Source organism: Orcinus orca, chromosome 2 (assembly GCF_937001465.1).
Source record: "Orcinus orca chromosome 2, mOrcOrc1.1, whole genome shotgun sequence".
In the NCBI taxonomy this organism is placed as follows: Eukaryota; Metazoa; Chordata; class Mammalia; order Artiodactyla; family Delphinidae; genus Orcinus; species Orcinus orca.
This window is the reverse complement of record NC_064560.1, coordinates 90,780,201-91,068,558: the sequence shown is the minus strand read 5'-3', so window position 1 is coordinate 91,068,558 and position 288,358 is coordinate 90,780,201. Positions and strand designations below refer to the sequence as shown.

The following is a 288,358-nucleotide window of genomic DNA, read 5'->3' as shown; positions in this document are numbered from 1 at the left end:
GAATAATATTCCATTGTATGTATATACCACATTTTGTTTATCCATTTATCAGTTGAGGGACATTTGAATTGTTTTCACATTTTGTCTATTGTGAATAATACTGCTATGATCAGTTTTGTACAAGTTTTTGTTTGAACACCTGTTTTCAATTCTCTTGGGCATATACCCAGGAAAGGAATATCTGGGTCATATGTTTAAGTTACTAAGGAACGGCCAAAGGGTTTTCTGTAGTGCGTGTGCCATTTTGCATTCGTACCAGCAATGTGTGAGTGTTCTGATTTTCTTACATCCTTGCCAATACTTGTTATAGCTGTTCTGGTGGGTGTGAAATGGTGTCTTATTGTGGTTTTGATTTGCATTTCCCTAGTGACTAATGATTCTGAGCATCTTTTCATATTCTTAGTGGCCATTGAATATTTTCTTTGGAGAAATATCTATTCAAGCCCTTTGCTCATTTTGCAATCCAGTTGTCTTTTGTTGATGAGTTGTAGGAGTTTTTAATATATTCTGATAAGGGAATAAGTCTCTTGTCAGGTATATGATTTGCAAATATTTTGTCTCATTCTGTGGGTTGTCATTGCACTATCTTCATAGTGTTTTTTTTTTTTGTTTTTTTTTTTTTTGCGGTACTCGGGCCTCTCACTGTTGTGGCCTCTCCCGCCGCGGGGCAACAGGCTCCGGACGCGCAGGCTCAGCGGCCATAGCTCATGGGCGCAGCCACTCCGCGGCATGTGGGATCCTCCCGGACCGGGGCACGAACCCGCGTCCCCTGCAGCAGCAGGCGGACTCTCAACCACTGCGCCACCAGGGAAGCCCCATAGTGTTTTTTGATGCACAGTAGTTTTCAATGTTGATAAAGTCCAATTCATCCATTTTTTTTCTTTTATTCCTTGTGTTTTGGGCCAAAAATTGCCAAATCTGAGGTCCTGGAGATTTCCCCCTATGTGTTCTCCTAAGAGTTTTATGGTTTTAGATCTTACATTTAAGTCTTTGGTTCATTTTGAGTTAATTTTTAAATATGGGGTGAGGTAGGATTCAAACTTCATTTTTTGCATGGAAGTATTCAGTTTCCCCACCACAATTTGTTGAAGAGACTCTTTCCCCATTGAATGGTCATCACACCCTTCGAAAATCAATTGACTATAGATGTACAGGTTTATTCCTGGACTCTCAATTCTATTCCATTGATCTGTATTTCTATTCATACACCAGTTCCACACTGTTTTGATTAGTGTAGCTTCACAGTGAACTTTGAAATCAGGAAGAATGAGTCACCCAACTTAATTCTTTTTCTAGATTGTTTTGGCTATTTGAAGTCCCTTGTAATTCCATATGAATTTTAGGATCATCTTGTCCATTTGTGCAAAAAGGCCTTTCAGATTTTGACAGAGATGGCATTGAATCTGTAGATCGCTTTGCACAGTACTACCATTTTAACAATATTGTCTTTGAATCCATGAACCCAGAATGTTTTTCCATTTATTTAGATCTTCCTTATTTTCTTTCAGCAATATTTTCAATGTAAGTCTTTCATCTCCTTGGTTAAATTTATTCCTAAGTCTTTTATTATTTTTGAAAAACTAATGGACTTTTGGGGGACATTTAGTTTTACAGAAAAAATGAGCAGGAAGTTAGGAGAGTTCTGATAGACCCTCATATTTTATTCTTTTTGATTCTATTATAAATGGAATTGTTTTCTTCATTTCCTTTTCTGGTTGTTAATTGTTAGTGTATGGTTGGTTTTTCATATTGGTCTTGTACCCTGCAACTTTGCTGAATTTGTTTATTAGCTCTAGTTGCTATTGATATGTGACCCTTGCTCTAGTTCACACACCTTCTTTCATCCCCATTTAATTGTTGAAGAAGCCAAGTAGCTGGGACTCGCCCATGGTTCTACTGCCTCTTATGGCCCGACGTCCACCACCCAGCTTAGCACTCCAGCTCACCCCCCGAATTGAACCCGGAATTTTTCAGTGTAATATGCAGACACAAATTCCAGCAAGTTCCCTCTACAAAGCCCCCTGTCCATCCCTTCCAACTCCCCAGTCTCTGCCTCCTGTTTGCCTCCATTTAACTACTATCACGAGCCTATCTGGATTCCCACCCTGACCCTGGCCCTCAGCTCTGGCCACTTGGTAGCGGAGATAACTCTCAAAACATGAAACCCCAGGACACTTTACCCCCAACTTCCTACCTGCAGCAGAGAACCGCTGGTGGCATCCTCCGCCTCTGTCCACCCGCTCTCCGCCCCCCAGACCCCCCTACCCCCAGCCGATGGCAACCCTGGTCTCCAGTGAGAGAGCCCTGGCCTTAGGCCTCCCAGAGGTCTGCACTCACTGCAGTGGCAAGGTCAGACCCTTTGCTTGCAGCACGCCTTCCAGGAAAACAGGCAAATTCGCATGCAAGCCAGAATTATTTTAGGACTTAGGGGCCCCCGCTTGGAATCTGGATTTCATGTTCACAAAAAGACAGCCCTAAAGGTAGGATTTGCATCTCTCCCCGCAGAGAAGCTGTGGACAGACAGGGGTGGGAATGCGGCCTGGAGTTTGAGTGGGTGGGGAGGGAGGGGGAAGGAGGGACCACAGGCCCAGTGTCCCGCCTGGTTGCCTAGGTGACGGGGAAGGGTAGGGGAATGAAGGAGAAGTGGCTGAGTGGGCTGAGTTGATCTGAGCGTCTCAGATCTTAGCACCACCTAGTAGCACCCATCTCCACTTCTTCTCCCAATAGCTTAGCCCCTACAGGGAAGCGGAGTCTACCCTGTTCTTTCACCCTGGTACCCAGTGTTCTACAACTGGTAGAGAAATAGAATGTCAGCCCTGGAAAAAAGGTTTGCGGAGTCTCCTGGCTCAATAGTTTTCAAGCAGTTTTGTAGCAACAGATCCTTTTTTCAAAGGAAATCTTACCCAGAACCACAATGTGCAAACCAAACACAGAGGGTGCTGCTCACTCCGTCCACCGTCCCCAGGACTCTAGAGTTGCAACACCCAGAATGTGAAAATCTCTGGTCCGGGCCCAAACCCTCACAGTACAGATGGGAAAACTGAGGTCCCCAGATGGTCACTGACTTGATCAAGGATACCCAGTAAATGAGTTCGTGGCAGAACTAGGATGGGACATGGCCTCCCCAGGACCATGACAGAGCCAGCAGAAAAAAGCAGAACCCTTGAGGTAACAGGGAGAAAAAAAGGGCACAAGTTGTCTTGAAGCCTGGAATTTCCAGATCTGCCAGGACAACACAAGTCCCTCATTTTACAGAGGAAGAAACTGAGGTCCAGCAAGGGGGCAATGGCTTGTTAGTGGAATAATCCTAAGAGGGAGTAATATTCCCTTAGAAAGAAGAAAAATTTGAACATTTGGCTCTCTGGCTAGCTCAAGCAGTCTTTGATGAAATTCCACGGTGCCAGATGGTGCAGGGGGAGGAGTACTGGCCTGGGAGTTTCAACCCCCTCTGTTACAGACAAGCCCGGTGACCTTGGGAGATTTATTTTAAAGAGCCAAAAGGATCATCCCCTGGTTTATAAGAGGTCCAGAAGAGTAATAGGATTAAATGATGCTTCAGAGTGTTTTATATTGTCTCTAAATGTCAGGGCCTCCTTTAGGGGGAAGGGGAGTAAACACACTACTCTTTAAAGATGAATCTGACAGTGGGTTTTTAAAAGCCTCTTTATTTTTATTTTACATTTTTCATGACTAATTATAAACTGACACATGGTATTCCAGAAAATGTGTAATGTACAGGGAAAAAAAAAAAAAAAGCAGAAAACAAAATCACCCATAAACACATTGCCCAGTACAGCCATTGTTCAACATTGTTGTACATTTCCTTTCAGTCTTTTTTCTATACTTTTTTCCTTGTACAGAGTATATTATATTGTAATTTAAAAACTTTTATTTAATGATTAACAAAGCAATTCCTTTTACCTGGTACATCATGTCTGACTATTAAGAAAAAATTACAAGTCATACAAAAAGGCAAAAAACGAAAAAACAACAACAACAAAAAATTGAAGAGACAAAGCAAGCATCAGAACCAGACATGGCAGGGATTTTGGAATGATCAGACTGGGAATTTAAAATAAGTCTGATTAATATGCTAAGGGCTCTAATGGATAAAAGTAGACAGCATGTAAGGACAGATGGGCAATGTAAGCAGAGAGATAGAAATCCTAAGAACGAACGAAAAAGAAGGGCAAGAGATTAAAAAAAACCACTGTAACAGAAAGGAAGAATGCCTTTGATGGGTTCATTAGTAGAGTGGACACAGCTGAGGAAAGAATTTTTGAGCCTGAGGATGTCTCAATAGAATCCTCAAAATGCAAAAAACAAAGAGAACAAAGGTTGAAAAAAATATAACAGAATATCTGAGGTCTGTGGGGCAACTACGTAAGGTATAACATATGTGTAATGGGAATACCTCAAGAAAGAGAGAAGGAGCAGAAGAAATATTTATAATAATAATGACAGAATTTTCTCAATTTAATGTCAGATTCAGGAAACTCAGAGAACACCAAGCAAGATAAATATTTAAAAAACAATGTCTTAGCATATTATTTTTAAATTACGGAAAATTAAAGATAAAGAAAAAAATGAAAGAAACCAGAGGAAAAATACACCTTATCTATAGAGGAAAGAAAAGATAAGAATTACATCCAACTTCTCCTCAGAAACCAAGCAAGAAGGAAGAGAGTAAAGCAAAATATTTAAAGTATTGAGAGGAAAAAATCCAGCCACGTAGAATTCTGTACACTGCAAAATTATCCTTCAAAAGTGAAGGAGAGGGCTTCCCTGGTGGCGCAGTGGTTGAGAGTCCGCCTGCCGATGCAGGGGACACGGGTTCGTGCCCCGGTCCGGGAAGATCCCACATGCCGCGGAGCAGCTGGGCCCGTGAACCATGACCGCTGAGCCTGCGTGTCCGGAGCCTGTGCTCCTCAACGGGAGAGGCCACAACAGTGAGAGGCCCGTGTAAAAAAAGTGAAGGAGAACTAAAAATTTTTTCTCAGATAAACAAAAATTGAGGGAATTTGTTGCCAGTAGACCTGCCTTGCAAGAAGTTTTAAAAGAAGTTCTTTAGAGAGAAGGAAAATAATATACAGTTGTCCCTTGATATCTGCAGGGGACTGGTTCCAGGACCTCCCATGGATACCAAACTCCAAGGACATTCAAGACCCTTATGTAAAATGGAGCAGTATTTGCATATAACTTATGCACATCCTTCCATATACTTTAAATCAGGGGTCTCCAACCCCTCCGCAGCCTGTTAGGAACTGGGCTGCACAGCAGGAGGTGAGCAGCAGGCAAGCGAGCGAAGCTTCTTCTGCGGCTCCCCATTGCTCTCGTTACCGCCTGAACCATTCCCTGCTTCCGTGGAAAAAGTGTCTGCCACGAAACTGGTCCCTGGTGCCGAAAAGTTTGGGGACCACTGCTTTAAATCATCTCTAGATTACATATAATACCTAATACAGTGTAAATGCTATGTAGATAGCTGTAAATACAATATACATGCTATGTAAACAGTTGCCAGGGTATGGCAAGTTCAAGTATTGCTTTTTGAAACTTTCTAGATTTTTTCCAAATAAATTCAGTCCAAGGTTAATTGACTCCACGGATGTGGAGCTCAAGGATATGGAGGGGCAACTATAGGTCAAAAACTCAGAACTACGTTAAAAAAAAAAAAAAAGAGCATTGAAGAAGGAATAAGTGAAGGTAAAATAAAACTTATTTTTCTTATTCTTAATTGATTTAACAGATAATAGTTTGCTCAAAATAATAATAGCAACAATGTGTTCAATTATTTTGCTTATGTGTGTGTAAATATATATATATATGTATATATATATGCTTATAATAAGTGAAATGATAACAGCAATGATACAAGAGACAGGATGAAGGAATTAGGATGTTTTGTTACTATAAGGTACTCACACTACCTGTGAAGTGGTATAGGATTATTTGAAAGTGGATTTAGATTAGTTGCAAATGTATATTGCAACTTTAGGGAAACCTCTAAAAGAAATATAACTGGTTTGTTAAGAAAGGAGAGAAAATGAAATCATGTAAAATACTTAATTAAAACCACGGGGCTTCCCTGGTGGCGCAGTGGTTGAGAGTCCGCCTGCTGATGCAGGGGACATGGGTTCGTGCCCCGGTCCGGGAAGATCCCACATGCCGTGGAGCGGCTGGGCCCGTGAGCCATGGCCGCTGAGCCTGCGTGTCTGGAGCCTGTGCTCCGCAACAGGAGAGGCCACATAGTGAGAGGCCTGCATACCGCAAAAAAAAATAATAAAAGACAGATATTGTCCAGGTAGATGAAGAAATATGATTCAACTATGTGTTGTTTACAAGAAACCCACTTTAAATATAAAGGGCACATATCGATTAAAAGTAAATGGAGAAAAATATGCTATGCTGACATTAACCAAAAGAAAGCAGGAATAGCTATATTAATTTCAGACAGAGCTAACTTCAAAATAAGAGCATTATCAGAGATAAAGAACGGCAATACATAATAATAAAGGAGTCAGTTCTCCACAAAGACATAACAATTCTTGACATGTATGTGCCTAACAACAAAGTGTCAAACTACGTGAGGCAAAAACTGACAGAACTGCAAGGAGAAATCGATAAATCCACTATCACAGTTAGAGATTTCAACACTTCTCTGTCAGAAATGGATTCATCAGGCAGAAAATCAGTGAGGACATAGCTGAACTCAGCAGCACCACCCATCAACTGGGTATGATTGACATCTATAGACTACTTCATCCAACAACAGCAGAATAAGCATTTTTCTCAGGCTCCCATGGAATATTCATCTAGAAAATAAGATGAGTAGGTTTCCTTCTTTTTCTCTTCTCTGAAAGAGTTAATATAAGAAAGGAATTATTGGTCCCCTTAATGTTTGGTAAAACTCTCCTATAGAACCACATGGACCAGTATCTTTTTAGTGGATAGATCTTTGACCATAATTTCAATTTCTTTTGTGGTTGATAATTTAATTTTTCCTGTTTCCATTTCATCTGGGTTTCATTTTTTTGCGTAATGTTGGTTTATTTATTTATTTAGGCTGCTTTGGGTCTTTGTTGCTGTGTGCGGGCTTTCTCTAGTAGTGGCGAGTGGGGGCTACTCTTCATTGTGATGCACGGGCTTCTCATTGTGGTGGTTTCTCTTGTTGTGGAGTACGGGCTCTAGGTGTACGGGCTTCAGTAGTTGTGGCACACGGGCTCAGTAGTTGTAGCTTGCGGGTTCTATAGCGCAGGCTCAGTAGTTGTGGCTCACGGGCTTAGTTGCTCTGCAGCATGTGGGATCTTCGCGGACCAGGGCTTGAACCTGTGTCCCCTGCATTGGCAGGCAGATTCTTAACCACTGCGCCACCAGGGAAGTCCCCATAATGTTGTTTAGTAGTCTTTTATTACTTTAAAATCTCTTCTGAGTCAGTAGTTGGTAGTTTGACCATTTTGTCAGTCTATATAATGTTAATTTGCCCTCCCTTTGTTTCAATTGATCAAGTTTTTTAAGACTTTTCAAAGAATCACTATTTATTTATTGACTTTTTTCCTATTTTATTACTTTCTACTGCAGTCTTTGCTATTTTTCTTTATTCTAAATTCTTTCTTTATGTTTCATAGGGTTTTTTTTCGATTTATTTTTTTATTTGAAGCTCTACTGGGTTGAATGGTGTCTCCCAAAATTGATGTCCATCCAGAACCTGTAAATGTGACCTTGTTTGGAAATAGGGTCTTAGCACATGTACCCAAGTTAAGATGAGGTCTTACTGGGTTAGGATGAGCCCTAAATCCAATATGACTGGTGTCCCTGTAAGAAAAGAGAAATCTTTCTCTGGAACCAAAGACAGACACACAGGGAGAACACCATGTGATGACAGAGGGAGAGAGTTGAGGGATGTGTCTAAAGCCAAAGAGTGCCAAGGATTGCGTGCGATCAACAAAAGCTAGCAAGAAACAAGGAAGTATCTTCCCCTTGAGCCTTCAGAGGGAGCATAGCCCTGCCAATACATTTATTTCAGTCATGTAGCTTCTAGAACTATGAAACAATAAACTGTTGTTTTAAGCCACTTAGTTTGTGATGATTTGTTATGGCATCTCTAATATGAAAGCTAAGTTCATCCATCATTCATCTTTCTTGTTTTATAAGTGCCAGTAAGTCTATATATTTCCCTGAAAACTACTTTGCATTCCAAAGTAGTACTTCATTCAATCCTAATTCTCTTATGATTTTTCTTCATCCCATTAATTATTTAGAACTGTGTTTTTAAGTTTCCAGATGTATACAAGTTTCTAGTCATCTTTATACTGTTGTTGACGTCTAATTTTATTTCTGTGTTGGCAATAAATGTTTTATATTACATCAATTAACAAATTTTGGGGACTTACTGTGCAGCGTAATAGTCAATTTTTGTAAATGTTCCATTTGTCTTTGAAAAGAATGTACATATATTCTCTGTTGGGTTCAGAGTTCTATACGTATCCATTAGGTTCATAGGCTTTTCTGTTTTTTTTTTAATCAGTTTTTGTTTTATTTATTTATTTATTGGCTGCATCAGGTCTTAGCTGCTGCACTTGGGATCTTTCATTGCGGCGTGCGGCCTTCTCTCTAGTGGTGGCACCCGGGTTCCAGAGTGCATGGGCTCTGTAGTTGTGGTGCGCCAGCTGAGTTGCCCCAAGGCATGTGGGATCTTAGTCCCCCAACCGGGGATCAAACCGGCGTCCCCTGCATTGTAAGATGGATTCTTAACCACTGGACCACTGGGGGAGTCCTTCATAGGTTGTTAATTACTCTGTTAAAGACTGGCTAACTGACAAACAAACCTGTTTCCACCTTCTTCCTGGGCATACACAAGGCTGTATTTCATGGCCTCTCTAGCAATTAGATGTGGCCATATGATTGAGTTTTGGCCAATGGAACATGAATAAAATTTGTAATGTGTCAGTTCCAGGACTGGCTCACATGTGAGTCTCCATTCTCTCTTTTACCATGACTGTCTGCTAGGATACAACACTTAGGTGACCGTGGAAGTCACGTTTTGAAGCTAGCAAAGTATCTGTCAGCTTGAATCCCTGACTGACTCTGGAGCAGAGACCCTTCCTCTGTAGCGCATGACCTAAGATTGGATTTTACATGAAAGAGAAATAAACTTCTATTGTTTAAGGTTTAAGGTCCTGATGTTTAAGGTTTGTTTTTTTTGTTGTTGTTATAGATGCTAATGTGACCTAAACTGATAAACATTTTTGGCTCTCAGATACTACATACCTTTATAATTTTTGTCTTACATAGTAGTCAAATCTGAGGGACGTGTGTTAGTCTCTCAATATAAATATCAATTTATAAATTTCTCTTAGTAATTCTATAAAATCTTACTGTATATTTCATAGTATGCTGTTAGGTACACACAACTCATAAGGGTTATAACTTCTTAGCAAATGATTCCTTTTGTCACTATGAAAAATATTTTTGCTAATTATTTTCCAGGTGGTTTTTTTTTCAACTTTCCTCTGTAATTTTTAAAAGCATATTTTCTATCTGAACAATATATAACTATATTCTTGAAAAATCCCCAAAATGAAAACACTGTCTTTTAATGGGTCAGTTTAATTAACCACAATTTTTGGTAATTATTGATATTCTTGCACTTATTTTTTTAATAAAAAAATAATTTTTAAAAACCTTTTTATTTTGGAATACTTTTATAATTACAGAAAAGTGGCAATAATACAGAAGTTTCTAAATACTGCACACCCAGTTTCATTTCCTGTAATGTTATCCTCTTACATTATTGTGGTACACTTGTCAAAACTAAAAAACCCCATATTAGTAGGTTACTCTTAACTAAAGCCCGGACTTTTTTCAATTTCACCAGTTTTTCCACCAATGTCCATTTTCTGTTCCAGGACTGAATCCAGGACACCACATTTCTTGCACTTATTCTTGACCATCTTATTTGTGTTACCATTTCTATGCTTTCTTCAACTTCCTCCCCCTCTCCCACTCTCCTAGATTTTTTGGAATCATTAAATTTTATTAATTCCATTTTTTCACCTACTGATTTGAAACTTGCATATTCTATTTGAGACTTCTAGTGGTTAACATTCATTTTTTTACTGTGGTAAAATGTACCTGAAATGAAGTTTACTATTTTAACCATTTTTAAATGTACAGTTCTAGGACATTAAGTACATTCACATTGTTGTACAACCATCTTCCCCATCCGGAACTCTGTACCCATTAGACACTAACTCCCCATTCACCCCTCCCCCAACCCCTGCTACCCACCATTCTCCTTTCTGTCTCTATGAATTTGACTACTCTAGGTATCACATACAAATGGAATCATATACTATTTATCCTTTTGTGGCTGGTTGATTTCACTTAGCATAATGCCTTCAAAGTTCATCCATGTTGTAACATTTTTCAGAATGTCCTTCCTACTTTTAGTCTGAATAATATTACATTCTGACACTAATTTTTTTAATAACAGCTTTATTGAGATATAATGCACGTACCATAAAATTTACCCTTGTCAAGTGTACAACTGAGTGTTTTGGGTATAGTTATAGAGTTGTCCAACCATCATCACTGTCTGATTTCAGAACATTTCCATCATCCCCGAAAAAACACCCCAAACCATTAGCCGCCACTCCCCATTCTCCCCTACCATTAGCCCCTAGCAGCCATTAATCTACTTTCTCTCTCTATGGTTTCACCTCTTCTGGACATATCATATAAATGGAATCATACAATATTTGGCCTTTTGTGTGTGATTTCTTTCACTTACCATAATGTTTTCAAGGTTTATTCATGTTGTATCGTGTGTTAGTATTTCATTTCTTTTTATGGTTGAATGATATTCCACTGTGTGAGCATACCACATTTTGTTTATCCATTCATCAATTGATGAATATTTGAGTTGTTTCCACTCTTTTGCTCTTATGAATAATGCTTCTCTGAACATTTGTTTACAGGTTTTTGTGTGGACATATGTTCTTAATTCTCTTGGGCATATACCAGGAGTAGAATTGGTGGATTATATAGTCAGTCTATATTTAACATTTTGAGGAACTGCCAAGCTGTTTGCCAAAGTGGCTGTACCATTTTAGAATCCCACCAGCAATGTATGAGGGTTCCAATTTCTCCACATCCTCACCAATACTTACTATTATCTATCTTTTTTATTATAGTTATCCTACTGGGTGTGAAGTGGTATCTCGTAATTTTGATTTGCATTTCCCTATTGACTAATGATGTTGAGTACATTTTCCTATGCTTATTAACATTCATTTTTAAAAAAATTTATTGAAGTATATTTGATTTACAATGTTGTATTAATTTCTGCTGTGCAGCAAAGTGACTTAGTTATACATATATATATTCTTTTTCAAATTCTTTTCCATTATGGTTATCACAGGATAATGAATACAGTTCCCTGTGCTGTACAGTAGTACCTTGTTGTTTGTTCATCCTATATATAACAGTTTGCATCTGCTAATCCCAAACTTCCAATCCTTCCCTCCCCCATCCCCCCTCCCCCTTGGCAACCACAAATCTGTTCTCCATGTCTGTGAGTCTGTTTCTGTTTCATAGATATGTTCATTTGTGTTGTATTTTAGATTCCACATACAAGTGATATCACATGGTGTTTGTCTTTCTGACTTACTTTGCTTAGTTTGATAATCTTTAGGTCCATCCATGTTGCTGCAAATGGCATTATTTCATTCTTTTTTTTTATTGAAATATAGTTGATTTAGTTTTGTGTTAATTACTGCCGTACAGCAAAGCAACTTCGTTATACATATATATACATTCTTTTTCATATTCTTTTCCATTATGGTTTATCACAGGATATTGAATATAGTTTGCTGTGCTATACAGTACGATCTTGTTGCTTATCCATTCTATATATGCCAGTTTACATCTGCTAATCCCAGACTCCCAATCCATCCCTCTCCCACCTCCCTCCCCCTTGGCAACCACTCGTTTATTCTCTATGTCCATGATTCTGTTTCTGTTTCATAGATAAGTTCATTTCTGTCATATTTTAGATTCCACATCATAAGTGATATCATATGATATTTGTCTCTCTCTTTCTGACTTACTTCACTTAGTATGATAATCTCTAGTTGCATCCATGTTGCTGCAAATAGCATTATTTTGTTCTTTTTTATGGCTGAGTAGTATTCCATTGTATATATGTACCACATCTTCTTTATCCATTCATCTGTTTGTGGACATTTAGGTTGTTCCCATGTCTTGGCTATTGTGAATAGTGCTGCTGTGACCATAGGGGTGCATGTATCTTTTTGAATTATAGTTTTGTCTGGATATATGCCCAGGAGTGGGATTGCTGAATCATATGGCAACTCTATTTTTAGTTTTCTGAGGAACCTTTATACTATTTTCCACAGTGGGTGCACTAATTTACATTTCCACCAACAGTGTAAGAGGGTTCCCTTTTTTCCACACCCTCTCCAGCATTTGTTATTTGTAGACTTTTTATTGATGGCCTTTCTGACCAGTATGAGGTGGTACCTCATTGTAGTTTTGGTTTGCATTTCTCTAATAATTGGCGATACTGAGCATCTTTTCATGTGCCTATTGGCCATCTGTATGTCTTCCTTGGAGAAATGTCCGTTTAGGTCTTCTGCCCATTTTTTGACTGGGTTGCTTGTTTCTTTGTTACTGAGTTGTATGAGCTGTTTGTATATTTTGGAAATTAAACCCTTGTCGGTTGCATCATCTGCAAATATTTTCTCCCGGTCTGTAGGTTGTCTTTTTGTTTTGTTTATGGCTTCCTTTGCTGCACAATGGCTTATAAGTTTGATTCGGTCCCATTTGTTTATTTTTGCTTTTATTTCTAGTGCCTTGGGAGATTGACCTAAGAAAACATTTGTATGATTTATGTCAGAGAGTGTTTTGCCTATGTTCTCTTCTAGTTTTATCATGTCTTGTCTTATACTTAAGTCTTTAAGCCATTTTGAATTTGTTTTTGTGTATGGTGTGAGGGTGTGTTCTAACTTCATTGATTTACATGCAGCTGTCCAACTTTCCTAATACCACTTGCTGAATATACCACTTGTATATTCTTGCCTCCTTTGTTGAAGATTAATTGTCCATAGGTGTATGGGTTTTTTTCTGGGCTCTCTATTCTCTTGCATTGATCCATATGCCTTTTTGTGTCAGTACCATGCTGTTTTGATTTAGCTTTGTAGTATTGTCCGAAGTCTGGGATGGTTTTGCCTCCTGCTTTGTTCTTTTTTCTCAGGATTACTTTGGCAATTCTGGGTCTTTTATAGTTCCATATAAATTTTAGGATTATTTGTTCTAGTTCTGTGAAAAATACCATTGGTAATTTGATAGGGATTGCCTTAAATCTGTAGATTGGGGGCTTCCCTGGTGGTGCAGTGGTTAAGAATCCACCTGCCAATGCAGGGGACACGGGTTCAAGCCCTGGTCCAGGAAAATCCCACATGCCACAGAACAACTAAGTCCATGCACCACAACTACTGAGCCTGTGCTCTAGAGCCTGCAAACCACAACTACCAAGCCCATGTGCCACAACTACTGAAGCCCACATGCCTAGAGCCTATGCACCGCAAGGAAGAGTAGGCCCCACCCGCTGCAACTAGAGAAAGCCCAAGCACAGCAACAAAGACCCAACACAGCCAAAAATAAAATAAATAAAATAAATTTATAAAAAATAATCTGTAGATTGCTTTGGGTAGTATGGCCATTTTAACAATATTAATTCTTCCAATCCAAGAGCATGTGATATCTTTCCATTTCTTTGAATCGCCTTCAGTTTCCTTTATTAATGTTTTGTAGTTCTCAGCATATAACTCCTCCACCTCCCTTGGTTAGGTTTATTCCTAAGTATTTAATTTATTTTTTGATGCGATTTTAAAAGTGATTGTTTACATTCCCTTTCTGATATTTCTTTGTTAGTATAAAGAAATGCAACCAACTTCTGTATTAGCATTCACTTTTAATGCACATATGCAAATATATTTTTTAAAGAATTCATTAGAATCTATGTCCTCACCCGGACAAGGCCAAAATTCTATTAAGAAACTTTTTTATTTTCCTTCACTTTTTGTGCGATATTTCTATATATGTTGACTTTGCTGATACCTAAAATTTTAGTTCCAGGTGGTTATTTTATAACTTTTCCAGGAAGTTCTTATTATGATTTCTTAAACTCTTTGTTTTCCTCTGGTCTTTGCATGACAGTTTCCTCTTGGATTTTTTTTCTTTAACTGGAGCACAGCATCTAATTGGTCTTTTGGTTTGTTTCGGTTTTTGTTTTGGCTGCATTGGGTCTTTTTTAATAAGTTTATTTATTTTTGGCTGCGTTGGTCTTCACTGTGGGGAGCAGGGGCTATTCTTCCTTGCGGTGTGTGGGCTTCTCATTGCAGTGGCTTGTCTTGTCGTGGAGCACAGGCTCTAAGCGTACAGGCTTCGGTAGCTGTGGCTCATGGGCTCTAGAGCACAGGCTCAGTAGTGACACACGGGCTTAATTGCTCCACGGCATATGGGATCTTCCCAGACCAGGGCTCGAACCCGTGTCCTCTGCATTGGCAGGTGGATTCTTAACCATTGCGCCACCAGGGAAGCCCTGCATTGGGTCTTAATTGCAGCACATGGGAGCTTTGTTGAGGCATGCAGGATCTTTCAAGCCTGGGGTGCGCAGGCTTCTCCTTAGTTGTGGCATGAGGGTTTTTCTTTCTCTAGTTGTGGTGCTCGGGCTTCAGAGTGCGTGGGCTCTGTAGTTTGCAGCACTCAGGCTTCGTTGCCCCGCAGCGTGTGGGATCTTATTTCCCCAACCGGGGATCGAACCCGTGTCCCTGCCTTGGAAAGTGGATTCTTTACCAGTGCACCACCGGGGAAGTCCCTCTAATTGGTTTTTGTTTTATTTTATTTCCTTTTCAGAAGGGTTGTGGAGAGAAGAGCTGAGTAAACTTTCTGCGTACTTTATGTCCGAAAATGTCTCTCTTTTATCCTCACATTTAAATAGTAATTTGGCTATTAAATAATAAATTCAAATGTCTCTACGGCTAGCATTTTGAAGATATTGAACTGATGTTGCCAAAAAGAAACCTGACTTCATTCTTCTGCAGTTGGTAAATCTGATTTTTTAAATGAGCGTTTAATTTAGAATTTCTACTTTAGCCTTCGTGTTCTGAGATTTCACTATGATGAATCCAAATGTGGGTTAAAAATTTTTAGTGGTACATGGTGGACCCATTCAATCTGAAGACTTACTTTTTAAAAAATTCTGGTAATCTCTGGCCATTATTTCTTTAAATAGTGCGTCCTTTCTATTGTCTTTGCCCTATGTCTCTGAAACTCTTATTAGATAAATATTAACACTTCTGAATCTATCCCCTGTATCCTTAAGTTTTCTTTTCACCACCCATCTCTTTTATTTGTGCTGCGTTCCAGAAGAATTCCTAGATCTCATCGTCCAGTTCCCCTGTTCACTCTTTAAATGTGCTCATTCTGATATTAGCCCATCTATTTTTTAATTTCAAGAATTATATTTTTATTACAAAATCTCTAATTGTTTCTTTTTTACAACCAGTTCTTTCTTTTTCTTAAATGAAGTACTCTTCCTTATCTCTCTTAGGATTTATCATTACATTTATTTTAAAGTCTAGTTCTGGTTACCCTATTAACTCCCTTTTCTCAGATGTGCATTTATCTGTTAGATTTATGATCTCTTTTTTATAATATTGCACACCTCAAGCAATTGGCGCTTCTTGACTGTGTATGCATTTTTGCAGTTGCAGTGTCTGGTTAGGCTGACAGCTGTCTCTGGTTGAGCAGTTTGCTTATAGAGAAGGGCAAAACAGCTGCTGGGACTTGTACTCCACACTACTTTGATGGGCAGGACCTGCTGCTGGGTGGAAGCTCGGCAGCTGGTCTTCTGGGCTTGGATGTTTGTCATTCCTTCCAGACTTTGACAGCCACTCAGTACGTGGCCCTTTCTCATTAATCCAAGTACTTACCCCCAGAGCTCTTACACGCAAGGTACGTGGAGAAATACAAGGTCGATTGGCCTGGCTACTCTGCTACAGTTCTCCAAAATCCCCCCATCAGTTTCCCCATAGGCACTATTTTTTTTTTTTTTTTCACTTTTCTCCCATCACCTCCGGACATGGAACACCTGGTGTTCTTCCCTCCTTTGGGGTGGCTCACTCGAGCTATCGCTGCTGCTGATTTTCTCTTTAATCCAATCCTGCCTGCTTTCAGCCTCGTGGAGATCCTTCACACTGTTGGACCATAAAGAAAGCCTGTACTTGTTTTTGAATTATATCTTGTCCTCCCCTTATCTTTTCTAAGGCTGGGCGTGGGCTCAGTCTGCCATATATGTATATGTAATTCTGTATTTTTCCACTTAATATTTTGTTAAAAACATATTTTCAGATATGTGAGTATAAATGTGTGTGTGTGTGTGTGTGTGTGTGTGTGTGTATTTCCTAGCTGTGTCTGCTGACAGGGCCCAGAGGCAGTGATACTTTAGTAGTAGAGAGTACACTTATTGTCCAAATCTTGGTTTCTGAATACTATTATCCACTAAAAAGTAACCAAGTCTTCTTTGGAGAAATGACAGATTCTAGGACTGAGGCACGGACAGTACAAGGTAAGCCTGGAACTTACCAGTACTATCTAGTTGCATCAGATATTATGGAAGTGCCAGAAAAAATGATGGGGTTCTATCAAAAGGATGTTGGAGTCAGTCAAAGGGGTTTCCACTGCCCAAATCTGGGGCAACTTGAGCATCAAAATAAATAATGATATAATAAATTATAACCCATAAAATAAATAAGAATCCATGCTGATAAAAAATGAATAAATATATAAATGGGGGAGAAGGGAAAATTCTTCCTTAGGGCAGAGTTACAACTAGTAAAAAAAGGACTGATGGGATCAGGAAATTGCCATTTGGCAACCACCATAGTAAGAAATGTTTCAAACAAGTATCAACAGATGCTAAAACTAGTGGGTTAAAATTTAACAGGAAACAGGATATTTACATAGTCTCAGAGTATCTCCCCATGAGATGCTTATTAATTATAAAGGGAAGAGTAGTAAATTTACAGTGGAGAAACCTGACAGTCACCACCTTAACTGAGTGATTACATCACCAGTTATGTGACAAGGAGACACCATATGCCTCTTGAATTTTTTTTCTTTTTTAAAATTTATTTTATTGAAATATAGTTGATTTACAATGCTGTGTTCATTTCTACTGGAAGCAAAGTGATTCCATTATACATCTGTGTACATTCTTTTTCAAATTCTTTTCCATTATGGTTTATCACAAGATATTGAATATAGTTCCCTGTACTACACAGTAGGACCTTGTTGTTTATGCATCCTATATATAATAGTTTGTATCTGCTAACCCCAAACTCCCAATCCTTCTCTCTCCCACCGCCCCCCCATCCCCTTTGTCAACTACAAGTCTTGAACCATGTTAATTTTCACATACTCAGAAAAAATTAAATGAAAAACAATATGAAAAAACTGTAAAATGAAATTGTAGGAGAGGAAGACATTTCTTGGTTCTTTGGCTGGCCAAATAATTTTTTTTCCAGTTTATTCTTTTTTCTTTTTGAATTTTATTTTATTTTTTATACAGCAGGTTCTTATTAGTTATCTGTTTTATACATATTAGTGTATATATGTCAATCCCCATCTTCCAAATGACACCATATGCCTCTTGATTTGATAAGGACACACCATCACCTCTGTCATGTTTCTGACAAAAATTCATAACCAGAATCTAATCATGAGGAAACATCAGATAAGCACAAATTGAGGGACATTCTACAAAATAACTGACCTGTGCTATTCAAAGTTACCAAAATCATGAAAGACAAAAAGGAGTGAGACATTGTTCCAGATTAAAGGAGACTAAAGACAACTAAATGCAACGTGTGATCCAATTTTGTATCCTGAACCAGAAGAAACATTTTTTCCCCCTTTTGCCATAAAGAACATTGCTGGGATGTTGGTGAAATGTTTGTCTGTGGATTAAGTGATGGGATCGTATCATTATTAATTTCCTGACTTTCTTTGCTTCTTGTTATGTAAAAAAGTCTTTATTTTTAGAAAAAACACACAGTATTTATTGATAAACAAACCAACACACAGACACACACACACATGCACATTATGTAAAAAAGTATTTTTAGAAAAAACACACTGAGTATTTATTGATAAACAAATCAACACACACACATGCACGCACGCACAGGCACATATTTTTATGCCATTAAAAAGTCTTCCATAAACATGCATTGGAGGACCTGCATAATACTCCTCTGGCTGGGTACACTGTAATTTATTAATCGTAAGCTTCATGTTGGATATCCTATTATTTCTCATTTTTCCCAATGATAAATAATACTGATGTGAACACCGTTATATTTAATACTCTGTCCACATTTCAGATTCCTTCCTTAGGATAACTCTATAGAAATGTCCATTACTGTCCAGGAGAATGAACATTTTAAGGTTCTTAATACATACTTGATTCATATGAATAGGAATAACCCACTCATGTTCATGCATGTTCTCATTCATTTAAACATTTTACTAATTTGAGGGGAAAGAGGGGAATTATATTTTGTGTTGTTTTAATTTGGCATTTCCTTAATCATTGGAGAGGATTTTTTTTCCCCTAAGAAGAATAGATTTTGTGTTTGTTCCTGAGGGGATTTGTGACAGTCATACATTCTTCCTGGGGGTGAGAATAGCAAAGCGGCTTATAACTTCTAAGAAGTAATAAATAGTGATTACCATACTAGAGCATGCAGTTAGATCATTTGTGACACAAACACATTACCACACAAGATTGAACTGACAACTTATTTAGACTCCTAGAATGAAGAAACACAATATCTCCAGGGAAGGGTAAAGGGTAGGTGACGAAAGGAAGTAATCTCCTTGCCTGTTTGTTTACTTACTCCCCTCTTTCCCTCTTCACATCTCCCCCGCTCCTCCCTTCTAAATATATGCATACATATATAATCTGTAGTGTGTATATATAATATAGATAGGTATACACACACATATAATGTATGCATTATAGTATAATGTTACATATTATCGTTATTAATATAATATAATCCATGATAATGTAACGTATGCATGACTTTGCCGGGCATCAAGAGGATTCAGAGGGGTGAGGCCAGCTGTCTTTCCTCTGGGGGCATACACTCGAGTGAAGGCCACAAGATACATGCCTCAAGATTCCACGTCAAGGGGGCCAAGCCTGGCCCCCACATCCCTTACAAGCCTCTCCATTGCCTACCAACCTGATCTCTGCATTTTCTCTAAAACCCTCTTGCTTTTCTTTCTCGGCACTTTGCTATGCCTGGAGTCCCCTTGACTTACTGCCCCTCAACTAACCTAATCATCCTTCAAAGGCTCACTCAGATGCCACTTCTTCCAAAACGCCTTCTCTGACTTCCCAGTCTTAGATGCAATGGTGCCTGGGCTCTCTCTGCACTCTCTACCTCTTGCATAGCACTCGGCACTTTAGACTTGGCGCTGCGGCTGTTATTGCACTTGTCATATATCCTCAATTAGGCTGTAGGCTCCTAAAGGGCAGGACCTGGTCTGATGCATCCCTGAATCCCTGTGTCACCTATCACAGGTCCTGGCATAGAGAAGGCACTCCGTGAACATCGGGATAAGTGAATGAATGAGCACATCCATACAATATCCTTCAATATCACAGTTTCCCCACATCATCTAAAATGTGCACAATGTGTGTACAAGAATCTACAGAGTGTTATCACCTCTGAGTGACTGCACACAGGTTGGTCTGTGGGCAAGTTTCCAAAGGGAAAGCAGGAACTGGGCATGTGAGTGTGGAAAGGGTACTGGACTGGGAATCGGGAAGCCTGGGTTTCTACCCCAGCCCTGCTGCTACCCAATTGTGTGACCTTGGAAGTTCATTTCTTCCTTCCTTGGCCTTGATATCCCCATCTGTAGAATGGGAGCTGGGAGTGATCTCCAAGGATCTTTCCTTCTTACACATTTACCCTTTGGACACAAAGTATGTCCATTGCCCTGGAAGCTCCTGAAAGCCCTCAGTACTCAGAGACTAACCCAGAAAAGAGAAAGTACCTGGAAGCTATTGGGAGAATATGAGCTCTCTATTTTCTTTCTTTCTTTTTTTTTTTTTTGGTACGCGGGCCTCTCACTGTTGTGGCCTCTCCTGTTGCAGAGCATAGGCTCCGGACGCGCAGGCTCAGCGGCCATGGCTCACGGGCCCAGCCACTCCACGGCATGTGGGATCCTCCCGGACCGGGGCACGAACCCGTGTTCCCTGCATCGGCAGGCGGACTCTCAACCACTGCGCCACCAGGGAGGCCCCATGATTACTTTTTAAGACAGGCCACATGTATATAAGTGTATGTAAGTGAAATAATTTATGAAACCTAAGAAAGAAAAGGTATCACATGGAAAATATCTCTAGAAACTCCACAGCCTTTAAGAAAATAGAGAGCTCAGGGCTTCCCTGGTGGCGCAGTGGTTGAGAGTCCGCCTGCCGATGCAGGGGACGCGGGTTCGTGCCCCGGTCCGGGAAGATCCCACATGCCGCGGAGCGGCTGGGCCCGTGAGCCATGCCCGCTGAGCCTGCGCGTCCGGAGCCTGTGCTCCGCAACAGGAGAGGCCACAACAGTGAGAGGCCCGCGTACCGCAAAAAAAAAAAAAAAAAAAGTAATCATGAATATGAAGGGCAAGCCTAGGCACAGCCCAGAAGATTAGCTGTCAGAATACAAAGATGAGTCCATTTTCTATGGAAATGTATATATTCCCATAGAAAACGGTTGCAAAGTTTACACACCAAACTGATAATAATGGTTTCCTCTGGGGGAGGCAGGAAGGGTACCGGAGTCAGGGGCTCCAAAAAGACTTTAGCCTTATCAGCAGTGTTCAATTTTTTACAAGGAGAATGTATCCATGTATTATTTACATAATTAAAAATTAAATAATAATAATAAATTAAATGTTCAGGTGGTATTTAGTGCTGCACTGCCATAAATTTGGGTCTTGACACCTATATATCTCTTTATTTTTATTTCCCCATCTGTGTGTCTGTCTACCTATCCATCTTCTGTCTCAGTATGAGGAAGGGAAATCATTAAACTTCTAGCAACAAGGGACTGGTTAAAGTTGCTTCAATTCATAAGAATATTCTGCAAGCATTAAAACTCCTGTTTCCTAAGAGTATATACTTTCATGGAAAAGAACCAGTCTAAGTGAGGAAAAAAAAAAGAACCATCAGGGGCTTCCCTTTTGGCGCAGTGGTTGAGAGTCCACCTGCCGATGCAGGGGACACGGGTTCGTGCCCCAGTCCAGGAAGATCCCACATGCTGCGGAGTGGCTGGGCCCGTGAGCCGTGGCCACTGAGCCTACGTGTCCGGAGCCTGTGCTCCGAAAAAAAAAAGAACCAACAGTCAAAGCTTTACAACAAAGGATAGACTTAAAGTAAGAGCAGTATCATGGAGAATGCAGTCCAGGAGGAGGAAATGGCAGAGACATTCACAAAAGGGGTCCCATGTTTTCTGGGATTGGGCATCAGACTTGCTTCTGAGCTTCCTGGCAGCCAGGGAGAAAAAAGGAAAATACAGTTCCTTCCATAATTATTCAAAAGAAGGATGCATATCGTTTAGGCAGAGGAAGAAGACTTGCTATGAAATTCTAAACATAATTTAATCTAAGTATTGTTATTATTGTCCCATGAGGAAACTGAGGCTCAGAATGATTTAGTAACTTGTCTAATATCCCATAACCAGTAAGTGGTATCGCAGGACATTAAACTGGTGGTCTTCCGTTCGTTACCTTGTGTAATCTTTGCAAAGGCAGTAAGAAACAGGTCTTATTGTTCCTGTTTTAGAGATAAGGAAATGGTGGCTCACAAAGGCTGATGTGAAGGAAAAGGCAAAACTAGAATTCAGACCCATGTCTTAGGACTCCAGCTCCAGGAGGCCACCAAGGGCCTCTGAAGCACCTCATCTCCCATCATCATGTTGTCCCCTCCCCTCCAAGGAGTGCCCAAATATCCCACTGCTTGCCCTTCTGCCGACGTAGTTCTTTTCACCTAATCCCCCATTACTGGCATCCCTTCCATCATTGCACTTCTTGGAAAAGTCTACTTATTCTTTAATATCTATAACAAGCCTCACCTTCTTTGTTCTCCCTGGTATTTGGGATCATGACTTCATTTGAACACTTACCAGGACATACTATAATTGTATAGTAACAAATCTATTGTCCTCTCCAGATTTTGAGTTTCATGAGAATCTGGATTTTATCTTAATCATCTTTATGCCCAAAGCCTAACACTGTGCCCAGCACATGGTAGCTGCTCAGAAATGTTGGCTGAATGGATGTGTAATATCTATGAGTCTGCCCTTGTTCTGGGTGGCAGAGGGCATACAATGATGTATGACAATGTGCCTATCCCAGAATGATTTTTTTTTAATTGAAGTGTAGTTGATTTACATGTTGTGTTAGTTTCAGGTGTACAGCAAAGTGATTCGGTTATATGTGTGTGTGTGTGTTTGTGTGTATATATATATATGTATATATATATTCTTTTTCAGATTCTTTTCCCTTATATGTATTATAAAATATTGAGTTTCGTTCCTCATGCTACACGGTAGGTCCTTGTTGGTTACCTTTTTTTTTGGTCACACCATGTGGCTCAAGGGATCTTAGTTCCCCAACCTGGGATTGAGCCTATGCCCCCTGTGGTGGAAGCGTGGAGTCTTAACCGCTGGCAGCCACGGAAGTCCCGGTTACCTATTTTATATACAGTAGTGTGGATATGTTAATACCAAACTCCTAATTTATCCCCCCCTCTTTCCTCTTAGGTAACCATAAGTTTGTTTTCTATGCCCAGAGTGATTTATAATTTCATTGAAAATACAAGAAACAACACACGTGGAGCAAGCAGAGAACAAAATATATGCAGTCAGATGGCAAATTGTGTGGTTCAAATTCCAAGTGTTGATGTGGAACAGGGGGGTGAGATTTTATGGCCAGGAGTGTCAGAGGAAGATTTAGGGACTTGAAGCAGATGTGGGTGTGGGTTAAAGCCCTCCCCTTAGTGGGCTCCACAGTACTTTTTATGCAACAGTGTAGGTTGATCAAATAAGCTGAAGAAAGACTGAGTATAATGAATACATTGATGGGCAGAATGAATCTCCACGGATCATGGAGTCTTAGACTTTCCTAAACTAGTAAGAAGGATAATAAAAATTGTTCTGCCAAACAAAAGAGGAAAGGGAGGCCCAGAGAAATTAACTTCTGTTCATTTCAACCAATGTTCTTTTTGTAAAATTAACTTCTTAGAAGCTCAGTGTATTTTTAAATGTTTAAAGTATCTTAATGCATGATTAGAACTTTAATAATTAATAATCTTAATATCTTATGATTGAGAGTTAAAATTTGATAAGCTATTTAATTTCTAAATCTGATACCTCTATTTTCTCATAAAGTGAAATGTGATGGGATTACTTTCAGGACAGTCACACCCTCCTTGGTGTGTCATTGAGAAGGTCACTGATGGTCATAATTATCTCCTCCTTAATGTGCCATTGTCCAGCTGAGACATTTCTTGAAACACTTTATTCTTGTCCAGGGTTTCTAAACCTGTCAATGTCAATTGCTTTCGCTCTTACACTAACACATGTTGTCACATGAAAACATAAAGCCCTTTTTGTGATGATATGGGAAACTATTATGGGAGCCTACCAGGACTTTGAGAATAAGGATACCCTCTGTAATGATCAGGGTCAGAGTAAGAAGTAGGATTCAACCCCCAGGTGGTTCAAATGAAGATACTTGATAGAGGGAGATACAGCGATACGAGCAGAATTCAGGGAACCAACAAGGGATGTTGGGGCACTCAGAGAGCAGCATCTGAGAGAGGGAGGGAAGCTGTTACCACTCTTAGGTCTGAAGGGATAAGAAGAGTAAATAAGGGACTTCCCATCAGGAGCTATAGCCTTGGAGGGAAGCAGCCAAAAACAGGCCATCACAGCAGGGAGATAGAGGGAAAGAAAAACATCTGACCCATATCTCTTTCTGTCCCCAATCCCCTGCCAACCACAAGTGAACTGGCAAAGGAGGCCAAGGGTGCATCCACAGAGGCAGACTTTGGGGCACGGAATAGAGCAGAGAATAGCTCTGGGTAGGGTGTGTGTGTGTTGCCAGGGAGCAGGGGATGGCTAGCCAGTACACTCTCAGAGAGCCAAACTAGGAAAACCTACAGATCATGGATGCCATCAGCTACTCTAAAGCAACCTCGGTAGGTGACTGAAAGGTTTGAATGCACCCAAGACTCATTCCTGGGAAGCAGACCTGGAATGTGATTTCAGTTAAGGCACTTGATTCAAAATTAATTGTATTGTATCCAATCTGGGAGTTGTAAGAACGCTCAATAGTAGTATGGACAGCTGGGTGAGGACTCAAAATACAGAATTTGGCCACGTGTCTCCACGCTGTCAGGGGAGAAGGTGGGCTCACTTGTCAGCCCCCGTGAGCCTGCCTCCAGAGAGAGTTGGATGCATCAGACTGTCATAGCCTAGTGACACCTGCCATGAAAGCACCTGCTCCCTCCCAAGGTTCTGAATCAAACTCCCCAAAGAGCCTGTGTTTAGCATTTGACTTCTGTATGTGCTGATCAGCCCACAAAGGGTTCTGATTCTCTTGACAGTTATAGCTCATGCTAAGTTAATAAATTGGCCCCTGGTGTATCTGATGAACTTGGGAATTCTGAATCAGGGCCCACTCTGCAGCTCCCCAACCACCTTTACTTTCATTTCCAGAACCCAGTCACATCCAGATTCTATACCCAAGTGTCTAAAGCTCTGGGGCAGAGGACCAGACTCTGGAGTGAGGGCCTGCGCCAGGGCTTTGCCTCTCTGGACAACCAGCCAGCCTCACCAGAACACATCTGTACTTCATTTCTCCAGCTGTGGTGGGCTGCGGACAACCCACACTCTACTTGCCTTTTCAATTCTTGTTCTTACTACACTTTAAACCCCAAAGCTGGCCAGGGGCTGTAAGGCCGAGCATCCCAACCCCTCCCCACCTTTGTTTTCCAGAGAAGAAGGAAATCCCAAAAAGAGGGAATGACTTTTCCAGGGTATTAGCACATATTTGTGTCTCACTTCAAATTCTTTTTCGTAGTAGGAAGGAGCGTGATGAATGGATAGATGCATGCATGGTTGGATGCCTGGATGCTTGAGTGAACGGATGGTGCACGGATCCTGGATGGATGGATGCATGGATGGATGGATGGTGCTGTGGCCAGGAGAACCCCTTAACACACACTCTTGTGGTTGGGCAGAGGCTCTGGGCCACCACTGAGGCCATGATGGGTATTTCCAAGCATACGGACAATGTCCCATCTCAGGAATTTTATCTCCTTTTCTGCCTCAAATCTTTCGTTAAATTGAAGTATAGTTGATTTACAGTGTTGTGTTAATTACTGCTGTACAGCAAAGTGATTCAGTTATACATACATTCTTTTTCATATTCTTTTCCATTAGGGTTTATCACAGGATATTGAATATAGTTCCCTGCGCTATACAGTAGGACCTTGTTATCTATCCATTCTATATGTAATAGTTTGCATCTGCTAACCCCAAACTCCCACTCCATCCCTCCGCCACTCCTCCTCCCCACAGGTCTGTTCTCTATGTCTGTGAGTCTGTTTCTGTTTTGTAGAGAAGTTCATTTGTGTCATATTTTAGGTTCCACATGTAAGTGATATCATATGGTATTTGTCTTTCTCTTTCTGACTAATTTCACTTAGTGTGATAATCTCTAGGTCTATCCATGGTGCTGCAGATGGCATTATTTCGTTCTTTTTATGGTTGAGTAGTATTCCATTGTATATATGTACCACATCTTCTTTATCCATTCATCTATTGATGGACATTAAGGTTGTTTGCATGTTCTGGCTATTGTGAATAGTGCTGCTATGAACATAGGGGTGCATGTAGTTTTTTGAATTATAGTTTTGTCTGGATATATGCCCAGGAGTGGGATTGCTGGATCATATGGCAACTCTAGTTTTTTTGAGGAGCCTCCACACTGTTCCCCATAGTGGCTGCACCAAGTTACATTCCCCCCAACAGTGTAGGAGGGTTCCCTTTTCTCCACACCTCCTCCAGGAGTTGCTATTTGTAGACGTTTTAATGATGGCCATTCTGACCGGTGTGAGGTGGTACCTCATTGTAGTTTTGATTCGCATTTCTCTAATAATTAGCAATGCTGAGCATCTTTTCATGTTCTGCCTCAAATCTTTTCTCAAACCTGCAGAAGCTCACTCAGCCTAAGTGCAGGGCAGCCTCAAAGTGCAGAGGAGTCAACATCCCCAGGGGTAACCCTCTGCCATGGAGGATGAAAATCAGTGCTCGAATGCCCCAGCCTCCCATCCTTCAAAGGAACAATTCTAAGATGCTTTCTAGATAATTCTTCAGAGTTTTGCCAGCAGGATTGAGGCCCACCTGCCCACAGCAGTAACCAACTCACACCCTTTACTGACTTTTCACCCTTTCCTGTCTCACTCCCCCCATTCACTCAGTCCTGCTTCCTGGGATCATCTCCCCAAACCTACCTGCACTCAAGTCCTTGTCTCAGGCTCTGATTTTAGGAGAACACAAATGAAGACCCTGCTCAAACTGGTCTATTCCTCTTCCCCTAGAAGGAAGATGCTGATACCTATTGAGGCATGTAAGCATGTCCTCTTTCCCAGTGAGAAATCCAAGGCTCAGAGGGGTTAAGGAGCCTTCCCAAATTCACAGGACAGTAAGTGACGTTGCTGTGCTGGGTGGGTACCAACTCAGAGGACACTTCTTAATCATGGACCTACAGAATCTCATAGCTGGAAAGACTCTTAGAATCATCTAGTGCAGTGTTCTCAACCTATTATTACCTTCACCAAGAGTGTTTTTAGACCTTTTTTTTTTTACCCTAATCGCTGCTCCCATGAAATTTTAATATCACAGATGTATTGTATATCCATTTATGCACTGTGTGTGTGTGTACTTGGCTAGATAGTCTTTCAGATATTGTTGACATTTTTTCTTTTCAGCACTTGACATAATTATTGATGGATTGAATAACTTAGAAGAATGAAATAGTAAAAGACAACTTTTTATTTAATTCTCAAAGCCCAAGTCACACACAAAATCACTGAGAAATAAACATAAACAACACCCAGGAGGCGGCGAATGGCAGCCAATAGGACACACGAGCCACCTCTTGTGATAGGACTTCGTGATGGAGCGAGGGATGAAGAGAAAGTCCTTCAATCCATCCCCCGTAGTTTTGCAGTACTGATCTTGCGATCTTGCATGCATTTTGTGTATCCTCTGCGAACTTTATGATAATGACAAAGAAAACCTGATGAGAGAAATAAGTTAAACACTAAGAATAAGATTTTGCCAGATAGGGTTGAGCTTTGGAGGGCCACAAGCCACTGTAATATCTAAGACTGTTTTGCCTCCAGAACCAATGTTCACCCCCTTGAGTGTGATGAGAATGCGTGAGTTAGTCCAACACCATCATTTTACTGATTAGAAGGACACCAAGAGCTGGAGGAACGGTCACAAGAGGGGATCAGGTAGAGCTGGAATGATAACCAGCTCTTCAGATTCCGAGCTCAGAGCCCATTTTATGTCACCCAAGAACCCGGCTCACCAGTCCACGTGAATTGGGCCCAGGCTCAGCCAGTCTTGGTGCTCTTTGACCCTCAGTTTTTGTTGGGAGGAAAAAAAGGCTTCATTTTGCTGTGGAATGTGCCATGACTATTAAGCTGTGTTACAGTTGCTCCCCAACTCAATTTCTGCTGGGGCATATGAAAGCAGAGAGCTAATTATATGATAGTAATTACCTGGAAATTATATGTTTATTGGTTTTCCACTAGCAGATACTACTATTTTTGAACTTTTCATTGTTCTGCTCAGTGACAGGAGTCACACTGTCTCTACTCCAGACATGCCCTCCGATCTCATGATTAGCAGACTTTTAAAATCGAGCCACTGCCAGCAGTACGGAGAGCCTCCTGGGTAGGAAAAGGAGCATGTTGACTCAGTCCATGCAGAGGGCACCCAGAAGTCTCCATCACCCACATTCACGTGCGCCTCACTTCTTGACAGGAGCCTTTAATTATAAGGTGCTCAGCACCCTCTGGTCTAAATGAAGCACATTCCTGTCTTTGCCCTTGGATACTGGGAATAGTATCCAATAGGAAGGGGTCTCATCTGCCACCGGATATATTTATCTACCCTTCAGTTATGTGCCTTGGTTAATTGTCACTTCTCTACCAGCTCCTCTTACGACAGAGATCCTGAGCCTTGCCTGTAATTATAGTGAGAAAATATTTCTATGAGCTTTTAAAAGGAAGCCTAAACTGGGTCAAAACGTTGAAGGTGGGATGGTCAGGGAGCAAGGGTCAAAGTCAGCTTTTCTCTGATGAGTTGGTTTCCAGAGGCTTTGAGTGCTTTCTGCCACTTTAGGTCCCTTGCCTGAAATTCTACCATCAGCAACTCATTCAATTGTGGTTATTATTACCATTTAGATTTATAGACAACATCTGTGGAGGATTTTACAGTTGACAAAGTGCCTTTCACATGAAGCGCCTCACTTATCTGCTCAAGTGCTGAGAGCAGTTGGGTGACTTGGCTGTACTCACTCAGCCATTAAAATGTATCTCCTTGCCCGTCTGGAAGGGTCAGAGGGCAAGCTGCGTCCAGTCCTATCGACGCTTCAGTGTGGGTAAGGAGCCAGCGTACAGCAGCAGTCGCTCTGTATGTGTCTTCTATTCACAGTAGGACCTCAGCACCTCGCACAACGCCCAACACATGGTAGGACAGAGGAAAGGTTTACTGAGCGAGTGACTGCATGCCTCTAACACAGGGATTTATGAGATTATTGTTAATTTACAGGTCCTCTCCCTGTTCAATTCATTCTCACCTCCATGCCTTTGCCCATGATGCCTGCTTGGAGCCCCCTCCTGTTTCTCTAAATGTGGCCATCAGCTTTGCATAAATTCTACTAAGTCAGAGACCCTCTCAGGACAACTGACCCACAGGGATCCCTTCCTTTTCTGTACTCTTCCAGCCCTCCTCACCTAAATCATCATTCTACTCACTTAACCTTGACATCAGGTTGGAAATCAGTTAATCAACTGCCCAACCACTTCATTTAACAGATGAAGAAACCGGTCTGCAGAGGTAAGCAGTCTTGCCCAAGCCCCAGATAGCCCAGTGAGTCAATGGCAGGGTTAACACCAGAGTCCTGGTCTTTCGATTAGCCATCCAGTGTAATCAAAGCATAGGAAATAAGTTTCATCATAATTTCCAGCTTTGCTCAGGCTGTGGTGGCTGCCTGGAGTGAGGGACAGAGAAGGCTTGTGAGGGAGTAGTCCACTTGGTGGGAAAGAGTGCTGAGATTGTTTAATCACATCGGCCAGGCCGTGGGAATGAGTGTGTGGGATGGAGAGTGGCTCACATTGCAATATTTGGGACCTCCTGTTACCCTGACCTGAATCTTCTACTGCTACTGACACTCTTGGCTGCCCCTTCGCTCTCCCAGGTCTTAGTGAATGGATTCACTAAGCTCTTTTTGCTCACACTGAAAAGAACACTACAGTCTGAAGGGCAGTCCCAGAGCCAGGTCAGGACCTCTCTCCTGCTCAGTTTGTGATAGGAATATGGTGTTGCCTACTCTTCCCCACCATCTTGCCCCAACCCCAGAGATGATTTCAAAACTTTGGCCATGTGTTTGAATAATTACAGGAGCAACATTTAAGGGACAAGCAGCTCAGTAATGGAATTTTAAAAAATTTTTTATTGGAGTATAGTTGATTTATAATGTTCTGTTAGTTTCAGGTGTACAGTAAAATGAATCAGTCATACATATACATATATCCATTCTTTTTTAGGTTCTTTCCCCATATGGGCCATTACAGAGTACTGAGTAGAGTTCCCTGTGCTATACAGCAGGTCCTTATTAGTTACCTATTTTATATATAGTAGTGTGTATATGTCAATCTCAATCTCCCAGTTTCTCCCTCCCTCCCTTCCCCCCCACTGGTAACCATAAGTCGTTTTCTACATCTCTAACTCTATTTCTGTTTTGTAGATAAGTTCATTTGTACCCTTTTTTTTAGATTCCACATATAAGTGATATCATATGACATTTGTCTTTCTCTGTCTGACTTACTTCACTCAGTATGACAATCTCTAAGTCCATCCATGTTGCTGCAAATGGTATTATTTCATTCTCTTTTTATGGCTGAGTAATATTCCACTGTATATATGTACCACATCTTCTTTATCCATTCCTCTGTTGATGGACACTTAGGTTGCTTCCATGTCCTGGCTATTGTAAACAGGGCTGCAATGAACATTGGGGTGCATATATATTTTCAAATTATGGTTTTCTCTAGATATATGCCCAGGAGTGGGATTGCTGGATCATATGGTAGCTCTATTTTTAGTTTTTTAAAGAATCTCCATACTGTTCTCCATAGTGGCTGTACCAATTTATATTCCCATCAACAGTGTAGAAGTGCTCCCTCTTCTTCACACCCTCTCCAGCATTTATTGTTTGTAGATTTTTTGATGATGGCCATTCTGACCGGTGTGAGGTGGTACCTCATTGTAGTTTTGATTTGCATTTCTCTAATAATTAGTGATGTTGAGCACTTTTCATGTGCTTTTTGGCCATTCAGTAATGAAATTTTAAAATGCCAATGGAGCCAAGGAAGCTTGTTTGAAAGGAGGAAGGGGGTTTAAGGAAAAGATCAAGCACGATGCAGTAATAATGTGCAGTACCAGCTCCACTGAGAGACAAGCAGGTTTGCAAATTAGGGAACAATTATGAAAATGTTTCTCTTCTTCCTTGTGAGTTTGGAAGAGTAGTGGCAAACACAGATGCCTATAGGGGCAACACAGATAATATAAATGAGTGAATCAGCCTAGGTGTAGGACACTAGGGAACAGTGGGGACTGTGGCTAATTGAGAAGGCATGCCCTACTTAAAGGAGTTCAAATTCTCAAACATTTTTGAAAACACAGCACTCACCAAATAAAAGATGTTTGCAGTCTTTATTTAGCTTTAGGGCTTTAGACTAAAACTGTCCATTAGAGATGAGTGTATATCTGATCTAAAGTTACCAACTGGTTAATCAGAAAAATAAAGAAGCCTACCTGATTCTCACAGGGTAGTGGTAGTGGGGACTGGGGCAGCGGGTGGGTTCCAGAGGAATCTGGAAAAACCCTCCCCAACCTCTGACTATCTTGTGGAAGAGAGTGCCACTACCCTGTGTGGTCTGTCCTGCCGCACTCTAGCTATCATTCCAGACTGAATAACTCATACCTAAGGAACTGTACTTCTGGGGTAGGGAGTCCTGTAAAGTGAGATCAAGTCCTCGGATTTAAAGGTGGGGTTTCCTAAAAAGTGGGAACAGATTTTTGAGGCAGAGTGGAGAAATTTGCAAGTCAGATCTGCAAGGCAGAAGTAAAAAAGAAGAAGCTTTCTCAGAGAAACATGAGGCTACGGCACAGGGTTAGGGACTGGCAAGGCCCCAGATGGGGCTGAGCTGTGCAATGTGGCAGCCCTGGAGGCCTGTGGTACCCACAGACATACCTGGGATGACTTCTTGGTCCTCAACTTCTTGGTTTCACTTCTTGGCACTCTTAATCTACGGGGGAAGAAATCATATTTAGCATGCATGTTTAAATTTTTTTCCATTGCTACATTGAGATTGTCCCTAGTTACCCTACCCTTGTAGTTTAGCCTCATATGATGATGCCGGTGAAGAATAAAGGGAGGGGGCAGGAGAGTGAGAGTGGCCTGCCCCTCCCATTTGGAGCAAGCAGCTTCCTCTCAAGGGGACCATGAAAAGGTCCCAGGAGGCCCCAGTGAGGAGAGAGGAGTACATGGTGATAGAGGGTCCCTGCTATTCAAATCCCCTCTTTTCTAATACACCATGGAGGACTGTAACCCCCAAAAGGGAAGCCGCTGAAATTTGGAGTAGCCTGCCTGACCTAACCCTCAGAAGGAGCCGGTGTTATAAATGCTCCAGCTCCTTCACAGGAGGGTTGGGTGACTCAGCGCAGTGGAAACTGTAAAATGCTTGGGAAAATAGAGTCGTATAAATGCAAAATATTATGATGAACCCTCCCTTCTCACACTTTTCACTGTCATGAGATGTTTGTCTTTAAGGCCCAGTCAGAATGATTTGTCTTATTAAACTCAACCAAACTGATAAGCAAACATTCAGAGGAACTCCAGGCCCTTGGAAATAGTAGCCGTTGCATCAGCATCTCTTCCCTGGGAGGAGAGAGAATGTGGGCCAGTGGGAAGAGCATGGACTGGGGCTTCTGGCAAGTCTGGGTTTGAATCTCAACTTCACAAAAGGTGGAACTTACCCTCTCTGAGCCTCAGTTTCCTCCCCTATAGGAGGGGGTGATGACACCTCCCTCACCAAGCTGCCACGAAGCTGGTTGAAATGGTCCCTCCAAGTCCCTGAAAATTTGAGCAGCATAAAGTGGTGTTACGGGTACATTTTTACACAGATGGGAAGGAAAGAAAGTCTGTTGGATGCTCAGATGACGTTTATACTTTCTGTACAGAAAGTGCCCCAAGGAACAGACCAGGGACAGATGAGCTGTGTCTCTAGTAAGATAGCATTCTTTCATTATAGAAGATGTATGATTTGCCACAAGGGACCTGTGAAAACTACCTCTTGGGCCAGTGAAAACAGACTCTGCAGCCCTTGGGAGCCTGAGAGGCCAAAGGTCAAGGCCCAGGGAAATGGCTGCGTCTCAGGACTTGGGGCAGTGGGACTGCTTACCCTCCTGAGGGCCCCTGGGCATGATTCTTATGTCTGCACACCTCTGGGCATTCTCTCAAGCAAAGCTTTCCTGTGACCGGGACATCTGCAGCCCTACTCAGCACACAGGCAGTGACAGAGCAGCAAACAGCTTGTGTCTGTTTCCCAGTGGCTTGTTCTCTGGGACACAGAAAAAGACATGGCTACCACCAGCATTCAGACCCATCTAGTAAGGCAATGAGAGCTCCTGGGTTCAGAACCACCTCTTCTTAATTGGAAAGAAAGTCTTCCTCTTTGGCTAGAGGATAAAGTCTAAGCCCTGAAGCCTCGCCTGAGGCTCCCCAACATGGCTCAAGCCCACTGGCTCAGGCTCATTGGCACCCACGGCCCCTCGAGCTCAGAGCCCAGCCCCTTACATGCTTTCTGCCTTTACGCACACACTCCCTCATGCCCCATTTCCACCAGCTCCATACCTGCCTCTTTATCAAAGTGTCTGAGAAAACTTCTCCTTTTCCCCCACAGAAGGGCAAGATACTCGCTTCATCGCATCCTAAACCATCAAACTTGGCTGGTCCACCTGCATATCACCCCCCCGCCCCGCCTCGGCAAGCACGTAAAAGCCATCAAAACAGAGGCAGGCCTATCACACAGCTCCGTCCTGGGGGCCCCTGGTGGGCCATCTGAACCCATTGGTTGCTGGATCATGGGGAGGTCCCAGGGAAGGGACAGGGATATAGGAGCAGCAGGGGGTACTCAGGCAATTGTGGTCAATCTGGCCCCCCTATTTTCCCAGATCTGGGGCTCTATGCTCCAACACTGAGTTATCTCTGAGCCCTTTGCCTTGTCCATGCCAGGACTTTCATTCCAACTTGGGACTTTGGCTTTCTGCACGGACGCCGGACTTGGGTCAAACTTCTGGTTTTGGTGGCTCAGCAATCTGTGATGGGGAATTCCCTGCCCCAGCCCCAGATTCTCAGTTCCTCACCCCTATTTCCATCCTCAAGGGAGGAGTCACGCTGCTCCTTCCTCTGTGCTTCCCACTTTTTTTGATCCGTAACTTATTTCATTTTGTAACTATTTGTTCATGACTGAGCCCCTCCCTGGACTGTGAGGGATTTGAAGGCAGAAATATGCTAGGGCAGATGTCAAAACATATTTTTTTTTCCTTCAGAGTTTTTTTTTTAATGAGGTATGGTTGATTCACAATATTATATGTTTCAGGTGTACAACATAGTGACTCACAAATTTTAAAGGTTATACTCCATTTATAGTGATTATAAAATATTGGCTATATTCCCTGTGCTATACAATATATCCTTGTAGCTTATTTATTTTATACATAGTAGTTTGTACCTCTTAATCCCCTACCCCTCTTTTGCCCCTCCCCCTTCTCTCTCCCCACTGGTAGCCACTAGTTTGTTCTCTGTGAGTCTGTTTCTTTTTTGTTATATTCACTACTTTGTCTTATTTTTTAGATTCCACATGTAAGTGATATCATACAGTATTTGTCTTTCTTTGACTTATTTCACTAAGCAAAATACTCTCCAACTTAATCCATGTTCTTCCATATGGCATAATTTCACTCATTTTTCTGGCTGGGTAGTATTCCATTATACATATATATATGTACACCACAGCTTTTTTATCCATTCATCTGTTCATGGGCACTTAGGTTGCTTCCATATGTCAGCTATTGTAAATAATGCTGCTCTGAACATTGGGGTACATGCATCTTTTGAAACATATCTTTCAAATGAACACATGAATAAATTATGGCCAGTCTCTTATAATACTACAAATGATATCTGAGCACAATGAACTACATAGAAAATATTTTTTTCTCATCCCTGACTTCCATTTCAAGCCTCCTAAGAGGAAGGAAAAAGAATCTGCCTCTCTGGCCCCACTTGGAGTCAAAGGAATATTTTAGTTCTTTTACTTATAGTTTTCTAATGCCATTACTGTCTTTGGGGCTTTTCCACCTTACTACCTACTGTTTGAATTTGGATTAAGTCTGTTGCTTGGTTATGCATTTTGAACTTCATCTTAAATTGGTCATGGCTCATTGCTGTTGCTTCACATTTCATCCATTGTGTTTCCTCTTTTATTACTTCTATAGGTTGTGAGTTAGGATAATAAAGTCAAGATAAAATCACCCCAAGCCATTTGTAGCTCTGGGAAGCTGGCGCAGGGCTGTCAGAAGCTGGCTGGAGCCGTCAAGAGGAGGAAATGTTCTTCCATGTTGCCAGCCATACCAGGACTCCTAACAGCTTCTTGCCAAAATTTTAGGAAAATGATGATATACTCCCTGGAGCTATCCTGTATGTTTCTATAGGTGGGGAATCTTTCAACAAGTATTCTGACTATAAATACCTCTCGTGTTTTTTCATTGGATTAAGTCTGTAATTTGAGCTCCATATTGTAAAATACTGCCATAGAAATATTAATCACTGCTCAGAGTTGAGGTATCATTGTCATCACCACCAGCCACTCACACTAATTTAGTGTATGGAATCCTTTTCAGGATATGCTCATGAAAGAATAATTGGAGCCTTTGTTTTTAACGACAAAAATGTTCTTTTGAGGGGGATGAGAGGCAGGGAGAATGGAAAGAGCTTATGAAAAACTGGTAGGTAATCACTATTCTTTTAAATATTTCTATCTCTTCTGTATCTCTTTGATGCCAATTCAGATAAGAACTCAATTCAGATAATTCAATGTATTTGTACATGTGTGTTATTTTCTTGTTTGGTAGAGGAGTTTGCCTATTGGGCCTAGACAAACTGAATCTCAAATTCTTGTTTAATTAAGTGTTGAGAAGATGTAGCCATAAGCATGTCTTTCTCCAGACAGTCAATTGATAATCAATCAACCATGCCTCCTGAGCACTGACTACGTGCCCAGACCTGTGTTTGGAAGAATACAGAGAGGAATAGGGCACTGTTTCTCTCTTCTCTAAATGAGTTTATAGTCTGGTCAGATAGTCCTGGGTTCAAATCCTAGGCCTGTAACTTAGTAGCAAAGTGGAACTTTAGCAAGTGATGTTGTAATTCTGAGCTTTTGTTTCTGTCAAAATGGGGATAATGATAACACCTATCTCACAGGGCTGCTGCAGCAGTTGAAGGAAAGAGTGGGAATCTTGTGCAGGGTGCATCTACAAATGTTGGCTTTCTTCCCCTTCCCTTAGTCTTTGGCCCGGAGAAGCTCCCGTGGAAAGGGTCCTAGGGCCCTATGTGAAGGTCCTATTCTCAAGGCCAAGAGCCATGACCTCTGTGGTCACATGAAAGCAGGACCGTGGTGGCTAGCTTGAAGCAAAGGCTGTCAACTGGCTGCCTGAGGGCCGAAGCCAAGCTTAGGCATTTCTAATTTGTCCTATGTGATGTGAAAAAAAAAAAAAAAAGAAATTGAATCCTTGGCAAATGTTTAAATATCAGAAGATATCCATAAAATCCGGAATTGGGGGATTCTCTTGAAAATCAGAAGGTTCTGGCCTTTGACACGGAGATGGAACTGACCAGAAGCCACCTTCTTTGAATGGGTCAAGTATTCTCCTGGTTGCTTTTGGCTTCCCACAGGGAGATGAGCTATGGCGAAAGGCCGCCGTTTAATTCAGATCCAGTCAGGATTCAAAGCTTAAGTGAAAGAACCAAGCCAAGAGCGATCAGCTAGGGCAGCAGAAGCCCTAAGAAGATGCCCCAGAAGCGCAAAGGCTTAGTTCATTCATTCACTCATTCACTCATTCATTCATTCAACACTTTGGTGTACAAGTTGGCTACAAAAGAAAGAACATTTATTGAGAAGCTACTATGTGTCAGGCCCTAACATGCACTGGACAGCCCCCCACAACAAAAAATCATCCAGTCCAATATATCAACAGTGTCAAGGTTGAGAAGCCCTGAATTATAGGCATTAATATGGATGAATCTCACAAAGACAATGTTGAGTGCAGAAAGCATGTTGCAGAAGAATATATACAGAATAAAAAAAAAAAAAAAAGAATATATACAGAATAATACTATTTTTTTGAAAAGTTCAAAGGCGAGAAAACAAACATAATACATTGCATAGGAATTCACACATATATAGTAAAATTATACTGAACACAAGAGAAATAACAACAACAACAACAAAATCAGGTTCCCTGGTGGGGAAACCGGGTGATGGGCTTGGGAAGGCATATACAAGAAGATGCAGTGCTATCGGGATTTATAATTCTTAAAGTGGGAGATGGGTTCATGATTATTAGTTTTATGCTTCATAACTTAACGTATACATTACATATATTCTTTTATAAGTATCAAATACTTCAAAAATAATATATTTAAAAGTATATTTTAGTTTATTTTTGAAAGAATATACACTGTTCTGTTTACAGTGGTATGTCTGGGGACCAAGTTGATGGGGGACTTTCTCTTTCATTTCTAAATTGGTTTTATCTTTCATGATGTATAAGCAAATGTTTGTATTGGGAAGAAAACAATAAGGAAACAAACAAGGAACAACTATACTAGAGTCTCTTCACTCACAAGTGCCATGTTTCAAAACTTCAGATATACCTAAATATGACCACCATAATTCATCAAATCTAAAATACCTCAGTTATAAGATACACCCATCATTTTATGTATCACTAAGAATGAACAAAAAAATGCTGCCAAATAAACCGTGACACAATACTTTCTTATCACTTAGACTTTTCATTTTATTTTATTTTACTGAAGTATAGTTGATTTACAATGTTAATTTCTACTGTACAGCAAGGTGATTCAGTTATATACATGTATACATTCTTTTTCATATTCTTTTCCATTAGGGTTTATCACAGGATATTGACTATAGTTCCCTGTGCTATATAGCAGGACCTTGTTGTTTATCCATTCTATATATAATAGTTGGCATCTACTAATCCCAAACTCCCAATCCATCCCTCCCCCTGCTCCTTGGCAACCACAAATCTGTTTTCTGTGTCTGTGAGTCTGTTTCCGTTCCGTAGATAAGTTCATATGTGTCATATTTTATATGTTGTTTGTCTTTAATTTTTCCATAAAGTACGAACAGTTGCATATTTTTAGGGCTGCTTGTTTAATACATATTGAAACGTTTCTTTAACAAGTACTATAAAAGTATTTATCGGCACTTGGTGGGAACATATTTGTAGTTTAAAAGTAATTGCACATTTTAAAATTTGCAAGTCATGGCCCTGTTTGCTAATATTTAAGAAGCATGGTATACTTTTGACTTCCATTTGTACATGGTTATTATAAGTATTCATGTATCAGAAATGGACCATTATAAACCAGTCTTTTAACATTTCTGATAGCTAAATTCTATCAGTGGCTTTCAATTAGATATCCTAAAATAAGAAATTCTTTATTTTAGCCTAGAAACTAAACCTTTGTTTTTTCTAACTCAGTAATTTAAATTATGATAAATTGGCCTGTTGAAATTTACCCTTAGAACTCTGACCTACCTTAAAAAGCAGAGTTCTGAGAGGTTCCATATGTGTCATATTTTAGATTCCACATATAAGTGATATCATATGGTATTTGTCTTTCTCTGTCTGACTTACTTCACTTAGTGTGATAATCTTTAGGCCCATCCATGTTGCTGCAAATGGCATAATTTCATTCTTTTTATGGCTGAGTAATAGTCCATTGTATATATGTACCACTTTTTCTTTATCCATTCATCTGCTGATGGACATTTAGGTTGTTTCTGTGTCTTGGCTACTGTGAATAGTGCTGCTATGAATATAGGGGTGCATGAGTCTTTCTGAATTATAGTTTTGTCTGGAAATATACCCAGGGGTGGGATTATTGGATCATATGGCAACTCTATTTTTAGGCTTTTGAGGAACCTCCATACTGTTCTCCATAGTGGCTGCACCAACTTACATTCCCCCCCAACGGTGTAGGAGGGTTCCCTTTTCTTCACATCCTCTCCAGCATTTGTTATTTGTAGACTTTTTGATGATGGCCATTCTGACTGGTGTGAGATGGTACCTGACTGCAGTTTTGATTTGCCTTCCTCTAATAATTAACGATGCTGAGCATCTTTTCATGTGCCTATTGGCCATCTGTATTAGACTTCTCATTTTATACTTATTGAAAGAGCTCTCTCAGACTCATTTAGACATTTGCTTTTATTACATAGCATTCATGTACAAAAAGGAAAGTATAGACAAATAAATAGGTTAGGTATTCCTGAAATATCTTCACATTCCAAGGCCAACTCTCCTAGGTCACTTTTCAGCTGAGAGTAATCGAAGTCTGTTTTCCACACAATATTGTCCTCTCTGCCACCAAGAGCATTAGTGATGCAATGTATCCTCAAGGAGTACTCTGTAATTGTTTCTGACAAACCCCTGCCTTCCATTCTGTTAGTTGATCTTACCAGAAGATGTCAACAGAGGTTTTCAAACAAGCAGGCCTCACGGTCCTTCCCGAAATGTTTTCTAAGTGGTTTGTTGACAGAGACATTGGCAGTCTGCAGCAGTCTACTCAGGTCACAAGAAACAATAACCAAGTTCACATATGCATGGGTGGTGCCAACTGTGCCATGACCCCTAACTGGCCAAAAGCAATTATAAGATGCCATTGATTGCTATAGATGTCTCAATTTCAGGGATTTTATAATGTGAAAATGATGTACATATCAGAATTGATGAATTACAGAACAAATGTCACCTCCCCCCAAATGCATTTGTGCCCCAAAGTAGAAAATAATAAAGTAAAAAAGAGGTAGAGGGTAGAGAACTGCAGGCAGGTCACAGGCCTTCAGGGTCTCGTAAAAACAGGGTTGTAGGGTCTTCCCCAGTGGTCCAGTGGTTAAGACTCAGCATTTGCACTGCAGGGGCGGGGAACTAAGATCTCCCTGCGCGACCAGAAAACATAAAACAGGGGTGTAACAAGAACTAGTGTTGGAAATATCGTATATTAACGCATATATGTAGAATCTAGAAAAATGGTACAGATGAACTGGTTTGCAAGGCAGAAATAGAGACACAGATGCAGAGAACAAACGTATGGACACCAAGGGGGGAAAGGGTGTGTGTGTGATGAATTGGGAGATTGGGATTGACATATATACAATAATATGTATAAAATAGATAACTAGTAAGAAGCTGCTGTATAAAAAATAAATAAAACTAAATTAAAAAAAAAAAAACTAGTGTTGGGAGCAGTCCTCCCCAGGTACAGGCAATAAAGGGGTGGGGTCTCCCTAGAGGACTTAAAAACAGAGATAACCAAAACTTCAGTTATGAAATCTGCCAACCCTAGGGGTCTTCTATAGTCCCTTCCAGGGACTCTGTCTTCAAATTTCCCTGTAGTTCCCCAAATCCCTCCTCTAGGCCATAATCCTTTGAGTTATGACTTTTTTTTTTTTTTTTTTTTTTGGCTGCGTTGGGTCTTCATTGCTGCGTGCGGGCTTTCTTCTAGTTGTGGTGAGCGGGGGCTACTCTTGGTTGTGGTGTGCGGGCTTCTCATTGCGGTGGCTTCTCTTGTTGCAGAGCACAGGCTCTAGGCCTGCAGGCTTCAGTAGTTGTGGCACGCGGGCTCAGTAGTTGTGGCACATGGGCTTAGTTGCTCTGCAGCATGTGGGATCTTCCCGGACCAGGGCTCGAACCTGTGTCCCCTGCATTGGCAGGCGGATTCTTAACCGCTGCACCACCAGGGAAGCCTGAGTTATGACTTATTGTTTTCTCAATTTCTTTTCTATAGTCCAGCTGTTACAGAGTGTGGTACGTGGACCCTTGTTGATCCCAAGACCATTCCAGGGGGTCTGTCAAGACTATTTTCATAATAATACGAAGATGTTAATTGGCTTTTTTCCCAAGGTTAACATTTGCACTGATGGTGCAAAAGCAATGATGTGATGGTACAAAAGCAGTGATGGGCACAATTGCTGGCACCCTAGCATGAAGTAAGGCAGTGGCAGCAAAGTGTACTGGTAGACATTGCAATTTTCACCACGCTGCACTCTCAGTTTGAAAAGAAAAGCTGGATTCACTTAAGAGTGTCCCTAAGGAAGCAGTAAAAGTATGACTTTTATTAAATCTTGACCCTTTAGTACCTGTCTTTTTAATACTATCCTGTATGATGAAATGGAAAGTACAAGTAAAGCACTTCTACTAACTACTGAAGAACAATGGTTGTCTCAAGGAGAAGTGCAATTGTTCTGAGATGCAGACTGAATTCCCTGTTTTTTTCCTGAAACACCATTTTTACTTGAAAGAAGACTGGCAAAAACTGACAAGGGTGGTTATTGAAACTTGAATATTTGGTAGACATTCTCTTAAATATAAACAAAGTATGCCAGTCACCTTAAGGAAAGTAACTGATAGCATTTGTTGCCAATGATAAAATTCAGGTTTTTAACCGAAAACTAGAAGTTTGGAAAACCTGTATTTGCCATTGAGAACTTGACAGCTTACCAACACTGAAAGACTTTTCTGATGAGATTAGTGGCGATATTAACAAACGTGATTTTTTTTGTATTTATACAATGAGCTATGTCAACATTTGGAAGTTCTGTATAACTCAGTGAGCCAATACTTTCTAAATGACCAAAACATAATGTTACAAAATCACACACGAGTAAAATGATCCATTCAAAGTACATGGATTTTAATATAACAGAGTGGGAAAGGTTCGTGATGTGGTTTCATAATCCACATTGAAACTGACCTTTAAGAAACTTATTTGATTTAATAAAGTTAAACTTAATAAGTTTTAGAGTGGTAGCAAAGAGGAATATTCACAATTATCTGAAAAGGCTTTTAAAATACTCCTCCCTTCTCCATCTACATATCTGTGTGAGGCTAGGTTTTCTACTTGTACTTCAACCAAAACAACATGTCACAGATTGAATGCAAAAGCAGATATGAGAATCCAGCTGTCTTCTGTTAGCCAAACATCAAAGGAATTTGCAATGCCACTCTTCTCACCATTTTTTGTGTGGAAAATATAGTTATTTTTCATAAACGATATTATTTATGTCAACATGTAACGCGAGTTTGTTATTGTTATTTTCAAAAGAATAAAACAATATTTTAAAATGTCCTCATTTTTAATTTTTAATACTGTAGATAGTGACAGATACAGCCCACATAAACAAAAGTTCTTAGGATCCTTGATAATTTTTAAGAGGGTAAAGTAATCCTAAGACCAAACGATTTGAGAACAGTTGCCCTAGTCTAAGACATCTATTTCCTTTATCTCCTGTCCCATTTTGGTCTCTGGAAGAGTTGCATTTTTTGAGTGCCTACTATGGGCAAACACTCATAAGTAGGATGACAGAGTTATGAAATTCACAGGACTCGACATCTCATCCTATAACTCCTGGTCTCTGCTTTCAGCAAATGTCTACGTAGATTTTCTCCAAGTTATTTTCTTCCTCCTCCTTTCTTCGTATTCACTCATTCATTTAGTAAACATTATAGAACACCCTTTAATAATAAACAAAATTAACTAATTGTTATCAAACTCTTACTTGACCCAGACACTATACTTCATACAGTTATCTCATTTAGTCCCTTAACAACCTTGTGAGGCAGGTATTTTACAGGTATTTCCCATTTTACAGGTAAAAAACTAAAGATTAAATGAATGAAGTGAATTGATCAAGGGTGTGCAGGAAGTAAATGACGGAGTCAAGATGTGACCCCAGGCCTAGTGAGCTGCAGACCTGGTGGGTTTAGCCTCTATCTTACACTGACCTAAAATCGTGCTTGGGAGGGATATGAATACATTGATAAGATTTAGTCTCTGTTGTCTAGGAGCTTATAGACTAGTAGCGAAGATTAAACACTTTTGCAAACATTTGGTATTTAAAAATTTATTTCTATCCTGTCATGTTCAAGGAAAAAAAAATTTTTAAAAGACCTTTGGTGGTTTATATTCATTTACTGCCTGATTCTCCCAAGTGTGTGGAAACATTAATAATCCCGCGCTGAGGACTGACCATGTACTTAGCAGAGCATTGGAGAAAGAGGAAAAAAAAAAAGCAAAACTGACTTCCACTCCAAGAGCTCACTGATTAGTGTGTATTATGGGAAGGTTGGGGGATTGGTGGAAAGACTCACAAATAGCTACAATACTGGGGAGAATCAGACAAGTTCAGTAAAAAAGGTACACCATCTGAGGTGGTGACAGAGATTACTGGATGGAGAGAATACGTCTGATTGGGGCACCTAGGCAAAGCTTCTGAGAAGAGGTGGCATCTGAAGGGTAGGATGAATTGAGGCAGGAGGAGATGATAGGAAATGGGAAACCTAGGTGGGCAGAAGGATCCGTGCAATTGTCAAAGCTTGGCTCCTCTGGAAGCAGACACGGAGACAGAGTGCATTAGAGTCAACAACCATGGAAAGAAGTGAGAGGAAGCAGGAAGGACACAGGAGGAAGTGGAATTGCAATGCAAGCTTGGCAAAGCCTCAGCCAACTGGGTGGGGAATTCTGCCAGGAGCAGTGCCTGGCAGTGTTGTCCCAGGTCAGGTTAATGGCCAGGACTATAGACCCCCCACCTCACTTGGTCTCACTGTAGGGCAGCTATAGGCTGCCCTGGGGCGTGACCACAGGTGAGGTGACCCTGCAGCTGAGGTCAAGTTGCTGAGTGAAAGTGACCTGATCAGAGCTCTCCTTTGGGAAAGATAGACCTGTGGTGGCTTGCCAGGCAGATTCAAAGCCAAAGGTGTAAATTCATCCTTGGGTTGTTTGTCCAGCTCCTCTTCTCTGGTATGGCCCCACCCCTTCCTCATGGCAACGGTGCTCAATCATGGACAGTCTTTGTCGCAGTTGGATGGTGTCCCCAGAATACAACTGAGTGATTCCAGGGCAGAGGCCTGACCCAGGGGACTAATCAGAGTCCCTTGCGGGAATTTGGTATTGAGCCTGGGAGATTCTCATCCCTGTCCAGTGTGGTCTCTTGGAAGCTGATGTAAAACTTCGGTGTGTGGATCAATGGCCATGATTTCCACCATGAGGTCTGAGGAACAGGAGAAAGATGCGTAGACTAAAATTACCAAGAAGTGCACAGGAAGAGGCAGCAAACGAGCCTTGGTGACTTTTCTTGTCCCTAACTCTAGCTTTTTTTTTTTTTTGAGGTTCCGTAGGTCATCCCTGTAATCTTTTCTTTTATATATATAGATTTATTTATTTTATTTATTTATTTTTGGCTGTGTTGGGTCTTTGTTGCTGTGCGTGGGCTTTCTCTAGTTGTGGCGAGTGGGGGCTACTCTTCGTTGCAGTGAGTGGGCTTCTCGTTGCAGTGGCTTCTCTTGTTGCGGAGCATGGGCTCTAGGCGTGGGCTTCAGTAGTTGTGGCACGTGGGTTCAGTAGTTGTGGCTCGCGGGCTCTAGAGCGCAGGCTCAGTAGTTGTGGCGCATGGGCTTAGTTGCTCCGCAGCATGTGGGATCTTCCTGGACCAGGGCTCAAACCCATGTCCCCTGCATTGGCAGGTGGATTCTTAACCACTGTGCCACCAGGGAAGCCCCATCCCTGTAATCTTTTAATGAATCTTCCGTTCCAGTCTTTTTTCTTTTCTTTTCAAAAAAATCAGTCCATTTCCATGTCACATAAAGTCCTAACAGGGAAACCAGGTAGGAACAATTAGACTAAGAATCCAGGAGAATCTTAACAAGGGGGCCAGTGATGGGAATGGAAGGAGGATTGATTAAAGAAACATTTAGTTTGGCAGCAAATGGAAGGTGGAGGGGGACAAAAAAGAGAGAAAAGAGGAGTTTTGGTGTTTTGGTGCCTTTGTGTCGGGGAGGATTGCAGTCCCAGAATAGGGACGTCAAGAAGGAGAGCTGGCCTAAAGTGGGGCAGGGTGTGGGGATGCCAGTGTGGCTTGTGCTGGCAGGTGCTCTATGAGTGCCTCACTTCACTCTGGTCTTCCTCCTGTCTGAACACAACACTTTTAAATAACCTTCCTACCGACCCTCTACTCACTCCCCCACTTTTTATAATTCCATTCTTGTATATCTAATCATCCCGCCCTAGATAAAATCCTATAGCCCTTGCCACCTGAGTCTTCAATTCCATTTATTCATTTAATTATTTATGCCTATAACATTCAACAATAATTTGTAGAATAACCACTGTGTGCTAGATACTGGATACAAAGATGATGAAAGAAGCATCCCTGGATCACAGTCTAACAGGACAAATAAACCAGCTACGGTAGAGTGATGCATGAAGACAGAAACGTATACAAATCATTAATGTACAGATTCATGAATTTTTCACAGAGCGAACACATCCATGTAGCCAAAAGCTCAAATCAAGAAACAGAACCAGATCAGCGTCCCAGAAGGCCCTTTTGGTCACCATCACTTTGCAAGGACTCAAGTGCATTTGCAAAAGTCCTCTCTAGCAGCAGCTCAAAAGCTGGGTCCGTCATGGAAGCAACCTAAGTGTCCGTTGACAGATGAATGGATAAAGAAGATGTGGCACATACATACAATGGAATATTTACTCAGCCATAAAAAGAAACGAAATTGAGTTCTTTGTAGCGAGGTGGCTGGACCTAGAGTCTATCATACAGAGTGAAGTAGGTCAGAAAGAGAAAAACAAATACCGTATGCTAACACATATATATGGAATTTAAAAAAAAAAAAAAAGGTCATGAAGAACCTAGGGGCAAGACGGGAATAAAGACGCAGAACTACTAGAGAATGGACTTGAAGATATGGGGAGGGGGAAGGGTAAGCTGGGACAAAGTGAGAGAGTGGCATGGACATATATACACTTCCAAACGTAAGGTAGATAGCTAGTGGGAAGCAGCCGCACGGCACAGGGAGATCAGCTTGGTGCTTTGTGACCACCTAGAGGGGTGGGATAGGGAGGGTGGGAGGGAGGGAGACGCAAGAGGGAAGAGATATGGGAACATATGTATATGTATAACTGATTCACTTTGTTATAAAGCAGAAACTAACACACCATTGTAAAGCAATTATACTCCAATAAAGATGTTAAACAAACAACAAAACAAAACAAAAGAAAACAAAAAGCTGGGTCCGAGGGATTGAAACTGAAGACGGAGAAATTTGTTAGAGGGCGAAAGCAATGGTACATACAAGAGATGGTGAGACCTGACTTAGGGTGGTGATGGTGGAAAGGAGAGAAAAGGTTTGATTTAAAGAGTTGTGACTATAATGGAATTGACAATATCCTCTCTGCAGGAATTCACAATATGCATTTACTCCTGAGGCAATTGTGATCTGACCCTAAGAATTTCCAATTACTTTCCTTATAATTTGAAAGTACCCAGGACCTGCTTAAGAATAAGCAAATGCCTCCACCCTCGGAGTTACATCTCAATGCATTGTGGCTTATAAAGGAAGGGAGTGCTTTGGTCCACTTCCTGGATTATTTAAAAACAACAACAAAGGGCTTCCCTGGTGGCGCAGTGGTTAAGAACCCGCCTGCCAATGCAGGGGACACGGGTTTGAGCCCTGTGTCCGGGAAGATCCCACATGCCGCGGAGCAACTAAGCCCGTGCACCACAACTACTCAGCCTGCGCTCTAGAGCCCGTGAGCCACAACTACTGAGCCCACATGCCACAACTACTGAAGCCCACGTGTCTAGAGCCCGTGCTCTGCAACAAGAGGAGCCACCGCAATGAGAAGACTGCGCACCTCAACAAAGAGTAGCCCCTGCTCGCCACAACTAAAGAAAGCCCGCACGCAGCAACAAAGACCCAACCCAGCCAAAAATAAATAAATAAAATAAATATAATTAATTAATTAAACAACAACAACAAAAACCAAACCAGACCTTGTCAAAAGAAACTAAAGATACTTCCTTAATATCTTCAGCCTGGAAGAGATTTTTGCAGGTTGGAACTGCTCACGGAGGCACACTGGCAGAACTATGTGGCACAGACTCAAGCCTGTTAATTTTACAAACACGCACACAAAAATGTGGCACAGACTCAAGCCTGTTAATTTTACAAACACGCACACAAAAATAGGTGAAATTTATTTTTTAAAGCAATTAAAAAACACCCCAGATAATTGCTGTACATGTTTCTGCAATCCTGACACAGTAATAACTTGCCTATAAACACCTTCCTTGAAGAATTGGTTAATAGGATGCATAATACATGGCAAAGGAAATCGTTTATCATACAAAGGCTTTAAAAATGGTCCATTGACTCTTCTTGTGAGGCCGTGATGATTCTAGAAGATTGGAGAGAGTGAAGTGACAACTTTCTTAAGATGTAGGGTGGAGTAGGTTTATATGAGATAGAATTGTTCCCTGACCATGGTTGTCTCATCAGCAAAATGAAGGTATTGAGCAAGACCTGTGGGTTTTCGATTTTGACCTGTGGAGGTGGGTCCCTGGGTCCCTCTCCCTCTCCCTCTCCCTCTCCCTCTCCCTCTCCCTCTCCCTCTCCGTCTCCGTCTCCGTCTCCGTCTCCGTCTCTCTCTCCACCAACATCTCCTTTGCTTTTTAACTAGAGCTTCTCTGTTCTCACCTATTTAAATATCGTTTCCATGTAAGATTTTGTTTGAAGAGGGATTGCAGAACTAAAATAGAGTTCAAAAACCACTGGATTAGATGAACTCCAAGCTTCCTTATAGCTCTAAAATTCTAGGAATTTAGAATGCATCTAACATATGCCTGACTTGTGAAAGGCGCTGAAGGAAAACACAGTTCCTGTCCATAAGATATTCACTAGCACAAGGCCTGCCTGTGAGTACTTGAGAGGTGAAGCAACACGTGTAGTGTTAGTGATAGTAACGTGATGGGGCCTAAGATGGAGGTATGTATCAAGTGTTTGTGAGATGCTTTTGGAAGATTTTTAGATTAGATGACATAGAAGTGAGTGTTAAGTTAAGAATAGGAGCTCATCAGGTATAGAAAGGGGGAGGGGGGAGGTATTAGAGGCAGAGACCAGCGTAAGCAAAGTTATGGAGGCCACAAGAGGGTGCATGTTTGGCGAACTACAGGTAACTCATTACGACGTTCCCTGTGTACCCAGGGAGAGTGGCTAGAAGTGGCCAAGAAGGTGCTGAGGGACCAGTTGAATAGAGTAGAGGCACTCCTCCCAGACTCCCAGCTCTTTTTGGGCTGATGCTAGATTCTGCAAGAATGTGACCAACAATAGGTTGGTTAATCATTGACAAACCACTCCTTCCTTCTATTATTTTGCAACTCCACAGGGTTAAGTAAAAGAGATATGTGTTGATAAGACAATGGGTGAGTCCACAACAAAAGCCTAGAAAAGGGAGAGTCATAACTACCTGCACTGGTGGTGTTGGTCCCACACTCTTTTTTTTTTCTTTAATAAATTTACTTATTTATTTATTTTTGGCTGTGTTGGGTCTTCGTTGCTGTGCGCTTCGGCTGTGTGCGCTTCGTTGCTTCGTTGCTTTCTCTAGTTGCAGTGAGGGGGGGCTACTCTGCATTGTGGTGCGCAGGCTTCTCATTGCGGTGGCTTCTATTGTTGGGAAGCACGGGCTCTAGGCACGCAGGCTTCAGTTGTGGCACACGGGCTCAGTAGTTGTGGTTCGCAGGCTCAGTAGTTGTGGCGCACAGGCTTAGTTGCTCCGCAGCATGTGGGATCTTCCTGGACCAGGGCTCAAACTTGTGTCCCCTGCTTTGGCAGGCAGATTCTTAACCACTACGTCACCAGGAAAGTCCAGCCCCACACTCTTTCTGGGCCCAGGTATGTGACCTGCTCAGACCAGGCCAGGGCCAGGATTCTCCTCTATGCCAAGTGGATTGCTTCATCCTGCCAGGCCAGGTACCCTTCAGCAAACAGGACTTTGTGTTGAACTCTGAAATTAGTTCCTCTGGGAGAAGGAAGTCTTCCAGGGTTGAGGAGGCAATCAGTTTCCCCAAGACAGGCAAGGGACAGAGTGTTCTGGAATAGGGGGTTCATGGGTGGTGAACTCCCAAGCAACCACTGGCACACAGTGCCCCAGATGGAGGGTGGCCCAGGGAAGCCAGACCCTAGACACTGGGGCCTGGAAGTCTGGGTGAAAGATCTTTGTGACCTGCTTGACTCCAAGGGGATGGAATTGGCTCATAAGTTGTGTAAATAGCATGTCAGCAGTGAGTGACCAAGATGGACCTAGAAGGGCCACACTTCCTGGCTTGTTGGGGCCTCCTGGGATTCTTGTATAATTCTAGGAAAGAAGATAGTCAATAATAAGCCACTCTTCTGGAAAGTGGTTGCTCAAAGTCAATTTAATTTGATTGAGAAAGATAATGAGATGCGATGTTTCTTGCATCCAAATATTGTGGTGCAACTGCTTGCCACTATAATGGCTTTTCAGTGCGTGTTAAGACACGACCAGACCTGTATTTGGGAAAGATCACTCTGGTAAGTGCGAGAGGAGGTTCTAGAGGAGGACGGATTGACTGTGGGGGATGGGTCAACAAGCAATTATGGAAGTCCAGGTGAGGGAGTGATGGAGCAAGGAGAGTAGAAAAGGAGATTTGCAGGGGAATTGAAAGGCATTTTGGAGGCAGAATTGACTGGTCTTTGGCAGCCCATTTAAAATAATAAATGCTAAGAGGGAGTCGGTAAGGTTGACACTAAAGCAGTGGTTTGCAACTTGGTTGAACATCAGAATCACCTGGCAATCTTTTAAGCCTCCCTGCCCCCAATGCCCAAGCCACACCTCAGACCAATTAAGTCTGAATTGCTGCCTGTGGGACTCAGGTGCAGGTATTTTTGAATGTAGCCAAGGCTGGGAGCCACTGCACTCAGAGTTCCACCTTGGTAAACAGAGTAAATTGGGATGGTATTAAATGAGATAGGAAACAAATAGTTCTTTGTGGTTAGGGTGTAAAATAGGTGAAGACGGGGGAGGAAGAGCAAGTTCAGGCCGAAAATAATGAGTTTGGTTTGGGATGTACTAACTGCAATTAATGACCTGATGTCCCAGAGGAGATGGTTGGGAGCTTGAGCTTGGGGTTGGGGGATGAGGGCTTGGAAAGGGTGGGGCATCACTTCTTTTGAAAGAAGAAGTAAAAATTTAGAAGCTTCCAAAGGGAATGAGAAAGTTCTGACTTAGAAAGAACAACAACAACAAAAGAATGTATGTGTCATGTCGAGCACTAACAGTAAAGGGTTAGGTGAGATTACTCTGTATTAGCTATTATATTAACCCAGTATTAAACCTGTATGTGAACTTGACCAACAAACATTCATCTTAATCTGTGGTATGCTAGAGCCAGCTTGTACAAGTTTGCAAAAGCAGATGGTCAAATTGACAGGAATTTCAGTTATTAAACAGCCATTATTAAAATTAAATTGCATAAACGGGAATATATTAAATACATTCTATTTAAAACAAAAGTGATAAATACTTATTCAATACTCATCACTTCCTAATTATTTTACTACATGTTACTGTTAGCAATGCTCTTGAGGTAATTTACATCCTTTGTATATGCATTGTAGAAATACTATATAATAGTATGCTGCTCTAACTCTGTGTGTGCTGACTTCACATAGTTTGAAACTGACCATGAATGGAGCATTTACACCTTGGAAATTGGCAAATGCTACAAATTAGGGCTTACCCCTCCCACCTCCCCACAAACAAAGCCCGTTGTTAAGCATTTACCAGCAAATCACTGATCTCAATTCATTCCACAAGAATTTCTTGACAGTGTCCTAGCACCATTGTATTGTGTGTGCTCAAATTCCTATTGCAGTTTATATTTACCACAAAATTGCCTGTGTATTAGTTTTGAATCTTCTGACCAATAGATTAAGCCAAATTGGTAGTAGAATAAATGTAATCGGTAATTACAAATCGGTAATAGAAACCAAATTGTGCCAACTTAAGCAGAAAGGGATCTATTATGAGGTACAGAAGAGTCTCACGGAATCCCAATAAGTAGCCAAGTTTCAGAAAAGAACGTGGAATGTTGTCAGAAGTTTCTGTCTCATTTTTCATCCTCTCCTTCTTTCCTTTTTTCTGACTGCATTTTGGCTTTCTTTGTTCTACAGGCCATGTGGCAGAAGTCGCCACTCCCAGATCCTGAGTTTGTAAGTCTTGTCGATAAACCAGTCCCACTGAAAATGGAATCTCTTTGTCTTGGTTCTAGATTCCCAGGGAAGGCGATTCTTGGCTCCGCTTGCTCCGGATACCCAGCCCCGGACCCATAACAGTTTCTTCTTCTATAAGACAAAGCTGAGGGAAATATGGAAGCTGGACAGGGAAAAAACTCTGTAACTCTACGTCCGTTTTTCTCCTTAGGAGTAAATGCATCATTTGTACTCTGAGTTCACTGGGTATTGCAAAAGACAGCTCTCTGGAGACTAGCCATCCAAAACTTTATAGAAGACCTCATTGTTCTCACTCCAACCTAAGATAAAACCAGGATATCACATACCTGTGTCATCTCTGCAGAGAGATAAACAGCTCCAGAGGGCATCAGGCAAACAAAATATGTTAGACTAAGTGGCATTTTGTGATTTTAATGGCCCAGCTGCTTGCCATGGGGTTATGGGAGACATTTTAATCTGGTTCTGTTTGCGGTAAGACTGAATTTTCCCCCATCATTCATTGTGAAATGTCTGTGGCTATCAGTCTAGTCAATATTTAGGGCAGTTGTTGGTTTAGGGCTTGGCTAACTTCTTAGTTCATTAACTTCTCATTGACCAGCTCAGGTACAGAAGACAGGAGCACAAATCTGTGGACCTGAGCAGAAGCCAAGGTTAAGATGGGAATGGTGTACTCTTTATTATCTTCCAGTATTAGACTGTAAAAAATTGAAGTCCGGACTGTCTAGAATCTGGACTTTAGATTACCCCAACGATCTCATAGCTCCTGGCATCAGGCCTTAATATACTAGACTTTGATATTTTTTTAAGAGGAAAAGACTTGTTCCCAATTCTTTTAATTTATGAAACATAGAACACACCTCAGCTTGTGGTGAGCAGTAAGAATTTATGCACTGAATTTTGCCCCCACACTGGTCAAGGAAGGATATATTATGTTGAACAGTTACTCAGCAAATGTTTTTTTTGTCTTTCTTTTTTTTGTCTTAGGTTCAAGAACTTTTTTAATTGTTGATTTACAATGTTGTGTTAATTTCTGCTGTACAGCAAAGTGATTCAGTTATACATATGCATACATTTTTAAAAATATTCTTTTCCATTATGGTTTATCTCAGGATAGTGAATATAGTTCCCTGTGTTATACGGTAGGACCTTGCTGTTTATTCATTCTATATATAATAGTTTGCATCTGCTAACCGCAAACTCCCAGTCCATTGCCCCACCCCCATCCCGCCTGCCCTTGGCAACCACAAGTCTGTTCTCTATGTCTGTGAGTCTGTTTCTGTTTTGTAGATAGGTTCATTTGTGTCATGTTTTAGATTCCTGTATGGTCAGGCCACCCAAGGTGGCTGTTCTCTTGCTCTCTGTACATCCCCTAGCTGACCAGTGCCTGCTTCAACTATATCTTACACACATGACTGACCTTCCTACATACTTGCCCCAGGGCCCAGCTAGTGATTGTTCTTATCAAAGGGGCACTGAGGGACATGCTCCTCTACTGGTTTCCCTGGTAACTAATGAGCTCACCTGACGTCAATTCCCCTATAACTGATCATCTCCCCTCCCCCTCAGGAGCAAAGACCACCACAATGTCCTGCCCGCCGTCCACCGCACACAGTGGGGTATCACTCCAGGACCTTGCTTCAGCTGTGTAAGCGCCCCCATCCATTAAACCACTGGTGTCTCTGTTGCTGATTCTGGACTCTTTCTTCAGTCTTGAGGCCGGGCAAGCACAGGCCTTGTAGGCCTGTGGGGTGCCCCCAAACAATTCCACATGTAAGTGATATCATATGGTATTTGTCTTTCTCTTTCTGACTTACTTCACTTAGTATGATAATCTCTAGTTCCATTCAGTTGCTGCAAATGGCATTATTTTGGTCTTTTTTATGGCTGAATAGTATTCCATTGTATATATGTACCACATCTTCTTTATCCATTCATCTGTTGATAGACATTTAGGTTGTTTCCATGTCTTGGCTATTGTGAATAGGGTTGCTATGAACATAGGGGTGCATGAGTCTTTTTGAATTATAGTTTTGTCTGGGCATATGCCCAGGAGTGAGACTGCTGGATCATATGGTAATTCTATTTTCAGTTTTTTGAAGAACCCCTATACTGTTTTCCATAGTGGTTGCACCAACTTACATTCCTACCAACAGTGTAGGAGGGCTCCCTTTTCTCCACATCCTCTCCAGAATTTGTTATTTTTAGGCTTTTTAATGATGGCCATTCTGACCAGTGTGAAGTGGTACCTCATTGTAGTTTTGATTTGCATTTCTCTAATTATTAGTGATGTTGAGCATCTTTTCATGTACCTATTGGCCATCTGTATGTCTTCTTTGGAGAAATGTCTACAGTATTTAGGTCTTCTGCCCATTTTTCAATTGGGTCGTTTGGTTTTTTGTTGTTTAGTTGTATGAGCTATTTGTATATTTTGGAAATTAAGCTCTTGTTGGTCACATGGTTTGCAGATATTTTCTACCCATTCCTTAGGTTGTCTTTTCGTTTTGTTTATGGTTTCCTTTGCCGTGCACAAGGCAAACTTGTAAGCTTGCCTTGGGAGACTGACCTAACAAACATTGGTACAGTTTATGTCAGAGAATGTTTTCAGCAAATGTTTCTTAAACTTTCTTAGGTAAGCCAAAGAATTATCAAGCCCTTCAAGGAGCAACTTATGTTCTGCTTATGGGTGGCTGGTGACTAGCTATGTTATATTTAAACTGTATTTGGATTACCAATTTTTAGGAAATTCAATTATAGTAAGACATACTTGGCACTGAAACTACTGGGAGCCATAAGTGAATCTGTGTTTGATGACTCAGAGGGTATATTTGTACCTTCCTTCATTTAACGGATTTTGAAATACTGAGTGTCTATTATGTGAGGCCCTCTTCTAGACCTTAGAAATACAATGATAAACAAGACACAGCCCCCACTCTCCAGGAGCTTGCTAGTTTAGTTGGAGAGGGGAGGCTGAGGGGAAGAGGAGTGTGCTGATGGGCTGGTGAGTGAGGGAATTTCAGTGCTAAAGGGGCAATGCATGCAGGTAGGGCTGCCCAGAGAAGGGGCTTGTCACACATGGTTCATGGAGGGCCTTCAGAAGCAGTGACATTTTACAGTGAGACCAGATCAATAGGAGTTTGCAGAGGGAGAGGAGGGCAGGGCAGGGCAAGATGTTCCAGGAAAAGGGAGCAGGCTCTGCAGAGGTTGAGATCCTAGAGAGCTTGGTCTCCAGGAACTGAACTGCCCTAGAAGGTCCAGCAGGCCTCAGGGCGTCACTATTACTATGAAAGTGCTAGTTGTTATTGTTCTTCCTGATATTTTTCCTAAACCCAGACATTTGTTATAGTACATTTCATCTCCATTATCTTATCTCATGCTCACCAGCAGCCCGGTGATGTAGGTGTTGTAGCTGCATTTCACGAGGAGCCTGAGGCCGGACACCGTCATATGGCTCAGTGAGTCTTAGAGAGTCTGAGGCTATGCCAGCCTGAGCTCCTTCACCTCCCACAGCTGCCTCAGGAGAGGGGTCACCTGAAATTGTGTCTGATACGCCTTCATGCCTCTGGGACAGAAGGGTATCCGTCACTCTTCAGGAAGCTGATGGAGGTGTTAAGGCACTGAATTTGTGCAATTCTATAAGAGTAATTGGGGGGGTAAAGCCGAGAGACCTGGCCTTAAATACCAGCTGTGCCATGCGTTAGCCGTTGTATAAACGTGGGCAAGTTACTTAACTGATTCACTGGCCATCCCGCTGAGACTCGGAACTGAGTTCTTCCCTGCTTTACCGACAGGGGCGATGCTGTACAGCTCCAGAGTCTCCCCCAGTGCTGAGGTGGGGGTGTGTGGCAATGTGCTCCCATCAGACATGTGGTACCACTGAGACAACCAACAGTCCTGCCCACATGGTCCCTTTAGGCCCAGCCATTCTCTGTTATCTTTGTGCCACGCTGGGGATTTGGGCATCTATTGTGAGTCTGCTTATAGTCACCCCGCCTAGATGCAGCCAGTAGCCATTCCTCCCTGGGGACTTGCTCCCTCCCAGGAATCGGAACCAGGCTCCCTGTGGAGCCGGGACCTCCCCCACCAAGGAACTCTGTTTTTGCCCCTAGACGCTATCTGTACCTGCAAATATCGTTCTTCCTTTCTTCCCTTTGCAAACCCTCTAATTTTCCCTCAAGCTCCTTGGGTTTTGGGAAAACAAAAGTGAAAAAGCTTTGCCTGCTTCTGCCTTCTGCTCTGCATCGGATCTTTCCCAAGATTTCAGAGTTCAGAGCTGACCCTCTGCTTGAATGGGAGGAATAGAGAGGAGCAAATATGGGGGGGTGGGAACTGACAACATATTAAAATTTCAAGATATAAAATCTAGTTATACAGTCAAGAGATGACTGAGGTCCCTAAACTATAGAAGTAGGGTGGAGATAGAAGGGGATAAAGTCAAGAGATGTGTAGAAGAATCATTCATTTTTGCCAACCAATTCAATGTGGGAGGCACGGAATGAGCAGGTCAGTCAGACAAAGTGATCAGTAGTTGTCATTTTAGGTTGACCTTGAGTTACCTGCAAGTAAATTAGTTGATTCATCATCTATTGACTGCGTTCACTCAACTGAACAAAGTAGAATAAATATGTACATTTTAGATAAATTAGGCTGGATGATGGGTACATGAAGTATTATATGATTTCTTATGTGTATGTTTAAACTTTTGCATACTAACATTTAAAAAAATAAGTAAATCCATTTAAAGCAACTTTTTACGATCCATCATCTTTTATATTATGACAAGAAATAGTTGAACTAATATTTCAGACTCACTGTGAACACTTTATGCTACTAGTTAGATGTTCTCCATAACCCTTAGTTCTGACCTAATGAAGTTTTAAAACTTAAGAAGGTTTCTTGCTAAAGGATGAGACATGCAGACAAAGAGAGCAAGAAATGAGGGGGAAAAAACTAAAATTGTAAGAAGCCATGTCTGTATTTTCTTAGAGGTGAAACTAAAGCCAAAAAGGAAAAGGAGGTTATAGAACCTGAGTGTACTTGGCTGTACCCTCAACATCACGGGATAATGGGGAGAGAACAGGAGCCAGAGCCTGAGGGCATGGAGCTAGGAAAAATGACCCTGCCATCAAACTAGCCCCCGGCGGGGGGCAGCAATCCAAGACAGTGTCCAAAGGGACATGCAGTACTCACAGTCAGACGGGAGGAAGCACTTTTGTTCTGGGTCATCAGTTGATTCAGAAGTAGACGGCAGCCAGAAGTTGGGGGTTTAGAGAATACTGGCCAGTTCCTCAAAGGGAGAGGCTGATGAATGTGGGCAGAGTGTCCTGGCCACGTGATCCCAGAGTCAAGGCAGGAAGTGGAAAAACAAAAAGGACAGGAGGCACATGTCCAGCTGAGTGTGGTCCTAAGGCTCTTTCTGGTTAGAAGGAAAGGAGACAGACAACTCAGGTTACTTCAACTGATTTTAACAATGCATTGGGAAAGTGATTTGAGCTTTCTCAACTTTTCTTCTCTCCTTTTAACTGTAGCTCCTGACTTCTGAATGGTTTGTGCGAGGACATGGTGTCTGCTACCTCATGCCTTTTGCTCAGTGTCTTCTCTGAACGTGTCTAGGCTTCTGTTCCACTGTCTGCTTCCCCTTCTGTCTTAGAATTCCCTAGGAAAAGACTCTGAGGTGGCTATCTGTCTGCGGGAAGTTTATTGCAAAGAACTCTCAAGATCAATACCTATGAGGAGTAAGAGATAAGGGAGAAGTTGGACTTCGATGCAGTCAGTACAAAGGCCTCAGCCAACCCCATGGGGAATTCTGGAGTTGGAATGGCCTTTCAAAGGTGCTTCAGATTGAGACAATGGGGTCAGACCTTTGTACTCTCACAAGGCATTAGTTGCTGGCTGCTCCTGGGGAAGGAGTATTATTTGGCTGAGGGCAAGTCTAGGAGAGGGGTGGGTTGTGAATAGCCAAGAATGCCTGCAGTGGGGAAGAATGAGTGCCTCAATCCTAAAGCGGGGATGTGGTGGCACATCACAGCATCCCCTACATCTTCTGTTTGACTGTGCCCTAAAGAGTAGTTCTGGTGGGTCCACCAGTCACTCTGCTGTGGAGAAGGTGCCTGTTTGTCAGAGTCTCATGCCTGACACCCTCCAGACTTCCTGTATTTCCAGTCTATAAAAATGGCCACCATTGACCTGGGCCTTATCCTCTATCTAATCAGATGGGGGCATAGGTTGCAGAGCTACCTGACTCAGAGCAAGACGGTTTTCTCAAAAGGGTCTGTAAGAATGGTGTCACTGGGGCTTCCCTGGTGGCACAGTGGTTAAGGATCCTCCTGCCAATGCAGGGGACACGGGTTTGAGCCCTGGTCCAGGAAGATCCTACATGCCACGGAGTGACTAAGCCCATGTGCAACTACTGAGCCTGCACTCTAGAGCCTGCGGGCCACAACTACTGAAGCCTGTGCACCTAGAGCCCGTGCTCTGCAACGAGAGAAGCCACCGCACTAAAAAGCCCGCGGACCTCAATGAAGAGTAGCTCCCGCTCACCGCAACTAGAGAAAGTCTGCGCGCAGTAACGAAGACCCAATGCAGCCAAAAAATAAAAATAATAAATTAAATAAATTAATTAAATTAAAAAAGAAATCATTGGGCTTCCCTGGTGGCGCGGTGGTTGCAAGTCCGCCTGCCGATGCCGGGGACGCGGGTTCGTGCCCCGGTCCGGGGGGATCCCGCATGCCGCGGAGCGGCTGGGCCCGTGAGCCATGGCCGCTGGGCCTGTGCGTCCAGAACCTGTGCTCCGCAGTGGGAGAGGCCGCAGCGGTGAAAGGCCCGTGTACAGCAAAAAAAATAAATAAATAAAAGAAATCATTGTTAATTTTTTAAAAATAGCATCACGTGCTACCAGTGAGATAGGCGTTGGAGAAATATATAACTGGTGCCCAGAGGCCCCAACAAGGGTACAGACGCTCGCTTAATCCCAAACCCACCTGCCTGAAGGACCTGTGTTGGCTAATGCTCTCTCTATGGTGGTCAATACTGGCCTGGTACCTGTGTGGAGTTGAGGCTGCACAGGGCGGGCTTGATGGTCTCTAGCTGAGAGGGCCTAAGGAAGTGTCCTAACTCCTCAACTTCCTAATTTTGAGCAAGTCATTGGTCCAATTTTAGTTAGTTGGCAAATATTTAGTTAGCACCTATGTGCCAGGAATTATGCCTAGCATTTGCGAATCCCTCTCTGGACCTCATGTTCTTCTTTGTAAGATAAGGGTGTTGGAATAGATGATCTAAATGGATTAAAATGGCCATATTCTCAGAAATAAAAATCCAACATACACTGTCTGTTAAATGCCACAAGGTTTGATATTAAGTGTGCCCCCAGAAAATCCAAGATGTATGACTTCATTGTACACCTGGACTCCATCTCCCCCACCCCCTACCTTTATTTCCCCCCAGACACTCCACATAAAATGACTTGACCCTCAGAACGAAGGGTGGAAGCTCTGTAAGTTACATAGTCTCCTATCTTGCTTATCTTTAAAATCATTTAAGTGTTTACCCTTATTTTTTGAATTCTTTAGAATTTAAATGATCTGAGTTTAAATAGTCCTGAACGCATTCCTCAAACACTCTTATTTAAACAAAGCCAAGCCATGGTGATTACACAGCCAGTTTTTTTCCAAACCCAGGAGACGTTATAACAGTTTTATCTTAGGTACAAGCATCCAGACCTCCTAAGTGTTTTGCCTTTAAATAGTCTTTCTGAGGTTGGTATCAGAACTAGAGTTCTTTACAGCACCGTCCGCAGTAGTTCAGGCAGATCTGGTAAGATGGGGCCACTAGTATCCCTTCAATCACATGCAGACTTTCCCCCTGGTGACAGGGCCACAGAGCTGAATGTCGGGAGCTGGACAGGACAAGGAGTAGAGGCCCAGTATTTGGTTTGATACGGATGGGCACAGGGGTGAGTGAAAAGTCACCAGAGTAGTGAGGGCTTAGTAAGGATAAGACACTTTTCCAAGCGCTGTAAGATATAAAAGGAAGGGAAGGAAATTAAAATCTACGAGTTTGTTTTATGTTAGGCACTTGTATACATACTACTAATCAATCAAAAATAATAAAAACGGGGGCTTCCCTGGTGGCGCAGTGGTTGAGAGTCTGCCTGCCGATGCAGGGGACGCGGGTTCGTGCCCCAGTCCAGGAAGATCCCCCATGCCGCGGAGCGGCCGGGCCCATGAGCCATGGCCGCTGAGCCTGCACATCCGGAGCCTGTGCTCCGCAACGGGAGAGGCCACAGCAGTGAGAGGCCCGCGCACCGCAAAAAAAAATAAAGTAAAAAAAAAATAATAATAATAATAAAAACGGGCTTCCCTGGTTGGTAACTTTTTCCGTACAGGGCCCGATAGTAAATATCTTAGCTTTTGCTGGCGGTATAGTCTCTGTCACAACTACTCAGAAAGCTGCCGTCTACCATGGAGGTACACTGTGTGAACAAACCAGTGTAGCTGTGGTCCAAGAAAACTCGATTTATGTACACTGTTGGAATTTTGTATAATTTTCATGTGTCGCAAAATATTATTCCCCTTTTGATTTTTTTCCCCAACCATTTGAAAATGTGAAAACCATTTTGAGCTTATGGGCTGTATTTGGCCTGTAAGTCATAGTTTGCTGATGCCCACTGGCAGGGAATGACAGAATGTAATGGAGCTTCAGCTGGAGCACCCTGGCTGTTGTGTTGAGCAGGGACTGGAGGGAGAAGCATGGAGACATGAGGAGGCCAATGCCGTCAACTGGGGGAAAGGTGATGCTGATCCTTGGACCAGTGAGGTCACCACGATTACATTCTTCTTTACCCTCCACCAAACCTCTGAAATAGGTATTACAGTGATTCTTCGTATGTAGAGGAGGAGATTCAGGCTCAGAGGTAGAGTGACTTGCCTAAGGATACAAAGCACACAAGTGGTAGAGCTTGGATAAGAAGCCCAGTTCAACTCCAAAGCCCTGATTCTTAGCAGTTACACCTCTACGGTCATGTCACGTGGACCTTATTATCCCAAATTGCAGATGAGAACACTGAGACTCAAAGAACTCAAGACACTTGCCGGAGATTAAGTAGGGCTTAATGACCCCAAAGCTATCACTCATATTATGAACTGAGAGTAATTCTCAAACTACAGTGGGATTCCTGCCCACAGGTGCTTCTATTCTAGGTGGGACGATTCTTATGTGAATGCCTCTGAGGTGTCACTAAAGTGCCTAGGGCATGCAGAGGAGGTGCAGTGACAGTCACCTGGAGTGGGAGGAGGAGGGGACGGATGGAAAGATTACTGTTTGCCATAGGCTTTGAAGAATAGCTGGCTCGTTCTTAGGCAGTTCTTGCTGGGATCAGGACCGCCTGTTGGTTCTTAGAGCTACTTTGTTTTACCTTGTTGTGTGGGATGCGGAAAGCAGTAACTTAGGAATTATAATATTACTCTGTAGCTAAAGAGTTACAGGTGAAAAAGCAGTAGGGTCCTTAAGTTGTATCTCAAAGATATATATAAATCAATCTCTCTCTCTCCCTCTCTCTCTCTCTATGTATGTGTGTGTGTGTGTGTGTGTGTGTGTGTGTGTGTGTGTGTATGACACATCTAACTTTTCTCTTAAAAGATACAAGGAAATAAACATTTTAAATAAAAATTAATCAAAACCCCATACTCTGAGATAACCACTGTTTAATGTGTTAGAGTATACCTGTCCATAGTTTTTCCATGTATAAATACAACTTTTGAAAATTGGATTGTAGGGTATCTATTGTTTTATAATGGGATAGTCCCATTATATGGTAAATGTCCCATTAAATGTTCATATATTTTTAACATTTTCCTGCATGATTAAATGTGGAAATTTCATTATCATGGATTATTAATGTGGGTCCAGTGTAATCACAAGGGTCCTTTAAAGGAATAGAGGGAAGCAAGAGAGTCAGAGAGAGATTTGAAGGTCCTGTGCTGCTGTCTTTGAAGGTGGAGGAGGGGGGCCGCGAGCCAAAAAATGCGGGCAGCTTCTAGAAGCTGGAAAATGCAAGGATAGAGATCCTTTTCTAGCCCCTCTGGAAGGAACGAAGGCTTGCTAACACCTTGATTTTAGCCCAATGAAACCCATTTTGGACTTCTGATTTCCAGAACTGTAAGATAATAAATGTATGTTGTTTGTTTATAAATTTATTTATTCATGTTTTGGCTGCGTTGGGTCTTCATTGCTGTGCACGGGTTTTCTCTAGTTGCAGTGAGTGAGGGCTACTCTTAGTTGTGGTGCGCAGGCTTCTCATTGTTGTGGCTTCTCTTGTTGCGGGGCACGGGCTCTAGGCGCTCAGGCTTCAGTAGTTGTGGCATGTGGGCTCAGTAGTTGTGGCTCGCAGGCTCTAGAGCTCAGGTTCAGCAGCTGCGGTGCACGGGCTTAGTTGCTTTGCAGCACGTGGGATCTTCCCGGACCAGGGCTCGAACCCGTGTACCCTGCGTTGGCAGACGGATTCTTATCCACTGCACCACCAGGGAAGCCCATGTGTGTTGTTTTAAGTCACTAGGTTTGTGATAACCTATTAGAGCAGCAATAGCAAACTAGTACAATTAACTTAACAGGTGCTAGAGGACTGAGGAGGCAAAAGGGGGCATTGAGATAACAGAGAAGCCGCAGGAAGTGACTCCCCACTCCTAGGGCTGGCGAACAAAGGGAATTGGCCAAGGTTGTTTGAACCCAGAAACTTGGAGAAGGGGCCTTGTGGAGATGGGACCCAGACCTCTGAGGAGCGGGCACTGGAGTGCCAGTGCTCTAAAGGGTCATCAAGAAGCTCATTCTGGGGATGTGGAAAATCCTGTTGCTGCCAGGGTGAAAAATTACTGGGGCTACTCTGACAGGAACAGGAAGCCCTCAGGAGGCAAATAGGAAGTCCCTCCAGCACCCCATATTAACAGAATGTGACAGACAGCAGCTGGCAAACCAGAAATGCGGTTTGTGGAGTCTTAGCCCTAGCATCACAAAGCAGAATGAAAGGTTTCTGGACCTGAAACAATGGTCTAACAACAAGCACACAGTGTTAACGATATTGTCTGTATGTTACACGCTTTTCTCTGTGCTCATACAAAGATATATTCACATGTATTATAGACTTTCCCCCCTTTATATTTGGAAAAAATTGTGGTCAGAGTATACACGTTACTTGGAAACTTGCTTGTTTCATTAAACTATATATTATGCACATGTTTCCATGTAAGCATACTAGAGCAATCTCATTTTTAAAAAGCTGTTCAGAAATATCTCATGGAAATGCCAGCATTTATCCAATCATTCCCAATCTCAATGATTGGTTCAGAGTTTGGCATGTGACTCAATCTAGTCTGGGACCCACTGGAGCTGAGGGTGTGGTCAAACCTACCCAATCACATGCCTGAGAATGTAAGATGAGCAGTTTCTCCAAAGGAAAATCTATGTGCTTTTGGCAGAAGGAAAAACAATGCTGGAGAAGGAAACAACAAATGTCCACCTCAGCTTCCCGTATCCTTTGCCTGTTGTTTCTGTTGGGTGGTTTTATTATCAATTGATTGATGGTCTTTGAAGATAGCTAATGTTAAGCTTTTATATATGTATTGCAAGTGTCTTTTCTAGCATATGATTTCTTTGTAGTGTCTTCTACCATACAAAAGTTAAAATTAGTATATAGTCCTATGTAGCTTTTTTTTTTTTTTTAAGTTTATGGCTGTGGATTTCCTTTTTTGCTTAATGTTTTCCTCCTACAGAGATAAACACACTGGTCACTATATTGGTCAGGATAGATTAGGGGTGCAGTGATAAGAAGCAAAAAAATGCTCTAAAATCTCAGTGGAGTAACAGTAAAAGTATTTCTGCTTACATTACATGTTGGGTAGGCAGAAAGATGTATGAGTTGTAGTCACTCAGGAACCCATGCTAAAGGAGGTTGTGTCTCAAGACGTGCTTCTACAGACACCAACACAGAGGGAAGAAGAGGAAGAGGACATGATGAGTCAGCACTGGCTCTTAAAGCTTCTGTCCTGGGAATTCCCTGGCGGTCCAGTTGTTGGGAGTCCGTTCTTCCACTGCAGGGGGCACGGGTTCCATCCCTGGTTGGGGGACTAAGATCCTGTATGCTGCGCGGTGTGGCCAAACAAAACCCCAGAAAACAAGAAAAGTTTCTGCCCCAAAACAACATCCATGATTTCCTTTCACATTTTATTGACCAAATTCAATGGCATGGTCAGGATTAATTTCAGATGGAGAGGGGAAGTACAATCCTACCATGTGCTTAGGAGAAGGAAACCAAAATGTTTGTGAAAAGCCATGAGGACTACTATAATCCACATTTCAGCCACCAAATGCCTTTCCCACAATCCACATATTCTCACGCACCCTTTTTGAAGGGAGTCAACCCTAAAGTCCCATTCTGATTGGACCTTTATTCCCACATATTAATCCATTCGGAGGTTTTAAATGTGGATATGAGGGAATAGCCTTGATTAGATTCTTGCTGTAAAACTGGGTTTTCATTGTTTGATCTCTTATTTTATTTGTTATGAGAAGCAGTCTGTCTTCCAACTCTGCAAATCTCTGAATTTCTGGACTCTTTCTTTTGCCTTTCATTCCTGCTTGCAAACCACGCAACCTCTCTCTCTCTCTCTCTCTCCTCTCTCTCTCTGTAATAACTTGTCAAATACAGCCAAATCATACTGTTAACATTATGGTTTTTTAATTGCTTCTTCTAGAGCTACAGCTTCACTAGGTACGTGACCTACCTTCCAAGTAACTTCAGGCAACAGCTTTACCAGATATTTCACCATCGGTTAACGTGACTCGTCATCCTTGTCACTGCCAATGACACATTTTAGGTTTTTGTTCTGGCAACATCTCATATTTAGGGATCAGGTCAGGATAAAGTAGGTTATGCTGTAGTAACAAACTCCCAAATCTCAATCACTAAAAACAATAAAAGTTTATTTCTTGCCTATACTACATGTTCATTGTGGGTCAGCAGGGCCATCTGTTCATTGAAGTCACCCAGGAGCCTTAGCTGATGGAAGGTCCACTTCAGCATATGCTTCTACAATCATCACAGCAGGGAGGGGGGATATGGCACAGATCCACGGCTCTGCCTAGAAGTGACACATCTTCCTTCTCCTAACACTTGGATATTTGTGGCTCTCACAAACGGCTATCACAGGTATTTTTGTTTTGTGGGTTTATTGCAGTGAAATAGGCTATAGGTGACAGTAACAACCTCTCATTATCCGCATCACTGGGTCTAGTTTTTTAACTCCAAGTAGGACTTCTGTTACTCTATTTTTATGGTTCTGAGGATGGGCCACCATGTTCTGAGCCCACCTTCAAAAAAATTTAATTTTGCTTTAAAGCTGAATAAAAATACTGAATCCTTAAGACTGACTTCCTTCCACTAAACCACACTCACTCAAAATAAGTTATAATTAGGATATCTCCTTATATTCTATCCTTCTTCCTTACCTGATACTTCATTCTGTAATTCTATTAAAGACTGAAAACCCTGGTTATTAGTGTGTTTTGCAAGAGGGTCAATTCAGAGAAATTTAAAAATTTGTTTTTATTCAAAACAAAAGTCTTGTTTTGTTTCTGTTCAAAATTTTAAAATGGCTTAGTTTAGTTCCCTAAGATGATGGATATTCATAAAGTTATGATGATCTACTTTGTGGAATGGAAGAATGTTAGTGAGAGAGAAAAGAGAACAGTTGTTTAGCAACTAAAAGGTTAATATAAATATCTGGGCATATTGGAGAAGTAGCAACATGAGGCAGCTTTCTAATCTTTCATCCTGAAATTAAATCCTAGGTCTGTCTTGAAGCTAGGTTCCCGAAATGCAGGCTTCTTAATCATTGGATGAAAATGTCTTGACAGAAAATATGTTGAGTTAAACATTACAGAGGGGATGGCTGCTGAAAACCCTTTGTCTGTGAAGAAACAGACAAGACAGCAGAGAAGTAAGCAAAGGAGGCATTCATCCATCCATTCATTCATTCATTCATTCATTCAGCTAGCATTCATTGAGCTCCTGTTACATGTCAGGTCCTGTTCTAAGTATAGGGGGTACAGTGGAAAACAAGACAGATATGAACCCTGACTTCCTGAAGCTTACTCTTAGGTAAGGGTCAGCACCAAGTAGACAAAGAGATAAAGTAATTGTACACTGTGATAACTATAATGAAAAAAAGTGAACGAGAGAAAGATGCATCAGACAGGATACTTGATTGTAAGCAAGCAAATCCACTTAGGTTAGAAGGTAATTGGGAACCCTTAGGATCAAAGGGAGTCTGGACAAGTGGACTTGGAAAGTGAACTAGAACCCTGAGTGGTCCAGAGACTGGGTAGCAGGAACCACTGAAAAGGTGGTGCTGCAAAAAACTGTGCTCACTGGGTCTCTGCCCTTGTGTCTCTGTGTCTCAGCCGAGAACCAGGGAACCAACAGCAAGGTTTTACTTGAACGGGCTTGATTCACACAACTGTCCCCCTACCTGAACCATGAAGCTGTTCTCTCTCAGCTTCTGGCCACCGTGTTGGGTGGTTAGCTCTGGACGCTCGCTTCCTACCAAAACACCCCACCATAGGGAATTCCCTCTGTGAAGTCTACTACAATAGAGGTGACTTAGATGTGGGTCACCAAAAATAGGGCAAATATTGACTAGAGGTGAAATAAACTCTATCAAGTACTGTCTTTAGATAAGAAGGCATCTCAGAAAGAGTAACATTTAAGCTGAACCAACCCTGTTTCTTCCTCTTCCCAAATTTGCCACACTGTGGGTTTAATGAGCGTTTCCCTGATGACTGATGAAGATGAGCATCTTTTCATATATCTATTGGCCATTTGGAATATGCTCTTTAGTGAAGTGCCAACTCAGTCCTCTTGTCTGTTTGCTCTACTGGGTTGTCTGCTTTTTATTTTGTTGAATTGCTTTGAATAAGTTTTATAAACTTGTTGTATGATATTCTAGGTGATCTCTTTTGTTGGATACATGTATTTCAAGTATGTTCTCCCACTATTGGCTTGCTTTTCTCTCTCTTGTTCGGCCGTACCACCGGCATGCGGAACTTCCCCAACCAGGGGTCAAACCCGTGCCCCCCTGCAGTGGAAGCACGGAGTCTTAACCACTGGACCACAAGGGAAGTCCTCCTTTTCTCTCTCTTAATAGTGTCATGATGAAGAGAAGTTTTAATTTTATATACTCCAATTTATTACTGTTTTCCTTTGTGGTTGGCACTTTTTGCATCTCATTTAAGAAATCTCTGCCTATCTCAAGGCCGTAAAAATATTCTTCTATGTTAACTTACAGAAAATTTTTTTACTTTACATTTCATATATAGATTTATAATTTGTCTGTAATTGCTTTCAATATATGATTTGAGGTAGGGGTCACACATCATTTATTGCTAAATGATATGTGATTGACCTGTATCTTTATTGAACATGCTTTTTCCAAGTGTCTCTGAACTATTTTTTTCTGTTCCTTGGTCTGTCTATCCTTGTGCCAATATTATAATGATTTAATCACTCTAGGTTTATAATATGTCTTGATATCTGGTAGTGTGAGGCCTCCACTAAGGTTCTTCCCTTCAAGACTATATTTGCTATTTCTGAATCATTGCATTCTATCAATATTAGAATCAGTTTACTAGTATCTGTAACAAATCTACTAGGATTTTGATTACAATTACATTGAATATATTCCAATAAAATATATATCAATTTGGGGAGAACTGACATCTTTACAACATTGAGTATGCATATCTATGAAGAGTATAATCCCTCTTTTTATTTAGGTCTTTAATTTCATCAAAAATTTAATAACTTTCAATGTAGAGGCCTTTTTTGTAAATGTGTTCCAATATAGTTTTTTCTTTTTTTTTTTTTTGCGGTATGTGGGCCTCTCACTGTTGTGGCCTCTCCCGTTGCGGAGCACAGGCTCCAGACGCGCAGGCTCAGCAGCCATGGCTCACGGGCCCAGCCGCTCCGCGGCATGTGGGATCTTCCCGGACCGGGGCACGAACCCGTGTCCCCTGCATCGGCAGGCAGACTCTCAACCACTGTGCCACCAGGGAAGCCCTTTTTGCTATTTTTAAAATGTAACTAATTGTCATCTTTTTCTGAATTATATCTTCTATTTGTTTATTGCTGATATATAGAAATGTAATTGATTTTTGTTAGCTCACATTGCATCCAGTGAAATTAACTTATTAATAAATTCTAATATCTAAGTTTTTCTGAGAATTCTTTGAGATTTTCTCCATGCACCATCATGTTCTCTGTGAATGACAGTTTTATTACTTCCTTTCTAATCCTGATTTTTTCTTCTACTTACCTTATCATCTTTGTCTCATTCCCATTATCAAAAGAAATACTTCCAATGTTTTACCATTAACTATGTTTTCTGTGGGTTTTTGTAGATACTTACGATCATATAAAGGAGTTTCCTCCTATTAATAGTTTATTGAAGTAGTATCATGAATAGTTGTTAAATTTTATTAAATGATTTTTCTGCATCTATCAATGTGATCATATCATTTTTCTATTTTTGGTTCTGTTAATGTGGTAAATTAAAATGGTTGGTTTTCAAATGTTAAACAATTTTTTGTGTTCCTAGAATAAGTTCCTCTTGGTTATATTCCATTTTATATATATATATATATATAAAATGGATATATATATATATTATATATATATATTGCTGGATTCAATTTGCTAATATTTTGCTTAAGATTTTCACTCTATGGGAATGAAAGAGAGTGGTCTATACTTTTCCTTTCTTGTAATATCCTTGTCAGGTTTTCGTCTTACAGTCCTGGCCTCATAAAGAGTTGAGTATGTTATATCTCTTTCTATTCTTTTTTTTTGGCTGCATTGGGTCTTTGTTGCTGCGCGTGGGCTTTCTGAATTTGTGGCGAGCTGGAGCTACCCTTCGTTGGGGTGGGCAGGCTTCTTATTGTGGTGGCATCTCTTGTTGCGGAGCACGGGCTCTAGGCGCATGGGCTTCAGTAGTTGTGGCGCATGGGCTTAGTTGCTCTGTAGCATGTGGGATCTTCCTGGACCAGGGCTCGAACCCATGTCCCCTGCATTGGCAGGCGAATTCATAACCACTGCACCACCAGGGAAGCCCTCTTTTTTCTATTCTTGAGAAGACTTTAAGATTGGTTATTATTTCTTTCTTAATTGTCTGGAAAATTCACTGGTGAAATCATCTGTGTCTGGAGTTTTCTCTGTAACAAAGTTTTAAATAATTGATTCAACATTTTAAATAGATGTAGGACTGTTCTCATGTTCTTGGATATGAGTCAGTTTTGGTAAGTTGTATGTTTCATGGAATTTGTTCATTTCATTTAAATCATCAGCTGTACTGGAATCAGGCTGTTCATAGTATTCTTTTATTATCTTTTCCAGTGTCTATAGGATCTGTAGTGACCCTTTGTTCATTTGTGAAGATGACAATTTCTTTCTTTTTTTCTTCTTGATCAGTTTTATTAGGGGGTAACCAATTTCATTAAAATTTTCAAATAGCCAACTTTTGGCTTTGTTGATCTTCTCTATTTTATATTTATTTTAAATTTGATCTCTGCTCTCATTTTTATTATTTGCTTACTGCCAGTTTGAGTTTGATTTGCTCGTCTCTTAATGTCTGCCTGAGATGGAAACTTATATAATTGATTTTCAACCTTAAAATTTTCGAATATAGGCATAAATGGCTATAAATTTCCCTCTAAGTTTATTTGGTTTTTAAATTTTTTATTGTGGTAAATTATATGACACAAACTGCCACTTAAGAGTTAAACAGGGCTTTCCTGGTGGCGCAGTGGTCGAGAGTCCGCCTGCCGTTGCAGGGGACACGGGTTCGTGCCCTGGTCCGGGAGGATCCCACATGCCTCGGAGCGGCTGGGCCCGTGGGCCATGGCCGCTGGACCTGCGCTTCCGGAGCCTGTGCTCTGCAACGGGCGGGGCCGCGGCGGTGACAGGCCCACGTACCGCAAAAAAAAAAAAAAAAAAAAAAAAAAAAAGAGTTAAACAAATTCAGCAACAGTGTGAAATACAAAATTAACACACAAAAATTAGTTGTATTTCTATATACTAGCAATGAACAATTTTAAAAGGAAATTAAGAAAATTATTTCATTTATAATAATACTAAAATGAATAAAATTCTTAAGAATAAGTTTAACCAAGGGATTTATATGGGAGAGCTTAACCATTTACATTTAAAGTAATAATTGTTAAGAAAAGTGTTTCTTCTGTCATTTAACTATCTTCTGTATGGGTTATATACTTTTTATTTCTCAATTCCTCCATTACTGCCTTAAACAAATTTTTTTTGGTTGATTTTTATGTAGTATTCTGTTTTGAGTCCCTTCTTCTTTCCTTTTTTCTGTACATATTTTAGTTATTTTTCATCCTGATCTGAATAGTACCAACTAAACTTCAACAATATACAAACACTCTGCTCTCATAAATCTCTGCCCCTCCTCCTTTATATCATTTCTGTCATATATTGTATCTTTCTATTTTGTGCGCCCATTAACATAGATTTATAGTTATTATTTTGTGTGTTTCTCTTTTAAATTTTTATTTTATTTTATTTTTTTGTGGTACGCGGGCCTCTCACTGCTGTGGCCTCTCCCGTTGCGGAGCACAGGCTCCGGACGCGCAGGCCCAGCGGCCATGGCTCACGGGCCCAGCCGCTCCGCAGCATGTGGGATCCTCCCAGACCGGGGCACGAACCCGCGTCCCCTGCATCGGCAGGCGGACTCCCAACCACTGCACCACCAGGGAAGCCCGTGTGTTTCTCTTTTAAATCATATAGGGAAAAAATAAGAGTTACAAACCCAAACTACAATAATACTGACTTTTTTTTTTTTTTTTTTTTTGCGGTACGTGGGCCTCTCACTGTTGTGGCCTCTCCCGTTGCAGAGCACAGGCTGCGGACGCGCAGGCCCAGTGGCCATGGCTCACGGGCCCAGCCGCTCTGTGGCATGTGGGATCCTCCCGGACCGGGGCACGAACCCGTGTCCCCTGCATTGGCAAGCGGACTCTCAACCCCTCAGCCACTAGGGAAGCCCAATACTGACTTTTATGTTTACCTTCACCAGTGTTCTCTTTTTCTTCATGTGGCTTTCAGTTATTGTTTATGGTCCTTTCATTTCAGCCTAAAGGGTTTCTTTTAGCATTTGTTCTAGGGCAGGTTTATTAGTAACAAACTTTCTTAGGTTTTATTTATCTTGGAATGTCTTATATTCACCTTCATTTTTTCTTTTGGCTGCGTTGGGTCTTCATTGCTATGCACAGGCTTTCTCTAGCTGCAGTGAGCTGGGGCTACTCTTCGTTGCAGTGCACGGGCTTCTCATTGTGGTGGCTTCTCTTGTTGTGGAGCATGGGCTCTAGGCTCATGGGCTTCAGTACTGTGGCATGCGGGCCCTAGAGAGCATAGGCTTCAGTAGTTGCAGTGCATAAGCTCAGTAGTTGTGGTGCGTGGGCTCTAGAGCACAGGGTCAGTAGTTATGGTGCACGGGCCCAGCTGCTCTGTGGCATGTGGGATCCTCCCGGACCAGGGATCAAACCTGTGTCCCCTGCATTGGCAGGCAGACTCTCAACCACTGCACCACCAGGGAAGTCCTCTCCTTCATTCTTGTAGGATAGTTTTGATGGATATAGAATTTTTATTTGGCAGTTTTATTCTTTTAGCACTTTAAATACACCATCCTATTGCTTTGTAGGTTCTATGGTTTCTGATGAGAAATCAGCTTTTAATCTGATTGAGGATAATTGTTATGTGGTAAATTGTTTTTCTCTTACTACTTACAAGATTCTCTCTTTGTCTTTGACTTTTGACCATTTGACTATAATATGTCTCATGGATCTATGTGAGTTTATCCTACTTGGAGTTTATTGAAATCCTTGGATATGTAGATTTATATATTTCATCAAATTTGGAAAATTTCTGATCATAATTTATTCAAATATTCTTTCTCTTTTCCTTCTGGAAGTCCCATAACATATGTGTTGGTCCAGTTGATGGTATCCCACAGGTCCCTTAGAATCTGTTCAGTTTTCTTTATTACTTTTTTTTTTTTTGGCTCCTCAGATTGGATAATTTCAATTGTCTTATTTTCAAGTTCATTGATTCTTTCTTCTGACTGCTCAAATCTGCTCTTGAACCCCTCTAGTAAATTTTTCATTTTAGATATCAAATTTTTCAGCTCCAAAATTTCTACCTGGCTTCTTTAAAAATTTTCCTTCTCTTTATTGACATTCTCATTTTGTTCATACATGATTTTCCTGGTTTCCCCTAGTTTTTTTTTTTTTTTTTTGGCTACATTGGGTCTTTGTTGCTGCGCGCAAGCTTTTCTAGTTGTGGTGAGTGGGAGCTACTCTTCGTTGTGGTGCGCAGGCTTCTCATTGAGGTGGCTCCTCTTGTTGCAGAGCATGGGATCTTGGCACGCGGGCTTCAGTAGTTGCAGTACATGGGCTCAGTAGTTGCATCTAACGGGCTCTAGGGCACATGGGCTTCAGTAGTTGTGGTGCGTGGGTTCAGTAGTTGTGGCTTGCAGGCTCTAGAGTTCAGGCTCATTAGTTGTGGTGCATGGGCTTAGTTGCTCAGTGGCATGTGGGATCTTCCTGGACCAGGGATCGAACCCGTGTCCCCTGAATTGGCAGGCAGATTCTTAACCACTGTGCCACCAGGGAAGTCCAGTTTTCCTTAGTTTTTGAAGAATATTTAGGACAGTGGTTTTAAAGTCTTTGTATCATAAGTTCAATGTCTGAGCTTCCTCAGGGATAGTTTTGGTCAGTTTTTTTTTTTTCAGTGAATGGGCCATTTTTTCCTGTTTCTTTGTACATTGTGTGATTTGTTGTTGTTGTTGTCATTGAAAACTGGACATTTGAATATTATAATGGGTTATCTCTGGAAATCAAACTCTCTCCCTTGCCGAGGGTTTGCTGTTCTTGATTGTTGAAGCCTCAGCTTCTGTTTAGCCCGTATATTCTTGAACAATGAGAACTTAAAAAAACAAACACCTTTCCCAGTCTTTGCATTGTATTCCTTTAACACTTAGCCAGGCCATTTGAAATTCTTCCTCATCCTTCACTTCCTGGTTGCACTGAGCATGTAAATCAGCCAGTGGTGGAATCTTAGGATCTTCTCAGATCTTAGGATCTCCTCAGGCCTTTCCTGAGCATGCATCCTGTCTCAGGCATGTATGTAGCTTTCTAAACGCTCTGTGTGCACAAGCACTTTTGAATCTGAATGCCCTAATTTCCTAGCAAATTTATCTCCTCTGCTTTTACTTCCAGGCTTTAGGTGGTCTGTTGTATGTACCAACTGTAATCTTTGGCCCCATGCAGTTGCAGGTTATTTGTTCACCTTACAGTGTTTTCAAGCAATGACCACTGCTTTTCTGTTATGGGTTCCAGAGTTGGCAAAATGAAGACAAAAGCCTTGAATTAGTCCTTCAGCTAGCCCCTAGACAGATTGGAACAGACAAACACAATGATTACTAGGGACCAGGGTTCCATCCTGGGAAGGTGGGCTTCTGTCTTTAAGACTGCTGCTGAGTCAGGGAGGGAGTAGGGCAGTGGCAAGTAAAAATGTCATAAAGTTTTCTTACCATTTTTAACTTGTCTTTTTTTCTTTTTTTTTTTTTAAGTTAAGCATTTGGTTGCTGTAAACCTTTGTTTTCCCGACAGAGTTCTGATAAAGTTGGTCTGACAGTTTCTGGTTAACTTTTCAGTGTTTTGTGGTATGGGATTTGGATCTATTTACTCTGCTATTTTGTTGATGTCCCTCTCTCCACAAATTTTGATATATTAATACATATATATATATATATATACTTTTTAAATATATATACTTTTCAAACGTATATGAAAAAATATTTGTACTTTTATTTTCAAGCAATTGTAGATTAACAGGAGATTGCAAAAAAAAATGTATAGGAAAGTTACATGCATCCTTTTCCCATTCTCCCCCAAAGTTAACATCTTATGGAAGTACAGTACAATATCAAAACCAGGAAGTTGACACAGGTAAGAACTATTTTCTCCCTCTATCCCTAATCCCTAGCAATCACTAGTCTCTTCTTCATCTCTGTAATTATGTTATTTCATTAATATTACATAAATGGAATCATGCAAAAATTCATGCAATTCTTTTGGGATTGTTTTCCTCACTCAGCATGATTTCCATGAAGTTTATCCAAGTTGCTGTGTGTATCAATAGTTTGATCTTTTTTTAAATTGCTGAGTAGTATTGAGACAGGAAGGAAGGGGGCAGGGCACAACCTTTAAAAGAATGACATAGGGGCTCCCCTGGTGGCGCAGTGGTTGAGAGTCCGCCTGCCGATATAGGGGACACAGGTTCGTGCCCTGGTCTGGGAAGATCCCACATGCCACGGAATGGCTGGGCCCGTGAGCCATGGCCGCTGAGCCTGCGCGTCCGGAGCCTGTGCTTCGCAACGGGAGAGGCCACAAAAGTGAGAGGCCCACGTACCGCAAAAAAAAAAAAAAAAAAAAAAAAGAATGACATAGGCATTGTGAATATGACAAAAACTCGTTAGAACCTACTAGGCCCAAGACGGTGGAAGATTCGACTTCCAGTAGCCCTTGAGCCTCATTATATGCTCATTGTAATACATTAGCATGCTAAATGACACATGCACAAGTGCTGTGACAGTTCTGAGGCCAACCATAAAAGACCAAAAAGTGGTCGGTGGCCCAATTCCTAGAAATCTCCGCCCCTTCTCCAAAATAGTTAGAATAATCCTCTCACTCATTAGCCTATGAAATTACCCAGCCCATAAAAACTAACCACCCCCCATATTTTGGGGCTGCTCTTGCCTTTTCAGACTGACTGCAGTTTGTCTTTGGAATGTGTATCTCCCTAAATAAACCTGCTTTCCCACTTAGTTCTTGGGGCAGAGCCCCCTTGCCTGCCCACTTGTATCCCTCACAAGTGTCCTATATTAATAAATCTACTTCTTGCCTATCACTTTGCCTCTCACTGAATTCCTTCTGTGCTGAGACATGAAGAACCTGAGTTTGCATAACTCCTGACACCAGGTGAGTGATTTTTTTTTTTTTTTTTCTGTACGCGGGCCTCTCAGTGTTGTGGCCTCTCCCGTTGCGGAGCACAGACTCCGGACGCGCAGGCTCAGCGGCCATGGCTCACGGGCCCAGCCACTCCGTGGCATGTGGGATCTTCCCGGACCGGGGCACGAACCTGTGTCCCCTGCATTGGCAGGCGGCCTCTCAACCACTGCACCACCAGAGAAGCCCAGGTGAGTGATTTTAATTAAAAGACAGTGGGTTCAAGTCCCAGCCCATGGGTTCAAGACCCAATCTGAGTTTTGACTGGTATCAAATCCCACCTGAGGTGTGCAGTTTCAGCATTCCATGGTATGGATGTATCAGTTTATTTGGCCATTTACTCACTAAAGGATATTTGGATAGTTTCCAGTTTGGGGCTCTTATAAAGCTGCTATGAAAATTCTGTTACAACTTCCTGCGTTTCTCTGGGAAAAATGCCCAAGGACACAATTAAGTTGTATGGTAAGTACATTTCTAGTTTTCAAATGAACTGCCAAACTATATTCCAAGTGGCTATACTATTCCTATCAACAAGGTATGTGTGATCCATACCTAAGGAAACTATGCCTAACCCAAGGTCATTGAGATTTACTCCACAGTTTTCATCTAAGAGTTTTATAGTTTTAACTCATATTTAGGTCTATGATTTATTTGGGGTTAATTTTTTTTAACATCTTTATTGGTGTATAATTGCTTTATAGCATTGTGTTAGCTTCTGCTGTATAACAAAGTGAATCAGCTATATGCATACGTATATCCCCATATCCCCTCCCTCTTGCATCTCCTTCCCACCCTCCTTATCCCACCCCTCTAAGTGGTCACAAAGCACCTCTCCCTGTGCCATGCAGCTGCTTCCCACTAGCTATTTTACATTTGGTAGTGTGTATATGTCAGTGCTACTCTCTCACTTCATCCCAGGTTACCCTGCCCCCTCCCTGTGTCCTCAAGTCCATTCTCTAAGTCTGCGTCTTTATTCCTGTCCTGCCCCTAGGTTCATCAGAACCATTCTTTTTTTTAGATTCCATATATATGTGTTAGCGTACGGTATTTGTTCTTCTCTGACTTGCTTCACTCTGTAGTACAGTCTCTAGGTCCATGCACCTCACTACAAATAACTCAATTTCGTTTCTTTTTATGGCTGAGTAATATTCCACTGTATATATGTGCCACATATTCTTTATCCATTCATCTGTCGATGGACACTTAGGTTGCTTCCATATCCCGAGTATTGTAAATAGAGCTGCAATGAACATTGTGGTACATGACTCTTTTTGAATTATGGTTTTCTCAGGGTATATGCCCAGTAGTGGGATTGCTGGGTCATATGGTAGTTCTATTTTTAGTTTTCTAAGTAACCTCCATACTGTTCTCCATAGTATGTGCCGCATCTTCTTCATCCATTCATCTGTCAGTGGACACTTAGGTTGCTTCCATGTCCTGGCTATTGTAAATAGTGCTGCAATGAACATTGTGGTACATGACTCTTTTTGAATTATGGCTTTCTCAGGGTATATGCCCAGTGGTGGGATTGCTGGGTCATATGGTAGTTCGATTTTTACTTTATTAAGGGACCTCCATACTCTTCTCCATAGTGGCTGTATCAATTTACATTGCAAGAGGGTTGCAACGATGCAAGAGGGTTCCTGGGGTTAATTTTTAAGTGTTGAGTGAGATCCACAATAGTTTTAGGGTCTCACAAAAATATTCTAAATCTTTAAAATCAGAAGAAAAAGTGAGTACACTCTGTTTGGATTACATTAGTCTTTATACTGATGCAGATGTAAAATATACTTTTAGGACTTCCCTGGCGGGCCAGTGGTTAAAACTACATGCTTATACTGCAGGGGGCACATGTTTGACCCCTGGTCAGGGAATTAAGACCCTAAGATCCCGTGTGGTGCAGCAAAAAAAAAAAAAAAAAAAAAAAAATATATATATATATATAATTTTTATGGAAGAAAGAGACTCTGAGGTTCTTTCTGACATCAAATATGTGGAATCTTTCCACATCAATTCTCCAACACCACCTGGGTATCTGACAATTTAATTTTGACAGTAACTCCAGAAGTAAGATCAGACCCCACAGGTTTAGCGCTCAGTCCCACAAGACTGCACCTACTTCAGCTACCAGTCACCAGTTCCATCGGTTTCTGACTGAGCACATTTGAGGATTCCTGCAATCCCCTCTTCAGTTTTGATAATTCACTGAAATGACTCACAGAACTCAGGAAAACACTTTACTTACATTTACCAGTTTATTATAAATAAAACAGCTCAGAAACAGCCAAATGGAAGATATGCATAGGGAAAGGTACGGGGCGGGGAGGGGATGCAAAGCTTCCACACCCTCTTCAGGCACCCCACTTTGCCTCCCGATATGCCTCCCAGTACTTCCGTTTATTCACTGACCTCTCTTTAATCACATGTGGTTTTCTATTGACCAGCTCCCATCCTTAAACTACGCAAGAGCCCCACCCTGAGTCACCTCATTAATATAAATTCAGGTGTGGTGGAAAGGGGCTTGTTATGATTAACAAAAGACAGTCCTATCGCTCAGGAAATAAGGGTTTTAGGAACTCTGTGCCAGGAACCAGGGAGGAGGTCAAATAATATCTGTTATATACCACAGTCTTTAGAAGGCAAAAGTGCCTGGGGCCACAAAAGTCAATGTGGTCCTGTCAGTTGAGTAGCCTTCCCAGCTGTCCATTTGTGAAATTATGGCAGCCTGGAGTAGGGTGATGGTAGTAGAAACACAGAGTCAGCTGGATTGACCAATGGATTGATTATGAGAGGTTAATGAAACAGCGAAACCAAGGATGATTTCTACATTTTTGGCTTGAACAACTGGGTGGATGAAAGTGCCATCCCCTGAGAATACTGGGAAAGAAGGGTTGGGGGTAAAATCAAGGCCTTTTGCTATGGATCTGAGATGACCATGAGTCATGAAGTAGAGATATTAAGTAGTCAGTTGGATTTGTGAATCTGGGTATTGGTGGAGAGGTCTGGGCTGGACAGAAATCTGAGAGTCATCAGTTTGTAGACTTAGCATCAAGGAGATCACCTGGGGAGAGTAAAGTAGAGAAGAGTATAAGGACTGAGCCCTGGAACACTGCAACATTTAAAGATTGAGCCAAAGAGGAAAAATTAGCAAAGGATTCTGAAAATGAGGCTCAGTGAGGGAACGAGAAAATCAGGAGAATAAGATATTGAGGGAAGTTCAGGGGGAAAAGTGTTTCAAAAGAAAGGAAGCTGTCAACTGTTTGCAATTCTGCTGAGAGGTCAATTTAGATAAGGATAGAGAATTGGCAGTTAGCTTTGGAAACCTGGGGATCATTAGTAATCTTGATAAGTGATCTTGATGAGGGAAGTCAAAGCTGGATCACAGTAGGCTGAGGAGTGAATTTCGTGAAGTGAGGAAGTGGGAACAAGCACTGTAGAGAGCTCTTGAAAAACCTTTCCGAGAATTTATGCAGTGAAGAGAGACGAGAAATTGGGCAGTTCTGGAGGCGAATTTGGAGTCAAGGTTTGTTTTAGATGGGAGGAACTTCAGTATGTTTATACGCAGATAGAAATAATCTAATGGGGGCGGGGAGAGAATGTAATGATGTTGGAGGGAGGGGTAATTGTAGGAGTAAAATCCTTAGGAACGTGGGAGGGAAAAAAAAACAGGTCCCTGGTGGAGGGACAGGCCTTCATAGGCATAGGGAAACTTCTTTCATAGTAACCCCAATGTTACTATGCCTATAAAAGTAGTTTTGGTGGTGAGAAGACAAGGAGTTCGTATCTGATGTCTTTTCCATCAGGTGTGAGACAAAGTTGAACAGTGGTTTGGGAGGAGGATTTTAGTAGAGAGGGGAGGGTGTGAAATAATTCTTTCATCACGAATACTTAAATGTCAATTTCGTGGAGCAAGCCCTTCCAGGATTAAGTACATCTCCTCCCAACTCCCTTTTCTCTCACTGGACCATTTGCTCGTTTTTGGTACTCATCACCATTTGTAATTGTATCTTTATTGGTTCAGTTGTCTGTTTCCCACTTTAGAGAACTACAGGGAGGCAGGAACTTTGTTGTATTTAATTTCCCAATGTATATATAGCCCTTAGAAACAGGGCCGGTACATAGTCACTAAATAATTATTTGTTAAAACAAATAAGTTAATGAATAAACGTCTTCAGAATTTTGTCTTAGAGGCAACCTCTTTTAAGTACTAGCTTGGGCAAGTCACTTTTCCTCTCTGAGCTTTTATGTCTGAATACATACATATACCACAGGAATTGTAATCTCTTCCCTGCCTACCTCACCGCATCGTCACCAGGAGGATCTGAGCAAATAAACCTGGAAATGCGTCATCAAGTGATCCTTAAATATAACGTATTGTTGTTTGCGGCCCACGTGTAGCCTCGCAGGTAGCAGGTGCTGCAAAGGACTTGCTGATTGGGGGAGAGAGGTATTATTTTTTCCTGTGACTGTAGGCATCGAAGCTTTGCAGAAGGGTTCCGCAGGCCGCGGAGGGGCGGGGCTCAGGCCAGAAGCCCTCCCTCTCCGGCCTTTTCCCGGAGGCGCCAGCCGGGCAAGGAGGAGGGGCGGGGAGCCTGGGGGGGAGTAACTGTCAAACCTCCTCGGTTGGCGCCATTATTTAAATGGTACGTGCCCGTCTCGCAGCTGTACGTGCCCGGGGCGGGGCTGCGAGACCCCGGAGCGGGGCGGAGGCCGGGGGCGGGCCGGGGAGGTGGAGGGGCGAGAGGGGACTGGCCGGGGCGGGGCCAGGCTGGCTAGAGGGGCGGGTTTAGCGGCGGTCCCCGGCGATGTTCACTGCGCTTGCGCTGACAGACGCAAGATGGCGGACAGTGCGGAACTAAAGGTAAAGCGCAGCTCGAATTCACTTCTAATATTCGGCCACGGAGACTGTGCCGCTGGTGCCAGGGGGGATGCGTCCGACCCTGGGGGGCTGCTCGGGCCTGACTCCAACCGGGCCTGGAGTTGTAGAGAGGAGCGGCGCGCCGGGCCCCAGCCGAGGGGGCCCGGCAGCGGCGGGCCGCGGGCCCCGGGTGCTTCGGGGGCGCTGACGGGTCGTCCCCAGCGTGTTATTGTTGTGGGCGCCTCTGGCGGGGGTGGCGGGGGAAGAGATAGGGAGTCGGGAGGTGGGGGCCGCGGTTGTCCCCGGGGCTCGGCTTCTTCACCTTCCAGGCAGCCTCCCCGCCCCCCGTGGGGAGCGGGGGCAGGGGCAGGGTGTTCATGTTGGGGGCATTGGGAAAGCTCCCCGCCGCCGCTTCCTCTTCCTCCTTTGCAGTCCCGGGCTCCTGTCAGGCGTTCTCCTCAGACCCCCGGGAACTTGGCTCCTGCCGCCCCGCCCCTCCGGGGCTCCCTGCCGCCCCCGCCCCGGACTCGGTTCTCCCCGGCTGCCCGCCTGTCAGGAGGCGCCCGGGGTGCCCCGTTTGTGGGCAGCGCGATCCTGGGGCGATGGGGTGGGGATGTGGGGGAGAAGCTCCAGTAAAGTTTAGTGAACCCCGGGCTGGCTTTGGGGTTCGACTGGGGGGTGACGGGGGAGTCTGCCTGGGCGGGACGTTACTCTTTCTCTCTGATTCCGGGCAACCGGGGGGAGAAACCCCCTCGAAGGGTGTGTATTTGGAAGCAGTGGTAGGTGGTGGGAAGCAGCTACTCTCCCTTCTTTTTCGTCTCTTCCTTTTGGCTGGTGTGGAGGGTGAGAGGAGCCTTCGGGGGGTCTCTGCACACACCATGATGGCGATGCTATAGCTGATGGAGGTGAATGGTTAGTGTTTATATCCCCCCGTTGCCTTTTGTTTGTAGGGACATCTTGCTGGCCATGTTGATTTGAACGAAATTTTTCCCTCATCCTACTTCAACCCCCAATAAATAGAACGTTCCTTCCTTCCTCTCAAGTGTACCAATTGCTCTCGCCTCGCGAAATTGGATGAAAGGGTGCCTCCTTTTCCCCGCTTTTTCTCCCACCCCAATCTTTACCTGATGATGGCTTCTTTACCGAAGCAGATATGCCACTACACAAGCAGTTGGGGGAGGGGGGGTGGAACCCTTATGATTGGATTGTGACAAATGGGGCTCCGCTTGATTAATTTTGGTTCAGTAGCAAGCAGTTTTTAACTAACGCGTATTATTTCGAGGCTGTGAACGCGATATTCCCTTCTCTGTGGCTTCCTGTGTGTGAACCGAGTAGTTGGTTAAATCTTGACCCAGAGAACTGACATCTCTGTCAGAGTGGAGATCGGGATATACAGTTGTAAATCTTTGGGGAGAGTCGTCTTTTTATAATTAATGAAAATTATTTAAAGAATTATCACGGTTATAATGAAACGACAACTCCTAGAACAAGCAAACGCCAGGTTTGTTTCTGGAGAGTTTTTCAGTGGAAACCTTCGCTGAGGGATCGTTTTTCCCAATAGTTTTTCAATGTTAACATTCCAAAATTTGTATATTTAGGCTCTGTCTTTGAGTGTCATTCTTTTTTAATTTACTTCTAATTGCAAATTAAGGGAGAGCAGATTTAGAATGGATGGTTTCGTTTTTTCCAGTTTCAAACTATTGACTGAAATGAAAAAGCCCCAGAAATTTGAGTATTTGGAGGTAATTAACTCTTGAAATAAAAAAGTATGCAACTTTAAGATACATGTTTTCTGTAGTTTTAAAACGTAGTCACTATGTTGCTGTGATCTTTGCCTTCTAATATTTATTTTGCTAGGAATCCTTTTGAATGATAGCTAATCAGTTCTGTTTTACGTGGACTACAGAGTAAAGCTGAAAAGCTTGTGCTGGCTATGTTGTCACTCTTGATGCTGTCCAAAGAAACTGGTATGGAAAGCACATGCTGGGAGATTTCCTCCTTTGTTCTTTCTCATTTTAAGAAAGTGCCTTTGGGGATAGATCAGATCCCTGGTGTGAGTCTTGTTAGGTAAAGTTTCTCTTCACAAAAATGAGCCTGCATCAGATGAACGCTAAACACTTGGGGGGAAACATTATTTTTCTAAAATTGGTCTCCTGTTTTGCTCTCTCCAAAATCTACTTGAGTTTTTCCAAAGGAGTTTTTTTCTAATATTATGTTCTGTTGTACAGTTTTTTTCTCCAGCTTATGATAACTGCTCTTGACATACTGATCTGTCATTGTGTGTGCCCAGTACTTTGAGGAGCTGTGATAAATTGCTTAGTTAGTAATAGCTGTGTTAAACATGTTTATATTTGATTGTGGTTACATTTGCTCTTTTTTTTTTTTTGAAGGGGAGGAGATGATCTTAGAAACGCCTACCATAGTTATTTAAGAATGTGTATATGTAATTTTCTGTGCGGTAAGCTTTGGAAGATACTCCTTTTGAAATTATATTTTCTGAGTGGTATTTTGTTTATTTGTTTTTTGTGGTGTTTGGAGATAAGTAGCACTTATTCCTAATAAGGAATGAAAGGTCAGAGTAAGAATTAAGAAAAACTCAGATTTTTCAAAGTTTTAGGTGAATACAAAAGTATTCCAATGGATTTCCAACTATGAGGCTTTGAGTAAATAGTGACTTTTGTTATCTTAATTTACAACCCACATTTCATTTTGCTGTGGATTGTATTCACAATTTTTTTCCTCATGACCCATTTTAGTGAGTCCTTTTAAATCTATAACAGATCTGCAAGATCAGATGGGAAAAATGGATAGATCTGTACCCCCGTAGGAATTGTGCAAGCTGCAACACTTAAAGATATTGCCAATAAAGATTAGATTATGAGTCAGACATATCAAAAAGTTCTCTGTACTAATTTGTTTATGAAAGGTTTAATTTTTCATTAGGGGAATACCCATAAATGACATTTGTAAGAATGTAGAGAGTGAGCATTTTATTGTCTTTAGGAACTCAAAAGCAGGAGGGTGTGATGCCCAGATGATTTTGGAAGTTAATCTGACAGCTTCATGTAGCTCCTCTTAAAATAGTTTAAAAAAAAATTACAAATTTTTTTGCATTAAAAGTCAAATTGCGTTATATTGCCGTTTTTAACTCACTGGAGGAACAGTGGGAAGGAAGAAGTTCATTATCATTTTAGTGGAGTAAATAATGGAATTCAAGGGGAAGAGAAATCATACTTTAAAAACCATACCTTTAAAAGTAGTATCTGTATAAGCGTGTCAGTAAATTCTGTTGTCATATTCTGCCTCTGTTTTCAAGAACTAGCCACTTAATTTTGATCTTTGTGGTGTAATTTGTCTGCTTTTATTTCAGATAGAAGCAAGTAAATCTGACAATTTATTCATGAATTTGAATTGAATTTCCATAACTTGCTTTTCTCAAGTGCCACATTTAGATGGCTTTTGTTTTAAGTCACCATGTTTATGAACAATATTTAAAAATTTGTAAAACACTTTAACATTTAAGTATTTCATATAATTGTTTTGAAATATCTCCTTTTCCTCCTCCGTTTTCTCCTGGATAATTGTATTGTCTTTCTCTTCAAAGAGTCTCTTGTAATCCCTGTTGATTGCAGTAGTGCTTAGTGGTGAGTCCATAGCTGATTAACCTTGGGTTTCTCCTGGTGAACTCCATCAACATGCTACTCCAGGGTTCTTGCTGAGGCTTTTGAGTTCAGTGTAATTTGCACCCTTTCTTGCTTGTAACTAGGGATAAGAAAAGAAAATGTCTTAGAGTTGTAGTAGGGATGGGAAGAATTATCTAAATTTCTGGAAAACTGCAGTGTTTATGATGAGACATAGCCTTTAAAAACAAACAAACCTCTGGTTCATTACTTCATAGAATTGCAGTGTGTTCTGAAGTATTCTGCTCTGGCATTAAGGACCTTGTTTTTTTTTTTTATGTTTGAATAATGTCTTATATGGTACTTTGCAGTTCATAATGTATCACATTATCTCATTTGATTTTTCCATCAGTTCTTTAAGGTAGTAAAGGCAGGTAATATCTTCCTTTTACCAATAAAGTAAGCCCAGAAAAGGTAAGTGACTAGCCTAAGGTCATACAGATAAAAGTGGCAGGGACTTGAGCCTAGGCCTTGTGATTTCAAAATCCTGTACTGTAGGCTGCATTAAAGCTGCCATGTCAGTCCTGGAGCCCTCTAGGGTGCTTCGCTCACAAAGAATTCTAGCTATGTTGTTGCTAATACTTTCCCTCTTGCTCTATGCCAGGGTATTTTTGGATATTCCTTGGGCTTTTTGCAAGGAAGATTTTTGAGTTTGTTAGTTGGAATCATAGACATTAATTCTTGCAAATATCATTTTACTTGAGAAAGTTTCAGCGAATACTGAAAAGTAAGCACAAAAATAAACAGCACCTATAATCCCAGCACTTAGAAATATCATGGTTAACATCTGGGTATCCATTTAGACTTTCCCTCTGTGAGTAAATGCATATGTATATACATCACAAAAGAGAGATTGTACTACTCTTTATTTGTAATCTGCTATTTTCATGGCTGTCTTTCCAGGTTAGTAAATATAGGCTTATATGATCATTTGAAAGGTAACATTGTATTTTATTCAGCTAGTCCCCTATCATTGGACAATCAGATTACTTCCACTTTTTTTTCTTTTTTGCTATTTTAAACAATGTCTTGACAAACAGCCTGATAGAAAAGTTTGCAATATTTTTTTTTAAATTTATTTTATTTATTTATTTATTTTTGGCTGTGTTGGGTCTTCGTTGCTGCGTGTGGGCTTTCTCTAGTTGTGGCGAACAGGGGCTACTCTTGATTGCGGTGCGCGGGCTTCTCATTGCGGTGGCTTCTCTTGTTGCAGAGCATGGGCTCTGGGCTCACGGGGTTCAGTAGTTGTGGCTCGCGGCCTCTATAGCGCAGGCTCAGTAGTTGTGGCGCACGGGCTTAGTTTCTCCGCGTCATGGGGGATCTTCCCAGACCAGGGCTCGAACCTGAGTCCCCTGAGTTGACAGGTGGATTCTTAACCACTGTGCCACCAGGGAATCCCCTGAAAATGTTTTATTCTAGCTAAATATATTTATTCTACAGACCTTTTTTTTGTGTGCTTCAGGGAACAGTGCAAATAAGATTTTGATTAGGTGAAGTGTTGTGAGTGAAAAGTAATTTTTGATTTGTTCGTTGTTTATACCTTTATTATTTCTTTTCCTGTAAATCTGTCAGTAAACATTATATAAATGCTCTGAATCAGAACATTGGTAAAGTATGAAATAGATTATGAGAATTTTTGCTTTACCCATATTTTTAATCTCAAAGCAAAGTGTTGCCATAGTGTAAGATTGGTAGGTAACATTGTTTTGGAGAGGCTGTTAGAGAAAGGAGGTTACATAGGCAATGAAACCATTTTTCTATCTTAAGAACCTTTATGGGTTAAATCAATTAATAAATGCATGTGTGAATTGAATTAAGAATATTATTTGTGCAACATCTGAAAGTACTGCACTGTAGAAGGAACAGCTGATGAAATTAAGGGTATGAAATTGATCATACTCTAAATTTGATATGTTAAATTTGTTCCTCACCTAAATCTTTAGCATTTATATAACAAATTGTATCATTAGGATTTTTCAGAAATAGGTGATAGAGATACTTAAAAATACTTAGTTGTCCTTTCCTATCAATTTCAGAAATAGTACTGATTGTTATGCTTTTTTTTTTTTTGCTATTCTTACTGCAGAATGTTTGAGTGCTACTTCCTCTTCCATGTTAAAAATTGTGGAACTCCCAATTGCTTTTGATTCCCTCTACTCTTGGTTTCGTGGTAGCACGTGAATAAAAACTCCCTAAGCCCCTACTCCCCTCAGAATTTTCTGGTAAACCTTCATTCTTAGCCATGAACTTCTAAAATTCATCAAAATGAAGAAATCACCTTTTTTCCTTTTCTGCTTCACATTAGATCAAGCAAACAAAACAAACATAAACCCCTTGAACATTAACTAGTAACTTTGAATTATCAATAACTTTCACAGGACTGTTAATATATGTTCCTATTTTTAAAAGCTTCATCTCTTTCTTACCTTTCCTGCTATTCTTCTCTGCTTTCAATTTCCCCCCTTTGGTTGCCAGGTCAGTTTTCCCCAAACACTCCTTTCATCCTGTCACTCCACTGGCTTTCCATTGAAAACAGGATAAAGTCTTAGCTCTCAGTTTGGTATTCAAGATTTTCTATAGTCTGACTCCAGTACATTTCGTGTGTCTGTTTTGTCTCCTCCACTGTATAGCAAAAGTTTTTAACTTAAAGCCAGAACTGTTAGTTTGCTTTTTTATTTTTGACTAGTGTTCTGCTTTGTACACCACTCCATTTTCCCTCATCCCTACCCTGTGGACACAGTAGGTGCCTAAGATATATTCGTGAAATGAGTTACATTCAAGATTTGTTTCTGTTAGCGAGGGGGCACTTGCACATGTTTATATGACAAGTCTAAATTGTGAATGTTCGGCGATAGGGTCATATCTTCATACTTTTTTTCGTGGCTGCTGCGTAAATGAACTTGAATAACATTAAATCCAGATAATTTATGAAAGACTGTTTTAGGTTTACCTTTTACATTTCTCATTGTAATGTTACAGCAGTTAAGTAGAATAAAATTTTAAAGGCCTTCATCTTCACCCCAGCCACTCCTTACCCCTTGCAACCTCTTTGGTACCTATTCTATTTTTTGAGAAGGAGAGAGCATAAGTTTTATTGAGGTATAATTTGCATACCATGCATTTCACCCATTTAAGTGCACAATTAAATGGTATTTTAATGTATTCACAAAGTTGTGTAACCATCACCGCAACCAGTTTCAGAATATTTGTCTTACCCATCCCCCCCACCAAAGAAATCTTGCACCCTTCAGCTATCACCCCATTGCCACAACCCACCCCACCCTCAGGCAACCGCTATCTACTTTTTGTCCCTATAGATTTGCCTGTATTGAACATTTCGTATAAATGGAATCCTATAATATGTAGTCTTTTGTGTCTGACCTATTCATTTTTCTTTGGACATTTAATTATGTATGTCTGTATAACATTCATAATTTATTGTATGTGTGTATGTCTAGATTCAGAACAAATTAGGGACATACATGGAACTCAGTAAGTAAATATTTATTGAATGAATGTATATGTATTACTATACATAATCATACTATATACAGTATCCTTTGACTTTTTTCACTTAACTGTATACTATATTGAAGCTCTTTCCATGACATGTGCCAAAACGAGATGGTCTCTTTCTTTTTTACAGTGCAAATATTTCATATGTATGTTTGTAGAGGTTTACCTCTTGAATTTATCAGTGTATATGTCTAAAAGTTCTTAACTTGTTTTGATGGTTTCCTTTTTTTTTTTTAAAAAATAGTTGCCACATTGAATGTAACTCCTATAATATTAATATTGGAGTCTCACTTAAAAATAGGAATGAAAACTGTAACAGGTAAGGGTTGTTTGGCTTGAGGAGAAATGAATGTAGGCTCTTTATGGGGTGCTGGCAGTACACAGCCAAAGCAATTCATTTTGTATTTGGGTTTCTGAATGTGAGCAAGCCTGTTTTTAGCTTCATGGCATAGTGCTTAAAATAGAATTTAAACATGCTATCTTGTGCATTATGGTGAATTTTAAGACTTTTTCTTGTAGCCATGTAGGTCTAATCTTAAGATCTGAAAGATTTCAGGGTAAATATTTTTCTCATGTATTAAAATCATCAGTCTGGTCTATGGGCTTCTGTGAGTTACCCAAGAAAGAGAACATAGAGGCACCTAGGTCAGAGTCTAGCTTATAGTAGGTATTTGGTAATTATTTGTTATTTATTCAGGAAGTATCATATTCTGTCGTTCATTATATGTTTGAGTTCCGACTGTATGTGAAATACCAGATTATCAGTTGGTTTGAGCATATCACCATATAAATGTGTGTATTTATTTAAACACTCTTGTTATAGTGGGATATGTACTAAAAATATTTGTTTCTTAATCATCCAAGTAATGCACCACCTATTACAGTGGTTCTCAAAGTGTGTTTCCCAGAACTCTGGTAGTTCTCCAGACTCTTTCTGGGGATCCTGCAGGTCAAAACTATTTTCTCAATAAAAGTAAGACATTATTTGCTATATTGACATTTGTAAAATCAGTGGTGGGTAAAATTACATGAATTAAGGCAGTAACACTAAACTGTACTAGTTTATGACATCATGCACTTGGAATTAAGATGATGAAGCAATAAAACTTATTAATTTCATTATGTCTCAATTCTTGAATACGTTTTAAAATATATTTTGTGTGATGAAAAGTCCTGTAAACCACTTTTACTGAACACCAAATCTGATGATGGTTAATTCAAGAAAAAGAACTTGTGCAGTTGTTTGAGTTGGCATGCTGAACTAGCTACTTTTTTGTTTGTTTGTTTATGTTTGTTTGTTTTGCGGTACGTGGGCCTCTCACTGTTGTGGCCTCTCCCGTTGCGGAGCACAGGCTCCGGACGCGCAGGCTCAGCGGCCATGGCTCATGGGCGCAGCCGCTCCGCGGCATGTGGGATCTTCCCGGACCGGGGCATGAACCCGTGTCCCCTGCATCGGCAGGCGGACTCTCAACCACTGCGCCACCAGGGAAGCCCTGAACTAGCTACTTTTTTAATGGGATACCATTTTTATTTGAAAGAATGGCTGACAAAGTATGGTTATAAAGACTTGGGTATTCGGCAGACATTTTCTCGAAACTAAACCAAGTGAGCCTGTCACAGCAAGACAAACTGACAATATTTGTTGCTAATGATAAAATTTCAGCTTTCAAGTGAAAATAAAATTTTGGAAGATTTATGTTTGCCGCTTTGAGCTTGACAGTTTCCCAATACTTGACTTTTTTCTTTTTTTTTGGATAAGATCAGTGGTGGTTGTTTTATTTTATTTTAATTTTATTTATTTTTTGGCTGTGTTGGGTCTTCGTTGCTGCACACAGGCTTTCTCTAGTTGCAGTGAGCAGGGGCTACTCTTCGTTGTGGTGCGTAGGCTTCTCATTACAGTGGATTCTCTTGTGGAGCACGGGCTCTATGTGTGTGGGCTTCAGTAGTTGCAGCGCACGGGCTCTAGAGTGCAGGCTCAGTAGTTGTGGCACATGGGCTTAGTTGCTCCGCGGCACGTGGGATCTTCCTGGACCAAGGATCGAACCCGTGTCCCCTGCACTGGCGGGTGGATTCGTAACCACTGCGCTACCAGGGAAGTCTCCCGGGTGGTATTAATGAATGTTATATATTGAAGTTGTAAAGTGAAAGGGTCAACATTTGGAAGAACTGCATAACTCACTGAACCAATACTTTCTAAATAATCAATGCATGGTATTGCAAAATAGTAAAAAGATCCATTGGAAATGTAAGACAAACCAACGGACTTGAGTATATCAGAGTAGGAAATGTTCATTGATATGGTTTCAGATTCCATATTGGAACAGCCTTTAAGAAACTGCCACTTGTTGAGTTTTGGTAGAGGACCAAAGAATATCCACAGTTATCTGAGAAAGCTATTGAAATATGCCATCTTTTTCCACTACATATCTGCATGATGCTGAATTTTCTTCATGTACTTCAATCAAAACAACCTAATGCAGATTGAATGTGAAAGTGGATATGAAAATGAGGCTGTCTTTTTTAAACCAGACATTAAAGAGATGTGCAAAAATGTAAAATAATGACTATTTTTACAATTTTTTTTGTCTTGGAATAGTCTTTTTAATTTAATATTTTGATATATGTTAAGTAATTTATTATTTTTAAATGACAAATCTTTAAAAATTTTGTTTTCTTTTTTCTTTAAAAGTTTTTAATTATAGTAATATATACATAACTTAAAATTTACCATCTTATCCACTTTTATTTTATTTTAAAAAATTTATTTATTTTTGGCTGCGTTGGGTCCTCGTTGCTGCACGGGCTTTCTCTGGTTGCAGCAAGCAGGGGCTACTCTTTGTTGCGGTGCGCAGGCTTCTCATTACGGTGGCTTCTCGTTGCGGAGCATGGGCTCTAGGCGTGCAGGCTTCAGTAGTTGTGGCACGCAGGCTCAGTAGTTGTGGCTTGCGGGCTCTAGAGTGCAGGCTCAGTAGTTGTGGCACACGGGCTTAGTTGCTCCGCGGCACGTGGGATCTTCCCAGACCAGGGCTCAAACCCATTTCCCCTGCATTGGCAGACAGATTCTTAACCACTGTGCCACCAGGGAAGTCCCTGTGTTTAGTTTTAGAGTATTAGAGTGACCATATATAATTTATCAACCAAAGTGGGACACTTTTAAGAGTGGAAGGGGATGCTTTTAATAATGTTGCTAGAACAACAGATGTAAAATGGAAAACTTGAAGATCTTGTAATTTTTTCTAAAATACTTTTTTTGTGAAGTGCTAAGAAATGAGATGACAGTGATTTTAAAATGATATTAATAAAGAAGAGTTTTGTGGCCAAGTAAATTTGTAAAATGTTGGATGCAAAGTTAACATACTTCTTCTGCTAGACTTCTTAGGACCTTTAATGTGTGAATGTTATTTGAGAAGGGAGGGCATGATGGGGAATTATAGACTCTTGAATTTCCTGGACCGTTTTGTTTTTTTTTTTTTGGTCCTTATTTGAATTTGTTACAGTATTGCTTTTGGTTGTTTGTTTTGGTTTTTTGTCCCCAAGGCATGTGGGATCTTAGCTTCCTGACCAGAGATCAAACCCTCACCCTGTGCATTGGAAGGCAAAGTCTTAACCACAGGACCACCAGGGAAGTCCCTCCTGGACCAGTTTTTCCCCAGCACCCTATTACTCTGAATATCTATTAACCGTATGAACGTAGTTTGGAAAACGGTGACTTGGAGTATCCTGTCATTTAAATTGGAGCTTTTTAATGTGAAGCTCAATCAGATTGCTTCTCAGTTTTACGTTTTATTTGGGATTTTGTTCTGTCATATCTGGGCAGCTAACTTTATTACAATGAGTAAAATTTGAAGTTTAAAAAATATAACCTCATAAAATAGTCAGTATGTGCAGATGACATACTATATATAGAAAACCCTGAAAACTCCACACAAAAACTACTAGAACTGAAAAATGAATTGAGCAAGGTAGCAGGATACAAGATTAACATGCAGAAATCAGTTGCATTTCTTTAACAATGAAATATCAGAAAAGGAATGTAAAAAACAATACCTTTTTAAAAATTGTATTTATTTTTAAAATATTTATTTGATTGGAGTATAGTTGATTAAAAACCTTGTGTTTCAGGTGTACAGCAAAGTGATTCAGATATACATATACATGAATCTATTCTTTTTCAAATTATTTTCCCATTTAGGTTATTACAGAATATTGAGCAGAGTTCCCTGTGCTATACAGTAGGTCCCTGTTCGTTATCTGTTTTAAATATAGCAGCGTGTACACATCAATCCCAAACTGCCAGTCTATCCCTCCCCCTCCAACCCTCCCACTGGTAACCATAAGTTTGTTCTCTAAGTCTGTGAGTCTGTTTCTGTTTTGTAAATAAGTTCATTTGTATCTTTTTTAAAGATTCCCTATATAAGTGATATCATACATGTCTTTCTCTGTTTGACTTACTTAGTATGATAATCTCTAGGTCCATCCATGTTGCTGCAAATGGCATTATTTCATCCTTTTTAATGGCCAAGTAGTATTCCACTGTATATATGTACCACATCTTCTTTATCCATTCATCTGTCAGTGGACATTTAGGTTGCTTCCACATCTTGGCTATTGTAAATAGTGCTGCAATGAACATTAGGGTTTATGTATCCTTTTGAACCACGTTTTTCTCTGGCTATATGCCCAGGGAGTGGGATTGCTAGATCATATGGTAGCTCTATTTTTAGTTTCCTAAGCAACCTCCATGCTGTTCTCCATAGTGGCTGTACCAATTTACATTCCCACCTGTAGTGTAGGAGGGTTCCCTTTTCTCTACACTCTCGCCAGCATTTATTGTTTGTAGACTTTCTGATGATGGCCATTCTGACTTGTGTGAGGTGATATCTCATTGTAGTTTTGATTTGCATCTCTAATACTAAGCGATGTTGAGCATCTTTTCCTGTGCCTCTTGGTCATCTGTATGTCTTCTTTGGAGAAATGTCTATTTAAGTTTTCTGCCCATTTTTTGAAAGGGTTGTTTAAAAAAACAATACCTTTTAAAATCACACCAAAAAAACCCCAAAAGCCTTAGGAATACACCTGACCAAGGAGGTGAAAGACTTATATTATGGGAACTATAGAACATTAGTAAAGGAAATTGAAGATGAGTCAAAGAAATGGAAAGATATCCCATGCTCTTGGACTGGAAGAATTAATATTGTTAAAAAGGCCATACTACCCAAAGCAATACACCAATTTAACGTGATCCCTATCAAATTACCAATGGTATTTTTCATAGAGGTAGAACAAATAATCCTAAAATTTATATGGAATCATAAAAGACCCAGAATTGCAAAAGCAATCCTGAGGAAAAAGAATAAAGCAGGAGGCATAATCATCCCAGACTTCAGACAATACTACAAAGCTACAGTAATCAAAACAGTGTGGTATTGGCACAAAAACAGACATATGGATCAATGGAACAGAATAGAGAGCCCAGAAATAAACCCACACACTTACGGTCAATTAATCTTCAACAAAGGATACAAGAGTATAAAATGGGGAAAAGTCTCTTCAGCAAGTGATTCTGGGAAAGTTGGACAGCTGCATGTAAATCAGTGAAGTTAGAACACACCTTCACACCATGCACAAAAATAAAATGGCTTAAAGACTTGAATATAAGACAGAACGCTATACACATGAAAAGCTGCTCAACATCACTAATTATTAGAGAAATGCAAATCAAAACTGCAATGAGGTATCACCTCACACCAGTCAGAATGGGCATCATCAGAAAATCTACAAACAACAAATGCTGGAGAGGGTGTGGAGAAAAGGGAACCCTCTTGCACTGTTGCTGGGAATGTAGATTGATATGGCCACTATGGAGAACAGTATGGAGGTTCCTTAAAAAACTAAAAATAGAATTACCATATGACCCAGCAATCCCACTACTGGGCATATACCCAGAGAAAACCATAATTCAAAAAGACACATGCACCCCGATGTTCATTGCAGCACTATTTACAATAGCCAGGTCATGGAAGCAACCTAAATGCCCATTGACAGATGAATGGATAAAGAAGATGTGGTACGTATATACAATGGAATATTACTCAGCCATAAAAAGGAATGAAAGGAACGAAATTGGGTCATTGGTAGAGATGTGGATGGATCTAGAGGCTGTCATATGGAGTGAAATAAGTCAAAAAGAGAAAAACAAATATTGTATATTAATGCATATATGTGGAACCTAGAAAAATGGTACAGATGGAATAGTTTGCAGGGCAGAAATAGAGACACATGTAGAGAACAAATGTATGGACACCAAGGGGGGAAAGTGGTGGGGGGTGTGGTGGTGGTGTAATATGTATAAAATAGATAACTAATAAGAAACTGCTGTATAAAAAAATAGATAAAATAGAATTCAGAAATTCAAAAAAAAAAGGCAAAACGCTATAAAACTCCTAGAAGAGATCATAGAGGAGATCATAGGCAAAACATTCTGTGACATAAATTGTACCAGTGTTTCCTAACATCAGTCTCCCAAGGCAATAGAAATAAAAACAAAAATAAACAAATGGGACCTAATCAAACTTAAAGCTTTTGCACAGCAAAGGAAACCATAAACAAAACGAAAAGACAACCTATGGAATGGGAGAAAATATTTGCAAATGATGTGACCAACAGGGTTTAATTTCCAAAATATACAAACAGCTCAAAGAACTCAACAACAACAACCCAATCAAAATGGGCAGAAGACTTAAATAGACACTTATCAAAAGAAGACATACAGGTGGTCAATAGGCACCTGAAAAAGATGCTCAACATTGCTAATTATTAGAGAAATGCAAATCAGAACTACAGTGAGGTACAACCTCACACTGGTCAGAATGGCCATCATTAAAAAGTCTGCAAATAACAAATGCTGGAGAGGGTGTGGAGAAAAGGGAACCCTCCTACACTGTTGGGGGTAATGTAAGTTGGTGCAGCCACTATGGAGAACACTGTGGAGGTTCCTCAAAAAACTAAAAGTAGAGTTGCCATATGATCCAGCAATCCCACCCCTGGGTGTATTTCTGGACAAAACTATAATTCAAGAAGATACAGGCACCCCTATGTTCATAATAGCCAAGACATGGGAACAACCTAAATGTCCACAGACAGATGAATGGATAAAGAAGATGTGGTACATACATACAATGGAATATTACTCAGCCATAAAAAATGAAATAATGCCATTTGTAGCAACATGGATGGACCTAGAGATTATCATACTAAGTGAAGTAAGTCAGAAAGAGAAAGACATACTGTATGATGTCACTTATATGTGGAATCTAAAATGTGACAGAAATGAACCTATCTACAAAGCAGAAACAGACTCACAGACATAGAGAACAGACTTGTGGTTGCCAACGGGGAAGGAGAGGTGGGAGAGGGATGGACTGGGAGTTTGGGGTTGGTAGATGCAAACTATTACATATAGAATGGATGGACAACAAGGTCCTACTGTGTAGCACAGGGAACTATATTCAATATCCTATAATAAACCATAATGGAAAATAATTTTTTTAAATAAAATAAAAACAACATTTGTGGGAATTCCCTGGAGGTCCAGTGGTTAGGACTCAGTGCTTTCACTGCAAGGGCCTGGGTTCAGTCCCTGGTTGGGGAACTAAGATCCTGCAAGTCTTGTAGTGTGGCCAAAAAAAAAAAAAAGGGCTTGCCTGGTGGCGCAGTGGTTGAGAGTTCGCCTGCTGATGCAGGGGACATGGGTTCGTGCCCCAGTCCGGGAAGATGCCGCGGAGCGGGTGGGCCTGTGAGTCATGGCTGCTGAGCCTGCGCGTCCGGAGCCTGTGCACCGCAGCAGGAGAGGCCACAACAGTGAGAGGCCCGCGTACCACAAAAAAAAAAAAAAAAAAATTGTATGTTTCTTTTTCTAAGCTTGTTTTTCTCTGAAAGCTATAAATCAAGACTAGCATATGATAACCTTAATTGTTTTTTTTGTGCACCCTGGATAGTGTTTATTGAATAATTACCTTAATATTGGAGAATCTTGGGGAAAAATAATCATCTGAATCCTAAGTAGTTGAACAATCTTATTTGTAACCTTAAACCTTGTTATATGGAGGGGAATTTCTTATCATGTGCCACTGGGCTCTATAGTCTTGACCCTGTTATATCCCAAGTTTTAAGGATGACCTGTATGAATATTTAAGTAGCAAAACTCTCAGATTTTGTAGGTGTCAGAAAGCTGGGAAGAATGTTAGATGACAAAATCGAGAGGAATTAATTCATCATCATCATCTCCTGTGCACTTACTAGATGTCATCTACCATACTTAGCATAGGTGATATGGAGAAAAGTGTCCTTGAAAGGCTCAAAGTCTAGGGGAGGACATAGACTAGAAAATCAGCTGTTTACAACACTGTGTGATAAATGCTGCAGTAGAGAGTGCAGGGTGCAGTTCTTCAGGGTTTTGAAAGGTTGGAATAATGAACTTGGAAAAAACGAAGTTTAACAGCACTGTATATAAAGTTCTATTTTTAAATTTTAAAAATTGTATTAGAGGATGAGGAGGTTTAACCTAGTAGCATGTCATGTGAAAACAATTGAATAAAGGTTTTAGTTAACCTCAAGCTTAATGTGAGTGACAATATGATGTGGACGTGACTCCCTGTCCCTGCTGAAAGAAAATCATAACGTACAACATCCTTCCACTTGCCTAAATAAAACAGGCCAGTCAGTCTAAAATGCCTTATTAGGTTGCACTGGTAGAAATAGCTCTGTTCATAATAAGAGAGATAGTACTAAGCGTAGTCAAACTATTATCTGGATTATTTCATTCACTCTGAGTATGATGGCCAGGGTGGGAAGGGGTCTATACCAACAGGATGAAATTTTAGAACCACTGGGTAGAAGTTTAAGGAAAATTTCAATTCATAGAGCTTTTTAGTAATGTAGGATGTTTTACGATTAGATTGTGAACTCATGTAAGTGTTTCAGTAGAGGCTGAGAGACCATCAGTTAAGGAGGTTACAGTAGAACTTCATATATTAGATGGAGAGTTGGACAAGATGATTGCTAAAGTTCTATTTTAAACTAACAACATTGTAAGTCAGGTATACTTAAAGAAAAATAAATTAAAAAAATAAAGTCCTATTTTATGTTATGATCCTGTGATTCTACAGTTTTTAAAAACATCATTTCAGGGCTTCCCTGGTGGTGCAGTGGTTGGGAATCTCCCTGCCAATGCAGGGGACACGAGTTCGATCCCTGGTCTGGGAGGATCCCACATGCCGTGGAGCAACTAAGCCTGTGCGCCACAACTACTGAGCCCGCGCGCCTAGAGCCCGCGCTGCGCGATGAAAGGCCGCCACGGTGAGAGGCCCGCGCACCGCAATGAAGAGTAGCCCCCGCTCTCCGCAACTAGAGGAAAAAAAAACCCGTGTGCAGCAATGAAGACCCAACGCAGCCAAAATTAGAAAAACAAAAACTAAAAAAAGAAAAACATCATTTCATGGACTTCCTTGGTGGTCCAGTGGTTAAGACTGCGTGCTTCCACTGCAGAGGGTCCGGGTTCGATCCCTGGTCAGGGGAGTTCTGTATGGCGTGTGGTGCGGCAAAAAAAAAAACAAACTCATTTCAAATTCCCTAATAATGTCTGTAATTGTCAGTACTCTGCAGCATTGTGTGGACTTTGGCATCTGACTTTTGAGTCTGAGCTCCGCTATTTACTAGCTCTAACTTTGATTGAATAGGTTACACCTGTTACTCTGAAATAGTTCTCTTGATACTTTCCCTCTAAGGTTTTTACTTGGGACCCAGATTGAAGGCTGTGATTTAAAGATTTTGTATAGTTACAGAATGCATTTTTTATCACTTTTTGTTTTGTTAGTATTTATCTATTCTTCCTTTTACACTTCTTAACTTTCTCTCAGATAAAGTGTAATGTATCTTTCATCGCATCTTGTCTGAAACTTAAATTAGATGATATCTCCAGTTGTAAATGCAACATTTTGTTTGGTTTTAGTTGGAGGAGTTTGTGAAAAAATATTCATTCTTTTATAATTTGATGGACTTAAAATTTCTTAAAGCTTTATTTTATTTTTTTATAAATTTATTTATATATTTTAAAATTTTTGGCTGTGTTGGGTCTCTGTTGCTGCGCGCAGGCTTTCTGTAGCTGTGGCGAGCGGGGGCTACACTTCGTTGTGCGTGGGCTTCTCATTGCGGTGGCTTCTCTTGTTGAGGAGCACGGGCTCTAGGTGTGTGGGCTTCAGTAGTTGTGGCTCGCGGGCTCTAGAGCGCAGGCTCAGTAGTTGTGGTACACGGACTTAGTTGCTCCACGGCATGTGGGATCTTCCTGGACCAGGGTTTGAACCCATGTGCCCTGCACTGGCAGGTAGATTCTTAACCGCTGTGCCAGCAGGGAAGTCCATAAAGCTTTACTATTTGAAAAGTGAACGATTGTTCTCATGATCATGTATAGCACTGCTTTTTAAAAGACACTTTATCTAGATTATTGAACGTTCTTGCAGATTTTCTTTGCAGTATTTCTTGGTCCTGTCTCCTCTATTTCCACTGTCACAGTTTCTTCTTACATGTAGATAATTAATTCTTGCTTGTTGCTATGTCTTTTAGCTAGAAGTCTTATTTTCTTAGTCTTGTTTCATCCATCCTATAGGTGGCTACTTGAATAACCTTAAACTATTTTTATCACATGTTTACTGTCCCCAAATAAGCATTTATTCTGCTGCTTGTTCACTCTGTAGAGTCTAATTTCTCTCACTGTCATTTAGTGTCCCCATCCCAGTGTAACACATACTCTGTCCTGGGTAAGATTTGTGATAAGACACTTGTATTGCTTGGTGGTTATAAATTTGAGCTCTGAAGTCAGGTCAGGTTTGAGCCCTGTCTCCATCACTTGTCTACTTATTTACTGTTTAGCATCAGTTCTCTCCATAGATGGGAATAATATTGGTCTGTCTCTTGGGTTCATGTGACGGTTAAGTAAGACACTCATGCTACTATAATTAATATGTAATTGGCATATTATAAGCATTTAATACATATTGGGTTTATCATTTTTACTGGATCAACTCATGTATGACACATATATATATTATAAATTTATTTATTTATTTATTTTTTGGCTGTGTCGGGTCTTCATTTCTGTGCGAGGGCTTTCTCTAGTTGCGGCGAGCGGGTGCCACTCTTCATCGCGGTGCGCGGGCCTCTCACTGTCGCGGCCTCTCGTTGCGGAGCGCAGGCTCAGTAGCTGTGGCTCATGGGCCTAGTTGCTCCGCGGCATGTGGGATCTTCCCAGACCAGGGCTCGAACCCGTGTCCCCTGCATTGGCAGGCAGATTCTCAACCACTGCGCCACCAGCGAAGCCCGACACTTATATTTTTGACTGAGAACATTGCTCATTGAGAGATTTCACTGACCATACAGATTGTTTGTATTTCTTTATCCTGTGAAAGAGTAGAATGAAAAGAAAGATTTCACTTAATAGTTATAACATTATAGAATTTTGAAACTGAGGAATCTTTGAGAAGCTCTAGTCAATCTGTCATTTTTTAAAGAGAAAATAGACCCTGAAAGATTGTGATTCAGTAAATTAGTGGCCGAGTTAGTATTAGAATCCAAATTCTATATATACTAGTACCATATTATGTTGTATTTGTACCTAACACATTTGAGAATTGAATTAATGTGATTATGAGTCTCTGTCTCTGAAGAATAGCTTATCTCTGTGTGTTCATTGTTTGTTCCTATATTCCCTTTCTACAACTCATTTACGGCTCATTCGTGGATCCAAAAAGCATTTATTGAACATCTGTGTGCAGAGCAGCTTTTTACTTAAAGTTATATTTGTCCTACCTCTGCATAAGAAGTTTGGCAATGTGTTAGAATTTTAAACTCCTTTTAAACTCTTTTTAAATTAAGCTAAAGTTTTTTTATTGTAAAAAATATTTAATCCAAATTTTAAACTGTTTTGATTTCGGTTTGTTATTTTTAGTATTTGAGTTATCATCTAGAAGGAGCTTTTGAAGGACATATCCATGGGTTTCATGAAATGTGGTAGTACATAAATGGGGATAATATTTAAATTATCTATCAAAAATCAAAGCCATGGTATGCCATTTCAACAGAGTGGTAGGTTTATACTTTGCTTGAAGGAGAATGGAATATTCATGTTTTGTCATTATGTGGGAGCTAAATGAATCCCATGTGATGGAAGATACCAGAAGGGGAGAAAGATAATCAGCTAGAGGAGTAGGCACTACAGGTCATTTTTCAGTCATCTTATATTGAGAAATAAATAAAAGATGAGAAATCAGGTGGAACAAGATTATGGAGAAGTATGTAACCAGCCTGACTTGCTGCTTTAGTAGAAACTGTCTAACTAGGTTTTCTGGTTGAACTGGACATTGTTGACAAATTGCTAATCTAACAGCTGTTTATTAACTATTTCAAGTGGAGAGGATTAGAAATGATCCTAAAGTCAGTTCCATTGAATGAAGAATCTGACTTTGAAAATAATGGATAAAATATTTTTGTAGTACTGTACAATCGTTTTTTTTTTGCGGTACACGGGCCCCTCACTGTTGTGGCCTCCCCCGCCGCGGAGCACAGGCTCCGGACGCGCAGGGTCAGCGGCCACGGCCCACGGGCCCAGCCGCTGTGCGGCATGTGGGATCCTCCCGGACCGGACCGGGGCACGAACCCGTGTCCCCTGCATTGGCAGGCGGACTCTCAACCACTGCGCCACCAGGGAAGCCCCCTGTACAATCTTTATGCAGTTAGAGTATTTTTGATGATTGCTTTTGTGGGTAGAAAGTAAAAGTATAAATGAAATATTATGACATTGTTAAGTGCCTATTTTGACTGTCTTTAGAATTCATTTTGGTTTACAGTTGTTTACAAATTGATACCAGATAAAGATTCATAATATAGAGTCTGCTTTATGATTCATCGTCTAAAATACTGCAGTGGGATGTGTGAATGAGAGTAATTAGGTGGTTCAACAAGAAGTACCTAATTCTTATTCACAATTTAGGTATGACCTTTAATAATGTAGGGTCATAGCTAATGAGACACTTTTTTTTTTTTGGCGGTACGTGGGCCTCTCACTTTTGTGGCCTCTCCCGTTGCGGAGCAGAGGCTTCGGACGCGCAGGCTCGGCGGCCATGGCTCACGGGCCCAGCCGCTCCGCGGCATGTGGGATCTTCCCGGACCGGGGCACGAACCCGTGTCCCCTGCATCGGCAGGCGGACTCTCAACCACTGCGCCACCAGGGAAGCCCTGGCACTTTTTATTTAATCTCAGAAATCTCTTTGTCTACAGTACTTGTTGATATTGCTTGACTGTTGTATTTCTTTTTCTCAGAATTTGGTCCCTACCTCTGTAGTTGGAATGGTGTTCTTATACAGGCACGCACACCGAACTGTGTGTGTGCGTGTGTGTGTAAAATGTTACATATCTGAGAAGGAGATTAAGTTGAAATGTGTTCTTATAGAATGGTGAGGACCTTCCCCTCCTCCCTCCCCATTCCCCTACTCTGCCCTGAGAACACTGGAAGCCAACCTTATACTGCCAAAGCAGGAGGTTGGAGGATTCCTCTGTGTCAAAAGTGATCAGATAAAAGGAAAAAAATGGAATCCTCATGATAGCCAAGTTCCTGCCTTATCATCCTAGAGTGCAGTACTCGGTCTGCTCACTCACACAGTTCATCTGATCATCTTTTTCGTGTCTTACTCTTAGATATAAATGTACAGCCAAAGGTTCCCTTACTTGAGGAAAACGTCAAGCATGAAAGGCAGAGACCAGAGAAAATAGCAAGAAAGAACTCAGATTACAGAGACAGTGCAGGCAGGTGAAGAAAATAACAACGTCAAACACCCTATTTATTTATATTCTCAAGAGAAAAGATGCTGTAGTAAAAAATAAAATTTTTTAAAAAGAGAGAAGATACTACATTCATGTAAAATAAGAACAAGATGTAGAGGGAAAAAAAAAGAGAAAGAAAAATGCAGCAAACAGAAAAGAGCTCATGGGAATTGAAATTTTAATAGAAGAGTTAGAAGATGAAGTTGAGGAAATCTCCCAGAAAATAGAGCTAAAGACAAGAGATGTAAATGCAAGAGGAAAAAGAAAACAGATCAAAAGAGAATTAGACAGTCTAGCAAGGCCCGTATCTAAATAATAGGTATACAAGAAAAAGAACAGAGAAAAATCAAAGGAAGATTACTGCAAGAAAACTTCCCAGGGACTTCCCTGGTGGCACAGTGGTTAAGAATCCACCTGCCAATTCAGGGGACATGGGTTCGATCCCTTGTCCAGGAAGATCCCACATGCCGCAGAGCAGCTAAGCCCGTGTGCCACAACTACTGAGACTGTGCTCTAGAGCCCGCGAACCACAACTACTGAGCCCATGTGCCACAACTACTGAAGCCCATGTGCCTAGAGCCCGTGCTCTGCAACAAGAGAAGCCACAGCAGTGAGAAGCCCGCACACCACAATGAAGAGTAGCCCCTGCTTGCCACAACTAGAGAAAGCCTGCATGCAGCAAGGAAGACCCAACACAGCCAAAAATAAATTTATTTAAAAAGAAAAAGAAAACTTCCCAGAACTGAAGGACATACATCTATAAATGTAAAAGACTTAGCAATTATCAGTTCATACAATTAAGAAAAAAAAAAACCTACTCCAAGATACAATATTGTAAAATTTCAGAACACATAATGAGAAGCATCTGGAAGCTTCCTGAGGAGGATATATAGGTGACTGTGAAAGACTGCAGATCAGAATGGTGCCAGGCTTCTTAAGAGAAGATGATGAGGAAAGGCCTTCAAAATTCTGATGGAACATACTTTCCTGCCTGGAATTCTATACTGAGCCAAACTCAGTTACTAAGTATGAGTAAATGAAGATATTTTTAGACAATGCAAGGGATTTTTTAAAAAGTGTACTTCCCATGCCTCCTTCTCAGGAAGCTACTGGAGGAAATACCCCACTAAAAAGAGAAAATCAAGAAAAGAAGTGAGATCAAGGAAACAGGGGGTCCAACACGAAGAGTGATAAGGGAATTCCCAGGATAAGTTAAAGGGAAATTCCATGACCATAGTTTTGTACCAGGCCTAGAGAACAAGCAGTCTAAATTGGAACTTGATGGAGGATTGTATGAAGTATATTTTTAAGAAAGAAATTAAAGGACTTCCCTGGTGGCGCAGTGGTTAGGAATCTGCCTGCCAATGCAGGGGACATGGGTTCGATCCTGGTCCGGAAAGATCTGACATGCCGTGGAACAACTAAGCCCATGTGCCACAACTACTGAGCCTGTGATCTAGAGCCCACAAGCCACAACTACTGAGCCCGTGTGCCACAACTACTGAAGCCCATGCGCCTAGAGCCCATGCTCCGCAGCAAGAGAAGCCACCACAATAAGAAGTCCGCGCACTGCAACCAAGAGTAGCCCCTGCTAGCCGCAACTAGAGAAAGGCCATGCGCAGCAACGAAGACCCAACGCAGCCAAAAATAAAATTAAAAAAAAAAAAGAAATTAAAACAGATTTACCTGATATATTTGAATATGTTGAGAGGAAAGTTAACACTAGCAATTTAAAGATGAATTAACCGTAGTTACACAGAAAATTAAGCAAATGCAAAAATGGTGCAGTTATTAACTAGAAGGAAAACAAGGTCATACAAAAAAACAGTAATAATGATGTACTTTTGGCTCGTCTGTGAATATTATTTACAGCCATAGTAATATTATAAACTCTAACAGTTGATTCAACCAAAAATGATGATGGGAAGTTGTAACAGATCTAAATCATTACCTTTTAATAGGAAGTCAATTTTTTTCCTAAAGGGAAAATATTTTAAATAACTAATAGACCTACTATATAGTAGAAATAGTGAAAAAAACGCCTGAAGAAATAGCTAAAAAGACTTGAAGGTAGTTGCCTTAGGGATGTGAAAAATGGGGACAGGGCAAGTGACATCTGTTTTTCTTGTAAAACTGTTCGACTTTTAAAACGGTGTACAGGTCTTTCTGATTGAAAAGATTCATTTAAAAAAGTTGACCCTCACAGAATGCTTTCTGTACAGAATATACACATTTCTCAGGCATTCTATCATTTGGGGTTGTAGAGTCAGCAGAATGCTATCCAAGGAGGCAATGATTTCTAGTAATAGCAGCGGTTGATGTTATCCTTAGTTATAAATATTCATTTTGTTGTAGTGCTAACAAATGGAGATTTTAAACACACGAAAGATTAAAATACATTGCATTTCAACATTTCACATTTAAGTGTTTAGTTTTCCTCTGTGTTGTCAACACTTTACATTGTGAATTGATTGCTCCATGCTTCTTTGAAGCTTTTTGGTTGAGAGATACTTCAGATGGTTGCATTTCCTGCCCTCTTTTATTTGGTTTTTTAAATAGTGCATGCTTATTACAGTCCTTAAGATTATGCAGCAGCTGCTCCAATAATCGCAATAGATAGCACCTCAGCTTTCACTGCACCTGATTACAAGGTGCAATGGTTAATTTGAATCCAGATGTTTTCTTTTATCTTAACCACCAATTTTAAGCTAAAATGTTGAAGCTTGAAGTTGAGATTAAATATTAAATAAATTGATCTTTTAGAAGTTTTTCTCTTTCCTAATTAAAAGGCATGTGGTTTGTTTTTGCTAAAAGACACTAACATAGTGTAAAGGTACAACATTTGGAGTGAACTAGTTTTGTAACATTCAAGAAATTTCTTAACCTTCCTAGGCCTCAGTTTTCCCATCTGTAAATTGAGGACAATACCTACCTTATAATTGTGAAGATTAATTATGCATCCTGTGAAAATGAAAACAAAAATTATGCCTATGTCATTAACTTTTTTCTTTTGATCATCAAGCAAGAGATTTTATTTTATGCGAGTTGTCAATGTATTCTTCCATAGAAATAGAACAATAATACATCTGTGCTGCATTTAAATCCTTATACACATAGAGTTAGGACAAAAGCTGTCATAAGTTGATGGTAACCGCTGAGTTTCCGTTTTTGTTTTTGACTTAAGAGAATGGAGCTGAATTGAAATGGAAAGACATTCTTCTCTTTCTAAAAATTTATCGTGTTTTCTCTGTAAAACAAAATACATTTGACCAATGCCAACTTAAGTTTAGTTTTAACGTATAATCTTTGAAGCATAATTCATGTTATTTCTTTAAGAGCAGAAACTTACTTATTAATACAGTGCTTTCCTGTTGCAATCTCTGTTCCTTTTAAAATAAGTAAAAAAAAATCTTTAAAACTATTTTGTACTCTTAGGACAGTTTGGATAGTAAGGAGAAATTGTTATCCTGGCATTAGATTCTCATAGGAGCGCGAACCCTACTGTGAACTGCGCATGTGAGGGATCTAGGTCACGTGCTCCTTATGAGAATCTAATGCCCGATGATCTGAGGTGGAGCTGAGGCGGTGAGGCTAGTGCTGGGGAGCGGCTGCAAATACAGATTATCATGAGCAGACAGGTTTGACTCCACAGAGACCATAATAAATCAATGCACTTGAATCATCCTGAAACCATCATCCCCCCCCTCCCTGGTCCATGGAAAAATTGTCTTCCACGAAACCAGTCCCTGGTGTCAGAAAGGTTGGGGACTGTTGCCATAGAGGACCTCAGTCTGGTCATGGAATCATTTGTAAAAAAAGAAAATTATACAGCAAGATAAGTGCTAAAATAAAGATATGAAAAATGGCCAGTAAGAGTAGTGAAAAGAGAGTCATTTAGTTCTGCCAGGCCTAAAGGGCAAGGCTGACAAAATCTGGGCTTTGAGGAAACAAAGCATTCTCCAGGCCAGGGAAGGTAGGGGAAGGGCTCATATTTCTTTCGTTAACCTGCTATATTGCATATAAAGCTCTTTATACACTTGTTTTTCTCACTATTTTATTTTTCTTAATTGTTTTGTAATCTGCAAATAACTTCTAGATGATTGGCTTGAGATGGATATTATCCCAGGGAGTGGTGGTAAATTAGGGAAGGCAGCTTAGCTTTTGTGGTATTTGGGATGAGGTGAGGGGATAAAATAGTTGTGCAAATAGAGAGTAAATGGTAACCTTACATGTGTCTTTCATCCTGACACCTCTCTGTCAGTGGTGGTAAAGTCAGGATTCTTCTGTTAATAGCTGTATGATCTTGTCTTCCCTTTGGATTTCATTTTCCTCAACTTTAAAATAGGAGAATTGGTGCGGGTATTTCCTGTTGGTAGTCTCTTAGTAGTTGGGGAGAAAGGAGAAATAAGTTTGGGAACGCAGAGTTAAAGTTAAATAGATTTCTTTACTTCAGCCTTATGCATTATGGCATGTGGATTGAATTCCTGGACTTTTTTGCCGCGTGGCTTGTGGGATCTTAGTTCCCCGATGAGGGATCGAGCCCAGGCCCTTGGCAGTGAAAGCACAGAGTCCGAACCATTGGGCTTCCAGGAAATTCGCAATTCCTGGACTTTTTAGCCTGGCTTTGCCAATAGAGTGTCAATAATATGTTTCCAGTGTCATCCTTTTCCTAATGGTTTAGTGGAAAGATCATGCATGGGCTTTAGAATTATACATAACTGGGTTTGAATCCTCATTGATACTTAGTAGCTATGTGGCCTTAGGTAAGTTGTTTAACCTTTCCTAACTAGTTTCTTCACATGTAAAGCAAAAAGGGTAACACCTTGTGGAGTTGTAAAGATTTAATGAAAACCCATATGAAAATATCAAATGTATCTGGTATATAATAGGTCAAAAAAGGTATAGTTTAAGCCCTATAAATCCAAATCCCAAAGTCAGTATAGAATGTAACATAATGTTATTTGTATCCTGCCTACATCTGGTGCTTGAGGTGGACTGTTTATATGTTTCACATATACTTATATGATTTTCCCCTAAGAAAACAAATGTTCTTGAGGGCTCATTACCTTTTGCCGTCCACACAGCACTCAGTACTCTCCTGGAGACTTAGTAAGTGCTTGATAAATACCTGAAAATTTCACTATAACAATGGAATAAGGTGAGATGTGGTTCTACCTGATGTATACTTATTTTACATCTTTCATAACCCTAGGTAGAAGTTAGTGAATTTATGAATATTAATTTTAAATTTCTTTGGTTATATCAAATGATTAGATTTTAAGTTTGAAATAACTGGAATTGACTGTAAATGAACTGGCCTTTGTAAACAAAGCATAAGGATAAAGTGTTATAATAAAGTATCGTTTAATGTTGTAACATATTATTGGAATACTAATGTTTTACATTTTGTTTTGTCTCTAAGCAAATGGTTATGAGCCTTAGAGTTTCTGAACTCCAAGTACTGTTGGGCTACGCTGGGAGAAACAAGCACGGACGCAAACACGAACTTCTCACAAAAGCCCTGCATTTGCTAAAGGCTGGCTGCAGTCCTGCTGTACAAATGAAAATTAAAGAACTCTATAGGCGGAGGTTCCCCCAGAAAATCATGACGCCTGCGGACTTGTCCATCTCCAGCGTACATTCAAGTCCTATGCCAGCAACTTTGTCTCCATCTACCATTCCACAACTCACTTATGATGGTCACCCTGCATCATCACCGTTACTCCCTGTTTCTCTTCTGGGACCTAAACATGAACTGGAACTCCCACATCTTACATCAGCTCTTCACCCAGTCCATCCGGATATAAAACTTCAAAAATTACCATTTTATGATTTACTGGATGAACTGATAAAACCCACCAGTCTAGGTAAGATTATTCTGTAATGATTATTTGGTTGCTTTTGGAGGATACATTTTCATTTTTGAGTTTGAATTTGACCCAGATTATTATTCATAATAAAATTTATATTTGGTGGTAGGATCCAGATGGTAAAAAGGATCTTTCAATTTTAGACAAATCAAATATATAAAAGCTGTCTTTTAGACAGAAAAAAAGCATATTCAAGTCTTCCGTGATGGTTGCTGACACAGAAAATGTTAAAAACTTTCCAAGAATATAAACGTTTTTAAAGTGTAATATTTTAGATTGTTGATTACTATTTTATAATAACCCTTACAAAATTAAAATTAAAACCCAGTAATTAAAATCAGTCTCTGAATTCAGTTTTTAATTTTCAAGGGTTGATGACATCTAAAACAAATGACTATTTTTGATTATTTAAATGAGTAAATGGTTTAAATTTTTATAAAAGGAGAGTTGAGCTTTGATGTGTAGTATTTTAATTCCAGTTGACTTTTTCAAGTGGATATGTGTACCTTGCAGGTGCACACATGATTATATAATACTAATAAACACTTGAAATTTCATGTACTATGTTTTCCCATCATTTGATAAGTGCCTAGCCTATTAATAGAATTCGATGTATTAATCAACTTGAAATTTTAATTGCTATAATGCTACCTTACTTTATTTAAGGTAGAAGAAAATTGACGCTGTTGGGATCTCTGCTACCTTTGGTATAATATATTTAAAATATCAGACTTCCAGATGCTGGTTTGTTGTTATAAATCAGTGGTTGGCAAACTACGGCTGGCAAGGGAAATCCAGCCTGCAGCCTGTTTTGGTGGATCTGAGCTAAGATTTTTTTTTTTTTTTAAATATTCCTAAAGAGTTGTAAAATAAAACAAAAACAGAGAGAAGAATATGCAACAGAGACCATGTATGTCTGCAAAACCTAAAATATTTACTGTCTGGCTTTTACAGAAAAAGTTTGCCAACCCCTGTTACAAATCAGTAAACATTTCAGTTTGGGGGATTGGTGAGTGTTGAATTTTGAGAACATTTACAGAAATTCTTTGAACTGGGAAATGTTTGTTTTAAATTATTTTTAGCAGAATAACTGAATAAATTAAGATTATAGGAGTCATTTTCAAACAACATGAATTTTTTCACATGACTTTATTTTTTAAATAGCCATTAATAAGAAAACTTAACACTTGCTGAGAACCTACTGTAAGCTTTTAAAACTTATACATGCTCATTATAAAAAACGAAAGTGCCAGAGTCCCTTCTTGTTAGCAGTTCAGTATATATGCATATATAAGCAAGTTATGTTTCTTGTTTTTAAGAAGGAATTATATTGTATCAATACATAGTGTTCTGTGACTTGCCCCTACCCCTCTTTTGCCTTACTAATATAGACATTTCTTCTTGTCTGTCTTTCCCATTTTTAATTGAAGGCTATATATACACACACGTATATATAGTGTCTATGTGTACATGTGTGAGCATGTGTGTGTATATATATATGAGCTCATTTCTTATTAAAGACTGTGTATTATTTTATATTCTAAATAAGTCCCCTATTAAAAGACGTATTTTCTAGTTTTTGGCTGCCAAACACATGCTATAGTGAACATCATCTGAAATTTGAAAGGAAAAAAATGTTGGTGGCTTTTATTTGATTTGATTCCCAGCTCTCAAATTTTCTTTGGGTCTTAGTAATTAACATATCTTCTTGTTTTCAGTTTCACTAATATAAATTTCAAGTACCAGTGTGAATAGGTGATGTTTACATACGTGTCTAAATTTTGATATGAAAAGTAGAAATGCAAACTGGACATACATTCTGGTTATATTGGATAATATTTTAAATATTAATAAAAATTGAGCATTTAAAATTATTTTTATTTTACTGAGGTACTTTGCTTAAATATATATGTTATGTGTTCATTTCTAATTGTCTACACTGTCTTTTTATGCCTTTGCAGTTTAACTTAATATATCATAATTTATATCTTATTGTTTTAATACTTCAGGGTACTTTATCCTTATGAACTTTTTAGTGTGTAATAATAGTGGGCAAACATCTGGGTTTTCCCTAAAAAGATATGAGAGGCAGGTAGTTCATAAGAAATTGTGTTGTTAAAGCTGCAGATAGTTTTTGCTATCTTTCTATAGTATTTTCTCCCTACTGACTGTTTTTAAAGAATAGTCAGTAAATTTTAAATAATTTTTCTGTCTTTACTCTTCATCTGAAAATTTATAGAATGCTTCAATGGGGTATTTTTGTGTAGTAGTTTAAGAGCAATGTCATAAAAGTTTTGCCCATTCTTGATAACCATTAAGTAAACCCTTGCATTTACAAAATTGATGGGTTGAAGTACTAAAATATTTCCCGTAACATTTATTTAATTGGACTTTCTTTGTATTGTCAAGCCTCATTATTTGCACATGCTAGTGGATGAATGCCTGCTATCTCAGTAAATTCAAAATCACTACTCACAACAGTTTCACAGCCATTTATAGACATGCACAGAGCTGCAAAGAATTTGAGTTGGCTCATGTGTGCTTTCCTACCTGTGGTTGAACTAGGTGGTTCTTGCTTTCATGTTTTCTGCTGTCATATTGTAAACAAATGTCTGCTTTGCACTCTACTTAATGCCACATTTTTTGCATTTCTGTGCTTTTTGTTGGTGATTGCATTGTTTAAAATGGCCCCCAAGCATAGTGCTTAAGTTTTATCTAGTGTTCCTGTAGGCACAAAGGCTGTGATGTGCATTATGGAGAAAATACATGTATTAGATCAGTTTTGTTCAGGCTTGAGTTACAGTGCTGTTGGCAATGAGCTTAGTGTGAATGAATCATCAATATATATCAAATAAGGTGTCTTTAAACAGAAGCACACATAAAACAAGGTTAGGTATTGATCAGTTGATGAAAATGTTGTGCTCAGAGGCTTGCAGGAACCTAACCCTGTATTTCTCCTAGGAGCAATGGTTCAGTATTCACTAACTCATTGTTTGTGGCAACTTTATAGAATACCAGTTTTCATGAATAAATCCATTGTTTGTGATATAAACACAAAATTAATAGGTGGTATGGAATTGCTTGGTGGTATGTAAATAGATTTCTAATTTCTCATTGTTATCATAGAACTAAAATAAAAGCAAATATTTTGGTTATGCGTAAAAAGATCACCAGAAAGTAATTTGTGGAAGTTTATTGATTCAGTAACTATTCAGGGGATGGAAATACTCAGAGAATTTGAAAAAAGATTCTGAGTAATCTGCAAGAGTTGAGGATGAACATATTTTAAGGCCCTGTTAAGTAAAAAAAAAAAAAAATTGAAAAAAGGAATCTGTAAGATTTTTAACATTGTTAAAAGACTATCTCTGTACTTCGTTAAATGAAATGACTACTGCATCATGGAATTCAGTTTTCTAAGGGATTACTTTCGCCAGTAGATTATTTGTTTTAAGTTTAGGAAAACAATATTCTCTGAAAAATTAAATGGTTTTCAGCATTCTCTTTCTTAGTATACATATTGAATACATTTAAAATCATTACAAGCTCTTAAGAGTTTAGTTTGGACCTGTACTTAGCTAGTTCATCACACTTAATCACTTGAGTCCAGAATGTGGTGGTTAAATTTAATTTTTCATTTTCTCCCCTTCCATTTTATCTGTAAGCAGTAGATTTAAACAGAGTTTAAGGTGTTCTAGTGTAAGCTGAATGTTTGTATGCGTGGTTAATGTTTCTAACTAAAATCAAAACAATAGTTTTGGTATTCCCCTGTTTTATTAGATAATTCTTATCCATTTTTATAATCATCTTGTTATTATTTCTTTAACAATAAGTAATTTTAAGGTCTTTATTCATTTTGGAACACACATTAAAGGGAATTCTTTTCATTAATTGGGAGATGAAGTAAAGGTGGTTGTAAAGTAAAATGCTTGATTTACTGTGTATTTTTGTCTGTCAGTATTAAAATCCTGTTTGTTCTATGAGTCCCATTTCAAATGCTTTTAAAAACCTTTTCCATTAATCTTTCTAAGATGCCCCCCTTATATCTGTCTGTTCTTCCCCCATCCAAATCAATTTCACTTTCCTGCATGCTCTTAATAACATTTTGTTGTTGTTAGTTCCTCAAAATCAGCTCTGCTGCGTTCATCTGTATATTCCTATAATATACAGAGCTATGAACCTCTTATGTGGTAACCACAGTAAACAATTATTAGCTCTCCAATTTATTTAAATACAATAAAGTCTGTTTTAATGTTTTTTGCAAAGTATTTGGATGCTACATACTGAAGAATCTGAAACACTGTGACATTTTATTGGTCATGGATGTCATTCTTCAGTTTGTCATGAAACAAGTCACTTATATTTTTTGTCTTTCTCTTTCAGTCTTTTTTAAAATTAACTTTTATTGGAGTATAGTTGATTTAAAATGTTGTGTTTCTGCTGTACAGCAAAGTGAATCAGTTATACATATATCCGCTCTTTTTTAGATCCTTTTCCCATATAGGTCATTACAGAGTATTGAGAGTTCCCTGTGCTGTACAGTAGGTTCTTACCTATTTTATATATAGTAATGTATATATGTCAATCCCAGTCTCGCGATTTATCCCTCCCTCCCTCTTTTTTTACGTCTTGGAAGATGGTTTCTATTTAAGTTTTAATGTTTGTCAAACAATCTTTTCCGTTAAACACCACCAATATCTCTTCTCTGGGTTACATATTTGATTTTCCTGAGTTCTGTTACAAGTAGTTATAATTTAATTTGATGTAGGACGGTGTATTGGTATTTCCTAGGGATGTCCAACATCCTAGGTGTATAGGGTTTATATTTTCAGTATTTTAGAAAGCTAGGTCAGTCTGTTTCCTTTTTAAAGTAGAACATTTGTATATAGAAAATTATAATTATTTTAGGCTTGGGAAGATGTATGAATAATTTATAGAAAAGATTTGAATTAATATATATGTTTTATATATATGCACTTGGTTTTTTGCCTTAGGAAACAAGGCAGCAGATGCTTCAGCACTCCTAAATAGTTAAAACAATCCATCTTGTTTTGTGCAGTGTGGGTAAGGTTTCTGCTACATCTTAATAACATTGGTTACCAGTGTTTTCTGCCAAGGGCTCGACTGGCATTGGATTAGATTTCACAGTTTCCTTCTCTTCTCATTTTTTATAATTGAGTTTGCCTTCCTCCACATGCCTAATAGCCAGTGCCTAAAGATCAGGTGATGCAAATTCAAGGACACAGACTCTGATAAGTATTGGGAAGGGCATTCAGAGGTTTTATGATTTACTCTACTCTGCTTTTAGAAGATTTGCCTTCTAACAATTCAACACAAGCTGTGCTCTTCTGTACTTGAATTTTAGGAAATCAAAAGCACTATTTTTTTCTGTAGGCAGGTTTCTTCCCTAGGAACTTTTCTTCCTAATTTGGCAGCACTGGTTTCTTTTCTTTTCTTTTCTTTTTTAAGAGATGTAGAGATAATTTATTTATTTATTTTAAACTTTGGCTAATTTATTGCTTGTGCATTTTAATTACATTTGTTGTTGTATACAACAGTATGAGCATAAACTAGTGTCCATTAAGTATTATAAATTGCTATTTTATTTATCTTTATTTTTAAAATTTTTATTGAAATATAGTTGATTTACAGTGTTGTGTTAGTTTCAGGTACATAGTAAAGTGATTTAGTTATACACACATATATATAAATATATATTCTTTTTTTACGTTCTCTTCAATTATATGTTATTACAAGATACTGAGTATAGTTCCCTGCGCTATACAGTATGTCCTTGTTAGTTATCTATTTTATGTATAGTAGTGTGTATATTTTAATCCCAGACTCCTAATTTATCCCTCTCCCCTCCTCCCCTTGGCAACCATTAGTTTGTTTTCTATGTTTGAGAGTCCATTTCTGTTTTGTAGATAAGTTCATTTGTATCCTTTTTTTTAGATTCCTCATGTAAGTGATATCATATGATATTTGTCTTCCTCTGTCTGGCTTACTTCACTTAGTGTGATAATCTCTAGGTCCATCCATGTTGTTGCAAATGGCATTATTTCATTCTCTTTTATGGCTGAGTAATACTCCATTGTGTATATTTACCACATCTTCTTTATCCATTCATCTCTTGATGGACAGTTAGGTTGCTAGCCATTTTTGGCTATTGTAAACAGTGCTGCAATGAACATTGGGGTGCATTTATCTTTTTGAATTATGGTTTTCTCCAGATATATGCCCAGGAGTGGGATTGCTGGATAATATGGTAGCTCTATTATTAGTTTTTTAAGGAACCTCCTTGCTGTTCTCCATAGCGGCTATATCAATTTACATTCCCACCAACAGTGAAGGAAGCTTCCTTTTTCTCCACACTCTCTCCAGCATTTATTATTTGTAGATTTTTTGATGATGGCCATTCTGACCAATGTGAGGTGATACCTCATTGTAGTTTTGATTTGCATTTCTCTAATAATTAGCGATATTGAGCATCTTTTCATGTGCCTCCTGGCCATCTGTTTGTCTTTTTTGGAGAAATGTCTTTTTAGGTCTTCTGCCCATTTTTTGATTGGGTTGTTTGGTTTTTTTTTTGCTGTTGAGCTGTATGAGCTGTTTGTATATTTTGGAGATTAATCCCTTGTCAGTCGCATCGTTTGCAAATATTTTCTCCCATTCTGTAGATTGCCTTTTTAAAATTATTTTATTTTTGGCTGCGTTGAGTCTTCATTGCTGCACGTGGGGCCTCTCTAGTTGCGGTGAGCAGGGGCTGCTCTTTGTTGTGGTGCACAGGCTTCTCAGTGGGATGGCTTCTCTTGTTGCGGAGCACAGGCTCCAGGTGCACAGGCTTCAGTAGTTGTGGCTCACGGGTTCTAGAGTGCAGGCTCAGTAGTTGTGGTGCATGGGCTTTGTTGCTCCGTGGCAACAAAGGTGGGATCCCCCCGGACTAGGGCTCGAACCCGTGTCCCCTGCATTGGCAGGCGGATTCTTAACCACTGCACCACCAGGGAAGCCTGTCTTTTTGTTTTGTTTATGGTTTCCTTTGCTGTGCAAAAGCTGGTAAGTTTCATTAGGTCCCATTTGTTTATTTTTGTTTTTATTTCCATTACTCTAGGAGACGGATCCAAAAAGATATTGCTGTAATTTATGTCAGAGAGTGTTCTGCCTATGTTTTCCTCTAGGAGTTTTATAGTATCAGGTCTTACATTTAGGTCTTTAATCCATTTTGAGTTTATTTTTGTGTATGGTGTTAGAGAATATTGTAATTTCATTCTTTTACATGTAGCTGTCCAGTGTTTCCAGTACCACTTATTGAAGAGACTGTCTTTTCTGCATTGTATATTCTTGCCTCCTTTGTTGTGGATTAATTGACTGTGTGTGTGGATTTATTTCTGGACTTTCTGTTCTGTTCCATTGATCTGTATTACTGTTTTTGTGCCAGTACCATACTGTTTTGATTACTGCAGCTTTGTAGTATAGTGTGACGTCAGGGAGCCTGATCCAGCTTCGTTTTTATTTCTCAGGATGGCTTTTGCAATTCGGGGTCTTTTGTGTTTCCATACAAATTATAAAATTTTTTGTTCTAGTTATGTGAAAAATGCAATTGGTGATTTGATAGGAATTGCATTGAATCTGTAGATTGCATTGGGTAGTAATAGTCATTTTGACAGTATTGGTTCTTCCAGTCCAAGAACATGGTATATCTTTCCATTTGTGTCATTTTCGATGTCTTTCATCAACATCTTATATAGTTTTCGGAGTACAGGTCTTTTGCCTCCATAGGTAGGTTTATTACTAGGTATTTTATTCTTTTGATGCAATGGTAAATGGGATTGTTTCCTTAATTTCTCTTTCTGACCTTTCGTTGTTAGTGTATAGAAATGCAACAGATTTCTGTGTATTGATTTTGTAGCCTGCAGCTTCACCAGATTCATTGATGAGCTCTAGTAGTTTTCTGGTAGCATCTTTAGGATTTTCTATGTATAGTATCATGTCATCTGCAAACAATGACAGTTTTACTACTTCTTTTCCACTTTGAATTCTTTTTATTTCTTTTTTTTCTTTGATTGCTGGGCTAGGACTTCCAAAATTATGTTGAATAAAAGTGGTGAGAGTGAACATCCTTGTCTTGTTCCTGATCTTAGAGGAAATGTTTTCAGCTTTTCCCCATTGAGTATGATGTTAGCTGTGGGTTTGTCATATATGGCTTTTAGTATGTTGAGGTATGTTCCCTCTATGCCCAATTTCTGGAGTGTGTTTATCATAAATGGATGTTGAATTTTATCAAAAGCTTTTTCTGCGTCTATTGAGATGATCATATGGTTTTTATTCTTCAGTTTGTTAATGTGGTGTATCACACTGATTGATTTGCAGATATTGAAAAATCCTTGCATCCCTGGGATAAATGCCACTTGATCATGGTGTATAATCCTTTTAATGTATTGCTGGATTCGGTTTGCTAGTATTTGGTTGAGGCTCTTTCCATCTGTGTCCATCAGTGATACTGGCCTGTAATTTTATTTTTTTGTGGTATCTTTGTCTGATTTTGGTATCAGGGTGATGGTGGCCTCATAGAATGAATTTGGAAGTGCTCCTTCCTCTGCAATTTTTTTTTGGAGAGCAGCACTGATTTCTGACTTTCAAAACAAAATCTAAAATTTACTTCTAAATCTACATCCCGTTGTAGATAATCTGTCTTTTTATCTGGTGAATTTAATTTAATATTTTTATTATCGTTTGTATAAGTGGCCCAGAAGCCTGAAGCCATCTATTGTGTTTTTAATAAATGAATCTTTGTGTTCTTGATTGTTATCTTGGGAACTAGAATGATGGACTTTGTTGTTGTTGGGAAGGAATCTTGATGATCAGAATCAGTAAAGAATCCTTGTGTATAATTGTAAATATGACATTAAAAATTTTAATTGTGAGATTAATGAGCCAGCCATTTAGGTTCAGAAGCAAGCATGTAGTTTTACAGAGAAATCCAACATATGAGTCTTTATTGGGATGAAATTTAAAGATCAAACATGTAGTATATATAGTGCTTGAAATGTAACATTTCAGAATTTGCCAATGAATCCTACACCACTTTGGTCCAGTCTTCCCAGCACAAGTTGAGTTACCATACAAGCTGCAGACCAGCCAGCTGGAGGACTTGGTTGTGGTAATGGTGGTACAGGTAGGATGGTACAACAAAGGGAGAACCCATTTTTGGCATTCTGTTTCTTTGCTTTTTTTTTATAAATAAATTTATTTATTTATTTTTGGCTGTGTTGGGTCTTCGTTTCTGTGCGAGGGCTTTCTGTAGTTGCGGCGAGCGGGTGCCACTCTTCATCGCGGTGCCCGGGCCTCTCTTGTTGCGGAGCACAGGCTCCAGACGCGCAGGCTCAGTAGTTGTGGCTCACAGGCCTGGTTGCTCCACGGCATGTGGGATCTTCCCAGACCAGGGCTCGAACCCGTGTCCCTTGCACTGGCAGGCAGATTCTCAACCACTGCACCACCAGGGAAGCCCCTTCTTTGCTTTTTTTAAAACAGAAGTTTTGTTGTTAGATATCTGGGTGATTGGAAGGTAATTTTAAGCCATTCCCTTTTTTCTCTCTCTTTTTTTTTTTTTGTGGCTGCCTTGTGGCATATGGGATCTTAGTTTCCTGACCAGGGATCGAACCCATGCTCCCTGCAGTAGAATTGCAGAGTCGTAACCACTGGACCACCATTCCCTTTCTTGAGCCTTACTATTTCAGTATTGACAGTGCTTGCAGATGACCCCAATGGTTTTGAGTGGCAATTAGTCATTCTAGTTTTTTGGCACTACTCTTGCTAAACTTATTAACACTAAAATGTAAATAAGCCTTAGATATGCCAAAGATGGGGATTTTGCAGTTTAAAAGAAGCTGGATGTTGAATGTATTATTAGAATTAAATCACTTTAAGGTAGGTAAAAATAAAAAGGCTGAATTATTTTAACAAAACAAATTCAGTTTATCACCTCTATATGTTCTCTGCAGTTTTTAGAATTCTGTTTCGTTGTTTATTTTGGTGCTGTAGTTTTGAAAATTTTATTTCTGCTCTTAAATTTTATTAATTTAAAAATTATTTTATTACATAAGATATGAATTAGAGGGGAAAATCACTTATCTATAAGTACTCGTGGCATTTTGTGTTTCTTTTCGCCACCTCTCCATGTAAAGTTTAAATGTAAAATTAGCAGTTCATGTTTACATACAATTTAAGAAACCTCAGAAGGAAGTGATGGAGTTGATTACATAAAAATGTCAAACCCCTATGCATCAGTTTTTTTTTTTAAAACCCAAGTGTCAAAGTAAATACCGAATAAAAATATTTGAATCAAATATAAGACTGAAGGAAAGAACTCACAAATCAATATGGGGTAGGATACTAAGACTCTATTAGACAGTGTATGAAAATGTAAATTATTAAAGGGGAAGTGCAGCTAGGAAACATGAAAAGACACTGAACTTCACTAGTTCTTAACCAAAATTCAAAGTTAAGTCAATAATGAGGTTTTAAATCTTGTCTATAGCTTACATTAAAATATATGTGAATTTCTATACAGTATCCGTGAGATGTGTTAAAATGTTATGTTCATTGCTGGTAGCAACATAAACTATAATACAGCTCTTTGAGAGTACATTTTGGCAATATGCAGCAAGAGCTTAAAAATACTTTTTGATCTATTAGTTCCACCTTTGGAAACTCAAAGCCTAAGAATATTCATTGCACCATTATTTCCAGTATAAAACTTAGAAATAACTTAAATATCCAATTATAGAATAACATTTAATTAAACTGATATATTTACTATAGAGAATATTTTAAGGATCAGTTAAAATTATTATAAAGTCTTTAATACATGAGGAAAGAAATTAGATACACAACTAAAAATTATTATCTACTCTGATAAGCATTAAGCTAGGAGTTTTATATCTGTTATCTCACTTAAGCCTCCAAACAGCTTTGGACGGTTAGACCAATAGCCTAAATTTTATGAAAGTGGTAGTAGCTGAGATCTGAAGAAGGTAATTCACAGAGATGCGGGGAAGGTGTCAGGATTTGAAAATAAGTAAGTTTGCTTCCAAAGCCAATGCTCCTGTATAACATAATATATTAAAAATAAATGGAAGTATTTTAAAAATTGTTCTTTAAAATAATTTTGCAATTTTATAACATCTTTTGCTCTCATTTTTATTTAGTGAAGTCTTTTTTTTTTTTTTCCCCAGTAGAATTCATTGGGTCTACAGGTGGGATCACTGTGTTGAAATTTACTGTATGGAGAACTACTGAAGGTCTTTTGTATTTCATACATACATTGAAAGAGGGTTTGACATTTTAATTTTACATGATAATTTTTGCCAGTACATACTGTAAATGGAGTTTTATTTCAATAGATCAGTTTGGACCTGTGTGAAATTCACAGTACATGTGAGGAATTCTGATTTAGCACCTCTAGATCTCGGTCACTAGAATTTTTTTTAAAAATATATTTATTTATTGTTTGGCTGCATTGGGTCTTCGTTGCAGTGAGTGGGCTTTCTCTAGTTGCGGCGAGCGGGCTTCTCATTGTGGCGACTTCTCTTATTGCAGAGCATGGCTCTAGGCACGCGGGCTTCAGTAGTTGTGGCTTGCGGGCTCTAGAGTGCAGGCTCAGTAGTTGTGATGCATGGGCTTAGTTGCTCCACAGCATGTGGGATCTTCCCGGACCAGGGCTTGAACCCGTGTCCCCTGCATTGGCAGGCACCATTGCACCACCAGTGAAGTCCTAGAATTTTTTTTTAAGGTGTTAAAATTATAGACCCTTCATAACTCAATACCTAAGTATCTTTAAGAGGAATTAAGTTTTTTCAACCCAGTGTAGATTTCAGGTGTTTGCTAAATTCATTCTGTTGAAATGACAAGTATGTGTAGTTAATCTCAAAATCTCCCTGATTTTCTGATATTTGTGGGGAGCAAAACCTTGTTTGCCTTAAAGAAAATTTTTTTTTTTTTTTTTTTTTGGCGGTACGTGGGCCTCTCACTGCTGTGACCCTCTCCCGTTGCGGAGCACAGGCTCCGGACGCTCAGGCTCAGTGGCCATGGCTCACGGGCCTAGCTGCTCCACGGTGTGTGGAATCCTCCCGGACCGGGGCACGAACCCGTGTCCCCTGCATCGGCAGGCAGACTCTCATACTGCGCCACCAGGGAAGCCCAATTTATGGTATTTTATAAGATATAAAGAGACCTTAAAAATAAGATGAAGATTCTAAGACTCCTCAAAAACAATAGGGAAAAAATTATAAGTAAAAAGTTTAAAGTTCTTCTAAAATTACATAAATAAAAGAGAAATATAAAATGAAGTTACAGAGAATTATTTTATTGGTTATTTTTTCTTTAGTTCTTTTTTTTTGCTCATTTTTATCCTTTCCATATGGATCAAGCCACTGTAAAACGTTCCAAAAGAACAAAGATCATAATAAAGCATGTTTTCATTTTTATGTAAATACCCAGGGTCATGAAAGTACAGTCTTCTCCATCCATTCCTCCCAATGTTTTAGACAACATAGATACAAAAGTATAATATTTTTGATTTTTAAAAAATTTATTCATTTAACTAATATTTATTAAGTTCCTTTTTGTGCCAAGTATCATTCTGGTTTCTGAGAAAAAATAAGACATGGTTATTCAAGGAGTTCATGATCTAGTAGAGGAGTCAGACATACATAGTTCATCTTAGAAAACACAAGGGAAAGTAAACTAAAAGGTATAACCTAAGGATAAAAATCAAAGAGATTATATTTACCAGGGAGCGTGAATTTAACATTTTTGTCTTGTGGAGTAATTGAGTCAGAATTACTGAGGGTGCTTATAAAAAATAGAGATTTTCCACACTCCAGATCTTCTGAATTGTATTTAACATCATAGTACATTATAAAAACTTTCTCACGTAGATCATGTTATTTCTTTGAACTCCTACAGAATGTATCATAGTATAGTCGTAAACTTAAGTTTTCTCCTTTCCATGAACGTATGGGTTGTTTCTATTTTTTGCTCCTCTTCCAGCAAACATCCTTATATATGAGTATATATTTTTGTAATTATGTGACTATTTTTTAAAAATTTAAAATAATTTTGCTAGGTCAAAGGATATGCATACTTCTAATTTGCTATCAAATTTCATCCCCTGCCCCCCAAAAGAGTTTACACTCCGACCAACAACATTGTTATGAAAGTGCCTATTATCCACAGTTTTATCAATACTTTAAATAATTTTTATAAACTGATAAAATGAAAACCATCTTGTTTTAATTTATATATTTTTGCTTACTGCTGAAGCCAAACATTTTAATGATTATTAACCATTTGTCATCCATGAATTGCTTGTTTATATTCTTTGCTCATTTTTCTAGTCTCTATATTGCTTTTTTTTATTGGTTTGTACTTTGTATGTACTGCATATTAGCCAGCCCTCTATTATGTGTTGTAAATATTTTATCTTGGTCTGTTACAAATCTTATTATGTAATTTCTAATATCTTTCATTACACAGAAGTTGAAAAAAGCTGTCAACTCTGTTACTACTTTTATGGTGTTCGGATTTTTCAAGTAACAGCTTCACCCTGTTAAAGCATACAATTCAATGGTTTTTAGTATATTCATGGAGTTGTGTACCCATCACTACTATTTAATGAAAAAAATTTCATCACCCCCAAAAGAAACACCATACTGATTAGCAGTCACTCCCATTTGCCCCTCCTCCCAGCCCCTGAAAACCATTAATTGTCTTTCTGTCTCTATGGATTTGCCTATTCTGGCTATTTCATATTAATGAAATCATATAATATATGGCCTTGTTGTGACTGGCTTTCACTTGCATAATGTTTTTAAGGTTCACCCATGTTACAGCATGCATCAGTACTTCATTCTTTTGCAGGTTGGTATATAATTATTTTTAGTGGGATATGTCTGATTTCCTTAAAAGTTTTTTTAAGTTGTGGTAAAAATATTTCTCTTTTAACCATTTTTAAGTGTACATTTCAGTAGTGTTAGGTATATTAATATTGTGCAACAGACCTCTAGAACTTTTTTATCTTAAAGACGCAGACATAGGGCTTCCCTGGTGGCGCAGTGGTTGGCAGGGGACGCGGGTTTGTGCCTCGGTCCGGGAGGATCCCACGTGCTGCGGAGCGGCTGGGCCCGTGGGCCATGGCCGCTGGGCCTGCGCGTGCGGAGCCTGTGCTCCGCAACGGGAGAGGCCACAGCAGGGAGAGGCCCGCGTACAGCAAAAAAAAAAAAACAAAAAACAAAGAAAAAAACAAAGACGCAGACATAGAGAATGGGCTTGAGGACACAAGGAGGGGGAAGGGTAAGCCGGGACGAAGTGAGAGAGTGGTATGGACATATATACACTACCAAATGTAAAATAGATAGCTAGTGGGAAGCAGCTGCATAGCACAGGGAGATCAGCTCGGTGCTTTGTGACCGCCTAGAGGGGTGAGATAGGGAGGGTGGGAGGGAGATGCAAGAGGAAGGAGATATGGGGATATATGTATATGTATGGCTGATTCACTTTGTTATAAAGCAGAATCTAACACACCATTGTAAAGCAATTATACTCCAATAAAGATGTTAAAAAAACCGAAAAACAAAAACCTGAAACTCTATACCCAAAAAACAACTCCCCATTTCTCCTTCCCCCCAGCCCCTGGTGACCACCACTGCACTTTCATTTCTAAGAATTTAACTACTTAAGTACTTCATATAAGTGGAATTATACAGTACTTATCTTTTTGTGACTGACTTATTTCCTTTAACACAGTGCCCTTAAGTTTCATCTGTATTGTAGTGTGTGACAGAATTTCCTTCCTTTTTAAGGCTAATTAATATTCTGTTTTATGCATGTACTACATTTGGTTAACCATTCACCTGGATGGACATTTAGGTTGCTTCCACCTCTCGATTGTTGTGAGTAATGCTGCTATGAACATGATTGTGCAAATAGCTGAGATCCTGTTTTCAGTTCGTTCAGATTTATGTCCAAAAGTGAGAGTGTTGGATCGTATGGTAGTTCCATTTTTAATTTTTTGAGGAACTACCGTACGTGATACAGCGATGTTTTCCATAATGGCTGTGCCATTTAACATTCCCACTAACAGTGTACAGGGGGTTCCAGATTCTCCACATTCTCTCCAACCCTTATTTTCTGTTTTTGTTTTTTTTTTATGGTGGGTATCCTAATGGTTATGAAGTAATATCTTTTTGTGCTTTTGATTTGCATTTCTCTGATGATTCATGATGTTGAGCATCTATTCATGTATTTGTTGGCCATTTGTATATCTTTGGAGAAATCTCTATTCAGGTCCTTTGCCCATTTTTTTAATTGGGTTATTTGTTTTTCTGTTGTTGAGTTGTAGGTATTTTTAATTTATTCTGAATATTAAACCCTGATCAGGACTTCCCTGGTGGCGCAGTGGTTAAGAATCCGCCTGCCAATGCAGGGGACACGGGTTCGAGCCCTGGTCCGGGAAGATTCCACATGCTGTGGAGCAACTAAGCCCCTGTGCCACAACTACTGAGCCTGCGTGCCACAACTACTGAAGCCCCCATGCCTAGAGTCCGTGCTTCACAACAAGAGAAGCCACTTCAATGAGAAGCCCACACACAGCAACAAAGAGTAGCCCCCACTCACCGCAACTAGAGAAAGCCTGCGTGCAGGAATGAAGACCCAACACAGCCAAAAATAAATTAATTAAAACAAACAAAGAAGACACCGATCAGATATGATTTCTAAATATTTTCTGCCATTCCATAGATTGCCTTTTCACTCTGTTGTTTCCATTATGTGAATATGTTTTTAAGTTTGATGTAGCCTCAAGTGTCTGTTTTTGCTTTTGTTGCCTGTGCTTTTGGTGTCATCTCTAAGAAATCATTACCAAATGCAGTATCATGAAGTGTCTCCCCTATATTTTTTTCGAGAAGTCTTATAGTTCCAGGTCTTTAATTCATTTTGAGTTAATTTTTATGTATGCTGTAAAGGAATGGTCCAACCTTGTTATTTTGTGTGTGGATATCCAGATTCTCTAACACAATTTGTTGAAGAGACTATTCTTTCCCCATTGTGTAGTGTTAGTACCCTTGTAAAGATCATTTGACCCTATGTGCAATGGTTTATTTCTGGGCTCTTTTCTGTTCCCTTGATCTATGTATCTTTATGTCAGTACCACATTGTTTTTTGTTTGTACCTTATTTTTTTGATTACTATAGCTTTGTTATGTGTTTTGATATCAGGAAATATGAGACCTCTGACTTTTTTTTTTCCCAAGATTGTTTGGCTGCTCGGAGTCCCTTTCAGTTCCAGATGAATTTTAAGATGATTTTTTTCGATTTCTGCAGAAAATGCTATTGGGATTTTGATATGGCTTATATTGAATCTGCAGATCACTTTGGGTAATATGGACATTTTTTAACAATATTAAGTTTTCCCATCCGTGAGCACTGGATGTGTTTCAATTTATTTGTGTTAGTTTCTTTCAGCAATGCTTTGTAATTTTCAGCATGTTAAGTCTTTTGCTCCTTGGTTAAGTTTATTCCTAAGTATTTTATCCTTTTTGATGCTATAATAGAAAATCGGATTATTTTCTTAATTTCCTTTTCAGATTGGTCACTGTTAGTGTATAGAAATGCAACTGATTTTTGAGTGTTAATTTTGTGTTCTGCAACATTCCTGAATTTGTTTACTAGTTTTTTGTGGAATCTTTAAGGTTTTCTACATATATGTTATGTCGTCTGTGAACAGAGATAATTTTACCTCGTTTTATTTCTTTTTCTTACCTAAGTGCTCTGGCTAGGACTTATAGTATGATGTGTTGAATAGAAAGTTACTTTGTTCCTGATCTCAGAGGAAAAGCTTTCAATCTTTTACCATTCAGTATGATGTTAGCTGTGGGTTTTTCGTATATGGTCTTAATTATGTTGAGATAGTTTCCTTCTAGTTTCAGTTTATTGAGTATTTTTATCATGAAAGGGTATTGAATTTTGTCAGGTGCATTTTCTGCATCAAATGAGATGGTCACGTGTTTTGGTTTTTTCTGTTCTTTTAATGTGGTATTTTACATTGATTAATTGTCATATTTTAATCCTAGCATTTCATGATAAACCCCACTAGGTCATGGTGTATAATCCTTTTCATGTGCTATTGAATTTGAAGTGTGGACATTCTTAATCTTGCTCTTTAGAGGGAATGCATCTAGTCTTTTACCATTGAGTATGATGTTAGCTGTGGAATTTTTTTCATAGATATTCTTTTTTTTGAATTTTTAAAAATCATGAAAGTATGTTGGAATTTGTTTAAATGCTTTTTTCTCTGTTGAGATGTCTCTGTGGTTTTTGTTCTTTATTATATTGATTGCTTTTCCTATATTAAACAGTGTGACTTATGGATTTTGTCTTCTGATTTTTGATGACCTATCCTGTGTCTAGATGAGTAAATTGCAAGTGCCTACATTTTCTATTTGACATTCATGGGTTTTTTTGCATCAGTTCTTGATTTTATTTTTATTTATATGAGAGTAAGGCTCTTATTTTCTCCAAAACTTATTTTGAATGAATATTCTTCCAGACCTTATTCTGTTCTCCTGATCTGTTTATATATTCTGCACTAACATGTGATTATTATATTTAATTTTTTATTGTAATTAAAATGCATTTTAATACATTTTTACTTAATACAAAAGTCAAAAGTTACAAGAGTTTATAGTGAAAAGGAAGTCCCTCTCCTACTTTTATTTCAATCAGAGGTGTTGTTTTCAGTTCCTTCTATGTCATTCCAGAAAGTTCTCATCCTCATATTTGCCTCATTCTTTTTTTAGCATCTACTTAGTATGTAGTTGATTGGAGTGTGCTTTATTAAATATTCTCCTGTTGATTGACATTTAGGTAGTTTCCTGCTATTAAAACTGTGTTACAGAGATTGTCCTGTGATATGTATCCCTATGCACATGTCTAAATATATCCAATGTTTTTGTAAGATAAATTCCTAGAAGTAGAATGTGTGTTTAAAATTTTGATAGATGTTGCCAAATTTCCCTCCAGAGAAGGTTTGTGCGAATTCATAATCCTAGCGGCTATGTTGAGAGAGTTTTTTTCCTTATGCCTCAGCAATGCTGTGTTATTAAACTTTTTGATCATTTCAAATTATTAGGTGAATATTTGTAACTCATTGTAGTGTTTACTTGCATTTCTCTTAAGAGTGATGGTGAAGTCTGTTTGAGATGGTTGTATTTCTTTTTCTTTGAATTGTTTTGTTTGTGAACTTTGCCCATTTAAAAATTGGTTTATAAGACTTTTCTCTGATTTGTAGAATTAAGGAATTTAGCACTTTCATGATATAAATTGCAGCTGTTTTTTCTAGTGTGATATCTTTTGACTTTACTTATGATTGGTGTTGGAAATTTGCATTCCATTCCTTTTTATTGCGAAGTAGTATTTCATGGTATGCGTCACAGTTTCTCTACCTTTTCACCTGTTGAAGGGTGCTTTAGTATTTTCCAGTTTTTGTTTATCACAAATAATATTGTTATAAGCACTCATGTGCAGGGGTTTTGTTTCTTTTTTTCTTTTTCACGTACAGGTTTTTGTACGGACATAAGTTTCCTTTTTTTCTGGATACATGCCCAATAGTGAGATTTCTGAGTCATAAGTGTAAGTGTGTGTTCAGTTTTTTGAGAAAACACCAAACAGTTTTCCAGTGTCTATGCCATTTTACATTTCTACTGGCAGTGTATGAGAGACCCAGTTTTTCTGCATCCTTGCAAGCATATTTGTTATTGTCGCTTTTTATTTTAGATGTTTAAATAGGTATGTAATGATATCTCCTTGTGTTCTAGTTTGCATTTCCCTAATGGCTAAAATGATGTGTTTGCTGTCTCTGTAGCCTCCCTGCTGAAATATCTGTGGATGTCTTTCACATTTTTAAATTGCAGTGTTTGTTTTTATAGTGTTGAATTTTAAGAGTTGCAACATATATTCTAGATACTAGTCCTTAGATACATGATTTGGAAATATTTTCTTCCAGGGTATAGATTGTGTTTCTTTTTTAAAAAAATCTGATTTTTGAAATAATTATAGATTCATAGGGAGTTGTGAAGAAGTCTTCAGTAAGGATCATCCCGTATACCCTTTACCCAGCCTCCCCATTGTTAGCATTTTTTCTAACTTTAGTGCAATATCATAACCAGAAAATTAACATTGGTACAATTCACAGGGCTTATTCAAATTATATCAGTTACTTATGCACTCTTTGTGTGTGTATACCTCTCTGCAATTTTATCACATGGTAGCTTCATGTGACCACCACCACAATCAATTTACTAACTCCATAAGACCACCTCTTGCTACCCTTTCATAGCCTCACTTACCCTCCTGCCCTGTTCCTAGTCCCTGACAACCACTAATCAGTACTCTATCTCTAAATTATTTCAGCAATATTATATTAAAAAAAAAAAAGTCATGCCTTGTATCCTCTGAAGATTGGCTTTTTTCACTCAGCATAATTTCTTTGAGGTTTATCCAAGTTTTTGTGTTTATCAGTAGTTCTTTTTTATTGCTGGGATGTATTCCATTGTATGATATACTGTTTATTAGCCATTTTATGCACTGAAGGACATTTAGATAGTTTTCAGTGTTTGGCTGTTATGCATAAAGTTGCTGTGACCATTCATATACAAGTTTCTGTGTGGAAATAAGTTTTCCTTTCTCTGAGATAAATGCCCAAGCGTTCAATTGCTGAGCCATATGGTAAGTTCATTTTTAGTTTTAAAAGGAACTGCAAAATTATTTTCTACAATAACTATACCATTTTGCATTTCTGCTGGCCATGTATAAGTGATCCAGTTTCTCTGCATCCTTGCTAGCATTTGGTATTATTATTATTTTTTATTTTAGCCATTCTGATAGATGTGCAGTGATATCTCATGGTTTTAATTTGCATTGCCTTAATGGCTAATAATATTGAACATCATTTTATTTGCTTATTTGGCATCTGAATATCTTCTTTGGTGAATTTCCTCTTCATAACTTTTGTCCATTTTCTAACTGGAGTATTTGGGTTTTCGTTTTTGTTATTTTGTGTTTTACTATTGAGCTTTCAGAGTTCTTTATATATGCTAGATACTAGTCCTTTGTTGGGTATGTGGTTTGCAAATATTTTCTCCAATTTTGTAGTTTTTTTTTTTAATTCTCTTAATGGGGTCTTCTGCAAAGCAAAATTAAATATTTTTTTCTTTTATAGATTGTGCTTTTGATGTCACGTCTAAGAACTCTTTGCCCAACCCTAGATCTGAAAGATTTTCTCCTTTGTTTTTTTCTAAAAGGTTTATATTTTTATGTTTTACATTTAAATCTATGACCCACTTGTTGTTACCTTATTTATATAAGGTGAGGTTTAGGTTCAGGTTCATTTATAGGTGTCTGACTACTGCAGTACCATTTGTTTAAAAAGGCTATCCTTCCTCCATTGAATTGCTTTTTCACCTTTGTCAAAAATTAGTTGTCCTTATTTGTATGGGTCTTTTTCTAGGTCCTTTGTTCCACTGATCTGTAGTCTGTCTCCCACTTATATCACAAGATCTTGGTTACTAGCTATATAATGTCGTAAAATTGGGTAGAGTAATTTCTCTAACTTTATTCTTTTGTTTAAAAATTATTTTAGCTATTCTAGTTTCTTTGCCTTTCCATACAAATTTTAACATTATCTTGTTGTCTATCTCTACCAAAAAAACCTACTGAGATTTTGATAGGAATTGAATTAAACCTCCAAATCAGTTTAGGGATAATTAATAGTTTTTCTAGCTCCGTGCTTTGTGACCACCTAGAGGGGTGGGATAGGGAGGGTGGGAGGGAGATGCAAGAGGAAAGAGATATAGGGATATATGTATTTGTATAGCTGATTCACTTTGTTATAAAGCAGAAACTAACACACCACTGTAAAGCAATTATACTCCAATAAAGATGTTAAAAAAAAAAAGTTTTTCTGTTCAGTCTTCCAATATATGAACATGGTATATCTTTCCATTTAGTTTTTCTTTTATTTTGTTCATCAGCATTTTGTAGTTTTCAGTATGCAAGTCTTGCACATGTTTATTAGAGCTATACGTAAGTATTTCACTCTCTTGAGTGATTACAGATGTTATTGTATTTTAAATTTTGATTTTCATGTGTTTGTTAGTATATACAGGTACAGTTGTTTTTTTTGTTGTTGATTTTGTATCTTGTGACCTTGATGAACTCATTTCTTAGTTCTAGGAAGACTTTTTGTAAATTTTTTGGAATTTTCTACATAGATTACAATGTCATCTGGAAATAGGGATAGTTTTATTTCTTTTACCATTTTCTATGCCATTATCTTATATTTAACTGGTTGGGATTCCAACAGAGTGTTGAATACTGGTGGTGAGAATTACCATCCTTTATTTTTAATCTTAGGGTGAAAGTCTCAAGATAAACTGATTTTTTTTCCCACCTGCTTTCAGACTTTTCCTCATAAAGTTACCTTGTTTTGCACTTCCCTGGTGGCGCAGTGGTTGAGAGTCCGCCTGCTGATGCAGGGGACATGGGTTCGTGCCCCGGTCTGGGAAGATCCCGCATGCCGCGGAGCGGCTGGGCCCATGAGCCTTGGCCGCTGAGCCTACGCGTCCGGAGCCTGTGCTCCGCAACGGAAGAGGCCACAACAGTGAGAGGCCCGCGTACCACAAAAAAAAAATAAAAAAGTTACCTTGTTTTGTGTTATAATTCTTTTATAAGCTTCCTTATTGTTAGCATTTGCCTGATAAAAGCTGTGTTCTTTGTTGTTTTCAACCTCTTGTGGCATTTTATTTTAGGATGTTCTCTGTGTTTTAAATAACAGCTTTATTGATATATAATTTACATACTATAAAATTTACTCTTTTAAAGGGTACAATTCATTGGTTTCAGTATATTCATAGAGTCGTGCAACCATCACCACTGTCAATGTTAGAACATTTTCATCACCCCAAAAAGAGACCCTGTACTCATTATCAGTCACTTTCCAGTCCCAGCTCCCCAGCCCCTGGAACTACTAATGCAGTTTCTGTCTTTATGGATTTGCCTATTTTGGGTAATGTTTTCAAGGTTTATTTATGTTATAGCGTGTATCAGTACTTCATTCCTTTTTATGGCAAAATAATACTCCATTGCATGGGTGTACCACTTTTTTTTTTTTTTTTTTTTTTTGCGTTACGCGGGCCTCTCACTATTGTGGCCTCTCCCATTGTGGAGCATAGGCTCCGGACGCGCAGGCTCAGTGGCCATGGCTCACGGGCCCAGCCGCTCCGCGGCACGTGGGATCTTCCCGGACCGGGGCATGAACCCATGTCCCCTGCATCAGCAGGCGGACTCCCAACCACCGCGCCACCAGGGAAGCCCGGGTATACCACATTTTTAAAGTCCATTCATCAGTTGATGAACATTTGGGTTGTTTCCACTTTTTTGGTATTATGAATAATGCTTACGAATATTCATATACATGTTTTTGTATGGATATGTATTTTCAGTTCTCTTGGTTATATATCTTGGAGCAGAATTGCTGGGTCTTATGGTGACTCTGTCTAAACTTTGAAGAACTGCCAGAGTGTTTTCCAAAGCAGTTGTACCATTTTACATTCTCACCAGTGATACACGAGGGTTCCTGTTTCTCCACATCCTTGCTAGCACTTGTTACTCTCTTTTTGATTATAGGGAACCTAGTGGGTATGAAGTGGTATCTCAGTGTGGCAGTTTTTGCTCTTATACATAGCAAGCATTTAGCTGGCTTTTAAAAAAACTCAATCTAAAAATGTAATATATTCTCATTTTTATGTTGTCATTGTTATATTTGGTCTTTGTTCTGCCATCTTTGTTTCCTTAAGTAGTTACTAGTTAAAGTTTACCAAACACATTTAAACCTAAATTTTCTTACCAACATTGTTAATTTTTCAGTGTAATCAATGTGTCTTGCCTCTCCTTTCCCCTCGTTAATTTATTCATTGATTTATTTTATCAGAAATATGTTGATGGCTGTTTTCCTCAAAGTTTATATTAACAGTTAAAGCTTACGTGAGAGTCATTGACAGAAGAAGCATTTTCCCTCATTGCATGATAAGAGTAGAAATCTTAATAGATTCAATAGTTATGGTTATGAAAGAATTGCTGTCAAATGGAGAAACAGACATTCACTTTAGTGGTTTATTTCAGATTTTGAGAGGTCTCTATAGAATCCAAAAGCTAACAAGCAGTCTTTCAAATCAAAGTAGGTTGAGTGGGGATTAGAAAATCTGATGAATATATTGTGAATTTAGTTAAAACTCAACCAAAAGAGTGGAGTTATAACAATATTTAACATATTAAATTATAGTTTTATCCATTAAGCAGATTAGGAAATTCATATTTTCAAGTTCACCTAAGATGTGAATTGTTACTTCCTTTTTAATAGAAATAATACATTCTTTAACAGATAGCCTTGATGCTGTAACTTGTATTTCTGCTTAAGGCTGAAATTTCTTTAGAATTCATCCCATGGTTACTTTTATTTATTTATTTTTATTTTAATTTTTAAAAAAATTTTTAAATGATTTTTATTTTTGGCTGTGTTGGGTCTTTGTTGCTGCGCGTGGGCTTTCTCTAGTTGTGACAAGCAGGGGCTACTCTGCGGTGCACGGGTGCACGGGCTTCTTGTTGCGGTGGCTTCTCTTGTTGTGGAGCACAGGCTCTAGGCATGTGGGCTTCAGTAGTTGTGGCATGTGGGCTCAGTAGTTGTGGCTCGTGGGCTCTAGAGCGCAGGCTCAGTAGTTGTGGCACACGAGCTTAGTTGCTCCACAGCATGTGGGATCTTCCCGGACCAGGGATCAAACCTGTGTCTCCTGCATTAGCAAGTGGATTCTTAACCACGGTGCCACAAGCGAAGTCCCCCATGGTTACTTTTAGATAAAGTAAATAAGGTCATATGTGTGTATTTATGTGTTTGTGTATAACTTGCTTATGCTTGTGTAGATTTTGGTGTGCTTTTGAGTCAGTTTAAAGCCAAAATTGTATTCATATATGTGATGATTTTTTTCATGTTAATTCTCACCTTCCCACCGTAAGATCTGGATTTGCTAAATCAGAAGACTGGAGAATGACATTTAACTTAGTGTGACGAGAATTAAAATGCTGGAGCTTTTACTACCTAATGAGTAATCTATATCAGTCTTTCTGTCTGCAGCTTACTTCTTCTTTGCTCCCCAATCTAGCATTTCACCTCTACTTTTACCCCCATCATGCTTTTAAAGTAACTTCTGAAATGTGTTTTAACTTTTACAAAATGAAATTATAGTTCTTAATGATAGTAGTTTGTTGTATCTCTTATTGTCCTACATATATTAGATTTTCTATTAATATATAAAATTAGATACCTAAGAAACCACCTCACACAGTTAAACATTTTGCCCTTTAAAAAATGATAATTATCAGTCTAATTCAGTTCTTCAACTGAAGGTCATTGCAAAGCATACTTTTTCTGCTATATGGCAAACTACAGTTTAGATACTGATTCAATTAAAGGTGATACTTATTTTTCCGTTTGATTTTTTTTAAATACTCTAGTTTGAATATACATACATTTGCATACAAGAATATCTGTGTGTAAGAGACAGAGTGCATTCATTTGCACCCAGAGTTCAAAAGAATAGGAGAAAGAAATGAGAATGTGTACATTAGAGATATTAAAGTATTTGCACTCCCCTTTCCCATCAAGGCTAAAAATGATTGTTAAACACCTGTTTCTGTGCCCATGAGGAAAATAACCTTTGCTTCTAGGCCTTCTAGATTTTCTGAATGGAGGGTTTTGTGGTACAAGAAGGTGAACTTGAGGAACAGGAAGAAACTATTCTCTTACTCGTGTGCAAAACTGGCCCAGGCCAAATTTCAGTGGAAAGTTGTCTTTGGCATCTTCCCATTTGTCTTTCTTCATGCTTCTCCCACCTCCTCCTGCCTTATTCTTAGGTGTCTAGTGTCTTTAGCTCCTTACTGTGGCATTTTTTCCAGGCCTGCAGATGTACCTCTTAATCTCCACAAAACCCCTCCATTTTCTTTCTAATGTTGTCTGTGAAATAAGAAAACAATCTGATCTGTACAGTGAAGGGAGTTGGTTCTGAAAGTCAGTTTATTAGCTTGACTACTGAGAATTCCTGAAATTGTCTGTCAGTTATAATAGTGTAACATATTTAAATAGATATACAGCACAGTAAGCTTTTCTCCAGCATTGGGTCAGATTGCTGTTTCATTGGTTGAACACAGAGGAAGTTGGCTTATCTTTAGGGTCGTTGTGTGAAAAATTATTAATGGATCTTTAAAAAACTAGAGTCATAATGAGCATGGTGAGGTGCTCTTGTTAGGAGAGGTACATACATCTTGCTTGAGGATTCTTCTGGGTCAACTCCATTAAATTAACCTTGATACTCATGATATTTCTACTTTTGAACCTATAGGTTCTCTGCTTAGGGATGAGAGTCCAGGATAGTAGTAGCTATTTGTACATGTTTGCTTATTTGTAATTTAAGTATTTGTCAGGAATTATCCATTGACTTACAGCTGGTTTCCCTTTGATCACTGTTCACAGCAAATATGCTTGGGTATGGGCTCACTTGCCGCAACCTTCACCTCATGAGTCCTCTTAATCCTTATCAGAAGGAAATTCCATTTCTTCCTGCGGGAAAGTAAACATAATAGTTTGTAAGACTGAGTTCTCTTAAGCAGTATATTTCAAGAGTATAAATCAGTATTTACCCAAATGCCTGGCATTTCTAGTTTGTCTGTTGTAAACATAAAATTAGTTATGGGTAAATGTTATTAAATGCCTAATATTTACACTAGATAATTATAGTCCTTGGAGCCTTTTCTGGGTTCATGAATTTAGGTTGCTACTTAAATTTTAATATTTTACCCTTCTACTTAAGAAAGGATAGTGTAGAATGAATTTGAAAATGGCTGTTAAACTATATCTAAATGCAGTTATACAGCTAATAGTAATGTATGATGACAAAGTGACCAACATTTATAAACAAGAAAAAAAGTCCATGATAAACATTTAATGCTTATACTTACTGGAGAAAATACATATTTAAGAAAAAACTAAGTGCACAGTCATGTGTTTCAGTCTGTACTACCAGGTGGTTACTGAAACATTATTTAAAGTAATTTCCCTTTCTAGTGAAGAGTAGTAGTGTAGCTAGAAACTTCTAGCTACTTTTATACAAGAACTCTTTTTTAATATAAATACAAGAAACTCTTCTACAAGAAAACTACTAGAAAATCAACTGTGAGGAGCTATTAGAACTAATTGAGTTCAGCGTGAGAGCTAATTAAAGTTTATTGTGGGGGAAAAAATCAGTATTCTTTTTACTACAAATGATAGAAAAATCCACCTAAAACTGGGCATAAATGTAAAAACTAATCCATTAGTTTATATAACCAAAGAATAAGAGGCTTGATGCTCAGCTCAATGACATCACTTGATCCTTTTCTTATCCCTCTACTCTTCCCCTGTGAACCTCTACCCCCATTGCTTTGCTCCTTATTGTGGCAAAATTCCACGAACAAGTCTTCTGTAGTCTCTGTCTCCGGTTCCTCACTTTCCATTCTCCTGTAAGTTCACTCCAGTCATGCTTTTGTTCCAGTCACTTCACTGAAACTTCCTTTGTCAGGAAGATCTTTGATGCCAAAGCCCATGGTCCCTTCTCAGTCCCCAGCTCACTTGATCTGTTAGCAGCATTTGACACAGTTAATCAGGTTCTCCTACTTGCAGCGCTTTGTCACTGGACAAAGTATTCCAGGACACAACTCTCTCTCTCTTGGTTTTCCTTACATCTTGCTGGTCATTTCTTCTTACATTTCTTTTCTAAATAATTTTTTAAATTTTAGTATAGTTGATTTACAATGTTGTGTTAGTTTCTGCTGTACAGCAAAGTGAATCAGCTGTACATACACATATATTCACTCTCTTTTAGACTCCATTCCCATATAGGTCATTACAGAGCACTGAATAGAGTTCCCTGTGCTGTACAGTAGGTTCTTATTAGTTATCTTTTGTAGATAGTAGTGTGTATATGTCAGTCCCAATCTCCCAGTTTATCCCCCACCCCTTTCCTCTTGGTAACCATTAGTTTGTTTTCTATATCTGTGACTCTGTTGGTTTTGTAAATAGGTTCATTTGTACCATTTTTTTTAGATTCCACATATAAGCGATATCATATTTGTCTTTCTCTGTCTGACTTACTTCACTTAGTATGATAACCTCTAGGTCCATCCATGTTGTTACAAATGGCATTATTTCATTCTTTTTTATGGCTTGGTATATATGTACCACATCTTCTTTATCTATTCATCTGTCAATGGACATTTAGGTTGCTTCCATGTCTTGGCTACTGTAAATAATGCTGCAGTGAACATTGGGGTGTATGTATCTTTTCAAAGTATGGTTTTCTCCGGATATATGCCCAGGAGTGGGATTGCTGGATCATATGGTAGCTCTATTTTTAGTTTTTTAAGGAACCTCCATGCTGTTCTCCATAGTGGCTGTACCAGTTTACATTCCCACCAACACTGTAGGAGGGTTCCCTTTTCTCCACATCCTCTCCAGCATTTATTCTTTGTAGATGTTTTGATGATGGCTATGCTAACCGGTGTGAGATGATACCTCATTGTAGTTTTGATTTGCATTTCTCTAGTAATTAGTGATTTTGAACATCTTTTCTTGTGCCCCTTGGCCATCTATGTGTCTTCTACACTTCTTTTCTTGTTTCTCTTCTTCTCCCAGACCTCTTTGCTATCCTTATTTCTTTGGTGATTTTATCTAGTCTCAAGGCTTTAAATAGTAACTAAACATTAATGACATTTATAACATTTATATGACAAAATAACATTTATTTGACAAGATAACATTTATATCTTAGCCAAGTCCTCTCTGAGTTCCAGAGTCTCATCCAACTGCCCATATAAAATCACTATTCAGATGTCTATCCCAAACTTAATATGTCCAGTAATGAATTTTTGTTCTTTCTTTTAAAACAAATTCTACCCCTAGTTGTCGTCTTGGTTAAGGGCATCTTCCATCTGCCTAGTTGCTCAGGCTAAAATCTTTAGAGTCATCCTGGATTCTGCTCTTTTATTATGCCCCAGTCAATTAGTTAAGAAATTCTTTTGACTCTATCTTTAAAATATATCCCGAATCTGACCGCTTCTCATAACCTTCACTGCCACTACGCTGATCTGAGCCACCATCATCTCTTACCTGGATTATTACATGGATTTCTGCTGCTACATTTCCCTCCTTTACAATATTTTCAGTTTAGTAGCCAGAGTGATTCCATTAAGTGACTCTTTTAATCACGTTACTTCTTTGTTTAAAACTCTCTGTTGGCTTCTTATGTGACTCAGAGTAAAATCCAAAATCCTATGATCTAGCCCTCTCTTCATTACCTGTCCAGTATTATTATTTACTAGTATTCTCTTTAACTTGGCTCTAACCACAGTGGCTTTCTTGCTGTTCCTCAGATACACTGTATGCTCTTACCTTGGGGCCTTGGCATGGGTGTTTTCTTTACCTGGAATGCTCTTCCCAGTATACTCACATGGCTATCTCCTTCACCTCCTTCAAGCCAAAAATACTAATTTTTTTTAATAAGACTTACCCAGACTACCCTATTTAAAATTCCACCTCATTCTTTCTAATCCCTATTACCCTGTGCTATTTTTTCTGTAATGTTTATCACTTTCTGACATACTTTATTATGATATCATTTATTATCTTTCTTTTCCTGTCAGAATGTAAGTCCCATAAGGGCAGAGGTTTTGGTTTCTTCTTCGTTGATTATCCCAAGCACCTAGAATAATGTCTTATACATGTTAGGTGCTCAATAAATATTTGTTGAATGAATGTTTGTGTAACAAATCTGTTTCATGTTATTTTGTGACTCTGCTTTCTTTCTGTTGGTCTTATTTTTTTTAGTCAGTATGTAGTTCCCAGCAGTTCCTGGAATACTTCCAGATTCAGATCTAGCCCAAAAGAGAAAAAGTCTTTGTCCCAGTATCCCCAGGAAAAGATCCTGAGGTTCACTATGATTGAACTACTTTAAATGCCATGTGCCGCCCTTGACCAGTCAACCCTTCAGGGGAATGGGGTGCCCTTTTCAGCCTAGACTTTGGTCATATGCTCCATTCTGAGACTGGAAGTAAAGTCACAAATAAAAACGTCTGTTGCGGGAATAGAAGCTGCTGAATACAAGAAATGTCTACTAGCTTGTATACCACTGTTTTACAAAATGTGATCCTTGGATACTGCTTCCATGGGATGTCAGTAGGTATTCTTTGACCATGTCCTATTAATTTTGGAAACTTAAATTTAAAAAAGCTTTGTTATTGCAGAATTTCTCAGGGTTTTGAATATAATAATGTACTCTATGAATCTCTAAGTGGGATATGTTTTATGCAACAACTTCCCAAAATTCTTTGAACATGGAAGCCTTTTCCCTTTAGAAGATCTCATGGTATATTCTCACGGCCCACATAATGAGAAATATTGTTATGTTTGCTAAGAACTAGTTAGAAAATTGAAGAAAAATCTCATGCAACAGCAACAAAAAAAATACAAAGGAATACTCTTCAAATTTACAGGATTTATTAGAAGAAAAAATGTTTGATTCCCCAAAGACTTGAATATTTAGAAAGACACAGTCCTTTGAAAGATGTCTGTTTTCAATAAATTTAGCGTAGTTGTAATTAGAAATCCAATTTAACAGGGAGGTAAAGGGAAGAGAAAGAGAGCTTTATCAAATGACTTCCAAAGTTCCTTTGTGTTGTAGGTTTTTTAGATTGCAAGAAAGGGTAATACCTCAGGCCACCTAAGAAAGGTTTATTGTAAGGTTGTATAAGAATTAGAAAGTTATGATTATGTACTTTCTTTGTCTGGTTATGTATATTCTCTCCCTCTATGGCACCTCTATATCTTTCTAAGCATTTAGTTTGTTTGCCTCTGACTACAGAGAGCTCTTGGAGACCCTTTATGTTCCATACTCCAAATCCTGGAAGAAGCTAGTTTGAATTGATTTTAGTAAATATGTTGCTAATGGATGGATCCCTTCAGGTATAGTCATTTTATGGGTTACCCAGTGGATAGGCCACCCCTGGGAAAATTATGCTCCCTGTTGCTATCAGTGGCTGTCCAGTATAGAAAACAGCCTATAGCTACTTTCCTGGTAGAAGGTGTGGGCTGGGAAGGTTCAACTAGGAGGGAAAGTTGGATGTGGTAGGTAGCATGACTAAAATAGCCAGTATAATTTAGAAGAAAAAATAAGAATAGACAGAGGAATTCTGAAAAATAGATGTATGACATACCACATGTAAAATATACTGTCTATATGTATGACAAATGTATAATAATTGAAACTGTGGAACTGATGCCTGAATAAGCAGTTAATGAAGTAGAAATATAATTTTAAAATAACAAAAGTGAAATTTCTAATTAGTGGCATGAATTAGACATTAAATTGTTCAGGAGTACCTAATTAACCATTAAAAAGTTAAATTCCTGCCTTGCAACTTGTCAGAATAATATCAAAATATGGTTTAAAGATTTAAATGCTTAAAAATGAAACTATAGTGATGTCAGAGGGAAATACAGGTTGCATTTAAATAGATGCATAAATAATGTATTACACTGCATAAAAATATTTAAATAATACTGGAGTTAGGGAGGAATTTTTCTTCAGGAAAAACATGAATTGTGAGGACTCATTTTTTTTATTACATTATATGGCAAAATAAATAAACCAAGGGAAAATATTTATAATATATGACCATATTACAAATCTTTAATATATGAAAGGCTGTTAGAATAATTGGTGTGTGCACAGGAGTGTTTAATCTTACCCAGCCGTCAGACAGTGTTACTTACCCTAGTTCATACACTCTTTCCACTTCACTGAATGACTATTTCATCTTACTCTGTCACAACACACTTTTACTCACACACAGCTATTTTTCCACTCTCTTTGTTGATGACTGTGCTTGTTATTTCTTTTTCACCAGGAAAATGGAACCAGTTAAAAGTTAACTTCTTTTTTTTTTTAATTTAATTTTATTTTTGGCTGTGTTGGGTCTTCGTTGCTGTGTGTGGCCTTTCTCTAGTTGTGAGCGGGGGCTACTCTTCGTTGCCGTGCGCGGGCTTCTCACTACGGTGGCTTCTCTTGTCGTGGAGCATGGGCCCGCGTGGGCCCATGGGCACGCGGGCTTCAGTAGTTGCAGCATGTGGGCTCAGTAGTTGTGGCTCTCGGATTCTAGAGCGCAGGCTCCATAGTTGTGGCGCACAGGCCTAGTTTCTCCACGGCATGTGGGATCTTCCCGCAGCAGGGATCAGGATCTTCCTGCAGCAGGGATCGAACCCATGTCCCCTGCATTGGCAGGTGGATTCTTAACCACTGTGCCACCAGGGAAGTCCCCAAAAGTTAACTTCTAAAAGTTCCCATCCCATAAGTACTTTATCCACACCTACCTACGTCTCTGACCATATGCTATATATGTTTTTTCCGTGACTCTGAATGAATTCTTTGGTCTCTGGACTAAGGCCATTCCTTACACTTGTGTGTTAGATCCCATTCACTTGCTTATTCAAGGACATTGCTTATTCTTCCTTCTCTCTTGTACGTCATCAATTTTTTGCCTGTGTACTAGATCATTCCATTAATATATAATTTTGTGCTAACTTTCCCATCTTAAAAAACAAACTACTTTTCTCCTAATTTCCCTCCAGCTATACCCCCATTTTCTTTTCCTTCACCACAAAATTCCTTGCCAGGAGTGTTTCAATTCACTGTCTCTGATTTCTTTCCTCCCTTTTCTCTCATGAATCCTTTCCAAGTAGGTTTTCACTTAACCCATGACAAAGAAACTTCTGTTATCTAGGTCATCAGTGACCATTATGTCACTAAAAGCAAGTCATTGCTCAGTTTTTTTGTGTGTGTGTGTGTGTTTTGTTTTTTTTTTTGCGGTACGTGGGCCTCACTGTTGTGGCCTCTCCCGTTGCGGAGCACAGGCCCCGGACGCGCAGGCTCAGTGGCCATGGCTCACGGGCTTAGCTGCTCTGCGGCATGTGGGATCTTCCTGGACTGGGGCACGAACCTGTGTCCCCTGCATCGGCAGGTGGACTCTCAACCACTGCGCCACCAGGGAAGCCCCATTGCCCATTGCTCAGTTTTGAAACATCAAAAGAAAAAATTAAAATGTGACTGGTACGATTAGAGTGCCTTACAACATAAAGCCAATAAGGGTATGAAAAGTAGTTAACTTATAGAGTAGCCAAAGAAATGCAAATTTAAGACAATAAGATGTTTTTCATCTAGTGCCCAGTGTTGGCAAGGAACTCTCATATACCACTTACTTATGCAAATGAACAGCATTTCTGGAAGCAGTTTGGCAACTTGTACAAAAGCTTTAAAAATGTGTATATCTTTTGACCCACGCATTCCTTTTCTAAGAGTATGTCCTAAGGAAATAAAGATCACACAAATACAAACACACACCCCCAGGGGGAGAGGAAAGGATTCATCAAGGCATAGTTTATAAAAGGAAAATATTGAAAACAACCTAAATATCCAACAATAGGTGATTGGTTAAATTATGGCATATTTATATAATAGAATACCATGTAGCCACTTAAAATGATGACAGGTTATTGACATGGAAAGATTTTTACTACACATTTTGAAGTGAGAAAAGTATTCAGAACAATTTTTGTGGGAAACATTGTGTATATTACACTGATGGATGTACATATGCACAGTGTGTGTATATGGGAAAATACCTGGAAAAATGGATACCAAAGTGTTTTTTAGCTGCTATAAGTGGCAGAATTTTAGGGTTTTTCTAACTTGGTTTGGTTGTATTGCCAACATCAGAAAAAGAAGAAAATGAAAAATTTTTACAAAAGAAAGAAAACTAACTTTCCAATTATAGTCTTGTTCCATTTTCTATTTTTGCTTTTAAACATTGATCATCAGACTTTGTTCATAGCTGGCTGACTTGGTTTGACGCAGTCTTGTTTCTTAACCCCACTGGACTTAAAATAGCTTGATAGCCTGCCAGCTGTGAAAGAATAGATAGGCCAGATATAATATTTACCATACTGTTAGCTCTAAAGTTACTTAGGAGTCTGTATAGGCTCATAACGATTTAAGTTCTTCAGGAGACCAGCTGACTAACTCAGTAAACTATCTGAGAAATTATAAAGACAAAATAAATAGGACAGATAGAGTTAAATTCCAGAGGAGAAAGATGATGAAAAGCATAGTAAGCTTACTGAAAATGAATTTATTAGGAACCTACAATTAGGGTGTGATAAAATGATATCAGAGGGTTTTATAGAGCTAGAGTCCAACAGAATTGCATGTTACAGTGTTCTTTCCTGCTTCATGGAAAAATTCATGTGTGGCTTTTGTTGTACCCCCAAAGAACTTTTGCCTTTAGCCAGGCAAATGTTGTGGAATATTTGCCACCATGAGAATTCTTAAAATCTAGCAGTAGAACATCATAGCTGTGTGTTTAACGTGTATGTGTGATATTATATTGGTTTCTATATAAGATATGTAAAACAAATTATTATAAAAGCAATGCATACTCAATGTGAAAAAACTTTTAAGTTACAAAGAAACGGGTTTTTGCTGCTGCTTTTGATCTTTCATTGCGTGTATACATCTATATACACATATATAAATAAATTTACTTAGGCTGTGCATTTCAAGTTTATATCTTGCCTTTTTTACCTTAATATTTTATGACTGTGTTCTCAGGTCATTATATTTTGTTTGCTTAAAATACTTACCATATTAAAGATAGATAGTCAAAAGCAGTATAAGTTCGTTGATGATTCGGTATATGCCTTTTATTGGGGAAACAAATACTCTGCAACCTTCTTTTTCAGTGGTAGAGCAGTCTAATGATGAAATTAGGTAATTTCAGGTATATTTTTAAAAATTACCTTATTGTCCAGGTTTTTGTTTGTTTTTTTGAATAAACCAAAATGTTCAATAAAGATTTTAAGACTGACATTTGTAGATAGGTACTTTAGTTTCACTTTCCCCAAGACAGCAAGAAATATTCTATAACAGAAAGATGACTATTTTTAGCTTTTCTTTCTGCTGGTGAGGTGGAATAATAAATATTTTTAGAGCAGTTGAAAGTACAACCACTTAGATTAGCTTAGTGTTTCTGTCATCAGAATCTCAATAACTTTGTTTATGTTATGTATCTAGGTTTTGCCTTCCAATATGTTTAGTTTATGTAAATTGCAACATGATTCCTCTTTCTCTTTTTAGTCTAGTTCATCTCTCTATGGAACAATGTTTTTTTTAAAAAAAAGAAATTTCTAAAGCCATAACTTTTTCTCTGCACATTTTATGTTTTGATTGATAATTATATTCTGGTTATTATAAGCAATGGTTTTCTTTCTTACAGATGAAACATTGGTAATTAATACTTACGGGGGGGGGCAGGTTGTTGAAAATCTTCTCCTGTAAGTACAGTGAGCCCTTAATATTCACAAGAGATATCCTCCACGACACCTTTATAGGTATCCTTAATTACAAACTCCACTAGAACATTTCATCCTTTCTCTGAATTGGAGTATGGAAAAGGTGGAAATCTGAATGACTGTTTTTACCCTCAACAAGAGCTACTGACAAGTATACAAGGCCACACTCATCCTACATCCTCAAAACAGCTAATATTCAAAGTCCTGTCTTAGCAAAATTTCAAATTACATTATAGAACTTTGGAGACCTTCAAGATTGGCTGTAGTGATTCAAAACAGAATAGTAATTAATTCACAAATCTGAGATATTAACTTCCTATTGCAGCTATGAAAACAAAGTTCTCATATTTAAGTATTAAAATCAATAACCATTCATACCTGAATCTGTTGCAATCTGACGTTTGCTCCACATTGCACTGAAACAGGTCCAGCCAAGATCATCTGTGGCTTGCCAGTTATTAAGTCTAGTTCTCAATTCTTATCCTGACTTCTGAGCGTGTACCACTGCCGCTTTGAAATGCTCTCTTCCCTTGATGTCAAGGACGCCATTTCCTCCTGTTTTTCTTTCTGAATTTCTGGCTGTTTCTTCTTTGACTTGAGCCTTAAATGTGGTACAAGGGTTCTGTTCTGTTGTTCATTCCCCCTCACCATCTGCCGGTTTTTTTGTGTGTGGGTGCGTGTGTGCACCATTTTGCTTTAGTTACTACTTTCTTAAACAACTTTATCAAAATATCCTTGACATACCATAAACTTCACATACTTGAAATGTACAATTTAATACATTTTGACTATGTGAAATCACCATCATTATAAAAATAATGAACATATCCATCACTCCCCAAAGTTTCCTCATCCCATTAGTAATTCCTCCCAGCTGCCCCTTCCATTCCCAACCAGCCCCTAGATATGATGTGTTTTCTGTCACTATAGATCAGTTTGCATTTTCTAAAATTTTATATAATGGTATCATGGAATATATAATCTTTTGGGGGGGGAGGGGGAGGGGAACGAGGCTGACTTCTCTTAGATTATATTCTAAGGTTTACCCATGTTGTTGTATCGGTAGTTTGTTGCTTTTTATTGCTGAATGGTATTTATTATATGGATATAACACTATTTATTCATTCACCCACTGATAGACATTTGAGTTTCCAGTTTTTGGCTGTTGAGAACAAATCTGCTATGAAAATTTAGGCTCAAATCTTTGTATAATTATATGCTTATATTTTTCTTGGGTAGATTACTTAGGAATGGAGCAAGTGGATCAGATGATAGATACAGGTTTAACTTTGTAAGCAGCTGCCAAACTGTTTTTTAAACCATTAGGCCATTTTACATTCTCTTCTGTAGCATATGAACTTTTCAGTTGCTCTCCATCCTTGTCAACACTTGGTGTTGTCATTTTAAGGATTTTAGACATGCTAATAGGTGTGTATCTCATTGTAGTTTTAATTTGCATTTCCCACAGACTAAGGATGTTGAACATCTTTTAATGTGCTTTTTTGTCATCCATATATTTATGTTCTTTGGTGAGGTGTCTGTTCAGATCTTCTGCACATTCAAATTTTGTTATGTTGTTTGCTTTCTTGTTAGTGACTTGTAAGAGTTCTTTATAGATTCTGGCTACAAGTCCTTTAATGGATATGTGAATTGTAAATATTTTCTCCCAGTCTGTGGCTTCTCTTTTCTTTTTTTTTTTTTTAACAGTGTCTTCCCAAGAGCATAAGTTGTTAATTTTGATGAAGTCCAATTCATCAATTGAAAAAAAGATCGTGCTTTGGGACTGTACCTAAAGAAATCTTTACTCCCAATCCATCCCTGGAATAGATATTTGTTTATCTATTCACCTCTTGATGGACACTTGAGTTTCTTTTACCTTTTGGCTATTGTGAATAAAGCTGTTATGGACATTGGCATTCAGATATCTGTTTAGAGTCCCTGCTTTCATTTCTTTGCATTAGTATATACCTAGGAGTGGAATTGCTGAGTCTTAATGATAATTCTGTGTTTTACTCTTGGGGGAACTGCCAAATTGTTTTCCACAGCATCTGTACCATTTTATTATTCCTATCATCAGTGTATGGGGGGGTTCCAGTTTCTCTGTATCCTCACCAACTCTTGTGATTTTGTTTTGTTTTTAATTGTAGCCATCTCGTCAGTTTGAAGTGGTTCTGGTTTTGTGTACAGTAATTCCCCTACATACGAACCTTCAAGTTGAGAACATTCAGAGATGCAAGTGCGCATTTTCATGTCCAGTCATGTAAGATCACGTGTCTGGTGTACGTTGTCACGTGCGTGCGTTCTCTACAAGTGGTTGTGCTTTTGTGTACTTTACTATACAGCAGTGGTCCCCGACTTTTTAGGCACCAGGGACTGGTTTCGTGGAAAACAATTTTTCCATGGACCAAGGTTGGGGGTGTGGTGGTTTCGGGATGATTCAAGTATTGTGCACTTTATTTCTGTTATTATTACATTGTAATATACAATGAAATAATTGTACAACTCACCATAATGCTGATAGGAGGCAGAGCTCAGGCGGTAATGTGAGCGATGGGAAGTGGCTGTAAATACAGATGAAGCTTTGCTCGCTCTCCTGCCTCTCACTTCCTGCTGTGCAGCCCAGTTCCTAACAGGCCACAGACTAGTACTGGTCTGGGGGTTGGGGACCCCGGCTGTACAGTACTGTATAGAGTACCGTAGTACAGTATCTTTATTTCAAGCCCAGGATGTCTGGAAGCAAGCGTAAAAGTAGCAGTGGTGTAGCTGGTACTGCTAAGAAGTGCCAAGTGGTAACGATGGATACAGAAGTGAAAATAATTGAGAGAGTGGAGCAAGGCGAAAAGATGGTAGATATCGCTCATTCTTATAACATGAATCGTTCAACCATTGGCATGATTCTAAAGAGCAAGGACAAGATCATGGAACGTGTAAAGTCTGCTGTGCCGATGAAGTGGACAATATCAGTAATATCAAAGAAGCATGGAAAAGTGATAGAGGAGATGGAGAAACTTCTCAGTGTATGGATGCAGTATCAGCATCAAGTCCCACTCAGTTTAATGCTGATTCAAGAGAAAGCTAAAAGCCTTTATGAAGACTTGAAGAAACACGATGAAGAATCAGATTGCGCATCTTTTTTTTTTTTTTTTTTTTTTTGCGGTACGCGGGCCTCTCACTGTTGTGGCCTCTCCCGTTGCGGAACATAGGCTCCGGACACGCAGGCTCAGCAGCCATGGCTCACGGGCCCAGCCGCTCCGCGGCATGTGGGATCTTCCCGGACCGGGTCACAAACCCGTGTTCCCTGCATCGGCAGGCAGACTCTCAACCACTGCGCCACCAGGGAAGCCCAGATTGCGCATCTTTTAATGCCAGCCTTGGCTGGTTTCATCAGTTCGAGGCTAGAGCCAACCTTCACAATGTAAAAGTAAGTGTCAAGGCAGCAAGTGCAGATACAGTAGCTGTCCGGGAATTTCCTGAAACGCTTCGAGAAATTATTGATGAAGGCGAGTATTTACCTGAGCAGGTTCTTAATGTGGATGAGACAGGACTATACTGGAAGAGGCTGCCAGACCAAAGTTACATCAGTAAGGAGGAAAAGTTGATGCCAGGCTATAAAGCAGCAAAGGATAGGCTAACTGTTGTTTGGTGGCAATGCTTCCAGTGATATGAAGCTGAAACCTCTCTTAGCTTATCATTGAGAGAACACAAGAGCCCTTAAAGACATAGCCAAGGGCTCTCTTCCTGTTGTGGAAGAGTAACCCCAAAGCCTGGGTTACACAGGCCATTTTCCAGGACTGGTTTTTCCACCACTTTATCCCAGAGGTAGAGAAATATTGCTTGCAGAAGGACATCCCATTCCAACATTCTTTTGCTGCTTGACAGTGCTCCGGGCCACCCACCATTCATAGATGACTTTCATCCCAACGTCAGAGTAGTGCATCTGCCACCGAATACTACGTCGCTCATCCAACCTATGGACCAGGGAGTTATAGCGACTTTCAAGAAATATTATTTACATCACACTTTTCGTCAGGCAGTAAAGGTGAGTGACGAATCAGGAACAACCTTGCGACAATTTTGGAAGGACTATAACATCTACAAGGCCATAAAAAACACTGACTTTGCTTGCCATGAGGTTACAGCCATCACCATGAATGGGGTTTGGAAGAACCTTTGCCCACAGTTTGTTCACAATTTTTGTGGATTTGAGGTGGATGAGGAGTCCAAAGAGGTCTTCAGCAACTTAGTGACCCTCAGTGAGAAGCTGGAGCTAGATCTGCAAGGGGACTATAGTGACTTTCCTTTACTACTTTTGCAAAGTCTGTATTCTTTGTGTGTGGTCTGTGAAGTTTCTCTTCCATTGTCTCTTCAGTCGGCCTGTGATCTGATGGAGATTTCTCCAAACATCCAATCACCCCTCACCCTGCCCCCCCAAAAGTGTGTACATCTCTTTAAATCTTGTGATAGATGACAGGCTACAGTCCCTACAGCTACAGTGGGGCTGAGGAATAGGGGATAATTGCTAGATCACTCACACAGCTCTCTCAACAGATTCAGCAGTCTCTTTCTTCATCAAGCATTCCCCTGGTTGCTGTGTGTCTGATCAGGTTCAGAGTTCTGAAATCATTGATTCTGATTTTTTTTTCCCCAGCTTAATGGTTGTTTGGGAGGAGGAACTAACTCCTGGAGCTTTCTATTCTACCATTTTCTCTGATGTCACCTATGATCTCCTTTGTGTTAATTTTTGCATATGGTGTACTATATAACTCAAAGCACTTTTCCCCCCACTGCATATGAGTATCCAGTTGTTTTGGCACCATTCATTGAAAAGACTGTTCTTTTTCAACTAAATTGCCTTTGAACCTTTGTCAAAAATCAGTCGTTCATATATATGTGGATATATTTCAGGATTCTCTATTCTGCTCCATAGATCTATTTTTTTAATCTAGACACCAACATCACACTGTCTTAATTACTGTAGCTTTATAATAAGTTTCAGAACCAAGTGGTATTGGCCCTCTAGCTTTGTTCTTCTTTTTCAAAGTTGTTTTAACTCTTCTAGGTCCTTTGCATTTCCACATGAAGTTTAGAAGCACCTTATCAATTTCTTAAAAAAAAAAAAACAAACTAGCTAGGATTTTTATTGGATTACATTGAATCTGTAGATCAGTTTGGAAACAACTGATATCTTAACCACATTGAGTCATCTGAGCCATGAACACTGTCTCTCTCTTCATTTATTTGGGTCCTTAATTTCTCTGAGCAATATTTGGCATTTTTCAACGCACAGGTCTAGCTCCTCTTCTGTCAGTTTTATGCCTAAGTATTTCATTTTGAGGGGACGCTACTATAAATGTGTTTTTAAAATTTCAATTTCTTATTGTTTACTACTAATTTATAGAAATAGCACAGATTTTTGTATATCATTGTTACCTTATTAAACTCACTTATTCTAATACCTTTTGGTAGAGTCTGTCAGATTTTCTACATAGATCATCATGTTGTCTGTGAATAGATGGTTTTAGTTATTTTTCAATCCTGATGTTTTTTCTTTCTTTTTCTTGCCTTATTGCACTGGCAAGAATCTCCAGTACATTGCTGAATAGAAATTATGAGTGGATGTCACTGTCTTGTTTCTAATTCTTTAGTCTCTCATCTTTAATTGTAATTTTTTTTGGTTTTTATTTATTTATTTATTTCGGCATGTGGGATCTTTGTTGCAGCATGCAGGACCCTTCATTGCGGCAAGCAAGCTTCTCTAGTTGTGGTTCCAGAGCACGCAGGCTCAGTGGTTGTGGAACACAGGCTTAGCTGCCCTGCAGCATGTGGGATCCTAGTTCTCTGACCAGGGGTTGAACCCACGTCTCCCGCATTGGAAGGCAGATTCTTAACCACTGGACCACCAGGGAAGTCCCTAAATGTAACGTTGGCTGTAAATTTTTCATAGAAATCCTTTTTTGGGTTGAGGAAGTTCACTTCTATTCCTGGTTTGCTGAGAGTTTTTTTAAAAATCAGGAATGGATGTTAAATTTTTGTCACATGCTTTTTCTGCATCTATTGAAATGACAACATGTTTCTTTTTTAGTTTGTTAATCTAGTGACTTGAATGTTGAAACAACCCTGCATTCTTGGGATAAATCTCTCTTGGTTATATATAATGTATTATCCTTTTTTTTATATGGTTGGATTTGATTTGTGAAAGTTCTGTTAAGAATGTTTGTATTTATGTTCATGAGAGGTAATAGTTGGTAATTTTCTTTTAATGTCTTTGTCTTGTTTTGGTACTGGAGTAATAACTCTCATAAAATGAGTTGTGAAATGTTCTCTTTTTAATTTGGGAGCAAGTGTTTGTTTAGAATTTATTACTCTTTGCTTAAGTGTTTGATAGAATTCTTCAGTTTTTTTAAACAATTTATGTAGAATTGGTACTGTTTCTTAAATATTTGGTAGAATTCCACAGAGAAAACATCTGGGCCTAGACTTTTCTTTCAGGAAAGATATTTAACTACAAATTCAAACTTTAAACTAGATATAGAGCTATTCAGGTTATCTATTTGGTAGTTTTTGTTTTTCAAGAAACTTGTTTTTTCTAAGTTGTCAATTTTTGGCCAAAAGGTGTTCATGATATTCTCCTATATACTTTTATTGTCTATAGAATCTGTAGTGATGTTACCTCTTATTCCTTATTCTTATTTTTCTTTTCTTCTTTTCCTTAGTAGTCTTGCTAGAGGTTTATCAATTTTATTGATCTTCAAAAAGAAACTAGCTTCTGGTGTTGTTGATTTTTCTCCTTTTTTGGTTACAGAATATTCCATTATATGAATATTTAGTCAGTCATTCTCCTATTGTTGATATTTTGCATAAGAATAATCTTAATGGGAACCGTGTGACTAATTTATATGATGAAAATGACAAAACCTTAAGGATATGAATAAATGGATACAGTACTCCAGGATGGGAAGATTAAAGATGTAAACATATATAAAGATGTCAGCTCTCAAAATAATTCATGGGTTTATTGTAATTCTACTCAAAATACCACTGAGCTTTGAGAATCATGGCAAAAGGATTCAGAAGTTTATCTAGATGATAAAACATTTGAGTTGATGTTAAAGTTCTGAAAAAAGAAGAATGGATGTAGAGAAACCTGATATAAGATATTAAAACATAGTGAAACTATAACAATTAAAAAGAAGAGTGCCAGCACCAGGATAAAAAAAGACCAATGAGAAAATAGCCTGGGAATGGAACATGTTGGATATAAGGATTTAATATATGGTAAAGGAAGCACACGTATCCATAGGGAAGAAGGATTATTTAACAAATGGTATTAGTATAACTAAGCAATTTGGAGAAACAAAAATTTAGATTTTTTACAAATATCACATACTAAAATAAGTTCCAGATGGATTGATAATTACATAGAAACAACAAGCCAGAGAATTGAATTGTGTACTGATTGAACCTAAGAAGGGGAACAACACAAATTTACAAGGAGGTGGTTGACAGATTACACTACATAAAACTTAACTTTTGTATCATCCCAAAATGTAGCCAAAATGAGAAAACATAACAGACTGGGGGAAATATTTGCAGCAGATTTCCAAAGGGTTAATATTTTTTATATATGAAACTCTTATGCAGATGTAAAAATGGGCATAGGACAAGATTAGACAATTAACTAAATAGGAAGTTAAAAACAAGAAAAAAATTCTTAATACAAATTAAACTACTAAGGAGTTGCCCAGATCCACCCATTAAATTAGCAGCAACTCCTGTGCAGGCCAGACTAGGATGCATTTAGTAGATGCACAAATTGCTCATGGTCTTATAGTGTTACAAGCATTTGCAAACCACTCTTGTGATATGTCAAGATTCATTTAAAAAAATCTCCATACTTTTTGACCCAGAAAACCCACATCTGGGAATTGATCCGAAGAAAATAATAGCTACCCCCCCCGCCCCCATTCCAAAAAACAAACGTATAAGCCCTGTATACAGAGTCATTTCAAATAATGAAAAATTAGAAAAACCTAAATGGTTTATCAAGGGAGCAATTAAAATTTTCATACACCTCACAGATAGAATACAATGCAATAATTAAAATATGGTAATAGAGATTGTAATTGAAAATGTGATAAGAGTAATTTTTTTAAAGCGAGCTTTTAAATTGTATGTGTAATTTGATTGGAAAGAAATATGTAAAAATGACAAGCAGTTATGATGAGAGTATAGTGGGTAATTCTTTTCCTGTTTTCTATGATTCAGTATAATGCTAGGCTGCATTAATAGAAGTACAGCACAGGGCTTCCCTGGTGGTGCAGTGGTTGAGAGTCCGCCTGCCGATGCAGGGGACGCGGGTTCGTGCCCCGGTCCGGGAAGATCCCACATGGCGCGGAGCAGTTAGGCCCGTGAGCCATGGCCGCTGAGCCTGCGCTTCCGGAGCCTGTGCTCCGCAATGTGAGAGGCCCGCGTAGCGCAAAAAAAAAAAAAAAAAAGAAGAAGTACAGCACACTTAGATCAGGGGAGCTAATAGACCTATGTTTTGAGGAGAGCATGGGCTTTGGAAATGTGTAGATCTGACCTCCAGTTCGGATTTTACTTACCTAGTATGAGGCCTTGACAGTTACATAACTACTTTGAACCTCAATTTCTAAATCTGAAAAAAGAGTAGATTTCTTTATGATTGTTGTATGGATTAACAGGAGTAGATGGTAGTTGTTGATAAAAATATTGTTCTTGTCATCTCACATCTGAATAATAAGTCAGCTTACAAGCAATCATAAATTTCAATGGCAAACAACTAAGATTTATTTTTCACTTACGTTACTTATTAGCTGTGGATTGGTTGTGGCTCTGCTCTGTTCTCTCCACTCTAGAATCAAGGCAGACTGGAAAGAAAAAGATGTTGAAACCCAAGGATAGTTCTTAAAGGTCTGCTCCACAGTGGTACACTTCTACTCATATTTCATTGACCAAGGCATCAGTGGCACTGGGTCATATTCCTCCTGTGGGGATGGGCCAATACAGAGGGGCAGCAAATATTTTGGAGAAATAGTATGCTATGACAGAGTGTGTTCAATTCTGGCTGTCACTTTAAAAGTGTGATAGACTGGGATATGTCCAGAGGAGAAAGATCAGAATGGTGAGTAATTCTGAAGTCTTGCCTGAAGTACAGTGGCAAGAGTCGATGGAGAGAGAGGGGGCACATTAATGCTGTCTAAAATATTTGAAGAATGGCTATGACTGGATATGCTATATGACATCAGTGGGTGGGAGTTACAGCATTATATATTTTGATTCAGTGTAAGGGCATAAGGAGGAAGGGAGACAGAAAAGGAAATTGGTGCTTGTTTTAAATACCTTACCTCATTTAAATTTAAAATAATCCTGTGAGCGTTTTTGTGTTCGTGTATGTTTATGTTTAAATATTGAAGAAAACAGATTCAGAGTGGATAAGTACCTAAGGTCACGTGGCAAGTAAGTGGTAAAACCAGTTTGGAATCCAGGTGTATGTGATCTCATCTCTTTCCACTAAACTTTGCTACTCTGTTGGGCTGCAAGCTTTCTTAAAATTACACTGTTTATCACCAGTCATCTTCTGCTTGACAAGGTGATGGCTTCTCTTCCCCCATCTCTAAAAGGATTCAAAGTATAAATGGAAGAATTGAAAGGAAGGTTGAACTCTATCTAGATCAATGGTCTGCAAGCTCATTTGATTATTTGTACCTTTCAGCAAAATAATTTAGCATATACCATGTATATGTTATATATGTTAAACAATTATATTGATATTGTATATGCTATAAAACACACCAAAAATAGAAGTTAAAAAAGTTAAGATTTGACATAAAATTTTAGATATTTTTGTGAATTAGATTTTATGGAAGATCTCAACTTTAGAAACTTCTATTTTACAGGTAGATATTTTTTCCTTTAACCCTATGGATTGTCTTGTGTACCCACTGAGATGCATACCCCCAACATCGGAGGTCATTGTTTTGGATGATTTGTAAGACTCATTTTTCAGTATGAAGATTCCATGATTCTGTTTGGCCTGAACTTTTCTGAAAGGGATGATGATAGCTTAATTAACTTTTAGAAAAGTTTTTAAATAGTCTTATCTAAGACCAAAACTATAATTTCACTGGCATTCACAGCAAAATTAAACCTGAAAATCAAATAGTACGAAAGATGCTTTTCCAGGTAAACAGTAATAACCCCATGAGCATTTATACACAAGAGGATGTAAAAAGGGGTTACTATTAAGTAATAAACCTGATTTCTATGTGTGGTTCAAGAAACAGCCTTGTTATTTTAGTCATATCTTCTCTATCTAAATCTGCGTGTGTGTATGTCCAAAACTTACTGTACTCATGTATTCTAAAATGAATGTGAAATTTTTCCCAGAGAATAATATTAATTTGGGTACTTGGGAAATTATTTTATCAATAGCACTGTTTTAGAATGGAGCCAGAAATCTAAATCAGGATAAGCCTACTGGACTAAAATCTTTATAGAGACATATCCTCTAAGAAGCAAAAGAAGTTACTTTCATTGCCTGACAGAGGAAACTGTTTGCTTTTCTACATTCTGGTCCTTGGTTATCTGCCTTTTGCCACGTTGATATTTCATGATTAAGATAACTTTCTGGTCAGTAACTGTTTCTTGGGGATAGAGTTTTTAAGAAAAAACCTTCCCAGATCACAGAAAGCAGAAAAGCAAATGTAGACTTTAAAAGATACTCCTATATTGACATGAAATTGTAGATCAACAGTGTTCTTTTGCATTTCTTTCTCATAGTGATACATTTGTACAGCTTTTTGACATTTGTCTTTGGTGGTAATTTTGGAGGAAGTGTTGCTTGCAGGCAGATCATCCAAAATAATGATCTCCGATGTTGGGGGTATGCATCTCAGGGGGTACACAAGACAATCCATAGGGATAAAGGAAAAAATATCTACCTGTAAAACAGAAGTTTCTAAAGTTGAGATTTTCCATAAAATCGAATTCACAAAAATATCTAAAATTTTATGTCAAATCTTAACATTTTTAACTTCTATTTTTGGTGTGTTTTATAGCATATACAATATCAATATAATAGTTTAACATACATAACATATACATGGTATATGCTAAATTATTTTGCTGAAAGGTACAAATAATCAAATGAGCTTGCAGACCATTGATCTAGATAGAGTTCAACCTTCCTTTCACTTCTTCCATTTATACTTTGTTTGAACCCTTTTAGAGATGGGTTCAGCTCCTTTTTCTGCACCAGTTTAAGTGGCCCACAGGCTAGGAGTTCCCTTGGTAATAACTTTCAGTGATCCATTTGTTCTAGAAAATTATCCTGGAAAAGGACAGTTTAAATAATTAAGTTTGGTATTTCTTAATTTTCAGTCTTTTGTTCATTCAACAAACAGTCATTCAGTGCTTCTTTGTGCCAAGCACTGAGGAAATATTAGTGAACAAGAGGGATATTGACCACTGATTTTAAAAATAGACATAACGTGTATTAAAAGCCAATAGAAATATTGTTGCTCACGGCAGCGCCCTGTAGGAATCCCTGGTCTTCACTGACCTGTGCTTCCCTGCCTGTTCTCTTGCTCTTTTCTCTCCCCCCGCCTCCACTTCCCTCCCTTCCTTCTCTCTATTCCCTTCCTTCCCTTCTTGTAACTCCTTTCCTCCTTTGAGATAGTGACCACAGGCACATTTTGATGTCATTTCATCTAAGCATAGGAGAAACTGTATATGATATTTATTGTATAAAACTTGGCATGGTATAGTTAGATGGGAGATGATAAAATTCTTAATTTGCCTTCGAGTCCAACTGTCATCTTACCTGTGCAGATCTCAAGGTGTGTGTATATGTTTGTTACTTAGCTCAGAAGCCATGTATCTTTAAATGGGTTTATATTATTTTAAATAAAATTAATATCAGCATGTTTTTATACAAGTGTGCTTTTTAGATGCAGACATCTATATGATTAGATATTGGCACATATCTTATTTTTCAGTGTCTTAACTGAGTTGTTATCTAAACTCTAGAATCTGTCCTAGTTAATTTAAAGGTGTGTGAATGGTTGGGTTTTTTTGTTTTGTTTACTGTTGTGTTCTATATTGATGAATTTGAAGGTAATTAAAAATATAATTCTTTTCTTCTTTAGCATCAGACAACAGCCAGCGCTTTCGAGAAACCTGTTTTGCATTTGCATTGACACCACAACAAGTGCAGCAAATCAGTAGTTCTATGTAAGTTGTCTTCGAGTGTAACTTGCAGCTTGACCTTTGAATCCAGTTTTGTCTATAATAAGTGACTTTTAAAAACAGTGTATTGGATGAGTATTATTGTCATGCAAATATTAGTATTGAAAATACTATTATAGTGTTAGTTACCCTAATAACTGTTAATATTTCTGATAAATCTGAAATACTTTCTGGGGTAACAGTGTCTTTGAATCAGCTTTCCTCTGTATATCTTTAAAATAACTGTAGTTCTTACTCTGTCTTTTCTAGGGATATTTCTGGGACCAAATGTGACTTCACAGTGCAGGTCCAGTTAAGGTACAGTGTTGCTACAGTATATATCCAAAGTTTAAAAGTTAATATTTCTTAAAGATTTGAAAAATCTACCTGATTTTCAGTAAGTATATTGAAAGTATTGGGTTTAGATGTTTGGGTGAGGGAAAACCTTTTCCTGTTACGATACATCCTAATTACTATCAAAGTTAGATTTTAATGTAGCCAAGTCATGTGCCATATATTTAACCATATTTCTCTATTTTGGTTGCCCTTGGTTGGTTGAGAAGCTCCAGCTAATGATATGTTTAAATATGGTGGTCAGCTCTTTAGAAGTACCAAGTTTTATGAAAGCAAAGACCTTATCTGCATGAGTGGCAAACTACTGTAGATAAAGAACTAATACTTAGATTAAGTCTACAGTGTCTCATGGACTAACAAGAACCAAAATAGTCTAATTTGTTTTGTCCTGTATTTTTAAACCATTAATTTAGATACTCTCTAATTTAGATTCCATGTGAGACATCTCTTGATAGATTTGTAAAGACGAAATTTTACAATTTGGAAAACGAAAAATTTTCAACATGCTACTGCCTATATTGTTTCTTTTCTTAGCCCATTTCTTCTAAGAATATCTAAGACATCTTTTATGTTAATATGTCTCTCTCTTGTTGCTTACATAAACCATCTTATGCTGTTGTTTTTACTCAGTGACTATCCTTGTGTAAACCTAAGTGTCCCACATTGTTCTTGTTGCAATAGGGATAGAAGAGGAAATACAAGACAGTTGTTTTCCTCAACAAGCTGTTTTCCCTATAAAGTGGGAAGGATAAGTCAAACAGATAGCCCAGTCTCAATAATCAGATACTAAGTTGTATGTAAAGATTATAAATACACTAGGAGATCAGAAAAGAGATGAAAGCACCAGCTCAGTGCTTCATGGAATAATGTGAAAAACTCTGATTTAGGTTCAAAAATAGTGTGATGAAAACTGAGAAAGCAGAGGAGAGGTTGAGGTCTTGGTTTTGGAAGGCACTGACAAAGGTGTTTCTGTGTAAAAGGTACTTTTTCCTCTGTCGGGGACAGACTATGATAATGACTGAATAAATTAAAGGACTAAAATATGGTGCCTTCATAATTAATTGTATATTGCTGTAATATTTTTTACTTCCCTGCCTCAGTAGTTTACATTTTGTTCATACTGATATGTGACTTTGTCCTTTAAAACAGTGGTTTTCAGACTGTTGCTTGGAGCCACTGTTTGGGGGCTACCCTCTGGCTACCATTCCACCTTCTCTTCCCCAACTCCCCCAATTCCCCCACCTGACACACACATATACACACACTCTGAACCAAAGTAATGTGGCTTTGGTCTGTTCTACATGTTTGACTTCTGGGTTAGTTTTCATTTGAGGAGAGTATCCCAAGACTAAAATAAAGTTTGAAAACCATAGCTCTAAAACAAAAGATCTAGTTACTATCCTTAGTACTAACGTACGCATGCATTCTTTAAAGCAGCAAAGAGGTATGGTTCACATTCCAAAGGAACGTTTTCTTTCTAAGATAAATTCAGAGATTCTAAGGGGATCTTGACGGTTAAAAATGGCTTAGCCATCAAATTTATCTCCAGAATTTGATGAAAAAACAACCATTTTGTATTATATTTGGTAATTGTTAGGTGGTTCTTTGTATTTTACTAAATTGTTTTAATCCCCTCCTCACCCCCTACAGCAATCCCAGTGTATTAAGTTGGGAGTGTATACCTTCCACTATCCTAATTATAAGTCTTTATCTAAAACATGAAAACAATTTGGTCAGAATTAGGATCAATATTTTCTCTATTAGATTCCTAATCTGTTTTCATTTATCTGTTTCCCCTCCCCACCCCCATGAACTCCTATATAGAAACTTTCTGCTCTTGTTCCCCATTTTTAAAATCTTTTTTTTGTCTTCGGTTTGTAAGGGTGATTTAGATCTTCACTTTTTACTTAATTGAATAGCAGTCAACTAGTCATATAAATTATTGCTTTTCTGTAGCTTCTGACAGCCAGGTTCATGTTGCTAATTTATCTCTGCATTGGAGTAATTGATTAAAAGCTTTATGGCATCCTCTTACTGTTGCAAAGTAAAGAACTGGCCTGTAATAGAAGCTTCTGCTGGAGTTAGAGATGATCTTGTGGGCTTTGACATCTGTTTGCTAAGTATATTTTGAGAAAATCTTTGTAGATTAGTAATTCTCAACCTTTATATGGATCTCTAACCCCTTTGAGAATCTAATGGAAGCTACAGATTGTCCCTGCTTAAAGAGGACCATATATTTATATGTACCCATAACATTTTATATAGAAAATTGTCCCATTTTGTGGACACTCCCTCACACAGATTGCATGGCAGGCAGATCAAGATGTTGAGAGAAGGTGTTTGTGCATGATGAATATTTCACAGAATTCAGAGATAGCATTCTTCTTAACATGTAACTCAAAGGTGCTGTGAACATTCTGTAAAGTGGAATGAGCCTCAGCTCTATATTGGGAATAAGGAAGTATAATAATCAAGAATAGTTGTCTTAAATAGCAAATTAATAATTTATTTCTTGATCTATGTAAGAATGGAGTGAGAATGTACAAATTATGTAGTTGTCCTTGGTTTTCCCAAAAGATAACGCATTTAATTTAGAAATAAATGTTTTCATGAGTTTCTAAAATAGTATTCTAACATGTGGATATAATGGATATTATAATGGATATTATATTATAATGGATATAATACAATTAATGTTATTATTCAGCATCTTCAGTTTTCAGGGAATAATGGAGTACCTGGGCTTGGTGGACAGAACTTGATCCCGGGGATGGACTTCTAGCATTTTCAGTATAGTCTGCTGAGAACCAAAAAAATGTTTCACAGACAAATAAATTTGGGAACTACTATATATTTATATTTCCCTCTTAAAAAGTTACAGTTATTGTTAGCCTAGCTCTGAGAAGTTCTATATGGAGGAAACGTAATTTATTTTTTGATTCAAAATTTCTTAAATTTATTCAACCACAGAGCACTTCCCCACCTCCTCCCCCCCAAAACATGCTTGAACAAATGACTTCAAATATTATGAAGAGAACTACAGGTTGGTAGTTGTGACCACTGAAACTCTACATTGACAGAATTATTTATTTTGAACCTATTTCATGTATTTATTCAGGTTTAGTAGTTTTTTGCTGTTGTTATTAAGTTTGACCATCTTTTAGATTAGCTGTGGAACAAAAATATTAATGTGGTGTCATCCTTTAATAAAGGTAATTAAACTTGTCCTTTATTGTTTAGGTTTTGTTTATCAGAAACCAGTTGTCCACAAGAAGATCACTTCCCACCCAATCTTTGCGTGAAAGTGAATACAAAACCTTGCAGCCTTCCAGTAAGTCCCAAAAGCTATTTTTTTAAAAAGTGCATTGCCAACATAGCTAGCAAATAAGTCATCACAGCTGTTGTTAATCATATTTTTCGTTAAGAAAACATCTTTATTTTGGATATATATTCATGTGACTGAGTGAAACACTTGTACCAACTGTGTACAATTAACAGCTGTGACATTAGCTATGGAGACATAGTCTAGGAGTTGGGTGTGGTAGCTTTAGTGTTTTACTGAATTTTGGGAAGACGAGATTGTTTCAACAAAACCTCAGATGTATTCGTGTGAGTCTGGAAGCTTTGGTTGAATAGAGATTTGAAGAATGCTGTGCCTTTAACAGAGGAGTGGGGGCTGTTATTGTTCACCTTTAAAATAGTCCTTATATACTTATCCAAGCTCTTTATGAATTCAACCTGATTCTTAAATTTTAGAGATTTTTAAGTTCTGCCACCAGTATTTTTCTCAGGCTTACTATGCGACTGTATGGTTGTTTAGAGAAACATACAGGAAACTCTTACAAACGTTTGCTTCTCTACTTTTAAATGAAAATACTCATTTTCTCATATGTAGTTTGTAGGTTTTTTTTTTTAAGGAATGGAAGTTGAAATGATTGTGGAAGTAATAAGTAGAAATAAATTATATTTCATCCTTAGGGTTATCTTCCACCTACTAAAAATGGTGTGGAACCAAAGCGACCCAGCCGACCAATTAATATCACCTCACTTGTCCGATTGTCCACAACTGTACCAAACACCATTGTTGTTTCATGGACTGCAGAAATTGGAAGAGTAAGTAAATTTTTGTTTCTACCAGATTTTTGTATTATAAGGAATGGTTAATCTCCATGGCTACCTGAGCTTTTGTGTAAATAAAATGAGTTGCAAAAGGATTTATTTTTGTCTCACAATGAATTTTCAACATGTTCCCATTTAAAAAAATGGGATCTTGCCCTACCCAGTGTTCTATAACCTGATAACTTTCACTGAGTAATTTTCATAAACATCTTCCTATGTCATTTCATGTTCATCTGCATAATTTTAAATGGCTACATCATATTCCAATATGATGTTCCCTGTTGTTGAACATTTATTTGGTTGATTGATTACTATTTCAAAGAACATTTTGAAGACCATCCTAGTAGCTCTAACTTTGCATACATACATGGTAATTTCCTTAGAGTAAATTCCCAGAAGTGGAATTGCTGAGTCAAAGAGCATCAGAATTTAAAGAAATTTTGTGTACATTGGCAGATTGCCTTACCAAAAGATGTTGTACAGATTTATTCTCTGACTTTGTGTTTATTCACGTGCCTGTCGACGGATAACATTGAGTTTTATTTTCTTTAAGATCTCTACTAATTTTAATAGGTAAATAGTGGTACTACATTGTTTTAATTAGTACTCTTATTATTATTATTATTATTATTGTTTTTTTGCGGTACGTGGGCCTCTCACTGTTGTGGCCTCTCCCGTTGCGGAGCACAGGCTTAGTGGCCACGGCTCATGGGCCCAGCCGCTCTGCGGCATGTGGGATCTTCCCAGACCAGGGCATGAACCCGTGTCCCCTGCATCGGCAGGTGGACTCTCAACCACTGCGCCACCAGGGAAGCCCCTGTACTCCTCTTATTATTATTGAGGTTGGACATATTTTATGTTTGTGATTATTCACATTTAAAAATCATATCAGTATCTATTTCTGTATTGCTGTTTTTATTGTTTATGAGTTCTTTATATATTGATTTAACCCTCTTTTACATGTGGCAAATGTTTGTTTCTAGTTTATTGCCCTTTATTTAATGTGTAGAAGATTTAAATTATTATGGAGCCAAATCTTAACCAGTTTTGTTTTTTTTTTTAATTTATTTTTTATTGAGTATAGTTGAATTACAGTGTTGTGTTAATTACTGCGGTACGCCAAAGTGACTCAGTTTTACATATATATATACACATATATATACATTATTTTTCATATTCTTTTCCATTATGGTTTATCACATGATATTGAATATAGTTCCCTGTACGATCCAGTAGGACCTTGTTGTTTATTTATCCTATATATACCAGTTTGCATTTGCTAATTCCAAACTCCCACTCCTACCCTCTTCCATTGCCCTCCCCCTTGGCAACCACCAGTCTATTCTCTACGTACTTGTTTCTGTTTCATAGATAGGTTCATTTGTGTCATATATTAGATTCTACATATAAGTGATGTCATATGGCATTTGTCTTTCTCTTTCTGACTTACTTCACTTAGTATTATAATCTCTAGTTGCACAGTTTTGTTTCTTTATAGTCTTTCCAGTCAGCCTCCGTCAAGTTTAGTCTGTCTGCCCTTCCCAATCTTACGTAAATAATTTGTTTATATTTTTTTCTTGACTTTTGAGGTTTCTAGTTTTACCTTTAAATATTTAATCCATTGTGAATTTATGTGTAGTGTGAAATACAAATTTAATTTTTTAAATAGCCAGTTCTAATACCATTGACTAAATAAATGCTAATTCTGAAGCCACCATTATTACGTATTTGCTTTGATTTATCCTGTGTGTGTTCTGAACTTTTCTGTATTGTTTCTTAGCCTAGCATTCTTTTTCCGGCACAATTTCAGAATAGTTTTGATTATTACAGTTTTATGATATGAGCTCATGTTTATTCACTAATTCATTTGAAATTTATAGAATGTGTGCTATATTCCATGTACTCTGCTGAAGACTGGCAGTACCATAGTGAGAAAAAAAAGTCCTGACTCTTTTGGAGCTTGGGATCTAGGGGGCAGGTAGTCACACACGAAAATGTGAACGGTATTATAAGTACTATAAAGAAGATGTGTGTGGTGATTTTAGAGTATTAAAGGCCACTTTGCACTAGAGAGAGGTCAGGCAGGGCTTCCCTGAGGAAGTAATGACTGAGCTAAGAGCTGAGAGAAGGGTAGAAGGAATCAGGTGAAAGGTTCAGAGAAAACAACATTCAGAGTAGTCCACTGGCAGGTGTGAGCCTAGTTCTTCTTAAGAAACTGAAAGGGAGGAGGAATTGCTAGAGTACATAGAATGCGGAAGAACAGGATACAAGATGAAGCTAGAGAGGTAAAAAAGGACCAAACCGTGTAGGGCCTTTGAGGTAATGTTAATGTTAAGGATATTCTCTTTTTAAGCAGAAAGTTTACAGGGCCATATTTCTGTTTAGAAAAGGCCACTCTTCAGAGTGGTGAACAGCTTGAATGGAGACCAGAGTCATGCATAGAGGTTACCTCTTACTATTGCTGAAGCATTAGTGAGAGAAATAGTATATTAGTCTAGAGTGGTGGCACTGGGGATGGAGATAAATTGGTGGATCTGTAGGACTAAGTGATGGATTAGAAATAGGGGCTAAGAGAAAGGGAGAAGTCAAGGATGACTCCTTGGTTTCTGGCTTGAGTGACAAGGTAAATGATAATGTTACTGAGATAGAGGAAACACTGAAAAAGGACTGAATTTAGGTGCGTTTTGTTTTGCTTTGCTTTGCTTTGAAGGAAGGAGTATTGGAGGACTACATGGAGACAATCATGAGTTCAGTTTTGAAGCTTTTGAGTTCGAGATGCCTTTGAGACATTCTGAAGAGGCATTGGGCATATAGGCTCAGAGGATAAGTTTGGGCTAGAAAAGAAAATGAGTCATCTGCATATTGGTGGTTACTAGAGCCATACAAGCAGGCTGACATTGGTTAGGGGAAATGTAACAAGTAAAAAGAAGAGAGTGTTGAAGGCTTACCATTCTTGAGGAACTATAACTTTTAATACTGGATAGAAGAGAATGAACCTGCAGAGGACATGGGGAAATAGTACCAGAGATGTGGGGCAGAACGGGGGGGTGGGTATGAGAAGCCAAGGGAGGAGTTTCAAAGAAGAAGGACAGGGACTTCCCTGGTGGCACAGTGGTTAAGAATGTACCTGCCAATGCAGGGAACACGGGTTCGAGTCCTGGTCCGGGAAGATCCCACATGCCGCGGGGCAACTGGGCCTGTGTGCCACAACTACAGAGCCTGTGCTCTAGAGCCCGTGAGCCACAACTGCTGAGGCCCACGTGCCTAGAACCCGTGCTCCGCAACAAGAGAAGCCACTGCAACGAGAAGCCCGCGCACTGCAATGAAGAGTAGCCCCCACTCAACTAGAGAAAGCCTGCGCGCAGCAACGAAGACCCAATGCAGCCAAAAATAATAAGTGAATAAAATAAAATTTATTTAAAAAAAAGGAGATGGTAAGCAGTACTGAACAGATGTTGAGAAGTCAAGTATGTTGAAATCTAAAAAAATACTTTTTGGATTAGAAACATAAAGTTGACTTTAGCATGAGCTGTTTTGGTGAATGGTGGGAGGAGAAGCCCGATTGTGACCAGGCACAGGTAAGGCAGTGGAGATAGTTATAGAAGGGTAGCTTTGGAAATAGATACAGCTGAGCTGGAGGGAAATTTGAGATGAGAGTTATTTGTTTGCTTTAATGGGAGAGTGTTAAACATGTATAAAGGATGATGGCAGGTATCTTCTTGGGAGGAAGAGATTAAATATACACGAGAAAAATAATAGTGAATTTCATTAACTAACTCATTGTAGCTAGGAGGGACAACTTCTTTATTTAGTGGAATAAAAGGATTGGATGCATGTATATGATTGGTACTGGAGAAGTGGTAAGTTCTGATCTGATGAATTCTCTTAAGTCTGTGAGATAGGAGGTGAGAGAAGTCTGCTGAGAGTGAGAGAAGAAATCGGGGCATTGAGGAGAGTGAAAATGTTGAAAAAGTAATTGCATGGAGTAAGACATATTCCCCTGCATTATTCCCCCAAATCTTTCTGGGAATAAATGAGCTTGCCTTTAAAATTTGTATATTAACTTAGGATTAACTTATTTACAGTATTTAATGTCCTTATTTCAGGAACTGTATGTTTCTCCATTTATTCAAATCCTCTTTCATGTTCCTCAGTAATTTAATAGGTTTCTTCTTACAAAGTTTCCATATTTTTTATTGATTCTTGTGTTGTTTATTATTATTACTGCTATTGTAAATAGATCTTTTTTCTGTTATATTTTCTAAAAAATGTATTTATTGTTTTATTTAAAAGCTAGTTATTGTTGAATATTTACTTAGTACATAAATTCACGTATTGGTTCTGATAGCTTTTTAGTAGGTTTCTTGGTATTTCCAAATAGGCAGTTTTGAGTCTGAGATGTATCATTATATGAATAATGATAATCCTAATACTTAGGCCATAATTTCTTATTCTTGTTCTCTGTGCTGTCTAGAACCTTCAGAACAATGTTAAGTAATGTGAGTGCTAGTGGACATACTTGGCTTGTTCCTTAACGTTAATGAGAATACTAGTGTCACAACATTAAGTATTATAATGGCTATTGATTTTTGATAGAACTTAATTATAGCAATAACATAATCCTATGGTCCTCTTTTTTACTGTATATCTTTGAGAGAAATGGATTTTGAATATTATCAAAATCCTTTTTTGGGATCTATCAAGGTTATATATTTTTTCTTTACCTAATCAGTATGTCACTATTAGGTTTTTAAAATCCTTTTAAATGTTTTTTTCTAGTGTACCTTGGGCTCCCTGTTTTTGTCCCCCTTTTTGAAGAGGGTATTGCAGATGTTTTGGGTTTTGTCTGTGTGTGAAAAGTGTATAAACACCAGGGTGTTTACAGTGAACTATGAAAGAAGTCAAACTGTGGGAGAGGAGGGAAATGTGGTTGCTGATATATAGCACTAGAGGAGAGGGGGAAGTATTCTTCCATGGGAAGCCTTCCACACCTCAGAAAGAAAACAGTAATCTTCAGTGATTTGAAGATCTCCCAGGTAAGCTTTGTGTAGACCATGATCTACAAGTTGGAGACCTTCTTTTTGAAATAAAACATTGAAAGAAAATTATTCTTTTCTGAAGCCCAAAAGATAACTTATTAGATTGGTTTTTGATCCTAGTTTTATTCAGCTTGTGAAGATACTCTGAATAGTTCATGTAGGATCTCTTACTGTTTTGGGGATTAATTTCTGTATTATTAGTTGCCATTGAGAAGTGTTAGCATTATGTCTTCAAAGGAAATAAATGGAAGAGCTAATGCTATGGTGGTAATCGTCTTACAATATATTATAACTCTATTCAGTCAAGATGTACACCTTAAACTTACACAATATTATATGTCAATTATAGCTCAATTTTAAAAATTGTAATATAAGAGAAAAAGAAGAGCTAGTACAGTGCTTGAAGGAAATAAGTGAACTATGTTGTAACTTCTTATCCTACCTCAGAGTAATCACTGCATCTAGCCATTTATTAAATTGTCATTGTTTGTAGAGAAGTTATTTAGATACTGGTGTAAGGGGCACTTAATGAGATCATATCTTAATAATGAAGAAAACGTCCTATAAACTTGATAGACAATTTTGAAGACTTTGAAAAAGCATTTGACAAAAACATCAGTGTAATGCAATATATTTCAGTAGTTGGAGTTAAGTAGTACTTTGAAGCGTTAGCAGGAACAATGTATCATGTACCTAAGAGAGATATTATACCACGGTGGAGTTTTGGCGGGGTTGCTGCTGAATCTCTTTCATGTGATATAAAATTTAATTCCATATTGGTACAAGTGGTGTTTGTTAATACCTGACCTTCTTTTTGCTTCCTTTTTTTTTTTTTTTAATTTCTTATCTGGTTACATGTTTCAACTAGAGTGAACATACCTTTTCACTGAACTTGTAGTTTCTACTTGACCTCTCCTTAAAAATTTATATAAAGCCTTAGGGTGATTACTAGTTCTGAAGATTCAGGCTGTAAGTATATATAATAATTTCACAGTGTTAATTAGCATTTCTCCAGTTTCTATCATACGTGAACCATTAATCAAATAATAAAGGTGAATAAGGATTTTTTTTCTAAAAGGAGCTTTTTAGTTTTATATTAGATTGGTATGTTGTGTGTCTAAAATTTTGGTAAGTTTTAAGGTTATTTGTTCCTCATTAATAAATTAAGGGTTTTATTAATGAAAGTAAATTAGCTTTTAAAAAATGTTTAATTTTTATTTTATATTGGAGTATAGTTGATTTACAATGTTAGTTTCAGGTGTACAGCAGAGTGATTCAAGTTATACATATACATATATCCATTCTTTTTCAGCTTCTTTTCCCATTTAGGTTATTACAGAGTATTGAGCAGAGTTCCCTGTGCTATACAGTAGGTCCTTGTTGATTATCTATTTTATATATAGTAGTATGCATATGTTAATCCCAGACTCCTAATTTATCCCTCCGAAATTAGCTTTTTTGATACTTCATTTTTTCCTGGAAAATGTGTAGCATGTGAACACGGATAGGTTTCTGAACTCTAAGTGAAAATTTGACCTTCCAGAGGGTATTGTACAATATATTCTCTTCTTGCCAAAAGAGGGGGATGCATTTTCCAAAGTGTGAAAGTAACTGAAAGTTGGAATGTACATTAGACTAGGTTAGGAGGGTCAAAGCAAATGGTATGTGAAGTCAAGAACTATAGAGAACTACACTGGCCTTGGCCATTAGTCCATTGTCCTGACGTCCCTTCACTTTCCTCTTGATTTCTAGTGCCACCTTTGTCATCAGGCAGGTGCATGATCATGAGCAGATTACATATATTTTTTAAAATTTAAAATTAAAAGCATTTTTGTGTGCCTCCATTTTATCAGTCCTTTACTTAGAAAGATACTTGCCCTACGTATCTCTTACAGGCCTTCTTTGAGGTTTAAATGAAGTGGATAGTATATATTAAGAGTGTGTGTAAAACTGTATGTAGCTAATAAATAGAAGATGGCAATAATTATTTTTCCTTTTGCTTCTTTCCAAATCTCTTGATTCCAACACCAAGTGGAAAGTGGGCCTTCTCATTTAGATCTCTCTCTTACCCTTCATAAGCCTCAGCCCTCTTTTCTTCCTCTTATCCAGTCATGTACCCTTTACTTTGCCTTGGCTTGTTGATAAACTATTTTCTTTGTCCCCCTTCTCCTAGTACCATCTCTGGGTAGTCCCTCTGCTGGTAATGGATATTCATCTGTTCTTTTGCCAAACCATCAGCTTCTCTTTGAAAATATTTAATATTCCCTCTGCTTGTTGTGATAATAGCCCAAGTAGGGTCTTTTCAAAACTAGTTAAAGGCATAGAGAGAAATTAAATGGATTAGGATGCCAGTCTAATTTTTTAAATAGCTACTGCTACCTGCTAAATATGTTTTATGATGACTTTGACATCTTATTGGCATTGGTTTATATTTATTTTTAACAATGTTCTTTACATAAGTGCCTAAATTGATTAACTTCAAGCATAGGTAGTCAGGTAATACAGAAGCATGACAGACCTGGCATTATCTCTTGAAAGTTGCAAAATTAGAACAAGTTCTTTTACTTTTCTACACTTCACTTTCCTCATCCATAAAAATAGGATTACCTCAGCAGCTTTTTGGTTAAGATTAAATGAATTACCATTCATGAAAACACCTAAGATAGTGCTTGGCGCACAGTAGGTGTTTTAAACAGGTGTTAATTTTCTTTCCCTATCATTGTGGGATTAAAATAGATGTACCTATTTACTTACGTATGTTGTTTGCTTTCTACATCTTTTTTTTTGTTTGTTTTTTTCCAGAACTATTCCATGGCAGTGTATCTTGTAAAACAGTTGTCCTCAACAGTTCTTCTTCAGAGGTTACGAGCAAAGGGAATAAGGAATCCGGATCATTCTAGAGCTTTAAGTACGTATGATAACTTTATTTTATTTATGCAGCTGAACTATTTTGGTAAAGGTTAGAATAGTGTTTTTCAACTGAAGAAATTTTAGGGTTTATTTTTTTTACTAGAGCTTGTCATAGTGGATTAAAACACTGAAAACTTTGATTTGTGAGCTAGAGTAATTCAAGGCTTAAGAGTAGTTTTAGGGACTTCCCTGGCAGTCCAGCGGTTAAGACTCTGCGCTTCCACTGCGGGGGGCACGGGTTCAATCCCTCATCGGGGAACTAAGATGCCACACATTGTGTGGCGGGGCCAAAAAAAAAAGAGTAGTTTTAATATCTTTGTCATGACGTATATTTTATAGTTTATATTTTACTGATCTTAAAATTAACTTTGTAAAGTCAGTACATGAATACAGAAGAATATTTTACCAAAGCTTCATAAAAATAAATAAGTGTTCAGGAATTCTAGGAGATGGAAAGGAAATCTTGGCATATATTTTACAAGAGTTATTTTATATTTAAGGTTTATCCAGGAAAAATGTCCAAGGATATGTGATGACAACATCCCTGCATTAACAAAGTAAAAAGAGAGTCAGTGGGGTGGTAGATATAATAATGAAGTAGGTTCTGCTTTTAACCAGTTATGTGGCCTTGGAAAGTCAGTCTACTCGTACTCTGAATCTCTTATTCTTCATCTGTAACAAGAAGTTTATACCACATCATATCTAAAGCTCCTTCAAAATCTAGGTTCTTAGGTAGGAATAACTAGATGGTTCCTTTTGTTCAGGTGAACTTGAGAGGTAGCAAGGGGCACATTGACTCTTCTGGCCTCAGTGTTTGAGGGTTAAGGCCAGAGGTTGGTGGCCTTTCCAAAGAGTTGAACTAAGTTCTTCCTTTATTCTCTTCTTTGTGAGAGAGAGATGGATTGGGGGATGGGGATGGGCACTTGGAGAACAAAGCTTTTACAGATGGGGGTTCGATAGCTACCCTTTACGGATTCTTGATGTGAGTTGATTAATGAAGCCCACTATCGGATTTGTAGTTAGGAACATTCTGGTAGAAAGAAACTAAGGTAGTAAGACCACCTTTCCTCTTGTTTCCCTTTGCGACATAGCTTTTATCTCTTTTTCTAACCTGTTTCTATGCCGGATTAAAAGATCCCATTACCTCTGAATATCAGTATACCCTCAAGAGTTCATTGAAGGATTTTTCTGTATAAAAAGGGTCCTTTTAAAATTGAAAATATTCTGAGTCAGGAGGAGCACACTAGTGGCTAATGCCTCTGTAGGCATTCCTTGATAGACAGTGGAGAGCTAGAGGTCTGGTTTGAGGTCTGGGGGAGTGGAAGCACCTTTTGGCAAGGACAAGGAGATGAGTGGGGGATCCTGAAAGAAGAGGAGGGACAGACACCTGCTTTGAAGGAGCACACAAGAGAAGAATTTTTCTTTTTTCACACTCCATTCTGGTCATTCTCCTGAGAATCTTCGTATTTGCCACATAGCGTTAGAATTTCATTTAGTCAGAAAGTGTTATGGAATTGTGTGAGCCTGTGTAGAAAAGGTCATACCAAGAAATAAAGCTGAAAGCTGATGAAGCTGTTATGTTGCATAATAATAATAAGGCAAGCTGTCTTTGCTCAAGCTGTAAATTCTTCTCCGCTTGCAGCTGTGGCACCATCTGGAGGGAGAGTGGGAAGGTGAGCCTAGAGTTATTTTATTTACTAGAACAAACCACTGTTAGCCACTGTTAAGCAGCAAAAGGTACTTAATTCAAAAGTGGTTTATTTCATCTCTAATAAATCCTGGAGGTGGAGAGTAGTTGCAGATTGGGTTGGATTTTTGTGGAACTTTGTATCTTATCTTGTTGGCTTGGGGAACCAACAAAACTTTAATTTGGATCCTACCAATAAAACATTTGTCATAATTGACTAAAGAACAGATTGTTTGCCTTTATGCTATCTCTAAAGAAATAAGTTACCCAACAAATTAATTATGTAATTAAAAGATTGTGTGAAACAACTTGACAGAAGAAAATGTTGGTGGGTTTCTCAGATATTTTGTAGAATCAAATTACCCACAAATATGTTCATTGTAAGTCATTCTTAATCTTATCAATGAATTCTACTGGCAAAATTTTATTAGTCAAATCAGACATTATTCTTGAAATAAAGTCAATGGTATTTAGACTTTTCACAGAGAAATCCACGCTGATTCATTTGATTTAGTAGATTTTTGTATTGTGGTTTCCGTCTTCGTGTAGAGTTGTCCCCTCACCACTATCACAAAGCAGTCCTTTACTAATTCTTGGTCAAGTTCCTGTCTCCTCTTCTTTTTCCCTTTAGCAATCACTTTAAACCTTAGCCATATTCCCCCTCTTTCAACACTGTCAGCGCAAGAAAATCGGTGCTATAAGATGTGACTTGTCTAAATTGCCCATTTCTTCCTTAATGTCACAAAACTACTTTTCAACTTATCTTCATTTGTACCCATCCTTATTTATTCTCTTCAATCTCAGGAGGAAATGTCCCGTTTCCTGCCCAAAGTTAATTTTTTATTCATTTATTCTTCTCATTCAAGAAATTGTATTAAGAGTCTACTGTGTTCCAGGCACAGGAGACTGTAGCCTTAAACAAAACACATACTGTCTCTGCATCCGTCAGAAGTTTTGCAGTCCAGTGGGAAAGACAGAATTAAATGATTGTACAAGTCATTAGTGAATTACAGTTGTGACATGTGTCTTAAAGAAGAAAGACAGGGAACTCTGGAGGTAACAGCAGGAGAACATAGTCCTCTCTGGTGCTGTGATGTTTAAGACACAATTATAAGGATGAGGAGGAGGTAAGCCCCAGATGGGAGGAGAATATGCCAAGAGACAAGGCCAGTAGAGTTGAAGTGGAGAGAACAAAGGAGGAAAGTGGCCAGAGAGATAGCCATGGGGTGAGTTCATATAGATGATATGAAGACAGATGATAAAAAACCCTTAGAGGATTTTTAAGCAGAGTGGTACGATCAGATATGGGCAATAAAACGTTCACTTAGTAGACTGAATTGAAGGGGAGCTAGGCTGTTGTAGTGAGGCCAGTTAGGAGCCTGTTGTACAGATAAGAGATGATGATGTCTTGAACTGAAGTAATGGTGATGGAAATAGAGAGAAGTTGATGGTTTGAGAGGTGTTAAAGGGGAGAAGTGGTGACTACGTGTGGGGAGTGAAGAAAAAGAAGTGAAGGAGTTCTAGGTTCCTTACTTACTAGGCACCAGCTTACACGGTAGTGCCATTTACTGAAATGGAAAACAGTGTTGAAAAGATCCGGTTGCAGACGCAAGATCAGAGTGCACTCTTGGACTTTTGGTATTTGAGATGTCTATGAGGCATCCAGATGGAGATGCTCAGAAACAGCATTACGAGGCCTCTCTGCTCACTTACCTGCTCTCTGTCCTGTATTTTCAGTTCCTTCCTCCGCTCTATAGGCTTTCTGTCAGCCTTCACTGTCGAGTCTTTTTCATCCTTTAGAAAATACAAAAGCAAGCTACTCTCTAGATAGAGATCTGTGTTCCTCCTGTTCTCATCCTAGTTTCTTCAAAGAGTCATCTAAACTTCCCTTTCTACCTCCTCACTGCAACCCATTGTGAACTTTTAACTCCCATCATTCCACTGAAACTGCTCTTGCAGATGTCACAAGTGACAATCTGATTGCCAGATTTAAAGTTTATCTTTTCAGTTTATGTCAGATATTTTTGCTGCATTTCATACCAACAACTGTCTCCTTGAAATTCTCATCTCTATTTCTTCTCAATCACTTGCCTTCAATGGATACTCTTAAGGGTAGTATCCTAAATGTTTGTTTTCCCTGGGTTTTTGTCCTTGGTCTCTACAAGGACATACATACTTTCCCTAGAGATAATCACATTTACTCTTGTGGTTTAAATTAGCACCAACTCCCAAATACATATTTTCATTCCAGACCTTCCCCTGAATTTCAAATGTAGATACACATAGCTAACTGTCTTCACTGAAATATACCACTGGTTCCTCAGATTCAAGTAGTGAAAACTGAACTCACTAAGTTCTATCAGACATAAACCCTAAATATTTCTCAACTCTGTTGAGCTCTCTCTTTCCCTACCATCACTGACCTCATTTAAGCTCTCATATCCTGCCTTTATTTTAAAAACCTATTCTTGAATTATATATTCCTCTCCTTTCTTGCCCACCCCCCTTTTTGTTTTTTTGCGGTACGTGGGCCTCTCTCACTGTTGTGGCCTCTCCCGTTGCGGAGCACAGGCTCTGGACGCGCAGGCTCAGCGGCCATGGCTCACGGGCCCAGCCGCTCCGCGCCACGTGGGATCTTCCCGGACCGGGGCACGAACCCGTGTACCCTGCATCGGCAGGCGGACTCTCAACCACTGCGCCACCAGGGAAGCCCATTGGCCCCCCTTTTTATATCTCTCTTCTGGTAGCAATCTAAGTGATTAATACAGATCTAATCTTACCATTTCTTTGCAATCCATGACTTCCTAACACCAATGGGATAAAAACTCCAACTTGTTAACATGACTTAAACATATAGCTTTCCATGGTGTGGCACCTGCTTATTACTTTCTGGTGTCATCTGTATTCATTCTTCTTCTCATTCTTTTTACTCCAAAAATAATGAATTCTTTTCTTTTCTTCAGTGCTTTGCCAGTATTGTTCTCTGTGCCTCAGACTTCCCTGTTACCTACTTTGCCTAAATTCTAGTTATCCTTCATGTTTCACTTTTTCCAGGAGGTATCTCAGAACCCCCAGAGTTGATGCATTGACTTTGAGCTAGTTTCCATTACAGCACATTAGAGAAGTATCTTTGCTCTCTACTAGACTATGAGTTCCTTTGGGCAGGAACTTAATCTTATCTTTCTTTGAATTCCTAGTGCTTAGCTCAGGGCCTGGCACATAGTAGATCCTCAGACTTTTGTTAAGTAAACTGATGAAAAGAGTTCTTGAGTAAAAGATCACATCTCTGTGCCTCTGTTTTCTTGCTTATAAAATTAAGTATTGGACTTAATATGTTCAATTGTTTACAGCCTTAAAATTCTAAAAAGGAGGGCTTCCCTGGTGGCGCAGTGGTTGAGAGTCCGCCTGCCGATGCAGGGGACACGGGTTCGTGCCCCGGTCCGGGAAGATCCCACATGCCGTGGAGCGGCTGGGCCCGTGAGCCATGGCCGCTGAGCCTGCGCGTCCGGAGCCTGTGCTCCGCAATGGGAGAGGCCACAACAGTGAGAGGCCCACGTACCGCAAAAAAAAAAAAAAAAAAAAAATTCTGAAAAGGAAAGACATTTTTTTGAAAACCTAGAACAGCACTAATAGAACACTCTGTGGTGATGGAAATGTTCTATATCTGCACTGTCCTGTGTGATAGCCACTAGTACTATGTGTCTGTTGAGTACTTGAAATGTGGTAGTGCAACTGAGGAACTGAATTTTAAATTTAATTAAATTTAAATATAGCCACATGTGACTAGTGGCTAACTCTCATAGCACATGACAACAGGGATTTTCAAAGATTAATTTTAGTAAATTAATCATCATATAGTAAAATAGTAAAATACTGTTACGGCTGCAGCTCACAGTGACACCAGAAAACCTGACTGAAAGATTTACCCGGTGTTGGTTGATGCAGCAGGATGAATATTGATGTCTTATTTTTATTTTTCACTTTCTTATGAAATTTAACATACTGATTCCCCCCCACACCTTTCTTCTTTTTTTTTATTTTGGTTGTGTTTATTCAAGTATAGTTTACAAGCAGTAAAAATTCACCTGTTTAAGTGTACAGTTTGATGAATTTGACAGGTGTATGCAATCATGAACTAAATGCCACAATCAAAATATGTAACATTCTTCACCCCAGAAAGTTCCCCTGTGGCACTTTGCATTCTGTCTCATCTCCTTACCCCCAGTTCTTATAACCATTGATGTGATTTCTGTCTCAGTGGTTTTTTCTTTTCCAGAACTTGAAATCCCACAGCATGTAGCCTTTTGTTTCTGGCTCCTTTTACATAGTATAATGGTTTTAGGTTCATTCATGTAGTTTGCTCTTCTTTATTATTGAGTAGTGTTCCATTTATCTGTACTGTAATTTGGGTATCCATTTATCAGTTGATGGACGTTTAGATTGCTTCCAGTTTTTCGTTATCATGAATAAAGCTGCTAAAACATTTGCAGTTTGCATATGAGTATCAGTTTTGTGGACATACGTTTTCATTTCTCTTGGGTAAATACTCAGGACTAGGATTGCTGGGTCACATGATAAATGTATAGAAAAGAGGTTGGCAGTTTCTTATAAAGTGCATATTCCATTTTTGCATTCCTACCAAGAAGATTTGAGATTTAGAGTTTTTTCCCCATTCTCTCTAGCAGTGGATATTGTCAGGCTGCTTTGATTTTAGCCATTCTGGTCACTGTGTAGGTGATATGTCGTGTGGTTTTAATATGAACTTTTCTAATGACTAACGATGTTAAGCATCTTTTCATGTGCTTATTTGCCATCCTTACAGCTTCTTTGATAAAATATCTATTCAACTTTTCCCTGCATTTATTTTATAGTTTGTGCTTTTTGCATACTATGAAATCTTTGTCCAACCCAAGGTCACAAACATTTTACTTCTAGAAGTTTTATAGTTTTATTCTTTGATCTAGGTCTACAGTTTATTTTAAATAAATTTTTGTGTATGATGCAAAGTAAGCTTTAGAGGTTCATTTTCTCCCCATACGGATAACAGTTGTTCCATAACATTTCTCGAAAATACTAATTTTTTCTCCATTTAATTACCTTGACACCTTTGTCAAAAACCAGTTGACCATAGATGTATGAATTTATTTCTGGACTCCATTATCTTCCATTGACCTATTTATGTATCCTTATACCAATAACACAGTCTTCATTACTAAAGCTTGATAGTAATTCTTGAAATCAGGTTGTCCTCCAACTTTATTTTTCTTTTTCAGAATTGTTTTGACAAATACAGTATATTAAAAGGTAATACATAGGGATCAAATAGAGTTTGTTCCAGGAATATTAGGTTCATACAACATTCAAAAATCTATCAATATAATTCACCTTCTCATCTCAGCAGACAAAAAAAGAAAAAATCATGTGATCGTCTCCATAGATTCAGAAAAAGCAGTTGGTCAAATTCAATATCCATTCATGATAAAACTCAGCAAAATAGAGAGAAGGGGGCTGCTTCAGTATAATAAAGGGTATTTACAAAAAGCCTTTAGCTAATATCATATTTAATGGTAAAAATCTTCACCCCTAAGAATAAGGCAAGAATATCTTTCTTAATGCCTCTATTCAGCATTGCCCTTAAGATCCTATTCAGCACAATAAGGCAAGAAAAAAGAAGCATACAGATTAGAAATGAACAATAATTATTGTCTTTATTTGAAGATGACTTCATTGTATAGAAAACATCCAAAAAATCTACAAAAAAGCTGCTAAAGCCAATGTGTAAATTTAGCACGGTTGCAGAATACATGGTCAGTTAATAAAAATTGTATTTCTACTAGCTGTAAACAACTGGAAATTGAAATTCAAATAATAAGAATTTTAAAAATATGAAATACTTAGGAATATGTTACACAAAATATATGCACAATTGTATGCTGAAAACTATAAAACATTGGTGAGAGTAATTAAAATAAGACCTGAATAATGAAGAGATACATCATGTTAATGGATCAGAACACTCAGTATTGTTATTGGAGAAATGTCAGTTCTCTCCAAGTTGATCTGTAGGTTAAATTCAATCCAATCAAGATCCTAAAGTATTAAAAATATCTTCACAGGAGAGAATTGATTGAGTCTATAATGGCAAAGGTGAAAAGCGAAGTTTTTTTTTTTAAATAGAAATTAATAAGCTAATTCTAAAATAATTTCAGAAAATTCTTTCACCTCTGAGAGAAAATAAACATACAAGTCACATTTTATTTTAAGTTGTGATAACTAATATTTATTTAGTATAATGTTAGGTTATTTTAAAGCATTTTATTTGTATTAACTCATTTAATCCTTACAACAATGCTATGAGGTACTGTTATTATTCCCATTTACAAGATGAGGAAACTGAGGCATGGAAAAGTTAAATGACTAAGGCTGAATTACAGCCTAGGCTGGCTCTAGATCCTGTGCTCTGAACCACTACCTCAGGTTGCCTTTCCTTTTTCATTTTTTTTTCAAAGTACTAACACTGAACTTTGTTTTGCATAAGGCTGATATTATGATCTATGATATTGCTTCATTTAACTCGAAGTTTAAATAGATAAGATGTAAAGTCAGTTACTGTTCCCATTGCTGTGTGCGTGGTGGGTGTTAGGGAGTGGTTGGTGAAGACATGCAGAATGGTTAGGAATTACATGAGAATTCTATTTACATGTTTGTTTCGTATGGCAATTGTTTGTCACCTTTAAAAGGATACTGTTTGTTAAATGTATCTTTATAAGAAAGGTTGGAGTAACATTGGGTCTATAATGGCAAAAGCATACTTTTCATAATTTACATATAATATTAATTAGCATAAGTGATATGATAACTATATTTTCCAAACTAAAACCCACGGATTGTGTGCCTTTTTAGATGTGATAGACAGCCTATGAGTTATATAGACTGTAAAAATTTTGAATTTCCAGGCCATAAAATGATTTTTTAGTCTGTCATCAGAATCACATCTGGAGCTTTTTAAAAACTACTTATTAGTGTCCCTCTTCCCCATTTTGGTTCAGTGGGCAGTTATAAGTTAGAAAGCTCTATAGGTAGTTCTGATGTGCATCTTAGTTGAGATCCACTAGTTTATGGAGGCAGTTGAATAGAATATCTAAGATTTGGACCATCTCAAAAAAATCCAGACTCTGTGATCATCAAGTTTAATAAAGGCAGAATTCTTAATTCTTTTTTTTTTTTTAGTTCTTTTATTTATTTTTGGCTGTGTTGGGTCTTCGTCGCTGTGCACGGGTTTTCTCTGCTTGCGGCATGCGGGGGCTACTCTTCGTTGTGATGCGCGGGCTTCTCATTGTGGTTGCTTCACTTGTTGCGGAGCATGGGCTCTAGGCACGTGGGCTTCAGTAGTTGTGGCACATGGGCTCAGTAGTTGTGGCGCACAGGCTCAGTAGATGTGGTGCACGGGCTTAGTTGCTCCGCGGCATGTGGGATCTTCCCAGACCAGGGCTTGAACCCGTGTCCCCTGCATTGGTAGGCAGATTCTTAACCACTGCACCACCAGGGAAGCCCAGAATTCTTAGTTCTTATAAATAGTTACCAGTTCAACAGACATCTGAAACTGTTCTTCCTTACCCAAGTACTTTTCCCCTTTCCATTTTCTTGTATCTTTCTTTCCTTCCTCCCTCCCTCCCTCCCTTCCTTCCTTCCTGTCACATTCAGTTGTGCCTCAGCTCTGAAATTCTATGATTGACTCCACAACTACTCCACTTGTGCCCCCTTACACATATAGACTTTAAAGTTATTCTGGAACAGCTTCTAAAATTATTGAAATATTACGTTTAGGCATTTCCAGTCTCACTTCTGTGCTGAAGTTTAATTAAAGTTCTGAGGTTTTCAGAAGTAACATGTCTCAGGTTTTCAGATGAGAAGTATAAAGGTCCTTGTTGGGCTTCCCTGATGGTGCAGTGGTTGAGAATCTACCTGCCAATGCAGGGGACACGGGTTTGAGCCCTGGTCTGGGAAGATCCCACATGCCACGGAGCAACTAGGCCCGTGAGCCACAACTACTGAGCCCGCGCGTTTGGAGCCTGTGCTCCGCAACAGAGAGGCTGCGACAGTGAGAGGCCCGCGCACCATGATGAAGAGTGGCCCCCACTCACCACAACTAGAGAAAGCCCTCGCACAGAAACGAAGACCCAACACAGCCAAAAATAAATAAATTTTTCTTTTTAAAAAAAGGTCCTTGTTATGTTAGACTGACTGAGAGTAACAGAATAGCTTCAAAAGTAAAATTACCAGTGCCTCCTCTCTTAAGAACCATAGGAAATTTGAACTGAGAAGATGTAGAGATTATCTAGTGTAGGCTGTTATTTTCCAAGAAGTAAAATTAAGCTCAGAGAGGAGGACTGACTTGCCCAAGGTAGCATAATTAATTAGGTTATGGATAAATAAATATAAAACTCAAATAATCATACGGTAAAAAAATCAATTGAACTTTTTTCTTTTTATAATTTGAAATTAGAGTTAATGTGTTTACAATAAATATTTGTATTATGTGAGCATTGTAAAAACTTATACATGTTAGTTTTATAGTTTTTTATTAGTTTCTTTTAAAATAATATTGTCATAGTTTAAAAGAAAGAAAATCTTTATCCAGTATCTTAGAGTTATAAAAGGAAGATGGTGTGCCATCAGCTGAATATATTAACCTGCTATATAAATTTCCTTTATGTTAGTGCAATGCAGTTTTTGTTTTGTGGGTGAGAAATAGGAGACTTACAGGAAATGTAGTCAGTCTATAGATATACAGTTGTTTTCCTTCCTTTGCTTATTGTAGAGATTATGAACCTTATAATTTTTATCTTTTCATTCAATTGATTGGAAAATAATTGAGCAGATTATTTTTGAGTTCTTTTTTTTTAAGTTCCTCATTCTTTTTCTTATGTTGCATCGGTGATGTATCTTTAATAAACTTCTGTTTGTTTGTTTTCTCTTTGATGAATGTCAGTTAAAGAGAAATTGACTGCGGATCCAGACAGTGAAATAGCTACAACCAGCCTGAGGGTTTCTCTACTATGTCCAGTAAGTGTTAACTAATATTTGCTCTCCAGGAGGCTTAATATACATTTTCTTTGGTTATTAAGTATTTCCAGTATTTAACAAGTTCTGTTAAATTGAAACATGCCCACTTGTTTGTTAGAGTTTATGAAAAGTAAAAGACATCATGTAGTCTTAGGATTTGAAATCTAAACAAATATATGTCTATAAAAATTTTCTACTCTTAGTAAGTTATATTTAAATATTGCTTGTGGTTATTAAATGCCTTTCTCTCAGACTTAAGTGTAAAATCTCCACATAATGCATTTTATTATCTTAGTATATTTATTAAAATTTCATTTTTTAAAATAGTATACTTCTGAATAAAAATCTGGCCATGATTATTCACACATTCAATTTAACCATTTTGCCAACAATGACTATTAACAACAATTAAAAACTATTCTGTTTAGCCTGAATAATTGAATTGGTTATGCATATAAAAATCAACTAGAAATGTTTTTAAACCAGAAAATGAGATCAATTTCAGTCATTTCTACAAAATAAACATAAGGCTCAAGACATACCGAATGATTAAACTGGTAGTGGAAAAGTTTCCAAAAATGTGTTAAGGTTTATTTCTTAACTAGTTTGATGTCAGGTCCACCAACAGTAGGAATGGTAGTTGAATGATGCTTTCATACAAAAATATGTGAAAAACTGAGAGTAAATTACTTTGATATTTTGATTGCCTTTTCTGTAATTAATCAAATTAATCATATTTAAATTGGGGGACAAAGTATGGAAAATAAGAGGACTCAGCTCTTTCCTGATTTGCCAGGATTGTTCAGGCAAGCCTGATATTGAAAGCTTTTAATATTGGAATCCTGCTAATCTGAGATGAAGTTATTTATTCTTAAACAAAAAATTTAAACAAAAATTAAGTGTTATTTGTCTTATATCTTAGTCTTTTATAATTTATAAAACCTCAAACAATATGAAAAAGTCATTAGCTCATGAAGTAGTTTATAATAGAGTACTTTGCATAGCTGTTTAAAAAAAATCTTTTTTGTTTTATAATTGCTAAGAGAACTCCTGTTCACTATTAAACGTCTATAAAGTACAGAAAAAAATACAGCGAAGTTAATAAAAATCACCAAATGTATAATTTTGTATATATTCTTCTATCTTTTTATTCCTTACTGTATAGCCAGTCATTTTTATAGGGAAAGTATTTTGACTCCAGGCTTTTTATATTATTACTTTAAATTGTTAAATTCTTTCCCAAATATATAATGCAGTCATTGACAGAACTAAAGGGAGAAATAGGCAGCAATATAATAATAGTAGTAGACTTCCATACCCCACTTTTGGTTATAGATAGAACAGCCAGACAGATGGTCAATAAGGAAACAAAGGACTTAAACAACACTGTATGCCAATTGGACCTAACAGATATATACAGAATACTGCACCCAACAAAGCAGAATACACATTCTTCTCAGAACACACAGAACATTCTCCAAGACAGAGCACATGTTAGGCTACAAAACAAGTCTTAATAAATTTAAGATTAAAATCATTATGAAGTATCTTCTCTGATCACAGTGTGATGAAACTAGAAATCAGTAACAGGAGGAAAACAGGAAAATCCACAAACGTGGAAATTAAACAATACATTCTTAAACAACCAGTGAGTCAAAGAAGAAATCACAAGGGAATTTAGAAAATATCTGAAGACAAATGAAAATAAAAACACAATATACGAAAACTTACAGGATGCAGCAGAAGAGGGAAGTTTATAGGAGTAAATGCTTACATTAAAAAAGAAGAAAGATCGCAGATCAACAACCTAATCTTATACCTCAAGAAACTAAAAAAAGAAAAACAAACTAAACCCAAAGTCAGCAGAAGGAAGGAAAATAGAGAGATTAGAGCAGAGATAAATGAAATAGAGAATAGAAAAACAGTCCAAAAAAATCACGAGACCAAGAGTTGGGTTTTTGAAAAGATCAACAGAATTGACAAATCCTTAGCTAGACTAAGAAAAAAAGAGGGAAGTCTCAAATAGCTAAAATTAGAAATGAAAGAGGAGGCATTATAACTGATGTCACAGAAATTAAAAAGATTATAAGACACTACTGTGCCAACAAATTGGATAACATAGAAGTGGATAAATTCTTAGAAACACATAACCTACCAAGACTGAATCACGGAGAAATAAGAAATCTGAGCAGACTTATAACTAGTGAGGAGATTGAAGCGGCAATGAAAAATGTCCCAACAAAGAAAAGCCTAGGACCCTATGGCTTCATTGGAGAATGCTACCAAACATTTAAAGAAGAATTAACACCAATCCTTTTCAAACTCTTACAAAGAATTGAAGAAAGAATACTCCTGAACTCATTCTGTAAGGCTAGCATTACTGATCCCAAAACCACACAAGGACACAACAAGACAAGACAAAATGAAACAAAAAAACCTGAGAAAACTACATACCAGTATTCCTGATGAATATTGATGCAAAAACCGTAAACAAAATACTAGCAAACCGAATTCACCAGCACGTTAGAATGATCATACACCAGACCAAGTGGGATTCATAGCTGGAATGTAAGGCTGGTTCAGCATACAAAAATAAATCATTGTAATATACCACATTAACAAAATGAAGGACAAAAACCACATAATCATCTCAATCAATGCAGAAAAAAAACTTGACAAAAACATTTGACAAAATTCAACACCATTTCATGATAAAAACACTCAGCAAACTAGAAATAGAAGGAAGCTTCCTCAACATAATAAAAGCCATATATGAAAAGCCCACAATGAACATCATACTCAATGTGGAAAGACTTGAAAGCTTTTCCTCTAAGGCCAAGAACAAGGCAAGGATGCCCACTGTCACCACTGCTGTTCAGCATAGCACTGGAAGTTCTAGCCAGAGCAATTAGACAAGGAGGAAAAAAAAGATTGGAAAGGAAGAAGTAAAATAATCTCTGTTTGCAGATGACATGATCTTTTATGTAGAAAACACCAAAGATTCCACAAAAAAACCCAAAACAAACCTGTTTGAATTGAATTCAACAAAGTTGCAGGATACAAAATCAACAGTCAAAAATTAGTTGCATTTCTATACACTAACAGTGACCAAACTGAAAAGGAAACTATGAAAACAGTCCCATTTACTATAGCATCAAAAAGGATAAAATATTTAGGAATAAGCTCAACCAAGGAGATTGAAAACTATAAAACATAACAAAAAAGAATTCAGAGAAGATAGAAATAAATGGAGAGATATCCCATAATTATGGATTAGAAGACTTAATATTGTTAAAATGTGCATACTACTCAAAGTGATCTGCAGATTCAGTGTAGTTCCTATCAAATCCCAATAGCATTTTTTTGCAGAAATACAAAAAAAAAAATCCTTAAATTTCTGTGGAATCTCAAGGGACTCTTGAGTAGCCAAAACAATCTTAATGAGAACAAAGTTCCAGCCCTCACACTCCCTGTTTTCAAAACATCCTACAAAGCAGTAGTAATTAAGATGGTGTGGTACTGACAGAAAGGTAGATAATATAGACCAATGGAACAAAATAGCCCAGAAACAATATGGTCAAATGCCTTTCTACAGGAGTGCCAAGACTATATAATGGGAAAAAGATGGTCTCTTTAGACAGATGGCATTGGGAAAACTGAATATTCACATGCAAAATAATGAAGTTGGACCCTTACTTTACACCATATGTAAAAATTAACTCAAAATGGATTAAAGATCAAAACCGTAAGACCTTAAACTGTTACGCTCTTAGAAGAAACATGGGGGAAGGGCTTCAGTTGAATCTGGCAGTGACTTCTTGGATATGACACCAAAAGCAGAGGCGAGCGACAAAAGCAAAGACAGACCAATGGGAATACACCCGTTGGTCTTAAAAACTTAAAACCTTTTCTTGCCAGAGGAAACAGTTAACAGAGTGAAAAGACAACCTAGGGAATGGGAGAAAATAATTTGAGAATATTATACCTGATAAGGGGTTAATATCCAGAATATATAAGGAACTTCTGCAACCCAACAACAACGACAAAACAACCTGATTAAACATAGGCAAAGGACTTGAATAGACATTTCTCCAAAGAAGGTATACAGATGGCTGACAAGCACATGAAAAGATTAACATCGCTAATCATTAAGGAAATGCGTATCAGAATCACATGAGATATCACTTCACACCCATCAGGATGGCGCCTATCAAAAAAATCAGAAGATGACAAGTTTCAGTGAGGATGCCACAGACACTGGAACCCTTGTAGACTGTTGGTGGGAATGTAAAAGGCAGCCATTATGGAAAAACAGTATGGAGGTTCCTCAAAAAGTTAAAAATAGAATTAACATATGATCTGTCAATTCTTCTGGGTATATATCTAAAAGAATTCAAAGCGGGCTTCCCTGGTGGCGCAGTGGTTGAGAGTCCGCCTGCTGATGCAGGGGACATGGGTTCGTGCCCCGGTCCGGGAAGATCCCACATGCCGCAGAGCGGCTGGGCCCGTGAGCCATGGCTGCTAAGCCTGCGCGTCCGGAGATGGAGCCTGTGCTCTGCAACGGGAGAGACCACAACAGTGAGAAGCCCGCATAATGCAAAAAAAAAAAAAAAAGAATTCAAAGCAAGATCTTGAAATAATTTGCATACCCACTTTCATCACATTATTCACAATAGCCAAAGGGTGGAAGCAACCCAAATGTCCATCAAGAGATGAACAAATACGGTATAAATACATACAATAGAATATAATGTATGGAACATGAAAAAAGAAGGAAATCCTGTCATATGCCATGTGGATAAACCTTGAGAACATTACAATAAGCAAAATAAGCCAGTCACAAAAGCATAAATACCGTATGATTCCACTCATGAAGTATATAAAGTAGTCAAAATCATGGAAGCAGAAAGTAGAAAGATGGATCCAAGGGCTGGGGGAGGGCAAATTGGTGTAGAGTTTCAGTGTTGCTAGATGAAAAAGTTCTAGAGATCGCTTGTACAACAGTGTGAATATACTTAGCATTACTGAATTGTACACTTTAAGATGGTTAAGGTGGTAGGTTTAATGTTAATGTTTTTACCACAATAAAAAATATTGGCCAGGGGGACATGGGGTGGATTCTTAAGTAATCAGATGTTATAACAGACTATGGTGTAAAGGAATGTGGTATTTTTTAACATTTAGAAAAATGGTTCACAGACCAGCTAAGTAGAGGGTGGGAAGAAGACAAAGTTTTTTTTTAAGGTATATACCTCTCATACCCTCTTTCCTCCAAACACCTATTTATCCACCCTCCCCCTTGACATGATTCCTTGCCGCCCCATTCCATTATAAAACACCAGTTCAGAGAACATGAGAAATTTAGGAATGTGCAAAAGCTTCATTTTCCATTCAAATCACTGGAAGGAGTCTTGTTTTTCTGCAGTCTCATTTTAAAAGTGTTTACAGTTGTACTAATATATATGATGTTTATATTATTTAACATTTATATGAAGCATTTATTCATATAAATAAGGACTACAATATAAATCTTGATGTTCTTATTTATATAACTAGTTTTGAATTTCATAGTTCAGGTGATCTTTATATTATTAGAAAATGTTAATCATGTTTTGCTTGTTACACCTCTTAATTTAATCGGTGAGCTTTAAATTCTTCTTTCTATATCCCCCTGCTCCTTCCTTTTTAATTTGAGCAGTTACAGCAGTTCATTTTAAATTGACTTATGCTGTCAAAATTCAGATTATAGGAAAAACAACTATATATATAACCCATAATTATAATACTTTTATGGATTTCTATTTGGCCAAAAGGACAATCCCTTTACAATAATTCTGGAACAGTAAGGCAATGTATTTTAGGTATGTTTCTACTCTAAAAAGTAAAACTTCGTAATGGCAACTCATCTATATATCAAATTTATAGAATAATAAAAGAGATTTGTTCCCTTTGAAATATGTAAATATGATGTCTGACTGTGCATTTGAATTACCCTTGTGATATACACAGCTCAAAATAAATGAGTTTCTGGTTTTTGTGTGCTGTTTAGCTAAAGGCAGTGAAAATAATTAAAGATGTTTTTGCTCTTTGGGAATTTTTCATTTCTAATTTATTAAAAATAAAGCTGGAAGAATGTTTGTGAACCTGCTTTGTGAGATACTCCCTAGACCTGTAAATTCGAATGCAAATCACTTGGAGTTGATAGAAAAAAAAAAAAAACTCCTTGGAAATTTATTCATGAAATACTTACCATAATGATGATGATGAAAAAGTTATAAAATTCTCAATATCACACTACTTTCTTTTTATAAGGAAAAAGTACATATATTATTGATGTTTTGGGGGTCCTTTGGTATAAGCTGGTTTGAACTTATATCTAAGTAGGGTATTTTCTCTTGAAGTATCATCAGTTACTATTATGTTATAGTAAGGTTAATGGCATTAGAAAACGTATTTGGTAGTTGTTTTCTAAGTGTTTATTTGCGAATGATGCAAATATCCACCCCATCCTATAAAGGGAAAAGGGGGATTTGTAATTACAGGATGAAGATGTTCAAAGCTCAGCTTCTTTTCTGAAGTTAGAGAATTCAGTGTCCATTCATAGATAAGTATTTAGAATTTAGTGATTGTTTTTAAAAATCAGGAGTATGAGGGTCATATAACAATTACTTTGTAATTCTTTGAAGCAAGACATTTGTGTGATGGCTAATAAACTGCATTTGAAATTGAACTTATGCTTTCGTATACTTATTTGTAAACGTCCTTCCTGTGCCATTCATGTAGCAGTGTTCCTTAAAAATTCTGTAGGTAAACTTGTCAGTGTGGCTGATCATATAAGGGCTTGAGAGTTGCTCTCCCAACGAAAAGATGAACTGACAGCTGGAAATTATAGGGCTAAAGTTATGTGAGGTGACGGTCTTTGGAGAATAACTGCTTTTCATAGTATAAGTTCTACAGCCTATGGCTTGGATTCTTAAACAATCTTTGTTTCTTCTTTTTTTTTTGTAACATCTTTATTGGGGTATAATTGCTTTACAATGGTGTGTTAGTTTCTGCTTTATAACAAAGTGAATCAGTTATACATATACATATGTTCCCATATCTCTTCCCTCTTGCATCTCCCTCCCTCCCACCCTCCCTATCCCACCCCTCCAGGTGGTCACAAAGCACCGAGCCAATATCCCTGTGCCATGCAGCTGCTTCCCACTAGCTATCTACCTTAAGTTTGTTAGTGTATATATGTCCATGCCTCTCTCTCGCCCTGTCACAGCTCACCCTTCCCCCTCCCCATATCCTCAAGTCCGTTCTCCAGTATGTCTGTGTCTTTATTCCTGTCTTACCCCTAGGATCTTCATGACATTTTTTTTCTTAAATTCCATATATATGTGTTAGCATACGGTATTTGTCTTTCTCTTTCTGACTTACTTCACTCTGTATGACAGACTCTAGGTCTATCCACCTCATTACAAATAGCTCAATTTCGTTTCTTTTTATGGCTGAGTAATATTCCATTGTATATATGTGCCACATCTTCTTTATCCATTCATCCAATGATGGGCACTTAGGTTGCTTCCATATCCCGGCTATTGTAAATAGAGCTGCAATGAACATTTTGGTACATGACTCTTCTTGAATTTTGGTTTTCTCAGGGTATATGCCCAGTAGTGGGATTGCTGGGTCATAGGGTAGTTCTATTTGGAGTTTTTTAAGGAACCTCCATACTGTTCTCCACAGTGGCTGAACCAATTCACATTCTCACCAGCAGTGCAAGAGTGTTCCCTTTTCTCCACACCCTCTCCAGCATTTATCGTTTCTAGATTTTTTGATGATGGCCATTCTGACTGGTGTGAGATGATATCTCATTGTAGTTTTTTTTTTTTTTCATTGTAGTTTTGATTTGCATTTCCCTAATGATTAATGATGTTGAGCATTCTTTCATGTGTTTGTTGGCAGTCTGTATATCTTCTTTGGAGAAATGTCTATTTAGGTCTTCTGCCCATTTTTGGATTGGGTTGTTTGTTTTTTTGTTATTGAGCTGCATGAGCTGCTTGTAAATTTTGGAGATTAATCCTTTGTCAGTTGCTTCATTTGCAAATATTTTCTCCCATTCTGAGGGTTGTCTTTTGGTCTTGTTTATGGTTTCCTTTGCTGTGCAAAAGCTTTTAAGTTTCATTAGGTCCCATTTGTTTATTTTTGTTTTTATTTCCATTTCTCTAGGAGGTGGGTCAAAAAGGATCTTGCTGTGATTTATGTCATAGAGTGTTCTGCCTATGTTTTCCTCTAAGAGTTTAATAGTATCTGGCCTTACATTTAGGTCTTTAATCCATTTTGAGCTTATTTTTGTGTATGATGTTAGGGAGTGATCTAATCTCATACTTCTACGTGTAGCTGTCCTGTTTTCCCAGCACCACTTACTGAAGAGGCTGTCCTTTCTCCACTGTACATTCCTGCCTCCTTTATCAAAGATAAGGTGACCATATGTGCGTAGGTTTATCTCTGGGCTTTCTGTCCTGTTCCATTGATCTATATTTCTGTTTTTGTGCCAGTACCATACTGTCTTTTTTGTGTGTGTGTGGTTTTTTTTTTTTTTTCATCTTTATTGGAGCATAATTGCTTTACAATGGTGTGTTAGTTTCTGCTTTATAACAAAGTGAATCAGTTATACATATACATATGTTCCCATATCTCTTCCCCTCTTGCGTCTCCCTCCCTCCCTCCCACCCTCCCTATCCCACCTCTCCAGGCGATCACAAAGCACTGAGCTGATCTCCCTGTGTCTTGATTACTGTAGCTTTATAGTATAGTCTGAAGTCAGGGAGCCTGATTCCTCCAGCTCCGTTTTTCGTTCTCAAGATTGCTTTGGCTATTCGGGGTCTTTTGTGTTTCCATACAAATTGTGAAATTTTTTGTCGTAGTTCTGTGAAAAATGCCAGTGGTAGTTTGATAGGGATTGCATTGAATTGGTAGATTGCTTTGGGTAGTAGAGTCATTCTCACAATGTTGATTCTTCCAATCCAAGAACATGGTATATCTCCCCATCTATTTGTATCATCTTTAATTTCTTTCATCAGTGTCTTATAATTTTCTGCATACAGGTCTTTTGTCTCCTTAGGTAGGTTTATTCCTAGATATTTTATTCTTTTTGTTGCATTGGTAAATGGGAGTGTTTTCTTGATTTCATTTTCAGATTTTTCATCATTAGTGTATAGGAATGCTAGAGATTTCTGTGCATTAATTTTGTATCCTGCTACGTTACCAAATTCATTGATTAGCTCTGGTAGTTTTCTGGTAGCATCTTTAGGATTCTCTATGTATAGTATCATGTCATCTGCAAAGAGTGACAGCTTTACTTCTTCTTTTCTGATTTGGATTCCTTTTATTTCCTTTTCTTCTCTGATTGCTGTGGCTAAAACTTCCAAAACTATGTTGAATAAGAGTGGTGAGAGTGGGCAACCTTGTCTTGTTCCTGACCTTAGTGGAAATGCTTTCAGTTTTTCACCATTGAGGACGATGTTGGCTGTGGGTTTGTCATATATGGCCTTTATTATGTTGAGGGAAGTTTCCTCTATGCCTACTTTCTGCAGGGTTTTTATCATAAATGGGTGTTGAATTTTGTCAAAAGCTTTCTCTGCATCTATTGAGATGATCACATGGTTTTTCTCCTTCACTTTGTTAATATGGTGTATCACATTGATTGATTTGCGTATATTGAAGAATCCTTGCATTCCTGGAATAAACCCCACTTGATCATGGTGTATGATCCTTTTAATGTGCTGTCGAATTCTGTTTGCTAGTATTTTGTTGGGGATTTTTTCATCTGTGTTCATCAGTGATATTGGCCTGTAGTTTTCTTTCTTTGTGACATCCTTGTCAGGTTTTGGTATCAGGGTGATGGTGGCCTTGTAGAATGAGTTTGGGAGTCCTCCTGTCCATACTTCTGATACTGTAAACTGGCATTACTCCCTCAAGTTGATGACACATTCTGGGTCCTGTTTTATTCTTCATCACTACATCCTGTTGAAGTAAGAAGGAAACCATGTTACTTCAGAGATAGAAAAAGAGGCCCAGCAAGGTTAAGTGCCTTTCCTAGAGGCACAGTAAATCACTGGTATGAGAACAATAATTTAGGGCCCCAAATGACAGTTAATTTCCTTGGTAGACTAGGAAATTACACATTTCCGTGAAGTCCTCCTAAGCCAAGAATCTTTTCCTCTTTTTTTCCTCACTTAACTCATATCCTTTCCAAGGCCTTATGTTTTTCAAGCTCACAAACATGTGGAAGATCTTTTCCTGATATTTAGCAAAAAATGTGGTTACTGAAAGTAGGTGACTTCTATACTATATTGCCATTGTGACCTACGGGGACCCCACAGTGGTTATCCAGCTGTACTGTACGAAGTGTGTTCCATGCAAGGAGGGCATGATATGGTAGCTCCCTGGGCAGATCTTTGGACAGCTTCTCTGCTTTGGTCCAAAGCTGGCATTTCAGGGACCAGATGAAACAGATTTCATTGTTCATAGGACAGACTCAACCTATGTCAGCATAAGCACTATTTGCAGGGCAAGAAGAGCAGGTCTCATAACATGCTAGAGATGCTAGAGGTCCAGAGGTGTTTGCTGAATTGCCTGTGATGGTGCCCAGTGAGGGAAGAGAGTGCGCACACCTGGGTTTCTTCTCAGAGCTGCTCTTTGGCAATTATGCCAGGCATTGTGGGGAATGCTTATTCTGTTCTGACCTCTGAATTACAATCAACCTGATATCTTAATGAGAGTATCTGTATCTTGAGCATTTAATAAGGCATTCCTTTTTCCTTTCCCAATACCTAGTAAAGTGGTTCTTAACTTTTTTGGATTAGGGACTACTCTAAGAATTTGGTGAAAGCACTTTCCCCGGAAAAGTGCACACACTTACAAGATTTTGCATGTAATTTCAAGGGGTTCATAGTTCTTTCCCCTAAACGCAGATCTGTAAGCTGTGGATTGAGGGTAAATAACCTCTGCTGTAACTTTCCATAGTCCCTCTATTTTAATATCCAAAGAAATATTGTAATTTTTAACCGGTAGATGTTTCACAGAAAATGTGTTAAAAGTAAACAGAATACGCTTTAAATTGGAATACATACACTTTGTGTTTCAGGAAAAATTTTGTATAACAGTTCTCTAATATTTACTTTTGTCTCCCTTTTTCAAAGCTTGGTAAAATGCGGTTGACAATTCCATGTCGGGCCCTTACATGTTCTCATCTGCAGTGTTTTGATGCAACTCTTTATATTCAGATGAATGAGAAAAAACCAACTTGGGTTTGCCCTGTCTGTGATAAGAAGGCTCCGTATGAACACCTTATTATTGATGGGTATGTCAATTTAAAGTTTTTCCTTGTACTTCAAAGTAACCATCTGTTATTGGTTTTGTTATCCAGCACGTTTGGGATTAAAATTCTATAGGTAGTGTTTCCTGAGTTATATATTTTTAGGATTTTCATGACTGTAAAGTCAGTAGTTTTCTAAGTAATTAATATTGTGAACATTTTTCCTTTTTAACTTTATGTCCCCTTGTTTTGAAAATGTGTGCCTTACTGTCAGTGCCTCCTGACATTTACCATTTTAAAGCACCAATGGTTCTAAGTAGGATGTACTTACACCTTTTCCTAACATGAATCCATCTATCCCTCGACATGCATTTTGGAGAGAGACCATTTTGGAGAGAGAATGAAAGGATTGTGAAACTCTGCTTAACTTAATTGACCAGAAATTGGTCTGTTTTTGGAGATTTCCTGGTGCTTCAGTTGTGGGCCAGCATACCTACTCCCTACCTTACGGGCTCCTAAAACTGATCAACACACTGAACAGCAGCTCTCTTTGTTTTTTTGTTTTCTCTAAAATACTTGTCTTTGTCTTTCTTCTCCACCTATAGCATCACAACAATTTTTTTTTTAACACTCTGATGTTTTATCTGTCCTTCCAAACATCTTCGAATATCCCTTTCACTTTTCTCCTATTCTCTAGCCTCCTTTTTTTCTGTTTTGCTGCCGAACAAAGATAAATTGTAAAAAGAAGGATCTTCTTGAGATTTCCTGTACTCTTTAGAAAAATGCTTAGTACAACTTACCTATAATATTTGAGAAAACATAGAAGCCTGAAGGTATAACATAAGGAATGGAATACATTTAGCGATAGAAATGTAATCCAGAGCTTGAAAGATGTCAGACCAGTCATATGGGGAGAAGTAAACATGTAACTTAAATGTTTTATGTTTGATTTTTCAGAGATGTCAGTGATCACTAATAAATCAGAATTGAGTAATATTTTACCAACTCTGTATATTATGTAACTCTAGATGCCTGCATCAATTGGGATTATTCTTTCTTACTATAAAAGCCACACATACACACACACCCCTAAAGAAAAATTGGAAACATACGAAAGTAAAAAGCTGTTATGTTATTTTCTGATTTTTTTCCCCATATTTGTGATTATACAGTATTAGTATTTTTTATCCTTTGGTTTTATTTAACATTACAACCTGAGAATTTGATCATTAATTTTACACATTTTTGAAAATCTCATTTTTTAATATCTGCATGGTAATTATCAAGAAGCTTTAACTTTCAATACATATTTTTGCATGTATTTCTTCAGTTATCAAATAAGATGTGCTTATTGTAGGCAATTTGGATTATGTTGAAAAGTATAAAGAAAAAGAATAAATATCCACAATGTCACCACTGAGAGATAAGCACTATTTATATACCACTCACACAGAATTTTATTTTTAAAATATAGAGTTTTCTTTTCTTGGCCTCTTCACACTTTCTGTGAACATATATTTCCCCCCATATTATTAAAAAAAATCTTTGGAAACCTCATTTTTCATGGTTACATAATATTTTCTTGCATACAGGTACCATAATTTAAGTAACTATTCTCCTATTTAGCCCTAGATTTTGAGAACAAATATACCTTGTCTGTTACACTTTCTTTCTCATTTATACTTGTACAAAACATAGAAGGTCTGAATGTTTTTCGAATAGTAATAATTCTAATTGGCCTTACTTTAGAATGTGATATTCAAAGGACAAATTGTTTTTTATAGCTTGTTTATGGAAATCCTGAAGTACTGTACAGATTGTGATGAAATACAGTTTAAGGAGGATGGCTCTTGGGCACCTATGAGATCAAAAAAGGAAGTACAGGAAGTTTCTGCCTCTTACAATGGGGTTGACGGTGAGTGTTAGTTTTCTAAAAGAGTGGGGCAGTCTCCCTGTTGTTGTAAAGCCTTGGTTTTCAATATTAAAACACATAAAATTTTTAAGAATACTCAGCAGTTTATGGATAGCTCAGTAACTCTTATTAAATTATTGATTAAATGTTCAGAAGTATTGAAACTCTAAATTCACTTTCTGCCAGCTTTTAAAATTTTGTGGTATAAGATTTCAGAATAACATAATCTAATAAGTTATTTGTAAAGTCATGCTTTTGAAATGGTATCCTTTTAAATTTTTTACAGACTTGGTACAGGTTAGTGAATGTTCTTTTTTCACTTACATCTTTTTCCTGGCTTTTTTAGTATGTTTTTGCTGGAAGGAAACTATGACTTTTTAAAAACTTTACTGTAACGTCTCTCAGTATATCAGGTATTGTACAGGTAAACGTGTGTAATATATAGTGTTTGCCCTCAGACTACTTTTATTCTGAGGTGGACATATATTTTGATTGTTTGCCCTAATTCAGAATTGTTTTTCAAAAAAATCCTTTAACAACCGATAATAAATAATAGTTTTAAGCTTAGGGGAACAGAGCCACTGTTGCTTTTGTATTCTTGGACCCTAGCAATATACTGTAACTGATAAAGTCTAAGCTACAACTGATAATCTAATCCATAGGCTGAGAAAAGGAGAGATGTTACAGGTCTTTTTTGCCTTGTGTTTCAATCATTCCCACACAGGATGCTTGAGCTCCACATTAGAGCACCAAGTGGCTTCTCATCACCAGTCCTCAAATAAAAGTAAGAAAGTAGAGGTGATTGACCTAACCATAGACAGTTCATCTGATGAAGAGGAGGAAGAGCCATCTGCCAAGAGAACCTGCCCTTCTCTCTCTCCCACATCACCACTAAGTAATAAAGGGTAAGTGCTGAGATCTTAAAAAAAAAAAAAAACAACTCATTGTGAAAGTTAATTTTGCAAATAGGATTAAAAGATCTGCTAAATAAAATGATTGTAAAACTTAACTTAGTAATCAGAGAATAGGTTGAATTTTTCTCAGGTGTGTTTCTTAAGGGGTTGGAATAATGCATTAAAGGGGTCACTTGGATATGGTCTTCATCATACCAAAAGATGATTCTAGCACAGTGGTTCTCAAACTTGGGTATACATCAGTATCACCTGAAGGGCTTATTAAAACACATTGCTTCCCTAGCCCCCATGTCTGATTCAGGAATAGGAACTGAGAAAATGTGTATTTCTAATAAGTTCCCAGGTGATCCTAATGCTAGTCATAGGATTTAAAATATTTAGTCAAACTGGAAAATGTGTGCTGTAAAATTAACCCTAAGTTGAGTGTTTCAAGCAGAAAGCAGAGAAAGTCCAGATGAATGCTTTAAACCTGCCTCAGAATGTATAAGACTGGCAATGAAAGAAGTGTGGGACTTAAGTTGCAGTACACAATGCTTTATGTTTTGCAGACTCATTTCCCATACTTTCCATTAGTCTCATATCAGTAATAATGTACCTTGGTTATGCTTCATGTCACTTCATGAAACACTGTTACCTACTTTACGTAAAACACGCTGTGCTAAACGTGGGTGATAATAAAGTAAGTAAGTACAGTCCCAACCTTAAAGAGTTAACATTTTGTAGAGGATGGTAAAACAAGTAGCTGACTCTAGCTGTACTCTTAAACAGACTGTTAGTCTTATGAGACACTTCGGGGATTCTCAGCAAAAGACTTCATGTTTTTCTAAGGCACAGTTGTAGCACACCAAAGGTAAATCTAGAAATCCATGTGTGACCCCTTTTAGGTATATATCAGGAGAGTTATGTGGCCTGATGTAATTGAATAGGAGCTATTCAGAAAATCTTCCAGCAAACTGTAGTGCCTGAAGGAAGAATGTAAGTGAGGAAGGGAAAGTCTGCAGAAAGCATTGTTACAGATTTCAAGGTTAAAGAGGGAAAGTAAACACCAGACCAAGAGCAGGCACTTCTGTGCTTGGAGTCAAATTATTTTCAAGCTTGATCTTGTTTGATGAGATAAAAAGATCTTCTATTTGAGTATATTTGTAGTTACTTGAAAGATGAAGTTGCAACAGTAAAAGAGCACAATTGTGATAAATGTGGCTCCTCTCTCATTAGAGGACTTTGGCTATTTCAGGAATCTTTATAGTACAACCAGACATATGACGCAGGTTGATATTTTCACTCTAGAGTAGCTTATTTTATCATAGAGACAGAAATAAAAGACATTAAAAGCAGTATCATTATTCTATACAAAATGAATATTTAAACACTAATTCTGCTTTACATCCTACTTTATGAACATTCACCTCTGATGAAAGCCTACATTGATGGCTGTTATCCAACAAGCCCGACCGTATTATTATACCAGCTTCTTTCTTAAATCTGAGTTGTGGGTGGGGGGGCGGGGAGGGAAGAAGAGTCAAATTAGCAAAAGCTGGCGTAGTTAGAGCAAATGTCTGTAGAATTTTGATTCTAAGATATTTTATGTTTTATATATATTTTTAAATGGTATATTTAACATAGCATGACCAAAACATATCATTTTATTACTTTAAATGCCATAAAACAGCACCTTAAAATACATTTCATAAATCTGGGTATATAAATACTTTATGGATTAAATGCATCATTATATATACGTTAGTTCTGCTCTTTAGTATATTGATAGTAGTCATACATATGTAAACACTTTTCCTTAAAGGAAACTTTCTGAGTGTTTAGAAATCTAATTTTTCTTCTTTGAATATTTGCTTTGCTGTTTCTCCAGAAATAGTTTGTTTATTATGTTTGGGAAATTACATTAGATGCATTAACTACTTCCTGAGCTTCCCAGTGACTAATTGAACCCAGATAGAGTATTTGCTAACGCCAGACCTTTCTCTCTTGATTTTCAGATAAAAACAAGCAACCTGAAGGTTTATGACATTTTTAGAAGAACAGCACCATATTCAGCACAAGTGACCATTTTTCAGTAATGACTAGCCAATAAATAGAAACCTATACCCAGCATATTGTATTTGTTGTTATTGTGCAGTGTGAAGGTGGAAATGCATTTTAGAATATTATCATAAAATTGAAAGAGAAGGAGCCAGCCAGGAATTAGAAAGAGGCAAAGATTAGTAAATGTAAAACATCTTGCTGTCTTCAGCTGCTGAGTGTTCATCCAGAAATTACCTTTGCTGTTTGGTATACCAAGATGTTTTCAGAGACTAGCATTTCAACTCCTTTTGTCTCTCTTGTAATCCCTTAAGTATTGTCAGAGGAGATAGCTAATGGAAAATGGTACTTTCTATAGATGTAAGAGGTTTAGTTAAGTTTCCATTAGACAAAACATTTTTATGAGGTGGATGAGAATATATTTTATGCTTCATATCCCATTCATAAAAATATGGTAGAAGGTCATAACTAGAACTCTATTCCTGGAAATCCAACCTTGGCATCTTTTGAAATATTTTTTACCATTGAAATTGCATCTCCATACCCTGAGGACTTTACATGAAGTTTTAAAAGCAAAAGACAGCCTGTTTCTACCTTCTTTTCTCTTTATTTTCTATAACTTATATGTCTATTAGCCTCTTGTATGGTTGGGATAGCATATGGCCCTTATGTTTTCACTCAGGACTATTAGAATTCTTTTTTCAAAATCATTTTAATTCTTCCTTTTCTTTTTTCCTTTATTTCTCCCTCTTTTTGCTTTTCCCTGATTTTTGGTAAAGAAAAAAAGATTTAACTACTCAGCTACTTAAACATTTCACTCTGTTCTTCCAGAATCCCTCTCTTTGTTCTTTTTTTCTTTTTCCATTTATACTATTTCTCCCTTTAAAAACGCTGTACCACCTGTTCATTATGGAGCATCTTTTTTTTTTTTTGCGGTACGCGGGCCTCTCACTGTTGTGGCCTCTCCTGTTGTGGAGCACAGGCTCCGGACGCGCAGGCTCAGCGGCCATGGCTCACGGGCCCAGCCGCTCCGTGGCATGCGGGATCCTCCCAGACCGGGGCACAAACCCGTGTCCTCTGCATCGACAGGCGGACTCTCAACCACTGCGCCACCAGGGAAGCCCCTATGGAGCATCTTTACTCCTTGTCTTGCTGCCTTCGTTCATTCAGCAGGCCTTTTATGTAAATAGCGTGATAATGACTGTGCCGGGCATTGAATATACCAAGATAAACAGTACCTAGTTTTTATTCTCATAAATCTTACAAGTCTGAGGGCCACTGTTAACTCCTCACTGGTCAGATTGCTGCATTCCCCTAGTCTTGTTATATGTGTTTTCTTTGCAAGGATTTACCTAAACTTTTTACTAGCCAGCACTCTAGTGCTTATTTTTTAAAGGTTTCAGAATTTTGTCTGCTGTAGATACTTTTCACTCATATTCCATTGAATTGGCTCAGCCATGCCTTCCCCCTGCATTCTGAAAGTGTAGATGACGTCGTTCCAAAGACAACATGTGATTTATGAATGTTGGATACCATTGCGTCCATCTTTTTCCCTGTAGCCTCTGAAAGATGCTATTAAGTATACAAATTATTTCCTAATAATTATGGTAGTCTAAATTATATATTGCTTTACTTGTCTTTTGTTTTAATTTCCAGCACAAAAACTAGGACTCATTGTGAGATGCAACCCTTTTTAAAAGTTCAACTGACTTATGAAAATTTCACAAACCTTTTCTTCTTCTAGCATATTAAGTCTTCCACATCAAGCATCTCCAGTGTCCCGCACCCCAAGCCTCCCTGCTGTAGACACAAGCTATATTAACACATCCCTCATCCAAGACTACAGACATCCTTTCCACATGACACCCATGCCTTATGACTTGCAAGGTGAGTCACCGGTTCTTCTGTGTCGTCACATAGCATTGTGAATGCCTTTGATCTATATAGTCTTCTTCTGGGCAAGTATAAGAAAGGATGAAAGATTAGGAAAAGAAGGGGTTGGATCTGGGAAACTGGGAGAAATATACACTGTGGTCATAAATAAATACAGACTCAGTTCCTTGTTCATAGCCAGTGTTTTACTACCAGTGTTTTACTACCAGTGGTAAAAACAGTGTAATGATCTTTAGGTTTTGTGTGCTTCAAAGTAGTCTGCAGGTTGTTTTTTAATGACTTCCAATATGTTGCTTTAAATTTTGATATTTATGACAATTATTTTTTGTTCCGTGAATCCAGTTATAATGCAGCAGGCATTGTGGGTAGCTATGTCATATTGTATTTTAGATAATGCAGAATTGAAACATTGGAAAGCTTTAATTTTTATTCCGGTGAACCTGATTCTTCTTTTTGAAAGTAATTTGAAATGTCAGTATACTCATTTCTACGATGTACTTTGAGTTCATAATAATCATTTACATTATCAAAAAGAATTACTAGTTCTCATTATGTTTGTAATTTAATAATTTGTACATTAGCCATATTATCTGAGAACACTTTTTAAATTACAAAAAGCCATATATGCTCATTGTAGAAAATATAATACAGAAGCACAAAGTGCACTCCACCCATTTCCTACAGTAAAATTCAGGGTCACTGGCAAGGATCTTGGGAGCTGAGATAGTTGAGTGGATTCTTAGTGATTGTTATGAAAACCCTATTTCAGCGCTGTCCAATAGAACTTTCTGCAATTAGGGAAATGTAATCTGACCAGTACAGTAGCCACTAGCCACATGTGGTTATGGAGCATTTAAAATGTGGCTAGTATGACTAAAGAACTGAATTTTTCATTTTATTTAATCTTAGTAAATTTAAATAGCCACATCAGGTGGTTAACAGCTACTCTGTTAGACAGTGTAGCCCCGTTTCTCACTGCCTGTTAGCCCACTGCCAAACTCACTATCAAGAACCGCAGTACTGGGACTTCCCTGGCGGTCTAGTGGTTAAGACTCCATGCTTCCAGTGCAGGGGATGCAGGTTCGATCCCCAGTTGGGGACCTAAGATCCCACATGCCTTGCCATGGCATGGCCAAAACAAACAAACTAAAAACACAGTACTATACATTTTGCAGGATCCTTATGTTATAATCTGTTGTAGTGTAGACAGTGGATGGATCCCCAAAGTGTTCATGTTGTTGTCATATTTTTATCTATACCTGCTTGTTGTACTTTTCTCCAAGTTTAGATATCATAATGAGGCATTTTATTCATGTTGGTTTACTTGCTCTTCGTCGCATTACACATTGGGCAATATGGACAAGAATGTGACTTGGAAGGGGCCGGCTTACAATGACTTCCTGGCAGCCAGGGATGAGAGCTGGTCCTTCTGTAATAGCCTCCACACCAGCAGTTAGACACCCCCTCAGATCTCTTCCCCTCTTATGTCACTCAGGAGTCTCTGAGTTAGAATCTGGAACAGATAGTGGGAAATGAAGGAATCTGAGAAAGAAAATCTATCTTACAACTTGCTTAATGTAAAAATCTTCTTATCCACAAAATGAGACCAAAGTAATTACATACCTCATGAGGTGCTTGTGAGGAGTAAATTCGAGTAGATTGAAAGGTGACTTTAGGGGAGTCGATGAGAGCATCTAGTGAAAAGTGCTCTGTCAATTTAAGGGATCAGTGTTGGACTTAACAGGGCAGCATTGGCCCAAGTCCCACAAATGGAGTCACCAGGAGTGCAAATCATTGCTAAAGCTTGAACTCTAGGCTTTGTAATCTAGAGATGGGAGAGATGTAAAACATTCAGCTCAACTCTTCATGTTTAAATAAAATTCTAAATGAATTTAGAATTAGCTTTAAGATATTGTATTTGTAGTATTGGGGCATTTGGAAGGCTTTTTCTTTCTTTGTTTTGTTTCTTTTTTTTAAACTAAATTTTTTCTCCCACAGGATTAGATTTCTTTCCTTTCTTATCAGGAGACAATCAGGTATGTTATATGAAAAAAATACTGTTATTTTAATTCTAAGTTAAAATACTTAAAAGTATAATATGTAGCCAAGAGAAAGAAAATAAATTTCCTTAGGAAATTCAGAGTAGTTATACCCATTATTGTTAAGGTTTTAAAACTTTAAATAAAAGTCCCTTTGTTTCAGCTGTGCCTGAATATATAGTAACTACAATGTCTATTTGTTGGTTCCCAGTACTGTTTTATAAAAAACAGGGCAGTGAGTCATATTGACTGATAAATTTCTTGGCCATATATCTCCAGAAGATAAAGAAAGTGGACTCTTCTGTTTCCTGCTGCTTCTGAGTATATGCCTCTTTGGAAATAGCATTATGAAAATTGCTTGCAATACAAATTAAAGCAAAAAAATAATATTTTTATTCCCTCCCACAACCCCCCCCCCAGTTTCAGCTACAAAAATGTCTCTTAAGATCAGTGATGTGCCAATAAAAATTAAAAGGTCAATGATGTGATCATTACATAAGACCATTTGATTTTGCAAAATGTTTTACTAAATAGTTCAGAAACACCAGGTACTCAGAATATATTAAATTTAGGACTTTGTTCTGCTGAGAAGAAAGTTTATTAATTTATAAGTATAATTAACTTTATTTCCTGTGTTTTGTTTCCCCTCCCTAGCATTATAACACCTCCCTGCTTGCCGCTGCAGCAGCAGCGGTTTCAGATGATCAAGACCTCTTACACTCGTCTCGGTTTTTTCCATATACCTCCTCACAGATGTTTCTTGATCAGTTAAGTGCAGGAGGCAGTACTTCTCTGCCAGCCACCAATGGAAGCAGCAGTGGCAGTAACAGCAGCCTCGTATCCTCCAACAGCCTAAGGGAGAGCCATAGCCACACCGTCGCAAATAGGAGCAGCACGGACACAGCATCCATCTTCGGCATCATACCAGACATTATTTCATTGGACTGATTCCCTTGCCCCTGCTGCTCCCATCCCTACCCCAGATTAAATGAACTTGGTAGAAAGAAGAGAACTTTGTGCTATGTTTTACCTTATTCTGTTTAGAAAAGTACACAAGCGTGTTTTTTTCCTTTTTTTTAGGGAAAAAATTAAAAGAAATGTACAGAGAACAAAACTATATTTTCAGTTTTACTTTTGTATATAAATCTAAGACTGCCTGTCTGAAAAAACACTTGTAAAAAACAAAAAAAAGGAAAGAAAAGAAAAAAAAAAGAAAAAAAACAAGTACCCACAAACCACCTTCAGTTCATTCTTTCTGGATTCTGAAGATTTTTTTTTCATCATTTGTCCTATTTGGTTTTATTTTACTTCAATGGCATTATTTTATTTGCAATAACAGAAAAGGAATTGCATGTATGAAGTTTTAAATTGTGGGCTTTTCTTTGTTGTGGGGAGGGGCTGGGGGGGGATAGTTTTAATTTCCATTTTCTAAAAATGACAGACTTGGATTCTGTTTGTGTGTGTGCATATTTTATCCAGCCTTAAGTTATAAATCTCATCTGTTCCTCTGCATTCCCTATGTATTTTCAGGACATAGCTTGTGGGTGTGTATGTGTCTGTGTGTATTTTTGTGTCGTTACTGTTCCTTCTCCCGAGTTTGCATTCAGTTGATAAATCAGTTGCCTGCTTCTTTAAAAGTGCTTTGAAGGTCTTGAACTCTCATATGAGCATCTTTATCAACTGTCCCAATTGCATGTTCTCCATCACATATTGTCTCTTATTTGCTAGATACCCCCTGAGAATATGTTTCAGAGATTGGAGTAGAGCTATCTGGGTAAGGAGTAGGCTTAGCCGACCTGTGAATAATACACTTTAGTCTAGTTCTTTATTTTGAATTTGGATTGCCAGTATTATGTATTTAAACCAAGTCTGTGAACACCTGCTTTTTTGGCCACAGGGTAACAAGTTTTCATGTGAGATCTTCATACCAAAGTAGGAAGTAAAAATAGCTTAGAAAGCCCTGTTGGATGTCCTGTGCAGCTGACAGAGGTAAGGCTACATCACCTCAAAAAAGACAGTCAATTATCCTTAAAAGTAAATTCTCTTCGGAAAATACAGTGCACCATATGTCAGTCTGTAGAAATCTATCATCTGATAAACAGTTGAAATTCAAAATGGGCTTGATCCTTAGTCATTTTCACTCTCTGGTTCTGAGTGTACTTATTTTTTTAGCCTAGTTATCTTGTTTGTTTTATATTTTTCTTCATCTTTTAAAGACAAGCATGACATAGGAAAGTCAAATCTTTTTAAGAATTCATGGATCAGTCTGATCTACTCTTATTAATAATGGAAATGTAAATATATTGAAAACTGTTTTTCAGGAAATGAGTGAGGGTTGGAGGGAAGGAAAAAGTGGTTCTACTTGTGTTCCAAAATCCTCGTCAGAGAAGGTCCGTTTTTCAGGTAATATCTGAAGGTGTTGAAAATATTGTTTATCTGATTGAAAGGTTTAGCAGAAAAGATAAAGAAGGGGCATAACGATTACCAATTTTCCAGACTGGATTTTTATATCACAGCTGTTAATGTTCTCAGAGTTGTTCTCAGAGTTGATGAAGGACCACCTTTGTGTATAAAATTGTCATTTTAAACCTTGCAGTGGTAACAAATTGACCTACTTTAATCCAGTTAGAGTTCAAGATGGCTGTATCTTCAGTTGTCTGATGAAATTAATGGTTCACATGACTGTGTGGCATCTAAACATACCTGTTTTTACAGTATCTCTCTGCCACCAAATTGTTGACTTGAATTTTGAAAAACAGGTTGGTATTGATATGTATATGTGTGTGTGTATATATGTATTTATAGACAAGTGTGTGAGTGACAACTGAGTTATATAGTCTTCCCTACGCATGTGTATTCCACACATACATGGCTGAGTTATAGTCACTAAACAATTTGCAATAAAAAAAAAATTCATTGTCAGTTAAAACAGGAAATAGTTAAGTTTTTAAATGAATCTGGTGTTATGTGAGTACACACTTTAGAACTCTCATTGCCATGTTAACTTAGGCTAATATCTAATAGTATTATAATTTGTGTCTAAATTCAGATTGGGATAGAAATTACTTAAATTGTAGGGAGTTGCTTCTTTCATATTGTAATAGGAAACGTTTCTGTTAATTCAGCTACCTAAGATAAAATGAATAGTTTTGTTTTTCTTTATTTGTTGTTGTTAGTGGTCTCAGAATTCTGATCAATAACTTTGTGTATGATGCTGAATAACAGACTCTTTGAATGATCCAGTTGAAAAACCGTCCCTCTACTTTCTTCAGCCCAGTTTTGGAGAGGGTTATTTTCTCTCAGGGTCCTGCGTTATACCAACCGAAGGGAAGAACAGGTAACAGGGAGAAATAAATGTCTGTCTAGTAGCTTTGGTCGTGTCTCCGTGGGAGAAACTAACCATTCAGTTTGTCTTTTTATTTTAGTTCATTCCACTCTTACGGAGTTTGTTCCCTTCAGTTGTTAACTTTCTAAAATGTTGCAGTAGTAGTAACTATTACTCTGTTGGTCTCATGGCCGCTATTAGTCAATCAGACTTTTTATGGTCCATAGTAATTATTAGTGGAGTCATGCACTGCATCTTTATCTTCTAAGTTTTTGTTTGTTTGTTTTTAAAGCACAGTTATTTCTTTTTTCCCTAGCCCACTGTCACTCCCCCACCCATGCTAATATTGACATGCTGTCTGTGGACTAATGACTCAGAATCTTTAGTCACGTTACCACCATCCCCTTGCCTTGGTCACTCATAATAGGTGCGCATATGTTTGTGTGTCTGTATAGTACTGTGGGTGGGTGGGTGTGTGTATATGCACACACACACATCTTTAGTATAATAGCTGTTTGACTAGCAGGGTTGAAGTGGCTTTTAATTATTTTGTGGGCATTATTGAACACGTTTTTAAAAGTATCTGGACCTTAACCATGCCACGCTTGGTTGACTAATTTATTTTGAGCATTAAAAATTTTCTACTTCTATTAATGTAGACATTATCACAATTCTCTATTATTACTGACTTAGAAAAGATACACTTAAGCTTCTGAGAAATGTGATTTCTTGGCAGATTTTCCTTTGAGTCAAATGTCTGAAACTGAATGAAAATACATCCCAATTTTAAATTACTAATTGTGGAAAGAACATTGTTTTTAAACAGCTCCAATTTTAAACACACAAAACACTTCAAGATCTTTAGGACTTTAAAGCACATTTGAAATTATTTTAGTAAGAGTTTTGTTTTATCAATACATGTTGAATTCTGTTTTTTAATTAAAAGAAAATACAAAGCTTAGATTTCAGAAAGAGGGAGGGAGAATAGCTGGTGGTCCCAGAGTGTGCTGCTGTTAATTGTTTAATTAACAAAGGGGAAAAATGTATATAAACAGATATAAAAGTTACCATAAATTCCATGAACTTAAATCTGTGATTCATTGCCTTAAAACTTTCTCTCTTAGAATTTCCATACCGCATGCCAAACCAGTAAAATGGCTTTTAAAAATGTATAGTAGACCAATGTCAGTTTGTATAAAAGTACCAAGTGAAAATATTTATTACATGCATTGGAAAAAAAATTGTTTACCTATTGAATGTTACCTGTTTATGTAGAGCTCTTTAGATGTAATAAAAGAAAAGCCTTCAGTTAATTTGTCTTCTGTAAAATACACTGCTGCGTATACAAGGGGACAATCCCTATGAGAAAAAGTGACGATGCTTTGTGCTTCCAGAGCCCCTCTGATCCAGAGATTTCAAAGCATGACAAGTAACTCATTCTCTTGCAACATGCTTTGAGGTAAGTAATGAATATACAGCTATCATTCCCCTTTCTTACTGAAATATGGCTAGCTTTGTAATGAACCACAGCATCCATTTAGTTTTAAATCTGTTTAATCTGCAATTTGATTGTTAAGAGCACTGTGGCCTTTTCTTTGCAAACAATACTTGGTGCTAGGTAAACCAACAGGAATTTCAGGAATGAGCATGAAACCCAGACATGGGGTAGTGTCAGAGCCTTTCCTGGGGTAGAAGTTTAAATCAGAGCACATCCCAGGATCTTGGAATCCTACCCACTGAACACCCTTAATGAGGAACACTGAGTCAGTGGACACAAGCCCCAGGTTCTCAAGGCTGTTACACACCACTTATGTTTTTGGCAAGGTCTACTTCAGGTTCCTGTTAGGCAAATGAGATTCATAAAACTTGCTTTGAAACCAAACGGGTACCATTCAGTGGCATATAAAGACAAAGCTTTGAGGGAACGCACCCTCGTTTATTGTCATAGCCCAGAACTTCCTTTTCCTGTCCCATCTAAATCACAGGTATCTACTGTCTAATCCTTGGTATTCCAGAGTGGCTGTGCAGGACTAACTTCCTCATGTCCATGATGAGTTAAAAAGAAATGTGGCGCACTAGGACCCTTGAGCCTTGCCTGAAAGTGAAATATAGCAGTTCAACATGGGTGCCAACATCTAACCAGCCCTCAGATGGATTTACCATGAAGGTAATGAAGTTTAAGCACCAGGGCCCCTCACTTGCTCTGGTCTCTTCCAGGGTCCCAGGAGCAGCCCTAGTAATTCTCTATTTCTACTGTAATATTCTTAAAGAAGGCCGCCGAATCGTATAACCCTCAGACCCCACAAAACCTGGATCTGCCCCTGTACCGAGTGAGCCTAAGATCCCCAGCCTGACGATCACAAGGTCACCTACTTGGTGTTTTGGGGCCCATATACTGCCTGCCCCCACAGAAGCCGCCTCTACAGCTCCTAGGAATTCATTGGCAGTTACACTGTTGGGGAAATGAAAGCGGCTCTCCTTTCTCAGGACCTCCATTTGGTCTGAGGCCGTGCAGCATCGTGAGATAGCTGCACTAAGACTGTGACTGTTTTGTCCCCTGAAGTTTACCTTGTTCCTGGCCCTTAGATTTGCGTTCTGTGTAAACCTCCCCAGAGACGCACCTCCCTCTTAATTTGGTTTTCTTTTGCTTTAGCCACTAAGGCACAATTAGAAAAAGCCACAGCCCAGAGATCCCAGTTTTGATACATATAAGGATGAAAATCTCTGTAGTTAAGAGTTCTGCCCCGCTCCGCCCTCAGCATGCTGGTGTGTGACTCCAGCCCGTTTTAGGGCTGTGCTGGCGCTAGCGATGGATCCACACCATTGATGAGTGCACAGGCAGCACCAGCCTGGCACCTCCTGGCTACATAACTTAAAAAGCCACTTGTGCTGGAAAAGCTCCCGGCAGGACCAGTACCCCTACTATTGTTTTCCAGGGCTCTCGCTGGGTCATGGCTGTGGCCTGTTCCATCCCCTTATTACTTTCCATTAGTCCTGAGGAAATGGCTTGAAGCCATCATCAGTTTGGCCCACTTGAGCAGACCATCCCAGTCCCATGAACCTCTGTGATAATGGGTCAGGGAGGAGCTCAAAATTCTGACAGAAGCATCATAACAGGTCTTCTCAAGCTCTGCAAGGCCTCAGTGAATGCAACTCGTCACATCTGGTTTCCTTTGGTTTGGGGTGTAGTCGGATCACTCTTCCCAGGGTTTAGCTGATGCTGCCTTGTTTTAAACCTGTTTTTTATCCTGTTTATGAATGAATATCCTGAACTACATTAGTATGCACTGGGAATGAGAATTTGTATGTGACCCTGTGGTGCTGCAAGAACTGTTGCCATAGTTTGAGCTCTCTGTTTGTTGCTGTTTCTCTTGAAAATGTGGAAGATGATTCTAGCACCCAAATACAGAATATTAGTCTTTCGGTAAATTGCCCTTTTTAGGAGAAGCACGACCATGGCAACCCAGGATTACACAGTGCTCTACAATTTGCAAAGGCCCTTTGAAGACCATTTTCAACAGGCTCCATGAGGTAAGAAGTAGGAATCCAACCTCAGTGAGGATCCTAAGGCTTTGAGGGGTGAAATGATTTGCCCAAAATCACCTGACTCAGAAGTGGCAGAGTCAGGACTGGAACCCTGGCCCAACTCTAAACCATAGGCTCTTTCCATGATATAAAGGGCTAGACTGATGGTAGTTAGTTATTAAAATCAGTAAAAGTCTTTTATTAAAGACATGCTAATACTGTAGCTGAAATCGTTTCGTTTCCTTGCTAAGTTACCCGCTGCTGTGGTCAGGTATGTCATCTTGCTGTGTTTGCCATCTCCCACAAGTGAAAGGAACGCTTTTCTTTTTAAAGATTCATCGGTCTGAGTTTTCCGGCCCAGGGGAGGCTCTCTTGCCTTCTCCTCATTGAGTAGTCCTGCACAGGAATGGTGATCTTGCGGATAAATTCGTCATACTTCACTTTGCCATGAGGTTCAATATCTGCTTCCCTGAAAAGATCATCCACTGCAATAAATCACATTAATTTTTCAGTTTGCTTTAGTGTTACGTTATAGGACATCCAGTTGGGGGTTGGGACTCCCTGGAGGTCTTCCCTGAGCGTCTGATTGACTATTCCCGTAGATGAGGAAATAAACCAGTGGAGGGAACAGGACAACCCACCCCCTACCCCTTGGAGACCATGTATCCAATTTTGAGTTCATCAGGCTTTCTGCAGGGGCCAGGGTAGGGGTGTACTGGTAAGGATTCAGTCACTGAAACCATCTTGTGCTTTTTTTTTCCCCTTCAGAAAATGTCTGGCCCCTGGGCCAGTATTTCCAGAAAGCTTTGGCATGAATCTTACCTTCTACAGCCCACCGTCTCAGCCCCCTGCAGAACAGACACCCTCTGTAGCTCCATCCCAGGCCCCCCAGCCCAGTCTTTGGCCTGCCCCTGACCTGCCAGTCTGCCTTCCAACTTGACACCCCCCCCACCCCAAGGGGGCTCGGTGACAAGTGGTACCTGCCACCATCACCTCTTTTAAAAAGTGTGCGTTTCGGGGGTGGGGTACTGTAAGAGAAAATATATTCAACTGTGTCTAAGCTCAAAGCCTACAAAAAACTGCCACTGTTCTCTAATGTTGCTCAAAAAAAGAAAAAACAAAACCAAAACCCCAACATTTACTGGTTCTGGATCCCTGGGACAAAATACTAGCGTCTCCCAGCAGTTGACAAAAAGAGCCATTTCAGCTTACACTTTTCCACGGTGGCTTCTCAGGACCATCCTCACCCTCTTACAAAACTATCACTGCTCTGTGTTAACTTCCCCGGCCCCAGGCATCCCCAACATAATCCTGGGTAGTTGTTAGAAAATATCCTGTGACTTCCTGCTTAACCATCCTCCTCCAAAAATGTAATTACTGTGCTCTGTGCTTAAGCTGATAGCACTTCTGAGTATTTTCAGAATGTTGAGACTGTAATTCATCTTATTTCATAGAGATGCTTCTACCCACCAACCACTTGGTTAAAACCGTCCCAATGGACAGGTCTAACAACAACCACTGCAGCCTCCAACTGTCCAGAAGAGGGGCAGCTGGAGTCTGATGATGCCTTCTGGGTAGAACGGCGGTTCCCTGTGAACCCACAAAGAACCAGGTCGCAAAGGAGGCCTCCCTCCCAGCCATCTCAGCAGCTCCAAGGATGCTTCTGTAGTAAAACTGAAGCTTTTTCTTTCAATCACTGAGGGTAAAGGAGTCTTACTTCTAGTATCATCTTTCCTTCTCCCACAGCCAGAGGAAGGGACATCAGTCTCTGTCTGGAAGACATTGTCAGTTTCTTTGAAATGTTTCTTTACTGGTTAAACAAATGAGAGATATGTTTGAGTTTGGGGGCCATGGTATTGCTTTAGAGATCATTAACCGTAAGAATAAGGCCCCTGCTGGCCCTCTGCTAACAAACACTCCACTTGGTACATAAAAGCCCATGCAGTGTCCTCACAGCCGGGGAGGGAAGGAGAGCCCGTGTTTCCCTGTTCACATTAAAACAGACACAATGAAAGACGAGATCGTGATAGCTCCCGGCCTGAAAAAGCGGGGGAAGCTCCATCTGCCTTCTGTAGAGCTATTTTTACATGCTTTGCGCTGTGCCTTTGTGACTGCAGATAAAATCTCAGCAGACTGCTTTATAGAATGTTAGCTCTTGGAGGGACCTGAGGGACTGTGTGTTGTAACCTCATTTCCCAACGAGGAAACTGAGGAGGGTGAGAGAGGTTAAGAAACTCACCTGAGGTCCCCCAGAATGAGGGGGAGCCAGGATTCAAGTCTGTTTGTTGTGATTTAACCAAAGGCTAAAGGCCCATCACTACTGAAGCCTTTTTCCTCCTGCCTCAATCATAGGCAGTGGCCCAGCGGCCTAACTAGAAATCCCAGCCTCTGGGGTTGGTGGGTGTGGACTCTGGTAGCGACCTGGCATGGCTGCCATGGCTGGACCGAGGGGCCCACCAGGCAGACTGGGAGAACACCTGCAAAGGGCCCAACATTGGAGTCACCCTTACCATGGACATCAGGCTTTCCTAGAAGACCCAAGCCTCTCATCCTCTCTGAGGTAGGAAGGCAGGGAAGGTAGGAGTCAAAGACCACCACGGACACCCCTTCTGGAAAAGCTCTTAGAGCTGGCTGAGTCGTGGGGAAAGGGAGCAAAGTAACATCTCAATTTAGAAACTTGGCAGCAGTAGCAGCTTCAGAAGATAGCTGTGGTGAGAGGAAAGAGCCTGAGAGGGGCTGGGGGGCGGGGGTCCAAGTGTCTAATAGACCTGCATGTAGCTCCCAGCTCTGTTACTCACAAGCCACTCACTGCACCTGTTTAATCAGTATGAGGGGGACACTAGTGCTCCCAGAGCTGTCATAATCACTAAATGAAGGCCCACAGTGAAAGTTTAGAACACAGTGTGATGCCCAAGTAGATCATAACTGGGTTTCCCCAAGCCGTCCCTTCGCCCTGGCTAATTTCTCCTGCCACCCACAGCGTCCCTAGTTCTTTTCTGGGATCCAATCCAGAGTTCACTAAGCTCAACATCTAGTTACAACCTTCTGGGGCATCCACCAAATGCAGTGCCTGCATAACCCAGGTGGCATGGATTGGGCTTTGGTGTCCTTCCCCCAACCCCTTAATCACCTCGTGCTGTTGGGAAAGAGGGACCCAGGCCATTACCTTCTTTATGGGTGAGCTTCTCTCCCAGTTTCATGAGTTTTGACCGCAGTTCAGACGCCATGATGTAGCCTTTCTTCTCCTTGTCCGCCATCAACATGGCCAAAAGAATTTCCTTCTCTGGGTCCTCTTGTTTTATTTGCATGTGCATAATGGTCAGGAAAGTAGAGAAATCCAGCTCTCCATTTCTGTCTAGGAAACCCCCAAACACAGCGGAGTGAGCAAGGAGGAAAAGGCTTCTCTTGAGGAAGGCAGCTGGGTTCCTGCCTTCATGGCCAGCTCAAGGGCCACCTAACTCAGGAAGCACCATGATGGAGGCAGTGGTCATGGGGAAGAGGATGCAGCCTGTCCTGCTGAGTTCCCACCATGGATATGCCTCATTTAATCCTCCCAACAACCCCTTAGTGACTGGTTATCGCATTTTGCCCACTAAGGAGACAGAAGCTCAGAGCAAAGAGTCACCTCAGAGCAGTGGCAGGACTAGGATGAAGCACTGCCTCCTCTATCCCCTTCTGGATGCTTCTCTCCTGCCCTGAACTGGAGGGAAGTGCACCAACATGTCTATCCCCCCTTTTGGCAGCCACTGTAACACATTTACAAAGATAGACAGATGACCCCCACCTGGGGCCTCAAGCCTCTGTCCCACCAGGCTGTTCACCTCACTGCAGCCTCACTACTTCCCTCACTGCAGCTTCCACCCCAGTCCCTCCAGCCCACACCCTTCCTCCAGGCATGCCTGGGGACCTCAGCCCAGGCCCTGGCTGGGCTACAACTGCAGGAAGTCAGAACTGCCTCTGACCACAGCTTCCTGTTTGCAGGAGACAGAAACCAAAGGAAACCACCGCCCGTTCGGAGATGGAAGCAGCAGATCTCAGTTGCTAAGCGCCCCATCACTGGGCTTGAGGCCTTCAGAGGCCCACCCCCAGGCCCAGGCTGGCCTCAGGACGGGCTCCCAGTGCTACTTCAGGCACCCTCGGATGGGACCTCAGGTTAACGCTAGCAGATGGTGGGAACCCATCTGAGAGATGAAGAACCTGAGGTCCAGATGGGCTCTTGAGCAAGTGTTCTTTCCAGGCCGCCCTTCTCTTTCCTTCCTGAGTGTCCAGCCACCAATGCAAACAGCCATCCTGGCCTCTGACATCCCTCCCTCTTTTTCTTTAAAAAATAAAAACCCAGCAACAACAAAAAAAAAACTTGTTTTTGGTTATGAAAAGTCCCATATGTTTCCATTGTCAAAAACAGAGGAAACAAGGAGAATGAAAATCCCATAATCGCATCACCAGAGAACCATTTGGAGATCACAATTGGGTTCCAAGCCTGATTCCACCATTGGCATAAGCACTTGGGGAAGTTACCTAATGGGCTCTGAATCTTGATCTTTGTCTGTAAAACCCGGATTAGGATAGTGCCTCCTTCATTGGGTTGTTGAGCTAAGCACATGACAAATAGTTAAGGGACATTGTTCTATCAAAACAACTTTGGGATCACTTAGCACTGTCTGGGCTGCAGGTGTGTGATAACCTTGTGGGAATGCCTAGATCCCTTGGTCTTCTGGGATGGGGGTGTCACCGGTTGCTGTGAGGATTCAAGGAAGCCCGAGTGATACACAGCACCCAGCCGGTAGCTCCAGCTGCAACCTACCCCTCAAACTTCTGAGCTGTTTACACCCCAGCATCTGCACCTGCTTGCCGGGCCCTCCCCAGGACCACAGCTGTGGGGCTCAGGGCCCACCCTCAGCCCAGACTCCTCCTTCCCTGGCAACTGACCCGGCCCAGCCAACTCACCTATCCCGTGAGTCTGCAGGTGCCGCTGCACCTCCCCCGGCGTCGGGCTGGCCCCCAGGCACCTCATCACCATCAGGAGGTCAGTGGCTTTCATCTTCCCCCGCTGCTGCTTGTCGTACAGGGAGAAGCATTCCTTGTACTCTGCCAAAGCCCAGAAAGGAGAATCAGGAGCCGCCTTTCACCCTCCACCCCGCCTCTCTGTCCTCTCCCCCCTCTTTCTGCCCCTCCCCTCCCTTTTGCCTGCTCCCCTCTCCTCTTTCCCTCCTAGAGTGGCCAGACAGCAAAGAAAAAGACAGAGCTGCCAGGGTAAACCGAACTTCCGATATTCTAAAAAATGTATTCATTGTTTAAGTCGATCCCAAGTTTTGCATGGGACATACTTATAAAGGTATTTGTTGTTTATCTGAAATTTACATTTAACTAGGTGTCCTGTTTCATCTGCCAACCCTCTCCCCTCCCTCTCCTGACTTCCCTTCTGCCTCCTCCCTCTCACCCTCCCTGCTCCCTTCCTCAGTCGACTAAAACCAGAGGAAAGCTCTCTCACCCTCCAGGGCCAGCCCAGGGAGACCAGGAGCTCACAGCAGGGCACCAGACTCCCAGGGGACCTTGGCAAAGACAGCTTATGTGGGAAACAGGGCCAATAATGCCTCGGGGCTACGGGTCCTCCTTTCTGGGAAGGACCAGAAATCCCCTCTGGGCAGGCCTGGCAGAGAGGCTCTCATATGTGATGACAATAATCACAACTGTGGGCACTTCTGAGCCTACTGCTCCAGCCGCTGGCCTCCAGGCTGCTGAACTCTCAAGCTGCTCTCTGACACAGGCCCTGGCCCCCTTCAAGACTTCAAGAGGCGCTGCCAGGAAGTCGTCCCAGGCTCTGCTGCTGCTCTCCCAAAACCCTCTCTACCCTGCTGGGGGCCAAGTAGCCTCCAGATCCACAGCCCCCCCAGGCCCAGCAGAACCGACCCCCACCTGCATCTCCCCCGACCCCCAAGCCCTGGAGGCACAGTGAGGCCAGCCGTGAGCCTGGGAAGATCAGGGGCCCCTCATAGAGGTTCTGACCACGGGCTGTGGGTAGGGCTCTCATCAGAATTGGTCAAGACTCCCCTCTCGTCCAGTCCCTGGGGCCCACAGGGTAGAGCTCCTGGCTTGAGCCCCGCTTGGGAACGTGCAGAGCCCTGTGCTGTCCTCAGCACCCTGCTCTCTCCTGCTTCCCACACCCAGCTGGTTCCTCAGAGGCCTAGACCAGTGGCTCCTGAGCTGATAACAAAACCAGCAACCGCAGCTCCCGCTACTAGCACTTGCCCCCCAGGCCCTTGTGTAATCCTCACTGTGACCCTGTGGGGGTGGTACCTTCGTTGTTCCCATGGTGCAGATGGGGCGGAAGGCTGGAACAGCAGAAGACTCACAGTGGGCAGCCTGCTCTGCCCCGGAGACCACACTGGATCTCCACTCCCGGGCAGAAGCCACCAGAGGGCAGCAGAGCAGGAGAGACAGCAAAAGGAAGCCCAGGCCTAGGGCCCTTTCATGGTCCCTCCTTAAGGCCTCTCCTGGCAGGAGGATTTCAGGGAGGTTGCTAACCAAAGGCAGGCCAGGCAGTGGGGTTTAGAGACAATTAGCTGCTTTTGTGCCTGTGGAGAGGTTGAATGGGAACTTTCCACCCTTTCAGAACTTTGCAGAGCCTGAGCTTCGGAGGGGCAGACCACCAACAGGACCTGGTGGCAGGGGCTGGAGTGGCCCAGGGGAAGCAGGGCCAGAGCCTGGCCTAACCCCACCTTTGGTTCCTGCAAAACCTAATTTCCTCCAAGAAGGCCCAGTGCCAGTGGGGATGGGGGAAGAGAGAGGGCCACCATGTGTGCAGGGCTTAAACTCAGCTCTCCCCTTCCCCCTCCTGGGGACCGCTCTTGGCCACCCACCTTGTCTTCTGTCTGGTTTGTCTTCTGTCTCTCTGCACGAGGGGTGGGCCCGCTGCCTTCCTGAGACCTCATCCTATGACAGTTGACCATCTTCCGACAGTGGCCAGGTGGGGACATCACATTCTTGGGGCCTGGAATCCACCAGGCTCTACAGCGGGGAACGTTGCCCCCTGCCCCCATGCCCTGCACCACGGGGGCCCGTGGTCCCTGATATCAGCAGGGCTAGGGTCAAATGGGGGCCCACCTCCTCAGTTACATATGTGTTCTGTCTTCCTACCTTTAGATACCTGGGAGTCTGGCTCTGAACTTGGAGTTCTGCGCTGGAACAACAGGGCTCTTCTCCTCCCCACCCTCGCCCCGCCCTCACCCCACCCCACCCCCAGACCCGCCCCCACCCCACCCCCCCAGACCTCCAGACCTCCTTCCTCTCCCTGCCTGGCTCTCCTTCTGATAGGCCAGCTGGCCATCCAACATCCTGTTTATGTTACTACTTTCCTGTTGTCGTCCCCCACCCCCCACCCCCGCCCGCCCGCCCGCCCGCCATCCCTGCAAGGTGAACCCTGTGAGCACAGGAATTTGGGGCTGTTATGTGCACTGCTATATTTTTAATGCCTAGATCTGGGCTGGCACAAAGAAAGGACTCATAACTGTTGAATGAAAGAACAAATTGGGTTAAATAAATTGAATTAAAAATCCCCTTTAGGTTTTCCCTTTGAAAATACAAATACCCCAAGGCAAAAAATAATCCTCCCCAGGGCCTAGGATAACACCAGTTGTATGCTCGGAATGTAACAACCGGCTCTGATGATATATGTACATAGTTTAAGTTTTATAGACTTGAGGATGTGCAGCACACAATTTACAAATCATAAAATATACTGATTATAAATTCCATCTAGCCAATTGACTATCACAGTGAGTTTTGACAGCTCTTGTAGCCATTGCCAACCTACAGTTTTGATTTAACCATTAAGTGAGGTAGGCTGCATGCCAATGAATGCTACTCTTTTCCCAATGACTATACTATCATTACATCTGATAAGTGATCTATTAAACTACTTCTCGGCCTTTGTGCAAATTATATTCATTAAACTGAAATCTTTGAAATCTTCAGCACTATTGACTGCAAGAGATATTTTTTATATATATATAAATTTATTTTAGGCTGCATTGGGTCTTTGTTGCTGCGTGCGGGCTTTCTCTAGTTGCAGCAAGCGGGGGCTACTGTTTGTTGTGGTGCACAAGCCTCTCATTAAGGTGGCTCCTCCTGTGGAGCATGGGCTCTAGGTACGCGGGCTTCAGTAGTTGTGGCTCACAGGCTCTAGAGCACAGGCTCAGTAGTTGTGGCGCATAGGCTTAGTTGCTCTGCGGCATGTGGGATCTTCCCGCACCAGGGTCCGAACCCACGTCCCCTGCATTAGCAGGCAGATTCTTAACCACTGTGCCACCAGGGATGCCCCAAGAGATATCTTTTTAAAATGTTTATACAGATGGAGGGATTGGAGCATTCTTTCATCTTCCATTATTTAATAATGGCTGATTTTAACAACCAGCTCACAAATTTCTTAAAACTGTACCATCTGGCTCACGCTAGCAAGAGCAAGCTGGCCCCAGCGTACGTCTGGGTGACACCCAGGCCCAGTGTCAGGCACATGGCTGACATATGCTGTGTCTCTCACAGCAGCCTAGTGAGGCAGTGTCATTAGCCCCACTTCACAGATGAGACAACTGAGGCTCAGAGGTGACTGGACCCCAGGTCCACTGCCTCCAAGGTCCCTGGTCTTCCCACTCCAGTCTTTCATTCATTAACGTTTGTGGTCACTTTCTTTGTGTCAGACATTAACATACGAAGGGGAACTTACCTTATTCCCTTCTGCGAGGTTCAGAGGCCCCAGAGGGAGGGTGACCCTCAGAGCCAGGTGTTGGTTGGGGGAGGCTGAGGCTGACAGCTGGACTCCAGCCCTGAGACTCCTCAAGTCTTGCCTCAAGACCTGGGCAAGAGGGGCCCCTGCCCTGGGCCTTGTGTTTTAAGAGTCCCTGCTCTGTTCCCCCTCGTGGGGTAAGGATATCAAGGGGTCTGTAGGGAGGTGCCTACAACCCACCCACCCACTCTCCCTTATAGACCAAGCTCCTGGTACACAGAACTCTGGAATCCCTGCCTAGGTAACTCTCAGTTCATCTCCCTACTTGAGCTCGGATAGGCCTCCCCAGCCAGGTCTGGGCCCCTGAGTTCTGTGTAACCCAACCCTGTTGGCTTGGCCTTGTGGAAACAGAACCATGCACTGCGGGAAACTGAAGCCTGTTTAGGGACCAGCAGGTCAGGGGACTCCAGGAACAAAGTGCTCCAAACACCAAAACTAGGCTTGCTGTCAGGACAGAAGGGACCTCAGAGACCACCTAAGCTGACCTTCCCCCCCTTTACAGATGGGGAGACTGAGGCCCAGAGCGTAGAAGCATCCTGCCTGAGTGTGCAAACCTGGGCTCTTTTCTCTTTCTCAGCCAGTTACAAAGCCCCCTCCTTTGGTTGGGTCCTCAGCCACAGCGGTGTCTCTCCATCCATTCCCTTTCCCTCTCCTTTCCCAAATCCAGCTATCAAGTTCTGGGGGAAAACCCAGTGAGCTCCCTCTCCTATCACTCCCTCTTGTAAATCACACCGACAGGTGTGACACCAATATCTCTTACCTCCGAGCTTTGCCCCCCACCTGCACCTCCAACCCAGCCCTTCCCTGCAGTGGCCGGCCCCTTGCCTGTGGGTGGGCCCAGCTCTCCCACCAACCTCCTTCCCTCCCACTAACAAAAAATGAGCAGAGCAAATTGCCTAACAAGACCCACATTTTGCTGTGAGTTGCTAATGAAAGAACAAACCAAACCTACCATTAATTTGGTCCTGGGAAAGAAACTTGGCCTGCAGCAGAGAGAGGAAAACAGTCAGGGAGGGACTCCACAAAAGCCCCCCGGCCACCCCAGCCCAGGACAGCGCGACAGGGCCACACAGACCCTCACTCACCATCGCGGGGCCTCCGGTTGCCACCCGTGCGCTCGCTGCTCCCAGAACCGCCTTCCTGTTCCCCTTCCTCCCGGCTTCAAGTCGAAAGTCCTCCAAGCTGGGTGGAGGCCCGGGTTATAAATCCACGGCTGCCATGGAGACCAGGCCCAACGCCAGGGGTCAGATTCCAGCTTCCCGTGCACTGCTGATGCCCGGCCTGCCTGGGCTAGTGGCAGGTTGGATTCTGAGAGACCGGGGCTGCACGAGGGCTTCCCCAGCCCTCAGTCTTGCATCAGGAGGCTGAAGCTCTGTAGCCAGAGGACAAACGCTGTTTCTCCCTGGGAGCCCTCTGTGGACACTAAGAAGGGGTGACACACAGAAAGGGGGTCCCTGGCCCTGCCTCCGGGGGTCTTTCCTCTCTCTCTCTCCGGGGACTAAGCTGGGGGCTGACAGGCTCCTCCTAGGTGTCGGGCACTTTGCACACCGCCTTACTTAAGGCTCATCACACACCACCTTGTAGGTGGAAGGAAACCCCACTGTGACAGCACAGCCGCCTCCACTGCCAGAGCCTTGGGATGCCTTATGCAGAAGGGACACAGCCACTGTTGCTCTAAGGCCCCTCTGCTGAGTGACTGGCGTGTCACTTCACTGCTCTGTGCCTCAGTGTCCTGGCCGGGCCTCGTCACAGGGCTCTCGATGGTCAAATGGCTGGTGCACCGTCAGTTCTCAGCATGTGTGTCAGTTCTCTCCCCTCCTTCTGGTGTGGCGGGGTGTGGATGCAGTAGATGCCTGCGTTGCGGTCTCCGGCCCCACCACAGGCTGCCCAGGGGACTCAGAGGGAGGCCTCTTAAGTGACTTTCCCGGCCGGGAAGTCTCCCCCCTTTTCTTCCTTTCCCTCCTCTCCCCACCGCAGCCCCCACCCCTTCCGGCAGAAGCTGCTGACTCTCCCCACTTCTCAGTGGTTTGTGCTGCCCCCCACCCCTCCCCACACCCACCGAGGAAGTGAGGGGGCTGGTTCCCTGGAGATACAGTGCTGGGCACAGCTGGGTTCTCCCCGTTCTTCTCCCAGACACCTGTTATATCCCTTGTCCGCGGCTGACGGCTGTCCTGCCTGTGGGCTCCGACTCCAAGGTCAAGCCACTTTGTCAGGACCGACACGTACGGTTGCACATGTTGTGCACGGCACCAGAGCTCCCGGACCAGGGACAAGTGGGTCCTAGAAAGGGGCTGCACGTGCACAGAGGGATGCGTTGGTAATTGGCACATGGACAGCTGGGGCCCTCCTTTGTCCCTTGACCACCTCCATGTGGAAGGTTCTCTTTTCCTCCACTTCTTGTCTCCCGAGTCACCTATTCACACCCGTTTCTAGACCCAGAGAATTTCAGCTGGAGGATTCACACTCTTCCCGGTTGGGCTGAGTAGAGGAGACACTGGAGGGAGGCAGGAGAGGAGGGGAACTTCTCACTGACAGCCTCACGGGAGAAGAGGAGACGGGACGTCAGGTGGGGGCTTGGAAGGGTGGGGAGCACAGAGCAGAGGCCTGTGGGGAAGGCCGACAGGGCCTGGCCAAGTGCTTACTCGGAATCACCCTGTGTCTGGAAAGGGTCCCTTGGAGGAGACATGACTGTTGGGCCTTGTAGTAGCCCAGCCTCGAGACCGAAAAGCCCAGAGGCAGCGAAAGAGATGACAATTTGTTGGACAGGGGATCTTACATGTCCAAAACAACATCCTGCAGCGACTCCCCACTGTGGATGGAAGGTGGCAGGCAGGACACGGCAGCAGTTTTCACTACTCCAGGGGAGGAGGAGGCTACCAGTTACAGGGGGAATTGGCTTCAGCTGGGCTCCTCAGTTACCAGGCAAACCAGCAGCTGGGGCAGGGGCAAGCACATAGGTAGTTAGTGGTTACTGATTAAGGCCTATGATTAAGAGGATTGGATAGTCATGGGAGCGAAGCAGGGCCTGGTCGAGCTGGGGATGTAAAGAGAGCAAGAGAACAGCCATCTTGAACGGCCTGACCATACACTCCACCCCTACACACCCTATATGACCCTTACAATCTTGGTCTGACCCTCTTCTGCCATATCCCTGGGGTCAGGGACGCAGAGGGCACTGCAACCAAATACCACAAATGCAACAGAGCCAACAGCTGCTAAGGAGTATCAAGAGTCCAAGAGGTGGGCAGACTTTGCAGCCAGGCGCTTGTTGGGTCAACTTTTCATGGAAGTCCAGAGGAGGATGACGATAGCATCTCGCTGTAGACCCAGCAGTCAGACTTACCAATGGCGAGGCCACCACTGCTGTCCAGTTCCCAAACACATTCCCTCTGCTCAGGCTAGGCACGAAATATAGAGATGTTTTACAGGCACAAGATGGGGGAAGATCATGACCCTGAAGCCAAATACAAGCAGTAACAGCATTCTGAGATCACACCACCCCTACCTGTGGTCTGCATCACAGCCTGCAGTCCCACGCCGTCTGTCCACCCTCAGTCCCCACAGCCAGTGCCCAATACTGGAGAGGACGCATAACAGACCATAGCGTTCATATAATGGTGCTTTCTCCAACAGGGGCCTGGATTAATCACCTTAGTGCTGTCAGGCAGGGCCAAGTGGAGGACAGGTGAAGCCTGTAGGTCCCTTTCTGATCCTATTCCCCATGAAGCAGCAAACCCAGAACGCCGGGGTCCTACCTGCCAGTCCCAGGCCATTTTGTACTGGGTTCCCCTAGGAATAGGTCCGGTGGCCAGGGTGAAAACAAGTTATTGTCCTGACCAGTACTGGTCCTTCGGTGGTCAACAGTTGAACTTGGATGGTGTTGCCTAGTTGCTTCTGGGTTAACGTGCTGCAGGCACTGGGTCGACTGCCCCTGGGATGTTCAGTTATAGCTCGGAGGGGCGGAGTTAGCGTCCTGGTCCACGTGTCAAGAGAGCGGGTTTCCAGTTTCACCAGCTGGTTAAGTGGTCCATTCATCCCGCGGCTTAGCCTGGCAGCAGGGGCGTCGTAGCGCAGGGGGAGATGCCAGTGTCTGTCATTTTTATCAGCCCATGCCTGAATTGCGTGGCCCATAAGGTGGGTTCCTTGGTCACTATCGGGGTCCTTTCCCCATAGGGTCGCCCCGCCACCATCCACTCCTGGGCTATCCACTGCATCCATCCAGATGCTGTCCGTTGCAGGCCGGCTGGCCACTGCTGCCCACCTGCACTGATTACCCCGGGCCAACCCATCGGTGTACGAAACCTCCCAGGGGATGGAGCCTGTGCCTTCTTCCACTAAAGGTGGTACATTAGGAGGATCAGCTGTCTCCGTCAGGCCGGTGGGGTCCTCCGTGGTGTAGGTAACCAGGCCTCAGCGTGTAACTCTGCACTCGGTGGGCCAGTAGGTCAAGGGCTACGTTGCCTTCAACAGACACGCCACTTAGTTATGGTTCGGACTTGCCCAGACTTGGGCTTCTGGAAGGTATCCTTTAGCCACTCAGCTGTGGGATCCTGAGTACGTACAGTCACTGGGGCGCCTCCTGGGATGTCTTTCACCTGTTGTGAAGCATCGTTGATTGCCCAGAGCTGTTGTTCCAGCCCACGACATCGTTATTCCGCGCCCTTCCACGGGTGGGACCAGAAGCCCAAGGGCACTCTTGTGATTACGCTGTTACCACAGGCCCCAACCAAACCGTTTCAGGTAACTGGCCACGTCCAACTCACAAGCCTGTCCCTGAGTTCATATCCCTAAAGCCCTGGATCTGTTTAACAGCCACCTTGGCTTGGGTGAAGGCATCTTCCTCCCCCGGGGTCCTCTCCCACTGAGCTCCCTTCTTTACAGGCTTGAACAAGGGTCAAAAAGCTTGGGCCAGATGCGGGATGAGAGGCCTCCAACAGCCCAACAGCCCTAGCCAGGTCTGTAATTGTTTCGGGGTGATGGGCCACAGGTGTGCTTGCATTTTGCCAGTAACTGCTGACAGTACCACTTTGGGCTTACCTGACCAGATAACACCCAAGTATTTGACAGGTCATCCAGGTCTTTGCCTTCTGTCTGCATTCTCCAGCCATCCCTCTGCTGTCAAATGAGCTCCAAGCGTGGGGGCTGCTACTTTGAAACGGGAAACAGACCCTGAGGTTAACAGAATATCACCATTATGATGGGAGAGAGAGGCATCCCTCCTGATGGTCTGCTGCCTCCGCTCTGGGGAAGAAAAGAGCTCTTCATCTGCGCCTGGGGGACAGGGAGCTCGATGACCTCGTCCCAATCTTCTTCCTCTTCATCAGTGCTCTCTGTAGGGTCCCACGCCTGGGGATTCCCATCTGGACGGGCCCCAACCATCTGGACTCCCTGTCGGGGAAGCTACCTTCCCTTCAGCCACGCGGCGTGGTGGGCTAAGTGTCTGCTTCCCGTCTTGTTCCCTCAATCTGGCCATTAACGTTCCGGCAGTTTTGGTTTGGGCCAGCCTGGCACCCCACCTGTAGGCCCCTAACCTGAGCCTTGGGCACTTGCTCAGTGTCCGTGGCCTTTCTCAGCCTCCAAAGCAGCAGCCAGCCCACAGCCATGGCCACCCCTTCCACCGTCTGGCTTCTCTCTCCCCACAGTAACGGCGCGACATCTCTGCGACACCCTCAGGGGGGTCTGTGGATTCACCAGTCTCTTGGCGGCCCTCATTCATCAAGGACAGACGCCACAGGGCCCCGCACACGAGTGGATAGCCACCCCCCGGATTCCTCACAACGTTCCATTCCCCGTCCTTCTTCCCCGACATCTCGGTGCGCCCGGGAGTTTCCCCGGCTTCTCGGCTGACTCGCCAATTGTTGGGCTGCACTCCCGCAGGCCTGCAAGCCTTGGAGTGGCCCAGCCTTGAGACCAAAGGAACAGCCCAGAGACAGTGACAGAGACATCAGTGATTTGTCGGATAGGGGATCTTACACGTTTGAAGCAACATCCTGGAGCAACACCCCACCGTGTGCGGCAGACGGGACTCGGCAGCCATCTTTGCTGCTCTGCGGGGGAAGGAGGTTACCAGTTATAGGGGGAATTGACTTCAGCTGGGCTCCTCAGTTACCAGGGACTAATGAAGCCCTACAATTAAGAGGATTGGATAGTCATGGGAGCGAAGCAGGGCCTGGTCGAGCTGGGGATGTACGGAGAGCAAGAGAACAGCCATCTTGAACGTCCTGACCATACGCTCCACCCCTACACACCCTATATGACCCTTACAATCTTGGTCTGACCCTCTTCTGCCATATCCCTGGGGTCAGGTATGCAGAGGGCACTGCAACCAAATACCACAAATGCAATAGAGCCAACAGCTGCTAAGGAGTATCAAGAGTCCAAGAGGTGGGCAGACTTTAGAGCCAGGCGCTTATTGGGTCAACTTTTCATGGAAGTCCAGAGGAGGATGACGATAGCATCTCGCTGTAGACCCAGCAGTCAGACTTACCAATGGCGAGGCCACCACTGCTGTCCAGTTCCCAAACACATTCCCTCTGCTCAGGCTAGGCACGAAATATAGAGATGTTTTACAGGCACAAGACGGGGGGAAACTCATGACCCTGAAGCCAAATACAAGCAGTAACAGCATTCTGAGATCACACCGCCCCTACCTGTGGTCTGCTTCGCAGCCTGCAGTCCCACGCCGTCTGTCCACCCTCAGTCCCCACCGCCAGTGCCAAATACTGGAGAGGGCGCATAACAGACCATAGCGTTCATATAATGGTGCTTTCTCCAACAGGGGCCTGGATTAATGACCTTAGTGCTGTCAGGCAGGGCCAAGTGGAGGACAGGTGAAGCCTGTAAGTCCCTTTCTAATCCTATTCCCCATGAAGCAGCAAACCCAGAACGCCGGGGACCTACCTGCCAGTCCCAGGCCATTTTGTACTGGGTTCCCCTAGGAATAGGTCTGGTGGCCAGGGTGAAAACAAGTTATTGTCCTGATCAGTCCTGGTCCTTCGGTGGTCAACAGTTGAACTTGGATGGTGTTGCCTAGTTGCTTCTGGGTTAACGTGCTGCAGCCACTGGGTCGACTGCCCCTGGGATGTTCAGTTATAGCTCGGAGGGGCTGAGTTAGCGTCCCGGTCCACGTGTCAAGAGAGCGGGTTTCCAGTTTCACCAGCTGGTTAAGTGGTCCATTCATCCCGTGGCTTAGCCTGGCAGCAGGGGCGTCGTAGCACAGGGGGAGATGCCAGTGTCTGTCATTTTTATCAGCCCATGCCTGAATTTCGTGGCCCATAAGGTGGGTTCCTTGGTCACTATCGGGGTCCTTTCCCCATAGGGTCGCCCTGCCACCATCCACTCCTGGGCTCTCCACTGCATCCATCCAGATGCTGTCCGTTGCAGGCCGGCTGGCCACTGCTGCCCACCTGCACTGACTACCCCGGGCCAACCCATCGGTGTACGACACCTCCCAAGGGATGGAGCCTGTGCCTTCTTCCATTAAAGGTGGCATCTCAGGAGGATCAGCTGTCTCTGTCAGGCCGGTGGGGTCCTCCGTGGTGTAGGTAACCAGGCCTCAGCGTGTAACTCTGCACTCGGTGGGCCAGTAGGGCAAGGGCTACGTTGCCTTCAACAGACACGCCACTTAGTTATGGTGCGGACTTGTGCGTGCCCGGACTTGGGCTTCTGGAAGGTATCCTTTAGCCACTCAGCTGTGGGATCCTGAGTACGTACAGTCACTGGGGCGCCTCCTGGGATGTCTTTCACCTGTTGTGAAGCATGTTACCACAGGCCCTAACCAAACCATTTCAGGTAACTGGCCACGTCCAACTCACAAGCCTGTCCCTGAGTTCATATCCCTAAAGCCCTGGATCTGTTTAACAGCCACCTTGGTTGGGTGAAGGCATCTTCCTCCCCCGGGGTCCTCTCCCACTGAGCTCCCTTCTTTACAGGCTTGAACAAGGGTCAAAAAGCTTGGGCCAGATGCGGGATGAGAGGCCTCCAACAGCCCAACAGCCCTAGCCAGGTCTGTAATTGTTTCGGGGTGATGGGCCACAGGTGTGCTTGCATTTTGCCAGTAACTGCTGACAGTACCACTTTGGGCTTACCTGACCAGATAACACCCAAGTATTTGACAGGTCATCCAGGTCTTTGCCTTCTGTCTGCATTCTCCAGCCATCCCTCTGCTGTCAAATGAGCTCCAAGCGTGGGGGCTGCTACTTTGAAACAGGAAACAGACCCTGAGGTTAACAGAATATCACCATTATGATGGGAGAGAGAGGCATCCCTCCTGATGGTCTGCTGCCTCCGCTCTGGGGAAGAAAAGAGCTCTTCATCTGCGCCTGGGGGACAGGGAGCTCGATGACCTCGTCCCAATCTTCTTCCTCTTCATCAGTGCTCTCTGTAGGGTCCCACGCCTGGGGGTTCCCATCTGGACGGGCCCCAGCCATCTGGACTCCCTGTCGGGGAAGCTACCTTCCCTTCAGCCACGCGGCGTGGTGGGCTAAGTGTCTGCTTCCCGTCTTGTTCCCTCAATCTGGCCATTAACGTTCCGGCAGTTTTGGTTTGGGCCAGCCTGGCACCCCACCTGTAGGCCCCTGACCTGAGCCTTGGGCACTTGCTCAGTGTCTGTGGCCTTTCTCAGCCTCCAAAGCAGCAGCCAGCCCGCAGCCATGGCCACCCCTTCCACCGTCTGGCTTCTCTCTCCCCACAGTAACGGCAGCGACATCTCTGCGACACCCTCAGGGGGGTCTGTGGATTCGCCAGTCTCTTGGCGGCCCTCATTCATCAAGGACAGACGCCACAGGGCCCCGCACACGAGTGGATGGCCACCCCCTGGATTCCTCAACGTTCCATGCCCCGTCCTTCTTCCCCGACATCTCGGTGCGCCCGGGAGTTTCCCCGGCTTCTCGGCTGACTCGCCAATTGTTGGGCTGCACTCCCGCAGGCCTGCAAGCCTTGGAGTGGCCCAGCCTTGAGACCAAAGGAACAGCCCAGAGACAGTGACAGAGACATCAGTGATTTGTCGGATAGGGGATCTTACACGTTTGAAGCAACATCCTGGAGCAACACCCCACCGTGTGCGGCAGACGGGACTCGGCAGCCATCTTTGCTGCTCTGCGGGGGAAGGAGGTTACCAGTTACAGGGGGAATTGACTTCAGGTGGGCTCCTCAGTTACCAGGGACTAATGAAGCCCTACAATTAAGAGGATTGGATAGTCATGGGAGCGAAGCAGGGCCTGGTCAAGCTGGGGATGTACAGAGAGCAAGAGAACAGCCATCTTGAACGGCCTGACCATACACGTGACATTTCCTTGAGTTTAGGTCAGTGTGCGCTAGAGTTTGGGGCTGTGTCCCCGAAGGCACACCAACTGAGACACCCTGGCCAACTCCTTTTTTAGGTGTTTCTAGGTGTCTCTAAGGGGTGTTTCTCATGACTGAAAACACCTGCACGGGGTGGTGGCTACCTGAGTTCACTGGACAAAAATTCTCAAGGTGTCTGCTTTACCTCGTCGTGTGTAGGCTACACTTCAACTCAGGCCGCAAAACAGAAACCCCCTCCAATGCCACTTGGGGGCTGAGATTTTGTTCACCTGAAGGGCCCCATCACCATAATTTCTGATTCAGCAGGTGAAAGGGGGAAAGAATCTGCATTTTCTCCTGCCATCTAGATGCTGCCAGCCAGGACCATACTTTGAAAACCATTGGCCTAGAGTTTTCTAGGTGGAGGGAAGCCAGGGTGCAATTAAGAAGTATTTCTAGGGCAACATTTTCAGTAAACTGCCCAAAGAGATCTTGGTCAAGAGGGACATGACTCTCCAAGTCTCAATAACTTGCTGTGATTTCTTTTCCATTCTAAACACTCGTTTTCATACCTGATTTTTTATTCACTGTTTTTTTTTAACTGTTTTCTTATCAAGCACCCCCAAAATTGTATAAGCTTCAGACCCCACATAACCAGGCCTATGCCTGCTCAGACGATATCCATTAAGTCCTTCTATGGAGAACAGGCCTGGAGCAGGCTTTGGCGTTAACAGTGGCCTTGAGGTAGGGAAGGGGTCAAACGAGGTTGCTGGGCAGGTGGGGGCCCTTGTGTGCTGAAAGGCCGCAGCTGGCTTATGGATTAAGAATGTACAGACTCGTGACCTGCTGAGTCAGGGGGCACAAGCCACCCACGCAGGGGCGGCAGGCAGCTCCCTCGGCATCCAGCTCCCACTCCGGGGAAATGAAACCCATGGGGTCCTTTTGACTGAAGGCAGTTTCAATAGATCCACACGAAGGAAGTAGAGCCACAAGATTTATTGTTTCAGATCCCAGACGCCAGGGGGCGCAATGAGCCAGGGGAAGGACCATCCTCCATCCCAGATCCTGAGGGAGAAGAGAGCAGGGTACCAAGTACCTATCTAAAGCGGGAGGGGTGGAGGTCACCAGCTTTTTATGGATTTAAACGCTGAGTGGTTATTTTAAAAGGTGCCTGGGAAAGGCAAAGCGGGAATCCTAAACTCCAGTCTTTATGTCCACACTCTGGGTGTGAGGAGGGTTACCGTGCTGTAACATGCCTCAGTAGCAAGCCTGAGAAACAAAGCCGCTTTCCTCAAAGGCGTTTCTCTCATCACAACATGGCCGACAACGAGGCGTCTCCTGTTCAGCGTGGCCCTCCCCTGTGTTTTCTAGTAACAGGAGCCCACAAAGCCCCCGGTGGCTGTGTGGTGAGGCTGAGACCCTCAGAGATCAAGAGCTGAGGCCCCAAGGGATTAAACAACTTGCCCAAGGCTAAGTGCCAACCTCCCACAAACCAGGCGCGCCACCTTCCCCCGAAGGGCACCCTCTCTGCTTCAGCCCCTGGAACGGGCTGGCAGCACAGCTGGGAGTCTCAGTGGGACATCTCTGAGGGGCAGGTCTGGAGATGCCCTATGCTGGTCCCCACCCCTGTGAACCCCCCCACCAGACTCCTCTGAAGAGAGCTGGGACCTAGAGGAGGCCCTTCTTGCTCCTGAGGTGACCCCCAACCGCAGGATCCTACTAAGTGGCACGGAGGGCCAGCGGACAGTGGCGACACCTGCTCTCAGCCACACGGGGCTGAGTGGACACTTGGGGTCAGCCCAGGGCTCCTGCCTGGGCCCCAGACCAGCCACTCCCTCCCCTGCTCCAGGAACCGCCCTCCTCCTGCCTCCCAAATTCACTCCCAAAGAAAGCAGCAGCAGCAGCCAGCCAGGCTGGGCTCCACACCGCCTTTAGTCACACTTCTCGCCCCTGATGCTGCCAGCAGATGGGGACTGACGGGGGCTGGGGGACCACTGCATGCAGGGTGAAAGGAGGCTCTGAGGCACAGGGCTCCCTGAGAGCACAGCAGAGGAGGCAGGGCCGGGGGAGGCGAGGCAGGCCCCCAAGACCCCTGCGCACACGCAGGCCGGCACTGCTGGGAAATGAGGCCGAGGGCCCGCAGCCGAGGGAGGAGACTGGGCCCCAGTGCCTCGGGGGAGGCGGGCTGGGGGGCGTCCCATGGGGAACGAGGGCCCCTTTCCTGGGAACAGGCCTGCTGCCGGCAGGCAGAGACTGAGGCTGAGACAAGGCTGACTGAAGAGCCTCACGACGTCCCCACCCCTAGTGAGCAGCTCAGGGAACAGTACAAGCGCGTGAGAACTCTGCCTTCGGCGGCCACTCAGAAACCTGCAGTCAGCCTCGCACGAAGGGGTGCCACGATCCTGGAGTGGGGAGGGAGAGAGAGCTTCTGGCAGAGGGAGACCAGAGACCAGGCCGGTGGGTGGCGGGGGGGCTGGCCTCTGGCTGCCCACGGTCAGGTGGCTCGACACCCCGTGCAGCCTGAGGTTGGGTGAGGATCTGGGGTGCACATACTCCTCCGGACTCAGTGTCGGCTGCTGACGTGGAGGGTGTAGAAGGCCCAGGGCTCAGGGACGTAGATGACGCCCGGGTACTTCTTCCTGAGTACCGGGTCATTCCATAGCCAGGCGACCCAGAGCGCCACGAGCAGGAGGGTGAGGGCAAAGGAGGAGAAGAGGAAGAGGCCGTTGCTGTCCAGGAAGAGGCGCTTGCGCTTCTGGTGCAGGACAAGGGCCAGCATGGCGAAGAAGGTAAAGATGAAGAGGATGAAGATCTGGCCCTCGGTGACCAGGTACCTAAGGAGGCCCGTGCGTGAGCGGAGGTGGGTGCCGTGACAGCCCATCCTGCCCGGCATCCCTCCCTCTACCCAAGTACCAGGCTGCCCACCCAGTGGGTCGGATTAGCGTGTCAAGTGAGGGGCTGAGGCAACCACTTCACTCTGAGCCGTGGCCCATACGCAGCATGTTGACTTGGCTTCTAGAGTTACTATTTTTTAAAACATTGAGTTTGTTGCCAGTATGTAAATAGCAGATTAACTGCCAATGTGGAGTTCTGGCTTCCCTGCTCACCTTAGGCCTGTATTCCCACATAACAATAACGGATGAGGAGAAAGCAGCTGCTGCCTTTAGACAGAGCATTGTTCTGCAGCTTTGCCACAGTCCCCACCACTCCCTACTGCCTCACTTGATGCCTGCTTCATGCATTTCTGTTACCAGCTTGGTTCCTAAAGGCGTCTGAGTTTGGGAATGCAGTTTCAGCTGACGGGAGTTGTCATTATTGTCTCGTTGAAGGCTGGGACAGTCTCATCTCCCAGGGTTCTCTCCATCTCTTAAGGCAGTACCTAGCATGTGGCCAGGAACTCAGTAACACTGGCTAGAGGGCTTCTGAGAGGTTATCTCGTCCACTCCCCTGCCTATAGATGTTGACCCATCCCACTCAAGGAACTACATAGCTCTGCAACTTGGTGGCTGTGTCACCTTGGGGACTTTCCATGACATCTTGGAGCCTGTTTTCTTGCTAATAAAGGGGGCATAAATGGCCCTATCTCTCAAGAACTACATACTTGGAAAAGCATATTGTTCAATAAATGGCCTCCTGTAGCTATCACTCTGGTAGTGCTATGGGTAAGAACGGGCCGAAGCTCCTTCCCACGTCTCACCTCTTTCCCTCCACCCATTCCTGTTAATCCTGCCCTCAGCGGGCATGCGGATTTGCCCTGGTGGACCCCCACTGCTGGCCACGGGCAGCCCCTGGAGGTGGGCCGGAGCTGGCCCCAGGAGCGGAGGCCCTTTTCATTTGGCTGGAGGCTTCCCACCAGAGAAGGGCTAGTTGTTTCCAGGACACCCACAATCCCCAGGGGAGCCTTTCTCCAGAGCGGAAGTGACAGAGGAGGGGTAGGAGTCTGGCTGAGGCCTGGAGCCCCTGGAATGGGAAGAGAGAGCTGGAGGGAAAAGGAAACCAGGCAGGGAGCCCCTGAGGCCATGGAATTCCTCACATATCTGTCCTTGTCATCTCCATGATGCTCCATAGTTTACAAAGCCCCTTTCTCTCCCCCTGGATTCTCACCATGTCCTAAAAGGGAGACAGGTGGGTATTATTCCCATTTCACAGAGGAGTAAATTGAGGTCCCAAGGCCTTTACAGGGCCTGGTGTCGGAGATGGATTCTATTGGCCCCGAGGTTGCACTCTGAATGTGAAGAGGTCACACTCAGGCCTGGCTTCCTGGTCACAGAGCGGCCACCATAAGGCAGTCACAATCCCCACTGAAAGAGGAGGAAGAAGGGACCTCAACAGGGAGAGTCTCACCTGGGGTCACACAGCAGCCCTGTGGTCAAGAGCACATTTTCACTCCCTGGCTCACTAAGGGCTCCCAGCCTCCCCGCACCCCAGGTCCAGCGTCCACTCACCAGTAGTATAGGCCGCTGGGTACCACCAGGGGCAGGGCTGGCCCTGGCATTGAGCTCTCAGCTTTGGTGGGAGTGAAGCAGCCACTGAAGTACATGAAGAGGATGAGGAAGAAGGGGATGTACCTGCAGCAGGGAAACCAGTGCTGAGCGGCCCGCTGCCCCGTCCAGCTGCCCCCACCCAGGGCCTCTTCCTCGCTTGTCCTTGTACTGGTTCCCTGCACCATCCTACGCAGTCTCACTTCATGGTTTACAAAAATGCCTGGTTCGGGTGGCACTCTTCCCTGGCAGCCTTTCCTGAGCAGGGGGTCCAGGAGGGAAGCAGGAAGATGAGGTCTGCTCCCTGAGCACATGCCGGTCAGAGCCCCGCAGGCTGGGGGGTGCAGGGAGGGGCAGCTCCCTCCCACGCGGCGCTGGCCACCCCACTCACTCTGTGTGTGTGTGTGTATGTGTGTATCTGCCTCGTGTACGCACCCAAATACCAGCAGTCCCAGCCCCTCACTGCCCTGGAAAGGGGTGTACCCAGCAGGGTCGAGGAGGGAGAGGCCCGAGGTCCCAGTTTAAAATAAGGTGGGGGTGACAGCACCTGCCAGAGGACTCCAAGGAGCTCTGTGAAGCCCCTTCACCCGCCCACAGCCTCACCCCCTTTCCACACACACACACTATCTCACCCCAAAGGTACCGCCCTCTCTCCTCTCCACACACAGGCTGCTCTCCCCACGCACCTGTGCCATCACACCCCCCTTCTCTTCCCGCGCACCACCTTGTCTCCTTCTCCACCTTCCCTCCTGCCCCTCATGTGCCCAGTCCTCTCCTGCTCCTTCGTTTCTCCAGCCTCTCTTCCTCTCTCCTCCTCCCATCCCCAGCCTCCCACCAAAAGGGCACAGGCCAGGGAGAACTGGCAAGAGGCCTGCCTGTCCAGGAAGCCCCTGACCTTCCAGGTCCCCAAAGAGAACCTAGAAACACAGCGTAGGGCAAGTGCGACAAGAGTAAGCCCACCTCGCTCGCGAGTGGAGCCACCCAGGCCCAGGGCTGGCTCCGTCACTAGCTGTCAACCCAGGGCCAAACCCCCTCCCACCGGCCCCAGCTTATCCTGTGTAAGGTGTGGGCCTGGAACAGATGACTGCCCCCAGCTTGGGCCCTGCATCTCCTGTGGCTGAGCCCGCATTCGTGAGGTTTCCTCCACTGTGGGTGAAGGGGTGGGAGGGAGGCGCTCCCCTAGGAGTTAGGAGGAGCGGGGGCACAGACAGCACCCTGCCCCCGCCCCAGTCCAGCCGGACCTGCTCATCTTCCTCCCCGCCTCCATGCCCAAGACCGCAGCCCGACCCGGCGGGGTCCCCATCCCCATCCCCAGGGTGGGGGAGAATGTTTATCAGCGCTGCAGCCTCGGCCCAGGGAGGACAGCCACTCGGTGCCCTCTAGTGGCCGCCGCGGGCACCGCGCGCTGGCGGGAGCGGAAGGCGGCGCGGCGGGAGCCAGAGCTGAGTGACAGCGCTCCCGCCGGGAACAGCACGCCATTCCAGCCGCTGCGCTCGACACCTGGAGACCCCAGGCCCTTGTTCAGTGTCACCAAGGCCGGCGGCAGAGCTGGCCGGGGCCACGGGCCCCATTACTCACCACATGGAGTGGCCCAGGTACTCGTCGTAGTAGTAGAGCAGCTCAAAGGAGTCGATCTGGGGGCGGCAGAGGCGAGTCAGGGGCAGAGTGGGAGGGGCTTCAGGGAGGGCGCGGGACCCACGCAACCCGGCGGCCCCCCTCCCTCCAATGGCCAGGCCTCCCCCAGCTGCCCTCAGTCCCTCCCTACCCGGAGGAGGGGGCCCTGGTGGGAGCCTACGTGCCACTTCCTAGCAACACAGGAGCATCCTAGCTTGGCGGGGGCGGGGGGGGGGGGGCTGCCCTCATCTAGGGCACCGTGATAGGTCGGGCAGCCTCTTTGGGACCCAGGACGGATCGCACTGCCGGGGTGGAGGCTCACCAGCGTCTCCGGCTTGAGATTCTTGATGATGGGGTTCTCGCGGACTGACAGGTGGTTCTGGTAGCCGCTGAAGATCAGGCGGTGGTTTACAGAGTCACCCACCAGGTGGATGCTGGCGCCCATGATGAAGGTGATGATGCTGACATAGATCATGGAGCGCGGCAGGGTGCGTGGGGACCGCTCGATGAGCTGAGGTCAGAGGGAGGCCCGACAGCGTGACCCCCGCCTCCACCATGATAGGAGCCGCCCTCTGCTTCCCTCCCTCACACCCAGAGTGGGATGGATGCCACCAGCTGGAACGTCACTCTCAAATTGGTGGGTCCCTTTAGTGGGGCCAGTCCAGCCTCCAGAGTCTCACAAGATCCCTGTGAACCCAGCAAGGGCCAGGGATCAGCACCCTCTTGTGCTGGAGAGGAAACACACTCAGCAGGGCCAGCTCTGCCCAAGGTCACACACACCCACGGGCTGTGCTGGAGGTGACACAGGCATCCAGGCTCCAGGTCCTGCCCTCCCACCACCCCCAGTTCTGCTCCTGGGTCACTGGGCTGGCCTGTTGAGGAGACCCTCCTGTTTCTGAGCAACTGAGCAATCCAAGCAAACAAAAATGGAAACGACAGGGATGCGGCAGGTGCTTCTGAAACTAAATTCTTTTACTAAAGACCCTCTGAATTCTGAGATTACACCTTCCCTATTTTTTGGAGATCTGAAATGTCTCTCTAAAAACAAAATGTCTCTCTAAAAAAAACAAAATGATGGGGACAGTAAACAGCAATAGTTTTAAGAGCCCTTATGTGGCAAAATGCAAAGCCAGCATTGCCGAGAGCTACCTTGGAGATAGCCATCACCCAGATATCTATCTCCCGCAGCTATCTAGGAGATAGCTCTGTGTTCCCAGTGGTATCTCAGAGTCAGGGATCTCCAGGCCAGAGGGGAGAGTTCACCCTCCTTTGCTGCCCTTCCTGCCACCTGGCCCTCACCTGCCTTCCCAACTGGTCCCTGACCTCGCCCTGGGCGATCCAGCCACTCCTTCCACCTCAGCCTCCCCAGATGTCTTATGGCTCCTCTAGCACGGCCTTGTCTTCAGGTGCTCCTGCCTGAAGGTCTCTCCCAGTTCAACCCCAAGCACACCAGGCGGAGGTCCAAATCAAACGCCCCTCCTTGGGGAGGCCTTCTCCATCCCTCCTGGCCAGAGGCAGTCCTGCCTCTCCTGGGGCCTGACATGTCCCTCTCTCACAGCCTTCGTCCCCCAGAGTTAGGCAGGGGACAGTCTGATTCAGGGCACTCCCGGGGCTTGCCACCAGCTCCCTGCCGGGTGGAGGAAGGAATGAGGGTGGGAAGGGAGGGCAGGGAGCCTTGGACTGTACCTTGAGCAGGAGAAAGGGCGTGATGATGTTGTAGGCCATGTGGAAGTAGTCCCCCACGCTGGGCTTGTTAAGCGGAAACCACTCGAGAGGAAACACCAGCTGGGGAGCAAGGGGAGGAATGATTTTTACTAGGCACAGCCCCATGAGACCCTCAGAACCTCTTCTGCACACACTTCATTCTTTCTGTGATCTCTTGGGATCCTCTCAGCCGCACTGAAGTCAAGGTGTTTTCAGACAGACAAACTGAGTCCCAGAGAAGGTAAGCACACAGTAGACACAAATCGAGGGCCTGCCCCTGTGTCCCTCTCCCTGTGGGTACTAAATAAAGGTCCCTGGGTACCAGCCTGAGAGTTGGAGGCTCCTTTGGGACTCAGTTGTGCACCAACGTTCTGGGTGACCCTGGGCAAGTTCTTCCCCTCTTCAGGCCTCAGTTCCCCCATCTGTAACACGAAATGTGGCCCAGGTGATCTACATGGACCCTTAAGGATCTGGCACTCCAGGTCCTAGGATGATGACAAGATCTCCTGGCCACCCAGGTATGGAAAAACACTCTGTCCACTGAGCAGATGGACCACTTCCAAATCAGGTCGAAACTATACCTTATGAAACAAAGGAGAAAATAAGTGAGTTCTACAAAGATTCAATTCTTCCTTTTCTACCTTCCCTGAGAAAGGCAGGCAGGCCAGGGCTGTTCCTCTGTCTAGAATGCCCTTGTTCCTCCTACTGCTCTATGCTGTGAGTCCCAGCCTTGTCGGTGTCAGTGGGAAAACCCCTATTCGAGGTCAAAACACTTCACAACCTCCGCCCTGCCACACCGTACGCCCACTAACTGTTGATTGAGGACACGTGTAATGACCATAAATTTCTATCAAAAATTCACCCTTCAGAAATAAAACTCTCAGGATGTAAGACTCTCAGTCTCTTTCTCTTTCTTACTTGCTGGGTGCAGGTATCTCTGTATCTTTACCTATAGCAAGATATATATGTTGGCTGAAATACTCTTTGATCGCAAAATACCAGAAATAGGCTGACTACTTGAATACACTACAGTACATCTTTTCTACAGGTTAAGCAGCCATTAACAGAAGTGACACCTCATATGTGCTGACAGGGAGGTATCCATGATACATTCTACGGTGAGACAAGCAAGCTGCAAAATAAAGTATAAAGTAAAATCTCATTTTGCTTAGGGGAGAAAAGAAAGGATGCATACATATGTTTGCATGAGTGGAGAAAGGAGTGGAAGGATGAGCCTCAAACTGTCAGGGGTGGAACTGGAAACGGAAAGTCTCACACTTCTGTATACCCCTGGGTATGAACTGACTTGTTGTAACTATGACGTATTACTTTTATAACTTGTAAAAGGTTTTATTTTGTAGTTATTACAAATTTGGGACTGTCACGGGTACATGTGAAAAGCTCCAGTGTATACACGAGTTTTTCAAATGTATATTCCTGATAAGCCCACATAGGGTTATAGTGGCCACAGCAACTCTGAGCAGGATGGGGGAAGTGATTTGCCCTGCAGGAGACCCCTATTAGACCTGATGAGGCTGAGTCCTAATGAATGAGAAGAGCCATGAGCCTGCCCCTGGCCTCATCTCCCCTCTCCCTGTAACACCAGTTTGATGGGCGGCTCCTTTGTCCCCCAGTATGTGGAACCTTCATGCTGCACGGGGGCTCAGAGCAGCTAGTCCAACCAGTCTTCTTACAGATGAGAGAACCAAAGCCCAGATGACACTGACTTGCCCAAAGTCACTTATGAACCTGACTGGGTGCCCTGACTCCTGGCTCAGTCCCTTTACTTTCACCTACATTTAAAAAACATGTAAACCTTATGGCAAGCCTGCAGAAAGAAGAATCAGCAGCCACCATACCTCCTCCCCGACACCATTGCCAGGAAGCTTTTCTTCATCCCCTTCAAGTCTTTGATCCCATGTATACAAGACTGTTAGGGCCGTTACTAATTGGCAGGCAGTCAATATGCATGACACTTAGGCATGTTTTTTCTCCTTAAACGTTCCAGGTTGCTCTAGAGTATTCGTAATTCCTGTCTAATGCCCAGGTAGCATCCTCTAGCCTGTGTACAGCAAAGCTGATTTACCCAGTCCCTACTGCCGGACACTCAAGTCCCTTCCAAGTTTTGGCTATTATAACAACACTGCAATGAACACCTTCGGTACAGAGGCTGTCTTCTTGCTGATTACATCTTCAGGGCAGATGCTCGGCAGGGGTCGTACTGAGTCGGGAGGGATGAACATATTAGGGTTCTGGATAAAATCATGATGGAAGGGGGTGGGCTCTGGGGCCAGAGTGACTGGAGGCAGGTGCTGGCTCCTCCACTTGCTGGCTGGGTGACCCTGAGCCGGTTATTTGCCCTCTCTATCCTCGACTCTTCTCATCTATAAAATTGAGATTAATGATAGCATTGGTGGGAGAACTAAATAAGTGTAAACACATGAAGAGCTTAGAACAGAGCAAGCGCTCCATGTATGTTAACCGCTATTTCTAGCTGTTATTATTCATTCAGTACAAGTATACTGAGCACGTATCTTGCTAGGCACTATTCTAGGTACTAGTTATCGCCTTGACAAACTGCTTTCCCAAAGGCCTTTGCTAATTTGCATTAGCACTAGCATGTATGAGGTGTCAGTTTCAGTGCTGGATATTGTTATTTTTACCACCCACATGCAAAAATTAACACCTTAGTTCTTGGTGGGAACTCACTCAATTTTTTTCACCTTCTGTTACCTGTCTGTCTGTCTGTCTATCTTATTCGTGACCAGTGAGGGGATTTGGTGCTCTTCCAGTATTAATCTCCGTAGAGGCTCCCACTGGACACTGATGCATGAAGTAGCCTTGGAGGGAAGGGGACAGTTTCACCAGATGACACTAAAAATTACCCAAGGCTCAAGTCATACATGATAGGCAAATTCGGCCTATACTCTTCACCTCCAGAAAAACAATACTATCCCAAGGCTGTGGGGAAAGCAGGTGGGATCCTTTCTCATACCCCACTGTCTGAATTGGTGCTTTGGTTAAACCTGGGTGTGAGATATGGGGGGGGCGCAGTATGACTAGTCAGGCCCCCCCGGATCCCCCGCTCGCTGGCAGCTGCCGCACTGGTCACAGTCGTAGAACTAAAGGACATGAAAGCATCCAGACCTATTCTCACAGTGTACTGGTAGAGGCAATGACTTGTCTGAGGTCACTCTGACAATTGAAGTCACCCTGTCTCCTCACTGCTGGTCAGGGCTCTGTCCACAGCTTCACACTCACCATGGCAATGGGGCGGCCAAAGTCTAGAATCCAGTTCTGCAGGGTGAAGTAGAACCAGAGATCAAGGTGGAAGGGAGCCGTGCTGGCAGCCTCATCAGTTTTGATGGAGCTGTGCCTGGGAAAGGGGCAGACAAAAGGGGTCAGCTCATCTCTCCTCCCATGGGAAGCTTCCCCATGAAGATGAGCCACAGAGATTTGAGAGCAGGAGGAAACACACATGATTAAGTTCTAGGAAAAGGTTTTGCTGGAAATACTGTGGTCCATGGGGAGGTATCCTGGGAGTAGACTCCATCTGCCCTGACCTTTGCTCCTCTATGATTCAGGCAGGAAAATGCCCAAAGGGTATAATAACTGTTGGGTTTTCTTACCTATAGGATGATGGGGAAATCAGATGGGGCAAAGGATACAAATGTGGCTGAAAAGCATGAAACATGGTGATGGATGATGACAGGTAAGCTTTATTGAACACTTTCTATATTCCAGGCACTACTATAGCTCTTTGCACGTACCATCTCATTTAACTCTCTTAATCCTTCTCACAGAAACCATCTGAGGTTAGAATATTACCCCCATTACACAAGTGAAAAAACTGAGGCCCAAGATGTTAAGCAACTTGCCCAAAGTTACATAGCTAAATATCTGAACCTAAATGATTAGATTCCAGAGCTTATATTTTTAACCTCTAAACCATCATTGTATCCACAGTGATTGGTCCATGGAATGGGCATGTGACCTGAGCTGGATCAATCAGAGCCCTCTGGTGAGATGTGCCTTACAGACTATACACTGAGATGAACAGGGGATCTCCCTTTCCCTTGGTTTCTGAACCATGAGGAGGTAGGAAAGGGGCTGCAGGTGTCCTTCTTCTCACCAATCCACAGTGAAACCTAAGAAGGAAGGCAGCAGGGACAAGGTGATGTGAGACACATGGCAAGAAGAGGAGAACCATCTGATGACACAACTTTGGATGCCTGTCTCTCCTGCAAAGCAGTCAGCCATCTGCTCTTCACAAATGAGCTGAAGCTAAAGGGCCAGTGCATGTGCCACCTCCTCCAAGAAGGCTTCCCTGATGAAGCTTTTCCCAAAGCCCACTACAGGGAGTGCATCATCCCTAACTCCCACTCAGGCCACGACATCACAGGGCTGGAGTTTTGCTCGTATCTAGACCCTCAAGAAGAAGGGTGATTTTAAGGTTCTCTCAACTCACCAAGCCCCCCATCAGAGTACAAATCCTCTTTACAGTGTCCCTGCCACTACTTGCATACTTCCAGTGACAAGCAGCTCACTCCTCCTAACACGACTGAGGTTGTACTGCCCCATTAGTGCCAAGACCAGGCGCTGTGTGATGTGAGTCCATATTCTCCAGAGTTTTCAGCTCAGTACCTGATTTATGCTCAGTGATTACTGGCTGATATAAAACAATCTCCGTTACCAGTTACTCATTCGTTTTAGTGGCAAACAATAGCTTAGAGGCACCATGAAGATTTTACTCTGTCAACACTGCTAGTGCTTCCATAACTTTCTGGGATCCTTTTTAGCCAATTCCAAGTATGGTCCACACTGGGCTGCCAGAGCAACCCAGACACAGAGAGGCAAGCTCTTGGAGGATCTCATCACCCTCTAGCGGCAGGCAAGGCGGGTGGAGTGGGCCTTTCCTAGGTCAACTAAGTCTTCCTGTCCCCTCTGCTCAGTGCCCACCACTTACTGAGTGCCGACTGTGTGCTGTGCTAGGAGCTTCACCAGCACCATCTCATCTAATCCCCACAGCCAGAACAGGAGGCTGTTACCCTCCCATTTTACAGATAAGGATACTGAGGCTTAACCAAGGTTACCCCCGCTAATAAGAAGCTGCATCATAAGGAAAAGCATAAAAAAGAGTGGACATATGTAAAAAAAAAAAAAAAAAAGGAGCTGCATCAACTATTCCTTTTGTCAGCCTTCCTACTCCCTCCTTCTTCTGGTGAGAGATGATGTATCCTGAGCCACAGGGAGGGCCAGTGACCCAGGCCGGAGCAGTGGGACTTTTCTAACTAGAGTTGAAAAGAGCATCTTCCTTTCTGGTGCTGGGACGCTAAAGATGAGAGCGCGGGGCTGCCTGTGGCCAAGGTTCCAGCCTCAAGGGACAGCCAGGTGAGAATGAAGCAGCCCTGCAGAGAGGAGCAGGGAAAGAGAAGAAGAAGGCCTGAGAGGGTTCACATTCCCGGTTCCAGGCGTTCCCAAGGCAATGGTTTGGCCACAAGAGCCAGTACATTCCCTTTTGCTAAGGGTGCTGTAGTTCACACTGGCTTTCTGTCACTCATAATCCAGGAGTCCTGAAAGGCAGAGAATTCAAACCTGGGTCTCTAAGGATTCAAGACCTGTGCTCTAAGTAGCTTGCTATTTTGTTGCTGATTATTATAAGCTTTGTGGCATATCAGGAGATCAAGATAGAGAGGGATCGGTGTAGCCTGAAGCAGTATGCAACACCTGCAGGAAGAAAGGGAGCCTGGAAGCATGGATGGGTGGATTCCAGTAGGCAGAAAAGCAGCAGGAGAGCAGGATCAAAGGCCTGGAGGTGGAAGTGAGAAAGGTGCTGAAGGGAGCTCAGATGCCTGGCTTATTGGTGGAAGGAAGAGGAGGGGCTGCTGGGCCTTCCGACGGGGGCAGACATTCAGTCATTGTCTGAGACAAGTGACTGGTATAGAGGCCCCACCGTGCCCCTTCCCCTTTGTGACCATCAGGGAAAGGCCTCAAAAAGCAGATGGTGGCAACCTCCGGGCCTGAAGAACTTGGATGGGGAAGGAGAATGACAGTCCTCAGTGTTTTATTCTGGAAACCTTCAAACTGGGCAAAGAGCAGGATGTTTGGTACAGGAAGTAAAGGCGTTTTGAAAGCCTGGGAAGCACTTAAGTGTGGGTCTCTGGAAGCTGTGGATACGAAGCACACACTAGGGGCTCAGGGACTATTTCCTCTTCCACCTCAGGAGGCACTCAGTCAAGGGGGACCCCCATCAGGAGTCCAGCCTGGCTGAGCAGAGCAGGAAGAAAAAGGGCAGGTGCAGGGCAGACACCTAACTTGGGAATCAAGATTCGTGAGCATCTGACTGGTTTTCTCCTGTTGGGACTCTGAGCACAGGGGGCAGATCATGAAGGGTGAAGGCGTCCTCTCCCCCAGCCCCTCTCTTGGGGATGAGCATCCTCAAACCTAACCCCACTTTCTGACTTCACAGACTTCACACACCTAGCCTCCAGCCATGCCAGCTCTAGGCCTCAATCATCAGAAACTCCTGCTGAGAACAGCAGTGAAAGCACAATGGCAGGTAACCCAAGACAAGGATGGCCTTTAATCTCCTCCACGGCTTTACAAGTCTACCATCTGGGAAAACTGATACCACGACAGTTGGGGAGCGCATACCATACAGCAGCGGTCCCCAACCTTTCTGGCACCAGGGACCAGTTTTGTGGAAGACAATTTTTCCATGGAGGGGGGTGGGGGGGGCGGCGGTGGGAGGGAAGGAGATGGGGGATGGTTCAGGCAGTAATGCGAGCAATAGGGGGGATGGTTCAGGTGGTGATGGGGAGTGATGGGGAGTGGCAGATGAACGATTGCTCACTTGCTCACCTCCTGCTGTGCAGCCCAGTTCCTAACAGGCTGTGGACTGATACCGGGTATTGGGGACCCCTGCCATAAAGCACATAACATATAGATGAAATATTCAAAGCGGTCAGCAGCTCAGCCATGGTGGAGTCAAGCAGGGACCTACGAATGGGGACTATAGAGGGACTGATTTTGGTTCTATATACACGATGGGGAAATACCTGACATGATGACAAGTTTGAACAAAAAATGAGAAAATGAAGGCAAAAAATAAGAGAAAAAAAGGAAAGGCAATTAGAAACTCCAGGAAAAACAAAAGCAATATAAGAAAGCAAATGTAACTGTTAAACTTACTGGACTCTGTAGGGAACAATATTTACATGGCTTAACTAATAAAAACATTGTATACTGATTTCCAAAGTTCAGAATCAATCCACAAACAAAACATGGAAGGCAATTATGGTTAAAAAACAGCAGGTAAATACTACTGTGAACCTTGACAACTTGAAAGGAAAACTATAGATGACAGGAGTTGGGGAAACGGTAAAGAATGCTAGAGATTAGGGTAGGAGACTAATATTCTTTTAAAAAGGAATCAAGAGATACTGCCCTTGTTGTAAATCAACTATACTTCAATAAATAAATAAATAGGTAAACTTTGGGGGAAAAAAAGATATTGCTTTACAGTTGACCGTAAAAGAAATAATGGTATATACATATTCCTTAAGGCTACAAAGGTAACAAAGAGCAAAACTAAAAATGGTGATACAAAACCATCTTGTGAAGATAGGAGCGGCATAAGTGAACCAAATCATAACAGGAAATTAGTGGGTAAACATTAGCTTAGAGGCAACTGATAAACCCAGAAATAGCAGTTGAGCATAGCTTTTTTTTTTTTTTTTAAATAAATTTATTTATTTAGTTTTGGCTGTGTTGGGTCTTTGTTGCTGCTTGTGGGCTTTCTCTAGTTGCGGTGAGCGGGGGCTACTCTTTATTGTGGTGTGCGGGCTTCTCATTGCAGTGGCTTCTCTTGTTGCAGAGCACGAGCCCTAGGCATGCGGACTTCAGTAGTTGTGGCTCACGAGCTCTAGAGCGCAGGCTCAGTAGTTGTGGCGCACAGGCTTAGTTGCTCCACGGCATGTGGGATCTTCCCAGACCAGGGATTGAACCCGTGTCCCCTGCATTGGTAGGCGGATTCTTAACCACTGCGCCACCGGGGAAGCCCTGAGCATAGCTTTTGAGTGTGGACTTTGGAGATTGCCTGGGTTCATATCCCAGCTCTACCACTAACCAAATCTTGAGCAAGTTACCTCCTGGGCCTCAATGTTCTCATCTGTAAAATGGGGGATAATACTAGATCTTACGTCAAGAGTTGTGGCTGAATTAAATTATGCAAAAACTTTTTCTTTTTTTTAAATGCAAAAACTTAAGAGCAGGGCCTGGCCCACAGAAAGTGGTATGTACGTAGTATTTGTTATTATTATTTAGAAATATGAATTTAATTCTGGTAGAAACAGTTAAAAGAAGCTAACATGGTTGTCTCTGGTACTAGGGAAAGGTGGAAAAAGGGCCACTGCTTTTTACTCTAAGCCTGTCTGTGCAGTTGTATTTAATCATGGGCATGTATTACTTTGATTACAATACAAAAAACTGTCAACAGAGCAGGTGGAAGCTGGAATAGAGTCCCTTGAAAGGTAGTGAGCACCTTGTCATTAGAGGTATGTAAGCAAAGCATGAATGTAGCAGAGGAAATCCAGGCATCCTAGGAGTCAGACAGGATGATTCTGCCTACTGTCTTGTGCAGCAATGATATTGAGAACCAGCCTACAGGCACCCAATGAGGGGGGGCAGAGACACCCTGGAAGACAGCCAGCCTCTCATGCCATCCCCACGAGCAACCTGGATGGTGGGGAGCTCATGTAGGAGTAAAGAGGAATAGCCAGAGTGGAGTAGTAAGAACAGAAAACAGAAGCCCTGGGTTTAGGCCCTGGTTCTTGCCGGCAAATGATGTAAACCTCCTTAGACCTCAGTTTCCACATATACAAAATACAAAAAGACTGAGTAAGATGCTGTATGTGGAAACCCTGCATATGAGATAAAGTGGTGACCATATCCACTACTCACACGCTGTTCTAATTGGACTACCACAGTTCAAGGCAGTCAAAGACTCCCAACTTATAGGTGATCCGGAACAGAGATGTCCTTAGTAGCATGAAAAAGAGCTACTCTCACCCAAGTCTCTCAGACTTCTTCTCAGACTTCATCCCAAATCATACCACAAACTTCCTAAAACTGAGCACACTAGTGCTCAAAAACCTTCCATGGCTCCCCCGTGCTCCACAGAACAAAAGCTGCATCCTTAACCTGACATTTAGGGCAGGAACTAGGGTGAGGTAAGTGAGGCACACAGGGCCCAACATTTCAGTAGGCATAGGGGAGCCATGGAAGGTTTTTGAACACTAGTGCCCCAAGAGCATCTCCTTAATTTTTGCACTCAAGGCTCTCACTCTGGTCCCAGCTCTGCTGCCATTCAAGGCCCTTCACAATCCGTCTGCATCCTCCTGCCACTGTACACAAAGAAAGCTCCAGCACCACTGCACTCCTTGCCTTTCCCAAGCTTTCCCCTGGCTGAAACAGCCTTTCTTCCCCTGTCACCGAGTTCTTTGAGATGCAGCTCAAGCGCCACTTCCTCCAGGCAGCCCTCCAAGACGACCTCTCAGCCCCTGGACTGTTCCTCCCAGGCCCGCCCTACCGGACTGTGGGACCCTCCTAGCTTCACCTTACCCACCGCTTTAGTGCCTGGCACAGCGCTGGACACAACAGAGATGCTTAATGAATGCCTACTATGTGCAATGAATGTCTATAATTTGTAAAATGGTATGAAAGTAGAGTGGAGGGAAAGATTAAAAGGTGGCTTCTGTACCTTTTCCTCTGCCCCAAGCACCTGGTCTCAGCTACATAAACCAATAACTTCCCCTTACTGAGAGAAGGGAACAGCAACCATGTGGAAAAAGCCCTTCCTAATTCTTTCTCTGGAGGGGAGCTTCCACATTTCGCTGTCTGTTCCATTTACATTCCCACATTCTTTGGTTCCTCGGGGCAAGGAGTGAGTCTCCTGTTAATATCAGAACCCAAGTCAAGTTTAGAGGCACCCCGAGAACTCGGGTTGGCGCCCGGGGCTTGCAGGCGCGTTGGGGTCCCTAGTGAGCAGAGATGTCCTCTGGGCCCGCCGCCGACGTCCCCACCCCGAGTTTCCTGGACTCCAGCTGAGCGACTGTCCTAGAGCCGGCCGGGCCGCTGGGCAGTTGAACCCCGCCGCTGAGCCTCCCGGGGCACGGGGTTCCCGCAGGAAGAGAAAGGAGCGCGGAGGCGGGGCTCAGGGGAGTGAGCGAGAAGCAGCTGCAGGGATAGCGCGTGGACTACCCACCCGGGCTCCGTGGCCCCGGTCCCCCGCCCTCCCCGTCACGTGGCGGGGCTGTGGTTCAGCTCCGCCCGCCGACGCGCGCCCACCTGGCCTGCACGAAGGAGGCGCCCGGCTGCGCGCCCGGGCCACCCGCCGCTCCCGGGTGCTGCCGCCTCCGTGCCGCCGCCTCCATGGCTGCCCCGCCGGCCGGGCCCTCCGCCCCGCTGCCCCGAGCTGGAAACGGGCTTGGCTGGCCTGACTGCCGCGAAAGCAAACACCCAGCGCCGGTCCGGACCGGCGGGAGAGCGGTCGGCCCCAGAGGCGCGGGCCAGAGGAGGGGCCGGCGGGGGGCGGGACAAGAGACGCGCCGCGGGAGCGCGGGAGGCGGGGCCGGCTCCGCGCGGGGAAGGAGGGGCCCGAGGACTGTGGCGTCCCAGGCAGTGGGTGGGGACCGATGCAGGAGGGCACAACGTGTAGCCTAATGGGGCTGGGATCTGCTGGGGTCCCCTGCGTGGCCGGTGGCGGGAAGCTTTGCCTAGGCTGCCCGAGACCCGCATATTAGATATTAGTCTAGGGTGGGCTAGGGACGTGGGGAAAGACTAATTCGACCCAAATGCTCCCCTGGGGAGGAGACGAGACTGGATTTCCCTTGTCCTTGGGGCCGGGAAGGCTTGGGGGGACGGGTTCAACGCCCTTCCCCACTGTGTTATGCACTTTCCTTCCTCAGATGGAAGATAGCACTCCTTAAAATGTCAACTCTATGGCCCTTGAAGCTGGGAATCAAAAATCGGTAGGATAGGAGGGTAGAACGCAAAGAAGAGCGAATTCTTTCCAGGTTGGGGAGGAGGGTGATGCAGAATCCATTTCCGGCTTTGTCACTTTCTTGGACTCTGTAGTTTTGTAAAAGTTACTTCCCTTCTCTTCCATTCAAACATGTATTAACTCCTGAGCAGCGCCCCATCCCGTATGAGAATGGATGAGCCCTACCCTAGTAGGCTTACATGGGGTGTTCGGGGTGCGGATTGGTAAGTGGTGTGCTGGGGAAGGTACTGAGTATTGTGACGGTGGAAACTTGGAGGGGGTGGGGTCAGACAAGGCTTCTGGAGGAGGCCTTAGGAAACTGAACTCCGTTTGCAAACGTGGAGCAAAGCCAATTTACTGACAATGAGTTGTGGTTGTCCGCTGAAAAAAAATGCACAACCTAAAAGTTGAGAATTATGTTTTATTCGGGGACATTACTGAGAACTGTAGGCCAGATAGCTCAGATAGCTTTGAGGAACTGTTCCAAAGAGGTAAGGGAGGAGCCAGGATACACAGGAGTTTTTGCTGAGAAAAAAAAAAATGTAGTCCAACGTCAAAAGATTACCGCTAATCACAAAAAACAGACATCTCAAGTTAATGATTTTAGCGTATGGGAAGATGCAAGAGTCTGGGCTTACTGACCTTTGATCTGCATCTTAACTATCTAGGGCCAGAATCCTGTTTTTCTCCATCCTGAATTCCCCTCAGGGTGCACAGTGGGGGCAGCTGCAGTGGCTGATGGCTTGATGGTGGACAACTTTTTTTTTGTCCACTTGGTGAAGGAAAGTACAGTGTTTATTGCAGGGTGCCAAGCAAGGGAGTGGGAGACAAGCCTCAGATCCACTCCAATTTAGTCTTTGAGTTAGGGGTTTTTTTTAAGGGGAAGAACAAAGAGGCTGGGATTAATCATTGTCTTGTGACATTTGTTAATTTTTGTTTCAGGAGTCCAGATATCTCTGGCTATGATTCTCCAACCAGATGGTCCATGGCTGGGGGGGGGGGGCGGTCTGTTAGCTCATCTTGCCCTGGAGAAACAACCTGGGTTTGTATGTTAATGATGATATCTATAGTAGCAATTTTAGTACATTAATGATGTTAACAACAACAGTTCTAGTCACCTGACTCTGGCTGATTAGTGTTCAGTTAGCACAGGATTGAGGTCAGAGGGGACATGAAAGGGAATAAAGTTTTGGAGAGATTAATCATGAATTCAGTTTAGGGGGACTGGGCTTCAGATGGACATCCTAGCTGTGACTTTGGACTTCTGAGCTGACAGTGAAGTCTGAGCAGAAGTCCACCAAACACATGAGGAGTGGGGAAGAGTGTTCCAGTCAGAGGGGACAGCCAGCCAGGGGGCTTGGCATCCAGAGAGACCCTGATGTTTGGAGGAACAGAAAGAAGTTCACTGAGAGCAGCAGAGGGCAGGGAGGGAGAGCAACAGGAGTTGACCTGGGGAAGGAACCAGCGCAAAGGAGGAGAGCCTTTATCCAGAGAACAAATGGGAAGTCGTTCAAGGCTGTTGGGCAGGGGAGTGGCACCAACATATTTGCATTTTAGACCCTTCCCTCCACAGCATGGGGGTTCAGGGAGGTGGATAAAAGGAGGCAGGACTAGAGACTGGGGCCCAGTTCTTCTAGTGAGTGTCCTGGACTGGTTACAGTGACAGTGGAAAGGAGAGACTTGATGACATCAAGAGTTGTGTGGGAGGTACCAAGTCTGTGCCTTGGATGTCAGGGGTGAGAGAAGAATTCAGGCAGTGGCCAGTTTCTGCAGCTGGGTGGATGGTGGAGGTACCCCTTGGGAAGCGGGTTGGAGCTAAATGAGAATTCATCCTTGGACACATTAAGCTTGAGGTGGGTCAGGAAAGCTGATGGACCCATGGATCTGAAACTTAGGCCAGACTTGGGAGTTGGGCAGACAGACTTGGGAGTCACAGGAATACAGATGACAATTAGAACCTTAGAGGCTACCTGGGGAGACAGCTTCCCTGTGAGAGAAGAGAACAATGGGCAAAGCCTGAGAACAAACAACACAGTCCTACTGTATAGCACAGGGAACTATATTAACCATAATGGAAAAGAATATAAAATATAAAAGAATAAGCAACCTGTAATAAACCATAATGGAAAGGAATATATATATATATATATGTATATATATATATATGTATATATATATATATATATATATATATATATATATATATATCTGAATCACTCTGCTGTACACCAGAAACTAACACAACATTGTAAATCATCTATACTTCAATTAAAAAAAAAAAAAGAAGCCAGAGAACAATCTGCAAGGCAGACTGCCTGGATTTCAATCCTGATACCGTTGCTAACTAGCTGTGACACTTGGGTAAATTGCTCAACCCCTCTCAGCCTCACTTTACTCATCTGTAACAGGGAGAAGCTTGTTGCATCTACTGCATTGGGGTTGTGATGATTCAGTGAAATAATGCACGTGAAGCGCTTAGCACAGAGCCTGGCACTGGTGGGTTTGTTATTTACAACAGTCTGTCCTTGGACCTGAGGTTTCCCTCCATGATGTGAGGGGTTTGAGCTATGCCTACTTCCATTCTATTTTCTTTCCTGTCTTTTCACTTGAGAGACTTTTATTGGGTTTATTCCTTCTCCTTTTGATCAGAGCCCGTATGTCCCATCTTGACTGTAGCTGGTGCCTGCATCAGGACCATTTTCCATCAGGATCATCCTGGGCTCCAGCAGCCCACAGGTCACACCCCCAATGCCCACCCCAGCCCCACTAAAGGGCACGTTTGCTTTCAGCAAGCAGGGGATGTTCCTGTTTTGCATCAGGGAAAGCCAATGTCCTGAGCTGAAGTAGTGTACCCAAGGTCAGCCAATGACAATGCTCAGACTGGATCCCAGATTTAATTTTGGTGAGTCTGATCTTCCATCTACAGATTGATCTATGCATACACCAGAGAAGAAGGATTGAGGCTGCCCACTCTGACCCTAATCTCTCATTCTCTGCTGGCTTTGCAAGCCTGCTGGGCTCCAAAGGTAGGGGTATGCCATACCTGTGATGTAATCATCGATTTAATAATACCCAGGAGTGGGCTTCCAGCCATTAGAGGATGAGGCTGTGCAGTGGGGGCCTCTCTGGCTCACTTAATCCTCCAATCCCTTAAATACCATCAAATCTGCCTCCTGTCTGGAGCCGACAGCTGCTCCTGAGTGGAGGGGAGTCCAGGCTGGCAGGGAGGCTGGGACTTTCGGAATGAACAAGATGAAAACTCCCCCAGCGTGGTGGGATTATCAGCCCCCCCTTTTTCCTGTCCCATCAGAACTCTTTAAAAATACGATCTGTGTTAGCTCTCAAATTGCATGGAAATCGAGGGGAGCAGGGCCAGGGGTGGGGGATAGAGCAAAGTTGGCACCAACTCTTGGGCACTGAGGGATACACATTTCCAGGAATCTTGCTTCCAACTCTCTGGGGACATGGTTCCTGCCCACCAGAAGGGCAAATGGTCTCAGCTGCAATTTCAGTGAACAGCATCAAGGGACTTTGCAGCTGGGAAGGTCCTTTGGGATTACACAGACCAGTGGTTTCAACTTTTATTTTATTTTATTTTATTTATTTATTTTTATTTATTCATTTTTTTTTCGGTACGCGGGCCTCTCACTGTTGTGGCCTCTCCCGTTGCGGAGCACAGGCTCCGGACGCTCAGGCTCGGCGGCCATGGCTCACGGGCCCAGCCGCTCAACGGCATGTGGGATCCTCCCGGACCGGGGCACGAACTCGTGTCCCCTGCATCGGCAGGCGGACTCTCAACCACTGCACCACCAGGGAAGCCCTCAACTTTTATTTTAGCAGAAGTTCTCACTCTTTTCCAACTAGAGCTGTATGAGCTCCTTTTTAATGTCCACCTAAGATCCTCTCAGCTACACCTGTCTTCCAGGTCTTGCCACTTGTTTCACCAGCACAAGCCAATGGCACCCCCCAATCCCCCAAATTTCTGGCCTGAGAGTGCAGGAGTGTCAGACACTCCATGGGGTGAACCTTTGACCAGTAAGAGACAGGGATTGGCAGATAAATTCCTTTCTCTTCCTCTTTCTGGGTGGACTGTCCTAAGCTTCATACAGCCTCATTAAAGAAGGTTCCACAAGATTTAGCATCAGGGGAGGTGTATAGCAGCCAGCTCAACAAAGTCCTCTGTGCCCTCTCCCTCCTTTTCTCTCTCTCACCTCAGCTTCCCTAGCATCGTACTCCATCATAAAGTGTTAGCACATACACTTCTGCCTCAAGATCTGCTTCTTCGGAAACCTGGGATAAGGTAACATCTGAGAAGGAGGCTCCGTGTATAAAACAGATACAAGTGGGGCCGCTCTGAGTGAAGAGAAACAGGGGCCCAGGTACCATCTCTCTTTCCCCCCTACCGTTTCCAAGGCGATGACCAAGGCCTCCTTATAAGGCTCCCAAAAGCCTTTGATCTCATTCAACTCTGCCATTCTGCTGCTGAGGAAACTGAAGCCTGAAGTCACACAGTGAGTTAGAAGCAAAGCCAGGGCTAGACTCCAATCTCCTCACTCCTAATCTGGTGAGACGAACCCTCATCCTTCTATCAAGTTTACATAAGAACTTTTGAAAATTTTTCTTTTCCCAAAACATCTTCCCACGCTGGTCTGCCCCAGGAAGGCTTTCCCCCCCACGCCCGCAGTTTTGTTGAGAAATAACTGTCATACATCACTGCACGAGTTTAAGGCAAACGGCATCATGGTTTGATTTACGTATATTATGAAATGATTACAGTAGGTTCAGCTAATATCCATCATCTCTCTGGAAGGCTTTGAAGTCCCCTGTTAGGCTGTAGCCACCACCTGGGAGGCATGACACACAGCCCTCTGAACTCAGAAGCTGGGACTAAGGAGGGCAGACAAAGAAGAAACGGGACAGGGAAGGGGCAGTTATGCTGGGAGAAAGGCAGTCAGGAAAGGCCTGATCTAGGGACCTCTGCTTGTGGGAAACAGGGGTTACACATGGTCAGACCTCAGAGAAGAGAGGATAGGCCTAGGGGAAGAGGGAGGGACCATAGAAGGAGATGGAGACTGGCTTCCCCTATCAGCTGGTGTTGCCTGTAGGACACCCTCCTCCAGGCTGAGGTCATCCTTAAGGAAGCTTGGAGGGTGACCACACTTGGGGGAAAGAAACAGAAAGAGGTGTTTGCCTCAAATTGCTTTCATTAAGAGTCTTGTGGGGGCTCCCCTGGTGGCGCAGTGGTTAAGAATCAGCCTGCCAATGCAGGGGACATGGGTTCGAGCCCTGGTCCAGGAAGATCCACATGCCGTGAAGCAACTAAGCCCATGCGCCACAACTACTGAGCCTGCACTCTAGAGCCCACGAGCCACAACTACTGAGCCTGCGTGCCACAACTACTGAGCCTGCGCTCTAGAACCCACGAGCCACAACTACGGAGCCCTGCTCTAGAGCCCATGCTCCGCAACAAGAGAAGCCACTGCAATGAGAAGCCCGCGCACCACACGAAGAGTAGCCCCCGCTCACTGCCACTAGAGAAAGCCTGTGTGCAGCAACGAAAACGCAATGCAGCCAAAAATAAATAAATAAATTTATTAAAAAAAAAAAGAGTCTTGTGGTTGTGACTGCTAGAAACAGCTGGGGCCAGGTTAATGGCAAAAAGCGATTTTAAAGGAATCTAAGTACGAGGATGCAGCTGGCCCTTGGGGAACAGATGAGAACCAGGGCCTGGACTTAGAGAAACCCGAAAGCCACCTCCCTCCAACTCTGCTTCTGTTCCATCCTTCTCTCTGTCTCTGAAACTGGCTTGCCCTGTGTCCTAGGGAGCATTGGCAGCAAATGGCCTCAGCTGACAGCTTCCAAGGTTACCTCGCTTTCACCCAGGAGTTAAGCAGAATGAGCCTGGACTCTTCTGGGCCCAATTCTAAGTTCTCGTGGAGGGATTACGATTGGCTCAGCTTGAGGCAGGTGCCCACCCTGGGCCAGTCAGTGAGGCCAGGTGCTGTACAGTCACAGCTGCTCCCTCTCTGGCCAGATAGGCCAGGGAAGAAGGGGACGGTTCACTACCTTAGGCTTCAACAAAAGCCCTAAGACAGGAGATTCTGTGCTCTTTCCCCATGCCTTATTGGAAGAGATCACTCTTTTCTACATGTATTATAAACCTTGTCTGGAAGTCTGCCTCCCCCACTGAATTGTTCTCAGCTAGCCCTCTCTCCTTCCCACCTGCTGCTAACAGGGTCCCAGGGCCTGCCACTGCCCTGATGCCACATCCTTAGCTCTTATGTGAACATTAGTGAGGTTTACTTAAGTTTAATCTTAGACTCATTTTTAAAAAAAGGTCAGTGGGCCTCAAAATTACTGCTTCAAATGAATTTCTAAGCACCTGCTCCTGAGCCTGTGGTGGAAAAGGCTGATGTGAGCTTCTAAAACCAGAACTTACGTGGTGTTTCCTGCTTTGGGAGTCCATGGGTTCAAAGCCCAGAAAGGAATTCAGGGTCCTTTTCTTTCACTTTCATTAAAAAATTAATTAATTTATTTGGCTGCATCGGGTCTTAGTTGCAGCACGCGGGCTCTCTAGTTGTGGCACGCGGGCTCCAGAGTGTGTGGGTTCAGTAGTTGCAGCATGTGGGCTCTCTAGCTGTGGTGCGTGGGCTCTAGAGCACGCAGGCTCTGTAGTTGTGGCTCACGGGCTTAGTTGCCCAACGGCATGTTGGCATCTTAGTTCCCCGACCAGGGATCGAACCTGCGTCCCCTGCATTGGAAGGTGGATTCTTAGCCACTGGACCACCAGGGAAGTCCCCCCTTTTCTTTCACTCTTAACAGCTAACATTTATTGTACAGCTGCTATGTGCTAGGCCCTGGTCTCAGTGCTTTACGTGTCTGCCCTCATTTAATTCTCACAATAGCCCTTAGGGGTAGGAATAAATTTTGCCTTGCTTACAGATGAGGAAACTCAGGCACAGAGAGGCTGAGTCACCCTCCCAAGATCCCACAGCCTCTCCTGTCAGTGCTGTGGCCATCAATGAACTGGGCAGCCTGCCTCTGGCGCCCGTACTCTTCAGAAACCACCACACAAGCTGCCTGACCAGACAGGCCATGCAGACTTGAGGGAGGTTTCTCCATGGCCATGGTGAGCAAGGAGTAATATCTGCTTTTAAAAACTATTTAAGAATTGTTAAGCCTGAACTCTGTGTGACTGGACTTTGAAATTAATCATCTATTCAAGAGACCCAGAGCTGTTAGTGTTAGAAAATCTAGGCTTTTCCCAGAGGCATCTTCATAGGTCTGATCTTTAAAAAGTAGAAAAGTCATTCATGTGAGTGGACAGCCATGCTGCAGAAAGAGAGGGCTTTGAAAAGATAAGCCTTAGAGAGGCTCTGGCCCCATTGAGGTTGACTCAGGGCTGTGTGCTGTGGGAAAAGCCACCCAAGCTCTCTGCTCTTGGTTTCTTTACCTGTAAAATGGGATTGAGGTAGGAGATAGATGGGCCCCAGGTTAGACATTTACAACTAGCCTCCTGTTTACACTTTGAAGATAAAGATAATAACAGGAACATGATAAGCAGCTGGACTTTGTCTCCTGTGGACACTTCAAGATGATGGGAATGAGAAAAACAAATACGGGCTAAGCCCTGCTTAGATAAAAGATAGGGAGGTCACATATTTCTCATTCTTGAGGTCAAGGAGACCCCCTCAAGCTACCCATGGACAGAAAAGATCCTCAGGGGAGGGGGCACTGGACTATAATATGTTCTGCTAACCTCCTAGAGACCCTCGTGCTGGAATCCATCTTGAGTAAAAGATGTGCTCGCACAGAGGGGAGGGCCCTGAGCCAGACCAAACATGGACTCAAAGACAGACTAGCCAGAGGAAACCTGGAAGAACTGCCCCCATATAAGTGATTTAAACCACCCCAAAAGCGTGGCTCTCTCTCTCTATCTCAGCCCACCCATGCTTTCTCTGAACTTATCTTCTCTCCTAATACTTTACTCTCTCCTTTACTTGCCTCGCTACTTTTCATCTCTTTGATGAAGTCTTTCTTCAAAGCAGACAAGAGCCAGGGTCCTGCTCCACTAACCCCTGGTGGTCTAATGGTTAGGATTCAGTGCTTTCACCGCTATGGCCTGGGTTCGATCCCTGGCCAGGGAACTGAGATCTCGCTTCAAGCTGCCGCACACTGCAGCCACCACACAGCCACCCAAGATCAGGATGCTCATAACAGCCCCCTTCCAAGGTTATTGGGAAGCTCTAAGAAGGTGGCAGAAGCCTGAAAACTCATGGTCATTGTCCGGGTGGCAAGAATGTGTTTTCCTGGGTAGGAAGCTCGGGGAAGGCAATGCTCAATCCAGAGGAAGCATCAGAAGTTTAGCACCAACGTGGGGGCCATCTGAAGGAGAACTTTCTGGATCCCCTCGGATCCCACCAGGTAGTCTGTATCCTGCTCCATGTTGTAAGGGTGCCCCTGAATTCCTTTCTGGGCTTTGAGCCCATGGGCTCCCAAAGCAGAAAACATCACATAACTTCTGGCTTTAGAAGCCTGTATCAGCCTTTCCCACCACCAGCTCAGAAGTGAGTCCTTAGGAATTTTTCTGAGGCCCATTGACCTGCCTGGAAAATGAGTCTAAGATCAAACTTAAGTAAACTTTGCTAGTTTCAGGTTTAATTGAGAGATAAACATGATAGCTTTAAGTCATGGCTTTAAAAAAATTAGCTATATTGTGGTATAACTTACACACAATAAAATTCTTTAATTTTAAGTGTAAGTCAATGAATTTTGACAAATGTATAGTCTCCTGTAACCACCACCACAGTCATGATACAGAATAATTCCATCACTTCCAAAAATTCCCTCCTGTCCCTTTGCAGTCCCTCCCTTCTACCATCGTCAACCCTTGACAACCACTGATTTTCTTTATGTCATTATAGTTTTGTCTTTTCTTAAATTTCATATAAATGGAATCATCTAGCTTTTTCCACCTGGATTTTTCCACTTAATATGATGCCTTTGAGATTCATTCGCATTTTTGTACATTTCAAGAGTTCAGTTCTTTTTATTACCGAGTAGAATTCTATTGTCTGGATGTACCACAGTTTGTCAATCCATTTGAAGGATACCTGAGTTGTTTCCAGTTTGATAAAGTTGCTAGGAACATTCATGTACAAGTCTTTGTGTGGACAGGTGTCTTATTTCTCTTAGGTAAACACCTAGGAATGGGATTGTTGGCTTCTATGGTAACTATACATTTAACTTTATAAGAAACTGAGAACTATTTTCCAAAGTAGCAATACCATTTCAAGTGATCTTTAATCTTAAAAACTTTAGATGCCCTGCCTTGCAAAAAAGATTACCTTCTGAATGACAGCAGAGGTAACCATGGCAGTATCACCCTGCTGACACATCCAGTTGTACATTTCACTCCCATGGCCTGGAGATTCCTCACCCCTGCGATGTGAGCGGGGAGTTCTAGACTGGGTCATTCACCACCATCCTATGTCTCGTCCTCCCCTGCCTTTCCTGTGCGGGGCTCTGGCCTGAGTGCCAAGCGCAGAGGCAGGTATAGGCAGTCTATACATAATGTATGTATTATCTGGGAATTAAGTTTCCACCCAAAGCCAAAAGCCCTCGTTGCCTGACTTTAAATTAACTATTCATTTGTTTGGCTACAGGATCCCCCATTGAACAATGGGCAAGTCATAACTCTGAATAGACCCAGCAGGCAAAGCGGGATCCCTTTTCCTAGTTGGACAACTAGCCAGAGCCTGTTCCCAGTTACCTAGTCAGTCAATAAGCATTTGTTGAGCTGCACCAGGAGAGCACACATGGAACCAATATTTCTTGTAACCTTACTGTCCTTGCCCACCCACTCCGTGGTATTGTCATTGCTCCTTGACAGATGATTAAACGGACACTTGGAGATGTGAGGCCAAGGTTACCCAGCAGAAGCCAGGATGGACTCCCAGGTCTTCCTGCTCTGCGGTCCCTTCCCTGGGGAAACATGTAAGGTAGCCGGGTTTGGGGTGGGGTGGAGGACAAGGCTAAAATACCCGAAATGAGACAATCTAGTTTTTTCCCCAGGGCATTCTTGAATTGACCATTGCATAAAACTCTGTCTTCCCCATAAGAACATTGTTTGAGTTGGGAGTTTGTTCCTGATTTGACATAAATTAAATGATGAAAATGTCTTACAAGTAAAGTTATTATAAACAAACCCTTATAATAACTTGTTAGTAAAGCCATGCTCAGTCCTTATGAAACAGGCATGGAGTCATTGTAGACATTAATTACACAAGGGGCCCTCTTCCACTGCAAAATTTTTTATGAAACACGAAAAACTTTACTATGTCTTTAATATGATTTAAAACTAATATGCTAGAAACAGTAAACAGTGAACATTTAATTAGAAATGCTTTTATTAATGTTTAGAAAAGCATTGTGAGAAAAATACCAACTGCTTTGGGCTCTTTATAAAAGCTGGACTGGGCTTCCCTGGTGGTGCAGTGGTTAAGGATCTGCCTGCCGATGCAGGGAACATTGGTTCGTGCCCCGGTCCGGGAAGATCCCACATGCCGCGGAGCGGCTGGGCCCGTGAGCCATGGCTGCTGAGCCTGCGCATCCGGAGCCTGTGCTCCGCAATGGGAGAGGCTATAACAGTGAGAGGCCCGCGTACCGCAAAAACAAAAACAAAAACAAAAAAAATACATCACTGTGTGGTTTGTTTCCTGATTGGACACAGGAGGATACACTTGGAATACATAGAGTGTATGGCTTCTGTTTTCCCCAAGGAGACTGTGACTGATAGAGGCTAACGTAGCCGTAGGTCTATAGGCATCTTGGCACTAAGCAGAAGCAAATGCACATCGTCTCTGGGGTTTCCTTTCCTGCTTAGGTCCTTAGGACTCATTTGTTCATTCAACAACAATTTGTTGAGCACCTGTTACATATCAGTCACTGTTCTAGATGATGGGGATATAGCAATGAACACAAGAAACCCTACCTTATATTTTCACAGAAATATATCATCAAATACAAAAGGAAATGAGCTACCATGAAGAGAAGACAAAATGTTAACACATTTAGATCCCTATGGTTTTCAGTTATTGCAATTATCAGATAGAAGAAGATGTAAAATAACTAGATACAAAATGTTTAAAGAAATAAAAGATGGGATCACAGGAATAAGCAAGGGATCAAAAAGACAAACAATAACAAGTGTTGGGGAAGATGTGGAGAAATTGGAACCCTTATACATTGCTAGTGGGATTGTAAAATGGTGCATCCCCTTTGGAAAACCTTCTGGCAATTCCTCAAACTGTTAAATACTGAGTTATCATGTAACCTAGATATACAGGTATATGACCAAGAGAAAAGAAAATATACATCCACACACAAAAAGTACATGACTATTTACAGTAGCCAGGTCATGGAAGCAACCAAACTGTCCATCTACAGATGAATGGATAAAGAAGATGTGGCACATATATACAATGGAATATTACTCAGCCATAAAAAGGAACGAAATTGGGTCATTTGTAGAGACGTGGATGGACCTAGAGACTGGCATACAGAGTGAAGTAAGTCAGAAAGAGAAAAACAAATATCGTATATTAATGCATATATGTGGAATCTAGAAAAATGGTACAGATGAACTGGTTTGCAAGGCAGAAATAGAGACACTGCGTAGAGGACAAACATATGGACACCAAGGGGGGAAAGTGGCGGCGGGGTGGGGTGGTGGTGTGATGAATTGGGAGATTGGGATTGACATGTATACACTAATATGTACAAAATAGATAATGAATAAGAACCTGCTGTATAAAAAATTAAATAATTAAATTAAAAAAAAACAAAACAGGGCTTCCCTGGTGGCACAGTGGTTGAGAGTCCGCCTGCCGATGCAGTGGACACGGGTTCGTGCCCCAGTCTGGGAAGATCCCACATGCCGCGGAGCGGCTGGGCCCGTGAGCCATGGCCATTGAGCCTGCGCGTCCGGAGCCTGTGCTCCGCAACGGGAGAGGCCACAACAGTGAGAGGCCCGCGTACCGCAAAAACAAAAACAAAAACAAAAACAAAACAACTAGTACATGAATGTTCGTGGCAGCATTATTCATAATAGCCCCAAAGTAAGAACAACCTGAATGTCCATCAACTGGTAAATAAATAAAATATGGTAGACCCATACAATGGAATTTTATTCAGCCATAAGAAGGAACAAAGTACTGCTATTTCCTACAATATGGATGAATCTTGGAAATATTTTGCTAGATGAAAGAAGCCAGTTACAGAAGGCCGTATATTGTATGACTCCATTCATATGAATTGTCCAGAACAGGCAAATCCACAGAGACAGAAAATAGATTACTGGCTTTTGGGAGACAGAGGCAGAAGGGAATTTGTACTAATTGCTAACGAGTATAGAGTTTCTTTTGAGGGTGACAGAATTGTTCTAGAATTCATGATAATTGTTTCACAACTTCTGTGAATATGCTAAAAACCAATGAACTGTACACTTTCAAAGGGTGAATCTTATTATTTGCAAATTATATCTCAATAGAGCTGTTATTTTTAAAAAATAAGCAAGGCAAAGAGACAACTGCAAATGACCAGACACATCTGAAAAGGAAGCAAATAGAACTTAACAATTTAACTCTTGAGATTAAAAACTCAATGGGGACTTCCCTGGTGGTGAAGTGGTTAAGAATCCACCTGCCAATGCAGGGGACACGGGTTCGAGCCCTGGTCTGGGAAGATCCCACACGCTGCAGAGCAACTAAGCCCGTGCACCACAACTACTGAGCCTGCACTCTAGAGCCCGTGTGCCACAACTACTGAGACCACACGTCACAACTACTGAAGCCCGCATGCCTAGAGCCCATGATCTGAAACAAAGAGAAGCCTCTGCAATGAGAAGCCCACGCACCACAATGAAGAGTAGCCCCGGTTTGACACAACTAGAAAAAGGCCGCACACAGCAACAAAGACTCAACACAGCCAAAAAAAGAAAAAAAAAGAGTAGCCCCCACTTGCTTCAACTAGAGAAAGCCCGCAGGCAGCAATGAAGACCCAACACAGAAAAATAAATAAATAAAATAAATAAATTTATTTAAAAAAACCCTCAATGGACAGGCTAAACAACAGATTAATTAACCACAGCTGGATAGGGAATTAGTGAACAGGAGATAGATCTGAGAAAACTACCCAGAATGAGGCACAGGGAGTCAAGGAGATGAGAAATATGACTGAGAGGTTAAGAGAAGGGAAGATGGAATGAGGTCTAAAAAATATCCAGTCGGAATCCCAGAAGCAGAGAATAGAGAGACTAAAGGAGAAGCAATATTTGAAAAGCTAACAGCTAAAAATTTCCAGATCTGATAAAAGACATCAACCTATGGGTAGGAGAAACAGAACATGCATCAAGCAGGTTAAAAAAGACATACACCTGGACATATTGTAGGGAAACCACAGAGCACTAAAGGCAAAAATGTTAAAAGCAGCTAGAGAGAAAAGAAAGATTGTCTACAGAGAAACAATTGGACAGTGACAGCAACAGTGAATCTATACATTCTTTTTTTATATATTCTTTTCCATTATGGTTTATCACAGGATATTGAATATAGTCCCCACAACAGTGAATCTAAAAGATAGAAAAATATCTTCAAAGTACTGAGAGAAAATAACTGTTAACCCAGAATTGTGCACCGAGCAAAACTATCTTTCAAGAATAAGTGTAAGATAGAAACATGAAGGTAAAATAGGGACATTTTTAGAAAAAATACCCAGAGATTTTACCACTAACAGACCTTCACTAAAACAACTTCTAGAAGATGCACTTCAGGAAGAAGGAAAATGAGCCCAGAAGGAAGGTCTGGAATGCAAGAAGAAATGGTGAGCAAAGAAATCAGTAAATATGTAGATAATTCCAAACACACTGTCTGCAAAAAACAAGTAATGAAAGATGGTGATGGCATGTAATTTGTGGGGTTGAAAAATGACAGGCACAAATACTGGACAATAATAATTTATAGGTGGGGGAAGGAGGGTGAGGCTGGTGAGAGGAGGTAGAGTGTTCTGAGTTCTTCTTGAGAAGGTTCAAGTACTGTTGACTTTAGACTTTGTTAAATGTGCCTGGTAAAATTTCAAGGGTAATTACTAAAAACACAGAAAGTATAACTTCCACACCAGTAGAGCAGAAAATAGAGTAAGAAAACAAAAACAAAAAGTCGGTTTAGGGCTTCCCTGGTGGCGCAGTGGTTGAGAGTCTGCCTGCCGATGCAGGGGACACGGGTTCGTGCCGCGGTCCGGGAAGATCCCACATGCCGCAGAACGGCTGGGCCCGTGAGCCATGGCCTCTGAGTCTGCGCATCCGGAGCCTGTGCTCCACAACGGGAGAGACCACAACAGTGAGAGGCCCGCGTACCGCAAAAAAAAAAAAAAAAAAAAAGTCAGTTTAGAAAAAAAAAAAGTTGAAAGAAGTTTAGAAAAGAGAACAAATAGAAAATAAAAATTAAGATGTAGAAATATTATCAGTAATCACAATAAGTATAAATGGGATAAACAAAAGACAGATTCTCAGACCTAGATTTAAAAAAAGCCCCTAAAAACTGGACAAGCCTAAAATAATAGGACACAGAAAAGATGAAAGTAAAATGATGAACAAAAGTAAAATGCTAATTAAAAGAAAGCTGGTGCAATATATTGGTATTAGACAAAATAGACTATAAGGCAAAATGTATTATTAGGGCCTTTCATCATTTTCATGATAAAAGGTTTGATCCACCAGATATAATAGTCCAAAAGTTGTGGGCACCTACTAAAATAGTATCCAAATACATAAAATGAAATGTATAGAACTATGGATAGAAATTGACTAATCTGGGACTTCCCTGGTGGTCCAGTGGTTAAGAATCTGTCTTCCAATGCATGGGATGCATGTTCGATCCCTGGTTGGGGAACTAAGATCCCACATGCCACGGGGTAACTAAGCTTGTGTGCCGCAACTACAGAGCCCACACACTCTGGTGCCCGTGCGTCATAACTACAGAGCCCACGTGTTCTGGAGCACGCGTACCGCAACTACTGAGCCCATGCATCACAACTAGAGAGCCCACGCACCACAACTACTGAGCCCACACGCCCTGGAGCCCACACCCACAACTAGAGAGAAGCCCACACACCGCAATGAAGAGCCCACATGCTGCAATGAAAAGAAAAGATCCCGCGTGCTGCGACTAAGACCCAATGCAAGGACTCCCCTGGTGGTGCAGTGGTTAAGTGCGGTTAAGACTCCGCACTCCCAATGCAGGGGGCCCGGGTTTGATCCCTGCTCAGGGAACTAGATCCCACATGCATGCCGCAACTAAGAGTTTGCATGCCACAACTAAGGAGCCCACGTGTTGCAACTAAGGAGCCTGCCTCCCACAACTAAGGAGCCCACTGGCCACAACTAAGACCTGGTGCAACCAAAAAAAAGAAAAGAAAAAGACCCAACACAGCCAAAACTAAATACACAAATAAATATTAAAAAAAAAGAAATTGATAACCCACTAACATAGTGGGAGATTTCAATACAATGATCTCAATTATTAATGGGTCAAAAAAGATTTGAATAACACAATTAACCAGCTTGATTTAGTGGATATTTATAAGTCACTCTATATCCAACAATCAAGGAATAGACATTCTTTCCAAGTGCACATGGAGCACTTCCAAACGTTGACCATATAAAAGGCCTTATAGCCAGTTTCAACAAATTTCAAAGAATCTGATTCACATAAATCACATTTTATGACCTACGATCATAGTTATAACTTATGCAATTAAATTAAGTCTTTAACAGAAAGATAAATGACACCCCCTCCTGAGTTTTGAAAATTAGAAAGTACATTTCTTTTTTAAAAATTAATTAATTAATTAACTTTTGGCTGCACTGGGTTTTTGTTGCTATGTGCGGGCTTTCTCTAGTTGTGGCGAGCGGGGCTACTCTTCATTGCGGTGTGCAGGCTTCTCATTGCAGTGGCTTCTCTTGTTGCGGAGCATGGGCCCTAGAGCCCGCGGGCTTCAGGAGTTGTGGCACCCAGGCTTAGTTGCTCCGCGGCATGTGGGATCTTCCCGGACCAGGGATCGAACCTGTGTGCCCTGCGTTGGCAGGCGGATTCTTAACCACTGCGCCACCAGGGAAGTCCCAAAAAGTACATTTCTATATAATATAGGAGTCAAGTAAGATATTATAATAGAAATTGAAAGTTGTATAGAAACAACTATATGATATGTGATGAAAATTGTACATATCAAAACTGGTGGATGCAGCAAAAATGGTAATTACAGGGAAATTTATAGCTTTAGATGCTTACATTAAAAAAGAAAAAAGGCTGAAAATTAATGAGCTAGCTTTCGCTCTAAGAGGAAAAATAACCCCAGTAGAATAAACACAAAGAAAGTTTAAGAAAAGATATAAAGATAAGAGCAAAAATTAATGAAATGAAATGAATATACAATAGAGATGATCAACAAGCCCAGGCCAGATAAAACAGACAAACTTTTGGTAAGATTCATTAAATAAGAGGGTAGTAGGTAGCATGCATAAACAAGCAATAATAGGAATGGAGAACAGAAGAAAGCTGAAAATCCAGAAGAGATTAAAAAGATAAGATGAGCATGCCATAAAGAATAAAAAATGAATTAATGAATTAAAAAACTTACTAGAAAGGGACACATTTCTAGAAACATATAACTTATCGAAGCTGTAACAAGAAAGCTTGAGTTCCCAACAGTATTAAAGAAATTGAATCAGTGGCTTAAAAAAAAATCAAGCCTTGCTGGTTTTCAGGCAATTCCTAGCTGATTTTCATGGAACAAATGATTCTAATTTCATACGAACAAAGACTATCCAAAGAAGCAATGCTCCTCAACTCATATGAGGTTAGTATAACTTTGAAATAAAATCAGTCAAGTATGAAAAAGTATGAGAAAGAAAATAACAGACCAGAATCCCTCATGAACATATTAGATGGAAATACTATAAACAAAATACTAGCAAATCAAATCCAACAGCATATATTAAAGGCTATTCATCATGACTAAGCTGGATTTATCCCTAGAATATTTGGATCATTTAACATAAAAGCCCATGACTTTAATTCATTGCATTAATGGGTTAAAGGAGAAGTTGTATGATTATCTAAATAGATCTAGTAAAGGCAGTCAGTAAAAGTCAACATTCATTCTTGGTAAAAACTCTTAGTAAAGCAGGAATAAAAAAAAATCCTAACATTAAGACGTAATCTTTTTTAAAAAAAGCCTACAGTAGTCATCATTCTTAATGATGAATCATTGAAAGCATTGTTCCTTTAAGAGCAGAACGAGGCAAAGGAGTCTGCCATCACCTCTTCTGCTCCACAAGGCAAGGATAAGACAGATATAAGGAGAGAGAAGGAAACAATACTGTCATTATTTGTAGCTAATATAATTGTTTATGTAGAAAACCCCAAAAGAATCTACAGACAAATTATTAGAATTAATGAGAGAGCTTACGAAGTTTGCTAAATACAATTCACCCAGGTTGCTAAATACAGAAACTGATATATATCTCCCTAGATTAAGATCTTAATCTTAAAATTACAAAGAGATAAACCAGTTAAAAATGGGCAAAAGACATGAATAGGCACTTTACAAAAAAGGAAACAAATCTCCAATAAAAATTAAAATACACTCGACCTCATTGATGGCCAGGGAAACATTATACAAGTCAACGCCACAATAAGATCCGGTTTTCCAACTCCATTGGCAACAACTAAGAAATTTAGTAACACCGAGTGCTGATGGAGATGAAGATCACTGGGACCTTTTATATACTACAAATGGAGTGTAAATTGGTACAACTTTGAAAGACACTTTGGCTATATGTATTTTGTAAAATTGAACTAGATATGTTATAAAGAAGTTCTTGCACATGCATAAGAATATTCATTGCCATACTGTTAAAAAATGGCAAAAAATTGGAGGCTACCAAATGTCCATTGATAGGAGAATGGATAAATAAATAGCTATCTATTCCCACAGGGAATCAACTCCAGCTACACACATAACATGGTCAAATATAATGTATGAAAAAGGCAAGCTGCAGAAAACTGCATAAAATCATGACAGCACTTTTCTAAAGCTAAAATGAGTATATTAAACAATATTTCATTTAGGGATGCATATACAAATGATAAAACAACCTATTTTTTAAAATCAAGAAAATGGTCAACATAAAATTCAAGCCAGTATTATCTCTAATGAGGAGGCAGGATAAAATAGGAAAACGGCATACAGGTGGATGCATTAATAGGTAATGTTCTAGTTCTTAAGATGGATGGTGCACTTCCAGGTGTTTATTTTATATTGCATTTATTATTTTGATATTTCAAATACTATGCATAAAATGTTTAAACACTGGCCTGTAGTTTCCTATTTTCACCACTACATGGCAGGCTAGTCCACCAGTAAAGTGACTCCTGAATGGGAAAGGCTGGTGAAGATGAAACTGTACCTAATGACAGTGTTCTAGTAAGCACTCAATTTCCCCTGTAGGAACACATGCAAAATGTAAAACAGGGCTTTTTGTTCTGAGTGTTTACATGCACAACCAGGGCAGCTCAGGTGCACATTACTCTGACCTGGATCTTGCAGTTCTGTTGTCAGGTTTTGTTTTTCCTTTCTTTTTGCCTTATGTAACCATTTTTGAAAACTTAAAAGTGTATCTGCTTAAAAAAAAAAAAAAGAAGTGTATCTGCTTAAATGTTGATTTTTATTTTTCAGAACTTTCCAGTATTTCCCAAGGTTTCATTTCTAAATTAACAACATGGAGCATACCGTTGGTTACTTGGTTTCCCTCTTGGCAATTGACACATCTAACTTCCCCTTCTACTGTTTATTGATTAGGGGCGGTTTTGTAGCATTAGCATTAGAACCACTGCCTTAATGAATGTCTGGATGACACTGTTACATACAGGAATATTTAAAAATCAGTAACAGTGTTAAAATAGCAGCACAATATTCACAATAGTCATCAAAATTACTCACAGGAATTCTGGTGCCAAATTGCACCAGTCACAGGAAGTGACTGACAAACGTTGGTAGGTATTTCTGTTTTAGCAGCCAATGTTATGCCACCAAGTGGCAACAGCACAAACGGTCCTCCAGCCACCCACTTCCTTTTTCATGCTCTAGACCTGCCCTGTCCACTTGATCAGCCACTAGCCCCATGTGGCAATTGAGGTCTTGGAACGAGATGTGACCTAACTGTAAAATACACACTGGATTTTGAGGACTTAGTATGAAAAAAAAAAAAAGTAAAATGTCTCAGTAATTTTAATATTGATTACATGTTGAGATGATAATATTTTTGGATATGTTAGGGTAAATAAAATATATTAAAATTAATCTCACCTTTCTAATTAGACACTAGAACATTTCAAATTACATACGTGACTCGCCTGTGGGGCTCACATTTTATTTCTATTGGACAGCACAGCTCTAGATGTTATCACCAAGACTTGCGATCCCTACCTACCAGGGCCGGCTGCATGGGTGTGTGGCCGGTGCAGTCGTACAGGGGGTCCCATGTTCTGAAGTGCTGTTACTGCCTCGAAATCCTTAATTGTATCTTTGAATTTGCGTTTCAGAAGGAAGTCGCCTAGAACAATGGAGCATGCGCCAGGGGCTGGAAGCCTTGGCTCGTGCACCATCCCGCCTCCCCCCCGCCTCCCGGTGTCCCTGGCCCTGTCCGGCGACTGCTGCCCCCTTCCGTCCCCGGCAGGGTTCTGGGCGCGGCTATGGGAAGGGTCAGGGGTGTGATGGTGCCCATCCCTTCCCCGGGCTGGCTGCGCAGGGTCTCTCGCCCACCCCAATCCCGGGGCGAGAGTTTCACCGGCGCAGAGGTCTCAGTACCGTTGGGAGTCGCCTGTCTGCCCCGGTTTGGGCAGGGGGCCCTGGGGCAGGAGAGACACCTGGCCTGACCTCTCCAGACTCCGCCAGGCTAGGGCGGTCATCTGCTGGCAGGAGCCGGACCCAGCAGCACGCAGGCCTGCGCTCGCTGCAACCCTGCAGGAGGGATGCACCCTGGGGGACCGCTCTAGCTAGAGAGTGTCCACGTGTTCAGGAAGCGCGCCCTACTCTGGCTCCGAGCTTGGAGGAGGATTGGGAGGGCTCTTTTCCTCCTAACGACCTTCCTCCGTCTTTCTTGTGTTTGTCTCTTATGGACAGCTCAAGGCACCCCTGGGGACAAACCGTAACTCACAAATTATGTAATTTCTGTATTGTGTGATTCCATGTGTGAGTGAAATACTATGATAGTTGCATTTAAAATTGGCCTTGCACAATAGAAAGATCAATGGTAAAATTCATGTTAGTAATTACAGTTTTAATTTTCTTTATATAAAATTTACCATCTTAATTAATCATTTTAATTGTACAGCTCAGTACCATCAAGTATTTACATTGCTGTGCAACCAACACCTCCATGTTGCAGTCATGTCAGAATTTCTTTCCTTGTTAAGACTGAATAATATTCCATTGTATGTATATACCACATTTTATCCATTCATCCAGCCACGGGCATTTGGGTTGCTTCCACTTTTTGGCTATTGTGCATAATGCTGCTATAAATGTGTGTGTATAAATATCTCTTTCCATTGTTTTTGCTAAAATAAACAAGACTGCAATTAATACCTTTGTACATACATCACTTTGCATGCTTGTAAGTCCATTTCTAGGATAAATTCCTAAAAGTAAAATTGTTGGGTCAAAGGAAATGTGCATTTTATAATTTGTTAAATATTGCCAAATTGCTGTCCACAGATGTTGAACCATTTTACACAGCCACCCCAGTGCTGTATGTTTTCAAACTTTTTGATCTTTGACAATATGCTAGATTAAAAATGGTATTTCTGTCAATAAGAATGAACAGAAACATGTGAAATACGTTTAAGTCCATGAGTTTGTAGTAATACAGTAAACTTCCCCAGCAATCTGTAATGTTCATTTTTGGAGGATGCTAGGGAAACAATTCATTATTTTGAAACAAACAAAAACAAAAAGAAAGAATCAAGTATGACCTGCCTTTTCTATGTAAACTGTATGTCAGGATAGCTAAATAGTTAACAAGAGGAAGTTTCTCTTTATAAAAGTATTCTCATTATTAAATAAAGAAGAAATAATGCAACCACTAAGGAAATGATGGATGTAGGCAATGATCATCAATGGTTGCAAAGAGAGACCGAGATAAAGTGAGAAAGATGAGTAGACATCCATTCTATGCTTCGTAATAGGAGACCACTGTGCTACCTCTCAACTATTCTTGCCTAAACACTCAAACCTGAATCTGACTGAGTCACCAGGTCTAACTGCCAACAAGTTACAGAAAATATAGGGATGAGAAGAACATGCTAAACAACAAATCAAGGGGATGCAATCAGCAAAATTCAGACTGTAGGAAACTCTACAGGACAAGTGACCTAGTTTCTTCAATAAATAAATTAAAAAAGAAGAAGGAAAAAAAAGGGGGGGGAGGGATAGGGAATCTCTAAATTAAATTTAAGGTACATAGCATCCAAGTGTAATATATGGGTCTTATTTAGATCCTGATTCAAATGAAAAAACATGTGCTATTATTTATGAGACATTTAGGAATGTGAACCCTGATTGGATATTTAATGATATTAAGGAATTAATTGTTGATCTTAAGATATTATGGTATTATGCTATTTTATAATATTATATTTTAGATAATATGGTACTATTTTTCAGATTTATGATATTATAGTTAGGTTAAAAAAATCTTATCTTTTAAAGATATATACTAAAATAATTATTGATGAAATGATAAAATGTCTGAGATTTGCTTTGAAATAATACAATGGGAATGTGTGTGGGATGGGGTAGGGATGAACCATTACTGACTATGAGCTTATGATTATTGAATCCAGGTGATTCGTACTCTACAATTCTCTCTACTTTTGTTTATGTTTGTGATTTTCCAAATAAAGAAGCTCATTAAAAAAAAAAGACAATGAAAGGGTAATCAGAAACAATGAGTACAGATGGCTCTTTTTGGGAATTTTGATGCAAAAAGGAAAAAAAAAGCAACAGCTATTGGGTCAACAGAAGGGTATTACAAAAAAAAAAACCCTACACCTTAATTATTCAAGTATTACATATGTATGGAAAAGTGTACTGCACAAGGAATCCTCACCAAATAAATACCCCCATATATTAAAAAACATATTTTACTGGGTCTTTTGGGTAAACATATATAGAAAACAAATGAACCCCACATCTAGGAGTATAACATTTAGCCCCCACACACAGTGAACTCTCAGTATGGAAAGGACAGAGCAAAAACAGGTAAAAATAGGCAGGCTTCCACTTTTGTGAGAAAGGGGATTTCAAGCTAAGAAGTTGGTCTTGTTAAATAAGAACTGAGACCACCCATGTCAACATGACACAACCGCTCTAGGAAATTCTAGTCCAGGAGGATAAATAGATTAATTGTTTGTTTCAAGAAATTCATTTATCTGGGCAAATAGTTTGCTCATCTGGGACAGGACAGGTGTCTCTCAGGACCACAGACTGCTCACACAGACAAAGAGCTCACATGTATGACCAAGTTTACTTAACGAGACTTGCTTCAAGACCCCTGCTTTCCTGTGTCTACGGATCTTAAACTGTCTTAAATGTCACAAACTGCGCCCACTCCCCATCAATTTCTTGCTTTGAAAAACCACCTTAAACCACTGGAGCCCAGGCCTCCAAATCCTATAAACACCCTTTCTTGAAATCCTCCTTCTTAGAAACTACACCAAGTCTCTTTCAAGGTGTTATTCTCCCTTTCTGCAGTAAATACTGAATTAACTTAGACTTACTTTGCTTGATCAACAGGTTTTTCTGGTCTTCTTTTGAGGAGGTGGCAGTAGCCAAGAGTTCTCCTAAAATCTGTGAACTTGAATGAGAAAAAAACCTGCCATTTATTTTCAGAAACGTTTAACTGAAAGTGAGCATTTCCTTCAACTATGAATGTGCACAACAAACCACAGTGACTTTTGCACAAGTAAAAATTACTGGTATTTTCAGTCTGCGTTATAGCTGTTGCGTACATCTCAAAATATCATTTACGCCTAACACTACTCTGAAATGAATGATAGGGTCAGAATTGTGAAGGCGCTGAGATTTTGCCCTCCCTGCAAGCTAACAAGTCAGCTTGCCACAGTTTCCTGGATAAGGACAGAAGACACAAAACTCCTGGATCCCACATGTAAGATGTTATTACTCACAGCAAAAAGGGTAGCTAGAGTGTCAGCATATTTGCGCTGTTTCCCTGAGCTCTGATTCCCATCGGGCAATGTGGAGGGCCAGGTGACTCGAGCACATGTAGTAGATTATGTTACATAAGAAGAATTTAGAGCCGAGGGCCCAGCACTTGTTTGAGTAAGCAGCAAATAAGCTAGTCTGTTGCCTAAGTGACTACCTACCGAAACCGCTCAATATCACAAGGGTAAACTCAGCCAGGATGTCCAGGACCCCTGGTGGACTGCCTCTCCTACATATAGTACTAGATCTTGTCATTAATGCATGTATAAAGGAGCAGATGTATTACTCTGTCATCATTTTGTTTTTATATTTTAATATAATTCATTTCCTTTATAATCCTATGTATTTTATTGTATGCATACAAATACATTACTCTGAGACGGGGTTGGTAAGCTTAACCAGGCTGCCAAAGGGGCCCATGGCACAAATAAGGCCAAGAAACTGAAGATTTTCAAAAATATTTTCACCAATAAGTGTGGATATAAAAATAAAATTTTATACAACTCCATTACTCAGGAAAACCTTTTCAGAGCTCTTCTTGTCTAGAAGCCAGAGTGGGAAGGGCACTGGCACCAAATCCAGGGCACTAGAGTTTGACTTTTAGTTGTATGAACCCCAATTTTCCTTATCTGTAACATGAGATGCTTGTTACCTAACTCACTGGCTCAAAACGTAGAGAGGTACATTGTCACACGTTGCTGGTGGGAGTGTAAATTGAATACCTTTTCTGGAGAGTAATTCGGCTCTATGTACTCAAAAATATTTAAATCCTTCGAGCTAGTAGTTCCATTACTAGAAATTTACTATTAGGACATGATCAGATATATAGACAGAAATGTAAGTAAAAAGATGTTCACGGCAGTATTATTTATAGGTATATACTACACTTCTGTAAATATCTGGAATGTCCAACAATTAGGGCATGGCTACAGAAATTGTGGCACTTCTATACTGATAAATGCAGTCATTATGGATTTTTATAGCTCAATGTTTGGCACCATTAGAAAATGCCTATGATTTTACGTTAAGTGGAAAAAAAATCTAAAACTCTTTATGTAGTATGCCTCCAATTTTGTTTAAGTGCCCTATATATGTATATAGGCTCAGAAAAAAAGCCTAGTTAGAAATTTACTAAAAACATTACTGCTAGTGGTATAATATATACATATTTGACATTTTAAAATTTACATTTAAAAACATTTCCCAGTATCCCTCAATAAGCATGTGATGCTTTGTAATAAGAGAAGCCAATTATTTTCAAAAGCAGCTCAAAATTGAGCTTATTTATGTGCAATGCTATGGAAATCATACTGTGCTACACAATTGTGAAATGTTATTAGTGTTTTTCTGGGGCTTCAGAAGCATGGTTGGATTCATGTTTAAATCAATAAATTTGACTGCAAGGAAGATACATTGGTCAGTGGGTGGCCCAGTTTTGTGCAGCTCCTCCAGCAGGCGGGCTCCCTCTGCTCGCTTCTGCCCCCTCCCCCTGCAGCCCAGCAGCTGAGAGACTCCCCTGCTCTAACCTCTGTTTGTTTTTCTTCTCCCCCTCCATCCACCACCAAGCCCTCCTTCCTCCGGTTCAAGTCTGTCTGGTCTTGTCTCCTGGGCTGAATCATGCCTCAGAAATGGAAAAAGCCTCAAGGCCAGGGCCTGTGCCATCAATGTGCATAATGAGAGTTTTACTGCAGATTCCAGGTTAGAGGCCTGTGTGTGTGCTGCCATGTTTCTGGGCTTCTGGGCCTGAGCCCTGATGGAATGCTAAAACCATATGGCCAGACAAAGGTGAGGAAAAAGCCACTTCTGTGCCATGATTTGAGGGCATCCTTACCCCAGAGGTCTCTGGTGCCAACTCACTCTCCTCCACTCTTGAGATCTCCACCATAGGAGAAGTCTCCTGTTATAAAATATACATGGATCACCTGGGGCAGCAACATATCCTAATACTAAGACAGGCGCTGGGGCTTCCCTGGTGGCACAGTGGTTAAGAATCCGCCTGCCAATGCGGGGGACACAGGTTCAAGCCCTCGTCCGGGAAGATCCCACATGCCGTGGAGCAACTAAGCCCATGCACCACGACTACTGAGCCTGCACTCTAGAGCCCGTGAGCCACAACTACTGAGCCTGCGTGCCACAACTACTGGAGCCCGGTCGCCTAGAGCCCGTGCTTTGCAACAAGAGAAGCCACCACAATGAGAAGCCCGTGCACTGCAACGAAGAGTAGCCCCTGCTCGCCGCAACTAGAGAAAGCCCGCATGCAGCAACAAAGACCCAACGCAGCCAAAACTAAATTAATTAATTAATTAAAAAAAAAAGACTGAGGCTCTGGAATCAGACAGACTCAGTTAGATTTGGATCCCAGCTCCACTACTGCTTGGGGATGTCACTTGATGTCTCTGAGCCTGGGTCTCCTCATTTGTAAACGATGACAAAAAGCACTTACATACACCAAGCATATGCCAAGCGCAAATCTATCTGCCTTTCTTATATTAACTCATCTGATCTGTGCAACAACCTTATTTAATCACATGCTGTTATCATCGTGTTCATCTTACAGATGAGGAAACTGAGGCCCAGGGTGGTTAATTAACTTACTCAAAGCCTCACAGGATCAGCACTAAGATGAACCCCAGCAGTACGGTTCTAGAGTCTATGTTTTTAAGGACATGTTTGGGAGGCTCACTGTACGATGGAACGATAGTAATTATGATTTATCAGGAGCTTACTTAGTACCAGGCACTGTGCTGAAGGCTATATAGGAATTTCTCGTTAGTTCCTCCCACCGCCTGGATGAGGGAGGGACTATTGTTACATGCTAACCCTGACCTGGCAGGACAGTCTGCTATATACAAGGCCCTCTATTAAGGGCTGGGCCTTCAGGGGTTGCTACAGCAAAGAAGAACTAAGATGTGTCCATAAATAACCGTGATTCACGGTGGAATCAGAGTTTGATGGAGCTGGCAGAGAGCTTAGAGATTATCTGGTTTAAACTTGTGTTTACTGATGACAAGAACTGACTTGCTTTGTTTTTTCCCACAGGGTTTGGGGATTCAATGATATAATGATAACAATAGCCAACACTTAATGAGTTGCTTGCTGTGTGTGTACGTGTGTTGTTGTGTGTGTGTTTTTCTGTGTCTCTGTGTGTGTTTATCTCATTTAACCCTCACAATGACCAGGTAGAAGCACTGTTATTATCCCATTTCATAGATAAGAAAACGGAGGGAAGAAGCTAAATAGGCAACTTGTCCAGCGTCACACAGTTAGCAAATGGTGGAGCTGGGATGCTGGCAGAGTAGATTCCAGACCTTGGGTGCTGAACCACCATGCTCTCTGCCACCCCAGTTACAGAAGGTGGTTAAGAAGCCTAGGAGGTGGGGGCTGGATTGGGTGGATGGGAAAGTGTTGTAGACCACAAAGTGCTATACAGACATGAGTTATTATTAGAAAGAGGTAAGGGACTCCCCTGGTGGTCCAATGGCTAAGACTCTGTGCTCCCAATGCAGGGGGCCTGGGTTTGATCCCTGGTCAGGGAACTAGATCCTACATGCTACAACTAAGAGTTTGCATGCCGCAGCTAAAGATCCAGCATGCCGCAACGAAGATTCCACATACGGCAACAAAGATCCGGTGTGCTGTAACTAAGACCCAGCGCAGCCAAATAAATAAACAAATATTTAAAAAAAAAGAAAGAGGTAAGGGTTCCAAGAGAGGTATAAAGTGGTACAGAGCTCAGGGCAAAACAAGGAAGATCTCTAGGATGAGACAGCGTTTGCTTTGGATTTGGACCTGTGTTCCTGAGTAGGAATGAGGAACGTCCAGGGTGCGTGTGGGATTGCCAGGTGGGGAAGAATTTCCTCTAGCCCTCTCCCATTAACAAAGGATGGATGATCAGATTAGCTAGCTAGCACCTAAGCCCAGGAGAAGTGATCAGGACCATAGAAAGCCTTGGGGACCTCCAGCCGAGATCCTAGCTGCAGAGAGCATGTTGGGTGGGGGCCACTCAGAGGGGGATAAAGAGGGAACAGAAAGCTGGTAGCAGGGTCAGGGCATGGGGGTCAGACACCCAGCATCCAAATCCTGACATTCTAACACACTCTAGTTATGAGGCCATGAGCAAGTTACACATTTCTTTCTTTTTTTTTCTTTTTTAAAAAAACCTTTCCCTGCTCTCCAGTGCATTTTCTTTTTTTTGTTTTTGTATGTCCTTTGTGCTATTTTTTTTCTTATTAGTCATCAGTTTAATACACATCAGTGAATACATGTCAATCCCAATCTCCCAATTCATCACACCACCACTCCTACCCGCCGCTGCTTTCCCCCCTTGGTGTCCATACGTTTGTTCTCTACATCTGGTTACACAACACTTCTATCTCAGTTTCTTCATCTGAAGAATGGGAATGATAATAATGGCATGTCCCTCAGAGGCTTGCGCAAATTTAACATGCTAATCTGTATACAGTGTTTACTATGATGCCTGGCACACGGTAAGCACTCAGTATGAGCTCGCTATTGTTAGTTCTGTTATTGTAATCCCCGGGTACCTGACTGGTACCATGATTCAGGGAGGAATGGGGTCAGAAGAAAGAAGGCACATGTCGACTTCAGTCTACTTTCCTGGTAAACCTAAACCTGGCAGGGGTGAACTGGCTCGGGAAATAACACAGACCAGCTGCCTCCTCTCCTCCACCTTAGGTTTTGTCTTTGACAATTATTACATCTGCTTTTCAGGGCAAGTCTAGGAGAGAGAGGAGGAGGAGACAAAGGCTAGTGGGCTGCCAGTCCCCTGAAACTGGGCTAATAGAGAGACTGGTGGTCAGTCTGATTTTTGACATCTTCCTTCGGAGGTTCTGTTGGAATTTCCCAGCTCTTGTCAATTAACCTCCCCAGCCCCTTGCATACTATGGATTTACTTTCCATATGTGTCCAGAGGCAGACACATCCTGCAGGGAGAATGCAGATGGGGTGGGAAGTCCTTTCTTGAACAGGTTAACGGCACAATGGAAGTATGCCTGGGGTGGGAGCTAGGAAGAAGGGAAACTAATGTGTACTGATAGGCACTCCTTCGCAGGACGCAGGACGCAGGACGAGGCTGGGTGAAGGAGCTTGCCTGTCACCATCACACCAGCCCTGCAAGGAAAGTATTTATTACCCCCATTGTACACATGAAGAAACTTGCCCAAGGCCACAGCTAACCCACAGAGAAGGGAGTCCAACCCAGATCTATTCAACACCAAAAGTCATCCTCTTCCATTAGAGTCTGTGGGAGGCTTACAGGACTAAAACAAGTATCTTTACTGGTGCTTGAAAAATGACATTTTGAATGACATTTTATACAAAATCTGAGCAACTCCATTGATTCAAGAGCTGTAGCCTGGGCTGACCTGGCTTGGAAAAAGGAATATTCTATGGAAGGTACAGCTAATTCTGCTCATAGGTCACCTCCAATCCCCAGAAAAGTGCTGGATGTTGGTCCTGTCTTTTGTCCAGGTAGAAGGTTGCAGTTTGCTGTCATCAGCAAATCAATCTCCATCTGGATACAACTATTTTCAGTTACATTTTACTACTGATCATTGGCTCAGTGGCTTTCTGTCAAAGGGGAAGGGAATAGGTCAGAAGCACAAGGAGCTATTTCTGGGCTCTGGCCTTTGGGAAAGCAGCCTTGTCCTGTTTATACATCCTGTCTCTAATTTGCCCAGCCTGACCACAGAAACATCATCCTCCAAGCCCAGGTAAATATAGGCTACGAAATACTCCCCAGTCAATGGCTATTGAGCAAACCCAAGGAGCCCAGAACCCTATACTAGGCAACTGTGATAAATAAAGAAGGTTCTTGACCTCGGGCTGCTGGAGCAGATGTATATTCCCATCTGGGGGAGGAGGCCCCGAAGTGCAAGTTCCGAGCCCCTCTCTGGCATGACTCTTGGTCACCCTTTCTAGCACTCATCCAGTTACACAACTAAATTGGGGTGTCAGCACCAGGATGAACCCTAGTTCATCTCCAAAGGGCAAGAGAAGGCAGAAGAAAGTTTCTTTCTTTCTTTTTTTTTGATGTGGACCGTTTCTAAAGTCTTTATTGAATTTGTTATAACACTGCTTCTGTTTTATGCTTTGGTTTTTTGGCCCAGAGGCACGTGGGATCTAAGCTCCCCTACCAGGGATCAAACCCGCACCCTCTGCATTGGAAGGTGAAGTCTTAACCACTGGACCACCAGGAAAGTCCCAGAAGAAAGTTTCTCACTCAGTAATGAATAGCTGGATGAATCAGGTCTCTTTCAGAAAATGAAACCAAAGGGAAGAAGGGGGCCTGTGTCTGGATCACCTTCAAAAGCTGGGTGTGAAAGGGGCCTGTGTCTGGATCACCTTTGAAAAGTTGGGTGTGAAAAGAATGAAGCAGGGCAAAGGGCCGCAAGGAGAGGGAGGAAAGGAGGGAGAGGGAGAGAGAGGGAGAGAGGGGGAGAGAATAGGATGAGCCTAGTTGCTCTGTAGAGCCTAGGAATGAAATCAGTTGGAAGGGAGCCCCCAGGTCCCACATCTGAATGTGTCACCGCCAAGTGCCCAGAGGCCAAAAAGCCTAGCTCAGTCTGTCTAGAACTGGAATTTTTTCCAACCCTGAAGCCCCAGAATGAGAACAACCAGCTTCCCCTTCTTTTCCACCAGTTATTTCAGAGACTCTACTGGTAGAACCCCACCTTCAGCTCTGATTTCCAGTGTTGTTTTTGTTTAACATGGGTGAAAAAGTATAGAGATCTGAAAATAGGTAAAGTTGTACTGTAGAGTGGAAGAGAAAAATCTGAGAAGTGGCCCAAACCCTCACCAATAGCTCTGCAGCTAAGATGACGCCTTCACCAACTAGGATTGGAAGGGTGGGGTTCAAATGAAATAATTTATGTGAACTCATTGAGCTCAGCCTGGTCCCTTGGGACCAAATAAATGTATTTGCTCTTTCTCTATGGTAGATACTGTCCTTTGTGTGTGTATGGAGGGAGTGACCTCCATATTGAACTTATACCTTCTGTGACTGCCCCATGAGATTCATCACCTCCACTCCTACCATCCTAGTCCCAACCTTTCCTCCTAAATGGCCTTCCTGCTTTGACTCCTGCCTACTACAGTTTATTCTTTACACAGTAGCAAGAGTGATCTTTTAAAAAATATAAATTGTATCTTGTCACTTTTCTGTTTAAAACTCTTCAAATGCCCCCACTACACTTGAGTAGAATTTAAACACTTTACCATGGGTAACTGGGCCCTAAGATGACCTGCACCCTGCTGATTTCCTCTCCTATCACTCTTCCTATGGCCCACTTTGCTGCAGCCACCCTGACCTTTGTTTCTGAACTCACCAAGACTGTTCCCTCCTCAGGGCTTTTGTACTAGCTATTCCCTCCGCCTAGAATACCACCTGTTCTCCTTACTTGTCATGGAGGTCTTGTCTGACTGCCCAAACTAAATTAGCTCCGCCTCCCACCCCGCATCACTCTATTTCATTTGCTTCATAGCAAATGGTAATGATACAAACTCAGCCAGTCTTGTCTATTATTTGTTTACTTGCTTATTGTCTGTTTTCCCCACAACAACACAGTCCCTGAAGGGGCACTGTGTCTATCTGGTCTATCACTGAATCCCTAGGGCCAAGCAGAGCCTGGCACATAGTAGATCTCTAATATTCGTTGGATGAATGATCTTTTCAAACCCTAACAATCTGGTGAGGTCTGTGAGAAAACCGAAGGTCCCGTCAGATTCAGGATTAGAGTCCTGGTCTGTCCGAACACAGACTTCATCTTCCTTCCCAGGGTACCTCGCCCCTTTCCACAGTTCCCCATCTCTCCGACCTTTCTCACACACTTAATCCTCCTCTCCAGGGAGGGCAGGTCGGACTTCCAGTTCCTTCTCAGAGCCTCGTGCAGACCCTCAAAGTCCTCCCACATTTCGGGGGCTCAGAGACGCCGCCCTGTTCTCAAAACGGACCCCGCCGGGTGCACGCACCCCCCTCCCCGGGCCCCCAAACAGGGGCTGAGAAGAGCCCCGCAATGTCTACGGTAAAACGGGGCGGGCCCCAAAACCCACCGGCAGTAACGGTTCAGCGCCTTCACTCTGTCCCACTCCCTGGCTAGGGACCCCCAGGGCCTAGTGGGGGCGAGTTGGAAGCTCCAGGCATCAAGGGCAATGAGGACATCCCGGGCCGAAGTGGGGATGGGCCGCCTTCGCGCAGCAGAACCTTTCTTCATCGGGCCTCGTTCGCCGGCCGGTCTGCTTTGGAAGAGACACCCCACTTAACCGTCCCCCGCTCGCACCCTCCCCGTCTCAGCCCTGTCTGCAGAGGCCCGCCTTCCTCCCCGTCCAGAGCCCAGGGGTTGCTGTGGCCGCAGCGTTCCGCCTCTCTCTGGGGGCCTCCCCAGGCGTGGACCTCTGAAGCTACCGACAGACAGCGTCTGGCTCTTCTGGGCTCCAGTGGGCGAGGGCCTGCAGGTTTCCTCCAGCTGGGGAGGACGCAGAGCGGAGGCGGAGGCAGAAGCACTTTCAGGCCCTAGGCCCGGCGGGCTGGGTAGGGTGAAGCGCGTCCATCATTCGCCATCCAGGGCGCGCGCGGCCCTCTTGGGACCTCGCCGGCGACCCGTAGCTCGGGCGCGCGCCTGTCGCAGCCCGCAGGAAGGAGGGGGTCCAGCTTGAGGCCCGGCCACCATGGAGATCCCCTCGGCCCAGGGCTGGCGTCTGGGGCCTTGGGGACGGCCCTGACCGCCCTCCTCGCTGCCCGGCCTGGATCGCTGACCTGCCCCCCGCGGCATTCGGCCACCTCTGCGTCTCCGCCCTCCCCTGGCCGCGCTGCTGCCTGGGCGCGGCGGCGGCGGCGGCGGCGGCGCCCTGTTGAATGGGCTGTGAGGGCCCAGGTTTGAAGCGCTGGCGAACGCGGCCTCCAGGGGCGCAAGGCAGCAGCAGCGGTGGCGACCAAACGGGTGTTGGAGTTGGCAGCGGCCATGGAGGGCCTGGCTGGCTATGTATACAAGGCGGCCAGCGAGGGCAAGGTGCTGACTCTGGCCGCCTTGCTTCTCAACCGGTCTGAAAGCGACATCCGCTATCTGCTTGGCTATGTCAGCCAGCAGGGAGGGCAGCGCTCCACGCCCCTCATCATCGCAGCCCGCAATGGGCACGCCAAGGTGGTGCGCTTGCTGTTAGAACATTACCGGGTGCAGACTCAGCAGACTGGCACTGTCCGCTTCGACGGGTAGGTACATCCCAACTCCAGCCTCCTCTCTTAACGCGCGCGGACCCACCACTTTATGGGTCTTCCCCTCCCTCTCTCTCGCTTCATGGAGGTATCACTTCTCCCATTTTGTACCTCCTGACCTGCCTCATTAATGCCCACTTCATCTTCTAGGGCGAATACTCCATCCCATGTTTTGCTGCTCATCCTCATTGGCCCCTACCCCTTATTCCCTCTATAGGTAAATAGCCACACCCTCTGTCTTGATACCTAATAGGTATTCTGTATTCTTTACTAGATAGTTTGTGAAGAAGCAGTATGGAGGAGGTAGCAGCCTTTTCAGGTTTTCACTGTATCAGTACTGGGGTTGTAACCGAGATCAGAAATTAACGAGGTCAGCAATTAACGTTGAAGACCTTTGTTTGATGAGTTATTTGGCCACCCAATGTTTACCCCTTCACGTGAGTGTCCGATAAAGCCCCTTAGTGGGTTGTAGGACCTTAATGTCAAAATAAGCCCCTAGAACCAGCAGCAGTTGCAGCCTCTTGAGGGGTGGTCATGCAGCCAGGCTTCCCAAGACATGATTCTGACTCTTACACATTGCTGGGGGTAGATGTGTTGGCTGTGAAAATGGCACCGGACCTGGTGTAGGATGAGGTGATGCCATTGTTAAATTACATGTTATTCTGTGATGTTGTGGGGAAGCTTGATGATATACTGTTATTCCAGGTGGGGAGTTCAAAAATTCATATTGTCAGAGTTAAAACTTGCCCTTTAGGTTTAATTGTACATATTTTTGGGTATGATAGAGTTGAATGCAGAATTGTCAGGTTTGACGTTATCTTTTCTGTGCTGGATGGTTATAACCTGTTTTACAGATTACAACTGCATGAAGATGCATTAATTGTTTTTGTTGACTTGTGCCAGTACATAAGCTATTCTAGCATTTTCTTCTTTTGAGATAGATGTGGTCCTAGCATAAAGATACGTATCTTTAGTTTTGGTGATTGAAAACTGCTTGGTTAAAACCTGATGGAAAAAACAATTCCTCTTGAAGATGACTAGGGCATTGTTGAATTTTGGTTGATTCTTTTTGTAGGTTGAAATAATAAGAGCTTTTTCTTCTGTTTTAGATGACAGGAAAATATTTCAGGGTATTATATTTTACTGAAATGATAGCCCACGGGTGGTGGTTAACCTCTGGTACCACCTCTCTAGACGTTAAGGAGATGGTCTTTTTCATATTAATCAAAGATGGCAACCTGATTCTTGTTCGTTTTCTTTTACTAGCTTCTGTGTGCTTTCTGTAACTCCCTGCATTCCCAGAGCCTTTTCTCTACGCAGAGGAGTGAAGTAGGATGACCCCTGAACTTCTAGCACCATTCCAGTTGTATAGGCACAAGCATCCATTGAGATAGGAATCTCTGCAGTAACAGCTGCTGGGTACACTGCTGCTAAGGAGCTTGCTGAGGCCTGTTTTGATTAGGAGAGAATAGTGGCAAGAAAATATAGTTTTCTAAAGCATTTGGAAAGGCTTTGCTTATCTTTCTTAACCATCAAAGAGAAAGGTGTTTTGAGGTGGCAATTAAGAGAACCTGAAATGGCTAGGAATGTAGCATTGAGCCTGTGTAGTGGCTTACCTTGCCCAGTATTTTGCACTGGCCAGTGAAATTAAAGGGTTCAATAAGCAAACATATTTTGAACACCTACTGTGTGCCAGGCTCTGTAGTAGGGATTGGGTGTGCAGAGATGAATGCCATACTGTTCCCACTGCAGAGGAAGACAGTCTGTTGCCCTGGGCGGGGGCTGGAGGTGGGGCGTGGTGTGTGGCAGAGGTAAGAAATTGATGAAAATGAGTAAGTGTAGATGCCATGCCATTTAGGGTTATAGAAATCTTTTGGACTACTGAGGGAACACAGGGAGAGGAAGTGCTCAGCTTTGCCTGGGAGAATCAGGGAAGACTTCACAGCCGAGGTGATATTTGAGCTCAGTCTTAAAGGATAGTAGAGAGTGAAGAAGAGGGACGGCGGCATGGTGCTCTTGCAATGACAAATGTTTCAGTGCAGTTTCAGTAAGGGGTTCAAGCCTGGCAAATTAAGAGAGATTGTGGGAGACTAGAGTGAGGTGGAGGCCAGATTTTGATGATCCTTGTGTAAAATGTCAAGAGTCAGATTGGTGAGACTGGAATTGCAAAGATTTCTATCATTTGAGATTTTGTGTGAGGCTTCTTCAATCTGTCTTTTTTTGTTTATGGATTATTACAGTTATGGATTTATTAGCTGCTCTGTCAAAGTAGTTTTGTTTTTTAACTTATTAAATGCCTATGATGGGCCTAGCCCTGTGCCACACAGATAATGTGGAAGATGTAGAAGAAAATGTAAAGTTTCTACTTTCGAGGAGCTTACAGATTAACAAAAGAGAAGAATTGAAATTCATGGCCACCTTTCTGCCCACTCACACCACTCTGTGAGATTATTTTGCAGTTTGTTCCAGTCATTTAGGCATTTCAGAAATAGATGAAGAGGGTGTTACTTGCAAATGTCATGATTTCACTTTACATTCATTCCAGACGGTGTGAAAATGTTAGCCTGAGTGAGGTGTTAATAATATGAAGCTCACTCACCCCTCAGGGACTGGCTTTTGAGAGGTACTTAGCCAACCCCCCTTCTTTAGATTCCAGTGGTACTTGAGACCCATGGCCAGATAGGGACAAACAGGTTCTTTGTGGGCTGAAGTAGATTAGTGTTTCCTAATTTTCAGTAATTTATGTACCATCTTCACAATTTTTTGCCAAACCGTTCACCACCTATCCTGTTATTTGCCTAATATTAAAAAAAAGTCTCACTTCTTAGCTTCATCCTAAGCAACAGTATCTGTGTAATTATGGGGTTTGATATGGTACTCTGCGTGTGTGTGTGTGTGTGTGTGAGAGAGAGAGAGAGAGAGAGAGAGAGAGAGAGAGAGAGAGAGAGAGAGAGAGAGAAAGAGAGAAAGAGAGAGAGGGATAGAGAGACACATAGACATTAAAATAACTTATTTAAATAAGCCTATACTCTGCCTAAAAACATCTAGAATACCTTAGAAAACTAAAGTATATTCATAATAGAGCCTCAAAAGAGGGACGGTGCCACCCACCTAGGTTAAGCCCGATGCTGATATTTGAGTCCTTGTACATATTTTTAGGAGTAACATTTGAGATTATTTTATTTATGGCTTACTGTGTAACGACCAAAATTGGCATAGACGAGTGGATAAGAAGAAAAATTGGGACTTCCCTGGTGGTGCAGTGGTTAAGAACCCGCCTGCCAATGCAGGGGGACACAGGTTTGATCCCTGGTCTGGGAAGAACTCACATGCCGCACAGCAATTAAGACCGTGCGCCACAGCTACTGAGCCTGTGCTCTAGAGCCCTTGAGCCACAACTACTGAAGCCCGCGCACCTAGAGCTCCGCAACGAGAAGCCACCGCAATGAGAAGCCCACACACCGCAACAAGAATAGCCCCTGCTCACCACAACTAGAGAAAGCCTGCGCGCAGTAGTGAAGACCCAACGCAGCCAAAAATAATAATAAATAAATAAATTAAAAAAAAAGGAACGGGAATTTTTATTTCATTTAAAAAAAAATGAACGGGAATGAAAGAAGAACCTTTAGTTGGAGTATGGGAAGCTGTTAAGAATGTTATAGAAATGGAACATAACAAAGGGGAGGTGTCATGTGACCTTGGAGTTCTGTGCTGGTTTGAGTTCTGAGGGCCTGACTGCTGTGTGCCAGAGTTTGTGGGGAACTCTTGTCCTAGAAGAAGTTTGCTGACATGGATGGGAAGGAGAACAGGACCTCTGGGAATTCTGAGGCTTTTTGTTGAGTACTCTTTTAAAGTCAGTTCTAGTACTAATACTTCTAATAAATGTCCAGGTAGAGGAAAGGTGTAAGGGGCACATCGTCATTTGGCTTCATTTAGAAAGTCATTTCCAGTGTATATTTCAAGGAACTACATATGATCTGATAAATGATTTTAAGGACTTTGTTTAAAATAAAGTGCTGTCAGTTACATTTAATGAATTTTTATTTCTATTTCAAATGCTTGAACTAGACATTTTTATTTCAGATCGAACCAGGAAATACATGAGTTTAGTTTTGTGATCAGAAATGTTATCTTTTATTGTGAAATGTTTCCATCATCTGATGCATACATTTTGTTTAAAAGGTGAATATCAGATTAAAGTTTGATTTTTTTTTTTTTTTTTTTTTTGGCTGCGTTGAGTCTTTGTTGCTGTGCACGGGCTTTCTCTAGTTGCGGTGAGCCCGGGCTACTCTTCGTTGCAGTGCGTGTGCTTCTCATTGCGGTGGCTTCTTGTTGCAGAGCGTGGGCTCTAGGTGCACAGGCTTCAGTAGTTGCAGTACCTGGGCTCCGTAGTTGTAGCTTGCAGGCTCTAGAGCGCAGGCTCAGTATTTGTGGTGCACGGGCTTAGTTGCTCTGCAGCATGTGGGATCTTCCCTGGACCAGGGATCGAACCGGTGCCCCCTGCATTGGCGGGTGGATTCTTATCCACTGAGCCACCAGGGAAGTCCCAAGTTTCTTCATTTTTAAGATGAAATACATAATAGCTAGTTTGCATTGCAATTTTAGACTCAATCTAGAAAGATCATTGTTTTATAGTGCTTCTCCCATAGGCATTAAGTAAATATTGCATTAATTTGATTATATTTTTATTTATTTTCTGTTCATTTTGTTATGTGTTTGGCATTTTGTTTTGAGGCAGTATATGGCTATAATTTTAGCTGTATTTTATGGACAAAAAATGTCATAGATGTTAGGATTATAATTCCCTTTAATCTGTTTAATGTTTTTATTTAGATGTAGAAATTTAAAAATCACTAAGGCTAATGTTTCTGAAGGATTAGTCATTCTGTAACATTCTACAGTGAATATTTTGTCATAAACTATTTAAAAAATTTTACTTGTCTCAATAAAAATAGATAATTGAAACTTTTTTTAGGCTCCTGTCACATCACCATAGGGAAAATGGAAATTATTAGATTACACCAGGAAAAGTATTAAACGATTATAAAAACCAAGTGAAGTATATACTTGTAATTTAATTTTTACTCATGTCATTAGTTCTGGGAAATTTGAGGCCAGAAAAAAATTTTTTTAATTACTTTTGTCTCTTTTTTTTCCATCTTTAAAATGGGGGTCCTATTTATCTTATATGGTTATTGCAAGAGTTAAAGATAATGTATGTGAATGCCTATTTTAATGTAACATTTCTTGAGTTTTTACTTAGTTTATGTTCATGTTCTTGGCAAATAATATTCTTAAGGTGTGCAAGGAAACTGTAACTATGTAAATATAACTATATGTTAACTATGTATTGATTTTTTGGATAGATTATATTAAGAAGTTTTTTTAAAAAAAGCTTTTAAAATTGAAACATGTTTGAACAATGACATGTATTGTTTCCTTACATTTGATGCATTATATAGTTTCCAAAGTACTTTTGTATTTTTAATCTCATGTAAGCCTTTTAGTTATATGTCTTTAAAATGGGCGTAATAATAGTATTTACCTTATAGGATTATTGGGAGAAGGTTATTATGAGAATTAAATAAGATATACTATATATTAAGCACTTAATACAGTGCTTGGCACATGGAAATTATTTATTAGCTATTTGTGTTTATTTAAACTTTTTCTTTAAATTGATTTAGAAGTTAAATTATAGTAGTAATGTAGTGCCTCTGTTTTTTTTTCTTTTTTTTGTGGTACGCGGGCCTCTCAGTGTTGTGGCCTCTCCCGTTGCAGAGCACAGGCTCTGGACACGCAGGCTCAGCGGCCATGGCTCACGGGCCCAGCCGCTCCACGGCATGTGGGATCTTCCCGGACCAGGGCACGAACCCGTGTCCCCTGCATCGGCAGGCAGACTCTCAACCACTGCGCTACCATGCATTTTTTTTAAAATTAATTAATTAATTTTTGGCTGTGTTGCGTCTTTGTTGCCGCGTGTGGGCTTTCTTTAGTTGCGGCGAGCAGGGGCTACTCTTGGTTGCGGCACGCGGGCTTCTTATTGCGGTGGCTTCTCTTATTGTGGAGCACAGGCTCTAGGCACACAGGCTTCACTAGTTGTGGCGCGTGGGCTCAGCAGTTGTGGCTTGCAGGCTCTAGAGCGCAGGCTCAGTAGTTGTGGTGCACGGGCTTAGGTGCTCCGCGGCATGTGGGATCTTCCCGGACCAGGGCTCGAACCCGTGTCCCCTGCACTGGTGGGCGGGTTCTTAACTGCTGTGCCACCAGGGAAGTCCCCCTTTGCATTTCTATATAAATTTTAGAATTGGCTTGTCAATATCTACACATATGTGGATGCATGCACACATTTGTGCATGTGCACACACACACATCCCTGCTGGGATTTTGTTTCGGATTGCATTGAATCTGTAGATTATTTTGGGGGAGAACTGACGTCTTAACATTATTGAATCTCCTAAACAATAAAAATGGAATATTTCTCCATTTCTTTAGGTCTTTATCTCAGGAATGTTTTGTAATTTTCAATGTAGAAGTCTTGTACATTTTTCATTAGATTTAGTATCAGATATTGGTATTTTCTGATGCTGTTGAAAATTTTATTTTTTTGACAGTGAAAGAAAACTTTTTTGAACTTTGTGTTTATAATCATGACAATAAAAATGTAATAAGTGAATTTTCATTAAACTGAATTGTTTGCAAAAGGTACAGTTGGCAACCACTAAAACATTTCAACTGATGTAATGTCTTATTTTCTTGATTCATTCTTTAGTTTAAAAAATCAATTAACGATTAAATGACATTAAAAAGATGAAATTTTAAAAAGAAACTTCAGAAGTCTCAAATTTATTTTGAGGTATGTCTTTCATACAGTAAAATGTACAAATCTTTCATGTACAGTTTGATGAGTTTTTTCCCCTAAATGTCGACCCATGTAGCCACTACCCAGATCAAAATATAGTACATTTCTAGTAGCTTTAAGCCTCATCCGAGTGAATCCTACACCCTCCCCCATAGGCCACCCCATAGGTAACTGTTACCGGGAATGCTTTTGCTTATAAACATTTTGCGTCATTATTTGAAACTGAAGAAGTAATTGCTTGCATGTTTATAAAGTGCGTCTTTTATTTTCAGCAGAAGTGATAGATGGTATTGATAATTGCGGTTAAACTATGGTATTTATATTAATACCAGGTGGATTGTACTCTTTTTCACTTCAAGGGAGATAGAATTTGACCTGTGTTATAAGGTTGTACCATGCATGTTGGGGCAGTAATTGTTTCTTTCTCACTGCTGTAGTAGAGTATAATACTTATTAGCTTAGATAATCTTAGGGAAAAATTATCTGCTTACATACTTTTCTTCCTAAAGCAGTTTCTAACACAATGTTAATGCAGAGATTGGGGTGGCTTTCTCACTGATGTACTGAATGAAACTGTGGTACCTAGGGGGTGCTGGGAGGAACATGCCAGTGAATCAGCTTGGTGGTCAAGAAGTTACAAAACTCCATACATTTCCTCTTTGTTTTCTGAAATTTATTTACTTTTGCTAGTAGCAAGTCAGTGATTCGTTTTTTCTTCTTTTTTTAGTTTTTATACTTTGGTAATAACAACAGTCGCTAACATTTATTGAGCTCATACTAGGTACAAGTACTATGCAAAGTGCTTTACTTAAATTACCTGATTTTATTTTCAGCCAAACTAATGTTTTACTAACGCTCTGTAGATTGAGGTTTCGGGTCAGTGTAAATGAATACATCCTTTAAATTTACGTTAGGGCAGGTAACCTCTATTTTCTAACTGTTCGTTCTTTTCATGAATAGGTATGTCATTGATGGTGCCACCGCTCTTTGGTGTGCAGCAGGGGCAGGACATTTTGAAGTTGTTAAGCTTCTAGTCAGTCATGGAGCCAACGTGAACCATACCACAGTAACTAACTCAACCCCGCTACGGGCAGCATGCTTTGATGGCAGATTGGACATTGTGAAATACTTGGTTGAAAATAATGCCAACATCAGCATTGCCAACAAGTATGACAACACCTGCCTAATGATTGCAGCCTATAAAGGACACACTGATGTGGTCAGATACCTTTTAGAACAACGTGCTGATCCAAATGCTAAAGCACATTGTGGAGCCACAGCACTGCACTTTGCAGCTGAAGCTGGGCACATAGATATTGTGAAGGAGCTGATAAAATGGCGTGCTGCTATAGTAGTGAACGGCCATGGGATGACGCCATTAAAAGTAGCTGCTGAAAGCTGTAAAGCTGATGTTGTCGAACTGTTGCTCTCTCATGCTGATTGTGACCGAAGAAGTCGGATTGAAGCTTTGGAGCTCTTGGGTGCCTCCTTTGCAAATGACCGTGAGAACTATGACATCATGAAGACATACCACTATTTATATTTAGCTATGTTGGAGAGGTTTCAAGATGGTGATAACATTCTTGAGAAAGAGGTTCTCCCACCAATCCATGCCTATGGGAATAGAACTGAATGTAGAAATCCTCAGGAACTGGAATCCATTCGGCAAGACAGAGATGCTCTTCATATGGAAGGCCTTATAGTTCGGGAACGGATTTTAGGTGCCGACAACATTGATGTTTCCCATCCCATCATTTACAGGGGAGCCGTTTATGCAGATAACATGGAATTCGAACAGTGTATCAAGTTGTGGCTGCATGCCCTGCACCTCAGACAGAAAGGTAACAGGAATACCCATAAGGATCTTCTTCGATTTGCCCAAGTTTTTTCACAGATGATACATTTGAATGAAACTGTGAAGGCCCCAGACATAGAATGTGTTTTGAGATGCAGTGTTTTGGAAATAGAACAAAGTATGAACAGAGTAAAAAATATTCCAGATGCTGACGTCCACAGTGCTATGGACAATTATGAATGTAATCTCTATACTTTTCTGTATTTAGTGTGCATTTCCACCAAAACGCAGTGCAGTGAAGAAGATCAGTGCAAAATTAACAAGCAGATCTACAACCTGATTCACCTTGATCCCAGAACTCGTGAAGGTTTCACCTTGCTGCATCTAGCTGTCAACTCGAATACCCCAGTTGATGATTTCCACACCAATGATGTCTGCAGCTTTCCAAACGCGCTTGTCACAAAGCTCCTGCTGGACTGTGGTGCTGAGGTGAATGCTGTGGACAATGAAGGGAACAGTGCCCTTCACATTATCGTTCAGTACAACAGGCCCATCAGTGATTTTTTGACCTTGCACTCTATCATCATTAGCCTAGTTGAAGCTGGCGCTCACACCGACATGACAAATAAACAGAATAAGACTCCGCTAGACAAAAGTACAACTGGGGTATCAGAAATACTACTTAAAACTCAAATGAAGATGAGTCTCAAGTGCCTGGCCGCCCGGGCAGTTCGGGCTAATGACATTAACTACCAAGACCAGATCCCCAGAACTCTTGAAGAGTTTGTTGGATTTCATTAAGTGACTGGATATGTAAAATCATTTAATGTGGTGCTAAAAAGTAAAGGACTTTAATCACAGACAATAGAATTATGTGTTCATAAAATGTGCTTTTCTTTCCACTACCCTTCCTCCCTACTCATCCTTCCTTAGTTTTGTATTTGGTCTTCTTGCCTCACATGGTTACTGATTTCAAATACACTTTAAACAAAACCACATTGTTTAGGTGTAACTATAATCTAAGGTGTTTGGATATTGGTCACTTAACTATTTTTCTTTTTTTTAAGGAATGAATATAAAATATTTTGTTTATGTAACAAGGGCCCTTATGATTTGAAGTTGATAATGTTTAAAAAAAAACTGCCTAGAAAAGTATTTCTGTTAAGCCTGTGTCAGCATGTTATTCTCTGCAGCAGTTTTGAGGATCATGAAGAAAAACAACGAAAAGGAACATTAAAAGTAATGGAATATCTAGATGTTCTGCACATGCCAAACTGCTCTAGGTAGTTTTCACTCTTCCATTATTTATGTGAAGAGATCAACGCATTATAACGTCAGGAGGATTTTTAAAAATATAACTGCAGATTAATCTGAAAAATGTGCTAACTTAATAATAGTTACAAATTTATAAAGTTAAATCCATTGAAATTGTTGAATTATGCTGGGTGGTACATATACAGCAGTAAATCTTAAAGCAACTTTTCAGAGAATATTGATGGACTATTTGCCTTTGGGCTTGGACTCTAAAATGTGTGGAAGTCTCTGTTTTAATGTAATTAATCTAAATTGCAGCAGTCTGCATTTGACTCAGCTCACAGACATGTAAAAATTATGAATGCTGTGTTCTCTCTTAGGAAACAAATTGTCACAATATAGTTATATGTTCTTCTTTTGTCCCCTTCTCCCTTTCCTCTTGTGCGGTATCTTTTAAAATTGGAAACTACTTTTCCAGAGGGCATTATTTGTGCCTCCCTAAGAAGGTTTTTATGACAGATGAAAAGGAACTGGGATATTTTTAATTTTTTCACTTTATTCAGTCTGTGACAAGTAGAAAAATCACTAGTGTGGTATAGGAAATTAAATGTTTTTGATAATAAAAATAATTCTCAATGCCATTTGGAAAGATATTTCTGCCTGAGGGCAGCAAATTTTGGAACCACAAAATGTCGCTTATTCCGACAGGCTGTACAGAGGTCTTTATGGGTTTTGTTTGTTTGTTTTGTTTTAATGGCAACATTGTAAACTGTCAAAAGAATATTCTGTGATTATCTTTTAAGCATCACAGAAATTCAAGTAAAGGGTACACACCTATTTCTTTCAATGTTAAAAATGATAAAGAAAATAAAATTAGCTATATCTGTATTTTTCTCTCTAGTGCCAAGTATGCCTTAGCTACTCATAGTGCATGGTACTGTAAGTGAAGACCTGCAGCTTTTTTTCTTTAATGAAAAGCATTATAATGATGCAGCAACATCAGATATAAACTAAAAAAAACAACAACAAAAACCACTGGTAAGGTTTCAGTTAACATTTTATGTATGGATATTGCTTTGTGAAGTGTAAGAAAAAGGTTGCAGCCGGATCAGTATAAAACATAATGACTAAGCCAAAATCAGCACCTAGGACCTTAAATAAAATAGGTACCCCATGAAATGAAACACTCTGAAGGATAGGAGGGAATGGATGGGGGTACTTTAAAAACTTCTTCCCCCAAGAACGCGAGATAATTTTACTGTGCTGTAGTTATACTTCACGTGTCTTCTTGCTTCAGTTAGGAATGTTTTGATGGTAAACTCTGTCATAGTAATATATTTCTGTTTTCCTAACCTGAGATTTTTACAAGGAAGGTTTTTTAGGATGGTCTAAAGGGAGGTATTTGAATGAGCCCTAATTTGAAAATTACTGGCCTTGATCTTCCTGGTATGAATCAGGGAACTACTATACCTTGCTCTTGGCAACTCTCATGAAAGAGAAAATGCTCATCCTCCAGGTGAGTGAATCATGCCTTTTTCACAGCTCAGATCAGACCCTGTATTTTTCAGACTTCAAGGCCTGTTTATTTGACAGTCTGAGGAATAGCTATGATACTTGGTATTTACTTGGTTCCATTTTTTTTTTTTTTTTTTGCGGTACGCGGGCCTCTCACTGTTGTGGCCTCTCCCGTTGCGGAGCACAGGCTCCGGACGCGCTGGCTCAGCGGCCATGGCTCACGGGCCCAGCCGCTCCGGGGCATGTGGGATCCTCCCGGACCGGAGCACGAACCCGTGTCCCCTGCATCGGCAGGCGGACTCTCAACCACTGCGCCACCAGGGAAGCCCTTGGTTCCATTATTAATGCATATGATTTTTAAACATCAAAACTTAAAATATCAGATAATGTTGCATGTTTTAAAAACCATTTCATCCCTTTGGCTACCCAGGACGAGAACTATTTTAGATATTACTTACTTATAAAACGAGGATAATGATTATCTGTACATATTCAGACATCAAAATTTAATGACACTCAGTGTTTTTGAGAAGGGAGGACTAAATGCTGGAGAGAGTAAAACTGCTGATTGAAATGCTGACAAAGCTGGAGAAAAAATCTGAAGACAGTGGAATGGACTATGAACTTTGCTAATGGTAACCGAGATTTTTTTTTTTTTAAACTATGGTATAGCGGTACATTGTGCACTATATTGCTAAGGATCTAATTCTGTCTTGTGAAACGAATCCAAATATGTATTGTGAAACACCTGTATAAAACCATTCTTGAAACAAGTGATTACATGCCTGTTTCTTTTTTTTTTGGTAGAATTATTTTAAAATCTGTTTAGCCAAACCCTTCCCAAACTTAAGTTTTGTTTTGTTTTGTTTTGTTTTTTAAGAAAATAAATAAGAAAGGTGATAGTTCTGTATCTCAGCTCTCTGAGAACTCTGGGCTGTTGCCATTTTTTTAGCCACTTTTGTCATTTTATGTTTATTATTGGTAGAATTATGCTTTAGATTGTATGTCTTCCTTGATAACATTACAAATTCCATCAAAACTCCTTGGTCTTGCTCAGTAATTGTCATATAAATTTAGTTAACTAGAGGCCCAAGTGGATGAATGCCTGGGCAAACCATGTGAACCCTTGGGTGGGTTTTGCACTCAAGAGTTGGTAAAATTGAACTCTTGAGTTTAGGTAACTATTTAGGTCAAGGAATGGGCAGCAAATGCATCCTTCAACTGATCAGACAGGAAATTTTGACAAAAGAACTCTGACACAACATTGTTTTCAGTCTACCCCGGATTGCTCTCTAGTAGGCCACAGTCCAGCTACCTTCAGGTTCAAACAAACAAACCAAAAAGCAAACTTTGGTCTTGCTTGTTTCTGGGAAGGGTTTTACTGCGTTACCCTGATCATTGATTAATAACTGTAATCATGAGAAACTTAGGCACGATAGCACTGTTTGAAGTAAAATGTGATGTGGGGGCAGCAGCTCCGTGAGTGTCAGCTCTGCATTTGGCAAGTGGTTTTGAAAATCAGAATCGCAAGGGAACAGTACCCTGTCACCAGTCTCCATCTCAGTTGAGGCAGCTACTTGAGGAATAAGGCCACTTTAGGTTATTCAAGCAGAAGCATTTCTTTCTGGGGGAATGGGGCAGGGTGAGGAATGAGTTGCTGGACCTTGGATTAGTTTGCTGGTTTTAGAAGCAGCCAGTGATGGAACTAGAGAGTAGATGGATAAAAGTATAAAGGACTTGCTTTTGTGGTAGGTTTTCTGTGCTTTTATGGTAAAATGTTTTAAATGTTCCTTTTCAGGCTAGCCAGATGTATCAGTGTACAGATGACTATTCCGTTTCCCTCACTGACTATACTATAACATTAAAATGGGTTAAAGAAAACAGACCTCTGCCTTTTGCTCTATGAAAAGTTATTAGTCCATAAGATTCTAAGCTGTGTGTTGACTCCGACTCTGAAAATGCACAGCCCTGTTCTGGATACCTTCTCTGGAAAGTAAAGAGCTCCTAATGTGTATGGTACATTGCCGAGCTCTCTCATACATTCCTGGCAGACTTGCCCAAATCTTCAGATGGGCTGGGTTGTACAGTACCTTCTCCAAATATGGGATCTGAAACAAATACTACATGGATAGTGGTGACATATTAATTTTCAAAACTGTAAAGTAAATGTGGTCTCTAGTCCTAGGTTTGTGGTGTGTTCATTTGTGTTAACATATAGGAAAGGGACACCGACTTGATGGTTATGGGGAGTGTACCTTGATGTGTGTGCAGGGGTGAGAAGTGCTAAATTGTTAACGGCTTTTCATTTAGGGGTGAGTCATGTGGTGAGTGGCCTAATCAGAAAAATGAAGGAGCAAAGATGTAAGCTTCATCCAAGCAATGCACAAGGTTTTGTAACTTTTTTTTATCAGGTGTTGTAAAATTTGTGCATGGCCTTTTTTTGTTGTTGTTGCTTAGTAACTGGTAGAGGAGAAAAGATGAGGGAAAATAACCTCAGCTTTGCTAACCAATCAAGTATATAGCTGGGGAGTAAACTCTGACTGGCTTAACGTGTTGAAAGATCCTATCCTTTATAATAGTCACCCCATCCTGCAATCTTCCACGTAGAGGAATTACATTGTTGTATTCTAGTAATTCACTGTGATTTATAACAAACCAGTGATGTCATTCTATTGTGCACTTTTGTCAAACCATTTACATGACTTTAATAAACATAGTGAACTTGCTGACTGCACCAGAGGCCTGTTAGTGATTTATATATTGCATGACATTTTCTATTTGAGTTTGACATGTAGAATCATTTTTAATTTCGTGGTAACTGACAGTCCTAATAGCCCAGCTAATTTGAAACTAACAATATTGCTGTGTAATAGGAAAAAATGGTGTTTGTGTTCAGTAAATGTTTGAAAAAAAAAAACTGCCTTGAAGTGTGTGTCTTTATTGTTCAGTGTTGAGATGATCTTTTGTTGAATTCATTTTTAAAAAGTTGTGAAAGTTACATACATGTGCATGGGGAAAAAAATTCAGAGAGTTAAGAAAAATTCAAATAGTAAAAAAAAAAGTTACTTTTTCATCTCTCTCTGCCTGCCATTTGGACTCTTCAGAGGGTACTCACTAGTTTTTTGAGTAGCTTCCCAGAATTTTATGTGTATATATGTGTATTTTCTCCTTTTTGTTTTTTTCTTTAATGCAAATGGACTTTTAACTTTCCTATGCTATTCTGCATCTTGTTTTCATTTAATATATCTTGGACTTTTTATTTTGGTATGTATAGATTTTTTAAAAAACAATTTTATAGCATTTAATTCTATGGATGGACTTAAAATTTATTTAACCAGGCCTTAGTGTTGGATTTTTAGGTTTTCAGTTTACTGATATTCCAAATACTGCTTCAGTGAACATCCTTATATACTGTATTCAGAGAACAAATTCATTTCTAGCTCTGGAACTTCTGGTTTAGTGACTGTTTAAAATCTTGACAGAGGTGATCCAGTTGCCTTCCGTCTCCCTACATCCTTATTGACATCAAATATTATCTAATCATTTAGTTTTTGCCAAGATGATGGAAATGGAAAATATTTCATGGTTCTGATTTGTGTTCCTTGATTATGAATGAGGTTGACATATATTTACTGACCTTTTTTCTTTCGTTTGCTTTTGGGTTGTGGTCTTTTTCTTGCTACGTGTTAGAAATTCCTTGCAAATTTAAGGAAATTTTCTGTTGTGTCACAGTTTGTAGTTTGTTTTTTGACTTTTAGTAGTTTTTATATCTATTGAATTTTGTATCTTGTCAAGTTGTCTCCATTCCAAGTTCATATATCTTTTTTACCCATGTTCTCTTCTAGTGCTTTTATGGCTTTTCCCTCCCACTTCTCTCTCCCCTCCCCCCCTTTGTTTTTCCTCTTTCTTCTCCACATTCTTTCCTTCTCGTCTTCTTTGGTTTAAATCTTTTTATCTACCTGGAATTTATTATGATTAAGGATCCAGCTAGCCAAGAACTCTCTTATTTTCCACTGATATGAATCATAAAGTAAATTCCCATAAAGTAATTGGATCTGTTTCTGGGTTCTCTCTTCTATTCTGTAGACCTGGCAGTGTGGTGGAACCCTGAGGAATACTGTCTGGGTTCTTTCCATCACTTACTAGCTCTGTGACCTCGATCCAAGTCGCAGTTTCTGTACTTTGGGACAATAATATTACCTAAGTTGTGATGAGCAAGTGAGAGAATTAAAACGCTTAATGTAGTGCTTAAAACAGTGAAGTGCCTGCTAAATGTTAAGTATTAATAAAAGTGGGGCTGATGTTTCATTTGTCTTTTTTCTCTAACCAGAAAGTTTATTTTTAATAAAGGTCTTGCAAATATCTTCCTTTTTTTTATCATTAGTTTGTTTGTTTATATTGTAGAGAGGAGCCTTTCTTCCACTGTATATGCTTCTAAATGTTAATGTTTTGATATAGGCATTTTAATGGATTTCCCTTTTTTTTTTTTTTTTTTGGTGCGCGGGCCTCTCACTGCTGTGGCCTCTCCCGTTGCGGAGCACAGGCTCCGGACGCGCAGGCTCAGCGGCCATGGCTCACGGGCCCAGCCGCTCTGCGGCATGTGGGATCTTCCCAGACCGGGGTACGAACCCGTGTCCCGTGCATCGGC

At 41.2% G+C, this 288,358-nt stretch overlaps 3 protein-coding genes across 24 annotated transcripts; 2 read left to right on the top strand and 1 right to left on the bottom strand.

Moving 5' to 3' along the window:
- Positions 1–78,796: 78,796 nt before the first annotated feature.
- Positions 78,797–200,599, top strand: PIAS1 (protein inhibitor of activated STAT 1). Of its 2 annotated transcripts, XM_012535410.3 has the most exons (14): positions 78,797–78,909; positions 105,397–105,841; positions 152,605–152,689; positions 152,954–153,001; positions 156,278–156,368; positions 157,016–157,150; positions 164,998–165,103; positions 175,785–175,858; positions 187,051–187,211; positions 188,951–189,081; positions 189,803–189,983; positions 193,774–193,916; positions 195,921–195,958; positions 196,616–200,599. In XM_012535410.3, exons 1-14 carry the CDS (start codon positions 78,886–78,888, stop codon positions 196,907–196,909), a joined length of 1,956 nt encoding a protein of 651 aa, XP_012390864.2. In that variant the 5' UTR covers positions 78,797–78,885; the 3' UTR covers positions 196,910–200,599. The 2 variants fall into 2 exon arrangements, with proteins under 2 accessions (XP_012390864.2, XP_033295831.1); XM_033439940.2 differs by lacking the exons at positions 193,774–193,916; positions 195,921–195,958; positions 196,616–200,599 and adding an exon at positions 191,987–192,099 and having other exon boundaries at positions 78,814–78,909.
- On the bottom strand, positions 199,588–239,282 carry LOC101269482 (CLN6 transmembrane ER protein). Of its 20 annotated transcripts, none has more exons than XM_049706948.1 (14): positions 239,022–239,282; positions 235,536–235,595; positions 231,936–232,050; positions 229,001–229,096; positions 228,657–228,755; positions 227,293–227,481; positions 226,935–226,990; positions 225,321–225,404; positions 212,679–212,775; positions 212,546–212,576; positions 207,759–207,899; positions 205,978–206,166; positions 204,529–204,621; positions 199,588–203,296 (listed from the first exon to the last, which is right to left on the bottom strand). In XM_049706948.1, the coding sequence occupies exons 1-14, from the start codon at positions 239,105–239,107 to the stop codon at positions 203,139–203,141; spliced, it is 1,494 nt and encodes a 497-aa protein (XP_049562905.1). In that variant the 5' UTR covers positions 239,108–239,282; the 3' UTR covers positions 199,588–203,138. The 20 variants fall into 20 exon arrangements, 17 of the variants coding, with proteins under 17 accessions (XP_049562905.1, XP_033295838.1, XP_033295837.1 ...); XM_033439947.2 differs by lacking the exon at positions 235,536–235,595 and adding an exon at positions 233,967–234,082 and having other exon boundaries at positions 225,321–225,443; positions 229,001–229,255; XM_033439946.2 differs by lacking the exon at positions 235,536–235,595 and adding an exon at positions 233,967–234,082 and having other exon boundaries at positions 225,321–225,443.
- Positions 239,283–271,346: 32,064 nt separating this feature from the next.
- On the top strand, positions 271,347–284,666 carry FEM1B (fem-1 homolog B). Of its 2 annotated transcripts, XM_033439941.2 has the most exons (3): positions 271,347–272,284; positions 280,107–280,987; positions 281,210–284,666. In XM_033439941.2, exons 1-3 carry the CDS (start codon positions 272,037–272,039, stop codon positions 281,740–281,742), a joined length of 1,662 nt encoding a protein of 553 aa, XP_033295832.1. In that variant the 5' UTR covers positions 271,347–272,036; the 3' UTR covers positions 281,743–284,666. The 2 variants fall into 2 exon arrangements, with proteins under 2 accessions (XP_033295832.1, XP_004276284.1); XM_004276236.4 differs by having other exon boundaries at positions 271,352–272,284; positions 280,107–284,666.
- The last annotated feature ends 3,692 nt before the right edge of the window (positions 284,667–288,358 follow it).

Coding starts and splice junctions, on each gene's coding strand:
- PIAS1 (XM_012535410.3), top strand. CDS start 78,886: ATGGCGGACAGTGCGGAACTAAAG. Junction 153,002..156,277: donor ACAGTGCAGGTCCAGTTAAG/GTACAGTGTTGC, acceptor TTTATTGTTTAG/GTTTTGTTTATCAGAAACCA. Junction 157,151..164,997: donor GGACTGCAGAAATTGGAAGA/GTAAGTAAATTT, acceptor GTTTTTTTCCAG/AACTATTCCATGGCAGTGTA.
- LOC101269482 (XM_049706947.1), bottom strand. CDS start 239,107: ATGGAGGCGGCGGCACGGAGGCGGCAGCACCCGGGAGCGGCGGGTGGC. Junction 229,097..231,935: donor TTGGCCGCCCCATTGCCATG/GTGAGTGTGAAG, acceptor TTCGTGTTACAG/ATGGGGGAACTGAGGCCTGA. Junction 227,482..228,656: donor CGCCCTTTCTCCTGCTCAAG/GTACAGTCCAAG, acceptor CTCTGACCTCAG/CTCATCGAGCGGTCCCCACG.
- FEM1B (XM_004276236.4), top strand. CDS start 272,037: ATGGAGGGCCTGGCTGGCTATGTATACAAGGCGGCCAGCGAGGGCAAG. Junction 272,285..280,106: donor GGCACTGTCCGCTTCGACGG/GTAGGTACATCC, acceptor TTTCATGAATAG/GTATGTCATTGATGGTGCCA.